General features: G+C 40.7%; 2 protein-coding genes and 1 long non-coding RNA gene across 7 annotated transcripts; 2 read left to right on the plus strand and 1 right to left on the minus strand.

The window, feature by feature from the left end:
* Nucleotides 1-4,589: 4,589 nt before the first annotated feature.
* On the plus strand, nt 4,590-5,306 carry LOC309366906 (uncharacterized protein; the record flags this gene model as incomplete). The annotated part of the gene is made up of 2 exons (XM_081905853.1): nt 4,590-4,701; nt 5,092-5,306. The coding sequence occupies 2 exons, from the start codon at nt 4,590-4,592 to the stop codon at nt 5,304-5,306; spliced, it is 327 nt and encodes a 108-aa protein (XP_081761979.1).
* Nucleotides 5,307-13,928: 8,622 nt separating this feature from the next.
* CHRM3 (cholinergic receptor muscarinic 3) lies at nt 13,929-238,480 on the minus strand. 4 transcript variants are annotated; one of them, XM_081905822.1, is made up of 6 exons: nt 238,047-238,480; nt 186,856-187,066; nt 121,417-121,497; nt 107,720-107,767; nt 91,400-91,662; nt 13,929-20,640 (listed from the first exon to the last, which is right to left on the minus strand). In XM_081905822.1, exon 6 carries the CDS (start codon nt 20,619-20,621, stop codon nt 18,825-18,827), a length of 1,797 nt encoding a protein of 598 aa, XP_081761948.1. In that variant the 5' UTR covers nt 20,622-20,640; nt 91,400-91,662; nt 107,720-107,767; nt 121,417-121,497; nt 186,856-187,066; nt 238,047-238,480; the 3' UTR covers nt 13,929-18,824. The 4 variants fall into 4 exon arrangements, with proteins under 4 accessions (XP_081761948.1, XP_081761946.1, XP_081761947.1 ...); XM_081905820.1 differs by lacking the exon at nt 107,720-107,767; XM_081905821.1 differs by lacking the exons at nt 107,720-107,767; nt 238,047-238,480 and adding an exon at nt 206,383-206,455.
* Nucleotides 44,638-53,478, plus strand: LOC309366912. Of its 2 annotated transcripts, XR_014166912.1 has the most exons (4): nt 44,638-44,949; nt 51,109-51,185; nt 51,426-52,547; nt 53,265-53,478. It is a non-coding gene; the product is annotated as an uncharacterized lncRNA (long non-coding RNA). The 2 variants fall into 2 exon arrangements; XR_014166913.1 differs by lacking the exon at nt 53,265-53,478 and having other exon boundaries at nt 51,426-52,999.
* Nucleotides 238,481-288,358: the final 49,878 nt, after the last annotated feature.

The raw sequence follows: 288,358 nt of genomic DNA on the forward strand, positions 1-288,358 counted from the left end.
AATTATAGGGGGTTGTGCCCATGAAAAATCTACCCTCAGTCAAGGAAAGTTCTGAATGAGGAAGCTTTTAGAGACTCTTCCAGATGAGGCTTGTTTTGTGCACTTAATCAATCTTTTAATCAATCAATTTTTCAGAGGATCTTATTTTTAAATTGCTCCTGCTCTCAAAAAAGCCATCTTTTTTAAACGGAGGTCTGTCTTTGTCTGTCATATCACAAATTAGAAAGTCAATTAAAAAACAGCAGCCACCCAAGGGGGTACTTGCAAAGTGCGGTTTACAGAGGTGGCGGGTGCTGCACCCATTTGGCCTGCCCTAGCTACAGGGCTGCCAACACCGGAACTTAGAAAGCCACCAGCTTTGTTACATCCCTAGTGGGAATATAAAGCAACTACATCGCCACCCTCTTTTTTTGTTTTGTTCCCTGTGTTTATATTTGTTCCTTTTATCACTCTTATTCATAATTATAATTTGTCATGGCCAGTGGGAGCTGTAAGACTTGAAAAGCTCTGTGCATAATTTGCATGGTGTTTACATCATGATCTCTTAGAGCACTTTTGGTTTTTAACATGCCACAGCCCAGTGTACATTAGGAAATTAAATGTGGAACATTTCCATTTTGGCGAAGTATTGATTTATGCACCATTTTGAAAGTAGGCTTTTAGCAATGTTGTCTTCTGTTGTAGCCAAATCCATCAGATTATGACTTTGCAAAAAAAAAAGGAAAAAGCAAAAAATGTATTAAATGGACATTAATTGGAGGGCTGGTAAAAGTTTTCTGAAGTGATTCAGAAACTAGGTGATTGACTCTGAAATGTGCTTGCGTCATACGGAGCCACCACAGTGCCGAGTGTGACACAGATCACTATGTGATGGCGAGCACTACTGATCTGCCTCAGAGACAGTGTCGAAGCAAGGTGGAACTACATCAGAGGCATCCGACAACACAGTTATGTCCACTTGGGGCAAAAGACAGATCCCTGACTGCTTTGAGGCTGGCATTAAGGACACAGAGCTTGTTATTGCTGTGAAACACAAGGCTCTTGTGAATTACAAGTATGTGCTCTGCGAGAAGACACTTGCTGCACTGCGAAAGGCAAGGAGTGATGGCCAGTGGATTGCCAGGCACTGTGCCAAAGCTGTGCTAAAGCTGTGTCAGAACATTCAACTTGCTGCTGACAGCGGCAACATTTGGAAAATGCACAAAGGCATGAAGACAGTCTTTGCACCAACAGTGGAGAAAACTGAAAACCTTGCCTGGAGAGAGAGATCATCACAGACCAAAGAAAGCAGATGAAGCAAAGGGCAGAGCACTATCAAGAATTATACTCACAGGAAAACATGGTCTCTGGCACAGCAATTGACAACATTCAAACTCTGCCGGTACTGGAACAATCTCTCCCTCCCTTGACGAGCTGAAGAACACCATTAGCTCTCTCACACATGGTAAACTCCCAGGACAGGATGGAATCCTAACAAAAGTGCTGAAAGCTGGTCTCAATTCCTCCCTAATGACACACCTCCACGGCCTTCTCTTGCAGTGTTAGGAATAAGGATCCGTGTCACATGACATGCACAACCCAAGCATTGTGACTCTCTATAAGAACAAAGGTGACTACCATGATTGTAACAATTACTGCGGGAACACTGTGTGGGAAATCATGTCCTCTCTAAAAGAGGGCATGTGTTGCGGTGAGACCTAGAGACTGACCTTCTGTGTTGTGGGTGGGTTGGATTAATTAGCCACAACACCCGATTGGTAGGTCCCTTGATGTTGGGTTCAGTCTGGCCAATCAGGCGCAGTCTAAATGGATCGAGGGACCTATATATACCTATGCATGTGACCCAGAGCTTCCTCTTTCGGCTCGTGCATTGGAACACCCGCCCACCTCTCCCTACTTTTAGGCCATTTTGCGCTTGACCTTGCTATGCCGTCGTGTGTCATCTGTCGTTGGGACAGGGGCACGGCAGGAATTTTCCCCACTTGGCTGATTGGCTGTTGCTACTTGGGTTTCACCTGCCAGGCAGCAAATTGTCACAACTTGTAAGCTTGCGGATAGGCTCTGGTTCATGTGATAGGGATGGGAGAACGCTCTCACCATCCTTATGTGTAGGGCATTCCGTTAAAGGAATCCAGGGACTCAGCTGGTTTGGTCAACCCTGGAGAGGGGGTTGTGCCCGTGCCTGAGTCCAGGGGGGCATCTGGATGGTGAACATAGTCTGTTCCGGCTTTTCGCCTACCCACGTGTTCACCCTTGGCTGACCTATGCTAGAGCTCTGGGTCAGCGCTGCCTGCAAGAGTGCAGGGAGCTAGTCGAACCAGAGCCTATGCAACCACTCACCTTCTGTAATCAATAAAGTTGTGGTCTAAATTCTGCCAAAAACCAAAACTAAAATTTGAGTCAAGTGTGACTTTATTTAGGGGGGAGGTCTCTGGGTCTGAACACGCAAGCCTTTGCCCATGTAGTTCTCAAAAGATTACAGTTACTCATGGACAGGGTCTTTCCTGAATCAAAATGCAGCTTTAGAACTCAGATTTTGCAAGAGAAATACCAAGAGAGGAGATGCCCCTTGTACATCACCTTCATAGACCTTTGACCTTGCCAGCCAAAAGGGACTCTTCGCACTGCTTAACAAGATAGGATTCCCATCTAAGCTCCACAAGATGACCGTGTCCTTCCATGAGAACAGGAACGGCACCATCCAGTATTGATGGTTCATCCTCGGACACCTTCCATATAAAGAGCGGTGTGAAACAGGGCTGTGTTCTTGCTCCAACTTTTTTGGCATATTCTTCTCCCTGTTGCTCTATGGTACTATGGTGAAAAGAGGTTCAAAGACTCTCTCAAGGCAAATCTTAAAAAATGCAGCATTAACACTGACAACTGGGAAACACTGGTGCTCTAATTAGAGAACAGGCTTTACCAAAGGTGTCATGGACTTTGAAGACGCTTGAACTCAGGACGCAAGGGAGAAACGTGCTAAGAGGAAGGCACACATGGCAAATCCACACCGTGATCAACTCCCACCCGGAAACCAATGTCCCCACTGTGGAAGGACGTGTGGTCCAGAATTGGCCTCCACAGTCACTTACAGACTCACTTTTAAAACCGTGTTTATGGAAGACAATCTTACTTGGTTACAAGTGATCGCCAAAGAAGACTATGGTGAGCCATGGGGAAATGCTCTATCCAAGATGTGTTTCACAGTAGCACCAGATATGACTGTTACTAGGAAGTGGAGCTTCTTACTGGGGCCAGAGGGAACCAGATGGCTGGGTCTGAAAAGGTTAGAAGATTGGTGTGTTACATCTGTACTGGCCTCTAGAGAGACCTATACCATCTGTGCAGAAGAGTACAGTATGCAAACAGAGCCACGGTACACTAACCAATGTGCCTTTGAGAATTCATGCCTCATCCAGGCAATATTCTGGTATCTAAAAGGATGGCAATCATCCTCTCTACATGGATGTAGAAATTTTTTCCTCCCCAATATGCTGACTCTTCATTTTATCGCAAACAAGATTCTACCTTTGATAGCTGGGTGCCTTTTTTTTAATCTGAGAATTTCTGATTGATAAAATGGTTGCAATAATTAATGTCTTCTTTCTCTAGTTTGTTTTCTACATCATGGCTTACTTAAATTGTAGCATGTTAGGTAAATTATGAACCATGTCCATATTATCTATATTTCATGTAGAACACCATATTAACTCCACTTAGAAACACAAACTTTTACATAGTTTTGTTTGTTCTTAGGAATCATTAACAATATAAATCAGCTTTCTTCATATGATGAAGAAACAAACCAGCAAGAGAAATAGGTAACTGTCTTTTTAAGTATTTTAGCAGTTTCTCTTAACTTTGCATGCAGGTGTGCTCGCTACAGCAGGTGAAGGGGCTATAGCAGTGAAAAATGGCTGCTGATACACCAGGGCTGTGGCTGGGATTTGCCACAACTATCTGGCATTTAGTATGCAATTGCTCGGCTGCTTCACTCACGTTTTCCAGGGCATCCACATAATGCTGTGGTCCAATCATTGTCAACTTGTATTTTATTCCATCTTTTCTCAGACTTCAGAAACTCCAACATTTTCAGAAGAATGGATGAGTACCGCAATCTCCAAAGACAGTGGAGGCTTAACAATTGGAGCAAACTGGGGTATTCCCTTACCCAGGGGAATTGCAAGCAAATAATAGGAAAAAAAACCTCTCTAAATTCACAACACTTTCAATGGCACAATTTTTCAAGTCTCCCATGCATTCATTAACCTTCCATTTGAATTTAGATACAATTCTGTCAATCTTCTGTTCTATGGCCAGCCACCTCTCGACATTGCTCGACCAATCCCAAACTGTTTGCTACGGCCAGAAGGTCATATTAGCATTTCAGTAGTGTTAGTCCTTGCAGTTTAACAGCTTCTCATCCCTTCCTGTTGTCATGAGGGCAGTCCAGCCAATCAAGACACAGGAATCAGCATACAGCCATAGTTTTAGCATACAGTCATAGTACAAGGTTTGTAGCTCTGCCTCAAGGTAGGTTCGTCTATTTTGGGTTGTTGTTTGGAGCGGGGAAAGTTCTGTTGATAACGATGGCAAGGAAATGTGAACAGATGACTGAGCCTATTCTCTTGTCTCTTAACCGTGTGTTTGACACGGTTTCTCTTCTTTTAGAAATAAGCTTCAATGGGAATGCAAGTAAAGGTAATCACTATCCGCATCTACCTCCGCCTAGTGGCTGAATTAAAGCATATGTCGTGTCAGCATCTGATGTTGATTTTCCATCCTTGCAAATAACGGTGTGCTTTTATTCCAAGGAAATGTGCACTGGAATATCTCTGGTGTTCCTGTGCTGCCATCTAGTGTCCATAGCCCGCTAATGTAAAAGCATGAGCACCAAATACACTTTTCAAATAAGAAAACATGCGGACCAGCTTGTAGCAGCTAGTTTTGTCAGTAACGTCCAACATACATGGCTTTTCTTCCCCACTTGCCATCTAAGTCCCCAGTCAGACAACATTGTTGCTTTGCTCGTATATGTTCACATACTTTTTTACTTCAAATGCTGACATTGCCTTGGCTCTCCCCCCTCAGATTTGGAACTCAGACTGTTACCACGATGGATATTATTGATAAAATCAGTGCAGTGGTCCAACCGGGGTCTACAGGGCAAAGCTTTCTCTCAAATCCATGCTGACCTGCAATACGAAGAAGAAGAAGAAGAAGAAGAAGAAGAAGAAGAAGAAGAAGAAGAAGAAGAAGAAGAAGAAGAAGAAGAAGAAGAAGGGGAAGTTAGAAGGGTCAGCTGAAGAACAATTTAGCTCCAGGGTGGTAAACTCATTTTGTGCTTAATTATTGTATTATATTTATTAATAATAATGAAAAATATAGATTTTGTCTACGTTGTTTCTAGTATAGTGTCCTTTTTATTTTGTTGGGTACACTCACACCATGACAGGTATGTTTCAGAGGTTATCATTGTTTCTGACAGAAAATCATTTCTTCCTATCACTGTGTTCTGTGTTGGAAAAGCTTTGACTTGCTGCTGTTTACATAGCTAGGGAGATGGGTGGCGCTGTGGGTTAAACCACAGAGCCTAGGGTTTGCTGATCAGAAGGTCGGTGGTTTGAATCCCTGTGACGGGGTGAGCTCCCGTTGCTCGGTCCCAGCTCCTGCCCACCTAGCAGTTCGAAAGCACGCCAAAGTGCAAGTAGATAAACAGGTACTGCTACAGCGGGAAGGTAAACAGTGTTTCTGTGCGCTGCTCTGGTTCGGCAAAAGCGGCTTAGTCATGCTGGCCACATGACCCAGAAACTGTACACTGGCTCCTTCGGCCAATAAAACAAGATAAGTGCTGCAACCTCATAGTCGTCCGCAACTGGACCTAATGGTCAGGGGTCCCTGTACCTTTTACATAGCTAGCACTTCAGGTTATTATGTAGGAAAGCTTTTTGACTGGATCACAATATTTCTTCTTACTCCTTTGTTTGGTGGCAAGGGAGTGAAGGGAGGGCACTGAGGGAATTTCCCCTTCTTATAATTGGGATATTTAGTCCCATTTACCTGGGGATAAGCCCCATTGAAAATTATGGGGCTTCTTTATAGGACTGTGTTGTTAACTGGGTTTACGCTTCTTAAATAGTTTCTCTTAATATGTACCACAGAACTTTCCTCTCTCTGGGAATGGTGTTGGTATGATTGGGTACCACTTGTGATATACTCTGAGAAACCTTTAACTTGAAACAAAAAAATTCCTTCCAGTAGCACCTTAAAGACCAACTAAGTTAGTTCTTGGTATGAGCTTTCGTGTGCATGCACACTTCTTCAGATACACTGAAACAGAAGTTTCCAGACCCTTCTATATAGTGAGAAGGTGGGGAGGGCTATTACTCAGAAGGGTGGTGGGAATGGGTGATTGGCAGATAGCTGTGATGAGCCTGTTGACAACTCTTAACAACTGCAATAGGTCTTACAGGAAAAAGCAAGGGGTGAGAAGGTGAAAAGTGGCTTTGTCATGTATAATGAGATAAGAATCCAATGTCTTTGTTCAGACCAGGTCTCTCCATGGTTTTAAGTTTGGTGATCAGTTGCAATTCAGCAGCTTCTCTTTCCAGTCTATTTCTGAAATTCCTTTGTAGTAAACAGCTACTTTGAGATCTTGTATAGAATGTCCTGGGAGATTGAAGTGTTCTCCTACTGGTTTCTCTGTCTTGTGATTCCTGATGTCTGATTTATGTCCGTTTATTCTTTGGCGTAAGGTGTGGCCTGTTTGTCCAATATAGATATAGAGAGCTGAAGGACACTGTTGGCATTTGACATCCTGCCATACTTTAAAGGATTGCAGATAAGGAAGAAAGTTGCTGCTTTCTTTACACCTCTGTGAACTCTCAGTGTGGTGCTTCTCTTGTGAGAGGGCCAACTTGCAGGGTGGCAAAGGGCAGAGACTTTCTTCCCTGGATTCTGTTGGGGCCTCACAATATCATACAGCCCTGCCAGATCTCAGGAAGAGTGGGGCAGGACAGCAGGCCTTCCACCTCAGCCCCTATTTTCTTTGTTTCCCCAGCCTACCCCTCCCTCAGTTTTAAAGTGTTCTGTTGAGGTGTGAAGTTGCTACTGGTTTATAGGACTAGAAAAGAATTTTACTCTCAATCACAATTGACCCTTGGTCAAGAGTTTCTTGTCATTCTCTCACTGATTGGCAGGTTATTGTTTTGACACTTAACCAATTTAATTGTCACAATTTGGGCAGAAATGACATTGGGCAGGACCTAATCATATTCCTCGTGCCCACCCCGCTTACAGGATCCTAAAGGGGTACAACAGTTCCCAGCTCAAGCTCAGGTAGACCAGGCCTGCTGCTACTCACCTCAGGTTGCCAGCGGTATTCCAGTTTTTACTGGTCCACAGTAAAACTGGATTGTTTATGCTGGTTAACTCCTAGCAAGCATGCAAGTCTAATGCTCCTGCCTCATAAACTGCTTCTTTTAGCAAAGGGAAATTCCAGTTGAAAGATTTCCTAGGCATATGATCAGACTTTCTGAATTGAGGCTTGTCTAATTTCATTACGATGTGTATGATTCCATGCTGAATATGTGCTTAAGTTTTGCACTTGAGAATTCCCCCGCCCCCTCACCCCAAACTGGAAGACATTGTCTTGTGGTATTGCAAATCTGAACAAGCTTTTATAGTAGTTTTGCTCTTCAATGCATTGACTTTTGAGGGCTTTTTTAAAGTGGGGTGGGGATAATCTTTCACATGAACTTTGCAGGTTTAGCTTCTGTTGGCTCAAATGAGCTTTGTTAGCTGTTCTGAAAGGTAACATTTTCTGTTTTTGCGGTGACAATTCTGGTCCTCATTTCCCTGGCTTGTTGGATTCCAAATCTTCTTATGAATGAGTGTACAGCATTTGCAGTATACACACCTGTCCATGGTAATGTAGAACCAGAAAGGTATACAAAAAAGGATCAGATATGGGTTTCTTTTCCTTTTCAAGCAAGACTTTTGGAATGTGGTTTTATACAGCTACAGTATTTTGTTAAATTAAATTAAATACTCAATGAAGTACAGAACTAGCCAGCCTGCAGAATATTCAACAGTGAAACAATGTGATGTATGGATATAGATTCACTGGTATTCCTTTCTTTTCTTGCAATGCCTAACATTTTGGATTTTTAAATTTTACCACTTGTTTCTAAATATAATCAGACAGCATTTTGAGAATTTTATCAATTCACTCTCCTGTCCACTTTCATGAACTAGGGTATGTATGCTTTAGAGCTGCTTTGGGGCTAGTTTTTAACATTAAATGTGCATATAACCTTGTTCAGTTATGTATAGTGTTGTATTATAAATGGGAATGTCACTGTGAGATTGTGTACTAGTGTTGAAATTTGGTAAATACGTTGCAGTGGTGTGCAGAAATAGTCTGGTAATATTGCTGCTTGAAAGAAGAAGAAAAAAATCTTCCCAGTTTATTACCCATGGCAAACAATGCCTTGTTAAGTGTTGGTTTTATATGTGACCAAGATGGAGCCAGGAAGTTTAATCCTAGCACATGCTAACCCATACTTGGATTAACTAACTTGGGAAAATTATACTTTACCAATAAGCAGTTACTGAAATAGAGGGAATCAGTGAGGGAAGAATTGATTGCGTCTCTGCCAGTGTCCCCTAATTAGCTCAGGTAACTTACAGCAAGCATTGTTGCTTTACTTCCAGTGGTCAGGAGTCCTTCAAGCTTAGAAAAATAAATAAAATGAAACAACCCCAGTCCAACAAACAAGCATATGGAAGCATGCTTCTTCAGAATATTTTTATTAGATAGCAACTCTGTTGGAACAAGAGTGCTAATCAGTGCAGGAAATGACACTGAAGTAGTGACTGCTTAGTTGCGTATTGTGAAAATTAGCTAGTGTGAACACTAGGATAATTAGGTCTGTCAACATGGTCTCTCTTAAGTCCACCCAGGGCTTAATTCATGGCTGAATAAGTTGGGAAAATTGGTGCACTGCCCTCCCCAAAACCACTTATGGGCATGTCTTTTTTTCCCCCAGGCACCATTCACACATGAAATTGTGGGGCAGTTAGTTCCTTCTTGTCTAGAAAAGCTTCCACAAGAAATTAATGAATCTGAGCAAAACCTTACGTGGTGCAGTCAACAGCAAAAGTTCTTCAGTTATCTTCAGTGAGAACTAGCTTAGTTTCCCCCTAAATAAGATGAGATGGACAGTTGGGGAATTTTTGTTAGGAAATATAATGGTAGAATACCCCTTTCCCCCATATATGGATGTTAACAGGAACATGAGAACAATTTGATGTTTTTATTGCTGCCTCAGAAGCAATTAATAAACAATACACTTCATATAGAAATGAGCATGTGTCAGTATATGGCAACAAAAATAAGTTACAAGTGACAAAATATTTAAGTTTACAAGGTGTACAAAATTTCAAAATATGAAGAGACTGCAACTTAAAAACTCAAATAAGTTAAAACCTCAACTATCTTGAAGACTTGAAAAATATACATACAACTTCACTCAATCACACAATTTACAATTTTTTTGTCATTTTTAATCTGATACATCCAGATACTTTAAACAGTATGAAGTTTAGTAGGTTAAACTGCATTTTAGTACCAAATGGGGATCCCTGAGGGCACATAACAGGATACAAGGGTTAACTTCTTATGAAACTTGTTGAGTTTTTAGTGATATTTATTCACATTATGTTAGCACTTCTTAATTCAGCATACCTTACCAACATTTCCCCATTAGCTGGAGGTTTGAAAGTGGAATGGTAGAAGGGCTTTGCATAAATTATCCTGGTTTGCGTTGTTTAGTAACATTTCTGCAAAACATTGTTTTCTCATGAATATATGCATGTAAAATGCATAATTGGAGATATTTTTTTTTTACTAAGAACGGTTGTATAGTTGCAGTTGTGCTCCTGTCAGTTGAAGGATTCTCAGCATTTCAAATATTAGTAATAGGATGATATATTAAGAAAAGCCTGAAATGTTGCTGTAGAAATTCTTGTGAACCCATTTGCAAGAGGGGAGGCTGACCCAGGTCTCTTCACTGTTCCCTTCCAGTTTCCCCTCCATTCTTTCACAGCTACCTTTTCTCCTGATTTCCCCAAGGCAAACTACATATCTCTTCACAGAGCATGTTTTAGGTGTACTCCCCAAACCATGTAACATGCGAAAAACAAGTGTGTATGAAGGCAGGCACGTGCATTAAGAGGACTGGAGTTGGACTTTAGCTACCTGGGGAATGTATACCCAGAAGCAAACTGGGTTTGTTGCTGTGTGGTATCTGAAGTAGTCTGAGAGGGCCCTAGAGTGAAACCAAAATGGCTGTAAGACTGAGGGAACCAACTGAAACACTCAGTGTAGCCAGTTGCTCCATAACTAAGTAGTCTAACTGCAAAGGGGCAATGTTGGTAATGTTGTTGGAAGGATCAGAAGAACAGAACTTAAAACCAGTCTGCAGGGAAGTAAATTTTAAAAGAGAAAAACCGAACAAATACTTTCATAATTCTAGCCCCCTTCATCTTGGAATAAGCACCACTGAATTCAATAAGACATACTTCTGAGTAGACGTGTTAGAACTGCACTGTAAAACTCTCCATTAAAAATTGTTGGGAAGAACTGGATTCAGTATATTAATTTGCTGTATGCATGTCTTGGCTGCAGTCTATGAGCATCTGTTTTAACCCGTGTGTGTGTGTGTGTGTGTGTGTGTGTGTGTGTGTGTTTTGTGTGGTGGGAGAACAAGTTACTAAATATACTGAGAAATGTATGGGAGGGCATGCAACAACCAGCATGGCAGCTGCTAATGAAGAAAGGGAGACTTAGAATGGACTTCAGAAACTGTTCTGCTCTCTTATCATGCAGGATTGTGGTTTTTGGCATTTGAAACAGAGTTAAAGGTGTAGGCACTCAGATTTTATGCAAGGGGTGGTGGTGGATCCTGAATATTTGCCCTTTGCTTCTCTCAACCAACTAGCTCTATACATTTTTATGGAACATCCAACATTTTATAAGAAGCTGGGAACATAAATACATTAAAAGCAAGCATTATCGGATGGGGGGTGGGTGGGGGGAGGGTTACATTCCTGTTTCTTTAAGCCAGTAGGTGAGTGATATAAGTTTGCACTTTGTGTTACTTCTGTTGAAATGAATTAGGTCAAAATTATAATCAACAGACATTTTGGCAAGTGTGCATTTTTGTGTGTGAATATTGCCAAATGAGCCTAGTAGATAGCATCAAGGAAATTTAAGACAGTGACTCAGTTCAGAACTGGCAACCCTGAGTTCCCACTGTGAGAATAAGACGCAGCACGCTTGGCGTATTCATGCTGCACTCTCCCTTTTACCCTGTTTTGCACTAATGAATAAAATATTTGATTTAAAGCTAGCCACAATTTCTTGTGAATTCCAAATTCAGAACTGTGGTTTGTTTAAACTATGATTTGAAACTAAGTCAGGATCTGAAACCAAGGTTTGATTCAGCTTGTTCTCAGTAACCAGTTTTAGACAAGACACAATTTCCCCAGGTTCACACCTCACAAGAAAAATTTAATTAGTTTAAAATGTAAAATTAAGCTTTTGTTCACCTCTTCATGTGTGCAACAGAGGAGAGGAAATGGGGAGTGTGGATGCTCAAGACTTGCTGCAGTTTATTCTTACAGTAGAAAACACAATTGCCCACATAATAATGGACAGTGACAGATTTATCATGCAGCCCAATCCAGTAAGGAGATTTTGCTACTATTACTCTCCAATCAACTTTGAGCCGTTACCGTAGGTCTAGAATGGGGGAGGGGAGTTATGAGCAGCTGGACAGTACTTATGCTTTAGTATCCCTTGAGCACCCACCAGTTTGTTACCAGAACAAGGCTAGTGGTGGTCAAATAAGAGGAATCAGTGCAACGATCCTCTGAACGACTGCTTTTCCAAGGCAAGAGCATATAGATCCCTTGTGTCAGCATTGCCAGCTACTGTAGATCAGGGTATATGACCTTCCCTATATGAGCTTCCCCAATATTGCACTCTCTCTTAAAAGCTACCCTGCTTGTTCTATTGCAGAGCTAGTTTTCTTCCACTGACCTCAGATTTACAGAAATAGGGAGAGAAACCGGAAACACATTTGAAACGTTCAGGCAACACGTTGCGATTATGTAAACGTTACATCATCAGCTTTTGGTACACATTGTCTAGTACAATCAGATATGATTTTTATATTAGATTAGTATTATTTTTATCTTATCAAGCAAGCAGGACTATGAGCAGCAACTAAGGGGGAAAATGGAATTCTCAGTTTCCATTAATGTAGCTGTTATCAAGGTTATTCAGGGGAAAGGCAGCTTGTAGGTTACAATGGAACTTGTGCTGGTAAGTTCCAACAGAAGTGAAGGTGCCACCTAATCAGATTTCAGAGTGGCTTTTTGTTTTTTTTTAAAGAAATCCACCTGTTAAGCAAAAGTGCAATCTGGCACGATAAATATTGTTAGCAGAGCCCTGTTCTTCAATGATAAGTAGGCTGTATTTCACATTTAGAATTCATAATGTTACTGTTATGATTTTTGTGTTGGGTTTTAAATAACTTTCTTAATGCTTCCTCTGGCTAGTAATAGTAGGGTGCTAGATTTGCAAATAGTTTGCCTTTTTCCTGTCTTGATGAACTACTCACTGTGGAGAAGCACTCATTGTATGTCCACTTAATGTTGCTTTTGCAGACTGCAGTTGTGCATGATTTGCTTAAAAATCACTAAAGCAAGAGGGTGTTGGGGTGGAGAAGAGCCTTGTGGAACTAACCTGGACCAAGATTTAAATTAATTATCATTAAAATAGGAAATTAAGCACTAACATGTATGCTGAGGAAAATACAGGGATTGTATATCCTGGAAAGGTTTTATTGGTTTAACATTCATTGGACATGCACCCTACCTACAGAACCACAATCCAAAATTGCACAGCAGAGCTAATGTGTGAGGGAAGAATGATAGAAACTTTCTGTCTCCCTAATACCCCTATGATTTAAGGGTCCTTCACAGGGAGGTAGCACTGAGCCCATGCTGTTTATTCCACAGCCAAAGGAATGCAGTTCAATAAAGTTAAAACATGCCATCTATAATCCAAGTATAGTGGGTGAAGCTGAGCTGAAAAATACCCCTTTCTATTTTGTTTTTATTGGTGCTGAGAAATGTTTCCAGTTTTTCTTGTGCTTTCAACAGCTCTTTGGAACATTTGTTATTTTTGTCCAAGCCCTGGATATGAAGTGTCGCTTACAGAGAGCTGTTCAGGAAACCTCAAAGGTCTATTTTGTTGCTACACCACTTTCTCATTCCAGGCTAGCAACAGAAATAAAGTTGCAGTGTTTTGAAGTATTCTCCTCTACCCACAAAAAAAGACAGACAGAAAGAAAAAGTTTCGATAAGTATTCACTACAAGTCAACTGTTATTCCTGCAGTGAGTTCTTGAAACAGCCAAGCAATGTAGAAAATGTCAATAACCTCATAAAACCAACTGGCGCTATTTTGAACTGGCCATAACTTTCCCTCTGGGAACTGGTATAGATAACTGGTATAGATTTCCCTCTCTGCTCCTTGTTGTTTAGAACAGATAAAACAAATGATACATCAGTACTAGTCAATGTTGCTTCTTTAAGCAAAGGGGTAGATGGTGGCAGCCTGTTCTTCATCAACACATGAATGCCCTTCAGCCTGAGCATATATTAGATTAGTTTGTCTTTTATTGTAGCTTATGTTGAAAACTATCTATCCATCTGTCTATCTGTCTATCTATTGCCTCTTTAGTTTAACTTTTGGTCTATAGACTGCATCTGCATGCAACAGGCTTGAGTAGTTTGTTTGACAGTGCCAATGCCGCCCCCTTTTTAATCTTAAAAAAAATATGTTTTATTTGTCTGTTTATTTTTTACTGACTGTTCCCATAGGTACCCTGCTGCTTTCTGTCACCTACTCAAGCTTCCCCCAAATTTCTCATCTTTTTTTTTTAAAAAAATCACTTACCACTCCTACTGCAATTCAATGATGCTGCATTCCCTCCCCACCCACATTTGTCCTTTTTAAAAAGAAAATGTCAATACATGTAGCTTCCAAAGGGTTTACCATTCCTGCTCTACACAGTTGTGTCTATGACAGAATGTTTGTGCCCCAACTGCCTCTATTACCTAGGGGCTGCTACTCTTTGAAGAACAAGCCAATTTCATACATGCATGCAGTCAGGTGTGTTTTTATACATGTAGATGGACCCGAAGGTGCTATATATTCCTATATGCATGCACTTTTTTGCAGCCTGATCCACGATACCAGCATCAGCCACCTTAAGGCTCCTTGGGGTACTCTTGCCTAGTGGGAGATGACATCAAGGTATCAGTGTAGATTTTGTACAAGCAATTCCTATTGGCTGTTAAGGTCATTTTACACCAGCACTATCACTAGTTAACAGAGTGCAATGAAGGTCTAGAGGGAAGGAACTAAAATTTAGCTATCATGGGATGCTCTTTTTATACTGTCAATTGCTCAAAAGAACACTTCCAATCTGTATTAGCATTAGGATGCAGCTCTTAAGTTGCTCAGAGGTATATCTAGCTGTTTGTTTGTTTCTTTGAGCCAGACCCTGTCGCTAAGGCACTCGTGGAACTCTATTTCTGGTAGGGGGTGGTGCATGCCGGGTCCCTCCTGGTATGAAAGTAGCAGTGAAACTGAGCATACCTGCACGATAATGGACTAGGCTGTTAAATTCTTACTGACCAAAGCACACTCGGGCTCGCACAATAAAATCAACCACAACCCTACCCTTAAAATTGCACTGTTCCATCAAGAAGCCATTGAACATTTTATAGTTGCACTACAATTACAAAGGATCGTTAAAGACATCTTCACACATCAAACATCAGATTTATTTAATTTTATTTCTCTGAAAACAATCCCCGCATGTTTGCTTCTTTCGTGTAAACAGTGGCGACAAGTTGTTTTTTTGCAAAAAAATGCTAACTTTTGATTTAAAAAAATACTCTCTCATTAATAAATCAGCAATATGCAAGTTAGCCTCCTTGTTGTAGTCTGGCTTCCTCACATCTCATAGAGGAAATTGTATTTACCCTAAATAGCAAAAGATAACGATATGACAATATATATGTATGAATATACTGTATATATAAATGTTAAAACAATAGTTGTAAGGTCAACTTGAGCTATGAAATGTCTTTCTGTGTCTTAATAAGTAACTCAAGAGGCAATGTTCTAACAAGCTGCAATGTCCTAACAAGCTGCAAGAACTTAGAGGGAGGAAGCACTATTTGCTGTCAGGTTCCTGTTCCCACTGAAGTTTTGCATTCATAGGGCCAGGAGGCAAAATGCCCCTCAGTCCATGGCCGTATGCCCACTCACTTGTTAAAAACAGATCATTCTAATGGTCAGTGGGGCATTCTCTGCCATCGCCCAAGGTATTTGCTTTTTCTGTTTTCCATCTTTAACACTAGCCTATATGTGGATTGACTGAGATGGCTCAGTTGGTGGAGCATGGGCTTCTTAAGATTCAGGGTTGTGGGTTCGAGCCCCACATTGGGCCAAACAATTTCCACATTGCAGGGGGTTGGACTAGATGATCCTTGGGATCCCTTTCAACTGTCCAGTTCTATGATTCTATGAAATCCATGCCTCTCCTTTTGTCCACAGTTCCAAGGGAACAGGCAAGTTTGCAAACCTACCAGGAAGGGATTGCTTAGGAAATTATTTGTAGCCCCATCCCCACACAATGCTTCTCTGGTCTGAATTCCACCCTTAAAAAAAAGAAAAAAGATTGGTGTTCCTGTTATATTTGTTTGGGTAGAATATGTAACTGGCTTTTTAGATGAGCCTGGCATGAGACCTTTATATGTGATGGTCTTCTAAAGTGCCTTGGGTTGCATGTGAGTTTTAAAAAATAAAAGCAGATCTGGCATTTGGTATGGGGTGCAATTCTGACATTCACTCAAGTTCACCATTTGTATTTTATTTATTTGTTGTTTAAATTTACAGCCCCCACCTTTCTACACAATGGTATCTAAGCTATTCCAATTCTGCAACTTGTGGTCCTGGCCTCTAAAGCACTACACCCCTATGCATGCCAGCACTCCTAATCACTTGGTTCCATAGGAAAAGCAAAAACACACCCATCCTTTAGAGTTCCTACCTGGAAGTTCTCCACTGCTTAGAGTCTGATAGTAGTTGCTGCTTTCCAACCTGTTTTGTGTCATCGTCCCCCTCCCCAATTCTTGGAAAAGCTTTTCCTGTTCAGTGTATACTTGTCATGCAGTTCATAGGAGCTTGCCCCTATACACCTTTGGGTGTACGTGGCAGCTGCAGCTATCCTGACCTCCAGCCCTGCCGAGACCAGTCTATGTTGGTGGAGTGCAATAAACGGGGGAAACTCTTCCGTGCTCACAAATGGAACCTACTACAATCAGTGATGCACAGACCTGAAAGCTGTGTTCATTTCTCAAGAACACCTTTATGATTTTGCATTTAAAGGACATTACAGTTGAAGACTGAAGAGCAATATTTATCAACATTTAAATAAAACATTTTGGTGGCTTTTATGTATAAATATTTCTTCATATAAACATAACACAAAATTAAATAGCTCAGATACACAGACACTATTTAATATACTTCCACTGTTGTCAAAATCATCTGTAAACACCATCTCACACTGAATACAAAAGCAGCTTTTATACCAGTTCTGTGTTCACAACACTGATTCCCCTTTTCATAAAGGAAGTTGCACTTTTATTTTTTATTTTTGTTAAATCTGAGTGTCAGGTCTAATGAAAAAAAAAGGAAGAGGAAAAAAAACTCCACAAAGAAGCTTGGTCAATTGAAAGCATAATATACAAAATTACCTTTCAAAATGTAAGTAAATCTGAACTGAAACTAAGTTTTAAATTACAATCCTTTCCTTGGGGAAGTCCTGACTTTTGTGAAGTACAGTATAGGCACAATCCACTTGGAACATCTCCTCTGCAATCATCACTGAGTGAATGGGAGTTGCATAAGAGGACTGTGGGTTGTGTCCAAGATCTCAGGAACTGACCACATTATAAATACCAGGAGCCATCACTGCTCACATCTCAACTATAAATATTAAAGCCCTTTTTTTGTCTTTCTCAGAAGGTGCTTAGCTATTTAAAATAGCAGACTACTTACATTAATTTGGGACATTGTACTGCACAAACTTGAATTTTCCACTACTGGTTGTAACAACAACAACAACAACGATAACAACAACAGAAGCTTTCAAGATTGACAAGCATTTTGGAAAGTGCCAAGTCAGTTTCTTTAAATACATAATTATTTTCCCCCATTTCTAAAAACACTTTCTAAATGTGCAGAAAATAGAGACAGACACTCGTTCTGAGAATCCCCTGGTGCAGTCTGATTTAGGAGCCTGCCTGAGAGAACTGATGTGCTTATTACATAGACTTTTGACTTCTTCAAACCCTTGAATAAATGCACTGAAATAATCACATGCTCTCTTCCTGGTGCTGCCCTCAGAACTCCTTCTTGTCCCCTCTCGCCTACCCCCCAAACCAGCAGAGTGGACTGGACTCCCCTAATCTGCACAGAAGTCACTGTCAACTTCTAAGCAACCTGGAGACTCCCAGAGCCACACTGGGCGCTATCCTATTTGTACTGGCATAATTGAAGTCTGAGAACCAGGCCAAAAGTCCATCGACATCCACGTTTGATGCAGAAGTACATCCTGTAAAGACTGCAGCTCCCAGTATTTTGTGTTCTCTGTTAAAGTAAATATTAGTAAGGATTCTCTCATCTGCATGTGGCCTCACATCTCCAGTTGAGAGACTGTGAGCTCTTCAAGGTACATCTCTATATGAAAAATATACATGATACTCATTTCCGTTGTAAAAATGTGTGGCTATAGTAAGTGCCCTTATTTGTTTGTCTATTTAAAAATATTTCTAACCCGCCCTTCATTGCAAAGCAATTCCAGGACGAGGCACAAACATAATTAAAACTGCATCTATAACAATCATAAAACAGGGGCCTTCTGGTGTTCCTCACTGTGGTGCGCATTTATTGTGAGGGGTTCGCCACTTTAAGGAAAAGCCAAAATTTCAGAATAAATTAGAAAACATAAATATAAGCTGAAAAAATGATTTTCAAGGCCCCTTTGTGCTGCTCGCATCTGACAATCATGATAAGCAGTGCCTCAAAAGACAGGCATCTTATTTCCTGGTAAACAGATGGCAGGCTCTGAGTGCCTTGGTTCCTCCTCTGCAGATTCTTTAATAACTTGGCCCACAAGAATTGTCATTACATCCAAAAGAGGTGAGGAAGGGAAGCTCTAAGAGGTTTGGTGCAACCTAAGCTTAGAATGCACACATATGTTTTCTTTTGATAGATCCGTCCAACTAGTTACTTCAGCTAAAACCTACTTTACTCCTTAGGAATGGGCTAGCTGCATGTGCTCACCTGAGATCCCAGAATGGATTTACATTTGAATAATTGGGCAGATCACCAATAGCTTTCATAATTGCACTGCAACTCCTTGGGATTTTGTAGCAAAACCTTCAGGCGTTTGATTGTTCCTTAGTAAAAACCTCTGCAATTAGTTTGTTTTTGCTTAATGCGGTATAAACCATTACATTAAACAGGAAGTATTAAAAGGATAGATGCATACACCAGACTGATCCTTTCTCATCTTGAAGATGAAATATTTGGAGTTGGCTCCAGCAACCACCCTCCCTCCCATTTTTGCAATCCCTTTAATATGTTTTTCCATTGTTAAACATACTATTTTATGAAGCTTCCCGTGGAATCCGCTTATGAAAAATGACGGACTGTCTCTGCTGGTACTGTTGCTTACGTCGTTTACGTTTGTCACACTGACATAGCAGTAACATCTTAAAAGTGGTTCTGAATGTTTTGTTACACAGTGCATAGCACATAGGGTTCACTGTGCTATTGATGTAGCAAAGCCAATACCCCAGGTTCCAAAAGGTTTGGGGAATACATTTATTACAAAAGGTGTTTACCAAGACCATGATGTTGTATGGGGTCCATGTGATAATGAAGGCAAACAAAATGGCACTGAGTGTCTGTGCAGCTTTCTTTTCTTTGATGAGTGACATTCGTTTCCGCTTGGAGATCTGACTTCTTGTCTTCAAGGCAAACTTCTTGGCCAGGGTAGCTTCCTTGAATGACAAAGGCAGGGCAGCAGGTGCCTTATGTCCTGTTGAAATGCCATCAGTAGCCTTTCCTGTGTGTGTTGCTGATCCTGGTTGAACAGGAAGTTTAGGAAAGCTCTTCTGCAAGTTTCCATCTTCTAAACACTTTTGTGGATGAAGGTTTTTAGGCTTCTTGTCTTTTGACTCTGTGTCCATCTTCGACAATTCATCCTCTGACCGCTGCAGGTCTTCTGATGAGGGTTGCTTTGTAGAGTTTAGGATAGTGTTATGTCCTGGAAGCTTCAATACAATGGAATAGATGGCCCTGGTCTCAGAGGCAATGTCGTCTTCGTCCGACGAAGCAGAGTTCTCAAGAGAAGCGTTGCCATCATTGTTGTTCCAGCTGTCACTGCTGCTGTGCTCCTGATCAACCTGATCTGGGCTTGGCTTCCAGCTCTTGGATGTCATCCAGAAGTGGCAGCCGCCATACTTTCTTCTCTTTGAGCGCTTTGTATTATGCTGCTGCAGCTCATAGCTGCTGCAGCTTCTAGAGCTGCCTGTCTGGTTGACAAAGCGTGCTGCCTCAGCTTCGCTGCCAGAGGCCTGGAGTCCTGCTAACTCTTTGGTACGCTTCTCTGTCTCCTTGTATATCCTCCAGTACAAAATACTCATAATGGTGACAGGCAAATAAAAGGCAGCTATTGCGGTGCCAAAAGTGATGATAGGCTCAGTCAGGAACTGGATGTAACATTCACCTTCACCAACAGTTCGCTCCCCAACAAAATATTGCCAGAACAGAATAGCAGGGGCCCAAAGGACAAAGGAGATGACCCAAGCCAAGCCAATCATCACCCCAGCTCTTCTGGTTGTTCGTTTTGCTCTGTAGGTAAGTGGCCTTGTGATGGAAAAATATCTGTCAAAGCTTATGACCAGCAGATTCATAACTGAGGCATTGCTAGCTACATAGTCGATGGAGAGCCACAGGTCACAGGCCAGGTTTCCCAAAGCCCAGCGGCCCATGATGATATATGTAGTGAACAGGTTCATGGAAATAATGCCAATGATCAAATCTGCACAAGCAAGGCTCAGCAAGAAGTAATTGTTAACAGTTTTCAGCTGTTTGTTGACTTTAAACGCCACAATCACGAGGATGTTTCCTATGATGGTCACAAGGGCCAAGAAGCCAGTGAGCAAAGCAATCAAGACAACTTGCCAAACGGTGTGGCCACCCAGAGGATCAGCAGGAACTTGTGATCCATTGGTCATTTCCATAGTGGTGAAAGAGAAGCTCTCGTTTGTTTGGGAGAGGCCATGACTGCTAGTGAACGAGGATGCATCACTTGGGAGGCCTGTAGTTTGGGAGTCTTGAATCCAGACAGCGCTCACAGAAACCAAGGAAGAGATTGTACTGTTGCTAGATGGGACCATTGTGACGTTCTGACATATTCTGCAAGAGGAGGTGGAGGAGAAAGAGAAGAGAGAGAAAGAAACAAATTAGGATTTGTTACTTTGCTGGCACCACCATATCAGTTATTATTAGTTGAATATCTATTACATCTGAGATATCAAAGTATGTGAAGTGGTTATAGGAAGAACATTTTCAGCTGAGTTAACACAATTTGAGGGAAAAGCAAACGACAAAAACCACTTGCTTTATTAAAACTGCTGCTAGGATATTATTGTGAAACTGAACAGGTGACACATTTTATGGTTTGTTGCACACAAGATCTGAGACATTATATAAGCTTCAAGACTTGAACATAGTGAAAATTGTTCACTAGTTGCTAATTCAAAGGGAAATTGTTATATACTTGGTGGCATATAACACCAAAACATTGTTTAAAATTTTGACACATATACTCAGTCATGCTGAAGATGTAAGAATGAGGCCCTAATCAATAAGGAAGATCAGTCTAATATTAGAAATAGCAATTCAGAGACATTTAAATTTGGAATTTACATGACGAGTTTGCATAGGACTTATTGAGGACTGCTATTGTCTGTGATAAATCTCTTTCACAAATTTTGTACTATTTTACCAAAAATAAGACATAAACATAGTTACTGATCCTCAGCTGGACTAAAAGACAATTCTTCAAAGACTCTTTCAGACTGAGCACCGATCCCAACCTCACATGCTTTCAAATTCCATCATTTAAGTTCAACCTGGTATATTTAATATAGTTATAATATATCTGGCTTGTTAGTTGATTGATAGATGTATTTTATTATATTCTGTAAGCCACCCTGTGTAGGCAAAATATAAACATTTAAACACACACACATACAGAAATTATGTATATAATGCTTGCAGGCTTGCCATAGGCATCTGGTTGGCCACTGTGAGAACAGAATGCTGGACCAAATGGGCCAGTGGCCTAATCCAGCATGTATTAGGACAGATATAGAGAATCACTGATCCTCCAGATATGGCTAAACTACAGTTCCCATTATCCCTGGCTATCGGTCAAGCTTGCTGGGGCAGTTGGGATTTGCAGCTCAGCAACAGATGGCAAGGCGTACTGTGAGGGTGATTGTCTGAAGGAAGGAAGACTGGCCAACTGTGATTACAGAAGTCAAAGGAAGGGCAGGGGTGGCCCCTTTACATGGATAAATACCCCTTTGCCCACTTTTGCCAACACTGAAAGTGTCCCATGGAGGTAGGAGGGCCCTTTAAATTAACTTCAAGTATAAGGGGAATAATTTATTCTATTTGCATACTGCGCGAGGTTTTGCAAACCCAGCCTTTCCTTCTCATTTAAATCAACACACCCTATTTTTCTGCCGCCCTCAAAATGTTCTGTGTTACTTCCCCCATAAAGCTAGAGTCTATTGTGCTGATGGTCTTGGACAGAAGCCCAAACAAAGCAAAAGAGAGAGAAGGGAACGGCAGACTTAGTATTCAAAATCCGATCTCCCTGTACCGCCAATATAATTGGCAAGCTTATATTTCTGCTTTGTCTGCACCGTTATCTAGATGAAGTAGTTTAAACATTGGAGGATTTAGAACTGTGAGATAGGGAAAGCATTATAAATTGCAATGATAACCTGAATGTTGTGTTAAAACTCCAACAATATAACATTCTCTGATTTTCTCTTTATAACAAGACACGGCTCCAGAAAAACAGTCAGACTTAAATTCATTATTCCAGTTACATATTTGTGCCATTTAGAAATACTTCATTATCACACAGGAGCGATGAGCTGGACCCAACATTGCGGGGGCGGGGCGCTGTAACATGTGCATGACATCACATGTGTGATCCCCCCCCCCCCGTTTGACCAGGCCTGCTGAGACATGCGGGAGTCCCTTTGAGGAATGCCAGAGCGCCTTCCCAGAAATAAATCACCCTCCAAGCCTCCTGCCTCCACCCAGCGGGCCAGCGCTCGCCCGTCAGTGGCAGGGGGTACGGAGGGCAAAAATCACCCTCCATGCCTCCCACTGCCACCTGGTGGGGCAGCACTTGCCCAAGAATGCTGCCTCTGCAGCATCCTTGCATGGCATGGCCCAGTCAAGCAGAGGGGCAGCAATGCTGCTGCAACTCTCCTGCTGTCAGACCTGACCCAGGAGTGGCGCTGCGGCTGAGCACGAAGGAGCTTGCAGCCCTTTACAGGAGAGGGGTGGCAACACTGCTGCCGCTGCCTTTTCTCTACTTCGCCCCCGGGTCAGAGCTGACTCAAGAGCAAAGCTGAGGCTGAGCGTTCGTGCTCGCTTGGGGGCTGCAGGGGATGGTGCCCCCCCCAGTATTGCGGGGACTCAGCCCCCTGCCTAGAAAAACTGAGGGGGCTGAAGCCCCTTCCACCACTTATACCTTGCACCCCTGTTATCACACTGCACATTAGTGCCAATTAGAAATGCTTCATTATCATGATTGGACTGTATTTGCTTCTTTGAACCCTTCCTGTCCTTCGCTCACTAAGAATAACTGGGGTGTATGTTCACACAATATCAATGTACAGATAGTTTGTTTCTTCATAATGGATGTTTTTGGTGCAGTAGGTGATCCTGGAACTTTGCATTAAGGCTGTCATTAAGAATGTTGCAGTACAAAGTTAAATGAATGGGAAGAAGGGAAGTCAACCTGAGAGTAGTGCAAAATGTTGAAAGGGGAATGGGCAAGTGTCTACTACAATAGTTTTATTATTTTTCATTAAATCTGTATATTTTCCTTCATGTGAATATCACAGGGAGCTTCACAACATAAAAATACAAAATGAGAAGATGAAAAAATAATAAAAACAAGACAAAACCAACGCACAAACCTTAACACATTTAAAAAGACATATAATGTTAATAAGCCAAAGGCCTGGTTAAATAGAATCTTTTTCACCTGGTACCATGGAATGAAGGTGACAGATGGGAAGAGCATTCCACAAATGGAGAATCACCACAGAAAAAGGCCCATTCTCATATTGCCCCCCTCTTGTTGACAGGTACACAAAGAGGAACCTCAGATAATGATTGCAGGGTCTGGGTCTATTTGTATATACAGTGGTACCTCAGGTTACAGACGCTTCAGGTTACAGACTCTGCTAACCCAGAAATAGTACCTCAGGTTCAGGATGAGAACAGAAATTGCACGGTGGCAGCAGCAGGAGGCCCCATTAGCTAAAGTGGTGCTTCAGGTTACGAACAGACCTCCAGAATGAATTAAATTCTTAATCCGAGGTACCACTGTACTACCCCACATACAACATTTCCATCCTGTATGAGTCACCCAAGCTTTCTGCACTGAGTGGGGCCTGGGGGCTTTAAAGTGTTTATGAGGTAATGTATTTAGAAGCCTCTGCACAGCTAGTTACCCTGATAATGCAGGTTTTCTAGTTGCACAAAGGTTTCTAACACGGTTCAGCTGAATGTAGTTAAAAGCCTTCTTCAGACCCCCTGGGGTGTTGGAGTGTTAGGGAAAGCGCTTTCATGTACCACCTTATGGCCCTCTTCATGGACACATTTAATTCCTGGGGAGAGTTATGAAAACTGCTAAGTGGGGCTTAGGTGGTGCCAATCCTTTCCAATTGCTTATAAAATGGGAAGACCAATCTGTCTGAGCCTTTGCTTATAAAATGGGAAGTCCACTCTGTCTGAGCCTTTGTAGGTTTAATGTTTTTGGAGAGTAGTATAATACTTTGAGACTTTTATGTTATTAGGTGGAAAATACCAACGTTATAGATCAGACTTGACAGGGTGGGTCTCTGCTGTGATCATTGCAGAAACAAAGAACAAATGAACAAAACATTAACAGTGAGAAGGGAAAGGAATAAAATGAATGGGGGTCTCAGAAGTGAAATGAAAGGTTGTGAAGTGTGCATCTCTAGTTTACATCTGTGTTCAGAGACTGATTGATTTTTTGGTCAAAAAATTTATATGCACATTTAATAACAAAAACTAATGGACTAAAATGGGTCTCAGCCTTCCTGGCTTGGATGCCTAGGTTTGTGCTCCATGAACAGAGCTTCCATTCATGGAAGGAGAGTTCTGCATAAGGTAGGAGCCCTTCCATGAGCAGAGATCTTTTATGAGTGGAGGCTCCTTCCATTCAAGGAGTAAAAACTCAGGATCCAGTTCTCTGATTGCTGTTGCTCCAGCACCACTACCCAAACATTATTACTGTAAGGAGAAAATAAAAAGGGACTCAAACTAGTTTAGATTTCATATGTTTCTGTACGAATGACCTGACCAATCAATGCTAAATTAAGGTACACCACACATCTGGCAGTGTACTGATTTTTGAAATTAACATCTTACATTAATTTTATACAAAAATGCAGTCTCAAACGTTATTGCTTAAAATTTAGGCAATCAGAGTTGATTGTTCATTCATACTTTGGCATTGCTTTATCTGTATTAATCAAAAGGAAGTGCATGATGCTGCCACATATATCTTTGAAGCATGATTTCAAAAAATAAATCTAAGCCATAAACCATCATCAAGTTAAGCACATGAATTTTAAAAATATTGGCACTTCTTGTACCAAGCAGGAGTAGCACATCATATTTTATATTCCAGAAGCTCAGTGACTCATTCGTCTCATAATTTTTTGAGCTGCTTTGCAGCCACTCCTAAATGATTGAAACACGTTTCAGTGAAGCCTTCCAGAAATGAATTTAGCTGTGTCACATTGGTTTCTACCTCACTTGTCCTAAAATAAACTTGGGTGCTATAGAAAGAGTCATTTGTTGCATCTTCTAAAGAATATGCCAGGTTTCCCTTTGACTCTTGCAGATCATGGCTACAATATGAATTGGGGCCCAATCCAGTCACCCTCACATTCTTCTCAGTTTTCATTCCTACACATTCTGCTCTGCATTTGGTTATAATACAGACCCCAGCCTTCTAGGGGTGATACAGCCCAGCCTCTAGAGACAGTAGTGCCCTTTAAATTCCTCTTAAAAACTCATTGTTCTCCCCAAAGTTTACTGGATTCTGACTCTCCAATTTTTCAGGTTTTGTACAGGGCTCAGTTTTATTTGTGATACACAGCTGCATTTTGTTTTCATCATGTTTTTAGAAAATTTTGTTGAATGTTGTGAGCTATTATAAATGTGAACTATCAGGATGAGCCCCAGTGAATGCAGCTGATGTTCATATCTGCGTCTAGTCATGCAAGAAGAGGAGTTTTCATACACAAACTTCTGCTGCTTCTGTGGCCCATTCTGCCTAACTGGTCATCAGCAACACCACTCTGACAAGTTCTAGTCACCATTGAAGTTACAGTCACCTATTTAACTTGTGGCTTTGTGTTGCAAATTTAGCAAATTACCAGATTTTCTAGAAACCACTATGGACATTCGTATAAATTATGATTATGTGATTACTTTTAACCAAATAATGGGCATCAAGGTCTGTTTTACAGCTCAAACAGAGTAAATTATCTATAGCATGACATAAATTGTTAATATGACCTTATTATACTATGAGGACCACAAGCTATATCTGCTTTCTCTATTATACTATTTCGGCACAACCCAGTGTTATGTTAGCAGCAGGAATTTTCTGTTTCAGAGCCAACCTTCTAAGTTTTACTTAACAGTTGCCCAATTAAGCTGATGGCTCTTGGAGGTGTACCGTGCCAAAGGGTGAGGCTGCATGTATTAATTTGCCCTATGACCAACTATATTGGATCTATTGATCCCAAAGTATGAGCAGCAGCATAGATACAGTATACAGATTCAAACACTGAAGTATACATTAATGTAAGCTTACATTAATGCTATATAGTAGAATCCACTAGGTGGTGCCATAAACATGCAAATAGAAGTTGCCCCCCCCCCATACAAGTCAGATAAAATTGCTACAATTAATGTATGTAAGATCAAAACAACACTTTTCAAAAAGGTAATAAATATTTCCAATACACTGCTTATTTGTGTATTTGGAAGCTAGAAATGTACAAGGGAACATTTTGTACTGCTTTTGCTCCTAATTGATTTTTGGTTTGGGTAAGCCCAAACTATATACTAGTTCCTGAATGCAATAATAAATGAATCATAATCTTGCATGTAAGTTCACAATTTAGTACAAGCACATGATATAACCTGAGAAGTAGCCAGAACAGCAATCCAAGTTGAGTTACTAATTCAAAAGATCAACCATATGACAATTATGGAGAAAGCACGTAAATCTTGGCATTCCATCCAGGCATTTGGAGATACTGTAAGTTTAAAGTTGATGTTAAAATGGATTGGGTTTAACAAACATGATGAGCTTGTGAGAGCAGCAGAAAAAACAGCAAGTGAATGGGTTTATTAACACATCAGTAGTATTTACCACTGTACTGTAAATTTACCACTGTGTTCTTGTCTTTGGCTGCTCAGTGCATGTGGAGATGGACAAACACCCCAAAGTTAGAGGTTACTCTCTCTTCCCCTCGCCCTACCCACCCTGTAGTAACTTCTTGTTTGCCCCAGCCCTGCAAAGTTCTACTCAGCAGAGACCTTTGGCAGAACACAGGTGGGTTCTGCAACCTTAATGGTTGGGTAGAAGGGGGAACAAGCTACACCTGATAAGTTATCTCATCTGCACAACTAATAATAATAATATTTTTATTACATATACCCCGCCCATCTGCTTGGGTTTCCCCAGCCACTCTGGGTGGTTTACAGCATATCTAAAAACATAAAATATCAAGCGTTAAAAGCCTCCCAATACAGGGTTGTCTTCAGATGTCTTCTATCTTCTTGACATCTGAAGGGAGGGCATTCCACAGGGAGGGCGCCACTACAGATAAGGCCCTCTGCCTGGTTCCCTGTAACTTCGCTACAAGTTACATATAACTAACATGCAAGGCCCTTTTTTGCATCTCTCACCCAAGGGGGGAAAAGGTTGTGTATAAGCAAAACCTACAAAACATGTAGGTCTACTCAGAAGAAAGCCCCACTGAGTTCTAAGAAGGTTTACTCCCATGTCGGTCTGCATGGGATTTGCATCTTTGTCCTCAGTTTCTTGCCTGACTGTTGTTACCCCTGGCTCTGTCTACTGTTAGCTGACCTGCCCTCTCTGCTCCACCAGACCCAGTGGGCACCAGCTGCTTCCAGTTTGTTTTTATCTTTTAAAATCCAAACAGGGCTTTCTTTCAGCTGGAACTCAATTCCAGTACCTCTCAGGTGGGCACCACTGTCATTATAAGAGAACAAGTGAGGCATTCGTAGTGAGTTCCAGCACCTCTTTTTCTAGAAAAATAGCACTGTATATGGTGAAATACCATCATGTAGGAAAGTGCTATCAGAGTGACCTTGATCAAGGTTATTTATGAAAATGTACTTTTGATTTATAGCTTGTGGTGGAAAAGTGTGGTAAAACAACCTTTCCTGTCAAGAGTTCATTAAGGCTTGTTTCACAAATCACAGATAACTGAAGGCTTTAAATTTATTGTTCTGAATTTTTAATTTTGTTACACTGGTAGCACATATAGCTTAAGGATATATGTTGCTGTTTGCTGTCTCTTTTTATTTTTAGGTGATAATATAGGAGGTGGTGGTGGTGGTGGTGGTGGTGGTGATGATGATGATAATAATAATAATAATTATTATTATTATTATTATTATTATTATTATTATTATTATTGGTGCTTTTGGCAATTCAGTGCTTATGGGGAAGTCTAATTTTCCCCCATTCTGAAACCACATTTTTTGGGTGATATGTGAAAGTGAAATTAGACAATAAAAGAATCCCTTATGACAGAGGTTTTCAACCTTTTTGAACCTATGGCTCCCTTGACCAACTGCATTCTTTCTGTGGCACTCCTGTGGAGCTCAGGAGCCCAGTTATGTCACCCCTTGCCTGCACAGCTGGCAGCCTCTCACCCTTTTTCGAACACCCTCCCTTGTTGAGTGTTCCCTCAGTCTCCTCTCCCCTCTCCTTGGGAGTCTTCTGCCACCCCTGGTCTCTGAGCTGCCCCCTCCCTGCTCCAAAGAGAGGTGTCACATCACATTGCCCCACAGGGGCCTGGGACTTATCTGTCCATTCCCAACAGCAAGGGCTTGCCGGCTTGCTTGCCTACTCTGAGGCTGCTTCAGCTCCTGGCAACCAGCACCCCCTGACCAGTCCCAAAGGCACCATTCATTTGCAGGGCTGCTGCAACCAATAGCCATGCAAGTATTTGGGAGGCAGAGATGTGAGAGGGCATCAGAGGAGGGAGGGAAGGAAAGAAAGAAAGAGGGACAGAGGCCAGTGTTGCCTATGGCACCCCTGACTAGGGCGCCATGAAACATTGGTTGAAAACCACTGCCTTATGACATTGGGTTGGGCGAGGCAGAAGATCTTCTATCATTAGCAGTCAGTGCAACAGTGCTGCTGCTGCTGCTTCATACTGGAAGGCAGAAGTGGAGGGGCAAGGTTGGCGTGGTGCAAATGCACTGGCATAGCCAATGCAGAGGTCCATCAGTGTGTTTGCACTGCACCACCCTTCACCTCCCACTGGTCACCACAATGCAGCTGATTGGAGGTTATGTTAGCATCCCACCTCACTGACTTCTACTGCCCTTTATTTTAATCCACTTGAGCACTGAAACCCAACACTTTTGCTATGCATCAAATTGAAGAATGAAACAAATCTTTGCTAGCATAGAGTCAGGCTAGCGATGATCATCCTCAGCCTAGGCTAAGGATAACCAAATTGATCCATTCCATTATTTTCCCCCAAACTGAGTTAATTCTGCATGAATTAGGAGAATAACTCTAATGTTGGAATTGCTGTGCACTGGGACTCAATGTGACTACTGTTATCAATACTGCTGCAACACATAGGGTGGGCGACTATGGTTTCTTGTCAATATGAAAGAGAGTAATCAGCATAGAAATAAGAAATATCAGTATGTCAAGAGGCAAAATTATTTTGAAACCTCTTATAAACCTAACCATGGTTTGAAATATATATATATATCCAAACAAAATTGGACAGGAAAAGAAAAGAAGCAGATAAAGGGGAACAGGTTGATGAATACACTGGAAGAAATGACCTATGTAAAGTTAAAAGGTCCAAATAGATACAGCTTGGTTTAAAAAAAGATACACAGAGGGAGGAAAAAACGAGAAGGCCACCTGATACTTCTTTCCAAGTATCTGAACATTCAGCACTGAAGGGAGAGAGAATATGTAAGGAATCTCTCTCTGCGGGGACCAAACAAGGCCTCTTGGATGTAAAAGCAGCAGCAATACCACTCAGCTAACAGATAATTTCCATTAGCTTAAAGTAGTCATAACTCTTTAGTTTCTTTCCTCTTGGCCTACAGCCACTGCAGAACAAGGACATTGCTAACTATTTGGGGTAGCTAGAAGTGATAGGATAAGGACTTCATAACAGTAATATTGATGGCTATAAGTGCACAGAAACATTTTTTTTCAAAAACGATACAGTGCTTGAAATTGAGCCAAAGGTAGGAGTCAGAATCTCCCAAAACTTTGAGGCTTTTATCTATGAGGAGACACAAACTACCCCAACTTCTCTGTTTATTTTTAATGGAAATTGTGTTGTTATAAAGATCTGCATGATAATTACAGGTCAGATAACAAGCCATTAAAAGCCAGAATATCATTATTATGTACAGAATTCCAATAACTGAAAAATAAGCTCATTTCCCTTGGAACCTTTTTTTTAAAGTCTGTCTTCTTAAAGTTCTCCCTCGCTCAGGCATAAAACTTTGCTATTTCATGTAGTAATTGAATTTCCATTGGGGCGGGGGGAGAACTATACTGGTCTAGTCAGCTCATGATGACAGTGATGCTGAGTAATGGCATTCAAACTTTAAATGTATAGAACTGGATTTTCTCTACAGAACATAATTTTTAAGCTCCTTCCGTTCTTGTGCAAAATACAAAGTAAAACATGCCTAGCTACTGTATAATGAGATGGTGTTAGAAAGCTTTCATTTAATGCATTGGGAGGAATTCAGTGTTCTAAGAAATGGTGCCCAGTTCTAAATATTATCCTGAAATACAAAATACCACTCACTCTTATAAGAACTTGCTCTATCTTTACTTGCATCAAAATTTCATTGGACATTTCCCACATCTGTCTCATAACATCACTTCAGAAGTTACCCTCATGGGCAAGTTAAGCCAAATATATTTCAAGAAGATAAACATGTGGTCTCAGTTGAATCACTTCACAGGCCATGTGGGGTCTCACATGACTGAACGCAGCTCAATCTTCAAAACAAACAAAACATAAAAACCCTGCACACAGAAAACTAGATGCCAGTAAGAAAGTTAAAAGAATCAATTCCCACTTAATTTGCCAGGTTGTCAGTGTTCAAGGATTTACATTTGCTTGTTTGTTTAAGATATGGAGGAGCACTCTGGCCTCCAGCTGCAGTCCACAGTGATACAACCAGACACAGCTTTACCACCTTATCTGCTGTTCATGTGAAGGATAGGCCTCAGAGATGCATGAAACAGGCACACACACCACCACCACCACCCTTGAGAATTGGTCCTAGATTGCTTCAATTTTCCAAGTATTTCTCTTAGACTAAATTCCCCTTAACAATTTGCTTTAGACAGAGCCGGGGGGCGGACGGGCGCACCATAAGTTTCTCTAAGCTTTTTTGAAATATTTTTTGCCTCATCCCAGTGTGATTTGCTTCCCTCAACATTCAATATATGCTTCCCCTAAACAGGAACTTCTAGGCTTGACCTGAAATTCCACTTCAGGTAAAATTCATACTCTGGTGTAATCCATCCCTTCCCTTTGCTGAACCTCCCTTCCCCAGGTGAGCGGTCTGAATTGCAGTACAAAGCTCTTATTCCAGGCTGCTTAGATCCCCAGAATACTCCTGTGAAGGGTAGGGATATATTGCAACATTATGCAGCAGATTTTACTTGTATCTACAAATAATAAAGCACAACTATTAAAAATTTACATAGACATCAACACTATGCTGCTACATATCCGTGGAAGAAACATCCTGCAGCTGTGAAATATCAAAGCTCAAACAGTTCAAGGAAGAGCCTTTTGATGACTCTTCTATCTCCCCGCCTTTCACCTGTCCTTTATCATGCATTTACGCACAGGAGGTAGCATCTTTCACTGCCAAGGTGGAGGCAAATTGCATCAGACAGAAGGAACAAAAAGAGCTTCATTAATGAAACAGAGGAAACAACTTTGCCAATGTAAAGTGTCAGCAGAAACCATCCGGTTCAGTTTCAGACTTCAGTGACCTTATGAGAACAGAGCAGGTAGAAAGGGAATATTAAAAGTTATGACTACCCTTGATTGAGAATCACCACTCCATAGAGAGAAATGGGTGAATGCATTTCACCTTGAGACTCACTTCTTGCTAACAACCCTCTTTTCATTTCATAGTGTAATCACTCTTTCAGATAATATGGTAGGAAATGTTACAAACTGAATACACACCATAATTTTTAAGCGGGGGGGGGGGGATTCCTGTAATAGCTTCATACATAAAAATCTTGTTTTGCTACCATAGAGCTCACTTGGAGCATCAGCCAAAACCCTTGGGACTCCAGTGTGCACATAGAACTTTGCCCCTACAGTGGCTGCCTCATTCTCTTCAATGTCTGACCGACCTTCCACAGAGCAGAGCTCTGCAAGGGAGGAAGCCCTTGTGAGCACACCTGGACAATGGGACACTCTTAGATAGCAGCAACAAGATTAGAGTAACCTCATCCAAGTGAAATGGAGTTTGCTGCTTCCTGAGAAGTTAAGTATGCTCCATGTGTGGTCATGATTCAGGCTTGGCTGAGGACCAATGTGCTGCAAGGTTTGAGTATCCATTGATTATTGGCTTGCTGGCCTTATGAATGGCTGTGGATACCTCCTCTGATTGATCTGAGTTGTGGCGGAACTGTGAAAAGTCAGCTTGGATCAGACATAACATTGAGCAGTGAAGTGGATTTTTTCTAAATGGTGATGTGAAATTTACACAGAAGGATCCCGGGAACTACAGGGCAGCCATGTGGGTGCAATCTTTTGCATTACAGAATTTGGGGTCCCAAAGGCCTAATGAATGTTTGGGTTTCAATTGTGACTGCTGAATTTATGCCTATGGCATTGGAGTGTGTTAGGGATGTGAACCCTGACAGGGCAGTAGTGCTCCCAGACTCCCTATCAGAGTGTAGGCATAGAATGTAAATGTAATCTGGTGAATGAAATAAGGCTTTTGAATACTGGATTGCAGCTAATTGATCTTTTGGTTCAGTTAAGTTGGGTTCCAGCTCAAGTGGGCTTTTTGGGGGGAACAAGATGGCTGACCAGACAGCTAGGCAGGCTTTGGAACAGAGACACTGATCATGTGTTGCCACTGTCCTTTTCAGATGTTAAAAGTTGGGTTGAACAGACCATGCTGGCTGAATTGCAAGGGCAGTAGGAGGTGTGTCCTGTGGATTGGATTGGTGTTCTCCTTTTGTCCACCGTTGGAATTATTCTGAATGTTTAAACTGAAAGGATGTCAGAGTCGAGTTAGTTGGTTCTAAGTGGTTTGTGCAAGCTTAGGAGGGTTGCCTCTGGGTATCATGGGGTAGACAAAATGATTGCTAATGTTATATTGGATAGTTTGTGGTATATGGAACCCAGAGAGCTTCTCCTTTTATAGGTTTACTGATTTGGGACTTACAAACTTATCTGTGGGGGCTGCCCTTCAGGACAAGAATTTCTGGGGCTTGGTGCTGGAGATTTAATGGCAGCTTGTGAAATATCTGAGGCTCTATGAAAGGCTTTGAGTGAAGTGTGATCATATGGTTGCTAGTAGGTGACAGCATCTTGATCTTGGCATGCCATTAAATCCAGAGGAGGAGGAGGAAGAGGTGGTGGTCAAAATTTCGCATTGCTCCCATGAATGTTAACATTGTTTAGAAAATAAGCCATCTCAGGAGATCACACTTACTATAGTGTGTAAGAATTATTATATTCTAAATCTGGTCCCAACTTGCCATAACTTGAGGATAACTGAAACATTCTACTTGCAATAGCATATTTTTGTGAAGGGTTATTCATTTGGCTGCCATCTACCATTTTGGCACTTCTGTTGCCTGCTAAAATAACAGCATATAGACACCCAGATAAAGCTTCACTTATTAGTGTTCCAAAAATAGAAGAAATGATTTTGCTTAGATAATGCATCGTTCTTTTCCACAATATAAGTGTTGTGTTCCCACCATCTGTTTCTCCTTAGCAGCGTACTCTAATTGCTGCGGAATACTTACAGAGACAACACATATTTTTAAAGACTGTGGGTTGGATGCAAAGGTTCCCTTCTGTGAATGGAAGGTGTCATTCTGTTCATTGAAAGGGTATGGATTTGACTATTCCACCTTCCACTCCCCTCACTGCTTCCTATGTTGTCCTGGAGGATCTCCCAACCCTCTAAAGCAAACTTGAGGGTACCAGGAGAAGTGGGAGCTGAGGCAAATGCACCATTGTATGAAAGTAACTCTGCTCACAGAACTCTTGGCTCCAACTCAAGGTTAATAGCAATGCTTTAAATAGATATTTGACAATCATAGCACATGCTCAATGGCAAATAATGGGGGGGGGGGAGAGAGATTGACACAATAATAATGCATTAGTGGTAGATTTTTCTCCTTTAGTTTGTTCTGTAATGCTTCCCTGATGCTGACACAATAATGTTGTTTGGAAGGGCTATAGTGCAACAAAAGTGGAACAAAAGGAAACCAGAACATTTATGGTGTAACTAACTATAGGATTTGAGTAGAAGGTTATGGGATATTCACTGAATAGAAAGGAAGTATGACTGCCCCAATAGCAACATGAATAAAAAGGATGTCTAGCATGGTCCCAGTATCTTTTGTTTTGCAACTGTATAAATCTGAGGCTTTGAATTACAAAGGTTTTGAATGATGCAGTAATCTACTTAGAAGTTCTCTTGCTAACCTTTCTACTGCAGGAGTATTTTTCTGTTTTTGAAAAAAAAACCACCCTACTGTGGAGAGCTCACATAAGATGAAAATGTCTCACAATCACTAAAAATTGAAATCAACTCATGAAAAACAGGGCTGTGCATGTGAATTTGAATAAAACCCAAGGATGGAACTGAACATTTTATTGTTGAAAGTGGTTTAAAATGTTTCATTCCCTTTCATTTGTGGACCCCCTCTTCAGTGTTTTCTGAGATCAGAATCCTCTAGCAGAGCCCACTGCAGATTCTTATCTGTAAAAACAGCTTCTCGAGTACCACAGTTCTGCACCTGTCAGAGAAAATCAATGGCATTCACTGACCTTTATCTCCTTTCACTGAAATAGCAGTGCAAAGATCAAGAGCTGCTACTCAGCCAACAAGAAATTGAGAAATTGCAGTTGATGGTATAAGGCTGGCTGGTCAAATTTAACTTCCAGAGTCCCCTCTAGTTATGGCCAAGAAGAATAGGGAGCAAAAACATTCAATAACATAAAAGAGTGGGTCACTTAATGTTTGATCATGAGATGAAATAATGATTTCTACATTCGATTCTAGAACAGGTATCTGAATTGAACATTAGCTCAAGGGGGACCCCATGCAAACACTTGCAGTATTTTGCATACCTTATATAAGCTGTGGCATTAGTCTCTTGGCCAATTTCCAGGTCAGCTAAGATTAATCTATTGTCACCAGAGTGGCTTATCATTCAGGCCAAGGAGTTTGTCAACACCTACCGTTCTTCAAAAGGCAAAGCAGGTGTTATTAAAATCCCACCAACCAGTTTGATTTAAAAACAACAGAACACCACTGCCACCATTATTTTGGCACACTGCTTTAAATCAGTGTTCCCAACTTGCAGAGTAGTTAGATGCTCATAGGATTCCTCTTGCCCACCCTTACGGAGATTGCAGGACACTAAACATGTGTCATTGATTGAAGAGGATATTATTTTGGTATATGGGTGGGTTATTAATTAGTCTACTAGATGAAGGGAAATGGATATGATGCAGCAAGACCTGGGTGGGTAATTAATTGGCATTCCTTCTGTGAAATGGTTATTTTGTTGCAGGAACAAAGGAGTACTTTAGTGTTCTGATGCTCAGATCTCTCCTCTGCCCTACACTCAGTTTCCCAGGCAGGTTACTTGTGGGCCTGCGTTTGTGTTGCACAACATCTCTCGGGTCAAAGGAGCATTTGGGGGCTCAGATCCTATTTCTGCCTTGTGTTCGGTTTGTAGTATTAGACAAGACTCATCTAGTCAAGCAATGTTCCATTTGTTTATGGAACAAGCTAAAAGCTTTAGGAAGCTCACAAACAGGGCATGAGGGCAGCAACACTTCACTTCAGCATTTGGTATAAAAATAGAGCAGGGGATTTATGTGATGTTTTTTATATGAGTCCGGTCTTTCCATGTTGTCATCTTTCAGGCTCTGCCCCTTGTTTTCTAGAAAATATTCTCTGCAAATACCGTAATTTATTGACCATATTGTGTATGATCATATCATGTGGTCTGTGGCTGAACTTACTTTCTGAAGATATCCTGCCCTATGCAGTGTTTTGGAAATGGTAACACAGTTATGTTGAACCTGAGGGCTGGTGACATGTCTGGACAGTGTAGTGTGATGACTTGCAAATCCATTCAAAACCCATCAGCTTCCACCAAGTTCTGTCTTGCTGACCCATGGGCATTGCATGTTCCATTGGCGATGGTGGCTTGGCACAGTGGATGGGACATGTCGAGCCAATACTTCTGAAGAGCACCAGCCTCCACTGATAGTCACCATTATAACTATTCTAATACTTAACAGTACAACATATATGAGTTTTCAGCTAGTATCACCAAAGCTTGAAAGCTAAGTTTTGGAAAGAAACAGAAGGTGCCAAAAAAGGACAGGATTTTTTAAATATATATCTTTACTCTTTCTATCATCCACAGTTCTGACTAATAGGCAGAAGAATGATTTTATGCTACTACAGTTATGCTAACAAATATACTAAGTATGCTACAGACTATGACCATAGGTAAGCTGGGATCTTTGTGAAGGCCTCATTACATGATGTTTCTCAAAAATGTATTTACCAATATTTCCTGTGGGGGGGCTCCTTAAAAATTCCCTGTAGCTTTGAACATGGTGGTTGCTCCCCCAGGCTAAAACAGAAAAAAGGGATGCTTCCAAATATTGAAAAATGAATCATATTTGTAACCTAAAGGGTAAAGGTAAAGGTACCCCTGCCCGTACGGGCCAGTCGTGTCCGACTCTAGGGTTGTGCGCCCATCTCACTTAAGAGGCCGGGGGCCAGCGCTGTCTGGAGACACTTCCGGGTCATGTGGCCAGCGTGACGAAGCTGCTCTGGCGAGCCAGCACCAGCGCAGCACACGGAAACCCCGTTTACCTTCCCGCTATAAAGCGGTACCTATTTATCTACTTGCACTTAGGAGTGCTTTCGAACTGCTAGGTGGGCAGGAGCTGGGACCGAAAGATGGCAGCTCACCCCGCCGCAGGGATTCGAACCGCCGACCATACGATCGGCAAGTCCTAGGCACTGAGGTTTTACCCACAGCGCCACCTGCGTCCCTTATTTGTAACCTAGACAGCATCAACTGTGCAGAATATGGTATGCACAGCTAAATATTTCAGAAGTGGGAGAGGACAAAGGTGAAGATGCTGTGTGAGTCTATGTGTATGAGTGATCGCTTGCAGAGGTGAAAATGTCATTTATATAGCTAAATGTTGTGTATATAACCAGACATATGTGAGCTCCAGAATATGCTGGTGTGCATGAGAAGTCACACTGATTTCTGAAACACCTCTAGGAGCATCTCTGTGGGGAGTGGGGAGCTAAACCAAGAAAATAAACTCTAGCTATTGAATGTTGTGAAAGGTACTTGGTCAGGAAGCAAGGAATTCAGCTCTATAACCAGAGCAATAAATCATTTTTAAACTGTTCCTGTAATTTTATAATTCAGATGATGGATTCAATCATTTGAATCCAATGGAACTAATTCTGAATCCAATTTTGAGAGATTAAACATTTCTATTTACACATCTCTCCATGGCATGCATACCAAGAACAGAGCTCTAAAAAGGCAATAAATTCACTTAAAAAGCAGTAAGATGCAGAAACATTATTGCACATACTATAGGAAAAGAAATGAAAGCTGGCAATAAGGAAAACAAAAATAAGCAAATTATAACATTAAGGAGCAGATTGCTGAACTACATTAAGACAAATACTACTTCTATTACGGAGGCTGAATCCCCATACCTGTACAGACTGCAATGAAGTCAATATGGTATAACATGCCAAAGCTCTGCAAGGATCTCATCCACATTTGCAGCTAATATGTGACCATAGAAAACTGAATAGGGGCTCTCACCAGATCTGGTTCTGAAATAACTAGTATCCAAGTATATTGACTTTATAGTGTCCAAGTCTAAGTATGTTGACTTTATCTTTAAAAAAAAAGTGTAGATAGATCATAGCACATCTCTGAGGAGCCTAAACCATCCTGTCCCTGGGCTATGCAGACACAATGGGAGTAGAGAGAGAGAGGAAGAAATACAGCTATAAAGTACAGAAAAGAGGATAAACAACAGAGTAAAACATGAAACTTTGTGGGGATCTTCTGACATTGTACTTTGATTCAGGGAGAATAACTCTGAATGTTATTCAGTCCCATACAGAGCTGACATAACCCCTAGAATATATTTACTAGGAGTATATTCTATTGTCATTGAAATATTTTATGCCTGGCATCTGTTCAGTAGATAGGATCAATAGATACACTCCTGTTATAAACCCTGCATTATCAACAAACTATCTGATCATTCTGGAGGTTTATGAAAAGTTCACACTGAATTCTGAAATTGCCTGGCAGCAATTAAGGTGGTCTATCAGATATGCACATAAAATATTGTCATACATATCTGTATAGTATTTATCCTTTTTATCGGGACTTCTCAAATCCTATAGTAGATTATAATACTAAAAGTACAGCTCAAGGTAACACTTTGCCTTTTTGGAAGCATCTTTTCAGATTGCTGCAAATTTACAACTGCATGACAGCAGAATACTCCAGCTCAGCCAAGCACGTTGTTCTGCTCCTAGCAGAGAACTGGGGCAAAGCTTAACTGCTGAAAAAAATATGGCTGTGATTGAGCAATTTACACAAAATGGTGGGTGGGGATGATATTTATACAATGTAAGTGATATTCTTTTTCAAAGACAAGCACAGGATCCAACTGCTTATCACTTCAATCCCACTTAAGGGCTATATGAAATCCACATAGTGGCTGAGCAATTGTAGCGTTATAGGTCGCCCCCCCCCCTTTAAAGCATCAGCTCAACTGTTAGGGGAGTATAGGGAAAGTACCACCGAAATGGCTTAGCTGGGCAATGTGGACAGTTGTAGAAAATACCTATGTAAGAGTTGTGAGGGATGCTTAACTAACAGGGTCTATTTCAGCTCAATCAAAGATTAAAATCTGTGACAGGGAGGAAATTGAGGAACTGGGTTCCATTCCTATTTCACAGCCATTCTTTGAAATCACTCTTCCACAAATTTTACAGTGCCGTTCTCCAGCCTAAAATGCACATTCTATGGTAAAGTGTGTATTAATACATACACAAACACACACACAGTGGTACCTCAGGTTACAGACGCTTCAGGTTACAGACTCTGCTAACCCAGAAATAGTACCTCAGGTTAAGAACTTTGCTTCAGGATAAGGACAGAAATCGTGCAGCGGCAGCAGGAAGCCCCTTTAGCTAAAGTGGTACCTCAGGTTAAGAACAGTTTCAGGTTAGACCTCCAGAATGAATTAAGTTCTTAACCTGAAGTACCACTGTAAGGGGAAATTGTTGTGGGAGAGAATGTATTTTAGGCAATGTTGTTTTCTCCTTCTCTCACAATAGCTGAACCCAGCATCATGCAATCAAGCAGGATGTTGGAAGTTTCAGCTTATATATGAAACTGCCTGTGTTGTGTTATTCCTGTATTGCAACGGTTAGACTAGAGAACCCTCAGTGTCCCATTCAACTCTACAATTCTGTGACAGCAGAATCTGAACCCAAGGTTTGTATGACCAGTTCAACCCTGATTTAATTGAGTTCCAGTTGTGCCTTAATAAGATTAGACTGAGTTCTCAACTACTATACTACAAGACTGGTTTAAACATTTGTTCCGTATTACGTTTATATGTTATAAAGTAGTGTTAAACTTCACTGCAAAGGCTTGTTTTTACTTGGTATGAATGGGTGATTAAATTCCTGTATAATTCAGTCATTAAACACTTAAGAGGCCCTGCTAATATCACTGATGACATTTTAATTTTCATCTGATAACTATATAAAGCATGACATCAAGTAAATATCACCTCTTTGATTTTCCACAGAATTTCAGATCTTAAATGCAATGTTTAAATTTAACAGTTTTAATAAAAGATATTTATCAGAACAACAGATGCCTCCGGCCGATACCCACTGACTATCACCAGAACCTCACAAGAGGTTTGACCATAAATGCTAACATCTGTAGTGAATGACTCCCTCCCTCAATATCTTGCCTTCCTTCTGTTGTTTTACTCAGAAGTCCTTGGAATTACCTGCCTTTTTTACATTAACCAGACCAGTAATAGGTGTGGACCAGGCCCCCTCAAACTCGGCCTTCCATATGTTTTGAGACTACAATTCCCATCATCCTTGACCACTGGTCCTGCTAGATAGGGATCATGGGACTTGTAGGCAAAAAAACATCTGGACTGAGTTTGAGGAAGCCTGGTGTGGACTGAGTCTGAGAAAGGCCATCTAGAAATCCTCTGAAAAAGATTAATTGGCAGGCAAATTTATTCTGCCGACAATACAAAATATTCTGGTGGAGGGAACTGAGCAGATTGTCTTGTCTATGACAGGTGTGTGTTTAGATGAGTGCATGAATTGGGTCTTTCAGTCCAGTGTTCATTCATCTTAGCTATGGAACATGCCCAAGCCTGGACAATTTTATATGGACTCCATTGATATTACTCAGCTGTCAGCGCTGGCTTAACTGCTTGCAAAATCTGCTTTAAAAAATACCTGAGACTATGTATCTACACACACACACACCCTCACCAAATGGTCTAAAGTCATTTTAAACTTATTCATTGATTTACAAGTCTTTGTTGAATAAAAAGTGATAGCCCAGCATTTAGTTCAGCTACTTCTGTTAGATGATCACTCCACATGCTACAGCAATCGAGTCTGCATTCTCCATGTGCAGCCTCCAGAGGTTCAGAACAGGTCAAGTGGAAACCCCTTTCAACCACAATAACTAATGTTATTACTCTTCACCGAAGAGAGCTTTAGCTTTCAACCTTCAGAAAATATTAGCGAGGGAAATCTCTTTTGCCCACTTTCCATAAATGGAAACGAGCTGAGGCCAACACCCAAGCAACTCAGCTGGCTGGACCCCTGTTCAATGGGCCCATGTGGGAAACGTCTCCTACAATGCATAAGCTATAAGGTAGGGGTGGCTAATCTGTGGCCCTCCAGATGTCACTGAATCCTTAGCCCTATCCATTAGCCACTACAACGTCTGGAGAGCAGCATTTTCTCTACCCTGCACTGAGTTGACCTAGTATATATTTGGAGAAGGGGGAGGATTCTTCAGCCTCTTTCCATTCATTCCCAAGGTCAGTCTTGGTCCTTAGTCACTACTACACAATGAATAGAGAATCTGGATTTGAATGGCCCATGTCTCTTTTAGCGTGACCAGGTGTCTTACATATTGGATCATCTGGTATCTCCAGCAGTGCCTGGGATGGTGTCCTATTTACTTGGTCATCCATTAAAATTCTAGGAAACTTGGTGCTCAAGGAAGAGGGCTCTGAAGTGGCCAGCAGGCGGTGGAGTTTCTTCATTGTTATTTTACTTAATAAAAATGGGCAACATGGAAGCTCTGCTGCTGGCCTGCTCCACTGCACAAACTGAAGCCTTGAATCTGCCAGTGGGAAATGGCAGGCCATGGTGACCCATCATTTCTACTTTCAGAGACATTGTATGGGTAAAGTAATAGCTGTCTCTCCTCATATTGGCTGTGGGAGCCGGTGAAGTTAATGCAGTGTTGAACATAGGCTTGGGAGACCTGATGCAAATGCCTCTTCACCATGAATCTTACTCTGTGATCTTGGCCCCATCACAATTTCTTGGATTGGCCTATCTCGCAGGGCTGTTGTGAGGACAAAATAGATGATCTGAGCCCTCGGAGGTGGCATACCAACAAAATAAAGAAATAGAGATTCCAAATCCTCATTTCATTGCTCTTTTCTTAACACACAATATGTGTTGATAAGATCAGTGATATTTTTCTCACCACGAACACCTCACTCGTTGTCTTAAGAATGGCAATGGCGCCCACCTGAGAGGTGCTGGAACTGAGTTCCAGCGAGTTCTGGCTGAAAAAGAAGCCGCTCTGGATGAGATTATCTGACAATCACACAGTGCTTTGAAAAGTTATAGTGGTTAAGAATTTAGAAGTCAACTAGAGGTAAAAAGAAAAAAAACAACAAGAAGACTTCTGTGTCTTTGTGAACCATTATGACAGTGTACGTGAGACGAGTACAGTGTGCTTACCACCTTTTTATGGCTCCTGTTATTACCTATCATTTGTTCTTGTCACATTTATTTTTACGCAGACTCAAATATAATTAATAGCATGTCATAGTGAAATGGAACAGGCAAGATAATCATTGGAAGCAATTGACTTAACGAAATGGGTAAAGATTTGCCTAAATTCACCCTAAGTTTTTGTAGGGATTTATCCTGCCTGTCCAACTGTTTTTTGTTTTTCTTTTCTTCCTTTCACTTAATCAAGGGGTATAGTTAGAGTGTTCAAGTGTGCACTTAAGCTTGCACACATGAGACCTATCCTCTTGGTTTCTTGCTGGCCAAATATATATTCCTATAAATTTCACCTCAAAACCTCTAGTAGCAATAGGGACTTGAGATATTACCTTTCTTCTGAACCTTCCTCTGCCACCTGCACTTCGGCATTTGATGTTGTCTTTTCTTGGCCTTTAATTGAAGTACTGGAAGCCTGGAAGGCTGGCTAATCTGTGCCTGAGATTGATGTGGCAATTGAACTTGAGTAGCATCCAGTAATAAACTCTTTACACACCAGGTCTGGGATACTCCCACAAGATCTCACAGGAACTTGAATGTCCCCACTAGTGAGAGCATTGTGGGGCTTCTGCAGCCAATGCAATTAGAAAGCCTTGCTTGGAAAGCAAAGCAGAAAGCTTTAAAACTCTCTTTGTGCTGGATTGTTCCAGCACAAAATAGCTTCTATGCTCACTACCTCGTTTTGCAAGCAAGGTTCTCTAATCATGCCTAGACTGAGATGCTCCCATGAGATCTTGTGGGGCATGGGTAGGCAGACTAAGGCCCGGGGGCTGGATCCAGCCCAATCACCTTCTAAATCCAGCCCATGGATGGTTCAGGAATCAGCGTGTTTTTACATTAGTAGAATGTGTCCTTTTTATTTACAATGCATATCTGGGTTATTTGTGGGGCCTGCCTGGTATTTTTACATGAGTAGAATGTGCCCTTTTCTTTAAAATGCATCTCTGGGTTATTTGTGGGGCATAGGAATTCGTTCATTTCCCCACCCCGCCCCCAAATATAGTCCGGCCCCCAAGGTCTGAGGACAGTGGACCGGCCCCCTGCTGAAAAGGTTTGCTGACCCTTGTAATGTGGGGACTCAGATGGCCCCATGAGATCTTGTGAGAGCACCCTGGGGCTTCTGAGTATGCATGTTTTTGCATCTACACAGAAACCAAACTCTGGCATTAAGACACAATAGTATTGTATTTATTTTGAAATAAGCATTATCAGAGAAGGAAAACCTCAAATAATACTTTTGTACAAAACTGACTAGTCCTTATTTTATTTTAATAAACTCTTACATTAAGATCATAAGGCACTGCCATAACAGAAAATGTTTCCACTATTTGCAAGATCTCTGAACAAGTTAAATAACATCTTCATTTTATAGTTATTAAATTTTCTTTTCTAATAAAATGAATCACAAAGTCCTTCACACTCGTGCTATGGTATTTAAATAAAGAGAGGGGAAGAGACAAAGTGGGTTATTAAAATAAAACATCAGTGGTGGAATCTATTAATATAATATGAATTTCCCTTTTTATCCAAAACTCCTGGGCTACAGTTTTTGATCCATACTGTAGAGAAAGGGAACAAAATTTTATGAATGTGAGCAAACACAGATTCAGACAACTCTGTTTCTTGAAGATACTAATAAGATGAAAGACAAGGTGGTTGAAAATACTGACTGGCAAGAAACAAAACTGTCCAAAATTAATTTATAGATTGAAATCTGTAGGATACATCAGTGAAAGATCTTCCTTGATTCAATCATGCACAGAATCTGTAAAAAATCAAGGGGATTGAGAATGTTCTGTTAAGTCCTTACTTCTTCCTCAAAGGTAGAGTTCTCCAGGTCACCCACACTCACAAATGTTCTTGGTTATCTTTTTGCTGTGGGGCCTGAAACTTTCTGTGCAGTTTTGTAGAGACCTCAGATTACCAGAACTAGCTGTCCCTACTCCTCTCTCTGTTCAAGCAGAAATGCAGGCCTCTCGAGGTCCACAAGTGGGATGACTGCTTCTGCCAGCATGTATGCTGTTGAGGGTGGGGAGAAAGGAGGAACTACATTCTGCTGGAATGCTAGCTGATAAGGCTGGCTTATCAGGCAAAAAAGGTAGGAGGGTGGACTTTTCACACTGGTTGACAGAGGGAGAAGTTGGCCAAAAGACCTATTTGCCCAATGTGGAAATAGGCTACTGGCCCATGCAGAACACCTTGTAATTGGCCCAGGAGTGCCTGGGTATGGAGGATCCCTTCCCTCCTTCCTAGTGTAAAGGTATACTGTGGGTTTTAACCTGGGACCCTCTCTGTGTATAAAATGTGAGATGTTCTACAATATGTTCTACAAAAATGTGAGATGTCCTACAGTGCAAAGGAAGTGTGGTACCATTTTGCTCCATTGCCCATGAGGGGGCTTGAACTCACATCTCCTGATACCGAATTCCAAATCTATCCAGTGTGCCTACTGTCACTGCTCTGTGAAGCTTGCAGTGGGGCACTATTAGTGCAATCCCTTCTCCCCTTGGGGTTCAAACCCCAGTCTCCTACTTCCCATTAGTACTTTGTCAAAACCTGTCCTCTGGTTTCTCAAAAGTTTTCTTTCCCTGCAAAAGAAGAGACTTCTGTTTTAACTTTTCATTTGCAGGGCCCCACCCCCTGGTTGCCTGCAATTCTGTAGCCTCTGAAATGCACCACTAAAATTAGGAGGTAAAAGGAAGCATGATTGTTCTCAAGGTAAGATCTCTATTGTGTTCAGTGTATGAGAAATTAGCATTCTGGAAACAGGCAAATCAAGACAGTTGCTCCTCCAAGGTTTTTTTCTTTTCTTTTCTTTTCTGTGAAGTGGCACTTCCTGCAAGTATTCACAAGGAAAAAGAAACATCCTTGGCTCTAAATAGCTTGTGAAAGCTTAACAAAAATTGGCAGCATTTTTATTGATTGGTTTCCTTCGGTAAAGCTTTGTGAGAGTCTGAACTCTGCGAATTTGCCTTTGTACTTTTACCTTTATGCAATTTATTTTCAGAAGCCTGGAATTACTTTTGTCATGAAAGGCGTTGTTCAGTCATCATGAAAATACTTGAACCAAGTTTGATCAAAAGCTGTGTTTTCACACACCATTATTATGATTGCAGCATACAGTGAAAATTTTTTTTTTTTTTTTATAAAATTTTTTATTCATTTTAAACAGTATAGAAAACAAAATAGACAATAAAATAGAAAAAGAAAAAGAAAAACATACAAACAAACATACATGACTTCCCCAAACCTTCCCATCACTGCACCCTTATTTTTTAAATTAGCTTTAAGCAATCCTTCTTTCAATTTTAAAAGAACAACTTTCTTTAAATTTTCTTAAGTTTAGATTTTAACAGCTATAAATTCTCTAATTTCATAGCCCTTGACATCTTCTCATTCCAAAATTTTACAAAAATTCTTAAGATACACTTTAAATTTTTTCCAGTCCTCTTCCACCGTCTCTCTCCTCTGGTCGCGGATTCTGCCGGTCATCTCTGCTAGTCCCATATATTCAATCACCTTGATCTGCCATTCTTCCAGAGTAGGTAGCTCTTGAGTCTTCCAATACTTTGCTAGAAGAATTCTTGCTGCCGTGGTTGCGTACATGAAAAAAGTTCTATCTTTCTTTGGAATCGTTTGATCGACCATGCCCAGGAGAAAGGCCTCCGGCTTCTTTGCAAATGTCCACTTTAGGACCTTCTTAATTTCATTATAGATCATTTCCCAGTAGGCCTTAATTCTTGGACAGGTCCACCAAAGATGATAAAAGGTTCCTTCACATTCATTACACTTCCAGCACTTGTTATTGGGCAGATGATATATCTTTGCAAGCTTGACTGGGGTCATGTACCACCTATAGATCATTTTCATTATGTTCTCTTTTAAGGCACTACATGCCGTAAATTTGATGCCTGTGGTCCATAACTGTTCCCAGTCTGCAAACATAATATCATGTCCGATATCCTGTGCCCACTTAATCATTGCTGACTTTACTGTTTCATCTTGAGTGTTCCATTTCAGCAACAAATTATACATTTTAGACAAATTCTTAGTATTGGATTCCAATAGCTCTGTTTCTAACTTTGACCTCTCCTTCTGAAATCCTAGTCTCCTGTCTTGCTTAAATGTCTCATTAATTTGATGATAATGTAGCCAGTCTCGAACTTTAGATTTTAATTTCTCAAAGCTCTGTAATTTAGGCTTTTCACCATCGTATTCTATAATTTCATAATATTTTGGCCAATCTGATTCCATATTAAGTTTTTTTACCGCCTTGGCTTCCATGGGTGACAACCACCTGGGGGTTTTATTTTCCAACAAATCCTTATAACGAATCCATACATTATATAATGCTTTTCTGACAATGTGGTTTTTAAAGCCTCTATGAACCTTTACCTTGTCATACCACAAGTATGCATGCCAGCCGAAGTTATTATCATATCCCTCCAAATCCAAGACATCTGTATTCTCAAGAAGTAGCCATTGTTTCAGCCAGCAAAATGCTGCTGCCTCATAGTAAAGTCTTAAGTCCGGCAGAGCAAAGCCCCCTCTATCCTTTGAGTCAGTTAAAATCTTAAATTTTATTCTGGGTTTTTTGCCCTGCCAGACAAATTTAGATATATCTTTCTGCCACTTCTTGAAACAGTCCATCTTGTCCAAAATTTGTAGTGTCTGGAACAGAAACAACACTCTCGGCAATACGTTCATCTTAATAACAGCAATTCGGCCTAACAAGGAGAGTCTTAGTCTAGACCAAATGTCAAGATCTTTCTTCACTTCCAACCAACATTTCTCATAATTGTCCTTAAACAGATTCATATTCTTAGATGTTAAATTCACCCCCAGATATTTCACTTTTTTTGTTATTTCCAAACCCGTTTCCCTTTGGAAGCTATCTTTTTCCTCCATTGTTAAATTTTTTCCCAACACCTTTGTCTTCTGTTTGTTTAATTTAAAACCTGCCACTTGACCAAATTTTTCAATAAGTTCCAATACCCTTTTTGTACTGGCTTCTGGTTTTTGCAAAGTCAAAACTAAGTCATCTGCAAATGCTCTTAACTTATAATGTTTAGCTCCGAGCTGTATCCCTTCCACCAGCTGGTCTCTTCTAATCATGTTTAACAGTACCTCCAGGACCGATATAAACAATAGGGGGGATATTGGGCATCCCTGTCGTGTCCCTTTTTCTATCGGGATCTCATCCATCACCATACCATTCACAATTAATTTAGCCTTTTGCTCAGAGTATATTGCACCTATACCATTTTCAAATTTTTGGCCTACCCCCATCCCTTGCAGATTCTTCTTCATAAAACTCCAACTAACGTTGTCAAAGGCTTTCTCCGCGTCCACAAAGATCAAAACTGCTTTTCTGTTTATGTTCGTCTCTAAAAGCTCCAAAATGTCTATAATGTTCCTCACATTGTCTGACATATATCTCCCTGGGAGAAAGCCTGTTTGGTCTTTATGAATCTCATCCAATAACACTTTTTTCAATCTTTTTGCTAAAATGTCTGCAAAGATTTTATAATCCACATTTAATAGTGAGATAGGGCGGTAGTTCTTAACTTGGTGCTTCTCAGTTTCTGTTTTCGGTATGAGTGAGATAAATGCTTGCTTCCACGATTCAGGAGCCTTTTTCCCCTCCATGATTTGATTACACACTTCTTTCAACGGTTGTATTAGCCATTCCTTAAGTGCTTTGTAGTACCTCGCGGTCAATCCATCTGGTCCTGGTGATTTCCCCAATTGCATACCCTGAATGGCACCCTCTATTTCTTGGTCTGTAATTTTCTCATTCAAAATCCTTTTATTATTTTCACTAATCTTTGAAAGTCCATATTTTTTAATAAAATCTTCTATCTCTTGTTCATTCTTTGGCCCTTGTGCATATAATTTCTTAAAAAAACTTTGAAAACAATTACTGATCTCATTTGGTTTACTGATAAGTTTCCCCTCTACCTCGAGGGATGTTACCGTGTTCAGCTTTTGCCTCTTTTTCAATTGCCATGACAGCAGTTTCCCACATTTATCTGCTGACTCAAAAGTCTTTTGCCTCATTTGTTTTATTTTCCATTCTATTTCTTGATTTATCAGTTCCATATACTGGGTTTGTTGGTACTTTATTTCTCTTAAAATCTCTTGAGACTTGGGTTTAGATCTCAATTTCTTTTCTCCTTCTTTCATCTGTTCCCAAATTTTTTCTTTTCTCTCATTCTGTTTTTTCCTTTTTATAGAATTTTGTTGGATTAGGAAACCACGCATCACGGCCTTGCTAGCATCCCACACTATTCTTCTTTCCACATCTGATCTTAAATTCACCTCGAAGTAGTCTTTCAATGTCTTTTGGGCCTTTTTGTAAATAGCATCATCTCCAAATAGGGTGTCATTCATTCTCCATCTGAAGTTTCCAGCTGTTGTCAGTTTCATATCCATCCTTATTGCGTTATGATCGGAGCAGGTTTTTGGGCAGATTTCTGTCTTTTTAACCCTTGGTGCCAGATTGCTAGAGATCCAAATTTGGTCAATCCTGGTCCAGGTCATCTTTGCTTCAGAGAAGAAGGTCCCCTCTCTTTCCAGGGGATTCCTTGTTCTCCAAATATCAATCAAGTCCATGGTATCAGTCAGCTCGAAAAAGGTCTTTGGTAATCTCCCATCTTTAGAAATTATTTGTCTTTGCGCTTTGTCCAAGCATACAGTGAAAATTGATCAGCACTGCACGGGCTCTTACTTTTTATTTAATTGAAAGGAGAAACAAACATCAAAAAAAATAAAATGGAAGTGGGGTTGCCCACTTCCATATTTAATGTTTTCAACAAACTGTGACCATTTACTACTGAGATAAGCAAAGGACAAATATTAAAATAAAGCAATATAATAATACTTTTAAACCACAGGCTTGCACAGAAGCCTTTATCCATTTCAGATGGCCCCACTCTGGGTGTCATTTATTATGCTTATCTTGTCAACTAGCAATCATATGCACACTTCCCTGGGAATAAGTGAACTGAGTGAGACTTACTCAGCATAGGGTGGTGCTGTAGGTCTGTCTTAGGGCAGAAGGTAGAATGAACACCTTTTACATCATGGGGAGTTAGGAACAATTAAAGTGAATTCTGATTTTCCCCGTTTTGGAGTAGCAAGTGGTAGATGAGCAGATGAAAACGACTGTTAAATTTATTGAATCACAGCACTAGATAGCTTAGTCATAGAACATAAGAATCTTTATCTCAGGGATGTGGGGTCAAGCCCCATGTTGGCCAAAAGTTCCTGCATTCCAGGGGGTTGGACTAGATGACCCTTGTGGTCCCTTCCAACTCTACAATTCTGTGATTCTATGAGTTTTTCATACTCTTTGGCTGTGACTGTTTTTCAAAGCCTATAAAATAATTACGAAATTTTCTCATGATTCTATAAAGAATCAAAACATTTACTCTCGTTATTATTTTTAAACCTTATGAACTATATATTCTATTTCCTCCTTCATTTAGAAAAATTGGGATTCTTAAAGTAATTTACTAAGTGTATACACAAAGATTAGTCACAAATGCTTTAACTCAGCAGTTAATTCCACTGCAGCAAATGCAATGCTTTTCAATTATTTTTTCCTGTTTCTTTGATCTGTCCTTTAAAGCCCGAAAGAACCAGGGGAGAATAAATAAAATGTCAGAGTTATAGCTGCAATATAATGTTCTGCAATTATATTATTTGAACCGCAGTGTGGCCTCTGCTCATTCTGAGCTCTGCCCATAAGGCACCAAAACCCTCACCATTTGTAATGCTTGCCAAACATACTCTAATGCTAAAATGATTAGATTTTTAGTACCTGAAGGCGAATATGAATGAAGAGGTGGTTTTCTTTCATGCCATCTTTCACTTGTGTAACTTAAGAGTAAAGCCTTTTCACATGTGAGGCTTAGAAGGCTGCTTAGACTTAAATCAGCCTGAAACACAAATGCAAAACCAATACTGGCTATAATGTACATTTGTTTTCCTTTCTACATTCTATCCCACATTATCAAATAGCACAAATAATGATCTCTCCAAGGGAAAGTGCTGGCGCAGGGGATACATGCTACAAATGTCTCCCATCTCTCTCTCTCAAAACTTTGCAATAAATACTGCAACTTGCTTTAATTGTCTTGCTGGAAAAAGTAACTAAATAGCTGAAAGTCTTTAGGGGCCAAAGGACAAACAACAACTTCACACCTGTTTGCTCTGACTTTATTTCATTTGTAAATGAGGAACATGACCAAGGACCCATGGCATATGAACAGGTATTGCTGATACAGTGAGTAAGGGGGTTTGAATACTTAAATTATGTTCTCTTGGTATAACAGCAGCTATGTTTTGTAATCCTGTCTTGTTGGCCATTATTCCTGTGTTATAAATAGTTCCAGTTGCTACCACCCATACATTCACACAGTGGCAGAGGAAGGGGGGGCGGTCCACCCTGGGTGCCATCTCTGAGGGTGGGTGACAAGAAGGCATCCCGCTGCAGCCACGAGCAGAGGATCGTATGCCGCGCATGCGCCGCCGGGAAGTTTGCCCCACCCCTCGACACCCCACCCCGGGTGCCAGAGAGCCTTCCTTCGCCCCTGCATTCACATACCTGTAGTTTATTTATTTTGTTTTATTTTGTGTCTGTATTTGTTTAAGAGTGATTTATTCCTATATATGGATTATGTATATTATCATTACACCCTGTTGTTGTTGTTGTTATTAGAGTCCTGTCTTGCTATTAACACAGTGTAAGAGAGTAGCGTCTCTCGCACTGGGTAAACATTCACTCTCACATGCATGATGCATGCAAGTTCTCTTTTGGCGAAGGCCATTGCCACTGCTGGCCACGCACTGAATAACACTTTTTCCTTGCAGGATCACAGAGCACATGCAGGGAGAACAAACAGCCACTGTGCACCCAGAGTTCCACTACAGCCCTTATAGGGAAAGAGGTGAGTATGGCCTCAGACACTACAGTCCTCCACCTACCTTCATGCATGGAGAGCCTGGAACAAACTGATAGTTGTCAGGAACTGGAAATTGTCAGGTGCCAGTTTGTTCCAGGCTCTCCATGCATGAAGGTAGGTGGATTTCCTCACAAACACCCACGGTGTATCCAGGTCTAGGGACTATGTGTCCCAGCTGCTGATCATGGCTCATTACACTCTGTCCCCACCCTTTGCTCTTCACAGCCAACTATCCAACAGCTATAAGACCTACCCCATGCCCAGTTCCTTGCAGATCATGAGGAAGGCCCACAACCATGAGCCCTGGAGGTTTGGCAACCTATTTGCTCCACACAGGTTCCTCCTTGCTCCTGACTGGCAAAAGACTCTTTCTTTGACACAGTACATCTTCAACACTTGTCCCAAGGAGGCCTGTGCGTCCTCTCTGTAGGCCTCTGGCCAAGGGAGGTTTTGGGGGGGCTATGTTCTGTTACCTTTCCTTCTTCCCTGTTGGGTGTTGTGATCAAACATAGGGCAATGAGCTTATAAAGGGATTTGAACCCCCTGCTTGTAGGGATGCTTGAGGAAGTGTGCCAGCTGTGTCACTGCTGTCTGTGTCACAGGAGCTCATGAAGCAGTATCATTGTGCATGTGTTGCACTGTACATAGGGCAGGCGGTTGTCCTGGAGATATATCATCTATGTCACTGCATCTGCTACCTCCATGTCTACATGACTTGGAGGTGCCACTGCTGCCATGGGCCATAATGTTACCATATATGCTGAGGGAGTGGCATTTGCTATTGCTCTGTTGTTCACTTTTAGAGCAGTATATTTATTCTCTCCACTTTGGGGCTGAAGGTTTAAAAAGGCTGTTGTACATTATAGTTAGCTAATAAATAAAGTGTATGTAAGTTGGTTTAAGATCAAGTGTTAAATATAACTAGCACATCTCCATTGTTTCTATTCACATCAATAACACTTCACAAAGTCTTTATTTTCCAGCCATTTAGCTTAAAACAAGAGTGCCAACTAATTCTGGAAACTGGTATGGGAAGCAATGTCCTTCTATTACTGTCCACTATTCAAAGAGGCATGACAGCTTCCTTCAAGTTTGGCAAACTAATGAGGATGAGGATGACAAATAGTAATTACACTGGAAGCATGCATGGCAGGCTGATGCTAAAATAAAAGAAAGACCCATTCCCCTTGCAATATGTCTTTCTCAAAGACTACATTTATTGCCTACTTCAGCTTATGCATTCTATTCATGATCATAGTAAAAAATATTGATTCCCTCCCCCATTTACATAAAGGTTCTGTGCAAAATTGAATATGACAGCCCAGACATCTACGTAATGGCCTTCCAGTAAGTATAAAAGCTACACAGAGTAATCCGTCTCACAGAGAATACTAATGTCAGCTTTGATGCCTCTAGCAATGGTGTGTTCTGGGAGGGCAAAATCAGACGGGCTTGTGTGTATTTAATGAATGTTAAAAGAGAAAAACAGAAACAAAATGTCGGTAGCTTCATCACATACAGCCCCACTCTCCCATGCCATTGGCAATAAACTGATCTGTCATAACTGTTGTATTTGCAAATCCAGCCCTTCCTACATCTGTTAATAGAGAGACACAAAAACAGATTGTTTTCTTTGTTTCAAACAAAATAGGAACAGTGGGTGGTATTCACTTGTTATTCTACACAAACTAGAAGTACTTTGGACATTTAAGCCCACCACATTTCATCCATAGTCATATTCCTCTGCCATGTCATAGTGATTGCCTGGGGTGGGGGGTGGGGATTGAATGCACAGCACCAACTGATGGCTTTTGTGTGTGTTTTTTTACCATAAAAATGACTTCACTAAAAGTGGCAGCTGTCATATGATGGATAAAATCCCCGTTCATGGTTTATCAGCATTCGGCATAAAAGGCTAACTGCCTTACATGCTAAGCATCAATGAACCATGCAGACTCATTACACGGCCCACCTATTTTTTGTTATGGTGCTTGCTTGATGCTTATCACTGTTGATTGTAATGATTTTTAATTATTGCAAGTGCTTTATTCCACCTGCCATTAGATGCTCTGAAGACCATTCAGTCAAAAAGCAACATATGAGTAAGAAAGCTAAATAAATGACAGAAGTTTAAGATGTTCCAGTGATCAAGTAATAATTATAACCATCACATGAACACTGTAAGATGTGAAGTTACTCTCATGAAATTTGGAACTGCAGAATAGGTCCAGAGAACAAATAGTAAAGTGTTGCAGTTAATGATTCTCCATCATTCTATTATTCATTACTACTATTAATGGTCAAATATAATATAAATGAATGCATATCTGTAGTATCTGAGGTCCTGTAATTTTGAGGCAGTGCTGTTTGTCATGCTGGGAAGATTTTTATAGAATTATTAGTTGATGAAGCAAACCATATGAAGAGTTAGACCACAGGTCACTTCCACAGAAACAGATCTATAGAAATGTATAGAAACAGATCTATCGAAACTTACAATGTAAGAGAATTTTCTCTTAAAAAATAAGATGGAGTTATTGGTGTGAGCATAACTCTTGTTCTGTGCTGGCACATTAACAGCTTGCTTATTAACTCTCCTTGTCCGTTATTGTGTGGATGGAATTCCAAGAAAGAAGATTCTCACTAAACATTAGGAATAACGTTCTGGCAGTAAGAGCTGTTTGACAGTGAAACAAACTTCCATGAGAGGTGGGAGACTCTACTTCCTTGGAGGTATTTAAGCACAGGTTGGATGGCCATCAGTCATGTATGATTTAGTTGAGATTCCTGCATTGCAGGGGTTTGATTAGATGGCCCTCGGGGTCCCTTCAATTCTATGATTTTCAACAGTAATGCACACACAAAAATTAGTGGAATGGCATACACTAAAAAAAACCAACCTCAACTAAGACATTTATCCCATTGACTTCAACAGGTGTTTTCAACAGTATCTTGGTTGTGTCCAATGTACTGGACTCCTTGAGCAGAACTGTATTTCAGCAAAATTAATACAACAAATATTCATGCTTATGGGAACAGCACGCAAAATCTAAAACATATATATGTTTAAGGTACATGGGTAGAGCCACAGACCACTGAATTAATTCCTTTCACCTACATTTTGAACATGCAACTGTATGATTTTTGGCATCCAATCCTTACTGTTGCAGTATACTACACGATGAATGATTGCTTTCCCAAATGTTGCAAAATGGAAGTGTCTGAATGTTTCTATGACACTTGGAACTCTATAATGTAGTGTCGAGTGCCTGGGGTCAACAAGAGCTGAGAATAAGCTAAAAATCACAAAGTTGTAGATTTGGAGGGTACCACATGGGTAATCTGTAGGAATCTTTTGCCCAATGTGGAACTGAAACCCACAACCCTGAAATTAAGAGCCTCATCATGCTCTACCAACTGAGCTAGAAAAAAAAAATCACCTATAGTACAGGCACAGTGAATAACATCAAGTGTGAGGGTGACGGTGGCACCATTTATTCATTCAGATCCCCAATGAAATGAAGACCGATAATGTTGCTGGTAGAAAACAAGGTTTGAAGAAGGTGACGTGTGGAAGGGAGTAGGGTGCAGCTGCTGGAAAATGGTTTTGGCCACTGTCCTTCTGAGTGGAATGTCCTTGCCAGAGAAGTCTGCTTGCCCCTGGCTGGTGAGCAGCCAGGTGGGCAACCCGTCAGAAGCATCTCCCAGGCTGAAGGGCATTTGGCATCTTTCACCGTCATCAACTCTCAGGGCAAAGGCTGCTGCTGTTAGCTCCTCAGGCCCCCAAGCAGGTAGAGGTTTGGGTTTGCTATTTTCAGACAAATTTCCTATAAATAACTAGGGAATATTCTTTTTTTGCTTAATGCAAAACTGGAAAGACTGCTCTTGGGTGAAAACCACTGGAGTTATCCTCATGAAATTTGGCAGAATTCACCCCCTCTGATGGCGCAAGGGTGCCTGCACACTTTGTATCACTCTGCCAAAAAACACCCTATAGCCTGTTTCCTTTGAAAAATATATTAAAAAAGAAAGTTCCCTCATACACAAATGCCTGCATTTATTTGCCTGTAATGTGGCAGGCTTACTCCACTCTCAAGGGCTACAATGCCTACAAGTTTTATCCACCTGTCAGAAAGAAAATTGTTATAGCCTTAAAAAAAATTTATCCAAAGTGAATGGTGGGAGAGGAAGCTTTGTTTCCCCTCAAATTGAAGTTTGTCTCAAAATCACAAGCCAAATCATGCAGGCTCTGAAGTCTGAATCCCAAGCCCAGGTGCTCAAATCCAAATCACTGAATTGGGGTCTGAACTGAATCTGGTGGTTGTTGAACACCCCTAATAGAACTGCTTGATGTGTCACATTAGATATCCAGATGTGAGGGAGGGAAAATGAACCATAGAGCAAAGGGAGAAGTGAATGACAACAGATGTGGGAGCAGGAGGCAGTGAGGGATAGAAGGGGAGGGGCAGTTCTTTTCTTCTATATGAGGCACGCTTCTTCTTGCTGTTGCTGTTTGCTCTCACAGCATCCCATTTTATAGGTATGTGATAACTTGCCTAAGGCCACACACTCATGTGTGACTTGCATGGCATGGCACAACTAAGCTCTGCTTTGCCAAAACTATTTATGGGGCAGCAGTGGCTCTGATATAATTCTGTGTGTTTTATATCATTAGAAACCACAATTATGTTAAAATTACTACATCCAGTTGATTAAAATGGCCAGTTGTAATTGGCCTAAGAAACGATTAAAATAAATGATGTGAAGTGGGAATCATGAGGCACCATCTTTATAATATAAGCGCCAAAAGAAATGGGAGAGCCTCTCAGATAGTTATCCAACTACTTACTTTGCTCTGTTGCTTTTCATGGAATTTCCTGTCAGGCTACATTATCAATACATGTTTCATGGAGCAATTTCTTTTTCAAGGGCCTCACTCACTCTTTTAAAAAGGCTGTTTTTCTGTGTCAGTCAGAACAATTATATTATATTTGTCTGTGTGCACAGAAGACTGATGGTGATTGAAAATGATTTGTATTTTCCACTAGAAGAATACAGCCCACAGCACGTTTCCTCAGAAAGGGTAAAACTGCAATTGAAGAATCATCTTCCATTTCAGATTATCTATCTGAATTCCACTGATGCACTTCTGTAAAAAACAATGTAGCCAAATGTCAAACTCAAGGATGTTTTAATGCCATTACTGCTGCACAAAAATCAATAGTGTTAGCATGTAAAAAGCTTACTATTTGAGAAAAGTGTTTCCTCTTTACTATCTTTATTCTCCCTTTCTGTATCGTAATTTTCCTGTAAACCTGATTTTTAGATATTATATCATAATAAATTGGGTTATGATCAGCCCGTTGCAAATCCTTATCCACTCTAACTGCTTTTGCCTCACAGAGAAGATTGTAAAAGTGAAAGAGGGTCAGGGTGGAGCTATATAAAACCTGTTATTCCTTGATATAATCAAGTTCTTGATATGAGCCACAACAGCTCTCTACAACCTGGTGCCCTACAACTCTCACTATCTCTAACCATGAAAACATGAGAGGGAGAGAGATGTCCCTACGTCAAAAGCATGCCAAATTACAGGCAAATCAGTCCTGTGGATTTTGTGCTAGGCCCCTTGATTGGGTGGGTGGGACAAAGAATAGAAATGAATTCACTTTCATCTTCCAAGACACTGCACTGGGGTTTCTGCATAAAATTCTTCCTTTGTTTAATAAGCTTCATTGTTCAGTCATGATAGAGACTTTCTCTTCATTGTTCAGTCATGACAGAGATTTTCTTCATATGAAAAGTTTGAATTTTGGCAGACACTAGCCTGTAGTGTTCTGTTTTGCTTTTGGTGTCTGAATTGCTGAGGCATCATGATGTGCTTCAGTGGGGTGGGTCCCCATTTTGACTTGTGCATTTTTTACAGATCCTTTTTCTCCTAAGACAAGCTCTAATCCTTCCAAAGCACCTTGCTTTCACTTGGGATTTACTGCATCCCCCCAATCTATATCCTAGGGTTTATCAGAATACTATACGCTGCATTGTTTTTGCATGTGTTGTTGAGGTTGGATTCATAGGATGCTTTAACCCAGGCACCCCCAACCTGCGGCCTTCCAGATGTTTTGGCCTACATCTCCCATGATCCCTAGCTAACAGGACCAATGGTCAGGGATGATGGGAACTGTAGTCCAAAACATCTGGAGGGCCAAAGGTTGGGGATGCCTGCTTTAACATTTATCTCCTGTTTGACCACATATGCAGCAGCTCAGCTGTTGATGGGAGTAGATGGATGACAACATGTGATATCTTGGCTAAAACATACGCACTGGCAGCCCCTATGTTTTCAGGCCAGGTTCAAGGTTCTTGTGTTGACACACAAAGCTCTGAAGAACTTGGGACCAATATAATCTAAGGAACACCTGAGCTCTTATATCCCAGCCTGATCATTGAGATCAACTAGAGGAGCACTGATAGTTGTTCCCTATGTTACAGAGGTCCTATAGGTCACCACTAGGGGTTGGGCATTTAGTGTTGGCCATCCCATGTTGTGGAACTCTATTTCAGCAGGCATCCTTTTTTTTTACTTTCATGTATCTCTTGAAGACACACACACACACACACACACACACACACATTTGTTGTTTAGTCGTTTAGTCGTGTCCGACTCTTCGTGACCCCATGGACCAGAGAACGCCAGGCACCTCTGTCTCCCGCAGTTTGGTCAAACTCATGCTGGTAACCTCGAAAACACTATCCAACCATCCAACCACACACACACACACACACACACCCACACACACACACAATTGTCATAGTGCTGCAGAAGATCTGTTTTTAGTCCTTCAAGTTTCCCTTCATAATACCATAACTCACTGCAGTAGTTTCCCTTTGGGTTACAATTACCTCATACCTGGCACCATACCTGCCTGTCTCACACAAAAGGACACATTGAGAGCTGAAGTCATTATTCACAGCAGCCATTGCCTAGTGAAAAATTAATGTCCTCATGCTTGGCCCAGGCTACAGAACAGCATAAGAAGCAATATATTACAATGTGGAAGAGATCTCTCCACAAAGATTAACTGCTTAGTCTAATCCTTCACATGGACATTGGACATGCAAGCACATACTTGGAGCCAACCTACATGTATGCAGGGAGATAAATGATTGGAGCACCCAGCTTAGCAACAACTCTTAAATGTGGTCATCTGGGGCTGTAAATTGGCTTTCAGCATGTTCATAGTCCAGGGAATGGGGAAACACAGAGTCAGAGACCAAATTGAGCCTTCAAGACCTATTTAGCTGGCCCTCGGGGCCCTCTATAGACCTCACCTCCTATCCCAAGATCACACTCTAGAATCATAGAGTTGGAAGTGAACCTGGGTGTCATCTAGTCAGCCCCCTGCAATGCAGGAATCACATGTGGTTCCCCAACCTCACTGGCCATGCTCCACAAATTCCCTGAGTGCGTCTGCCTGGCTGGAATGTGCCCTTAAACTGTGATGAAGTTCTACCTCTTTCTCCATGTGGCAAGCAAGAGGCAATGAGGAGAGAGGTAGGCAGGCAGGTATGTGTGTGTAGAAACCTCTGAGATGTGGCTGGACATTTAGCTTACCTCTATAAACCTAAGAATCACATCCAGGGGAAGGAGAAATAGCCCACAATTGCTTCCCTCCATGTTCCACTGACAGAAGCCTTGGCATCAGCTGAGAAATACCACTGGATACAATTCAAGCTTTTTAGTATTTGCATACAGAATCTGTATTATACCACAGATACTTGAATGGACACTTGCAGCACATGAAGACAAATACTGTTAGTAAAGCAAATGTAAATTACAACGATGTATTCCGATATGATTCCATGCCATTCTGCTTTGACATAAGTCACCTCTCCCACCCACCACCCTTGGAGACAGTCATTCTGAAATTTTGCAGACAGTTCTGTTTTTAGATTGTCAACAAATTCTTCTATATCCCCCAAAATACTGCCACAGAGAGCTCATGGTCAATAATGTAGAAACTGTTTATATAAGGAAGCGGAATTTCAAATTTGAGCTTAACAAATTCATCTTTTCCTTTGAGTCTTCCTTTGCAAATAATTTTATTTCCAATACAGAGAAGAATAACGTCACTCTGTCTCTCCCGCCTCCCCCACCAATCATAGGTTGTACCAGGAGATCTACCTTGATTTTTCTCTCTCCTTTGCCTCCTATGCTCTTTTTGATATTATTTATTTAGAACTAATAGGATTTGTCCAGTCTGGCTTTCAGGATGAGTCAGCAACCTGTCTCCATTTATCTATATGTTCCAAGCCTCTCTGTTTTCACAGAAGCTAATTACAAGATTGCAAGGAGGCTGCGAGAACCTCGGGTAAGGAGCAAAGGAGGGCGGCCAAAGAAGCCAAACAAATGCTTTAGCTTCCATAGTGTATGATGAGGGAGAGTGTATGACAAGACAGGCACTAAATACATGCTGCAAGATTAACCTTTTACAACAAGAACCATTGTCTTTTGGGAAATATTCACTGAGAGAGACATAGCTAAATAGCACTAATGCTGCATGCTTGATTAATTCTGTACCTATAGAGCATCCATATCCAAGAGAAGACTGTCTCCACATGGTACATGACCCGTGAGCAACAGCTCAGACATCTCACCACATATAAGGATGGGAATGAGAGTGAGGGGGACAATACTAAGGAAACCATCTCCTTTCTTCAACACCAACAGGTGTGAAATTGTGTTTCTGTGGAGGACTCTAACCAGGAGCGGCTCATCCTGTTTCGCCACCTGAAGCGTCACTGCTCTAGCCTCCCTTACCTTGGTTGCATGGCAGTGCCAGCAATGGCAGCGGGTTCTGGGGAGATATTGCTGGAAGCTGCTGCTGGCACCACTTCTCTGCCAGAGGCAGCTACCTCAGCCCACCTGATGGACAGCCAGCACTGACTCAATGCCTCTTTCTTGAGAGCATGATACCTAATGCTTGGTCCTAGGCTTGGCTGAACAGAATTGTAAGAACATAGAACTGGGCTGTCAGTATCCTCCGTTTCCTTGAGTCAAGGGGTGGATTCATGGAACACTTTCCCATGGAGCACCTCTGCAATACAGGAGATATCAGACCAGTCTTTAAAGGGAGCCTCACTGTGTGCACTGGAATCCCACTCATTGTGGTTGCTGCTAGGAATATAAAAGAATTCTGCCAAAAACAGAAATCGGAGCAGAAAGTATCTGTGTTTGCCTTTTTGTTCCACACCTGGAACAGAAATCAACCCAGCAAATATGATTTGTATTCACTGTTGCTTTCACTCTGCAAACATTATATAATTGATTAGACCCCATGCCCACCATTTGAATTGTTTCTTTTGCATTTAAGTGAATGGAGTGGAATGACATACAGACGACATAACTTACACCATTTACACAATTATTTACATAAATTGATTAAGCTATGTAATTTCGCCACAGTGAGACTAATAGCATAGTTTTGGGTGGAAGACAAATTACCTCAGAATGGAAACAGTGCTGCATATATATACAAGGTGGATTGGAAATACAAGGTGCAATAAATGCAAGGTGGATTGGAAAACAGTGCCTTCTCACATCCCCAGCTATTACTTCACTTTAGTTGTCATTTACCAAACGCACCCAAGTGTTGGGCCTTCTCCTAATACAGCCAGCCTTCAAGGCACACAATATTCTGCACTTAGAAATGCAATTATTTGTAATGAAATGTCAAGGAATTTGAGCCATCAATCCTTTTGTAACTCAATAATAAAGTTGCAGACATTTCTGAGAGTAATGATGAATAATCTTGCTGCCTAAAGGTTAAAAAGATGCTGGAATACAACGGTACAACATAAAAATTCAAATAGCAAAGTTGATTCCTAGGTTCCACACATGCCAAGGCACAGTGATAATGTCCGAATATCGTCCTGAACTTAGGTACTAAAAACATACTTTGCTGGCTAAAGATTGGAGAGCTATATGTTGGGGGTTCTTTGGCTGTGATTCCAGCATTGCGGGAGATTGGGCTAGATGACCCTTGGAGTCCCTTCCAACTCTGCAATTCTGTAATTCTATGAAACAGGGCTCTCATTTACAGTGAAGAAGAGTTGCAGGACGTCTGCTCCACACTCCCCCCCCCTCCTTTTGTGCCTTGGGAAAAGAGTGGGTTGGATAGCAGACAGGGGAAACACCTCTGAATTGCTTGAGAAATTTGATTGGAACACTAATTTATTTGCAGAGTGAACCAAAGGGAATTTGCACATCCCTGCTAATGTGCTCAGAGTCTGCTTAGTAAAGCTGTCTCTACACTTGACTTTGGTAATAATCATTAAAGTTTCCTGGCATTACAGCAGTCAGTCAGCTTTATTGTGCATAGCCAAAGCCCTTTCCAATATAGAAAATATAAAATTTCCAACTTCAGCAGCAAAGATATAGAATGGAGGCTTAGTGTCACAAATAAATGCAAACAGCAAAGATTATAATAAAGAATATCTTCTACATTATCTTCAAGTATCTATCCATACTACAGTGCAATCTTAGCCCTAATTGTTCTCATTTTTAAAATCACAATCAAAGAGAATGAGATGTTTTCACTTAATTTCAGCTTCAAACAAATCCACAGAGGAAGTTTCAAAGGGAACACCCCTCCACACAATTTAGATCTATTTCCTTTCAAAGATGGTCAGTCTTCCATCATACAAAGGTTAAATAGAACTGGAATAGATTCAGAAAGTAACTCAGCTGTTACCATTTGATTTGAACACCACCATCTTGCCTTTCACCCTGTAAATTAAATAATCCTCAATTTCAACCCTTTGATGACTATGACATAATGCCACTATATACGGTTTGAATCATCTTCTGGGAGATTTGATCTGATTTGAAAAAGCCATTCTGCAGTTTCTTAGAATGCTATAAATGGTCTATGCAACGAGATTCTTAAGTCCCTGTCTCAAATAATACTTCCCTTACTGCAAACCCTGCCTGCCCCTTTTGTTAATTGTGTAGTAGGGGAATCACCTGTCCCCATGTCAGTGAGTGTAAGAGGTGAACTGCATCACAGCAGATTTGTCCATATGTTATAGGGCTGTGGGGGCTAAATGGCTGGGTTCAATAAATGTTATAATTTAACTAGAGCTTATGTGTGAAAACAGGATATCAGACCCATGTGTGTAATAGGTCATGTAACCTATTCAAAGCATGTGTGAAGGCTATTTGTCAGACCCTGTGTGCTGAGCAGGGTGCCAGCCATCCTTAAGTCCATGGAATCAACAAGTGTAAGACAAGTGTAAAAGTTAATTAACTCAGCCTAATTTCCTTTGAGGTGATGGCCTGGGGATAATGAGTCATTAGCACATCAAAGGAGTGTTGCCTTTGCATTAGAAAGTGACAATGAAAGCTTAAGGGGGGAGGGACCAGTGTGATGCCAGCTGACAGGAGGAAGTTAGGAATTAGAGATGGCTGATTTGCTGCTGAGCTGCAAGGCTGCAATGAGGGGAGAAACACAAACCTCTTTCAATGTGATGCTCCAAATCCCCCTCTAGCTAGGCATCAGGTTGCATATATGTGTAAATAATCCATATATCATAAAGACACCACAGTCTCCGCTGTGCCTCATTTTTCCGAAAGGAAGTACAGCCCCTGGGTTAGCTCGTCTGGGACCTCTGCAATCTCACACTGCTGTAGAGATTGGGGTGGCATGTAGAAATGACCACAAGGGCCATCGAGTCCAACCCCCTGCCAAGCAGGAAACACCATCAGAGCACTCCTGACATATGGTTGTCAAGCCTCTGCTTAAAGACCTCCAAAGAAGGAGACTCCACCACACTCCTTGGCAGCAAGTTCCACTGTCGAACAGCTCTTACTGTCAGGAAGTTCTTCCTAATGTTTAGGTGGAATCTTCTTTCTTGTAGTTTGGATCCATTGCTCCGTGTCCGCTTCTCTGGAGCAGCAGAAAACAACCTTTCTCCCTCCTCTATGTGACATCCTTTTTTAATATTTGAACATGGCTATCATATCACCCCTTAACCTCCTCTTCTCCAGGCTAAACATGCCCAGCTCCCTTAGCCGTTCCTCATAGGGCATCGCTTCCAGGCCTTTGACCATTTTGGTTGCCCTCCTCTGGACACGTTCCAGTTTGTCAGTGTCCTTCTTGAACTGTGGTGCCCAGAACTGGACACAGTACTCCAGGTGAGGTCTGACCAGAGCAGAATACATAGAATAATATGTAACAATATTATAGAAGCCTTATAGTGGAAAACATGCTCTATTTCTTTAACATGCTTCAAAAGCAAATTGTTAGTTGATATGCTGTTTACATCTGTAATGAAAGATGTACACAAATTAGGTTACAATATAAGACAAGTAAGGGGAGTCTTTATTGCTGTCTCTGCTCCCCCACCCAACCTTCTATCTCTCCAGCACCACTCCATTAAGACAATCAGAACTGACTGCTTGCAGAGGGCTTCTCTCCTTCAACTTCCTGCACATCATCCAATTTGGTAACCTCCATTTCCTTTTTCCTGTCTTGCCCTCCTTTTTCCCTCCAGGCCCTACCCTGAGATGAGGCATCTAATTATAAGCCTGCATTTTTATCAAAGCTTATATATTTCAATCAAGGCTTGTATTTTAAAATGAGCTTAAAAAAGGATTTTCAAATGTTTCATGCCAGGCAGAAAACCTTGGCTATCCTCCTAGATAAGTGGCCCCCTGATTTATAGCAGGAAAAACAATTCTCAAAGTCATAAAAAAGGGAATTACATACACTGCCCTTGCAGGTTGAGAAAACACAATTAGGAATGGGCAAATAGTAAAATGATACCATGGGCCTCTCATTAGAGCAGTGAAAAAGGCAACTGGCTGGAAGAATGAGAGCATTTTTGGGAAATCTTTAAAAGCTGTTTTCTACTGAGTTCCTTTTTACTTTACAAAGGTTTTATTCTTTTAAAAGGCTACCTATGATAATGTATGAAATATATTAGCTTAAATATATTGGCTTAAATGTAATTATGCAAAGGATTTAAGAAATGCTAGATTCATAGAGTCATATTGCAATAGGAGACCAGAGGGGCAAATGAGCCTAGCCCCCCTTGCCAGACAGGAGACGCCATCGAACACTTCTGATATATAGTTGTCAGGCATTTGTTTAAAAGACCCTCAAATGAAGGAGATCTTTCAATGATGATTAACTCAAGATCCTTGAAGATAAAAATGTAAGATTAACCATTTGTTTTAGAAGGCAATAGGGCAAGGAGGGCAAGAGGTGAGCTGGTAATTAAGATTCCATGTAAGATATATTATTACTTATTTGTCATTTATATATAGCTCTTTGTCTCCCTTATAAGGATAGAAGGAAATGGGTGTATCTATTGTGATTGGTTCTAGCAAACAGCCAATAGGAATTCCAACCAGGCTGATTGGACAGAGGCAGCCACAGGAGGAGAAAAGGGGGCTGGATTAAGGGAATATAAGTGCTGGCCAGAATGGCAGGAGGCCAGGCCAGAGCTTGGTAACCATATACCACTGAGCCTCTCATTTATTTGTCTGACAAATAAATTATTATTTTAATTTCTCTATTGCTGCGTTGAATATTTCATTCCAGCTAAGCGTTAACCACAAGCAGAGGTGCTACAGAGACTCACTTAAAGAATTATTTTTCTTTATTTTTCTTTCTATTTTTCCAACATTCCTAGGGGGGTGGTCGAGAGAGCAAGAGTGGTTCTGCAGCATCCACACAGCAATATGAAATTGAGACAGGGGCTGTAAGTTCCTCACCACAGATTTAAATTGCCATTCTTGGTGTGCACATACATTTTGCTTGCAATAATGGAAAGTTTGGTGCAAGAAAAAGCTAAAATAAGGTAATACAGATGGTCTGGCTCATGCATGCCTTTTGCTGTTACTGACAACTTGATACAAAGAAGTGGAGGTTTAATGAGAATAGAGATGTGAAGAGTTTGTAATACTTGTTCACATCTTATAAGCAGATTCATGAAAAGCACAGTGAATCTTTTGAATAGTCACCACTATTTTCTGATCAGGATTTGTAAGTGATGGAACTGCAAATAACCCAGGAAAATGATTCTTTTAGATACTGGCAGCATGTCTAGCCATCTGCATGCCAGCTGCCTTATGCCAACCACAAAAATATGGATTGTATGAATTGCCCCATGAAGCACTTTAATCATATTTAAATTCATTTTTATAGCTATATATGCCCTTCTTTTGGAACTTTGTGCCACACTGTGTCCAGTGGGTCCTGCTCATTAGAGAAAGAGGAACTTCTCATACATTTCACCTAGGAATATTGGAAATAAGTTGCAGCCACCTTTCAAGTGAAATGTGAATTTCTCCCAACTGTGTGAGAGTCTGGTGCTAATACAAATGGGGGATTAAAAGCTTTAGCTGGAGTCAAGCATAGTGTAAAAGGCACCATACAGATTTCCCAAAATAACTCTAGCCATGCATCTGGATCCTTACAATTCAACTCTCTTGCTCTGCTAATCCTTGGCTTTACTGAACACACTGCAGCTGATTTGGGGATGTGTATAAACAGCATTAGGAACTAGGTCAGTAGAATGAAGTTACATGCATCTTGCATACGTGTATGATATAACAACTTCAGCTGTTATTAATGACTATGCATCCAAAAGCATGGGGGGACTATTAAAATACACATTTTTCACTCGAACCAGATTTATCTTTGTAGACAAAAATAAAAATATAAAGTTCCTTCAACTCCAGTATTAAAACCTGCAAGCTTGCAAGGAGCAGGGCCAGCCCACCCATGACACGCCATGAGGCGACTGCCTCAGCGGGCAGAATTCAGAAGCAGCAGAATATGCTGCTGAGACCATTGCCACAGCTGCTGAGGCTTACTGCCAACAGACTGCTTCTCCTCCTCTAGCAGCCGCCCCTCTCCAGCCTCGGTGGGGGTGGCTTCCTGCTTCAGCTTCTGGTGGCGAGGATCTGCAAATGCTTCTCCTTGAGAAGAAGCACTTTCAGAGTCCCGTCACTCTCCAGAGGTGAGAGAAAAATCTATGCTTGGATATCCCATTCATAAAAGTGCACAGGAATCTTAAACTGCACTACTACAACTACCCAGTAGAATTATCTGGTGAGTCCTGAAGCCTGGCTCCCATCTTCTGTAGCTACACTGAATTTATCCACTGTTTCAAGTGACTATATATAGCCCCCCCTCTCCCTCTCCCTCCCCCCCCCACACTGAGCTAGTCCAGCTATATCAAGCCCCCTTTAAAAAGCAGGGATTAGAGAAGGCTTCCGTTTGTCAACATCATTCATTTCAGATCCTCAGACAAAAGAGATTGTTTAAAAGAAAATATCCATGCCATCCTTCTTTTCTCTCCTACCTAAACTGTTCAACCAGTAGGGAATGTTCAGCTAAGTGTTAGGAACACTTCTGACTGGCTCTCTGTGTGTGTAACTTGGATTTGTTCTCAGAAAATATCTAGCCAGACAGAAGAGAATGCAATCCTAGTTTACAGCATCATGTGCCCTCATTTGAAAACAAAACAAAATAAAATAAAATATGTCTCTCGCCCATATGTCTCCCATTTCCTGGCAAAGCTGATCTCGTTCTCCCTTATTCTAATAACCCCTAAATCTGCTCTGCTTCACTGTTTCTCCTCTCCTTCATTTTTTTTAATTCTCTTTCGCTTCTCTCAAGGCATCTGTCTTCCCTCACAATGCTCTCCCTCAAAAGGGGGTTGTTTAGTTAACATTGCATAACATAAAACACAACATAAAGCAAATATGTCCCAGTATTTCCCACACTCCTGGTAAAGGAAGCACCCAACGATTTTTAATCAGGCAAGAAAAAAGCAGGAATAGTACTTGACACTGTCTGAATTAGTAGCTCCACCTGCCTGGATGGATGTGCGGTGTGTGTGCTGGAGATTTATGTTGGAAGTGTGTGTGGCGATTCTGCAAATCAGAATGGAGTCTGACAGAAAAAAGCACCTTGCCTATAGCCAGATCTGGAGACAAGTGGATTGGGGAGCCGAGGGTGATTGGAAAACTCCTGAGGTGGACAACTTTGAGTTTTGAATATGGACAAAAAATAATAATAAATATGTTACTGAGCAAGCCAGGCACCAGTTAAAAACCCAGGAATTAATGCAATGCAGGTTTATAGGGAAATAACAATATTTGTCACCTATACTTGGTCACTGTTGTTTCTAAAATAATATGTGTCCTAAAAACACAGGGAAGTGGAAGGAAATTGACTTCTGGCCTAGCCAACCAAAGGCTTTTTGGCACCTAAGGCAAACAAGAAAATGTCAAATACACCCCCACCTGGTATTGAGAGGTAGACCGTTCCTGAACCTGGGGGCTCTATTTGTTTCCTACTGTAAACAGGGTTAGGATTGCAGCTTCGTGTAAGACAGAAGATTTGCAAAGCATGTGTGTGTGTAGGGTGTTATTTGGTTACTTTGTGCTGCTCTAGATGGCCGTGTGAAGGATTTGCCTACCCTCTGGGGTTGTTGGATCTGACACTGCTGTTGCCCACTGTTGATGGAGAACACCAGTGGTGTGAAGTATGCTTCCCTTCCACTCCATGACTCCATACTCTGCACTTCAAGGGAAGCAATTCCCCCAACAGCAAGAATGACACTCCAGCCAAAGATTTTTGCCCAGGAGGAACTTTCGTATGCCAGCCTCATCCACCGCTGCCTTGAGCGATAGTGGGATCTGAAGAAGGAGGCGCTTTGGAAGAGGCAGAAACTGCACACAGTGGCCAGCAACTGCCTTCTTCCTTCCCACCTCCTTTCCGAAATCATGATATATTGCTATATTGCAATGTTTAGCTGGCGGTATATTACAGTGTTGGAAAGCCGCTATCGCCCAGTCCTGTGGCCAGTCCTGGGAAGGATAGAATGGAAATCAGGTAGAAAGAAAGGTGTGTGAGGGGGGGACTGGAAGAAACTGGGTAGTGATTAGATTAAGCTGAAGGAATTGGGGAATGAATAGCCTGGGTGGTGAAGCAGATAGATCAAAAGGGAATTTTGGACATTTCTCAAATAAATAAAATATCAGAAATGATGAGAGAATTACTGCCTACTCAATTTAATGAGAAGAAAAGCAGCAGAAAATTGGTTTGAAAAACAGGCAGATCAATTTCTTCGAAACTTCCTAGGTAATACACATTTGCCTTTTCAGGCCGAAATGAATGAAACTAAAGTTCTATTTAAGAGACTTCAAACAAACATCCTTATTCTTATTTGCCTTATAAGAACACTCACACTGACCTGCTTTGGGCAAACATATATTGGTAGAATAAGCCTTTGGCCCTAATATGCACCTTCAGGGCATTTTACAAAAAAGGAAAATGCAAAAAAAATCACTCTAAACAGGAATAAAATTGAAACGGAACATTATAATGAAAACAAATGTCAAATTGAAAACTACGGAAAGCAGGTAGAATAAAAATGTTTTCCTATTTGCTTAAAAATCATCAGTGCAATGTCTACCCAGAAGTAAACTCCACTGAATTAAATCTGTTTTACTCCCAGTCTAAGTGTGTATAGACTTCAATCTCATACACACTTACCTAGAAGTTAAGTCCTGTTGAACACAGGACATACTTCTGAGAAAATCTGTATAGAATAACACTGAAATTATACCTGGCCGAGAACAGAACATTTGGTAACTGGAATATTCATCCAACCCTGCTTTTGTAAAACAACAGAGTAGTTTCCCTGGCTATATATAATTATCTGGCTTACATTCACTCAGGAATCAAGTATCCTTACAAAGCAGTTATGAAGACATTTAAGAAATGTAAAAACAAAACAGAACTCTGAATTCTGGGAATGGCTAGAAAAGATGAAGAAACAATATAGTTGACTAACTCTGCCATCCAGTTGGTACATCAGCAACTTGGAGAGGTGACTCATCTCATCATGAGAATGCCAACACTAGATGTTTATACAACAAACAAGTGCTTGCACATATTATTTTAAAATAAGTAGTTGGTCATGCTTATGGGTAGAAGAGAGGTTATTTGATCTGGCAAATGTAACTTGAATTCCAGCATTTCCATTACTTCATCATGGAATATTGTTAGAGAATACTAAATCTGCATCAGAACAAAAGACACCCATTATCAAATGTGTGCTACAGTATCAACCAAGAACAATTTTGCAACACATTTAGAAGCTTCTTTGGTGATTTACCATCTGTGATGGGACCTTCATACAACTAGTATGCAATTCCAATACAGTGGTACCTCGGGTTAAGAACTTAATTCATTCTGGAGGTCAGTTCTTAACCTGAAACTGTTCTTTACCTGAAGCACCACTTTAGCTAATGGGGCCTCCCACTGCCGTGCTGCCATGCGATTTCTGTTCTCATCCTGAAGCAAAGTTCTTAACCCGAGGTACTATTTCTGGGTTAGAGGAGTCTGTAACCTGAAGCGTATGTAATCTGAAGCATCTGTAACCCGAGGCACCACTGTATTCCTTTTTTGTTTTGTTTTGTGCTTATCTGGGTCAAATTATGATTTTGACATTAGGCTGCAAATCTATAAACATTTATCTCAGAGTAATTCCTTACTAGACATGCATAAATTTGCACTATGAGAAACAAAATGAGAACAATCATGATGAAGGCAAGTGCCAGTCCAAGACAAAGGGCAAGACGGCATCTCCCATACTATCAGCTAAGTCTTACTTCAACAATGGCACTGACCTTCACAGCACCTGAATGCACAAGGTCCGGATGCAGGGCAGGGCATATGGTACACACAGCTCCAGCACCTGGCCATTGCTTCCCATTCCTCAGCATCCCCTGTCAGTGGTAGCCTCCTCACACTGCACAATAGTAAGGCTGGTCCTGTGAATTATCCACACCTGCTCTATGAGATAAATTTTATAACTAACCACCTCACAATATTTCACTTTGGACCAGGAAAGTAGTATATTAGTGTATTACCAGGAAAACAGTGCCTCTGATGCCCCCAGAACTGGAGAAGGGAAAGGGAGATAATACAAAGAAGGGGGAAAGGACACATGTTGAGCACTCTTTACACATTGGTTGGCCACCTTCTCGAAGTATCTGGGTATGATCGCCGTAACATACCCAAAGAGGGGCTGTCACTTTTTGAATTACCCATGTGTCCTCTTGAAATTGCAAGCCATGACAGGCAATATGGCTGCCATGGAGTGTGACGCCAGGTTCCACAAGAGGGCTTCTAATAACTCTTGCTCCAGATGTGACTTAAAAGACACTGACGTAGCTAGAAGTAGTAGAGAAGAAGCCCAAACCAGCTAAATTGGCCAAGCCTGCCCACAGCTGCAGTCCCTTCCGCAGGGTGCGTTGCAAATATAATCAAGGAGCTTGCAAAAGGACACAATACAGGTTCATACATGGCTGTTGCCTCAGACCTCACCTCCACACTTCCTGCAATAAGACCCACTTCCCCTTTCTTAGCTTCCAGAGCTTTGGCCGCAGGGTCCCATGTAAGAATACTGGTTTGTACACACCTATTGCCAGTAACAGAACATGAAAATGAAACATTGTGCTCCTTAGGCCCATCCTTGATCAAACTAGGGGCCCTATATTCATTCCTTCATATTTACCCAGATCAGCAAGTCACTTAACCAGAAATCAGTCAGCGAGCATCCAAAAATCGCCACAAGAAAAAAATGAGAAAGAGAAGGTTGCAGGCAGGAGATTTGCTGCCCCACTCTTAAAGAAACTCCAGGTGTTTCCTTTGGACACTGTGTCCAAGAAGGTCCGGGCAACTACCGGTTAATTCACCATCTGTTCTATCTTAAAGGGATACTGGTAAACAATGCTATCCTCCACACGCTATGCTCAGAGTGGTATGCCTCCTCTGACCATGCAGGAAAGTTAAGGGCAGAGGCCCTGGTGCCCTCATGGCAGAGTGCCTTTCGTCTGTTTCCTGTATACCCAGAAGATTTCAGCTTTCTGGGCTTCAAATACAGTGGCTGCTGGTATATCAATAAGGCCACGCACATGGACTGCTCCTTTGTGTATGCAGCCTTCAAAACCTCTAGCACTTCTGGAACGGAACTGAAGAACAAGTAAGGAGTGCACCAGGTAATTCATTATTTGGACGATTCTCCGATGATGGGGCCCACGGCTTCACTCCCTCCTAGCATCTTTTGACTCATTAGTGACAGAATTTGGTATCCCATTGGCAGCGGGTAAGACTGAGGGCCCTTCCTCTAAATTGCCTTACCTCAACATCAAACTGGACATTGAAGCTCAGAACTCCTGCTTCTCTGAGTCTAAGCTCAGGGGCTTCAGAGATCACAGTTGCTACTACAAAGGAAGGCACAGCCCCTACACGAGGTGCAGTCCCTCATGGGGCACCTTAACTTTGTCTGTTGGGTAGTGGCCCCAGGCAGGGCCTTCTACACTTGTTTGGCTCCCATTACTTCTAGAGCACTTGCTCCTCATCACCACCTTAGGATCACTCAGGGGATTAAAGAGGACCTGAAAGTGTTGTTGGCCTCCTCCAAGCATACAATGTGGTCTCTGGCAGGACCTAGGCCAATATTTCTGATGGGACTTGAGGTATACTTTAAGAGTCCTGGGCCTGGGCCCACAAATATATATACCATCAGCTTGTGAACACAAATGACAATTAAAAGAAAAAAGACCTATGCAGTCTCATATACTGCTGAAAAAATGTGGATACAGAGAAAGATCTGTATCAAGTACATATGAGAAATACACCTTACATGACAGTCTTGCTGTTGTGGTATTTCCTACTTGACAAAAGAGAGATTGTGCATGCCTGCTGTGCAAATCCTTCCTACAGCTTCCTACAGCTTCTGCAGGTCACAGCAAGATTAAAGATGTAATTCTCCTTGAAAGGGTCCTAAATAGCTTCCTCCATTTATGTAACTGAAGTGGGATGACCTTGGTTCACAATTTTAAAATGGCATATGAAACAGAAAAAGTTCATCCACTTAATTAAAATTCAAATACCAAGGCTCTCCCGCCCATGACAATCTGTTAATGACAAGGTAAAAAAAGAAAATATAAGCACTCAAATATTTCATCCCAAGATGGTTGTATATTCAGATACTATGACAATATGCTGCTAAATATAGCATAGATGCCTAGCATAACAGTGTCATCTTCCAGTTAAATAATAAATTTTATGATGAGAGATCAAGAAATTATTTATATAGCAGAGTCATGTATAAGTTAGAACACAGCAAGTGATCATTTAAAAATGGAGGCTAATTTGAACAAATTAAATAGCATCAAATTGAAATATTAGGAAAGATCTGAGCTTTAACAATTATACTTTAAAATACTAAAACAGTGGTCAAGCTTCCAAACAAAATAACATTTTCAAGGAATCTGGACCTTGGCAACAACATCCTAGGTTGACTGCCAAATATGTAGAGTTGGTCCACACATAATGCTAAAACAAATGATGCACAAATTTGTGGTCTCCTAGAGAGAAGATCACGGTTGCTTTGCTCCTCCTGCACTGCTGTGAGCTAAGCCATGGTTTGGGTCAGAGTGTCATTCAAACCTGGACTCACCCAGACAAACCATTTTTTTTTAAAAAATAACATTTTTAAAAAAGTTAAAATACAGCTTTGTCCACTGCCATAATACCACAGAGCAATCAGACAAACCATGAGGTGTTACCAAAGTTTGTTCTGGAAGAGTAAAACAATAAGTCCAAGTTCAGATGATGTAATAAGCCAAACCATGGCTTAACTCATAGCAGCACAGCAGCATAATAAATGGGAAAGGAGAGCAGTGGCAACTGTCTCCTCTATGCAAACCTGTTATATGAACCAAGTTATATGAAACCAGTTCATGTGCAGTGCAATCCTACGTATCTTTATTCAGAAATAAGTCCCATTGTGTTCAGTGTAGCTTCCTGCAAAATGTTGCATCTTACAAGTGCTTTATAATTTTATCTGGTTCAAATATTGTTTCCTGTCCAAAATGTTCGCGTGTGGAGGAGAAAAACCTATGAACACATAATTTATATATGATTTTACATGTATGGCAATTGCCTTTTAAAGAGTAGCTCATTGGTATGAAAATTCAATACACAGGTTCACACTGTTATTACTGAGTCACGTTCCTGTTCACAGTTATGCATGGATCTGTCACAATGATTTTAAGCATAAGCCTTAAGGTATACACCTTCCATTAGATTGTTAGTGCAGAGCAAGTAAGCAGTTGGTTTTGCCAATCCCAGGAAAATAAACAAGGCAGAGCAAAGCAAGCTGTGGTTACACATTCCCTTTCCTTAGGCTCCAGAATATTATTGTGTCTTGACTGTGGCAGAGAGGAAACAAGGAATACAATCATTAAAGCAGGACAAGACAATAAAAGAGAACAGCAAGGTAGATCTCAGCCACTCCAAACATGGAAGGAAGCCCTCTGCTCTTGCTGTTTATTTCTGAGGCTTTAACCCTCAATACATCTTATTAAATATCTTTATTTATTAATTAAATTTCTATACTGCCCTTCATCTGAGGATCGCAGGACACAACAACACATGCCATAGTAACAAACAAAAACAACACACACTGGTTTAAAAGGCCATAGATTGTTTAATTAGCCACAGGCCTAGAAGAATAGGAATGTTTTTGCCTAAAGATATGCAATGAATTTGCCAGGTAAGCCTCCCTGGAAAGAGTATCCTACAAGCAGGGAGCCACAATAGAAAAGGCCCATTCTCATGCTGCCACCCTCCAGACCGCTCTGTGTCACTAAGACCACCTGAGCCTCAAATGACAGCAATGGATTTAAAAGCACCATCAAGCTGTGAACTGGCACCTTCAGAGGGAGTGTAACCCCATCAAGGAAACCTCCCATTCATCCTGTCTAAGGAACCACCTACTAACAGTGCCTCAATCTGATCTAGATTGAGCTTCAGTTTGTTGGCTCTCACCCAGTACATTATCGAGGCAAGACAACAGTTCAGCAAAACCGCAGCCACACTGATGTAAAGGAGAAGTAGAGCTGTGTGTCATCAGCATATTGCTGACAACGTTAAACAGCATAGGGGATAAAATGGAACCCTGAGGAACCCCACATTGAAAGCTCCACAGGGCCAAAGAGCACTCCCAAAGCTCCCTCTGGAAACTACCATCCAAGTAGGACTGGAAACACTGCAAAGCAGTGCCACCCACGCCTAACTCTGCTTAAAAACATCCAATGAATGCGGTTCCACCACCTTATGAGGGAGTCTGTTCTACTGTCAAACACCTCTTACCATCAGAAAGTTCTTCTTGATTAGGGGACAGTCTTTAGCAAAAAAATTGTGTTTATTAGGCAAGATGACCAATGTTTGTATACTAGGAGAAATTTGCATTAAAGACTAGTGCCCTTTTTAAAAATAAAATAAATTCACAAACTAATATGAAAATGTAGAGAACTTAATTTAAGATTGGGGGAAAATGGGAAACAGTTAAATGAAATTGACAGAATCATCCATTTCTATACTGGCTGAGTTCTTTCTCTACTGCCAGAGGAAACATGCCTCAGAATACCAGTTGCTGGAAATTGCAAGTGGGGCAACTGCTGTTGCATTTATGTCCCATGTGAGGCCATCTGCCTGGTCATGAAGAACACAATGCTGGACTGGGCCTGTGGGTCACCCAGTAGGCTCTTCTCATGTCATTATGTTATGAACAGGTTTTCAATTGTTAATTTCATTTGCCACATTAAGGGTTACAACAGGTTGATGTCTTGTTTCTCTGAGAATTGAAATCCCTTAGTCTGAAGTCCTTCAGATTGCTTCAAGTATCCCATTTATACTACTTTTTTATTAATTCTCCTAAAATTGCTTTTCAGCTCTTCACATAAACTCTCCAAAATTTATTCTCTTGTGAAGCGAAAGATTCAGAGTTGATACTGCAGGTCTTATGTGTAAGCTGCTAATGCTTTGAGAATACTTTTTATGGGAACGATATATAGCAGAATGACATGGAAAGTAAACTTGCTCGAGATAGAGTGTTGTGTATATCTACTATCTTTGACAATCTGAAGGCTTTACTCAACCTTCATTTGACATCTTGACATCAAATTGTAATTTCAAACTCAAATCAGTTGGCATTCTACTTACAGTGATATTAAAAAACTTGCTATATCTTACATTAATGTTATTTATTAGGCTGTCAGTTCCAAGTTTTAGATTTTCTTTTTTTAAAAAACCATTTAATTACTTGATGAAATGATTAAATAAAATGTTACGGTCTCAATGCAAATGATATTTTGATTTCTTGAAGCTAACATCTTCTATTAAATACACATGAGTTATTTGGGGGGGGGGGATTAATGCAGAAACAGCCACTGAATTATATGCAGAATGTTACAGTTATACATCACCACGTACAATGCTACAAGCTTCATTCAGGGAAACTCACACACCCAAATTTGTTTGAAACTTAAACCTAGATAAATAATTTGGAGATTTTGTTTCACTCAACCAACTAAGTTTGTAGGAAATGAAACACTCAAGGCAATTCTGCATTTTCAAGTTGTACACTACTTTTCTTTTAGACAGGAAATCTGAGGAAGACTTCTGTGGAACTCAAGAGCTTAAGAAGCCAAGGGCTTGTACAAAACATTTGCACAAGTTATTAGATAAGAAACATGAGGATCGTGTTATAATGCAGACAAGATTTGAACCCCTTCATGAATTAGAATTGTATTTTTAAGATGCAGTTTTTCTGCTCACTGTTTAGGAGAATGTTTCTTACTTCCTAAATTAACATCAGCAATCAGATTCCCAATATCTGCCATTGTAATTCTTTTCATGATAGAGGAAAAAGCATATGGTGAGACCCTAAATAGCATGACGATCTTTATAACATGTGAAAATAAACCTCTGAAGTGGCATTAGACCCTATTATTTTGTCATTAAACTCACATTAAGAAGTTCACTTATGTTTGGTGCAGTTTCTAAATTTAGACTTGGATTTATTTGTATTTTAACTGAACTGGAAATCTTTGGTAAGGAGACACTGAGTTTTAAATGCATGATTTTATCTGGTGGGGGTGGAGAAAGAGTGTTTATTTTAAAGCACTTCAGATCATGTCCCCCTTGCTCTCTTTTGTTCTCAAAGCATCGCCAAGAATAACTGAGGATTCAATTCAGTAGAGTTGCAGTTATTGTGGGGATGACAAATATATAACAGAATTATTGCAGATTTAGCAAACAAACCAAAAGCTTCTCGGATACTGATATAACAGAGATGCTAAGACACACCTTCACATATTGGTAGGTGTATTAAGATAAATCACCAAGCTTAATTGAGACTTTGCAGAATTCATCTTATTGAACCAAAAATAACAATGAAGAACAACTTAATACAATACTTAGTAACCACATTTTGGTCCAAGTTACCCAAGCTATTACAGGAACAAGTCCAATATCTGATAGCAGTTTCATTTTATATTGTGGTATACATATAACCCTAAGATATTTGTGCCACGAACCAGTTCATGAATGTTTTTATATGTTTCATACCTTATATGGCACTCGCTGGTGTTTACAATGTGGTGAAAGAGTAACTGAACAAAAAAGACTACGTTAATAGCCACTGGCATCACCTTTAATTGCAGATCTGAAGATGGAATTAAAAGATTGTGTGTCTATTAAAGTACATCATGTCCAAGTGGTTTTGGACTCTTATCCAGTGCTCAAAAACACTGGCCGTATCAAACATGTTGCTTCCAGAAAGGGATGATATTTTCATTATAATTTTAATCTATTCTCAATACAGTCATGCAATCAAAGCATTCTTAACGCAAAAGACACATTTAAGAGACCTTTCATGTAATTTGTGAGTGTTGCTCCTTACAAGGCACATGTTGCACCAGCTGCCCATGAGCCCCTGAACAAGTTTTAAGATACGATGTCCTAAGCAACTCTGGACCAGGTTACTTGAAATATCATCTCCCCCTGCCTTGCAATCGAGTTAGCTTTGCTATGGCCTGCTGATTATTGGTTTGTAGTACAATGATACAGAATGCTCTCCCTGGTGAAATACGTGAGACCCCATTCCACTGTCTCTTGAAGACATGCCTGTTTAGACAACCATTACTCTAATCTCCTGACTTGAAACGCCTGCCTTAATTGTTTTAATTGCTATTTTGACTGTTTCAATTGTTATGCTGCTCTAATCAACTTGTTTATTGTACATTTTAATTGCAGACTTTAACGTTTTGTTGGAATTGTTCAATTTTGCATTTTAATTATATGTGTCTATAATTTTTATAATTGTTTTTACACTTGGACACAGCTTAGAGTTCATTTGGGCAAGCAAGAGGTATATAAATAAATAACAACGATAACAATGATTTGATTGGGGGAAATAAAACAATTCAAATGCTTATGTGGAAAAGCAAACATGTTAAACAAAAAATAAGCTAGATACTTTTCAGGAACGCACCATGCTAGAATTTATTATGAACTAGAAAGAGAGAATAAATAAGCAGAATAAAAACTAATCAGAAATACCTTTCATTCCTGAAAACTAAGTAGAGAGTCTATTGAAGAATAGCTGATATAAAAGGTCTACAGTTTTGTTTTCCAAGTCAGACTAACTGTGCCATCTTTATCCTTCATTAGTTCCCTTGTTTAGTATGCATGTATTGTCCAAATGAGAAGACGAATTAAGCATTGCAGCTATTATAGCATGTGATCTTCACTTGCAATTTTCAAGAGCTTTTGATAAATAGGGTTGCCTGAACATGAAAAAAGGCTATGTGAGTAGAATATATAATCTCTTTGGAAACTGATGGCCATTTTTTCAATGGTTAATTTCTGAGTATGAGTGGGCCTAAAGCCATCAGGCAGCAGCAAACCTTTGACAAAAGCACACACCTAGTTTTCTTGTAAATCTTATTTAATTTCTTTATAACATTATATATATATTACTACTACTACTACTACTACTACATTTTCATCCCACCTTTCCTCCAAAGAGCTCAGGGTGGCATACATGGCCTTCTCTATCTGCTCTGCCAAAACCCTCTTGTCTTCACAACAGCTCACCCAATAATTTGCCATAATCATTTGTCATCTTGGCTAGGTCACAGCAGGAGTGGGGTTGGCCATTCTCCAAGCCTAAACCATGCCTATCCTCCTGTTCCCATGGACCACCTGAAAACCAATAAAGGCCTTAGATTTTTCTGCCTGCTTCGCCTGTAGCAATTGTAATGTACTATGCTAGATACTGTATACAATTTTTCTATTGTACTTTTACAGACATGCCACAGACCACCTGAATGAATTTTATAGACCACTCGTGGTTCATGGACTACGGTTTGGGAACCCCTGACCTGGGCAGCAGTTATGCTAGCTTGTTACTAACTTTAGCCGGTTGGCTAGCTGACTCACCAAGTCACAAGAAAAAGAATTTGGATTAAACATTAGAAAGAACTTCCACTATTAGACAGTGGAGCAGACTACATTGGGAGGTGGTGGGCTCTCATTCATCAGAGGTCTTTAAACAGAGGCTGGATGTATATTCATTCCCTGCATTGGCAGGGGGTTGGATTAGATGACATCTGAGCCCTGTCCAACTCTATGAAGCAATCTGATAATGAGACAGATGGTTGACTAACACATTCACATTAAACACATTTACTAGGGTGGAAGTCCCATTGTCCATGATACTTACTTCCAAGTAAGCATTCATAGGATTAAACTGTTAATTTCTCACTTGTAAGACTGCAAAAAAAAGTAATAATATATACAAATAAAAGTGTCTGTTACATGCCTAAATATTGTGAGCTCACAGGAAAAGCAGCTGTCTCTTAATTTTGTTTCTTTGTCCACTCATTGTTCTTTTGGATAATCTGGATAATCTGAGACTGTATTGTTTCCATTTCTTAGAAAAGTAAAGTGCCTGTTTTTCTAGAAAAAAACATTTGACATTCAATTCTTTTTTCTTACTGCTGAAAGCAAATAATCCACTTGAATGCTTTATCGACTAGCTATATTGCGAGAAAAGATAAGACCTCTTAGAATCATATGAAAACTATATTATATTGTCTGGCATTTATGGGATTTTTTAAAGAGACAGAATGGGAGATTTGGGTTTAGCATTATATATAATATTTCAACTCCAAGTCCTTCTCAGCAGTGCAGTAGGATGCCAAAGGAAGGTGGAAAATGTTCTTACTTGGAGGGTTTCTAGGAGAGTTTGGGTAGATATCCGTCAATGAATCTTTTGATATGGACTATAATGTTCCATCTTAAACATAGCTAGGACATCTCAACCCATCTGGGCCCCTCCTGTCCGTGTGTGTTTCCCTGAAAAGTCATGTCCCACCTTTCTCCTTCACATTTCTGTGGTGCTGGAAATGTGGGGTGTGGGGAATGGAGACACACAATGCAGAGGAAACCACACACACTGTGTAGTTATAAATTACTGCCAGAGCACTTTTCATATGGGGAGGCCATACGGGCAAAATCATGCCAAGAAACATTAATATGACACACTGTAGAATTACTATATTGTTCAAAATCATTCAGTGTGGTAGAAATGTTCACACATGCAATAAAACACAGGCATGAAAGCTTGAAACAGCTTGTTCCATCCTTGCTCCCCTCGTTACAACAAAATGCATTCTATCACTTATTGCGCTTATTAAGTTGCCCTTATTAATGCTATTTTGGGAACCATCGTCATTTGTAATCCAAATCTTATCACATTGAAAGTTACGGTTATTATTAATAGGAAAAGCATTTTCACTTCTCCCAAGCTAAATGTTTCCTTTCATACGTGATTTGGTCGTGCCCTGTTCTCTGTGCATATCAGATGCAGGAAATGATTGCTTAGGGAACACACAATGCAAGAAGAGGAAGAGGAAAAGGCTTATTGTGGAAAAGTAAGCACAGAAAACACAAGATTAATGGGGGACATAGCGCTCCTCTGCCAGCCTACTAAATTGGCTGTCCTCCCTACAGAATGCAGGAGCAGATATTCAGAAAGCCAAAGTACTCCAAGCAACTAGATCTGACATTTCTGCCAATATAACAATCACTGCTTCCTTCAATACAGATCAGCTGCTATGCGAATTCTGTCAGCTACTTTTTCTACTAGCTCTCAAACTACCAAGCTAAATAGAAAGATTTCCTTTTTAGTTTAAGAACAAGAATTTGGGTTTGATTACATGCTGTTGAGCTACAAAAGGTTCTTGCTCATAAGAGTCCCTTCTAATGCATCTTCGAAGAAAAGCCAACTTTGTTCACTTCTACACTAATGTATCTGTCAGAGCTGCCTCCAGGTCCCAGCTCACAGAGGACCAACGCTAGCCGGTTGTAATGTACAAAAGTCTTTATTGAAGTTCAGTTTCCATTTACAAGCCACAGCGTGCAGCTCTACGTCTAGAACCTAGACCGGCGAAGCTCCGTCTGAGTCTCCGCCCCCTGTACACCAGTTTAAGACTCTAGCCTTACTCCACCTCTTCTGTTGTTCTTTCCTCCTCTGGGTCCTTCTGCCCCCCGGGGTCTCCTCCTTTCTGGGCTCTTCTGACGCTGACCCCCCTGACTCTTGTCCCTCCTTCTGGCGGGCTTTAGGACCTGGCTCCCTATCCGGGCTACCTGCTGTGCCGCTCGCCTGTACATTTGAACTTGGCGCGCGCGCCCAGCCTCCAACCTTCCTCTCGACCGTTTCCGCGCTCTCCGATGGAGGCGTGGTCAATCCTGACTCATCTCCTCTCGCTGGTGGTGAGCAGCCTGATCCCGATACCTGGGACTCCTCCCCCCCACTGCGCTCTGGTGGGGAAGCTGGTCCTGATTTCCAACTGCTGCTCTCTGAGTCCCCTCTGGTCCCTTCTTCCTGGGGTGTCCCCCTAGGCACCCCCCTTGCTCTGGCCATGGGCGCCCCCTTCTGTGAATCTTCCGATTCGCTGGAGAGACTCAGGGAATTCCTCGGACCACTGTCATCGCTTACGCTCCCCTCGGATTCCTCCCCCTCGCTCTCCATTTCCTCCCTCTCCTGTGCCTCTGCTCCTGAGCCCCTGACAGTATCATTGAGTGTTACTAACAGAAAATACTGAGTATATATGATACTGAATAAATATGATAACATTTTCATTTTAAAAAACCCAGTATGAGTTTTCAGCACAACTAATAAATACAGTGGTACCTCGGGTTAAGTACTTAATTTGTTCCGGAGGTCCGTACTTAACCTGAAACTGTTCTTAACCTGAAGCACCACTTTAGCTAATGGGGCCTCCTGCTGCCACTGTGCTGCCACTGCACGATTTCTGTTCTCGTCCTGAAGCAAAGTTCTTAACCTGAAGCACTATTTCTGGGTTAGTGGGGTCTGTAACCTGAAGTGTATGTAACCTGAAGCGTATGTAACCCGAGGTGCCACTGTATATTTCATAACTGAATATGTATTAATTAGCCACATTTCATGGAAACCCATTTAGACTATGAGAAAACATACACCTTTATTCTTTATTCATGTAAAAAGCCATTTTGCATGGTTCACGTGCATGAATGTATAAAAAGATTGTCCCTCCATTGGAAACAATAACCAAACAATAATCCCTAACGTAAGCAGATGCACACTACTTTTTGTGTTTACATTTAATATTTAATTCTTGAAGTTTTTGCTTTTAAAATCAAATCAATTCCAAAAAGCATAATATAAATGCAGAACACACATAAGCATATTAACTGAACATCTATAGTAGTCTAAATAGATAATCAATAATTATTTCGAGCCCATGTGCTAAACCCTGTACCTGGAGCCCACCCCCACCCCCCGGGAAATGAGACAGGACAACATTGTATGGGTTTAAATTAGGCCACAACTTTATTGAATTTCAGGTGTAAGAACCATGGCTTAGGCCTTGGAAGGTATTCCTCTCAACCCAACAGGGACTGAGGATGTGCAGGGGAGTCAGGTGCAATGGGAGGGGACTGTAAAGTGTGAACTTACAAAGTGTGCCCTCCCACTTCACCAAAAGCCGGGAGTTTGACCTATATGCTGCCACTCTAGGGCCAGTGACCCACAAATCCACCTTTTAACAAGCCCTGCAAACGCTGCCGTGTAGGGTGCATGAAGATGTCACCCCCATCTCGAAGATAGACTATAGGATACGGACCAAAGTTGTGACAAATTGCTATGGGGAAAGCAAAACTTGCCAATGCAGGGAAATTCCTTCCCAGTTCTGAATACAGCAACCATCTTACGACCACAGCAGCGCCCGCTGACCTAGAAAGCAAAAGGTCAGCCTGCAAAAGAAGACCATGCTATTTTGGGGGGGGGGGTTGATGGGTGAATCTGGAAGGAAAACCAAGTGAGTTTGGGATGGAGAGCACCAGCCTTTTCCCTGGCCCTCACCCCACTCTCAGCCTGCAGCCCATTGTCCTGCAGCAAGGTGGGCAGGCAACTGGCCAGGTAAACCCGTGTGGTGTAGCAAACCCCGCCCACCTCTTGGAAGGGGGTGAGAGCAAATTACATACCTGGGGTACAAAAGGTATGCCCAGGAAACTTCACCTTCCGTTGTTTATACATGCTTTCATTTGGGTAGTATGCCTGTTTTAAAAATTTCTACCATGTTGTTGCAGGGCTGGCCCTATCTTTAGGCAATGTGAGACAATTGCCTCAGGTAGTAGCTGGCACAATGCCTTCACCATTTCCTCTGAGTCTTCTCCACTAGCCTGTTCTATAACTCTTGGGCTAGCTAGCTTGCTGCTCCCAGGTATGGTGGAGGATGTTGTCCCAATGTCAGTACTAAAGATAAATCAATTTGCCATTCCATCATTCTGCATGCAGTTGTGAGGCAGGGCACCATTGTATCCTGCACCTCAGGCAACAAAATGTCTTGGGCTGGCCCAGGTTGCTCACTGAAAACAATCTGTGATCAACTGCCCTTTTTGCTATCTACAGTCATATTTTCAATATTCCTATATGACCTGTAAGAGGCTTATAGCTTAATAGACTCTCTGGACTTTTCTAGTATGACCTGGAGTGCCCTTATTGTGTTCTGCGCAAAGGTATAATAGAACTAAATCTGCAATCCCTATACATTTCTATTCCAAAGTAAATCATATTGAGTTCAATGGGACAAGCTCAATGTTTCCTGCTTGGCAGGGGGTTGGACTCGATGGCCCTTGTGGTCTCTTCCAACTCTATGATTCTATGATTCTAAGCTCCCAGTTAGTTCAGAATTGCAGCCAAAGTTTTTATGGAACTCACTATATCTAGTGTGCTTCTGAAGTGCTGATGCTGTGATAGCCAAGCCTGAAAGGAATAATGTTAGTTCCTGGGCTCCTAGAACACAACCAGAAAGATGCATGTGACTAATAACATGTTTGTCATAATATACATGCTACAAATATTTAAGAAGTGATATGCACGATTTTGTACTTTCACCATTTAATGTCTAATTGAGGGGATAGTTTGGGATTCAAGGGGAGTTTTCCCCAGTAAGAAACTAGGGATATTCTAAGTAATAACATTCTACTGGGACAGCTTTAGATGATCATGTATTTGGACAATTGGATACAAATAGGACAAAGCAAAATGAGGGAGAAATGGGGAAAGCTGATGTAAGTAAAGATTCATTATAAAATGTTCAATACATGTTGTTGCATTTCCAACAAACAAAACTCCAAAATAACTCTCGCATTTCTAAGCAATATTGGCCATAGATATATCCTGAACAATTTGTCTTCTGGTGAACAAGTCACAAAAATCTAGTGTTCTGCTGGAGATCTTGTAAACACATTTTCTTAGACAGGATTTGGCCATTTAGACTTTCCCCTGCATTTATCAATGACAAAATGGTTGCAAAACTAACAGAAGGATAAAAATGACAATATAGATACAGGGGCAAATGCAGGGAGAGTTGATAGATATTGTAAAGAGTCTATTTTCTACATACTATGCACACTTTTCATTAATTAGGGTTCCACAAGAGGAACGCCTGACAAAACTTTACAAGCAAGTTTGTGATTACTATACAGTACCGAAAAATAAATACGAACGAAGACTCACAAACATAGGAAACCATGACTAGGCTCGCTGTCAAAACAGCAAGTGGAAAATCAAGCACTGAGAATAGCAGTGTTTCTGACTGCTCTATGCTATGTGTCAGGATAAATATAACTGCAATTATGACAGCATTCTTTCCCTGACTATATGATGGCATTTTAGCCAGGGTATGCACATCTTCAATGAGAGTAACATCACATAACATTTAACATGTATTTTATTCTACTAAACAGTGCAATTAGCAGTGGGAATGGACTTGAAATCATACAAAAGGAACGTGTCACAAGAATCATCAAGAATCCTTGGAATATAGTCTAGACAGTGACTCTGTAAGTGAGGAAAAGACAAATGGAATCTTACCAATAATTTTAGATTAGTGACCAGGGTATAAGAAAAGATTGCAATCTTTGGAACATGTAGATGAGCAAGCCCATTAACTTGGCTAATTTTTGGAGTAAGTAGCTAGAACCTAGATATAGTGTTTCCCCCCCCAAAGTTAGTTGTGCATTATAAACATTATTGCTTCATTTTCTTAAAAAAAACCTTTTAGGAGAGTAGAAAGGAGGCTTATTTTTTATTTTAAAAAATATGACAACTAAAGTCCAAAGTTAAGAGCAAACAGAACTGTGGCAGCAGATACAGATATGCATGTATTATAACCCAAATCAAATTGTTTTATTCTGTGACAGTCAAAACTTCTGGTTTAGATTTCTTACATCACAAATAAGTCCTCATACTATGATAGGTTAATATCAAACAATTCAGCCTGCTACGCTTTGTGTACGATTACAGGAAGCTACACTACACCACATTTCTCAATCAAGATCTTTATAGGATCATCAAAAGCATCTCTAACCCAAAGTCCCAACTGAGTTCATTCCCTGGCTTCAGATGCTGTCAAAGAAGAGTCACTGCAATGTATGACACCATATGTGCACTCTGCAATTGCACTGAGGCATTTGTGTAACCCTCTGAGAAATTCTGTATCAGTCTCTGGATTTTCCCCAACTGTTAGATCTTGTGTGGGACCGGTGCCTCCCTACCTTTCAGTCCTTAGAGGGCTGACCTTTGGAGTGGGTGTCGGCTTGGCAAAGGAAGCTTGTTGAAGGGCAAAGCAGATTTGTATTTTGACAATGTGAAATTTGTGAGAAAGGAGGCTGGAATGGTGGCAGTAAGGACAGGGAGGAAGACACTCCTCTAAGACAATGATTTACTTGGTGTCAAAATATAAACAGATGCAAATGATAGTAAGATATAACAGTTGTGGTTCTGAGTATCAGCAATCTTTTAAAAGCTGATGATTCTTTATTATTATTTAAGCTACTTATACATTTCATTATAATTAATCAAGCACAAAATCTTTTCTATAGTAAGTACAGAAGCTATATTATTCAATGACATTACCAGCATCCTTCAGTGTACAATATAAAACATGGAAGGGAAAAATATTTATTTGGAGCAAACAGGGAAACTCACTACCTGAGTACAAATTTCCATCAGATTTTACCCCCCATCCACACATGCTTCTTTTTCTATAATTGGTATCACACAGGAGGGACTATTCAATTTATGAAAATGTTAACTTCCAATCAAAAGGAATATTTATGTTAAACAAGTAGAAGGAGTTTTGCCAATTTACAGCAGTAGCTGAGACTTAAGCTGCAAAGCAATAATTAATTATTGAAGTTTACTGCAAAGGGATAAAATCTAGAAACAGCTTATTTCACTGCAGGTGCTTCATGGAATTAATAAACAAATCATTGTTAATCAGTTGGCCCTATCTATGGGTTTGAAAAATCTATATCCAGTGGAGATTGGTCCACTAGGACTACAGGAGCACAGTGCACACAATGAGAATGTCAAGCAATTTTTTAAAGAGTTTCCTCTCCAGATCTCAAAGCTATGTACTCTTCCATCTCCCATACACATCTTATACTTCTGTTTGAACTGAGGGAAGCCCTGCAAACATTTCTGTCAATCTGTTTCTTTCCCTCTGGCTAATCAGCTCTGCACCAGACAGCCAATCCTAATCCAAAAGTATAACTATGGAGAAGAGGTTCCTGCCATGTGCCTGATTGAACTGCCTGAAATTCAGCCCTACCAGGAAGGCTCCATCGCCATCTGTTGTGATCAGGGTTTTCCATCACAGCTACTGTAGCAAATTAGGCTGGAGTCAGGACTGCTTCACATGTGGTAACCTTAACCTGTACCAGAATCATGCATCTGTTCTGAGCATGCTCTGAGCTGTTTCCTTCAAAGCTCCACCTACCTAACAAGGCCTTAGGAGTGTGCTTGCTCCTTGAACACTGCCTTTTCATGTAAGAAGTGCAAATTCATTTATACACTTAGAATCAATGCAAAAGATTGTTTAATTACCTTTTCAGATTCTAAAAACATGCATTCTGTGGTACAGAATGAGCAAAATCATGGCACTGTATGTATCCAAGGAATGTGCTCTGAAAGCAGCAGCTTACGTAAGGAAAACACATACTCTGCGTACACACCAGTTCTTTTCTTTAATTGCAAAGTATCTCAGTGTGCTCATTCATGCTTCCCTAACCCTTTCACTGACAACACAATATGACCTAAAGCTACAAAATGATACCAGCAAGAGATCTCTGAGCATTGCAATTAGCATGTCTCATAAGTATCCCAAAGAGTTTAAGACTGCCAAACACTACAAAAATTATACATTTGTCATGAGGTGTAATCGGTTAAAACTAACATGCGCTGTACAACAATGTCTGTGACCCTCCACAATCTTGTTCCCCCACAGCTGCCAGTCTGCTGTGACTGAAGACATGTTTGCCAGTCTGTTTGGCTCAGTTGAGATCTTAATGACATCCGCAGGCAGGAATGAACAGATATAGGTCCCTAACTTTTCAGCACACAACATTTTTCATTCCACAGCTATTCCGTAACAATCAATTTAATATGTTGGCCATTAGGGTAATGGAAAATTATTCTGAAAGTATTTTCCCCCATTGCCGTCCCACTACAGCTCCAAGGAACTTTAGGACAAACACATTAAAATAAACTACACCCCTCCCCCCCCCAGGCAAAGCAATCCAGTGTTGTTCAGACCAGATAGCAAAGCATACTGTTTTATTCCTTTTTGTTCTTCTCCCTTCCCTCCTACCTTCTAAGGGAGCAACTTTCATAGGACAGACATAGCTTGCCAATAGTTTGCCAAAACAGTCATGAGTTGCAAGCCCAAGGCAAATATTTGTGATGCTGATTCAAAGAACAGCACAAAGTAATTGGGCATTATCACCAGAATTACTTTAAGACTTTATTCCATTTTGGAAATAAGGCTAAATAGTATTATTTTTGGTTATGTATAAATTGTGAGTTGGGATCTTTGTTATCCAAAGCCAAAAAATCCCCAAAGAACATTTTCCTGCACATTTCTTACATCATTTGTTGGACGGAAGAGTGTTAAAAAGTGGGTAAAACCTGGTGTATTTCAGTTATATTCAGAATAACATCCTCTAAAAGTAATAAACATCGCTATATATGTCCGATTATTTTAAATATATACAAGTTTTAAAGTTGTTTGCTATCTAGCATTACAGCTAAAGATAAAGTTTGTCGGATTCACTATGCACCAATCAGGTTGTAATTCTACATGTTCAGAACTAAATACTGCCATTTTCAAATCAGACTATATGTTCATGGTTGTGTCTGACTGCTGTAAAATCAAAAAAAGGATCATAATAGCACTAGAAGATCAGTTCTCAAAGATGGCAAGAAATAAGGTCTCTCAATTAAGTAATGTTGTCATTCTGCACTAGACTTGGCTAACTTGACATTGGTATTTCATTTGGACAGAATCAACATAGGAAGCTGTCACCATCTAGCTCAGTATTATCTGAATTGATTGACAGCAATTTTCCAGGGGGTTTCAGAGAGTTTTCCCCAGCCTTATCTAGAGATGCGAACCTTTTATCTGTAAAACATGCTCTCATCACCAAGCTACGGCCCTTCTCCTATTCTTAACACTAATGCCTAGGTGCCTATTAATGAACTCACATATTCAAGGAGACAAGGCCAGCCCATGCATGAGGCAGGGTGAGGAGAGCACATGAGGCAGCCGGATCCACAGGGGCAGCAGATCCCTTTGTAGATCTTTACTACCTTCCTTGTTCCTGCTGTAGTTCTTCACTCACTCCTTCCCTGGAATGGGGAAAAGCCATTTTGTGATTTGCCTCAGGTGCCAAAATGTTTTGAGTCGGCCCTGCAAGGAGAACTGCTTTTATCCAGCAAAATCTCAGTTCTATAGTTGCCACATGACACAATCTCCTTAGGCAAAGGGGGGTGGGGAAATCTTACATTTTATGTAAACAATTACAACTGAAGGGTGCAATCCTGCCAAAGTTAACCATTTTTTAAAGCCATTGATTAATGGTAGAGTTAAGCACATGATTTATTCTACCCAATTTCAGTCAATGGGAAAAGCAACTAATCTATAGTGTACAAATTGGATAAACAGCAGGGAATTGCCTGTCAAAACATTTCATCTTGAAATCCGAAAGAATTGCCAACTGGACTACAGAGAAAACATTGCCTGCTGGAATTGAATAGGTAAAATGCAAAATCATAACTGAGTGAATAATTCACACATTCAGAATAAAGAAACTGCCACAGATTATTGATGATCGACCTAAACTCAGAAATAGTGGAATGACCCACACCAAAAAAGTAGTGATTATGCAGTCAGACAAACAAGTAGTGCTAAAATCTTCTGCACAGTTAAGTATTGGCTATGGCCATGTGAAGTATTGGCCATGACACTTAAGGTTGATTTTTCAGAATGTATTGACCCTGCCAGAGAACTGTTACATTTATAATTACACAAAGAGAAACATTGATCCAATGATTAAAGGCATAAACTTGGAAGCCTAGGTCACTTCCTAACCCGGTAAGTCTCAGTTCATAACCACTGTTTAATTTGTCAGTTAGCATCTGTTTCCAAATCCATAAATAACAACCTCCATTAATGACCAAGAACCGCATGATCATTCATTTAACAGCTAGTTTTTATTTAAACTCATTAAATGCCTACATTGCAGTAATACACATCATATTGTGTGTCTCTGTGACAATAAGCTTTTTAAAAAGGAAAAACGAAATAAAGGCAAGGCAATTTAAAGACTTCAGAGCCCTGTCAAATGATATACTGAATGAAACTGTCAAGGGAGTGGCTAGAACCACCCTTCAGGTTCATCCCAGGTAGGGAATTCATCTACCTGGGATGATGCTTTTAATTTGAAGCATGATACTGCATAACCAGCCATCTAAGTGATACTATGGAGGGGCAAAGCTCACTGACACAGCAAATGTTTTGCATGCAATTGACCCAGGTTCAACACCTGACATTTTCAAATTAAAAGTATCGTGGGTAGTGAGACTATGAAAGTCTCTCTGAAACCTTAGTGAGCTGCTTCTAGTTGAAACAGACAATATTGGGATGAAAAGGACCAATGGTCTGATTCAAATCAAATCAGCTGCTTCTTCTTCTTCACCCTCACAATGTTATCTATAAAATATTAGAACACTAAATATATCATATAAACTGAGTTTGAGACTGATGTTCAAGTACATCTGGCATAAATAGTCAACTCCTTAAAATTTCCAGCTGTTGAGGAAAGGCCAGTGAATTAAAGCTACCTTGTATCATTTGGGCAGTAGGGAGAGACTTCTTGGTCAAGGAATGAGACTAGTAGGTGTCCTGAAGAACAGCATGTGAAGAACTTCATTACAGTGGTACCTCAGCTTACATATGCTTCAGGTTACAGACTCTGCTAACCCAGAAATAGTGCTTCAGGTTAAGAACTTTGCTTCAGGATGGGAACAGAAATTGTGCTCTGGTGGTGTGGCGGCAGCAGGAGGCCCCATTAGCTAAAGTGGTGCTTCAGGTTAAGAACAGTTTCAGGTTAAGAACGGACCTCCGGAACGAATTAAGTACTTAACCTGAGGTACCACTGTACTTAGAAGTTTCCTCAGCAATATATAGTAACAACCACACACCAGTATGAAAAGAGTAGTATTTTATGACACACATCAGTCTGTCATAGAAGGCAAATGACTCAAAAATATGACAATGAACAGTATTCTTTTTGACACAATGAAATCAGTGGAGTAGTCAGTGCCAAGTGAAATCAAGGACTCACGACTGCACAGACATAACTGAAAACACGTATCTGAAAGCATTATGGTTTTTGTCCATCATAGCCTAGATGTATGTTTACTCTAGAAGACTGTTACTAATGAAATTTATCTACAGTCATTTAGAATCTATTGAGATTTTTGCTGCACTCTGCAGGAAGCATGTGGAATACAAACCCAACAGTAATACTTGTCTGGAAATCCTAGCACTCATTGAACTACATACTTTTAAAAGGATAAGGCCACATCAAATTCACAAATCAATTTTTCGTGTATGAGAATGTGTCCAAGAAAATGTTTACCACCCTGCAACTCAAATACTGACTAAACTATTAAAACATGTCTACCCGGTTTACTGCCTGAGCCTGAATTCCTTGCATACATTCCTACAGAATGTCGCAGAATAGCCTGATAGTTATCTGGCTAATCTAAATTAATTTAATTGTGGTATGAGCATCTAAGGGGAACAAATTTAAAGAAAATTCAGCAGCAGGGAATAAAATGCTTGACATTTATTGAAAAACTTTACATTTCTAGCCCTGGAAATTACGGTTGGGTGCAGAATCTTTCCAATGCTACCCTTCATCGTGCATTTCAATATGCAGGAACGCATTTAACACAATACTAAATAATTGTTTCTAATTCTGTTTAAAGTGCTAAGTGGATTAATTCAAAACAGAAGTTTAAACAGTGTTATTTGCTTAAAAAAATTAAATTCCCATTGCTTCTTTTTGCCTTATTTGCCCCTAAAATATAGCATAAATACAGTTACGGTGACAATCTTAACTATATGAAAATGCATATTTCCCTGCCACCATTCTCAATTATTTTCTTAGGCAAGGCTCCAAAAATGCTTGTATCTCACAATAATCCATCTCTGTATTTCATATGCTAACTCTTTAAATGGGTGCAAAATGCCTTAGAATATGAGAAAGACATTGTCTCACTATCTCATACTGACTCAAGTGATAACATTTTACAGACATATTTCCATTGTCTAAAGTTGCCTAAAGTGATCCTACCTTTGAGAATAAGTCCAGGGTGCTGTATTCAGTCAGTCAATCCTGTTGTATCCACCTTAGGCCTCTGCACTTCTCTTTGACAGAGGCAGAAGTGTGGCAACTAATCCAAGTGATGAACACCTCATGACACATTCCATACCATAACGATGTACCACAGAACATGGCACCAATTTAGAGTTCAGCAGAGTGCAAGAGGCAGGAGATTGGAGCGACTGGCGATGGTCCCAGACATTTTCTTTCAAGCCATGGATCACGGGGAGGATCTAGTGAAAATAATACAAATAAAAGGGCATTTCAGGGATGAGAATAATACAGAAAAGAGAAAAAGCCATTTATATTGTACTTTTAAAAAGTTCAATGGCGCTTTGACTGTAAAAATCACTTGAATACTCAGGGAAGCAAAAGTTCAGAGTGGTCTTCAGATACTGTCTGAACTGAATCATTCAAGTGGAATAATACATACTTACTAATCTTTCAAAATAATTTGGAAACCCTGCCAAAGGAATATGATGCTGTTTTTAGGAAGATTTTTATAAAAAAAACCTTTTTATTCCAACAACTGTTTTGCAGTTCCCCATTACCCATACCCGATTCTAAGACTTTGAATGGCTTTCCCCCAACAGAGGCGTATATCTGGAAAACTAACTGCTGTGTTCCAAACTTGGAAATACTGGAATTGTATCATTTTATTGCATCTAATTACTATTATCATAAAGGAAGATGAATCAACTGATTCCCACCCCCTGATAGCAGCAGTTCTTCTAAAAGCACAATTATTTATAACTAAGTTTCTCAATGACTTTTTATAAAAGGATCTGAACACTGCACAAGTCATTTTTAACACTCTCGGTTCAATGCATCAGGAAGCCACCTGATGCCCTCCAGATGTTGAAGTACAGCTCTCATCAGTCCCAGCAAGGATAGCCAAAGGTCAGGGATGGTGGGATTTATAATCCAACAATATCTGGAGGCCACCATGTTGAGGAGCCCTGCAATACATATTAAAAGTAGACTGATACAAGCAAATGCTTAATCTTTCACCTCCCCCCCCCATGATTTCTTTGCATTTTAATTGTTGTGGGAGAACAAAAGTATCAGAAATGCTCCAATACTGACTTTTATTTATTTGAATGGAATGTAAACAAGAGATTGCAAATTAGATGTGTCTAACAAAAAGTTAGCTCAACATCAAAAAAACGAAGATCATGGGCACTGGTCCCATCACCTCCTGGCAAATAGAAGGGGAGGAAATGGAGGCAGTGAGAGATTTTACTTTCTTGGGCTCCATGATCACTGCAGATGGTGACAGCAGTCACAAAATTAAAAGACGCCTTCTCCTTGGGAGAAAGGCGATGGCAAACATAGACAGCATCTTAGAAAGCAGAGACATCACCTTTCCAACAAAGGTCCGTATAGTTAAAGCTATTGTTTCCCAGTAGTGATGTATGGAAGTGAGAGCTGGACCATAAAGAAGGCTGATCGCCGAAGAATTGATGCTTTTGAATTATGGTGCTGGAGGAGACTCTTGAGAGTCCCATGGACTGCAAGAAGATCAAACCTCTCCATTCCGAAGGAAATCAGCCCTGAGTGCTCACTGGAAGGACAGATCGTGAAGCTGAGGCTCCAATACTTTGGCCACCTCATGAGAAGAGAAGACTCCCTGGAAAAGACCCTGATGTTGGGAAAGATGGAGGGCACAAGGAGAAGGGGACGACAGAGGACGAGATGGTTGGACAGTGTTCTCGAAGATATGAACATAAGTTTGACCAAACTGCGGGAGGCAGTGGAAGACAGGAGTGTCTGGCATGCTCTGGTCCATGGGGTCATAAAGAGTCGGACACGACTAAATGACTAAACAACAACAAAAAGTTATTCTGAACATTTAAGCAAGAGTCTTTGCATACTGCCGAAATCCAACTCAATGTTTTACATTAAAAGGGCAAAATAGGACTATCATCAAGTATCTTAAAACCATCATTTTTTAATGAAGGATCCAAACATTTGAAGAAACACATTTTTCCCAAGTAGCATATTACATACAAAACAACTTTATTACTTGGAAATTATTGTAAGCCAACAGAGCTTCCATTTTTTTTAAAAAAAAATGTATTGATGGATAGAGCATAAAATTTAGACAATGTAGGTTCAAATCCCTATTCATTCATGAACTCAGCAGATTGCTTTGGAAGTCTGTTTTTCAATTTTTAGAGGTCTTTTTAATATGTCAATATAAATGGCAACACCACACTGAGTTGTGAAGAACTACGAAGCCGTAATACACATTGCAAGCTAAACCTGGGATAGAACTGAAAGTCAGGAAAAAAAGTTGGCTGGCCTTCATTATGTGGTGCATTTGTTTAGTGAGAATACATCTTTCTTCTTTTAAAAAAGCTAGTAACACAATGCAAATAATGTAAGAAAGGTGCAATCCCGGTTGCTTTCAGACTCTTGCCAGTTATTATGACTCTTTGAGTGTCTGAATCATTGACAAAGATTCAACATGCTGATCACAATTTGTTTTACAATGAGATCAAAGGTCCCCCTTGCCTCTCACACTGAGGCCTCACACTCTCCTCCACACTGGCCATGTTGGCTTAGAATCCTTCACGTTCCTTAGTAAAGTGGTGGTCTTTTTAATCATAGCATACCGTGTTTGCCTCTTCATTTCAGTTGGCAGTGCATGCTGTTTTGACACTCACTGATCCACAGAGATGGAGCTACAGATTAACTTAGATTCAATTTAAAAGCACATACCTTTCAATACTCTTTATACTTAGTTCAAAGCCTATTATAAGTAGTGGGGAAAGTAGCACAAAAGCCCTTTAAAATGAACTGGGTTTTTTAAAAAATAATAATGCGGATGATACCAAAAAAGGCTAAGAGAAGTGCATAGTTCTCAACAGCTTAGTTGGTTTAAAAATAAATAAATCAAGATGCTATATATTTTTTTGCTCATTATTTAAGATAATAAATGAGTCAAATGCTATTAACATCTCAAATCTACTGATGTCAATGGGAATTTCAACATGCCCCAGGTTAAGGAGAAACAGGTTTATTTTCACTTAAAATAAATTAGTTTCAGCTCATGTAGCATTGCAATTTAATGACAGTTGTCTAATTTCTCTTGCACTCTTGAAATATTTTCAATTTAGATATGACTGTTCTACTGCAAGAAGGGACAATTGCCAGTTTTTTATTATGTCAATCTGGGGGGGGGGGCGGATCTGTCACCATTCTAGTAATAAACCAGTGAAGTCTAGGGAGCATAAAATATCTGAATATCAGGCTTGTCCATACTGGGCTTTACTGTGAATTTGAAATTGTCTGAGTCCAAAATTTCTGAGCATTGTTCACATGATCCATAGGAACAGTTTAACAATCAAAATGAGTGAATCTCCTACCTCCTGGAAAAAGTGGGGAGAAAAATTGTTATGTGGACAGGCAGGCTGAGGGGAGCTGTGAGGTTGGATCAGACCAGTGGCACAAAGGCTAAGACCTGCCTTGTATAAATGAAAATAAAAACCCAAATATGATCTTCAAAACAGAAAGGATTCTATGACTAATTTGCTTTCTTTTTCCTTGCTGCCACATCAGCTATCCTCTTTTGAAACATTGTTAATGGTTGTGTTGGGTTTATACATCCTAAGTTGATTATATGTCTTTATTTGTAAGTAGTTAGCAGAGAACAGATAAACATCCTTTTCATCCTGTAGCTTTGAACCGCCTAGTTAATCACAGATATGCACGATATCTCTTCTTTCATCTTAAACAACAGTCTGATTGCAGCCAAGGAAAACAAACAACAACAACAACTGATTGAGTGTTTTCATAGCTTACATACTTTGGCAAAGAAATTAATTAAATGTTTTCAGAATGTGAAATACTATCTGTGCACTCATGGGGGGAACTTGGATTATTTCACTGAGGACATGACAGAACTCCTTTCAGATCAAAGGTGTGTATTTGTGTAATCCAATAAAACCATTTCAAAGTTTAATTATCCAAACAAGTTCAGTCAAATTGTTAGAGCTCTTCTTCTGACAAGAGACTGGGGCTTTTACAAGTACTGCCCAATCTTTTTGGCAAGTGTGCTACAGACAAATCAAAGTACTTCTCAAATGCATACTAGCATACATATTTATCCCCACTGCCGCCCCCCCCCTTCTGGTCATTTGATACATTTGTTTCTTCTGGCGAAGGGAGAATCAGTGCACCATGGGAAATACAAAAGCAATAACTTGTGCGATAGCCAGATAAAATAAGCTTCCTGCTACCCATTTGGACGACAAATCACTGCTGCCAGTGCCTCTTGTGTTAACCTATACAGCTATAGGTACAGATCCTATACAGCTTAGGACCAGGTTGAGAGACTGCCTTATCCCTTATAAACCATTCATACAGCCATTCTCAAAATAAAGAATAGCACATTACATGCTACACTGAGTGTGTGGAAGGGGAATAGAATTACATGTGGCTTCTGACTTCCATGTGTTCAACTTACTGCATGTGTAACGATATAAAGAAGAGGGTGGGGTGGCCAACATTATCCAACTTTACATGTTCATTTTGAAAAATTCAGTTGCTGAAACCTAATGAAGATTTGAACATTTAGTTCTTGGTAATGCTACAGTCCTTTGATGTGATTATACAAGACTGGAATTAGCTAAAAAAGTTATCATCCACTTGAAATCAGAGGTGGTATATTGATGTAAATGCATTTAAAAAACACTAAACAGCCCTGGTTTCTATCTTACAAGCATGGACTAATGGACTACCATACACTAGGGCAGTCCTACCAAAATTCTCTACTGCCAGCAATATGCAAACAGCCAATGATAGATGCCTGTGCAGAGTAAATTAGATGACTGTGATATGGATATTTAGCAATGATTCCAAAGGAAAATATTTCATTGCCCAATAAAAAGAACAAGGTTTTCCAGTGTTACAGTTACTAAACAAAACATTCACACATTGCCAAATTTAAAAAGAAAGTATGTGAACAAATCATAATAATCATAATCTGAGTTTAGAGCACCACCAGAATTACTAACTTGAGAGTTCCCTTCAACTGTTATTTCAGAGTCAACCTGACTTCCTTTTCCATCTCTTTTACCCATTTCACTAAATCATTTGAGCACAAATGACATTATGTAATGCACTGAGTAATGCTGATAATCCAGAAGCCGTCCTTAGGCAGCTTCCGCTGGAGACTATTGCCTACACTTTAACAAAAAGTAACCAGAGGAAAAGAAGAAGTATGATTCCTGGGATCCTACTCCATTCTTCCCCCCCCCCCCAAAAAAACCTGGTCATGCAATCCCCCCAAAAAAAGGACAACAAAGGCTAACATTCACTTAAAAGCACATTTTTAAAGGTTAACTTGATACTTAGGAACAATGAAGATGTGAGAACAACAAGGCAACTCTATGAGGTTATGATACTAAAGAAGGTGTACCAAACTACAGAAAAATTATGACTTAAGCTGTGTGGCTTGTATAGTAGCTAGAATGTCCAATTTTTGGCATATGACTATCTTGTTCAAGTAGGTGCATCAGCACAGTTTCTCTGCACCACAATCTATATAGGTCAAATTCAAGCAAACCTAGATTAAAATCCCTGCTGCGGATGGCTTTGACAAAATCGCTGTCACCCTGACTGTAAAACTTCGATTAAAATGATGTACAGTTCTGGCCTAGGGGTGGGGTAAGAGTGATTTGCAATGTATTAAAAAGTGATTTTTAAAAATTTATAAACAAAACAAATTATTTTTTAAAAATCACAGTCCTGCACAACGTTTAAGTTATCCAAAGTCTGTGCTAAGTATGGCAGAATCCTGCAGCCTAATATTTCGAGTTAAGCAAATAAACTTGTTCATACAGATAAACTTGTTCAAAACTCTGCTAATCATTGAAATGTAAGAAACAGTGTCACGTGACAAGTGACCATTGCGGCTTCTCATAATTTGCAAGTTTCCTCCCAAAACATATCCAAACTTTCCCTTAGAACCACAAAATAGACCTGAAATATTCAATACGTTGAATTCTATGATCAATAAATTCCCTGCTTGTGGAACTGCAAGATGTACAACCCTGGATAATAGGGCTAAGGTAATAATAATATAATAATATAATATAATTAATAATATATAATAATATAATATAATATAATATAATATAATATAATATAATATAATATATAATTAATAATACACACACATATACTGCAGAACCTTCAACACGTTATCACACCATTATCAGGTGGTATATACTTCACATAATCACATCAAATCTCACAAATGGGTGGTACCATAGCAAGCAAACATTTGTTTGGGGAACATCTTTGCTGGGAACAACACTGCAAATAACTCAGAGCTGATGACTGAGACCCCTGGAGAGCAAAAACAGGACAATGCCTACACTAAAGAAGCCAGCTAGTTAGCCACAGCATTAGCCTGCTGTGACTATAACAGATTCCCTGGAACAGCTTTTGAATTCTACCAACTAAGAACCATATGGTGCGTCGTGATGAGTAATATTCAGTCTGGCTTTCCTTATAGGAGGATGTTCCAAAAAAAGACAATAACTTCACAGGATGAAAATGATACTTTAATCATACCCAATCACACAAGCATGTTGTCTAAATTAAACCACATTTGCTTTATTGAACTGCATCGCTTCTGTGACATCTCTCTCTCTAGGATTACAAATACTGCATTTTAAACAATGTACAAAGTAAGAAGAATGTGCCTTATTTGCTCCCATCTTGGAAACAGGAGTTGTATACAAAACATAAACATTTAGAAACTAAAATAATGATTTGGGAGGGTGTGCCTATTTCGATTTTTAAATAATGAAGTCAGCTTGCACTACAAGCAGTAAGGTATTTCCCCTTGTACTGTGAATTAAATCTGCACTTGGAAAGCAAAAGGTATTTGCTGTCCTTGTAACCCATACTACTCAAATATGCTACATAAAACACATGTGGCTCTCCATGTATGCTTTCGACGTATGTGTACCTAACTCTTAAAAAATATTTCCATTTCAATAACAGTGTATGAATTGAACCTCTTAATTCCAAATGGCAAACAACCCATAAACATTTGAGCCAGCTCTTAAACAAGAATGCAATGGAACTGTAAAAGGAAACAAACACAAACAGAAAAAATACAAACTAAGTGTTAATGCATGCTGATGGAATAATGGGTTTGAACCTCTTGCTACTCATCTCTGAGTTTCAGACCTTTTAAGCTCATAACAACAAAAAAATGGAATATCTAACAAAGGCTGCTTCAGGTGTTATTTCCACCACCCTCAATAGAGAAATACTTGCTAAAAGCAAGTTGTATCCTGTATTATTAACTTTGTATCCTGTTAATAATACTATGGCACAAAATGTAAATAGGAAACCAAACATATGCAGAAGTTATATCTTCTGTGTTCTCTGATAAACTGCATAAAGTAACCCACAGGGACTAACTACAACCTGTGGCATTACATTACTCTACAATGTTATCATTTCAGTTATTCTGAAAAACAAGGATTTCAAAATTAAATTTCATCCAGCAGAGGTTTTTAAAGAAAAAAAATCAAGTACAAAAACAGCTCTCTATGAATGCAAAAATATATTCTGACACCGTTTCTTTTGCTTCTCAGAATGTGGTGCCAGGGGATGATAGATAGAGCTACCTCTATCTCCTCTATGTGACTAAGCCAAGCAAACAGAATCAGTTGTCCAATAAGAACACCATTTCACTCAAAGCAGTCTCTCTCTTTATTGGAATGTGAAACCATTTCTGACTAGGAAAAGTGAATAAAGGGAAACCAAAGAGAGAGGGGGGGAAACAGGCAAAGACAAGATTTTGGGTTAATAACAATCTGCTGAAATCCCTCTCAGGCTTATTGACTTGTACGGAGGATTATCTACTCCTAATCAAACACTAACTGTCCTAAGGAAAATACAGTGCTCTCTTTCAGCAACGACATTAAAAGAAAAATGTCACTGTAAAGCTAAATGGAAAGCATGTAGCATACATATTGTGTTTTGTTTTAACACACATTTAATGACTGAATAGCAGTAATCTATTAGTTTATCCAAAGAAACCTATGACAGATACTCATACTTTTCTTAATCGTTAATGGGAAGGGCATCACAGTAATAACTTTGCTATGTAACACCCCCCATTATTTTAAAGCCTCCTTGTTTAACAAAACTGAAAATGCCAACAGACCTCGGTAAATCTTTTGTTTGAAACACAAAAGGCAATAGATTTTTCTCTTACCTTTAATGAGCACATGTTGAAAGAATGCTTCCAAAAATATTTCTCAGTATACTGATGCTACTCTAATCCTTCACTTACACAGGTCAGCTGCCATGGTACAGTACTAAAATTGTCAGATGAAATGGTCAGAATTACCCAGTGGCTTGATAAAAATCAGCTTACTTCAAGTCTAATCTGGCAACAGTTTGCAAATAGCTCTGCATGAAACAAACTGCAAATATTGGAAGTCAAGAAGTAGAAAGAATTGCTCTGAGCCGCAATCCACAAACAGGAAATAGTTATTAATGCTATTACTGTTATTAAAAGGGGAGGACAATTGCAGTGCAGTGCTAGTTTAAAGAAGTCATAGGGAGTGGCAAGATAACAATCTAATTTAGCTTTAACAATTTAAACAACTTCATGAGCATTTAAGAATTTGCAATGCCTCCTTCCTTTTGAATTAATATACAATTCTCCAGCAACTCAAAACAGTTTTTTCCCCTATTCATTGCAAATGCACCTGTTACCAGATTACTAATTGTACCTTCAATCTGCATTATTCTGGATTTCATACAGATTTCTAGTCATGATTTCTGTCTTCTTAAAGATAGAAATAAGATTTTTTTGTGATAATATTATTCTCTAATAATATTATTCTCTAATAAGGTTTGCAATACTCTTCTGTACTATCTACTATAACTGATGTGCTACCTTGGGCAAGGATCTGCTGGCATTTCCCCAGAAAATGCACTGCTCACTGAGAACTGGAAAAATGTGCTTCCCCTACCATGGAAATCTCTGCATTAAATGTCTTTTTCAATCAACAATTATCTACAGAGAAATATGCATTCAGATAGTATTTAAAGAAAATGCTTACTTTCAAAATACACATTTCTAAATAGTTCTCCCCAACCCCAAATACATTATGGATGTATTTTCTCTGGTTTTGAGCTGAAATCTGCATTGGAACATTCAGGAGGCAAACAACTACTGGATAACTATGTTTCAACCCACACATTAGCTGAGAAGGAGTAGCTCAGGTCAATTTAGCTTGGAATTCACAAAGATCAAAGTCCCTAATATATTCAAGTCATATTATCAGAGGAGTAGAAATATGATATAGCCATAGTCTTTAATATTATATTCAGCAGTATCAGTGTATACTGAAAACTGAGGCTGCTGAAAGGCCAGATACCATTTTGGCTGTAAGTCCTGGAAGATCTGCTTCCTGCCTTTCTGGTCTTTCCCCACCTGGCCTGGGAGGGCAGGGCTAAGACTGACTCCAGCTACAAAAGCTGAGGGTGCTGGACAGACTCTTGGGCTAGGGTGTGGTGGAAGGAGGTTGTGGGGGGTTGTTGCTGTTGTTTTGTATCTTTATTTTAGGTCTTGTGATTTATGCGGAACCTGTACAGTTCGGCTGTACACAGTTTACCAATAGGAAGAATCAGTGTGTTGGGTATTGCCACTCAAAGGTCTTAGTATTTTGGCTGGCCTTGTTGGTGAACCCAAAATGTGTAGTTGCCAGAATCCTTCAGGAGAAATTCACTGTTCTGGTCACTCCAGGGGTGCAGAAAGGGGTAGAGGATCACCTCATTTCCTAGATGCTCAGAAGTTATCAGAAGCACATTGTATCCCTACTCCATCCCAAGCTAGAATAACAGGAGGAACTCTGGAGCTTGTTACAATTACTGGGGTTGAGGTATAGTAAATGAGATGACCGTTTATGAACTCTTGCAAACCATCATGCAAAGTCAACGTAGTACAATTGATAACATCCACATCTGGATGTGCAGGTGTCGTCCATCTGCACAACTTTGCTTTTAAATTGAAGCACATTCTATTCTGTCCCAGCTCATCACGTAGAACTATGTATGATTAGAATTGGATCGGGGCAAAATATTGTGGTGCGGTGCATACAGGCAAAAGCAAAGAGCAAATACCCTGACAGCAAGACCGTCAACATCAGCAAGGTTGCCCTAGGAAACAGTACATGCAGTGGTGATAGTGTGGTTGTGACCACACTCACTGATACAGAGTACCATCACATTTTTATTTATTATTATTTTTGCTGCTGCCCATGGCAGCCATTTTGTGCTGGCATCCATAGCACTTTCATCAAGATATGGGTTTCAGCAACCATTAAAAACAAGAACTAAAAAAAGAATTGGGTATACACTTTCCCTCCATCTAGTCAAAGCAAGGGTGCCAAATATGGGGGGCTGGCCCCACAAAATTCTAATTCAGAGGGCCCCCAACTTCTGCAGCAGCCACACATGCACACTGCCGGGTGTGCGCATGCAATGCCAACACACTGTGGTGTGCGCTGACATCATGCACACACAATGTGGGGCACGCAGGCACAGGGCACTGATTTCACTCGGCCCTGGGCCCCTCTATCATGGGGGCAAGGCGGTGCATGTGACTCAAAGTGAGGGCAAGGAGACAGTTTAATTTGCCTTTAGCGATATTATCACATAACCAAATCTGATTAGTATGACATCACCACATTCATTACATGCTCTCTTCTTTGCTAGGATTACACAATAAAGAAACCTTTTTTTAAAATGGTACCAAAGCTAAGCAATCTTGTGTGGTAAAAGGATGTACCGTGGTACCTCAGGTTAAGAACTTAATTCGTTCCGGAGGTCCGTTCTTAACCTGAAACTGTTCAAAACCTGAAGTACCACTTTAGCTAATGGGGTCTCCTGCTGCCACCACGCCACCGCCTCACGATTTTTATTCTCATCCTGAAGCAAAGTTCTTAACCCAAGGTAGTATTTCTGGGTTAGCAGAGTTGTAACCTGAAGCGTATGTAACCTGAAGCAGCTGTATCCCAAGGTACCACTGTAAAATTGTTTTCTGTGTGGAAGCTTTTACATGTCAGAATGATAACTTTTTCAACAAGCAAAGACATTGGGCAACAAATTGGACAATAAATCAATTACTTCTACTAATTCACTGCCCAGGAGAAAAGAAAAGAAAAAAGTAAGAAAAGAAAAGAAGTTGAAACAACTAGTGAAACACCTAAATCATCATCTATGGTTGTCATCTCTTTTCTGTCATACTCACATCTCCACCTCAATAAATATAGAAATTATTATTATTATTCAAATCAGGTTATTCTTTTTGTAAACAACTGGCCTGCTACTTCCTAGGGAAAAGAACGATAGATATAAAAGAAAAATGTGTCCATGGTTCATGCCAAGAAATCCAGAGAAAATATACTCTTGAATGTATGTAGGCATGTTAAAACATTAATCTTAATTTTAAATAACGGTGGTAATGAAGTGTTGATTTCTCATTGAGAGGTTTATTGAATGAAAAATTAAGATAATTCTTTTTCCCACAGACTTCATACATGCAAGTCAAGCTTTCAGGGTGAACCAAGTGACTGGAGGATTAAAAACATTCCAAAAAACGTAAGAATGATTTGGGTAAAAATTAAAAAGCCATGTGCTGGCACTATTGTTTGGCTTTGGATCATTAAACCTTAGATATGAAAAGCCAATTTAGGAAGAAAAGAGGTGCCTAATTAACTCGTAAATCTCAGAGCCTTAAAAAGAGAGAGAACATTTTGAAAGACAACCAGTGAGGTGATTTCTACTCCTAAAACAACTGAACAACAAATTGCCAGTTTTGAACAACTCCTTAAGAGAACTTGAGTTCCAAGAAAGTGGTTGACCGATTCAACCACCTGGAAGTTCTCCACAAAGCCATGGCTGAAAGGGCATAATGGAGTCAGTTACTGGCCATTCTAATTGATGCTGATTCAGTGCTGTGTCACCTCCATTTGATTTTAAGTGCTGAAAGGATAGGAACAGAACACTGCTGGAGAGGAAGTGGGGAAATGGGCATCTAAACTCAGCGCCCTAAGCACCTCTACTACCTTCAGCATGAGGTTGCTCCAAGGGTGTAATGTACCACAAGACAGCATGAAATAGGCTCTTGTGCTTATACTGCAATGTAGGCAGGTTGTTCAAACAGAACATTCAAGCATTTAGACAAAAAGTGAAGAATTTTAACCCTTACTTTTAATTTTGTGATGGTCACCATGACATGCACAGTTTGCAACTGTGTGTTGTGCGGCTAACAACCAGGCCACTATTTTCAAGAGCGAAGTGCACCTGTCATCTGAGCCTATCCTCTGACCCGTAAGGAATAAATACATTGATTTGGCTACAGGGAGGTCCTTCCATGAGCAAAAGGTTCATCTAAGGCAGGGGTCAGCAACCTAGGGATGTGGGTGGCGCTGTGGGTAAAACCTCAGTGCCTAGGACTTGCCGATCGCATGGTCGGCGGTTCGAAAGGCCTGGAAATGATGCCTTATGAGGAACGGCTAAGGGAGCTGGGCATGTTTAGCCTGGAGAAGAGGAGGTTAAGGGGTGATATGATAGCCATGTTCAAATATATAAAAGGATGTCACATAGAGGAAGGAGAAAGGTTGTTTTCTGCTGCTCCAGAGAAGCGGACACGGAGCAATGGATCCAAACTACAAGAAAGAAGATTCCACCTAAACATTAGGAAGAACTTCCTGACAGTAAGAGCTGTTCGACAGTGGAATTTGCCAAGGAATGTGGTGGAGTCTCCTTCTTTGGAGATCTTTAAGCAGAGGCTTGACAACCATATGTCAGGAGTGCTCTGATGGTGTTTCCTGCTTGGCAGGGGGTTGGACTCGATGGCCCTTGTGGTCTTTTCCAACTCTATGATTTTATGATTCTATGAATCCCCGCGGCGGGGTGAGCTCCCGTCATTCGGTCCCAGCTCCTGCCCACCTAGCAGTTTGAAAGTACCCCCGGGTGAAAATCGATAAATAGGTATCGCTTTATAGCGGGAAGGTAAACGGCGTTTCCGTGTGCTGCTCTGGTGCCGGTTTGCCGGAGCAGCATCGTCACGCTGGCCACGCTAGCGGCCCATGGGGCTCGTCTATCCAGCCCATGGCGACCCCTGCTGCCCTCCTCTGCCCCCTCTTACCAGTGCGACACGGGGACTGACTTCCGGGTTGATGGCGCCTGTGTGCATGTGCACAGGCGCTCCTCCAACCCGGATGTGTGCCAGAAATAGTGTGTGCACACACGTACAGGACGCCGGAAATAGTGTGTGTGCACAAGCATGGGTGCTCCTCTGACCCAGAAGAGCGTGTGTGTGCACACGCTCTGGCCCATATTCTGACGGACGGAGTGCGGACCGGCCCATCGTTCAGTAAGCTTGCTGACCTCTGATCTAAGGCAAGGCGATATCTCCAACTAGGTGCTGGGCATGTGAGTTGTAGAATTCTGTCACTCAACATTCAAATTCCTCCTTGTGAAGCTTTGACAGATTGCAGGACTTGAACTGTTTCAGGTTCTTGAAAGAGTTCTGCTCTGCCTTTTATGGTGTTGCTATTTGTACTTTGTAAATTTATATGTATTTTTATGGGAAAGGCATAAAATCACCAGTTTTCTTCAACCAAGTCCTATTTTCTGAAATAAATATGAGGAAAAAAGGGAGGGCATACCTGAGGAACAAAAATAATATCAGGTTCCTAAAAAGCAAATAGGAGAGTCCCCCCCCCCCCCGTACACCTGGGAATCAGTAATCTTATAAATCCATTAATAACTTGGAACTGGGTTGCAGTTATTAAATCCAAGCTTGGGGGAAAAAAACTTTTCTTCATAATAGTGAGTTATAAAAGAGACAATAGAAAATTCCATAAGCTATTTTGTTTGACAGCGTGCTTTTCAGTTGAAATAGGTGCCCCAAAGCAATTCCTAAGAGCGAACTGCATAGTGATGGTAGTTTATCAATACTTCACCAAAGTGCTTCAAACTATGATGTCTCCCTTAGAGACTGGACATTTTAATGATTGTAAAATAGGCACATGGTACAATTGCTCATGGTACAATTATTTACATCACATGAAAATAAAACAGTCCTTCGCCAAGCACCTGTTGCAAGGCTTTTTGGGTATGGTAAGAGTGGATGCATTCCAATAGGAAAGCCACACCTAGGAAAAGGATTGCTCAGTTTGAAAAAGGCAGGCGGCTTGGATATTCAATCCAGCCCGGCCTTGATTATAGCATGTGGTTGCCTAGTGGGGCCAAGAGAAAAAAAATGGTGTACCCTTTGATTGACCTGATAGTGTGTACTCTCTCTCTCTCTCTCTCTCTCTCTCTCTCTCTCTCTCTCTCTCTCTCTCTGAAACTCTTCTTAACCGGAAGCACCACTTTAGCTAATGGGGCCTCCCGCCGCTGCCACACCGCCGGAGCACAATTTCTGTTCTCATCCTGAAGCAAAGTTCTTAATCTGAAGCACTATTTCTGGGTTAGCGGAGTCTGTAACCTGAAGCATATGTAACCTGAAGCGTATGTAACCCGAGGTACCACTGTATATACCTGTTTTAATTATTATTATTATTAAATTGTAACATATGCTGCCTGCTCGACCAACACAATTTGCAGGTGGAACTGGCTGGTTGCACCCCCACTCCTCCCCTGCATTTCAACATGTATAAAGACAGTCAGGGCTCAATGACTCAAACAGAAACCAGCAGAGTGCCAGCAGTATATGGTGGTGCAGAGGCAGACTCTTCCCTGCAGTTCTTTCTCATATCTCCAGCTGGATGGCAGCGGGTGGAAGCATAGCCAGAAGGATGATTTGCTCAGGCTCTGAAGGAGTGGTGCAGTACAGGAGCAAGGATACACCTGGATTCCTTTGTTTCTCCTCTGCACTATATTTCCACAGACAAGCATAGTGGCAGCTAAGATTCTTTTTCAAAGCTTCATACAAACAGCTACGGAGGGGTTTCTTGGGGGTGGGGGTGGGGCCTGCCAGGAAGAGACACATCATCTTTCATGTGTTTTCTGTTATTGTTACAAACATTTCAAACATCTGTTTGAGGCAAGACAGACAGCATTATAAATTCCCCATTGCACTATTCTCTATCTAAATGAAGTTAGAATTACTGCTGATGGTTTGTCTGATATGTAAAACTGAAAATATTAAAGAAGTTAAGATTTTAAAGTCTGTGTTTAAAATATTCACGTTTCTGTATGTAAATTCTATTCCTCCATTGCAAGAAACTTTTTCTCTCACTTTTCAGATAGAGAAAGAATAAATTGTTTAGAAAAAAATCTTTAATGATATAGTATCTCACTGCAAAATTTGAAGTCAATCTTTTCTCCATTAAGTTTATGGTTCATTCTACTTATTGGATTCCTCTCCCCACCCCACCCCGGAAGGGAAATGTTGAAGCCTGATAAGATTCAATTTATTTTATACAAATAAAAATTAAAAATTAAAAATAATTAAACTACCCTCCTTTTCTAAACTTTGCTAATCCATTCCAAAAATGCATTATTAAGTATCACACAAGTGCACACCCAGATTTAAAGATTTATCAGAATGGTTAATGGAGAAGGCAGTTCAGAGAATGTCTCTTGAGAATGGAGGAGGCATCTATTGGCATTTTGAGCTTTGAAGATGTGGGGGAGTTTTGGCTGAAAGGCTTACTCTCAGGGATGTGTTTACATTCTTATATAAGATATCCAAGAAGTAAAACAAGATTCTAGCATTCAGCGTTAGAAAACAAAGTCTGTGGCACAAATAAGAAAGGTTGGGCCTCTATGAAAACTTTCCAAAAGGACAGATAATTCAATCAATATCTGAGGATTTAACAGCTTTGCTGATAGATGTCACACAATAACCCTATCGAAGATAGATATGAAGTAACCTCAGAGAGTTCTCTCTCCGAAACATAATTTGAATTCTGAAGTTATTGCTTCACTTTCTTCATTTATTAGTGAAATATTTACATAATTTAAATCTTGTAATAAGTGAATCAAATTAACTTTCATGGGAAAGTATGAGAACATTGCATTTTATGCCAAGCTTGTCCGCCCTCTACTTTCTGGAGTTTAAAAAGATCTCTTGTGTTACAATAATTGGTCAAATTGTGACACACACATAGAATAACTCCTTTAAGACTTATGTGAATCTCTCAAGCACATAACAAAAATAATGATAGGCAAGATGCCAATCCCATCAAGATCAAGCTTCATATATCAATATATGGATTTTGTTTTTACCTTTCTCCAGCTTCTGAACTTTCTTCCAAAAAGAACATCCCGAAAATCCTGGCAGATATAATAAGATTGCTTAGTCTCTGATCTCAGAGAGTCAGACTCTGATTTGCCAGGAATTTAGTGGGAGACAGTCACCATTTCACCTTAAGGCTTCACAAATGGGCTGTGAAATAGACTTACAGGGGATGAAAAGCAGGTGCAATAACAATATTGAGCCCTTCTGGAGTTATGGGAGTAAAAGATCAGCATTGAAGTTTGACACATAGTACCAAGCTATGCTCTTTATAAAAAGAAAAACTACCATTGCAACAAAATTTGAATCACTATAGCTCATTCAAATGTAATTTAACTATTGGCACCTAGTGAGAAACGGATACATATAAAGTGATTCCCCAAAAGTATGCCCAAAAGCAGGGCTATTTTTCTAGAAAAAGAGGTGCTGGAACTCACCATGAACACTTCCCCTTTTCTCTTATAATAGCAATGGCGCCCATCTGAGAGATGCCAGAACTGAGTTCCGGAGAGTTCCAGATGAGAAAAAAGCCCATAAGAATGTTGCCTTAGCCGCTCAGTCAGTCCATCAAGAAGGCCTTTTTCTGTGACAGTTCTAGAAATTAAATGTTCAGTGTTGAACTCAGAAAAACACTTCTGGGATATACTTATAAAGGCAATTAAAACTCAGCTGCCAAATATCAATCCCTGATTTTCTTATCAACTACATTAGGCAAGTATTACTAATTTTCTTCTAACAGAAGTCCATTTGGCACCAAGAGGAAACAGAAATGATCAGAGACGCTTCCCTGCTCCTAAGTGGAAAAAGAAACAAAGTAAGAAAGTACAAAGATCTCTGTCTAACTATTATGAAAGAGATAAAGGATAGATGACACCTTGGCACTGAGACTAATAAGGAGAACACCCACAAGACACTCTCCATGGAAGAGTTACTTTATTATGAAACAGGAAGAAGGAGTAGAGTGTCAAAGGGCAAAATGCTAGATGAACCTTCTATGCAATTCTTCAAGGTAAACCTATGGCCTTTGGCTCCTGATATCACAACCCCGGATTTCCTCGTTTCCCTTCTCTAACCAAATCCTGCTTGCCTGCAATGCACAGTCTGCACTCTGGTTCCAGTTGCTGTCAGGGGTGTGTGATGATGCCTGCAGCCTAGTGTGTGGTAGACCATAGAAATGAACACAAGAGATTCGCATTGGGTATAATTTATTGATTGCAGGTGCAAGAAGGTTTGGCCAAGGCATTGGGCATGTATCAAGCCGCCTGAATGCTGGCTGATCGGAACCCAGTGGGGTTGACCCTGTGCTGGGGAGTCACCACTGACATGGACCGGATACCACGGCCACCATTTCTGCAAGGGGGTTTGGCCCATCGGCCCCTGTGTGAGCTCCTGGACAGAGTCACCACTCCTGGACCCCTTTAACAAGGCACCTGCTCAACTAAGGATCCAGCCCAATGCCTTATCTGCCATGTGAGCTGGCCCCTGCAGGAGTCTTCCCCATGACTTGCTCCTTATTCAGTTCCACATGTCCAGCCACTTCTACCCAACACCATCCATAGTATACAAGTCATTGTAGTTACATTTCTTTGCTCAACCCTAATAGTCACTGTCCCATTGTTCCCAATGTTGTGGTTTTTACTAACATTGTAGCACTGTGAACAGACTACCCTAGAAAGGGAGGGAGCAGGATGAGAATGAGGTTGGATTATGCATACTGATTTGTACCAATTAGTCCAACTTTTGGCTGCATGCTCCTAGTAGCTGTCACATTTTAAATAGCTGGATTTGCCCCATCACATTTGGCAATAAGCCCGATATCACATTCAGAGCAGAACTGAGACTTCACATAACTGAAATCAAAGTGCAACTGCATTTTCACATCTCCACTATTTTCTGGCTTCTGCTTCCACCCACACTACCCTTCCTCTGAGCAGCATCTTTTTTGCTTATGTTTAACAGTAAAGCACCATGTGTGCTGACAATATATCATCATCATCATGGGAAATATGTATTTAAATATAAATACACCACTTTTCACAAGTACTTTCCCAGGTCAGCTGGCAAAATATCAATAAACTACAATCCCCCAAAAATACATAATTAAAACTGCATAATAAATAAAAGTACAACAAATAACATAATGCCAATTTCAGAAGAAATTGTTCTTCCTGGATTTTGCTCTGCATGTAGGCTTAAACCAACTGAAGCTCCACCGCAATAAAAAGTTTCACTGAGCTTTAATTTCAGGATGTCACCCAGACCTTTATTTGAAGAAGCTTGCAGATTGTTGCAGTTTATTGCTTTTCATTCTATCAAGAAAATGGACAGATGGAATGCAGACTTGTGAAAATGTGATTTATAGGAATCAATCCATTTGAAGAGGGAGAAAATTAATTATTATTTCTGTGCTTCTGAGACTCCTCATAAAATAAATTCTCCAGGCATCAAGGCGGAAAAATAAAACGTAACAGCAAGATGATGATACAAATGAAAATCCACAATAATCTTTTTTAAAAATTCAACAAGTGTACAAAATCATACAAAAGACCAGAACAATAAAATATTATAAAGAGCACAAGAAGTGAAATGACCTTCTAAGACAGGCACATAAAGCCACCAACCATATCCTAGTTACTAAAATCAAGATTTTAAAAGGCCTGAAAAAAAACAGAAAAAAACTTAAGTCTGGTGTCAAAAGGGTGGTGTGGCAGGTAAGCTTCCCTAGAGAGAACATTCCACAGTTAGGGTCCTTCGGGGGGGGGGACTTTCTCTTGTGGCCACCTTCTGGATTTGAGCTTGAGGGAATGGAATGGAGATAGATACATACAGAAAGGAGCATTAGGTATTGAGTTCTCAAGACATGCAGGGCTTTAGACGTTGAAACTAGAAGGGATCTTATTTATCCCACAAAATGTTCTCTGTTTAACCTTTCTGCAACCAGGCAACGGTGGTGCTCACTTCCTGGGATCAGGCTGAGTAAATGTAGTGTTGCCTTCAAATCACTACCACTTGCCACAGACTCAGATCCATCAACAGGTTGGCGTACTCACTCCAGAGGGTGCATCGTTCATTCTGCAATGACACACATGTGCACATCTGTGCCTACCCTGTTCACCTTTTCCAGTGGCGTAGCGTGGGTTGTCAGCACCCGGGGCAAGGCAAGTAATTTGCACCCCCTAACCCATGGATTTGCGCCCCCTAACCCGTGCATTTGCGCCCCCTAACCCTAACCCCCAGATGTTGTGCCCAGTGCGGCCGGCCCCCCCTGCACTCCCCACGCTACGCCACTGACCTTTTCAAAGGAAAACAGGTAAGCTGATGTTGCATCACTGCAGTCAAGAAAGATTAGGTGAGAACACACAGTCAATGAACGTGTGCCAAAAGCAGCCACCCACCACCGCCAGGTTTTCTTACTTCCTTATCAGTAAGTAATTCTCAAGATTCAGCATTAGATAAGTTCCACCCTAGATAAACTCTATCACCCAAGCTGGCATGATAGGAGGCAAACAGCCAGGGCTTTCTTCAGCTGGAACGCACTGGAACTCAGTTCTGGCACCTCTCAGGTGGGCGCCCTTGCCATTATAACAGAACAATGGAGGCATTCATGGTGAGTTCCAGCACCTCTTTTCCTATAAAAATAACACAGCAAATAGCCATCTTCCCATAAAGGGAATACATGATGTGCTACTTGGCAGGAGCCAGCATTCAGAAGGTGGCACCTACCAGGCCTTGGTTGCACAAAACCATGCAGCAACCTCCCAAGTTGACCAATAATAGCAGGTGATTAGTGAAGTGCTCACTACCCAACATGCTTCCAGGTCCTGGCTATGCACTACTCTACTTACCTACCCACCCTAAATGCAACTAGAGGAGCGCAAACAAAAGACACATAATGGAAATTGTGGGAGATCAGATTAAGGAGTTCTAAGAGGCAGTGAGGAGCTGGAGTAGGATGAATTCCAAATATTGTGAAGAAGTAGCCAGCCAGATCTTTGGCTGCAGGAGACTAGTTATTCTAAATGAGTCGCTTGTTAACCAACAAAGGACTATGCTATGAAAATTGTAAACATTTGATAAATAATCCGAAGATTTAACATTCTAGTTTAATTCAACACACTCCAGTTTAATTCAACAAAAAGCTGGAAGTTGTATACACATGTTTGATGATGTTGAAACTGAAAGCTGTACCATCATTTTTGTCTCGAGTGTTTTAAGGACTGATTAGAAATAAACTAGTAACACATCAGGAATAGTTTGCATTCTTCAGGAAATACCTTGCTAGCAATCCTTCAGCTCCTGGAAAATGCATTTGTAAGAGTATGGTCAGTAGATGAAAAATTCTTTAAAGCAATAACTAGAGGTTTAAAAATAAGAATTCATAGCTTTAAGAAGTAAATCGGCAAGTCTTTGGTACCAGACTTTGTGGAAGCACAGACTTAGTGGCTGAGAATACCATTGCATGTTTTCATCATGATGAGGTAAACTAAAGTCACTGTGGCTTAGTATTGCAGATTCTCATATATAGTCAAAAAGTGAAATTTCTAACAACTTGAGGTCATGTCCAATACATATGTATTTTATTAGATTTTATTTGGGGGCTATATTAGGGCTTTTGATTACATTCGTAGTTTGGTAAGTCTTGTTGACTCCTTATGACATACTGATGCCTCTTGACTTTAACAACAACAACAATTTCACATGAATCATTTCCCATGAGGCACCCCAAAAGAATTTGCAATGTAAGAAGACATACATAACACAAAACATAACATAACATAACATAAAACATCACATCACATCACATCACATCACAACACAACACAGCATAACAACAACATAACATAACAACAACAGCAATGTAAGATAAGGGTTGAGCTGAATACTTCAAATGCTAAATGGAACTTCCAAACGTATAGCAATCCTACTGTAACCTTCATTTGATCTTGCTGACATTGACTAGATTATGGCATAGTCAAAGAATAGTTTGTTCTGCACTGTTCATTTATGATGAAAAACAGATGGACTGAAAGGGTTTCTAACCCAGCCCCCCACTTTTTTTATGACAAATTGTTTCAGGCACAAGACTCACCTGTAAACTTTACAATTTTCAGCTTTTATTATTATTATTGTTATTGTTATTTATTTATTTATTTATACCCCACCCATCTGGGGCTTCCAACAAAATATTGAACTACAGTAGTCCATCAAACATTAAAAGCTTCACTAAACAGGGCTGCCTTCAGATGTCTTCTAAAAGTCTGGTAGTTGTTGTTCTCTTCGACATCTGGTGGGAGGGCGTTCCAAAGGGCGGGCGCCACTACCAAGAAGGCCCTCTGCCTGGTTCCCTGTAACTTTGCTGCAAGTTACATACAGGTACCTGGTTTGCTCAGTTGGAAAAGATGCGTTCAGATTAGTAACATTTTGCACGCTTTCATAGGATGCGAACATATTTATGAATGGTTCCAAGCAATACTTCCTCATCGCTATCCCCAAGTTCCTTTTTTATGTACAGTGTATGACACCATTGTTATATGGATCCACAGGAAGGAGTCCTAAAGAAATTCAACCAGGACCAATTACTTCAACATTACCATTAATCTGGCCCACTGTCCAAGTCATATAATAAGTTCTTTTTCATTATGACAGCTATATGACAGCTGACTGCTATTCTTATCTACCACAAGAACAGAAAATATGACCTGCTGCTTCATGAGAATCCCCAAAATACAACATGTGTTCCCATTCTTCAAACCAAGACACAACTGAAAGATTTAAACAAGTATTCAGAACCCAATAAGAGCACTGCTGGATCAGAATAAAGAAGCATCTGGACCAACATCCTGTTCTCACAGTGACAAACCAGTTGACTGAAAGCAGAATTCAAGCAAAGCAGCACCCTCTCCCATACCCTCCAACATTTCTCCAATGAAAATAGGGGCGTCCCATTCCATAATGATAATTTTACTATTTATACCCCACACATCTTATTGGGGTTGCCCCAGCACCTGGGCGGCTTCCAACATATATAAAAATATAATAGAACATTAAAAAAACTTCCCTATACAGGATTGTCTTCAGATGGCTCAGGGTTCGGATAACTCCATACCCGCCAACATTTCTCCAATGAAAATAGGGACATCCTAGGGAAAAGCAGGAGATTCCGGGGATCAAATCAGAAACAAGGATGGCTTCTTTAAATCAGGGATGTCCCTGGAAAACAGGGACACTTGGAGGGTCTGCTTTGCACCTGTGATCCCCAGCAACTGTTATTCAGAAGCATACTGGCTCTGAGAGTTGAGGGAGTATATAGCCATTGTGACTAGCAGCAACTGATCGCCTTATCCTTCTCAAACCTGGTATAGCCACGCAAAACAGAGTGGCCTATGGAACATTTGTTACTATCTCTTGTGATTCTGTACTCTCATAGACAGGCACCATTTAACTGAATGCAAGATTAGTCTTTAACAATGTGCTGGTAAGTGACTTTTACAAGTTAGGAGGTTGCCAAGACAGGCCATCTTTCTAAAGCCTCCTAGAAAGGATCATAGTCTGAGGATTGGCTGCAATCCTTTCATCCATGTAGGAGGGTTTTTTAGCAGGGATCTGCTATTTTATTGCCATTCTGCAAAATAAACCCACAGTAATCCACACCCCCAATTTCATAGAAGAAATGGCCATGACTTAGATACCCATCGCTGTGCTTTCCATCATCTAAAGACACAGAAACACTTCAATATGTTCCTTTAAAAATACCCACGAATTCAAATGACCAGTTAACACCCATAATTCTACTATCAACATCTGACAACATGCAAAAAGTCGATCAGCTGGAGTAGTTTTTTCCAAATTATGTTAACTTTTGCTTTCTAATCTTTTGTGGAAAGTTTGTGTGGTATAGCATAACAGTATTATTCTACCCTATATCTGCATCCAATGAAGCAATAGGAACGCTATAGCTTGTATTACTCCTTTCCTTATTTCCCCTATCTTTTAGAAAAAATAGCCCCAAGTATATTGGTGGTTTTGCTAATAATGTGATGGAGAAACAAGATAAATGAAACAAACAGGGAAAAATGTGACTTTTACATGTCACGGCTTGAATCATTTATTTTCTTCCTTTGGTGTCAGTTCTAAAAAAATAAAAAATAAAAAATCCGTTGCTGTCTGTATTAAAATGCTGCATCTGATGAGGGTCAAAACACAGGTCAGAAGCATTGAGTGTGTTCCATGAAAATAATTTCCTCACTATTAACAAGAAGAGCTTTAAAAACCATAGTTTCGTTCTCTCAGAGGACCTCTAGGGTAAAACTAATTATGGTTTCAAAATACAGAAATAAGATTGACTAAACACTTTCCGTACTTATGGGATAGAAAAATGTGTTTATTGCTGGAATATAAGCTACTGGAAATATTAGATCCACCAAGTGATTTGGAAACAAATACTATACAGAAAAAAATATCACAAGTTGAAACAAGCAAGGAATTGCAGAAAGCTCTCTCTCTCTCTGTGTGTGTGTGTGTGTGTGTGTGTGTGTGTGTGTGTGTGAGAGAGAGAGAGAGAGAGAGAGAGAGAGAGAGAGAGAGAGAGAGAGAGAGATTGGAAGAGAAAGCACTACACGGCCATTATTAAAGTTGAAAGGTTGCCCTTGCCAGGGGCGGAGGAAGGGGGTGCGGTGGGGGCGATCTGCCCCGAGTATCTTTGTTGAGGGGTGACATTTGGCACGCCGCCCGCCCGTGACTTCCAAGCATACCCCAAGCCGTCGGAGGAAGGGGGGAGCTGTGTTGCTTTGCTGGCGGCATTCCCACCTTCCCCCTTCATTTGGACAGCTGGGGGAGGCTTGGGAGTTACAGGTGGGTGGTGCGACAAATGTCGTCCATCGGCAGCTGGCTCCGCCCCCCGCTGCAGGGCATGAGCCGCTCCGTGCACCCGAGTGGCTATCCCGCGCCTGGGAGGGCACCTTCCACTTCCCTCCTCCCCTTAGGAGCATCCCCGCCCTGGGTAGCGCATATGCTCCGCCGCTGGCCCTTGGCACTTCCTTTTAAAGCAGAAATTCCCAAAAAAATCCATTTCCCTCTTTATTTTAATATTAGTGACCAGGTCAACTTCTGAAGTAACACACCATGGCCACTGACAGGGTAACGCTCGAGTCCCCTCTTCCACTGCGGTATCTGAACACTGATGGAAACTCTCTACCTGCCATCCTTCCCCTCTGCTAAATAATGTGAAACAGTGAGGCAGAAAAGAAGGTTCCATTGATGCAACTCTGTTGTGTCATCCTCCAAATCCCCGCTCCTCGTTTTCTTCTTTTGTTCAAACACCCTCCCTCCACCCCTTATCTGAATTGCTGTTCTGGTGTTAGCTTCTAGGCTGAAGTAAACCCATTTCCTGGGAACCTGTCTGACAACCATCCTAGAGGAAGTGGGAGACCTCCCTCTTGTCTTTCTTTCTACCACAATCAGAACAACAGAGAAAGGAATGACATGGGGGTGTGAGCGACTTCAGAGGTTGTTCACTTTTCAAATAAATTTTAAGGTGTGTGTTGTGAGGAGATTTCACCCCTCCCATACCCAAGAATCTCCTGATCATCTCCTGAGGTCTCTGCTGACTCTACAGAGAGGAGGAGCAATGTACTGCTCTCTACTTAATTAGTCAAGTGAGTGAGTCTCTGTGTGTGTGAGAGAGAGTCAGCCAGTGTGTCGGAGAGTGGTTCATGTGTAATATGTTAAAAGGATCAGAATTGAAGGAGCAAGCATGTGTTTAAAGTGGTTTGTTCAAATCTGCCTAATTAGAAATGTCAATTTGTATTTGAGAGGAAGAAATGTGTGTGAAGATTTTCCAGAAGCTGCTTATTCATTTGTGTATTCACAATGTGTATTTTGTGTAAACTACAGGTTGAGGTTTATGTTTTAACTCTTTCCTAATAGACACAGAAAGGTTGAAGTAACTGTTTAATGATGTGATAAAGTGTCTTAGATAAGGGGGAAGAGAGATACCTGCAAGTATGTAACCAAGGTTGTAAGCAGAGAACAACTTTTGGAGTGTGTGTGCAAATTGCAGTTATGTTAAAGATTCTTGAATGGTCGGATGAAATGGGGGAGGATGAGGAGATTTCACCCCTCCCATACCCAAGAATCTCCTGATCATCTCCTGAGGTCTCTGCTGACTCTACAGAGAGGAGGAGCAATGTACTGCTCTCTACTTAATTAGTCAAGTGAGTGAGTCTCTGTGTGTGTGAGAGAGAGAGTCAGCCAGTGTGTCGGAGAGTGAGTGCAAGAGATAGTGTTTAGAGATAAGATTGCTGCTAAGAGCAGCTGCAGGCACTCAGAGTAGCATTGATGTATGCTCAGAATATTTAGCTCTGTATATAGTTTGTATTATAGCTGTAGTTATAGAATAAAAGAAGATACTTTACAGAGCTGCTCTCCGAGTGGTTTATACTCTGCAAGACTCTGCAAAACGCTGCTGCGCAACGACTGCATTATCGAGACAGTGAATCCGGTGCTCTCAGCTCCAAGCTGTGAGTCCGCAGCACTGTGACCAGTTCCTGTGAGAAAGGAGGTCTCTGGCAGTGCTACCCAGCTCGCCTAGCCCAGTCGGGGCTGTAGTGCATGAGTCCAGTTGGTACACTGGCTCAAGGGCGATGCTGACATGTTGCAGGCTAACAAAACTAATACTTCAACTAACAAATATGAATTTCAGAGACATTACTTTTTGTATTACACATGAAATGAATCTACAAATTAAAGTGACTTCTTAACAGCAGTATCATAAACATTCTACATTGGATAATTTTGTATTGACACTGGACTTATTTTATATACAACTATAACCTATTAAAATTTCTAAATCCAGAAGAGGTGTGTGTGTGTGTGTGTGTGTATACACGTTAGTTTAATATTAAGATTAGCAATAAATGTTAAAATATAATAAAATATATTAATACAGATTTCCATTCTGTCTGGACATCTTTTGGAGGAGAAGGAGAAATTGAACACTACAATATTTTAATCATGTAGAATTTTGAAGAATCCTGTAATACAAATATACTAGGTTAAGTTAATGAGCTGGATATAAACATACTGCATTTTAGAATAATATTTTTAATGAAGAAATCCTTCAATCTTCACTGTTCCGCATTTAGACTAAATTTAAATTATAGCTGCTGTCCCTTTAGGCAAAACTTTTTCAAATAAAAATGTATGAAAAGTATTCTTAAATAAGTTGATATAAACTGTTCACATACTTCCAAGAAAAAAATGACTTCTAGCTGTGTTATGTGCAAAAGCCAGATATTTCTATTTATATAAACTTCATTTGTATCAATCTATGCTTTGAAAGATTTACAAAATAGCACATGGTACTCGAGGATGACTCTTAAAATTTCAGGCACTTCAGAGAGTGTGTAAGGAGCCTGGAATGTCAAAACAATTCTACTTATCTGTTATCCAATGCAATGAGAGCTGATGCGCTGGCAAATTGGTGCACCATACATGATGAACCATGAGCAAGAAATGAAACATACTGTATTTTGTTAAAAGCTGTACTTTAACTTCAGGGCTGTTATGGTTTTATGTTTTGTTATTAAAACTTTTTTTTACACAGCACACAAATGTTGTAAGGTAATAACAGTATTTTTTAAAAAAATAAGTAAAGGTAAAGGTACCCCTGCCCGTACGGGCCAGTCATGTCTGACTCTAGGGTTGTGTGCCCATCTCACTTAAGAGGCCGGGGGCCAGCGCTGTCCGGAGACACTTCCGGGTCACGTAGCCAGCATGACAAAGCTGCCCTGGCGAGCCTGCACCAGGGCAGCACACGGAAACACTGTTTACCTTCCCGCTATCAAGTGGTACCTATTTATCTACTTGCACTTAAGGGTGCTTTCGAACTGCTAGGTGGGCAGGAGCCGGGACCGAAAGACTGGAGCTCACCCCGCCGCGGGGATTCGAACCGCCGACCATGCGATCGGCAAGCCCTAGGCGCTGAGGTTTTACCCACAGCGCCACCCGCGTCCCTTTTTAAAAAATAGTTGTACATAGTATTAAGTCAACAATATGCATACAGTAAATATTAATTTTCATACTAGTAGTTTGATTTTTTAAACATATTTACTTCAAGATTACTACCGGATGTTTTCTTTACCTAAACTTTACTAATACAAAGTTTTAAACGTAAGCAGAAGTATTTTCAACGTTTTAAGAAAATTATTTGAGGTTCCGATGCTGAGCTCAATAAGGGCTACACATTTCTAGCAGTTTCTAGCACTAGTATGGACACTCTTCAACCAGTTTGCTCATGTGATAAACAGTGTGCAAATATTATGGGCTTCCAAAACAAGTCACTCTCAAAACTGCTAAATAGTGGTTAAAATGATACCTTTCAGTCATTTGGCAACTTACCAGGGTCAATGGGAGTTGGAGGCCAACAACATGCAAAGCGCACAGAATTGGCTACCCCTGTCGTAGATGGATGCCATAATAGAACCATCAGTTATTACTTGAAAAATATGCCATTAAAATCAGTAGCATTAGTTTCCAAATAAATAGGTTTAGAATCCCATTTCCTACAGTCCTTGAATTTTTTGTTAATGCACAAAGGTGTTCTTGTATAACAGCTACAGTACACTGTACTTTTTATGTTCTACTTTTTACCCTATAAAAATTAAAGATGACATTCAGCAGCATTTCTATAAATTAAACATAAAGCTCTTTAATAAATCAGGAAGAGCACAGTCTTTTATATTACTTCCATTTACTTCTCATAACTCTGTCCCTACTAGGTGAAAATTCATTGATAACATGACATATCCAAACAGCTAAAAACTGGATGCAAGAGATTTCACCAGCTTTAGATCTTGGGCGTGCTGAACTTTCCTAAGGGGGAATGTGTGGGAAGCATGGGTTGGGGTCAACAGGGCATGTGATAGCGGGCAAGCACATTTCACCTGCTCTCCATGCAGTGTTAATCATGAAGTTCCTAGAATGCATGGGCAGGGAATCTCCCACTGAAGGAGTTCTGAAGAAAAATAAGTACTTTGTTCCATTCTTCCCAAGAAAAAACTGCAGTGGCTCTTCATACAGATGCCTTTACTTTCTTTCAGTATTCCCTATTCTGCCCCCACCCATAAAGCAACAGACACCCAGAGCCTGAAGCCACAGAAAGTGGTTAGAAATTGGGGCAGTTGGATTCAGGGCCTGGAGAACAAAGCTGGCAAGAAGAACGAAGGAACTGTCTTGCGAGTGGAGCCTATGTACCAGCTGACTAGGCTAAAGGAAGCATCCTGTTGCTGCACTGCAAAACATTTACCATTTGAATGTGGATGGGGGGAGGAAAGGGCAGATGGCTTAAGAAAAGCCACATACACATGCAAGTAACATGTATGGGCTCAGAACAATGACAATGGCTCTGCTTCTAAAACTAGAATTGAAAAATAATCCCAGTGGTGTAGTAGAAAGACATTGCACTGCAGCTAACATGCCAAAACTGTAATTTAGGGATGCCAGCTGTGCTTCACTGTGCAAGCTTCTGTGTCCTAGTTCCAGTATGTGGAAACGGGGTAAAGCCTCATTCCAGGATTCATTTGAGCAGCTTAGCACTGGTCTTGATAGAACAAGGTTTAGTTTACACACTGACAAAATGTGCTGCATATCAGGTTTTGCTCTAACACTTTTGTTACATTATTTGCCATTAATAAAATCTCAAAACATACTTGGTAGCATTGCTCTGGCAAGATTTTGCCCGTGCTCACATACTCTCTTTAAAAGCAATTTAAGGACACATTAAAAATAAATAGTTGCATGGCTGCTCTTAGATCCTTAATTGTTCTCTCTGTTATTATTCTTGTCCCATATGGTCAGGGCATGAGTGGCAGGAAAGAAGACCCTACAATCAATCAGCGTGGGAGAATATCAGTGCAGCTTAGTCGTAACATTTTCACTCTTTTGACATCTGTATCTTCGGATTGCCCTTAATTCTGTCAGACGCAGTAGCTAGACAACTGTCCACTTTAGGCTACTTTCATAACTACTTCCACTTTTTAATATATAAAAATGAAGTACACAACCTCTGCATTCAATAGAAGAGTGGGACTGGCATGCTTAATTTTTTACATAATAAAATGTGTGCAAGTATGGATGTAAGACACTAGATATTTCCAGTTCATGAAAGCAAAAGTTTCACCACATGGGGGCACATGCATATAAATATTAGCCACACAAAAATTATGGAATTTCATAGTATTTTGGCTGGAAAGCTCTGTAGCTTAGCATTGTGCAGTCTCAAGCCCTATCAATTTCCCCAAATATTTCAGTGGCTTTTGGTACCACTGACCATAGTTGTATTCTAGACTCATTGTTCTCTGGACAGAATGTACAAGACAAATGCACATGACATTAAATACAATTCTGAACACATTTTGCAGCCTCCTGTCTCAAGGTCTGTGTTTTCAAAACTTTTGAGCAGCTGAAACGTTCAGCAGGTGAAATGTTCATTAAGATTCTGTCACCTCAGCCGCTAAGCTGCTGGTTGTGCTTGGGGGAGGGGGATAATTTCAAGAAAATGAAGTTGTTACTTTACCATAGTTACTCCTGCTCCCATTATATCTCACCTGCCTCTATGGGTTCATGATAAGGGTGTCTAGAGCCACCTTTTCCAGAAAGGGGTATTATGTACATGTAAAATATTACTTACGTAGTCTAGATGGTAACACCATCTGCTGCATCAAGTACTAGCCCTCCCTTTTGGAAAACTGGTCTTGTATTTGCATGAAGGCTGAAACAAAAGCAAAAAGGAAACTATTAATGCATGTAATCCACACTTGGGCTGAGAAGATCAGAACAGAATTGGCCATTTCCCAAGTCCCTTTAGATCTCACGACAGTCACGAAATAATTTAAATATCATTCTCAACATTTATATAAATTGCTGCTGAAATATAGAACTGAATCTGAGCAGCAAGTTAAAAAGCACAGATCCCAGTCTCATTCCTTGTGGGACTCCCTACATCTCTCCATTTGGAGAACTGTCCATTTATTCTTACTGTCTGCTTTAGAGAGCCAGTGTGGTGTAGTGGTTAAGAGCGATAGACTCGTAATCTGGGGAACCGGTTTCGTGTCTCCGCTCCTCCACATGCAGCCGCTGGGTGACCTTGAGCTAGTCAAACTTCTTTGAAGTCTCTCAGCCCCATTCCCCTCACAGAGTGTTTGTTGTGGGGGAGGAAGGGAAAGGAGAATGTTGGCCGCTTTGAGACTCCTTCAGGTAGTGATAAAGCGGGATATCAAATCCAAACTCTTCCAAACTCTTCTTTCTGCTATTTAATGGATTCCTCATTCATAAGAGGAGATCTCCTCTCATTCCATGACTGGTCCTCAGGAGTCTTGGATTAGGTTCCTTGTTGAAAGCTTTTTGAAAGTCCAAATACACTAACTATGTGAACCGAATTAACTCTATCCATATCTATGTTGATATTCTCAAAGAACTCTAATAGTTCATGAGACTCTCATGCTTCAGCAAGGCTTGTATTTCTATATGCTTACTTAATTTACCTTTAACAATGCTTTCCACTAGTTTTCCTGGCACATACGTGAAGATAACAAGCATGGAATTTCCAGCATCCCTACTGGACCCCTTTGTGAAAATTGAAATTACATTGGCTACTTTCTAGTCCTCAACATCTTATTAGCTTGATTAAGTTCTGTGATAAAACAAGAATGCTTTAAAACAGTAAAAATGCAAATTAAATGTAGATTCACCACACCTTCTCACCACACTAGATTTTTATATTATTGCTCTTTTAATGATGAGGATGTTAGCAATCACAGTAGCATCCCTAACCTTATTTACAAGTAAAGTCTTTGATTTCAATGAGCTATATTTCGCATCAGGTAGGAGTTTAACAGAGATGACCCCCAAATTACTAGGCAATGTCTTCATCAGAAAGGAGAACCAACTCACAATGTTTTGATATGGACCCAATAAAATGTTTCAACACATTAGAAGAAAATGAGGTAATAAAGTTATACAGAAATACTTTAATATCTTTGGTCAGGTCATTGTGTTTCCTCTAAATCAGCGTCTCTCAACCTTAATGCTCCCCAGTATGTTTTGGACTACAACTCCCCCTTGACCATTGGCCATGCTGGCTGAGGCTGATGACAGCAGTAACCCAAAACACCTGGAGGGCACCAGGTTGGGAAAGGCTGCTCTCAATAATGCTTAACCTTGTATAGTTAAGAAATTGGGGCAAGAATGTACACAGCTGGTGCATAACTTTTGTAATAGACTGAAATGCCGTTTAGTCCTGTTGTACTTCTAAGGTTAAAAGCAGAGAAAACATTCTGCTATCTAAACCATGGAACGAAATTGACAGAAACAAAGCACTTAGTTAATGAGAGGCAGCAGAAGGAATATCAACTGGCTGTCACCTTCCATTTCCTGTTTTATGTTTAAAAGAAAACGACAAGAAGTGTAATCATTTCCCTCTATACTAGACAATGTTGCCGGTGCAGATTTTCAGTAGCCCCAACCTTTTCAATGAAGTACGATTTTAATCAAACAGATGTGCCCTGCATATTAGCTGGCTGCCTCATTCTCATGTCTCTGGCAAAGCAATATACTGCTGTTAGAATTGCTGCAATGTGGGGGCAGACACAAAGTTATCTCTGAATTTAAGGGACAATAAGCTTCCACAGGAGACTTACTGATGGATTTTGACAAAATGAAATCACCACCAGCTTCTCTCTTGTGTTGAAAATGTCCACATTTCTTTATATTACACCTCTAATTTTCCTCGTATTAGACTTGAGAGATGAAACAAGGCTATCGTTAAGGAAAAGGTCACCCCTCTACATGATTAAATGCACCTACTTTCTAATTGCACACAGCATATCAAGCATGTTATGATAAGCAGCTTTGTTTTGCAACAGGAGATACGTGAATTTAAAAAAATAAAATGGGTGGGGTGAAATCCAGGAAAAAATCCTCTACCCCTGCTTTAGGAGAGACAGTAGGAGAGAGAAGACAAAATATATGGAAAAGAGAGAAATAAATAAATAAATAAATAAATAAATAGAAATTAATTAACTAATTAAGATTCCATCATTTGTTTGGGCTGTATGAGGTGTTGGGGGAGCACACCCTTGTATAAAAGTGGTTAGGAGATTGTGTCTCTGAATGCCAAGCTCTCAGTTATGGAACAAGGCTTAAGCAAATGTGCCAGCCCTCAAGCAGAACCAAGTGGTGGTGTCACATATACAAACATGAATTTAGATAACCAAGAAGAGTTTGACCAACAGTTCTTATACTGCCCTGTTGTTTTCAGTGGCCTTGTTTTGATTCAAATCCTTGTCACCATTTATACCACCAGAGCGCACTTTTGGAGGGATTGATCCCAATTTCTCCAACAGTGAAATTTACTGCAATGGTTAGCATGCTGGACACAGGTTGGGGGCATTGAGATTCAGCTTCCCATTCAACACTTCAACCTATAAGCTGACTGTGGGCCAGAATTATTGTTGCATGTTCCAACCATCAAAGCCTAGTCAACAATCTAGCCGCCAACCTAATTCTATACCACCTGCAGTTTCCAAACCATCTTCAAAGTCAGCTCAAATGTGGATAAAATAGTGCTTGTTTAAAAGTATGTCATACAGTTAATAATGCAGATGAAGCCAGGCCCAATGACTACAGACTGAACGGTCCATTACATAACACATGTAGCTCTTGTACATCCATCTTTTTATTCTCTTTTTCAAAATAGATTTGGTTTTCACTTATTCTAATGACATCAAGTAAGAGGAAGAAAAACTAACAGCACAATTTCCCTGCCGTAACTCATTTTTCCATAAAGACACAATAGAGTCAACCAACACCTTCTATGTCAGAAACTTGGAAGAGGCAGAAGAGCAAATTCAGAGCCAATAATGAATAGAATATGTCTATGTCAAGCTACTTTGACAATATTTACTATATTTTAGGACTCTGAAGATTTTTTCAGTGTTTAGTTGTCTTAACAAGGGACTGCTTGATACCTTCAGATTCTAAAAATGTTTTATCCAAAAGATTTTTAAAAGTGACGTGAGAGAGATGCAAGAAGCCATCATATTACAAATCATATACTTTTGAGTAAAAAGAAAGCTCTTGCTAAAACAATGTATATGTAAAGCTTAAACAGCCCCCTGGATGAACCCAGACAACAAACATAGCAATGTTCTTATATCCAAACATTAAAATCGTGTATCTGTGCTAGCTGGGAATGCCTGAGAAGTGTTTAGCGCCCACTCTTTAAATGTTTTCTCTGGTGCACTAAGAAGAAGAAGAAGAGGGATACAAACAGAAATTCTGACAGGACTGACTTTGTTAGGAAGAAAGGCTCTTATGGAGCTGATTTCTTTTTTAAAAGTAAGCAAGCTATTTTAAAACTTATTTCTGCAAAAGAAAAGAAGTTCTAAATCACAGTTGGCTGTAGTAGTCACAAGCTCTCTGAACTCTATGGGTAGAATATAAAGCTGAACTTCAAACAAGAAAAAATAAATCCAACTGATTAAAAGCAGTGGAACAATGGAAATCACGACTCTTTAATCAGAGTAGACCCAATTAAATTAATGAACATGTATAAGTTAGGTCCATTAATTTTAATGCGTTTGCTCTGAGTAAAACTTAGGTGAATGCTGCACTAATCATTCCAAACCTATACAATCTGTAATTAAAAGAGTTGTCTGAATTAAAAGACTTCTCTGAACTCTAGTGAGTGGAGTTTGTGGTCTGGTGTGGCGGTGGTTCTGTGCACGGCCATTTTCTGACTACTCAGGTCATTGTTTTTTTTTTATAAATATTTATTGGAGTTTTTAATAAAAGAAATACAAAAATAATAAACAGCGTTACTTTGTTTTTACAAAATTTCATAACATCTTTAGACTTCCTCACATCCCCCGCTCCCACTTACATCATTAATAAATTTTTGTCAAGCAAATTATCATCTTATTTTTAATTTTATATCCACTTATTTAAATACAATAAAATAATTCTCCTACAAATTTTATTTCTCTTAATCTCTCTTATCATCAAATTCTAATCCAATTTAGTGATGGCCAATTATTTATAACCAAGCATCCTTCTTAGTATTCCACTAAATCGCAATGTTTCTGTAGATAAATCTTAAATTTCTTCCAATCTTCTTCGATCCTTTCTTCTCCCAGGTCTCAGATTCTGCCAGTCATCTCCGCCAGTTGCATATAGTCCATCAGTTGCATCTGCCATTCTTCCAGTGTGGGTAGATCTTGAGTTTTCCAGTTCTTAGTGAGTAGTATCCTTGCTGCTGTTGTTGCATACATAAAAAATGTTCTATCCTTCTTTAACACCTTCTGGTCGACAATGCCCAGAAGAAAGGCCTCTGGTTTCTTAGTGAAGGTATATTTAAATACCTTTTTCAACTCATTGTATATCATTTCCCAGAAGACCTTCACTTTAGGGCAGGTCCACCAGAGGTGAAAGAATGTTCCTTCATTTTCTTTACATTTCCAACATTTATTATCAGACAAATGGTATATTTTGGCAAGTTTAACTGGGGTCATGTACCATCTGTATATCATTTTCATTACATTTTCTTTCAAAGCATTGCATGCAGTAAAGTTCAACCCAGTGGTCCACAACCTTTCCCAGTCTTCAAACATAATGTTATGCCCAATATCCTGTGCCCATTTTATCATAGCCGACTTAACCATTTCGTCTTGTGTATTCCATTTCAACAGCAAGTTATACATTCTTGAAAGTATCTTAGTCTTAGGTTCTAACAATTCTGTTTCCAATTTCGATTTCTCCACCTGGAACCCTAGCTTTTTATCACTTTTAAAAGTTTCTTTAATCTTGAGCGTAATGTAACCAGTCTCGCACTTTATCCTTCATTTTCTCCATACTCTGCAATTTCCAATTATCTCCGTCTTTTTCTAACAGTTCCCAATATTTTGGCCAATAGGCTTCCATATTGGGTCTTTTTCGGGCCTTAGCTTCCAAAGGTGAGAGCCACCTTGGAGTTTTATTTTCCAATAAGTCTTTATATTTTGTCCAGACATTAAACACTGCTTTTCTGACAATATGGTTCTTAAAGGCCTTATTGATCTTAACCTTATCATACCACAAGTATGCATGCCAACCAAAAGCATTATTATATCCTTCCAGATCCTGACTACTCAGGTCATTGGAGGGATACAGAGCCTCCCCCTTTGGTCAGATGGGTTGGCACCAAAAACCCATTTGAATGAGCCAATCAGAGGAGGTGGGGGGGAACTGGTTACAGCCCTCATAAGAGCAAGCTGCACCCAGGGGTCCCTCTCTCCTGGATTGCCACTGGCTTTCCCACCCACCCACCCTGTTCCTATGTGGTCCTGACTGAAGGGCAGGCTGGTGGACCTTGCTATAGAATACTTGGTTACTGCATTCAGGGCCAAGGAGGATTTTTTTTTCCTGCTGACAAATTGGCCGGTCTGCAGGCTTTCACCTACTTCATAGCAAATGTCACAACTTTTGGAGGATAAGGCATTGGAGTGTATCATTAGACATCAGGTACCCTGATACACAAGTCCAAGAAAGTTTTACTTTGCCCGGAATTTCACTCAGGAACCATGGGCTATAGAAACCTTCTGACTGGCAGCCCTGTTGAGTCTACTCAGGATCAATCCACCTTACCGATCAACCAGCAGGCAGGCTGCTTGTTACCAGATGCATACCCAATGCCTTCACCAAAACCACAGTATATTCCCCATTATCCTTATTAAACATGGGTCACCAACATTTTGGGTTCAGCGGGCATATTTGGGATTTTGAAAAAGTGGTATGGCTACCAGTCACTAAATGGCTACCATGATGATGTGGCACAACACAAAATGGTTAGTTACAACTTCAAAAGAACAAAAAAAGAAACAGGACCAGAAAAGCTACTTCCCTCCACCCCCAAATCAATACAAAAAAGACACCAACATCAGCCACCACTGTGCAGTAAGCATTTGTTTCTTGATCTCCTTCAAAGGCATTATAATTACTGTCTTACCATGCTGACAGAATATATAATTTAATTGCATTTAATGATCTCTCTTTCTAATTGTGGTGTCAGGTCTGCATCCTATTGATGTCTGCTGATATGATGAAACTGTACCTTACAGCGATGTACTAGGAACTCCACAAGCGGCAAGAACAAATGGATTTGCTCCCCATTCCACCCAAGCAATAGACTGAAGAAGGACATTGAATAAACTGAAGTGGATGCTGCTGCTTCCTGCTGTAAATCTAAATAACTTTCAAAGATAACTTAAGTATGGTTAGTGATATTAATTACTACCTTGTAACTATGCTGTGATTCAAGCCTCTGCCTAAAAATATTTTCCGTGACTGTGAGATGATCTCCACTGGAAAAAAACAGATTGCTCTTCAAAGGAAAATTTAGAAGGAAAACTGCCAAAACTGAGCTTAATTCTTTCCCTTCGAACTTCAATGGTGAAGAGGTTTCTGGTTTTTTTAAAAAGAAACTATGCCTCAGGAATAAACGGATGTAGGTGGATATTTTGGAGGAAAATGGTAACATGAAGTGTTGGGAAGAAGAGATTCCAAATGTCTGAAGCAGTTCTGAGGTGGCTTGAGGAAAGCCTTGGGCAGATTTGGACTGCCATTTATTTTTTAAAAAATGTATATACCACATTTCTGCAGCAGAGCTAACAACAAAACCACAATTTTAAAAAACAGCCGCAACACGGGCAATAAAAGCAGCTCCTAAATCCACGTTCACTGACCATTTCCAACAAGTTAAAATCCTTAAATAAAAACCTAAAAACAGCCTCCAAGATTAGGCCATATACCCTCCAACATTTCTCCGATGGACGTCCCATTTCATAATGATTTTACTATTTATATCCCATACATCTTACTGGGTTGCCCCAGCCACTTTGGGCAGCTTCCAACATATATAAAAACATAAAAAAATCAAACTTTTTAAAAAAGAAAACTTCCCTATAAAGGATTGCCTTCAAACGGCTTAGGGGTTGGGTAACTCCATATCCTCCAATATTTCTCCAATGAAAATAGGGACATACTAAGGAAAAGTGAGATATTCCAAGATCAAATCAGAAACCGGGACAACTTCTCTAAATCAGGGATGTCCCTAGAAAATAGGGGCACTTGGAGGATCTGGGCCAATAGCCCATCTAGTCCAGTTCTTATTCTCATAGTGGCCAACCAGATGCCTATAGGAAGCCTGCAAGGAGGACCAGAACACAAGGGCATTCTCCCTTCCTGCGGTTTCCAGCAACAGTATTTGAAAACCTACTGCCTCCAGCGGTGGAGGAAGAGCATAGCTATCATGTCTAGTGGTCACTGGGAGTCTTATCCTCCATTAATTTGTCTAATCTTCTTCGACAGCCATCCAGGTTAGTAGCTATTAGTGCCTCTTGTGAGAGCATGTTCCGTAGTTTAACTAGGTGACACATGAAAATGTACATTCCTTTATCAATCCTGATTCTTTCAATATTTAACTTCATTGAATGTCCATGTTCTAGTGTCACAAGAGGAGGGGGGAACCTTTCTCTACCTCTTTTCTCCATTCCATGCATAATTTTATAAACTTGTATTGAGTCACCTACTTAATAGAAAGTCAACAATTTGGAGAAATAAAAATTATTACTAAAAACAAAATTAAGAATTTAATCGCACACAGCTTCTGTCTTTCCTATTTTAATTTTCTTCTAACATTTTTAAATGGTCTATTAATTCTGGTTGGACAAGAGTCAAAACTAACTCCCCGCTGTTAGAAAGAAGTGTGCAATGAAAATGCATGACTAATCAGTGTGATGAAACACAAACCAAGACTTTATTTTTGCCATTTCACTCTGCAGGAAAAGTCAGTTTATGTGGCTTAAGGAATTATTACTCTCTAGATGCCAGCAATTGTAATACGTTTGTTGGTACAGAGACATGGAGCATAAAGAGAGACTACAATCTTTATACGCTACAGCTTTCTTTTGAGTTACACTCTATTGCCAAATATGGTGAATACTTCTCCTTAGTTGTCACTCACAGATGAATATCCAGTTCAGGCAAAGCTTCTGAATTTCAGCTCTAGCCATTTGTTGCTGAAAAGGTTGCTGATATTATACTTGCTGGCATGGGTGCCCGTGAAGTCAATGATTTTTGACCTAACAGAGTGTAGGGACCGGTAACTTAAAAGGAACACATGTTACAGCAGGGTAACATTCAATTCCGCACTCCACAACAACACAGAATTAAAAACTGAGCATTGCATCTGCATAGCCTATTTTTAAATGAAACTTGCTTTCATTAGATTTCACTTTCTAGGTTGCAATCCAGAAACCTCTCTAGGTACAAATACATTGCACACATGCATTTTGATTTCTCACTTAATCCTTCCCCAAGTAGCTTCTTTTGCTTCATTAAAAACATTTGTAACTGCTCCCCTACTCCAAGTTGGAGTTATGTGGGGGAGAGGGGGCAGGGTCCTTGACATGGGCTGTGATGCATGCTACTCTCAGTGCTGGGGCATGGCTTGGAAGGCTACTCCCCACCTCCCCTTCTTTTCTGGCCCCCATCTGGGTTGCAGAAAAGGTCTTGATACATATCACTGCAGGACTCAGTAGGGATTATTTGCTTCTCCACACATTGGTTTCTGTGGGCAGGGTTTTCTTTCTTTCTTTTTTTGCCTGCTCTGTACTGCACCTTATGAGTGCAGGGCGGCGAGTGTGGCGAATTTGGTCACATTTGGCAGGTGGTTGTGAGTGATGGAAGAGTTGTCAGATGAGCAGGTGGGCACCATTAGACACCTTTGGAGCTGAGGGGCAGATCTGGAGGCCAGCCCCTCTTGGCTATGCAACCTGTGGGGCTGGATATGGAACATATTTGGGGTGCCCCATCTCGTCCGCCATGAGTTGTGTAGCCCTGATGGTGGGGAGAAGATGACTCAAGTAAAGGGTAATGAAAAATGGATGCAAGTGCCCTGAGCAGGGTGGCTTGCCCTTATTGAGTTCAGGTATTGCTGCTCACATACAGTGTTTACCCTCTACTGAAACCTATATTGAATAAAATGTGGCCCTAGTTCAACACCCCATACTTGTGTTAGGTCTTTTGGTTTCTGGCAGTTCTCACTTGCTCCCCCCACTCAAAGAATCCCTAGATCAGAAGTGAGGAACCTTTTCATCTTGAGGGCTACATGGCAGTGGAAGAGGGGGCCAAAAGCCAAAGCAGTTGGAGTAGAGATTTTATACTTGATCTTTATAGATAGGCTCGTTTCTGCACTCACATCCCTCCCTGCCCTTCACCCAAGCAAGCAAGCAAGAAGTATTATCAGGGTTCAGGGACACATTCTAGCCAGGCAAAAGCACCCAAGGAGTGTGCAAAGAAGAGGCTAGTGAGGGGTGTGGCTTGGGGAGAGGAATGCAGAGCTGAGGAGGTGTAGCCTGGGGAATCCTGAAAGGCAGATAGAGATGCATAAAGGGTTATGTTTGGCCCCTGGCCTGAGGTTCCTCACCCTTGCTCCAGAGTGAGAGCAGGAAGAACTGCCCTTACTCTGGCTAGCTTCATGAAAATAACAATGCTATGTGTTGATGTAGCATCATCCTGAAGCTCATCGGTGAGGACGGTTCATCCTGCTCCCAGGTTAGGGGATGTTGGAGTAATGGAATGGTGACTGGAAGTTGCTAGATTCAGTGTTATGCCATGCCGCCAGTAGGGATGGGGAAGAAATTCAATTCAGGTCTTATCTGAAGCCAAATTTACCAAATCCCCACTTTCCAAAATGATATGCAAAGCAGAAGCTATATAGCATTCAAAATTTGCAATTATCCAAATTTTGCAATATAATTCTCAAACCAGTGTTTACAAAAACATATTTATATTAGTGAAAACAATATACAATAATGCATTGTATCTGGGGGAATTACTTGCAAAAAAATGTTTACATCCGTCAAAAGTGCATATGAAATGCATTTATTGTGAGAAATTTACACTAAAATGCTGGTGAATTTTATGAGGATTTTTAAAAATCACAAATTGCTGCAAAATGTGGAAAACTGAATTAAAATTGAAATAAAAAAATCGGGGGAACTAAAATTGGCAGAACCTACTATCGCTAGCCACCAAAGATAAGTTCCTTACTGGTATAACCCTCCCACAACTGAGCAAAGTGCAGTCCCAACATTATGGAAAGAGGGTGGCAAAGCTGGAGGGTGTGTGTGCACATTTTGGCTCAGCCTGAGAAGTAACTGTGAATGGAGAAAAATAGATTCTGAGCTGAGCAAGAAAGGCTAGTGTGGGAGCCCTACTTACTGCTGCTCTAGAGACAGCAGCTGCTCCCACTTTGGAATGTTGCCCTGCTGACCTATTTAAGAGTTACAAGGCAGCAGTTGGCAGCTTCCCTAATGGGAACTGGCAAAGGGGTGGAGCTAATGAAACTTCAATCCAAGTTAAGGGGTTTTAAGAGGCTTCCTTTTGCAGGCGGAGAGACGAGGCAAAGCCAGTACTTCTCACTAGTAGAGCCTGCAGGGCTAGGCAGGAGATAGGCATCCATCCCTACTGCTATTATGGGTGCCTCCTTCACAGCCAGAACCAGAGCCTGAAACTGTAGTTGGAGTTTACTAAAGGCCAAAAATATAATCTCCCTGCTTCATTTTCTTTGCAACTGCTTAATGGTATTGGTTACTTGCTTGTGTTGCTTACAAGAAATCTTGAGTTCTTTGGTCCTTTTTAAAATCAAATTAAAAACAGAGGGATTCCTCTGCAGAGCAACTCTCCAGTCCTACCTGGCATCCCGATGTGGAATTAGCTCTTAATTAGCTCTTAATTAGCTCTTAATTAGAGTGGACTTCAAAGAATCTATGCCTTGGTCCTCCAGGTTGACTATGATGACAGAATATTTTGTAGCCCTCAAATAAAAAGATAAGCAGATTGTTATGGACAAAAGTCAAGAGAAGTACTACTATTACCACCAACAAGAATCAGCACTATGTGATAGTTAAATTATTATCAGCACAGAAACAAATCATATGTCAGAGTCTTGACAAAGCCATGATAAGAAAAGCACTGGCATGTATTTAAAAAGTGAGTCAGAATAATACATTTGAGCAGCAGTACTCCTACAACTTCCCATTTGTGTTTTATTTTTGTTATCTTCTGAAAAAAGCCATACAGAGGAACAGTCACTTGGACTAAACTTTGCCGTAAGAATTGTGCTGTAGCATTGTATTCTGAGCTTTACACTAAAATCTTTGACATTTGTATTCTGTGCCTGACTTTGTAAGTACACTGCTTTCAACTCAGTTCCAATATGAAATATACGGATAACATGCTGTCCCTCACTTCACCTTTCTATTTCAGGTAACTGCTGGTTTCTGGCATGTTCAAAATGAACATCTAGTCTAGTACAAAGACACTCCAGTTTCATTTGGAACCTGTAAGCATGGATGTATTATGAATAAATATTTACTTATAAAGTGTTCTGATACCAGTGACTCATACTTCATCATCAGTTAAGTTTTTATATGCTCTCTTTTAACTAAATTATAAAATATAAATATACTAGTATATTACTAGTATTTATATTTTACTTTCCTAATCTCTTCTCCAAAGAAACTGGGAAGATGAACTCTTGCCTGTCATACAGCATGAACATCATGATGGCGTTTTGCAAAGACGCATTTCAGATTTAAATTTGACAGGGGTTGAATAAACTTCCTGTGGCTTCTTTCTGATGGCAATACAGGGTCACACCCCACAGGGTCCACCTTTCACAGCTGAGACCGTAGTTCTCTTTTGCTTTGCTTTGTTTGTTTTTAGTAGCTATCTAGAATATAAATATGACTGCTAGTTTTTAAAGGGTGGAAAAAGCATTTGCAAAGGTTTCGAAATTGTTTCAGGGAAACCTGCAACAAAGGAACCTATGAAAACGTCTACAAAGAACAAAGATACATACTGTAATCAAAAGGTGGCCAGGAGTATAACTAATTCAGTTACGCAAATGAGCCAATCTTTGGCAGCTCTGTTGGCTGTTTATTTTAGTAAAGGAATGTTTACAGGATTTAACATCCTGGTAAATAAGAATGCATGGTAGTTCTCAGGGTGTGCCACAGTTAAGAGGCAATAGTTTCAAGGACACCAAGTAATGTAAATTATGTCCATTATCCTGAAATTTCTATTGCCTCTCATAAAAGCCTTAAACAATCCTTGTGGAGTCAGTCAAGGAAGAAGGAAACCAAAGAGTTATCAAGCTGTCAGCTTACCACTTGCAGGAAGACTTGTATTGTCTAACTCAATTTCTGCTCTACCCCTTTTCAAGAGTTCAGGGCATTATATTGGCTACTTTCCAGTACTTGGGTACAGTAGCTGATCCGAGAGACAAGCTACATATTTTTGTTAGAAGATCAGCAATTTCACATTTGAGTTCCTTGAGGTGTCTCCTGTGAATGCCATCTTTACCCAGCAATTTGTTGGTTTTATTTTGTATGTTGTTGTTGTTGTTAATATTAATATATTGCCCTATACCTGGAGGTCTCAGGGTGGTTCACAGAATAAAATCAAAGTATAAAACCACAAAATACATACAACCCAGTAACCCCCCCCAAAAAAACCCCAACACATTTTAAAATGGCATAGGATGTCAATCAACCAAAGGTCTGGTTAAAAAGGAATGTTTTTGCCTGGCACCTAAAGGTGTATAATGGAGGCACCAGGCAAACTTCCCTGGGGAGAGCATTCCACAGACGGGGAGCCACTGCAGAGAAGGCCCGTTCTCGGGTTGCCACCCTCCAGACCTCTCAAGGAGGAGGCACACGAAGAAGGGCCTCAGAAGATGATCTCAGGGTCCGGGTAGGTTCATATGGAAAAGGGAATCCTTGAGGTATTGAGGTCCTGAGCCACTTAAGGCTTTATAGGTCAAAACCAGCACTATGAATTGGGCACAGAAACTAATTGGTAGCCAGCGTAGTCGGACCAGAATCAGTAATATACTCAAACCATCTTGCTCCAGCGAGCAACCTGGCCACTGAATTTTGCTTTAGGTGAAGTTCCCAAACCATCTTCAGAGACAGCCCTATGCATAACGCATTGAAGGTTCCACGGGGCTGAAAAGCATTTCCCAAGCAACATCCTCTGGGAACAACCATCCAAGTAGAACTGGAACCACCGCAAAGCAGTGCCATCCACCCCTAGTTTGGACAGTCGCTCCAGAAGGATACCATGGCTGATGGTATTGAAAACTGCTGAGAGGTCAAGAAGAATTAACAGGGACAGGTTTCTCTTATCTCTCTCTCAACAGAGGTCATCATACAGGGCGACGGGAGCAGTTTCTGTGCCAAAACCGAGCCTAAACCCCAATTGAAATGGATCCAGAAAATCAGTTTCTTCCAAAAGCACCTGGATCTGGTCTACAAACTCTTGCTACAGAACCTTACTCTGGAAAGGGAGATTAGCAACTGGCCATTTGTTGGTTAGGTTTTCTGAATCCAGGGACGGTTTCTTAAGTAACGGTTTTACCACTGTCTCCTTCAAACAGGCAGGGATCACCCTCTCTCGTAAAGAGGCACCGATCACCTCCCTGGCCCAGCTAGCTGTTCCCTCTGCTGGTTTTTATCAGCCAAGAGAAACATATATACCTCTCTCTCTCTCTCTCTCTCTTAAGAAAATTGAGCTGACAAAGATGTGGGGAGGGGAATTTTGATATGTGACTTACAATAATTCCTCATTATTTTTCTTTTACTATAAGAATTTCAGCTGAGCAAGAGAATTTAAACATCTAATATACAGGCACACTTCAGAGATATTTACACTACACTGTGTAGTCCAGTCGTGGCCAAACTTGGCCCTCCAGCTGTTTTTGGACTACAACTCCCATCATCCCTAGCTAACAGGACCAGTGGTCAGGGATGATGGGAACTGTAGTCCCAAAACAGCTGGAGGGCCAAGTTTGGCCACCACTGGTGTAATCTAATAACCCCGGAACCCTTTGCTGCTGGGCGGAAGAGGAAAAACCCAGCTCCAACCCTAGCCAACTCCACTCCTGTGGCTAGAAGAGGGGTGCCGGTGGCAGGTTGCTTCCTTCCCCTGGAAGCAGCCAGGCTACTTGCAGCTGCACCCGCGTCCTTGTAAGGAGCAATATCTGTGAAATGCAATAATAAAGCAAAGCACAATAAAGTGAGGTATGCCTGTATTGGGTAGCATACTCACAGGCCCGTAGCTCATAGCATACTGATCCTGTTAATAAAAGTTGGGTCCTTTTCTGAACTTAAGGCATTGCACTTTGCAGGATGCAATATGATCTGATGAAAAGCCTTGAGAACACACAGCATATCTGGGAGATGGTTAGTTGAAGACCTATCTTTATGACAAGCTTGTGCATTCCTTTAGTACTCACCCACATTTTAGAGAGCCTTATGGGAGATGTTTGTTACCACCACCTGTTACCAGAGTGCTTGCTTTACACAAGAGTGGTATGTAGATGGAATTATTTGTAGGAATGTGCTATGCACATATTAGTCTGCCCATGCCATAGAGAATTTTTGCACCCAGGATCTCTTTCCATTGTTATATCACTATAGTATAATGTTTTCTGTCAGAGAAAGAAAGAAAGAAAGAAAGAAAGAAAGAAAGAAAGAAAGAAAGAAAGAAAAGCAATCATATCTCATTACTGTATCAAGGTTATTCAAATCTAGGTCATCCAGAAGAGATTACCTATGACCAGAATGTATATTCTTCTTCATTTAGAATTGTACTTCCTGCAGAATTCTGCTGCACGTACATTAACATTTTTAAAAAGTTAAACCTCCTTTGCATTTTGCAAGATAATTAACAATTAAACATCGTGCAAAATGTATGGGAAGTACAGCATTTAAAAATCTCTTGGCAGGTATTTGTTCCACTAGCTGGGCTAGCCTGTAATTTCTCTCTACATTGTTCATTTCCCACAGATGAATATTTGATACCCAATCAAATTTCTTTGCATTTTTTTTTGGGGGGGGGGGAATCACTATTAGTAAAGATAGCTGTGCAGATGAAAGAACCCTGAAGGATAAATCTTTTATAAACAACTAGGAAGTCCACTTGGTGAGGGAAAATGTGCCTGTCTCTCAGTTTATTTAAAGAATCAATTTAATCCGTGATAGAAAACTTAAAAATAGGGTCTATCATCTTTCTAAACATATCAAATAAGATGCACTCAATAAAATATTGCAGAGGACAGAAGTATAATAATAGGGCAGAAGGCTGAATCACAAAATAATATCCCCTTGTTTTAAAACTCATGTTATTGTCTGCTAATCATCAGCATGTGTTATTAGCATGGGCATATTAGTTAGCATATTATGTGTTAATGTGCCTATGTTTCATTCTTCAAAGCAGAATAGCCTTTACAGCTCTTTTTCATATATATTCTTTGAGACTTTTTGTTTCTCTTCCCTATTTTGGAAGAAAGAACAGACCTTGATCATATGATCAAGTGTGCATTATAGATTTAAAGAAGGACATTTCTGGACATGTGTATGTCAGGCTAGGGATTTGGTAGATACTGATAAGGTGACCACAATCTAGCCTGAACTATAGGAGAATGCAATGAGATAGGACCAGGTAACAGAAACTGTGAGGTGAGGCACATATTAAAAGACAAGGGAAGTAAATGTAAATACACATGCATGCAAGTTACATTATATAAGATAACACTGGTCACACTTAAACTGTGTAATAACTAGACAAAGAAATATGTGGTTAGAAAAGAATATTTTTTCAACAGAGGTAATGACTGCATAACAATGAAGTGCACTGGTGCATATGCAGAGTGAGTTTCATTATTACTAGTAACTGCAGAGTCTTCCTTCCTTTTCTCCCTAAAAGAAACCGCGAGCAGAAACAGCATTGTCACAGCAGACTTTTCAGTAAAGGGTTAGATTGCCAGGGTCTGGCAGCTTGCTTTACATGAGAAGCTTATGCAACATCACAGACCGAGAAGAGGAACTAAATTAAACATCAAATTTACAGATATTTGGATGCCTTTCATAATGCGTACTGGCAAATATGCCCCAGCATTAATCTTACCTTCCAAGCATGCGCCCACAGATCTGTGAACGCAGATGCTCTGAAAAATAAGCATAAAGTGTGTGTTCATTTTTCCTCCTCGAATTTGTATCCACTTGATGAAATGGATTGGCAGTAGGCCAGCAGGATTCAGGACAAACAAAGGAAAGTACTTCTTCACATAACACATAATTAATTTATGGAAGTTACAGCCACAAACTTGTAATAGTGGCCACTGCCTTACATGGCTTTAAAAGGGTATTAAACAAATTTGTGGAGGATTCATGGAGCAACAGTGAGGGAAGGGCTACTACTTAATGTCCTGCTTATGGGATTCCAAGAAACATCTGTCTGGGCACTGTAAGAAAGGGAATGCTGGACTAGATGGAAACTTAGTCTGATCTACTACTGTTGGTCTCATTTGTGAAAGGTTGCATGCCTCATTGCAAATCCTTAAAGCCTGCTATTTAAAAAAACCAAAAAACGAAACTAAATATATCTGAAAACATATTCGTATGAAGCATTGCTTTTAGCAATGTGATCAAATGAACATACATATCATGATAACTGATTGAATCACCTTGCACAAGTCTGATATATGCTACAGAAAAAGGAAGGTAGACAAAGAACATTGCAATGCACCTTCTGTAATACTTTCTGCAAATACATAAAATTGCATGATACTGGACCAGCAGTCTTTTTCAAATGTTGACTTCATTAACAATTTTTCAAAAAATATTTCAGAAGTTGAAACTGGTTCAGAATTTCTCTCTTTCAAATATTTGCTTAGTTCTTGTTTCTAAGTAGCATATGCCCCTGTGCAGAAACAGCAGAATTGATTTATACAGTATTTAGAACAAGTTTCCCAGTGCAGACGAGTCACTTAAAGTACAGGTGCAAACCTTTGGAAATTTTGGCTTCAGTTAAAACATACTGATTTAAATGTATTTATATGCATTCCTAACTTTGCATAGGATCAGGCTGCAAAAGTTGCAGCGTTTTAAGAATGCAGGAGTTAAACTTCACAGAAGCTCTGCTGAACTGGACTAATAATCTGCTGCTGCTTGAGCATAACAGCCAAGCACTGGTTTTGAAAATGGGAAGTTTGGCTCCCAGCCCAGCACTGTCTTTATTCTATTATAAATTAAGTGTGCATGTACTACAGTTCATTGGAACTGATTATTTCAGTCTTTGGGTGCATATTTCTGGCTCCTTTAACATCTGAATATCTGGTTCAAAGCATTTGTAAACAGAAATACATTGGTTGATGCTATCCTTATGCTAATTGAGAAATCTTGATTGGCTATAGACATAAGTTCTCAGTAAGTCAGGTTGTTGTCAACAACAACAGTAGTGTGGTCTGTTTGGAAAGATTCAGAGACCGGCAGACTGGAAGCATCCCATTAATTTCCATAGTTATATTTCCGAATACTTACTTACTTACTTAATTTAGGGACGCAGGTGGCGCTGTGGGTTAAAGCCTCAGCGCCTAGGACTTGCCGATCGAAAGGTCGGCGGTTCGAATCCCTGCGGTGGGGTGCGCTCCCGCTGCTCGGTCCTAGCGCCTGCCAACCTAGCAGTTCGAAAGCACCTCCGGGTGCAAGTAGATAAATAGGGACCGCTTACCAGCGGGAAGGTAAACGGCGTTTCCGTGTGCGGCTCTGGCTCGCCAGAGCAGCGATGTCACGCTGGCCACGTGACCCGGAAGTGTCTCCGGACAGCGCTGGCCCCTGGCCTCTTGAGTGAGATGGGCGCACAACCCCAGAGTCTGTCAAGACTGGCCCGTACGGGCAGGGGTACCTTTACCTTTACTTACTTAATTTACCATGCCCTGCACTTCAATCAAGCTATTGTCTTTAGGGCTTGAATACAGTTGGGAACATAACTGAAGTTGAATCCAGACAAGAAGGTGGAATGAGATTGTTGGACATCCTTTTGGCAAATAGAGTGTAGGGGGGAATAAGTTAGCTATAACAGACTAGTTCAGAATTTCTGGTTATGCAGCTTTGAACTTCTCCTACACCCAGTTTGTTCAAATTAATATTTATTTATTTATTTTAAAATAATGATGGCATTTGACTATGCCACACCCAAACAAAGGTGGAAACTACACACAGATAAAAAAACATTCTGAAAATGCTTTTTTAAAAAGCGTTTTTTAAAAATACATTGAATTTTTCATAAGGCTCACCATCGGCATCTAGTGTCACAGTGTATATTGCACTTAAAACACACTTAAAACATTTTATTTGCAGCTATACAGCTGAATCCAAAGTGTTTTAACTCGCTAAAAGAAAAAAGGCTCCATATCTTGGCTGTAAGTTCTTTTGCCCGATAGATGCCAAATACTGATCAGGACACTTCCTTAGTGAGTAAACACCTTTATATATGAAGAGATGTTCTCTAAAATATGATGGTCCAGATCATTTAGGGGATTAGGGATGCACTGAAAATTCATAGAACAGCTAATACAAAGCAAGCCCTGTATGTTCTCAACAGTTCTTATCAGTAAGTGGGTGGAGCGTTCTACAGAAGCAATATCTTCTGAAGACTCCTCTGTAGCAGCCCCCACTCAGACTTCATTACAGGAGTCTGTTGTTGGGAATACAAAAACATGAAGGATGGTGGCCAGACCTCATTGTTTACATAAATGATAAGAACTATTGGGCAGAGCTGCCACCTGTTATTCCAGGAGCAAAGCCAGCACTAGCGGTACCTTTAATCTCTAGTATACTGCTCACTTTTTGTTAATAAAATGGAAGTCCACCAGTAGTCCACCACATAGCCTCTCACACTATCCCAATGGCAATGGCACACTAGTTAGCGGAGCCATTCTGCATTCCTTTCAATATGCTTTCTTTCAGCACAACGTTAACTGAATATTTTCACTCACTTCGGTTTCACAAAGCACTCACTCTTTCCTTAGCTCTCCCAAGACAACTTGCTTCAAAATGTCATATTTTGCCTAACAAACACTCATTCAAATATATCATGTGTACTGGAATAGATGTGAATGTTTCCCTGAGTCCTAGGGCTGGCTCATACAGAAATGAGGTGCAACTGGCTCATACGTCTTTCCTGGCTGCTTCTGATATTAAGGTAGGACTTGCACATCTCAGCAATGGTGCAGTCTATGAATCTCAGAAGATGCCTATACCTGTAGGTTCTTATGCAAAAACAAAAGAAAAAAACAAAAAAAACCACCCCATGTGAACAAGTTTTTATTTCCCCCCTACACAAGTTGTTTGACTCATTCTCATTTTCCACAGAGAGCACATTCAAAGAATCTCCACACAACAGGACAGCCAATTAACAGAGTCCCTTCTTCTCAGATCACAAAACGTTTAAGAATTGCTTGCATATGCTACAGTTACCTTTTGACAAAAGAATGCATATATTCTTCCTCAGTTGTACTCTACTGCAATGCCATTGTGGGACAGCAGGGGTGCCTTGGTTTTGATGTGCAGCTAAAATCAGTAAGAAAGCACCTTATCACTTCTGAAACTTCAGGCTTTTTTTTATGCACTTTTGCACACATCCATTTTTATTTGAAATAGCCTTCCCACAGGCAAGGCCCTCTCCATCTCCCTAGTTGCAGCAATAACCTCCACTTTATACTTTGATAAATCAACACAAAAGGAAAACAGAAATAAACAACAGAACATGAAAACCTACTTTTTCTCCCCAGAGTGAGGCAATGCCTGAATATAAAGAGAGACCAGATTTTTCATATCACACAGGTATGCATCAGTAGAAAGCACTCTCATAATCAGATTGGTTAATTTTGACATTGCATTAAACAAAATATGAATCAGGATTGCGTGTCAATACCCCTCCCCCCCCAGAAATAAAGACACAGGAGACGTTGATTAAGTTAATTGGGCATGAAAAGGCCACAACTTTATTGATTAGAGAATTGAAGGTATTGGCCTTAGGCATTGGCACCTATCCACTACCCGGCATGGTGACCGGGATGGGTTAACACGAACCGTGGGGGGTCCTGCTGAAGTACGCCAACTAGGATCCCACGGGTGTCACCGCTCGGGGGCGTGCCGGAGGCCCTTACCTTCCCAGGTTTCGGACAAGACAACGCCCCCCGGAGTCCTTTACCGGACTACCCCTTTTCTTGGGGAAGGTGATGGCGTACCTTCCCCCCGATCCATTTACATAACAATTGAACCCCCAGCCAATGCCTAACCGCCACCCGAGCGGAGCTCGCCGCCAATACCTTCAAACCTGCAACCAACTCCTAATCCCTGACATAATGTCATCCAACCAAATATCGCTTCCAGCATCAGAAAGATGCACACCATCCTTTCTGTAGAGGGCCTCGTTGCTGAATTGAATGCCTGGGTGCCCTATGACGCACCTGCCCAGGGCTGCCACTCTACGTCCAACTGCCCGCTCTAAAACTTTTCTAGCCTTGTTGACCCCCACTGGGCTCGCACAATCCCGCCATGTCCTCCTCTCCAGCAACGAGGACCATAAAATAGTGATATTTGGATATGTTGCCACCAGCTCGGACAAATCGTCGAAAATGTTCCATCTCAGATCAATGGCTTTACGGTAAGCCAGATCATTCTCACCCAACTGAATCACCAGGGCATCGGGCGGCCCATCAACCGCAGCCCTCGCCATCACCACTGGTTTGAATTCACTCCAGCGCATCCCTCTACGCGCTATCCAAACCAGTTCCACGTTAGCAGGTAAACTCAGGTTGCTGCCCATTCCAGAACTCAAGGCACGATTCCTGGCCCAGTGAACAATACTGTGGCCCACCAACCAAATGCGCACTCTCCTGGGATCCAACTGAATCACCAGGGCATCGGGCGGCCCATCAACCGCGGCCCTCGCCATCACCACTGGTTTGAATTCACTCCAGCGCATCCCTCTACGCGCTATCCAAACCAGTTCCACGTTAGCAGGTAAACTCAAGTTGCTGCCCATTCCAGAACTCAAGGCACGATTCCTGGCCCAGTGAACAATACTGTGGCCCACCAACCAAATGCGCACTCTCCTGGGATCTGCAAGGTAAATGGACAGGGGAACAGAGGTCAGGGGTAGCAGTCCTAGTCATAAATTGTTTCTGACATAAGCCTTATACGCATTAGATTTCCACCTCCCCAATTCTTTTATCCTTTCGGTGGAAAGCCCCATGTGCACCGCTGCGGTGGCCGCTCCAATACGGAAGGAATGGGCTGCAAACTCGAGTGGCGGTAAACCACCTGCCGACAATGCCGACCTCATCACCCTGGTGAATTGATGCCTAGTCAGGGGGGATCCATCTGCGTGCAACAGAAGTGGGCCGGGTCCTTTCGGCCTCAGGTACAAGAAACGCCGCATATCCCTCACTGGACAGGGGCCTTTACTGTGAACTGCTGGGAGCCGAATTAGGGCCCCCTTGCCCTGCTGATCCGTCTTTGAGCTCCGCACCCGGACAATGAGGTCGTCTCCAGAGAGGGTCAGATCACTCATTAACACACCCCTCTGCGAGTGGGTGCCCCCTCCTTCGCAGACCACCTCGCCCACGCGTAGAGCACCAAAGAAAGATATGGAATACGCGGCCGAGAATAGGCGCGCCTCGTACTTCGACCAGCATATAGTTCGCAGTGATTTGTGTATCCGTGTCAGTAAATCATATGTAATGGGCTGCCTCCTGTCCGAGCTGCGGGGGTGCTGCCTGCGCCATCCCTCTAGCGTTTTACGCACAATGAATGCCGTACACGGGTCGGTTTCAAAAAAGGCTTTACAAAAGTATGAAATCCCTGCGGACTGGATATTAAGCGTTTTTGGGGCCCTGCCTAAGTCCTTCAGGTGCGCCAGGTAGTGGAGGACCTCCCTGGTAGTGGGGGTAGCGCGATGACTTGAGCCAGGCAAGCTCATGCGAAACCTAAGAAATCGGCCCAAGCCTTCCCGTACGACCTCATCGTGGATGGGGCTACAGCCCCGAATACTCCCTTCATAATTTCTCGCTCCCAATCCTCCAGAGGTGCTCCGGGAAAGGCATCGATGATTGCTCCACATCCGGCGCTAATAAGCGGAAGCGCTCCATCTGGAAACGAGATAGAGCATCCGCAATGTCGTTATTAATGCCGGGCACGAATTTGGCTGAAAAACCTATATTCTGTTCCAGGCACAACAAGACAAAGGATCGTAATAGGTTTCCCACTCTGGACGACCGAGCGGACTGCCTAGAGAGAACCGCTACGACTGCTTGGTTATCGGTATTGAAACATACCCTGTGGTTGCGGAATTGGTCTGCCCACAGGTGTACAGCCACCACAATAGGGAAGAACTCCAAAAATGTAAGGTCCCGAGTAATGGACTGGCCATGCCAGTCTGGGGGCCATTTTTCAGCACACCACTGGCCACGAAAGTAGACCCCAAAACCCAACGACCCTGCTGCATCTGAATGAACTTGAAAGTCAGAGTTGAGCACCACATTGGAAAAAGTAAGCAAAACAAAAAGAGTGAATGCAATTTAAACCTTATTGTTCAGTTGTACTTTGTTTCCCGTGTATTCATATTTAAAAATATTGGTGAACATAAATGTCACTTCTACCAAAATACTCCCCCCCCCGTATATTTTGGTTCAGTTTAGTTAGCTAAAATTGCTTTGATATTAATTTCCATTGTTTCTGAAATATGCAGATTGAAAACAGGTTTTTTTCATTGTACTCATTAGTAACATTTATATGCAATGCCTATCTTTTCTTTGAAGAGCTACAATTCATTTCATTTGAGAACCTGTCTATCCAAAAGTTAGGCTCTGTATATTGCACATAAATGTACTTTCAAGCCATATTTTTAGAAAAAAGGTCATGGCTCTTATAATTCATGAATTGTTTCAGTTTAAAGACAAAATTAGGGGAGAAAACCACTTCCCAGAAACCAAATTCTCGCTTGGGGCCAAAATAGATATTTGAATCACAGCATTGTAGAGTTGAAAGGGACCTCAAGGGTCATCTAGTCTAACCCCTGCAGTGTAGGAATCTCAACTATATCATACATGACAGATGGGCATCTAACCTCTGCTTATAAGGTTTCAAGGAAACAAAGTACACCACCTTTTTCCCATTTGTGATCTTGAGAGGCATGTTCATTTGCACAACCCAAGGTAACATAATATCATATACAATAGGATGTAATTTCCGAAGGTTCCATGAGATCTTGAAAATACTGCACTAAGGGGGCATTGAGCTTAAGGGGGGCACATGAATCTCCCCTGCAAACCTCAGCGATATCCTTTTCTAAAAAAAATAATAATCAGCGAAAACAGAACAAATTCTGGAAGTTAAAGAAAATTAGTAACACATATTCTCATTAATATAATGTTCCAGTATGGAATACCAAAGCCCAAAAGTGGTGAGATGTCTGCTTGTATGTAAGGAGTGGAGTGCATCCTTATATGGAAAAGAGATGGTTTGAACTAACATAGCCGGTCAAGAACATTTATTACTGACCAGGGGTTCAAACTCATATTTAGATAAATACAACAGGAAGTTTAAAAAAGCAGAGGTGAGGAACTTGTGACTTCAGATTTTGTGACATTACAACTCTCATCTTCTCTCACCTTTGGATAGGCTGGCTGGGCCGGTGGGAGTAAGTTCCTCTGAGTTCATTGGGGAATGGTGTAAGCCTGTAATAGGCATGTTTAGGACTGCATTCTTAAATAGAGTTGCATGAACAAACTTACAGTGGCAGACCTACATTTTGGGGGTCTTGCAGCTTGAACCCTTGGGGGCCGTTTGCAACCAGCAACAGGGTCTATCTAAGCACTGTTATCTTCTTCAATGGGGTTGTTCCACAACAGATCACCACAATATATTGAAATAGACATGTTACACTCGAATATTTGTCTTAATATTATCAACTATATAGTGGTACCTCGGGTTAAGTACTTAATTCATTCTGGAGGTCTGTTCTTAACCTGAAACTGTTCTTAACCTGAAGCACCACTTTAGCTAATGGGGCCTCCCACTGCTGCCATGCCGCCGGAGCACAATTTCTGTTCTCATCCTGAAGCAAAGTTCTTAACCCGAGGTACTATTTCTGGGTTAGTGGAGTCTGTAACCTGAAGCATATGTAACCCAAGGTACCACTGTATATTCACTGCTTTTCATATCAACCACAGCCTTAACTCTCTCTTTCTCTTTTGGCTCTCATTTATGACACTTGTTTTAGCTAAACAAAGGCCCTCTCTTTAACTGTAATATGGTGCTCTCAGATTGCGCCTCTCATAGGCAAATGGATTAAATGAAGGCATTGTGTTTTAGATTGATTTCTTTTTGAAATGCATACGCCTCCAAACATGGATATAAAAGCCACCAGGACAGCTTACAAAGCATAAAAATCAATAAGTCAAATCAATAAAGTGCAATACATTAAAAAACAGAAGTTGTATTGTTATGGTGATAAAATCCCCTATTGACCATTTACTCCCCCATACCCAAAAAACAGGAAAGGCCAGGCTGCCTGGAGCACCAAAGCTTTTCATTGGTCTGCTGGTATGAAGTAGGTTTCCCTGATTTCCTAAAGACTACAGTCTTACTGAGTTGGAGGGGGCTTGTACATTATTTGGCCCATATCCCTGCTCAAATGCAGGAAAATACAGAGCTAGAACATACTCAACAGATGGCTGTCCTGCCTCTACATGAAGCCCTCCAGCGAGGAAGAGATAAGGTTCAGGGAATGGCTTCAATTGTCAAACTGCTCACGTTGTTACGAGTTTAGGGGATCAGCCTGAAGAGCATCTTTGGATTCCTTCCAGGCCTCTGGGGTAGCAAAGATCAAGTCTTTCTCCTATGCAGCAGCCCTTTAGGTATTTGAAGGGTGCTCTCCTGCCTGGTTCCATCTGCTCTTCTTCAGGGTAAACTTATCTTGCTCCTTCTGTCTTTCCTCATAGGGCCTGTTTTCCACATATCAGGTAGTCTTTGTTGCCCTCCTCAGAAACAGTTGCAGAGATTTTTTCTTAAGATGCAGTGCTCCAAAGCAGATATAGTAATCCATGTGACTCCACAGCCACACGTTTACAAATTTCTTCCATTTTCCCTCTCATTTGAATAGTTTGAAATTGCGCCATTACTAACTCTTTCTTCAGGAACTGCTACTCATCTTGGGCTCGATTCTATCTAGCATTTCTCTGAGTCGATTAATTCAAGCTTTGCTGAAATGCAAGGCACATTTTTGACACGATTATCTCCAGCTTTCTATAAGATTAAGAATTCTACCATTATATGGTAATTTCTCCTTTAAATGTGTATTGTTTTTACCTCGCTGAACTACTCTTTCCTGTTGCTTAGTGTGAAATATGAAAATTATTACAAAAGATATTGGATCAAATAGAAAATATTAACTTGACCATATTTTTGAAAGATATTATTTAAAGTCTGGAAAATTGAGTTCCAATAATTCAGTATATCAGACAAAAACTTGGCTTTAAGGAAACAGATATGTTGTTATGAAATATAAATAAAATGGAGAATACCTGAAGAATATGTAACTAGTACTTGATCCTATATTGATAAATTAAAGTTTGTAGTAAATTTGATTATGAAGTAATTTTGTGAATGAAACACACATGTGGTCAAGAACCATAAAAGGTGTATGCAGATCAAACAAGCAAATTATTGAATTGATTGTCTCTGACTTTCCTGAACACTCTGAGGTCTGCTGCTGAGTAAATCAAATTTATACTACACTCCCTGAAAAACTGATCCAATCAAATCTAAAACTCAGTTATTCCATTATTGTCCAAGTAGAATATCAAAGTTATTAACAGCAACAGACTACTTGCTATAATATCATTGGCTCAAATGCTCAATAGAAGTAAGTTTTATTGTGCTATTAAGAAAAAGTAAACAAGATGACAGGCTGCTGGTGTACAAAGTGCAGTTGGCTTTCATTTATGCCATGATTATGGCAAATATACCACAGACATTTAGAAAGGTTTTCAGTAAAAACTTGAATAGCCAAAAGTGTGAAGCAGTTTTTAAAGTTTTGTCTGGAGACAATCCTAATTTGGTAATTAATTTAGTATCTTGTATAGGACAGTATCAGTGCTTGAAAGACAAGTCATTTAGCTGATGATGTTGTCAAATATGCCTGTTTCTAGTACTCCAGGGATTTTCATTTCCTCTGTGTTAGTGGGAGAAGGAAGCTCTGCACATCTGATATTTGAGATTAATTTTTAAAAAATGGGGTATTGCTAAAATACTCCAAATAAACAGAGTTATATATTCACAAAGGCTCCTTCTGGCCAACAAAAATAATTTTAGAATCTCATTCCTGTGTACTTTGAAATTATAATAAGTAAATCTATGTCTTCCCTGTTCAATGAATTCTGGATTGCCCTAGATAGCATATGAGATATCATTCAGAAGACTTAGATAATCACTCTTCCATAGATAAAAACAGTTTATTTGTTTCATCTTAGATTTATTTACATAACCTCAAAAGCTATCAGTAGCAGTTTCCCACATACGGGTTCAGAGGAAAAGAAACAGGTAACATAGATGATAATAATGATATATTAAATTTATAAATCACCCATACAGCCAAGTTCTCTGGGCAGATTGCATAAACAATAAAAAATACATATTTATAATGCAGAGTTGGTCTGCCAACAGGCCTGGTGCCTTAAGCCAGCTCCCCGTAGAGCAGCCATGGCCAGACTTGGCCCTCCAGATATTTTGGTAGTACAATTCCCATCATCCCTGACAACTGGTCCTGTTAGCTAGGGATGATGGGACTTGTAGTCCCAAAACAGGTGGGCCAAGTTTGGCCATGCCTGCTGTAGAGCATGTGCTTGTCAATCCTGCTATCTTCCACTATATGCAGAAGATGAAGCCAGCATAGATGACACTGAGACAAAAGTGCAAACATGCAGGGAATGTGGGCTTGGAAGAGTACATCTTTGTTTGAGACTGTCCTGCCATGTGATGCCCAAAATCTTCCTGAGGTTTCGTTCCTGGTGGGTGCAAGTTGCCATGACTCACTTTCATAAAGCTTAACACTCATGATTATAAGTTATTTGCAAACATATTAGCAAACAGATTGAAGAAAGTTTTGAAGGAGTTAATACACAAAGATCAGGCGGGTTTCCTGCCGGGCAGACAAATGAAGGATAATATTAGAAATATAATTAATGTGATGGAATATCTGAATGTTAAAAATGACAAACAAGCTATGTTAATATTTGTTGACGCTGAGAAGGCTTTTGACAATATCTCTTGGGAATTTATGTTAAAAAAATTTGAAATGATGGGAATAGGGCAAATGTTTTTAAATGGTATTAAGGCTATATACATGGACCAAAGAGCTAAATTGATAGTAAATAATGTGACGACGGAAAATATAAAGATAACCAAGGGCACAAGACAGGGATGTCCTTTATCACCATTGTTGTTCATTGCAGTCTTATAAGTGTTTTAAGGGCAATCAGGAGTAATGAGCAAATTAAAGGGGTAAAGCTGGGCAGAAAGGAATATAAGGTTAAAGCTTTCGCAGATGATTTGGTATTAACCTTGGAAGATCCTAAGAATACAGTATCAGAAGTATTGAAAGAAATTGATAAGTTTGGACAATTGGCAGGATTTATGTTGAATAAGAAAAAAACCAAAGCAATTATTCAAAATACTAATCAGGAGTTAGTTAATAGACTACAGCAGCAAACTGAGATAGAAGTGGTTAAGAAAGTAAAATATTTAGGGGTTTGGTTAACCCCCAGGAGTATTGACTTGTTTCAGAACAATTATGTTCCAACATGGAATAAGATTAAAAGGGACCTTGAGGTATGGGGAAGAATGAAACTTTCTTTTGGGGGAAGAATTACAATAAAAATGAATGTGCTACCAAAGATGTTATTTTTATTCCAAACAGTTCCAGTAATCAAGGGGGCAGCAATTTTTAAAAACTGGCAAAGAGAAATTTCAAGGTATATCTGGCAGGGTAAGAAGCCGGGGATAAAATTTAAGATTTTAACAGATGCAAAAGAAAGAGGAGGCTTCGCCCTGCCAGACCTGAAATTATATTATGAAGCATCTTGCCTCTGTTGGTTAAAGGAATGGATAAAATTACAAGATACGGATGTGTTAGACTTAGAAGGTTTTGATAATAGATTTGGGTGGCACGCGTATTTGTGGTATGATAAGAAACGGGTCCACAAAGGTTTTGAAAATCACATTATAAGAAGGTCCTTGATTGAAGTATGGAAAAGATACAAAAATCTGTTGGAACAAAAAACTCTTTATTGGTTATCACCGCTGGAAGCGATGAGCGTGAAGAAAGTCAATATGACAGGGGGTTGGGTAACATATAAGAAATTGATATGTAAAAGTGAAGGAAAATGGAAAATGAGACCATTTGAAGAAGTTAAGAATTATGTGAATGACTGGCTGCATTTTTTTTCAAATTAATGAGATGTTTAGAAAAGATTTAAATGAAAGGGGCTTTGCTGATAAAGAATCCAAATTTCAGACTGACATATTAAATAATGACTGTAAGATTTTAGCAAAAATGTACAAGATATTGCTGGAATGGTATACGAAGGATGAGGAGGTAAAATGTGTGATGATTGATTGGGCCAAAGATATAGGACATAATATACAAATGGAGGAATGGGAAAGACTGTGGAAAGATGGTTTAAGATTCACTGCATGTACTGCTATAAAAGAAAATGTTATGAAGATGATTTATCGATGGTATATAACCCCCGTAAAGTTAGCAAAAATGTATAAGATAAGTAACAAATGTTGGAAATGTAAAGAAAAGGAAGGCACTTTCTTTCATATGTGGTGGGAGTGTAAGAAGGTAAAATGCTTCTGGGAAATGATTTATAATGAATTGAAGAAAATGTTGAAATACACATTTACTAAGATACCAGAAGCATTTTTACTTGGTATTACAGGGAATGAGATAAACAAGAAAGAGAAGTTATTTTTATATGCAGCGACTGCAGCAAGAATATTGATGGCCCAGAAATGGAAACAAGAGGAGATGCCTACGATAGAAGATTGGAGAGCCAAAATGATGGACTATGCAGAATTGGACAGGATGATAAGAAGGATTCGGAATCGACGAGATCAAAGATTTACAGAAGATTGGGAGAAGTTTATTCAATATTTGCAAAAACTAAGTGATAACCAGATTATGTTTGTAAGCTTTAAGGAAACTCTGTGATGTGAAAATCTAAAAATAAGTATAAATAATGAATTGAAGCTACCAGAATAATTAATAATAAGTAGGATTGTGTTAAAAGTTATAAAATGAAGGAAGTTCAGACAAATTGAGGGAAGTCAAAAGAATGGAATTAAGAGGAAATTAAGAAGCTTGGATGTACAATTCTGTTTTCTTTTTTTGTATTTGTAAACCAATAAAAATATAATTAAAAAAAAACCCATAAAGCTTAACACTCAAGCCTCGTAGACCTTGATCTTGGTATTGGTCATTAGCATCACATTCTCCCATATTCCTACTGCAATTGCCTTACAAATAGTCTCGTCCAGCTCAGTGTCAATGGAAAGGTTGTTGGTTATGGTGGAGCCCAGGTAGAAAAAATTGTCTACCACCTCAAGCAGGTGGCCACTAGTCCAATGTTGTGGATTCTTGGTGACATCCTGACCCAAGATGTTAGGTCTTTGTGAGGCTGATGGTGAAGTCAAACTCCATGCAGACTTGGGCAAAACAGTTGCACTGTTAAGACTGTGTCATCTGCTTACTCCATGCAGTGCACTTAAAGAAAATGTTATGAAAATGATGTAGATGGTATTTAAAACCAGCTAAACTTGCTAAAATGTACAAGATAAGAACCAATAAGTGCTAGAAAAGTAAAGAAAGGGAAGGGATCTTCTACCACATGTGGTGGACTTGTAAAGAGGTAAAGGCTTCCTGGGAAATGGTATATAATGAGTTAAAGAAAATATTTAAAAATACTTTTGTTAAAAAACCAGAACCCTTTTTTATTGGGTATAGTGGGTGAAGAGATGCCAAGGGAAGATAAAAGAATGTTTATGTATGCAACAACTGCGGCAAGAAATCTCTTAGCCCAAAAATTGAAACAACAAGAAGTACCAATAAAGGGAGAGTGGCAGATGAAGATGATGGACTTTGCAGAACTGGGGAAGCTGACAGGAAAATTCCAAAACCAGCATGATCAAGTATTACAAAAGGACTGGAGTAAATTTATATGATATCTGAAAGATTATTGTAAGCAGTTAACATCACTAACAGGGTTGTCTGAAGATTTGTAATGAGAAGTTTTTTACCTTTCTATATTTATTTAAATCTTGAGCTATTTTGTAATGAGTGTAATTAGAATTGGAAAACGTACAAAATGCAATGATATAAAGGTTAATTTTGAAAGCCATGAGGTGGGAGGGAAGGAGGTCGATAGGCTCTAAAGAGCCAGGGAGGTTAAGTGGATAATAAGGATATGAATTTATATTATTAAATGGAAAATATATTTGTGTGTGTGTGTGTGTGTTATGTCATCTGCAAACATCTCTGATAAGAACCTGCCACACTTTTTTCTTGGTGTGCAGACATGCTGAGAATATGAAATTAATCCAGAGATATTAAATATTTGAATACAATATCTTCCTTTGATCATGCAAGATGATAGAAATAAATGACTGCATTCATGTTCAATTGCCGTGGCTGCTGTATCTCTATTGTAGATTCTTTATCAAAGCACTATGAAGTTTTTGTACTTTCAAGTGAAGATTGCTATAACACAGTGTGGTAAAGATAGGAACATAGGAAACTACCTGAGTCAAACCACTGGGTCCAGCTAGTTCTGGCAGCAGATCTACAGGATTTCAGGCAAATGTCATTCAGCTTCCCTGGAGATGCCAAGGATTGAATCTGGGACCTAATAAATGTAAACTGTGTGTTCTATCCTCTGATCTACAGGTCCCTTAACCTTTTCTGAAGCTTCTAATGGGGAAAAAAATGGGCAGGGGAGGGAGTGGGAAAGGCAGCATGCAACCCTCAGACCACTCATAAAAAGGTAAAGGGACACCTGACCATTAGGTCCAGTCGTGGCCGACTCTGGGGTTGCGGCGCTCATCTTGCTTTATTGGCCAAGGGAGCCGGCGTACAGCTTCCGGGTCATGTGGCCAGCATGACTAAGCCGCTTCTGGCGAACCAGAGAAGAATCAGATTTGGGCTAAATTACTTTTTAAAAATGTTTACTGAGTTGCACATTTCAGTGTATGGAATCCAGATAGTACCAATACACATCTAACTGGGTACAAAAATGTGATTTAATTGGCTTTTCTATGGGCTTATTCTTACAAGTTGTTGGAATAAGCTCTTTGAATGTGTAACTAGTTCTACAGCCTCACAACGGAGCCAGTGTATTATGTAACAGCCAATCTTTTCATTCTGTTTTGATTGGGAGTGAATGTGTGAAAAGCAGACATGGAGGATACCTGGGCTCCTCTCTTGGCATACTTAACTACAGGAACATCAGGCCATCACAATACTAAAGCTAAGCAGGCCTGTGTCTGGTCAGTGCCTGGATGGGTAACCACCTGGGAACCATATGTAGACTGCCTTGGATTCCATGATGGAAGAAAGGTGGGATATTACTATAAATAAAATAAACACATAATACTAATGGTGCACCATCATTTCTTCAATTCAAGGCCAGGTATCTCTACTAAATGCTTCCATATTGTTCAGTAAGACAAAAATCAAGTATAATTCCATAAACTTGGCTCTGAACCCAATTATCCTCTAGGAAGCTGTATACAGACATTCTGATAACTTTCCTCTCTGTATTTAACCACTTATAATGTTCATCAGTTAAGGATTAACATAGTTTAGTTAATCTGTGCAACATGTTTCTAATTAAACTTTTCCCATAGCCCAAACTGTAGCATATTTGTGAGAATTAACTTTAGAAAAAGATAAAGTGATATATGCACAGATCAAAAGGCATGTTAAATTATAAAAGCACCTGATTCCTTGTTCCCTCAGGGCTCATAAATTCAACACTTTCCCCCTAATTCCACATGCTAAACTCAAAGTGCTCAAACACTGCAATGGCACTGTTTTGAAATATTGCTGTTTTTGCCCCTAATATTAGGGATTGGAATCCCTCATATTAAGTTTCTCTTGTTTATCCTAAACCAATCAGCTAAATGATGCCTTCCAATGATAGCCTGAGCAGACATAACACCTCAGATCTGCTTCAGGTCAACTGATGTCAAAGCAGTGAAAGCAAATTTAGGACCAGGAAGACTGAGAATGCAAGAAGCTGACAGATCCACCATGATACCAAAGCAGGTAGGCAATTAAGGTGGAAAGGACACTGCAAGAAGGAAGATGGAAGAAAGGAATATAAATATGTTGTACTGGTGCCTTTACTATATAACACTCAATTTCTCATTGTTCTGAGACTGGGACTTGCAAGTATTTAGGAATGTGCAGGATTGTATCTGATCCTTAATGGTTTCATATTTATTTATTTATTTATTTCAAATACCTCATCCTATACTTTCAACATCATTGTGATGCAAGTGCAATTAAATCTGTTTCAAGTGGGAAAATTTGGTATTCAAGCACCAGCCTAGATCAAGTTTAAAGGCTCTGTGCTTTAACAAATAACTGGATTAAGGATCGGGATGCTGGAGGAATCAACTGAAAATGGACTATGAAGCGGTTTTCCTTCTATCCACCCACTGGATCCCCATCACGGCACAAACACTTGCTATAAATGATTTTTGCCCTCGTTCTGTACAAAAGTTTTTTAAAACCCACAGGTGCACATTATACATAAACAGACGTGTAAAATTCTTTGTAATGTAAGTCAATTACATATTTATTGTTGTATAATTACCACTGTTTCAATATAAGATTCATTGTTTTTATTTTTCCAGAATTATTGTTTGTTGACTTTGGGAAAGATTTTGTTTTGTTTTGTTTTGAACTCAGAAGTAATTCAGTGGGGTTTACTCCCAGATAAGTGAGGTTAGGGTTGCAGTTTTAATCCGCTTTCTATTGTTAGTTTTAAGAACCAATGGAATACATTGTTCCTTACTGTTCTTTTCACATGGAAATCAGCTTGAGCGTTTTGTTTCAAACACACTAACAGGATGATTTTCTGAATACAATTTAAAATTTATGAAATAAAATGTTGCTATTTTAAAAATAACTTGTATGTAGTTAAGTTGCAGTAATAATTCATATAATCCAGGACACAAATTATTGAAAGGTACCAAACTGTTCCTTCCTGATGTCCCTGAAGTGAGGGGAAAGAGTCAGGATGACAAGTTTACAGTGCTACCTCAGGTTACATACACTTCAGGTAACATACGCTTCAGGTTACACACTCCGCTAACCCAGAAATAGTGCTTCAGGTTAAGAATTTTGCTTCAGGATGAGAACAGAAATTGGGCTCCGGCGGCGCAGCGACAGCAGGAGGCCCCATTAGCTAAAGTGGTGCTTCAGGTTAAGAACAGTTTCAGGTTAAATACGGACCTCCGGAAAGAATTAAGTACTTAACCCGAGTTACCACTGTATACTAAACTGCAAGCTAGCAAGATAGACTAAAATCTTAGCCCCACTTACCTGGGAGCAAAGGGACTTGGTAGACATGTATAGAATTGCAGCTGGCTTTGTGGTGGACCATTACCCGCTTCCCTAATTCATTATATTTGGAAGGGAAGGTAAATATCTGTTGATATGAATGGCCACTGCACATGAAGAGATACATAAGAATACATATATATTCACAGCAGTGGAAGACAAAATGGAAAGCAGATTTGGGCAAAATAAAGCAATTGCAATAGAATAGGAATGCCAGAATGGATTGAGGCATGTCCGTATTTCCCTAATGAAGAAGCCCTGTGAATATCATAAATACAGGTCCAACCTTGCAATTCCAACAATAAACTTTGGAGTTGTGATCAGCTACAGTATTAAAGTAAGGTTGAATTTTAATGTTAAAAGCAATGCAAATTGTACTGCTGCAAATACCCCAAAGGCACAGTAAACAACTTTTAGATTAGATGGCAGCTGTATGGAACTCCTACACAAGCAAAATCAATTTTAGGCCAATTTTATGTAGCCTTACATGAAGTGATCTGTGGAAGCTTTGCAACAACTTCAGTTGAATCCTTGAGGCTGATACATGGGTTAAACAATCAAATATTGCTCTTTCTTCTGTCTACTATATGTCTATATGTTTTCGATGTATTAGAGAAGCTGTTTCTAATTCTTCAAGGCTGGCTTGAGCCAAAATAGGAGATACTCCCCACATCCATTGCATGTAGAGAAGTGAGATGGACAGACAGCTGAATTTCTTCAACACAGGGAACAGGACAGTGTACTCCGCTACACATAAAGACAGGAGCATAGTTTAGTGGGTGCAAGACAGATCCTCATTGAACATTGCACAGATCGCTCTGTACTCCCAAACCTCACTTCCTTCCTGCTAACATTTACTACCTTAGGATGCTGCCTCATTTCCCCAATGGTAGGGATGGTCCTGTTGTGTTTACTGTGTAACACTGCTCACCTCATAATGATTCACTCAGAATAGCCTCACTGAAATTAATGGAACTAACTTAGTAATGTTGATTAACTTAAGTGTGTCCAAATCTGAATAAAACTTAGTTGAATATTACTCTTGGTGTCAAAAAGAAATTCACTACCTATGTTTTATGTAAACCATTTAGAAGGAATTTACAATTAAGCAGTATACAAATTCTGTTAAATAAATAAACAAAAAACTTAACTTCCTGACCTCTGATAGTATTGTTTGACAGCAAGTTTGTATGGTTTCCTTAACATCTTATTGACATATTGAGTGAATCATTTTAAAAATGTTTACCAGAGTCACTCAAACAAATCTTAAAATTATGAAATATAGCAGGCTTCCAGTTCCTGCAGATTCTTGGTGTTTGTATCATAGAGGTTTCATTGTCAAGCATTTATACTCTCCTGGCTTACCCAAATGATAGCTTTTGCCAAGTTTGATATGTTTCAGTTGTTATATTTGGCACTGTGACATATACAGTTTGCCTGATAAGTGTATGTATTTGCTTACAAAATGTCCCCTATAATTTAGTCACCTGAAAATCCTGCTTGAAAATATATTCCTTGACACAATATACATTATTACTGAAAACAAGGGTAGAATTTGCCAATCTTTGGATCTCTTTCTTGGCTTCACTGAATAAACATCACACTTTGAACTAAAAAATTAATAGGGTTAATATACCCTAGTACACTATGATACTGTCAGCTACGTACTGAAGTTTACAGTAATTTCAAAGCAGTGTATACAAAATAGCACCTTAATAATTGGGTCTATTCAAATGCGTGTTCTGTTTGGTCAGAGGGTCATTTGGCTCCATCCACCCAAAGCTCTGCATAGGGTGACCTCTTATACATAACCAAATAAGAATAAATGCAACACAGGCTAAAAGAGGACATAACATTTGCATGTGCTGATTTATATATAGAGATGCAAACATAGAAACAATTGCTATATAATACATAGAAATACGATACACCTCACGACTAGGAATAATGATCCACTGACTTATATAGCTGCACAGTCTGCTGCTCAGATGGCAACAGTTGATGGGCAATTTCAAAGCTCCTACTCTCCCTTCTTATGGTTATTTTTATTTAAACTGGAGTTGTACTGGATAGGCATTCAAATAGAAAACTATTCTGTGTGAACTAGAACACAAAGCCCCTAGCTGCCTGGGCAGCCCCTCTTGCCAATGACAAACAAGTGGGAACTCCATATTCAGAGAAATGTACACCTTATCTATGAGGGGGGAAGAAAGTAGAACATTAACATCATCATCCTAGTCTTCTGAAGACCGAACTCTGGACTAGATGTAGACCAGTCATTTCGCCAAGATAGTTTGGGCTCTAGAATCTGGAAGGCCTTGGGCATGGCACCCTAGGTTGTGTGGCTCCTAGCCAGGAAGAAGTGGGACATGCAAAATGATAATTATTTGGCTATATCCGACAATTCTGTGTACTGTGAAAAAGTGGAAATGGTAGCAGTGTAATAGTGGTGGGTCCTGTGCAGGTCCTGAGGTCCTGAAAAACGTTCAGCAGCTTTCCCATCTACTGCAGTCCCTCCTGAGCCAAGACAGCAAACCGGGTACAAGGCAGAAATAGGGTCTGTTCCCCAAATATCAACCATTAATTTCCCCTTTTAAAAATTGCCAACTTGACCCAACATCCAATGCATATGCATACTGATATATATAAGAGCATTTTGCAATTCATACCAGCTTTAGGTATGCTGGCAAAGTTCTCCTAGCAGCAGCATATGTGGGGAGAGGAAAAGAGGGAGATTTTTCTTAAGCCACCACCTGCTACTTTGGCACACAGTCAGCCTGATGATCTGTGGGAGTTCTCCTGAGGAGTTGCCTCATGGATCAGCAGACCTGCCAATGCAATGAGTATCAGCATGTGAGGATGTGAGGGAGGGATATCTCCTCTCTCTCTCTCTCTCCCCTTGCATGGCACTGATATTCAGCTATGGAAGGCCTGAAGGAGAATGAGGGGGTGTCAGGGAGGAGAGCTTTTAGAGAGATTTTAAGTTACAGTACTCCCAAAGTTTTCAGAAATTACTGGCTTTATTTCTGAGTCAATCCAAAATGAGTTGCAGCAAGTGCAGTCACCTCTGGTTAGCTTGTACAGAAGCTTGTGTTTGTAACTCCTGATTGTTCACCATCAGTGGAAAGCAAACCAGGAAAATTGGATAGAATTTGACATCAGGAAAATTGTTTGTATCAGTGGAGCTGCAATATTGGTGTCAAAAATCAAATTTGCTGAATTACTTGGTTCTCTGCAGCTACATCTTTTATGAATCAGTATTTAATAGTATTGTACAATACTTGCATTTTTTGTATTTTAAAAAATTGCTAGTGCCAGGAACGTTTGCATTTACCAACTGTATGATGTTGATATGCTTAAGAATAGCAACCTGCTGATAAACACCTTCCCTAACATATATATTTCTATTAAAGCAAGGGAATGACTAGTACAACTTAACTCTAACTTTGCGAGCCAGTGTGGTGTAGTGGTTAAGAGTGATAGACTCGTAATCTGGTGAAATGGGTTCGCGTCTCCGCTCCTCCACATGCAGCCGCTGGGTGACCTTGGGCCAGTCACACTTCTTTGAAGTCTCTCAGCCCCAGTGTTTGTTGTGGGGGAGGAAGGGAAAGGAGAATGTTAGCTGCTTTGAGACTCCTGAAGGGGAGTGATAAAGTGGGATATCTTCTTCTTCTTCTTCTTGCTGCTGCCTTAATGGTGAGCCATTTCTGCATTGCTTTGCCCATGAAGGAAGGTACACTTCATTGAGAATAAACAGGAAAACCCAGAAGGGCAAGAGCTACATGCACTCTGAGGACAAACTGTTCTTGTGCTGCTATTAGAACACTATTTGATAAATGCACGTATCACTGGTTCACTTAGAAATAAAAGAGTTCCAAATTCCTCAGCAGGCAGGTTACAGCCACGACATTATTTGGGAGGGTAGAGGGCAGGTAGAGAAGTATTTGAAAAAGTCTATGCCTTAACTGGAGCTTTTTTTTTCTTCTAATAAAATGTTTAGGGAGACTCTCCTTTTGACTCAAGAAAATCACCATTTTAGAGTTGAAATCAGGAAAAATAAATACAGTAAATGGACCAAAGTGCAAAGATTCACAAAATGTTTAGGGGTATGCGTACCCCCAGAAAACAAAGCACTGCCTTAACCAACCATTTACATTTGTAAAAATCACCACACATAATGTTTTACTTAATAAGATACCAGAGATAGATTCTAAATACTAAAAAATTAAAACTCAAAGCTGCAATAATAAATAGGGCAGAGTGAATAACCAACTGTGAGCAAATCAAAATGGGAGACTCAGAAGAATGGTGAAAAGGAATCTTAAAGAGCCATAATAGCTGAAAGCATCTTATGATCTCCAAATTAGGAAGCATAACATATATCCCAAAACCACTTTGATTCTTTTGTTCTTTTAAAAATACAGCAAGATTAGTGTGCCTCCTGCAGGGGCCACATTGTTAGAGGGTTCTACCCAGTTTTCCCTCTCAAGTTGAAAAGTGTTGAATAGGTACAACATATCAGAGCCTAGAACTCATTAAATGGAATACTGCTGAACAGAAGACAGTGAATCCAGGCTCCTTTTGAAGAGCCATTTAGCTAGGATCTGAAACCAGCCTGTTTGTAAATTTGTGATCTTTTTACACACGATTAGTGGAGGATCTTATCACTTTCTGAAACCACCATGAATCCCTACCTACTGCACTGACAAAGAAGTAGGGAATAAAATGTACTTAACCCCACATTTCTTCCTCATTATGTGTGCCTCCAGAAAGCCTTCAGCACAATGAACATGTACAAAGAAGTTCTGCCCAGAAACTAAACTACGGAGTACTTGAAAGGGGGCTAGTTGTGGGGAGGGCTTCCTTTTTGTGTGGCTTTGGGTGTCCTTAAGGCTTCCTTCACCTTCTTCTCTTTTCCCAGCTTACTGTATCCTAGGTGACTTCCAGCAAACCTTTTTATTGAGCATTCATCCTGATTTGTTTCTGGAGAGATTAGATAACATTGGCTATTAATTAGACATTCATCTTCATCTGCTTTATAGGGAGGTTAGACTATAACTGCATCAAGCAAATGTTATCCTACACTTTTCAGTGCATTTCCCCATAACCTTACAGTACTTATCTTTTCAGTGCATTTCCCCATAACCTTACTTATCTCAAAAAGTCTGATGTGTTGTTGTTGTTCTTTGGGGGGGAGCAGGTTTGTTGAACTAGAACACTAATGAACTTTAATCATACAATGTGAATTTGCTGGTATGTGATTAAATCCCATCTGAAAATATTGACAGTCTGGAAGCACCTGTAAGCAGAGTTGGATCCCCTATCCTCCTTAACCCCAACCACCACAATAAAACCCTGTTTTACCTCATGTTTTACCTCAAGTTCCATGCATAAATATAAACACATTTCTGTAAACCTTTTCCTCACTGTCTAGACCCACATCTCTTGCCAAAAGTTTCATCCATTATATTCCTCTTTTTCTCAAAGACCCCAGCTCCCACCTTCTCCAAACTAGTCCTCATCCATGGTCCTTTCCGCCTAACTTACAGGATTCCCAATGAGTCTCTAGAACTCCATGTCTAAAATGAGAATTGTGAGGGCTCTGCTCAGAGCAGAAATGACACATACCCAACTGGAAACTGCATTTCCTCCATAATCTCAGGTAAATGGGTTTATTGACTGTGTTTATTTAGTGATGGAGTTACCCAAGGCCATTTTCAGAGCAGACTTAAACTGCTCCCATCAAAAGCCGACATTGCATACAAACACATAGGAAGCAGCAGGCCTCTTAGGCATCTAGTATTTACTTGGTTTGTTTCCACTAATTTTCTCTCAGCTTTTGATTTGTATCAGAAAATATCAAACTCATTTGACCATCGTGTTTAAGAATTTTCTACACAGATTTAGACTGTGAACACACTACTGGCTTAAAATGCAGCTAGCTCATGCTTTTTCTCAGTTCAGACCAAAGCTGGATGGGGAAGAAATGACAGGATAGATATGGGTTGTGTCTAATGCAATGTTACTAGTAATTCCTCTAAAGAAACACTCCTGCTTAACAAAATGGATTTTTGTCCCTTCTTAAACATTTTACACAGGGAAACATACTGAAAAAATCTCACGATTTCCAAATAAAGTTGGTGATTGCGAATCACTTTGAGACACTTACTCCAAAAGTGACTTGAATTCTGAAAGAGGTACTTGGAAATCTTCAAAAGTCGATATGAAAAGTAAAATGCAACTTAGTAGGAAAAAGATGTCATTACTGGTTGCTCTGCTTACTTGGAATAAAATTCCACTGTGCTGAAGTGACTTACTCATAGATAAATAGGTACAACATAGAGTTGGACAAGCCACATTCTCTTGCTCTGTGTTAAGGTGGGAAGGATGCAGTTGGGACAAGTCGGGAGGGTTGCAATTGAAAAACTTCTTCCCGTGCTGTATTGTAGCCTTGTTGTGCTACAGACCATGGGTCACAGTGTTATAGACTGGTTGTGGCAAACCATCTTTGAACCTAAGGAGTACAGCAAAATGAATATGTGTGTGACCCCCCTCCTCTCTGTGCTACCTGAAAGTGGTTCTTTCAATACATGGTCATTGAGCATTTTTTTCTCTTAACTGTAGAAACTACTGAGCCTCTTGGGCTTGTCCATCTGAAGGTCAGCGATTCCGAATCCGCGTAACGGGGTGAGCTCCCGTTGTTCTGTCCCAACTCCTGCCAACCTAGTTCAAAAACATACCAATGCGAGTAGATAAATAGATACCACTGTGGCAGGAAGATAAACAGTGTTTCCATGCGCTCTGGCTATCATCACGGTGTTCCATTGCACCAGAAACATTTTAGTCATGCTGGCCACATGACCTGGAAAACTGTCTGTAGACAAACACCTGCTCCCTTGGCCTGAAGAAGAGCGTCGCACCCACAGTCAAGTTTGACTGGACTTAAATGTCCAGGGGGTCTTTTACCTTTACCTTCATATGCATAGCAATTAGGATACAGTCTAGCATTTATCATGCTGAGGAACTTCCCTTTCTTTGCCACAACCTCTTCTATGTATTTTTGGATGTACCGACAGAAGGATAAGGGATTAAGGAAACCTAAACTTCAGCATTTCCTTTTCTTAAATTCCTTAGTGCCACCTTCACTCCGCAATGCAGAACATTTCCAAGGTCACAGCAACTCTCCCAGGATGCGGCTGCACTTGTGACTAGGGCTGCATGAGTATCCTACTGCTTAATACAAAATAAGCTGAACCTTTCTGGGTATTCAAACTAAAGCTCAAAACTTTTTGAAAGTGTTCAAAGCATGCAAGGCACCTGCAAAACACCTTTTACTGCCACCTCCCTCTTTTTCCACCTGAAGGGACCTTAAGGCAGTGCAGAGGAAGGTGGTGGCAGCTGCCCCTCAAGGCCTGGTGGAGCATGTTTTTCTGCTAGAAATGGGACTGAGACTACTAGCTTAAAAGATTTGCTGACTGGTGAAGCTGAATAATGAAGCTGCTGGACAAGATTTGGGATGCAGTGCCACTCACATGTGCATCTAACTTTGACCAAACTCTGTTATGCTCTCCTGGGGCTTCACACAGAATGGAGATGTTTTAGCCAAATGTTCCTTGGGATTTGACAGCAGAAAGAACAAAAAGATCACAATAGGAACATTCAACAATACTTTCTAAGAATTACAGCATGAAAACAAAAGCAACAGAAATAAGCCAAGTATAAACATAACTCTCTTCTGAAATCACTAATTCGTAGCTTGCTCAACACCAGGTTCTTTGGGAAACAGGAGAAAATCTATTGTTTTATTTCATTAAAGCAAATAGTGACCTGAGATCTCCATGATTATTGTTTTAACAGGAAGATTATTTGTGTCACTGTGGTGTACACAATGACCATTACTTTTGTCTTATTTAATGGACCATATGTTTACGAGTCTTAATTATCAGGACAAACATTTAAGAAAGGAGATAGCAAACAAGACTTTCAATATGTTTGACATTTATTTTACACCTGCCTGAATAGATGTTTACAAGCATCTTCCCTCAAAGTGTTCAAGCATGGGAAAAACATTTTCCACCAACCAGTGTGCCACAAAGTCAAAACTTTTGGATTCTCCAGAACTGGATGTTGAACAAAATGTGAGGGGAGGCAAAAGCTGATGCTGATGCTGTTTATAGCAATCTTAAGATGGTCTGCAAGAGGAGTTAATGCAGATATAATTAGTTTATCCTTACCAGGTACCTGAAAAATGTCAGCATGCACACAGGGCTAGCAGGGCAATGAACCAATAATGCTAGTTACTGTATTTTTCGCCTCATAGGACGCTCTGGCCCATAGGATGCACCTAGTTTTTTTTTGGGGGGGGGAATAAAGGAAAAAAAATATTTCCCCCCCCCCAGGTGCGGGGCTGGGGCGGGGGAAGCCTGAGCTTCCCCCAACCCCAGCCCCCAGAACAGGCTGCTATCCGCAAGCCGTGGGAGAGCTGCGCGAAGTCGCGTGGCTCTCCCATGGCTAGCAGAGAGCTGTGCGAAGCCCGAAGCTTGGGGCGTGCTAAACCCAGCACGCCCCAAGCTTCTGGGTGCCGGCAAGCTCTCCGCTAGCCATGGGAGAGCTGCGTCTCCCACGGCTAGCAGATAGTTTCCTGAAGCCTGGAGAGCGAGAGGGGTCGGTGTGCACCGACTCCCCTCGCTCTCCAGGCTTCAGGAAAAGCCTACATTCGCCCCATAGGACGCACACACATTTCCCCTTCATTTTTGGAGGGGAAAAGGTGCATCCTATAGGGCGAAAAATACAGTATATATTAAAAAATATGATCTAGTAATTGCTTGGTTCTGTCTTCAGCGCTAGTCAGATCACACAGGTTGCCTGTGAAGTAAAGAGCAAAATCATGGGGAAATGGCTGGGGAAGCTTTTGAAGAAGTCTCCAGCAGCAACTGTGGGAGAGGCCTCATGGGCCAGAAAGCCACCAACCTGATAAAGAACAAATACTTCTGGATATTATCAAACAGCAGAATCTTTTACAGCTGACACAGAGTTTAACTGCATATTAAATACATAGAACATAAGAGCCTGCTGGATTAGACCAATAGCCCATCTAGTCCAGGAGCTTGTTTTCACAATGGCCAACCAGACACTGGTGGAGAAGCTGCAAGCAAGTTTATTCAGGCAAATGTATTCTCCCCTCCTCTGGTGTCCAAAAACAGAAGCATACTGACTTCAATAGTGGAGGCAGAGGATAGACACCATGGCTAGTAGCCATTCACTGATGCAGCACACTGAGTTAGCAGCTTCACTATAAACCCCAAGGTTTTGTTCTTGCATTGTTTCTGGCACCTTTTGCTAGTTAATGCACACCCATTCATAACTATTGAACAATCCAACTCCGATGCAATTTGTCATCAGTTCAGATTGGCATAGTGGTGATTTTTTTCAATTCAAAATATATCATAGGACTAGACTGGTACCTAATTATATAGGGTTGGATAAAGACCTAAGCATGCTTCAAATAAGCCCATGACAAACTTAAGATCAATTGATTTCATAGGGTCTACCATAAGCATGACTAAGTCTGGATCGAGCCCATAGCCTTCAAAAAGGAAAGATCGATCACAATTCCTACTGCCCTTTCCTTTTGGCCTGCACATCACAAGCTATTAAAACTGAGCCATGCCACCCATCATTCACCGATATCATTTTTCATCTTTTAAAGTTCTCCAAATAGACACTGCTTTACCAAGGTTGACTTTGCACTCAGTCAAAAGTACAAGGAAGATTGTTTCACCAGGGACACATGTAGAAGCTATCAGACACTAGATTACTTGTCCGTCACTGCTCATTGGATTTTCTATTTGTCTTTATCAGCTGTAAGGGTCACTGATAAAGGCACTGCTTCTGCAGTAGGGATTGTATTACTCTGAAATGGAAGGAAGGAAAGACTAAGAAAGGGAACAAAAATGTTTCTATGTAATAATTTACTTAAGTGAGATGAACCGCTACAAGTAATAATACACCCAACCATAATACCCCTCCCACACCCCATCTGCAGTTTATCTATTGACGTGTAAACATGTTGTCACCCCAGGGTGCAATACAGTGGTACCTCGGGTTACAGGCGTTTCAGGTTACATACGCTTCAGGTTACAGACTCCACTAACCCAGAAATAGTAAAGTAACAGATGCTATTGTGCTCATGTCCTGCTTGTTGGTTTCCCATAGGCATCTGTCAGGCCACTGTGACAACAGGATGCTGGACTGGTTGGTCCTGTAGTCTGATCCAACAGGGCACGTTCTTCTATAGAGATACCTGAGCTGCTTAACTTCAAACACTATTGGATTATGCTAATTCAAGTCACCTAATGAGCACTTCTATTAACGCTACCACTACTATACTGCAAGCTTGGCTGCATCATATTTTGTTTACCCAACTTCCTCTCTGTTTCCTTTGAGTCCTTCTTGCTATGCCCACCTCTACACTTTGATTCCTGCTTACAGTAGCCAAACAAATTCCTAAATTATTCATGAGAAGTGCATATTTTTTCTACTCTTTTTTAAAAAAACTAATTTTAATTTGCAAATTCATTTCTTTTTACTCCCTACAAAGTGGTAATCCAAAATCCTGGTGATTTCTCAGCACAAAGAGTAGCTACATTAATCCAGAATAAGCAGCTTTCTTTCTTTTGTATATCGTAACAGTGTACAGTACTGCATTTTTATAGAGAAAGTTTGTAGTGTAAAGGTTGTTTTGACTATCACAAACACTGTTATTTTCTTTGGGGGATTTTTACACATGCACACTATTCTCTCTCTGCCAGTCTCAGACCTTGGCCCAGATCCAATTAACTTTACAATGAAATGCATTTCAGATATTTTCAAACGTGTGTTAAAACTTCTAAAATAGAAGATTCAGAATTCAATTTAAACTAGTATGTGTGTGTGGTATGTGGTGGTTGAAAACTGTAAAATCATGCTTTGGGGATGGGCGAGTCAGCAGGTCTTGAGCTATTGCCATAATACTTCAAAGAATATATTAGGGCAAGGCTTTCACATTTCTGGTAGAGATTCTGAATAGTTCAGAAAGGCTTCTGAATAAGCCAACTTGACTCAATCAAAGTGTCAAATCTTTTGATATGTTTACCACTGTGCAACTATGGAGGAAACCTCAACGCTTTATCTCAAAAATGTTTTAATGAATAGTTTGAACAGCTCACTCCTAACCCAAGTTTCCTCACTGCTATTATCTGATAATGTTGCCCTAGCTCTCTTTTTTCACACTGCTTCCAATACTATCCATTTTCCAAGGTTGCAATCCCAAGGTGGTTCAACCACCATTTAATACTTTCTGCTGGACCATAAGAATGCTCTTGAGTTCCTCTGTTTCCTGGTATAAATTAAAAACAAATCACTACTACAACTGCTAGTACATTTGTAATATTCACATTAGTCATTCATTTCTTCATTAAATTTGTATACTTCTACCCCAATCCTGCAGGTCTCATTATTGCTTGACGATGAGAAATCAAGTGAAGACAAGGAGGCAGATTGTATACTGATCTTAAATAAAAGGAGATAAACATGAACATTATTTGCAAAAGAGGAAGCTGTGAAATATTAAAGCATTTTCTTGTTCCACCAGTGAGCAAACATGAGAAAAACATACAGATATGAAACATGAGAAAAACATACATAACTCCATGCAATGAATATCCCTTTCAAAGTACTGCTACATTTAATAAAGAATATTCTCTCAATTTAGGGACCTAAACTATAATTTCTCATATGAAAAAGCAGTTGGTGAGGGATGAGTGCACACTTTTTAATTGCAGGCTGCAGTCTCCTGAGCTGCATTTTGTAGTCATTACGTGTTAAGTTTGACCCCAAATTAACAATATCTGGGCATCATTAATAAAAACAATAAAAGTACAAACCATGTCTTATCTACAATATTTGAATAATTTCACTCATTTTTCCATTTAGCCTACTATATAATAGAAAATATGTACTTAGCTGCGCATGGATATTACAGCAGCACAAAGCATAATTATGTATCCCATTGCTCTCCTTCCAAAATGCTCAATTAAACCTTTCAACACTATAGATTTTGTCTTGCTTAGCTGAGATGCAAAATTGCCTTTGAAAGTTATTCAACTGGCACTGCTCCTTCTGCCCTCCAATTGCTACATATGTTAGGGACATAATTAAAACTGGAAGGGGCTGTTCACTTGTTCATAAAGTGGATTTCTTCCACATTTCACCTACATTGAGGTTACCTTTTACCTGGACATAGATGTTATATTGCTGACTGGTATATAAACAAACCTCTGAACATCCCAGCCTTCCTCAGCTCTCCCAAAGGAGTTCTTTCTACAACACACAAATTGTGTTAGAGCAGTCTGAAGCTTCAATGCAAATATTTGTGTTATAGATTGTAAATGAAATAATTAATAGGAACAGGTATACTACAAAGGTGGCTAAAACCCAGATGTTTTCCTCCAATCTCTTACTCTTTGAAATATGATCACTAGGATCCAGTAGGAAATGCATTGATGAATAAACATTACTTTTTTCCTGATTCAAAATATTTGCAGAAGTGTAAGTAATGCAAGCAATTCCCAAACAGTGTCCTAGAACACACAAGTACAGTGCTGCTGCCATGAGAGGGGCTGCCAAAGCATGTCTTGAAAGCTTAAGCAAAATTTGGTGCAAAATTAATTCCACCCTCTGTCAGCATATGGGAAGTGGTAGCAGGGAATACGTTTGCGCTGCAATTCCTGGGTGCAGGTTCAGCCCATAAACACTACTGATAGGAACAGATCATCCTATAAACATCACCTGTGCTAAGAAAACACGGTTCTACCCACAAAACCTGACTAATGGGAGCTGTAAAGTTGTAAAGAGAAAACCTGCCCATGGTTGAACATAAGAAGAGCATTCTGCTCTCACAGTTGCCAAACAAATGCCTGTGGGAAATCTTTGTTCTCAGAATTGATCAAATACGAACCGGGGGGGGGGGAGGGGCGGACTTACCTGAGTCACAGGTATCAAATGTTTGTGGTGAACTGTACTAAAGCAAGCTTTGTTCATATACAGTACAGTGGTGCCTCGGGTTACAGATGCTTCAGGTTACAGACTTTGCTAACCCAGAAATAGTACCTTGGGTTAAGAACTTTGCTTCAGGATGAGAACAGAAATTGCATGGCGGTGGTGCAGCATCAGCAGGAGGCCCCATTAGCTAAAGTGGTACCTCAGGTTAAGAACAGTTTCAGGTTAAGAACTGACCTCCAGAACGAATTAAGTTCTTAACCCGAGGTACCACTGTATACAGTATTTAGAGAGGGTGTGAAGTCCTGAAGGATGAACATTTCAGGTAACATTACAGGCTAAGAGCAGTCCTACAATGGTGGGAGCAGTAGAATCCATAGGAGAAATACCAGCATCTCCCACACAGCCAGGGATGAAAGTAGGGGCAGCTTCCTCTTTATTGTTTCCACAAATGAACTCTTCCCTCCCCCACTAACACCAATAGAAATTAACTATGCCTGCATTTTTAAAAAAATGGTTCTTGAAGAGAAGGCTAGAATATATTTGGTGCTTTTATAAATCTGAACAACAGAAAGTATACATATGGCTCTATAAGTCACTTAACGTACTAGACTATGAACTACCTTTTTGCTTCATCTATATTGTAAAAAGTAATTAAGATAGCAATTATAACTAGAAGAGTTTCAGACTGTGCTAAATTTGCAGCGCATGAACTGGGAAATGGAATAATGAAAACTTTTGATGGGAGTTAAACCCATTATTATTTCAGGAGATATTTTCAGGACAGATTAGAAATTAGCTTATTACTAATACTTGAAAAGATAAGGAGTGATCATGTTAGAAAAATTAGGGAATGGTTTGAATACCTGTAGGCAATAGAACACGAAATAAATTTATCAATCTGTTGGACTTTTAAATATCAGTGCTCAGGGCCTCCTACTTCTAAGGTTTTCTTGAAAATATATTTTGAATCAGGCAGCAGAAAAATGTTTGACTACAATTTGGAGCAGAAAATGGAAGGCGGGCAAAGTTCCTCTTCCCTCTCTATTTCTTCTCTCCAAATTGTGTTTTCCTGAAGAGCCTTTAAAACAAAACAAAACATCACACTATTGTCACATGCATTAGAGTAAAAGCTCTAATTCCCTCCTAAGTGGGGAAATGCAATACCTAATGAATAGCGTGGTAAAAATTCACCTCTACACTACCTTGCCCGTTACCCAGGTGAGAAACAACCACCTTTTGAATAAACCACAGAACCAAGGAAACTACTTCCAAGTCCAGCATCCAGATTTGGGGACCCAGCACTTACTATAGCTATAGCAATAGTACAGAACTCACTCAATTCAATGTGTCAGTTGAGAAGGTCTCTCCTGAGGCACTTCAGAACAAAAGCTGAACACAGCAAAGAGTCATAAAACATTTTCACATATGTCAGGAAAGGTTACAGGTCATGAGAAGTAAAGCACGCATGGCTCCATACTGGTATCTTCACCTCACATCACCTTGGAGTGGCCCCGATGTGCCCAGGCCATTTGGCCATTTTAGGTCTCGGATGTCCAGCGTTACCCTGGCAACTTAGAATTCAGTGAGGGAAGAGCATCATAAAATCCTCTTCCTGGATCCCAGATAGCTTCAAGGATAGTTGTTTTACACTCTGTTGCTAAAGCTTCCTGCCATTTGTACCACTCTCAGGAGTAGATAAGGAGAGATAGTATGCAACGTAGGAGGGGGGAGACTCACAAATAAAGAACACACAAAAATCAAGCCTAATACATTCTAAAGGGTTATATGAAACATTATTAAAATAATAAAAATAAAATATGCACCTGGGTTCTCCAATTCTTATATCAACAGCAAAGCCCGTCTTTGCTAACTACCCAACTATGTTAACTGCATCCAAATCGGTGGCCATGCCTGCCTCTTGTGGAAGCAAAGGTCATAGTTTAACTTGCTCCCACAAGAGGCAGTGATGGCTACTCACTTGAATGGCTTTAAAATAGGATTAGCCTATCAGCAGCTACTAGCCACAGTGGCTATATTCTGCCTCCACTATAGGTGGCATTATGCTTCTGAACATCAGTTGCTGGAAAATGTAGGAGGGGAGTATGCTGTTATGCTCAGGCCCTGCTTATGAGCGTCCCATGGACATTTTATTGGCCAGTATGAGAACAGAATGCTGTGGGAACTATGGGTCATTGGCTTGATACAGCAAGGCTATTCTTAAGATTACATAGAATGGCAGGACACATCCCAGTTGTATGCCCCTGCAGGGATTGAAATGGTCCCCAACAAAATGTAGGAGTGTTCCATTAACTTTCTTCTGTCCACCTCCCAATCTAATAACGTTACTTCTGATTTCACTGAGTGTTCAATTTAACTACAATTCTAAATGATCGCAAATGCAATTTTTAGAATGCCTTTGCAACTCCACATCAATCAATGAGTTTTTGAGCTGGCTGGCACACTGGGAAGTTCTACAGTAGAACGCTAGCAAAGCATGAGACATTTGAAGAGCTTCATTAGGCTTACTACTGCTTTCCATATGTTTGCCAGTTCTGCAGCTGTAGTGAAACAGAATAGGTATCATTCACCCTCCCATACCAACACAACACACAAAGATTATTTGCCAACTCAGCACCAGATCATCAAAGCAGGCCATTATCTAGCTGTTTGGAGATAAAAGCAGAACAAACAAAAACCAACCCCAACACACACCCCACAAGGTCCAATTATATGAATACAGCTCACATAGAAAAAATAATAGTGTAGGATTTTCTTGTTGAAAGATTAGTAATTCCTTGTGTCTTGACCCACCTTTCAAAATAAAATCTTTCCAGGCAGGTTACAATATAAGCAATTAAAATAATAGCATTTAATTTAAATATATTTTAATGATAAGTTTTATGCCACTGGAACAGTTATATCAGCCTGCCCTGGTTTCTTTATTTCTTGGCAGGGTGGAAATTGCCTTGAATTAGAACAAAAAGTAAAGCTTAGCCTATTGACTTTTTAAAAAAAGCATTAATGATTTTCATTCTTATCAGGTTTTGTATATTATTTAAGTAGAACAGAATTAAAAACATGCACACACAAATCTAATATCATCATCTTCTTGTGTAAACCTGCTAAACTAGAGGGAGGAAAGGGCAGAGATAAAGATCTGGCTTTGTCTACAGATGAGTGCTGTGCAATGAGGCAATGTTATTTCCTATCTCATTGCCCCTAAGCAGGAACAGTTAGAGTTTTACAGAGGATATGTTCACCTAATTGTATCAGGTCTCTTTGTTGCCAAGGTGTTTTTTGAACTAATCCATGGAGATCCTTTGTTTACCCCTTGCCTCTTCCCATTTTAACATATGTTCTCAACAATTTATCTTGTTTGCAGACTGCCTGACCTTTTAACTGTGTTGTATATTCTCTTTTTAATTAACATAAATATCTCCTGAAAAGCATGTGTCACCTGCTCCTTATGGCTTTACATGCAGTGAAGTTCACAGCTTTAATATAGTCACTACTTAAGTTCTAAATTGAAATATGTCCTAAAGCAATTAAATATACTGCATGTAATCAACATGTATGGTTCTGCCAATTCTGCTTAACAGCCTCATGAACTTGAGGTGGATGAATGAAGGGACAAAAAGCAGTTACTATTGCTGCACAAACTCTGAGCTTTGTGAGATTCCAGGATTTCCTGGCACTTACTCAGGGTTCTGAGGGACAGCAGAGACTGTGGTGTCTTTATGATATATGGCTTATTTACACATATATACAACCTCAGCCTATGGTGGAGGGGTCACAGTGTTGACATCCCAAAAAGGTCTTGCTTCTCCCATAGCCCTAGCCTTGGACAGAGATAGATTTAGCAGAGTATGACCAGTTCCCCTGCACTGGGCACCGAGATGAGAAGCCACCATAACAATGATGTAGAATGGAAGGTGAGAGATTGGGGGTGGGGTGAATCTTGGCATGGCACAGAGCGCCACTGAAATTTGAAAGCCCAAAGCCTGCCACTGCCTTGGATCCCAGCACAAATTGGCCATGGCTCTGTCTCTCAGCTGCCCAGCTTGCTTCCTGCTTCTAGATCACACACCTCAAGTTTAGCTTTTGTTCTTCTAAGTACCAGACAGCTGAGGAATGGGGGGCACCCATTTGTCCTTTGGCAGAGAGCCACTTCCTTTGCAACCCATAGGTAGGCCATTATAAAGGAGCTGCCCTGGCTGTTCCAGCAATTTAATCCTTGGCAGATCAAGAAATTAGAAGGCACTCAGGCCTATAGCCAAAGCCTGCTGCCCCAACTCACAACACTATGAACTGTAGGCAAAGTAAGGAACAATCCAGCATGTGAACATAAGTCATTCCGAAAAGGAGAAAGGAGTTGCATCCCACCTGGAATCAATAAGAACTCAAAGGTGTTTATCTTTCTAAAGAATTCTGCTTCATGCAAATTTCCCCACCTCTCCTTTCCATATGAAGACTTTCTCTCTTTTCTCTGAGAGACTCAGAGTCAACAGTTTTTAGCTGTGTTAAGGGCTTTTGATAGTGCTAGAATTGTGAAACTGGGTTAAATCTGAGCTTTCTTAAAATACAATACTGAATTAGGGATCCCTTTTTTTAGAGAATTAAGATAATTTATTTACCTTATACAAATCTTCACTAAGTAATTGCCTGTTGTTGTTTTTGCTGAAGCGGATAAAATGCCCTCTAATGAGCTATAAACGCCTTGAATATGAACCTTTCCATGACTTCTTTTTAATTTTATTTTTTGCATTTAAGCACATTTTACCAATCATCCAATGTCTTGAGGCATATGGCTTTCCCCTTTTTGATAAGCCACAGTACATTCAGCATGCAGAAACAGATTCCAAAATGCACAGCACATTTGCTGATAAGAGAAATGGGAACAGGAGAGGAGGAGGTAAAGGCTCTGGAGAAATCTGCAAATGCAGTAACTAAAAAGCCAGATCAAAGAACTACAAGAATTCAGCACACACAGAAAGGATTGCACATGAGGATCGAGCAGTGCGGATACTTCTGCATACCCAACTGAAAAGCTGATTATTTCACTTGGAAAGCTACTTCTAATGCCACAATTTAAAACATAAAAATAGCCCAGCTGGATCAGACCAAAGACTAGTCTAGCTCAGCATCTTGTTCCTCTAACTCTATCCTTCCACTCCTGTCCTATGGTTCCAATGGCAGGTTTCTTCTATTTGCACCATGGGGAAACCCTTCATTAACATGTGCTGAACGTTTAAAATATTAATTGCCAAGCAAAAAAGCTCAAAGCAAAAAAAAAGAAAGAAAGAAAGAAAAAAGATCAAATTAAAATCTTTAATTTTGAACTTCATACATTATTTTTCACCTCTCTAAGCAGTAAAATCCAACTTCATACATCAGTTCCATTCCATCAATTATTATGCAAAATATCAGTAAGCTGAACTTCATCAAAGGTTGAAGTTTGAAGTTTTGTAGTAAGATTTAGAGTCTATGGATAATTAGCTCATGGGACTCAGTGCCACAAGATGTGATGGTGGCCACTGACTTAAATGGCTTTGAAATATTCACTACTACCTATGACAGCTACATGGTACTTCCATGTTCAGACAATGGCTGCATTTGAACAAATCAATAAACTTTTATTTATTATTATGGAAACAACCCTTGGATTCATGTACTCTTCACATCTCTTCTAGCATTGCTGCCAGCAGGAAATGGAAAATTTCTCTAAATAAAGAAAAAATCCTTTTCAGCATTTGCAGAGGATGGAATCTACAAAAGGTTAATGAGCTAATAAAAATCAACAATGGATTGCATTTTTCTTTAAAAAGAACCTGGGAACCCTATGGAGGCAAGAAATTGGCAGAAATTTATGTTACAGCAGAAATTGCCTGCTTCCCTTACATACTAAAACAGTTCTACATTGGCTACTGAACTAACGCTTTAAAAAAAATTGAATTACTGTGTAATTTACTATGCATGCCAGTTCTTAAAATCTGATATCTAGTCATGCAAATGTTCAGAAGCAATTGCAAACACACACACACCCAAAAACAAAAGAACCAAAGAAAATTTAAGCCAAGTAATTGCATAACAGAAACATTTTGTCCCTGGCACAGTGTGTCATAATAAATGCCAGAATAACTTCATTCATAACTATACAATTATGGCACATCAACCACCATACACTTCCTATAAATTACTGATAAGCACAGTAAACTTGGATGAACCTCTCTGCTTACCTGCAATTACCTGTATATTTTTAAAATGCAATGTTTTCGTAACCTATCTTCTGGGGTGAATAAAAAGCTGATGGTAGCCCTCAGAGTGACTTAATTCAACAATTTGTCATTGGTAAGTTGGGTATATAAATGTATTCAGTTCCCTTCCATCCTTGGCTCTGCTGAGCCTGGGCCTGCAACACCCTACATACATAAGGAAAGAAGGAAGAAGTAATGGTACTCCATGCTCCTTGACAAGTACCGTAACGAAAATGCTGTGTTGCCAAATATCATCTACAAACTGAAAACAACTGCTACAGTGAATGCAGATTGCTTTTTCTGGATTAATCTCCAGAGATCAATTGATTCCCATGGGACCTATTAGTCATAGAATTGGAGACTCATAGAATTGGAGAATTGGAAAGGACCACAAGGGTTATCTAGTCCCACCCTTTGCAATGCAGGAATCTTTTACATTGACGGTTTCCATTTCCATCACAATTCTCTGACATGCCTATTTAAAGCTCCTCTTACTGGAACTGTTGAATATTGAAAGCAGTATAACAGAAAGTTTTTAATTTCTTAAAAGGAAATAACGAAACACACCCCAGCCACAAACCTTGAGCCTTTAGGACTGTGGGGGAGACTGCTAGAAACATAACAGTTCAATCCTTAAGCTTGTAGGGTTAATCGTCTCAGTGTGAAATAGGCTTCTATGGCATCACAACTGGCATTAATAATTCACTTAGGAATGTAATTTTTGAACATTCATTCTTGTTCTTCCTCCTTCCTTTGCCTTCACCCCGTTTTTTAAAACAATATCCCAGAAACTTCCCTTTGTGTCAGTTGAATGCTTTTTAAAATCAGGGCACTGCTCTTTTATGATGGAATCAGAATCTCTGTGTGCTTAGCTTCTTCCCCTACCAAATGTCCCATTTATGGGATTCCCACAGGTATCTGGTACCAACTGCGATAAAATAATGGTGGACTAGGTGGGCCTTTGGTCTGACCTAGCAGGGATCTTCTGATATTATATTAGCTTTCTGGAAGCAGTTTTCCCTTACTTGTAGCCTATGGATTTCTCCTATATTAATTTTTGTTTCCAAATAAAATTGGATATGTGATGAAGAGCCATACAAAATCAATTCCATAAAGCATCAAGACTACTTAAAAGAGTGCTGGGATACTAAATTAATAACAGGGGTAATAAATATTCAGCATACTTTTCTGGTGGAATTCATTCCACTGACTATAATGGAAATCTGTGGATATCCTAGCATTATCTATTGGATATCAGAAGAAAGAGGCTAAGAAGCCTGATCTGGTCATAAGCATTGGGCAACAGGGGGTAAGTCCCTCTCCCTAAGCTCAAAATGAGTTTTAAAAGCCCATTGTCCACTAGATAATCACCAAGGATAGCTGACAATCACAAAAAATGGTGAAAAAAGCCACATGTGGCCTACCTTTTCCCCCAGGGTTAAAGGAATGTGAAGATTACTAAAATATCTCGGAAATATGCTTCAAACTAAAAATTAAGTGTTCCTTGTACTTCGTGCTATTATGACCCCCTAAATATTCTTTAACTCCCCTTTTTTGGTAAGTCTTGTTAAGGGTGAACTAATTTATATAGTTTAATCAAGTGTTTCAATACTGAACACTGCATCTGCCTACAGTATATTTCATGGACTGCACTCAAAATAATTTTTGTTTGCAAGGTTTTTTTCGTAGAGGAAATAAGTAACTGATGAAGTGCTAGAATTTTTTGTACCTGGATGCTGTGTTACTCCCATATTCCAGGAACCACATCCAGTTTCCTGTTTATGTATTTGAAGTCTAGTTACAATCATGTTACAGTCTATAACTGTGATATTGATTAAGTAAGGGTAAACTGGCACCATGAAGCTATAAAGCATTCATGTTTATCTTACCGCTGATAAGAAAGTATAGCTGTAAAACCCATGTATAAATAATACCCTTGAGGTCCTGAAATCTTGCCTGTTGATTGTATACTTTTAATCAAGCAGAACCCTAAACAAATTTAATTCTTCTCACATGAATTGGTATCCTGGCATAAATTGTGCCTTTTATATCTACAACTTTAGAAACAAGAACAAGAACTGAATCTGAAGGTGCTATATTTTAGATTGGGCAGCAGAATCTGAATGCTTGGAATTAGCAACATGGAATCGGGAGATTTGCTTTCATTTCCCTTCTTTTTTGTAATCAGCAGCTAGCTGCCGTATTGCAAGGGTTATTGCGGTTTATCTTTCAATGGCACACCTTCACAAATGTCAGAGTGCAAAGTGTTTAATTCTTAGAAATTGTGGGTGGCTCATTGCTGTTTCTGCTAAAGAGGTTTATCAATTACATTTTATCAATTACATTTAAAATCCAGTTGATTGCTAATGCAAGCAGTCCTAGTTTCCTGTTCTTCATGCCAATGCTAGCACACAGCACCAGGAGGGCATTGCATGGTATGAGAAGCCCTTGCAAACCTCCCATATCCTCATCCATCCCTCTGTCTCTTTCTACCATGTATGTTACTCATGCTCTGGAGCACAAGAAGATGACAATGGAGGACTGGATTGGTATATAAGAGACACATAAACATCTCATTCCTTTCATGCCACCTGTGCATTCATCTTTGTGGTTATACTGGTGGTAGGGATGGGGGAGAAAGCCATTTGGTTCACATTTTAATGTGGTTGTAGCAGGTTCACATTTCCTGCACCGAGCCACAAACCAAAATGCAGGTTTCCTTCGAGATTCACAGTTCTCTAAACTTTGCAATGGAGCTCCCCAGACAAAGAACAGAGAAAGTGCACGCAATGTGTGTGTATAATTGAAAACAACCAGACACAATGTATTGAGTGAAAATTGTTTGCAAAAATGCAAAATACAACTATTAGGGGAAACATGCATGCAAACACGACTGGTTTTTCATGTGATAATTTCTTAAAATTTTGCAAATGTATGTAGCAATGCGGCGGGAAGTGAAGATTCAAAAAAGCGAGAAACTTAAACTGACAGATTCATCAGTCCTGTTGGTATGGGATTTAAAAAATGGACAGAAGTGGACACCAAATTGCCGATCAGTCCACCAGGGTGCCATGGAGCCCCAACCTTGCTATCACCTTTCCCTTTGCCTTCACTCTCTCGGAAAGCTAGTAGGAGGCTATTGCTGCTGCTCACTTCACCAGGCAAGCCACTCCTGAGCGTGGAGATAATCCAAGGATCAAAGCCTTCACTTCACTGCCATTAACAACATTTTTATATCCACCACCAGATAAGTGGTTGATGGCAGTGAAGTGAAGGGCAGTACTTAAGTTATTTAACAGCCCTTGGTCATTTTCTTCAGATTTGCATGCAGAGCAGCAGCAAGACGAACACAGATATGCATGGAGATATCTGCACTCTACAAACAGCAGACTAGAGCTGGTTGGGGGAGGATCCAGAAAACAGAGTGTGGCTCAGGGTCAAACAGACTAAGAAACACTGCCTTGCAGCACCAGTACTTATAGACCTGCAGTATATAATAATTTCCCCCGTTCCAGAATTTGAACACTACATAGCTTCACAGCGCCAAAATTTATTTTCACACTTAAACGAAAGACGTATAAATGTTCATTATTTTTAATGACAGAGACAGAGATTAGTAGTGAGCTCTCTCTCTCAGCAACCTTCTGCCTGAAGTGGCTGTCCAAGTTGCTTCATAGGCAAAGCCATTAACTTGATAATCCAAAATTGAGTACTGTATTAACAGCCTATAGCTATTAACTTGAATTTGAGTATACATTTTCTTAAATGCTCATATTCACATTTTTGATAGAGAATGGAAAAGAGAGAATGGAAAAAGGGCAGAAAGGGAGAAACTTACAGCATAACCAGAAAAAAATGCTGTGCAAAAATGCTGTGTAGCCTATGCAGAAATCAGACTTAACTGATAGCTGCAGACAGAGCATGAGGAACTGAATCTTACAATGCAGTCAGTTACAATGCAATCAGGATGAAATGGTGAAAGATCCTTTTTCTGCAACATGAAATAGTCATTGGATCCCGGCCATTAACCTACCTTGCCAGTAGCGACCTCCTCTCCCAAAGTTATCAATTAATTTCAAAGAATGTAATGGAGAAAATGGGTCCCATTTTAAGAAAGGAGAAGCACTGTGCAAACCATTTTTGGAAAGCAGGGCACTTTCTTCTCCTGCAGGGTTTTGGAGAGGTTAAGAAATGTGAACCCCTCTTGCAATTCACCACCTCCCTAGCTACTCCACATGAACTAAGGAAAGGGGGGAAAGGCAGAAGATATTCATTCTACTTTTTGCATTATCATCACCCTGACAGAAGATGAAATGATATCCTGCTTCTGCCCCAAGTCTTCTGGCTTGGTGTAAATCAGTGTTTTTCAACCACTGTTCCGCAGCACACTAGTGTGCCGCGAGATGTTGCCTGGTGTGCCGTGGGAAAAGTCGAAAAATTTGGAAGATATTTTTTTTTTAAAAAAGTCAAATTTTCGGCCACTAGGCTGGCGCCGGACTGTGTCCACCCTATTTTCCATCCGTCCTGGGTGGGGATCAGATCGGATGGAATCGGATGAGAGCGAACAGGCGGTCTGCTCTCAGCCGATTCCCCATAGAGAGCAGCGGGGCTCTGACATCTCCCTCTCCGCACACAGTGGTGGTGTGCCTCGTGATTTTTTTCATGAAACAAGTGTGCCTTTGCCCAAAATAGGTTGAAAAACACTGGTGTAAATGGTAGTTGAACAGAACAGCTTTACTGTAAGCCTCGTTCTATGCCCAATAACTGTGGGGCACTGTTGCTTGGCAGTGCTGGGGCCCATAGATTGCCGCAAAATACTGGTCAAGGTTTTGCTCGGTATCTGGCCCGTGCAATGGGCTCATGGGAAAAGGCTATCCCATGAGCCCTTGCAAAAGGGAAGGGAAGCCTATATAAGGCTGCCTCCTTGAGAAGGATCAACATAGTATAGATGGTCCCCCATAAGGGGCCTGAGGGGAAGATTGACCATGGCACTCCCAAGTTTGGGTTCAGTATCTGCCTGGTTGGAATCTGTTCCCTGGTTGCCCAGTGAGACCTTGCTTGCTTGGCTTGCACAACAGAGAGGTTCAATACTGGCCGACTTCCATGGAATGTGTTTGGGGCAGTCCGAACCTGGTATACCTCTTCCATCGACATGGGGTGTGTAGAAGGGTAAACTGATCCTGGCCTCGATGCAATTAAAATATCATAGATAATATTTTCAGTGGAAGAAGATGGAAGTGAAATGCCATAGAACTGAGTTTGGCAATATGAATTACATAGGGGTATGTTCAAAGGAAGCACCACTTTCATGTATTTCATGCTCTGTTTCATTAACAATGGCGAATACTAATATGGAAAATCACCATACTGAGAAATAATTAACTTCATTCTGAATATAAAAATGGCAACTGAATGGCTCCCTTTTTAGACAATTCATTGTTCCTTCCTCCCTCACCTCTTTGGAGGAGACAGTCAGAAATTGTGTGAAAGGAGGATTTTATGTGCACACCTCTTTTTGACAGCTGCTTCACAGTTTATGAGGCAGCCTGGGTACACACGTGTTCAGCTGCAGTTTCTCACAACACGCAAAGTGTCAAAGAAAGAAACATTTCCCTAAACACCCAGAGGCTCAAGCTAGGGAGAATGCCTATTGTATTCTCCTTCACACTTGATGCATTTCTGTTGCCTGAAACACATTTAGCAACCCTGAGTGAGGCTGAAGACAAATAATGCTGTGCTTTAATACCAGCTTTAAGGTTCTTGCAGCAATGAAGAGGATAGTCTATCTACAGCAGGAATGTGAACGTCAGTCCTGGGGGCCAAATTCAGCTCTCCTGGTCTCCCTATCTGGACCTTTTGACTCTCCCCAGGCCGCCTAGCCTCCCAAGTCACACAGTCTTGCCATCCCTGCTTTGCAATTTCTTTGATTGCTTTTGCCCAGCTGGAATGTATCCTAGAATCATAGAATTGTAGTGTTGGGAGGTATCCCAAGGGTCATCTGATCCAACCCCCTGTAATGCAGGAAACTCCCCTACAGCTTCCATGACAGATGGCCATCCAACCTCTTCTTAGAAAATATAAGGAAGAAGAGTCCTGTCTCTTTCTTGTTTGGATTGAGGTGAGACGAGGGGTATGTGGGAGTGAAGAAACTAGCCTACCATACAAGAGTCAAATTAGTATTCATTGTTCCATCCACTTCTGTCTCTGCATCCAGGCCCCCAGAAGATCTGCATCCAGGCTCCCAGAAGATCACCCAGAAGAAAACATGGTCCTTAAGCTGAAAAAGATTTCCCAGCCCTGACCTACAGCTTCGGTCAAGGTCTAATATATGATGTTATTCTGAAGCTACAGAGAAATGATAAACGACAATTCAAAACTAAAATCCTACCTAGGCTTCAGGAAAGATAAGGCTATAAAGGGAAAGATCAGCATTGCAAATATTTGCAGCATGGTTTATAAAATAATACTATTGGAGCAACAACACTGACAAGCAATGTCTTTCCTTCTCAGGTGATCATATCAGATTCAAAGCGGATTTTATAATGTCGTAAGTTTTACTATATGAAATTATTTTATTTGCCACCTTTGTAGCTTTCCTTTTATCCAAGGAGCCCAAGGCAGTATACATCCCACTGCCTCCAAGCAAGCTTGCGGAGGATGTTTAAGCTGAGAAGCAGTGACTAACCAAAGTAACTGAGTAAGCTCCAAGGCTGAATGGGGATCTTTCCACTCCTAGTCTAACACTAGTAAACTTCCACATGCATGGTAAGAGCTTCTACTGTGCAGCTGAGTGGATACTAGTTTTCAAAGTACATTAACCTCAGTTCTTAATGCTTCAGCACTGAATTATATTGTAACAGAATCCGTCCTGAAGAAATAATTCACAAACAACCAAGTTCCTCGTGGCAAACTTCTTTTTAATGCATGTCAGATTCATCTATGTGCATTTGGATTGAAAAGTGCAAGGATGACTCAGATTCTGTTTTTAAAACTCTTGCTTTGGCCATTCTTCCTTCTTGCTGCTACATAGGACACCCAATTTTGTGAAGCAAATGCCCACTGCACACTTTGGTTGGGATTAGGAACCTGGAAAGAAACTGGGATTCTTAAAAGAGGGAAGACAAGGGAAAAGTAGCTGCTTATAACACATTTGGGTCACTGGCTGAATTATCACCATAAAAGGTAAACTAAGGTCTCTGCTTTCCACCTCAATGAAAGGAAATGATTCGTCTTCTGAATGGCTCAATCTCCTCATCCATCTTTAAAGTCATTCTGTCTAAAATCTTAAATGTAAATGTTACTTTCAATTCTGATACTTTTGGCCACTTTAATAAGATAAACTTTATTTTCAGTACATATTAACACTGCCTTTATGCAAATAGATGATATTAAAAGCATGTAAACAGATACATTTACAGATGCATTACAGGAGATGGTATTTGAAATAATTTCATATTAATGGACAGATGAGCATTTTTGAGCTACCAAGAAGTTACACTGGTTGTGCAGGGCAAGGTTGATTGGAACATTCATAACACTGTTTTCAAAATATTGTATAACCCACTCGTCAAGAGAAAGCTAGTTTTAAGGTATCAGGTATACAAATCTGATAATGCAATTAAGAACAGCACAAAACAGATTCTGGCAAAGCAAGTTTCCGTGCTATTCATTCTCTTCCTACCCAACAGGGGAATGAAATGTGTTTCCTGGACTTTATACCCTGCTCTGTTCGCCAGCAAAGGAAGGTGGTACAGAATGATCTCTTCCTGTGGGCACTGGGGTGCTTCATTGGTCAACCAGCTGATTAATTAACAGCACTGATGGACTTCTAGAGACGAGTTAATTTTCAGCCAGAAAAGTATTGGCCTTATTCAATGAGCCTGTTTTTGTTTCGAATTCACTGCATGGTTATGCTTGCATGTAGGGAGTAAGAAGAATTTGTACTCCCTACATGCAAGCATAACCATGCAGTAAATTTGATCCCACTTACAGGATAATGTAGCAATTGTATAAATACAAAGTTTTGTATGTGTTTATTGTTGTCTTGCTTGCTTTTGTAATGTCTGTAAAGCATACTAAAACCATTAATGAAAAGAGTACATAAATGTGTTAAGTGAAATAAACAATGCCACATATAAAAAACTAAGCTAGTGATTAGATTTGTAGTTTACAAGGGCTGCCAGCTTTGAAAAAAAGTTTGGGAAATTAGGGATTCATGGCATGGCACACAGGAAAGAGAGAAAGTTCTTGGGAAAAGGAGCCAGCTGGCCCATTTAAAGTTATCTCCATTGTTGTTTGAGACATCAAGAGAGAATGCTTACTGTGGAACTCAAACTCATTCCTGTTTGCCTGCCTGAAGAAAAACAGAGGCAATGCTTCGAACTAGGATGAAAATCAAGAGTAAACAAAACAGTTTATTTAAACTTCTTAAACATGAGCAATTTTATAGGGAAGTAGGGTACAATTGTATTTTCCTACACCTTTATTTGTTGCATAAGAAATGTAACTATTTGTTATTTTATGTATTATATTTGTATCCCATTTTTGCTCCAAAGATTTCAGACAGGCATGCATGGTCTTCCCTATCCAATTTATCCTTATAGCAATACTGAATGGCAGTTTAAGGTGAGAAATAAGATGGCAGCTTCAAATGAGCTTCATGTCTGAGCACATGCTACTCAGCCACTGCAAACATTTCCCCCCAGTGAACAGAGTTAATTATTTCAGGACCAAAATATTTATTGCCCCACACCACACCTTAAGAAATCTCATTTCTTAAGCCAGTGTGGTGTAGTGGTGGACTCGTAATCTGGTGAAATGGGTTCGTGTCTCCACTCCTCCACATGCAGCTGCTGGGTGACCTTGGGCTAGTCACACTTCTTTGAAGTCTCTCAGCCCCACTCACCTCACAGAGTGTTTGTTGTGGGGGAGGAAGGGAAAGGAGAATGTTACTTGCTTTGAGACTCCTTAGGGTAGTGATAAAGTGGGATATTAAATCCAAACTCTCCTTCTTCTTCTTCACTTGTTCAGCTCTCAGACTGTGGAAAAATGCAGCCCTCATTTCCTCACTAGTACTTCCACTGCAATTCCAAATGATGGACTGACTGCTTTTGACAACACCTCTACCAGTACCTTGTGCCCGTACCCAGCAATATATTGTTCTCTTCCATGTTCCTATCATTTTGACATGTACAGTGGTACCTCGGTTTAAGAACAGTCCTGTTTAAAAATGATTTGGTTTACGAACTCCGCAAACCAGAAGTAGTGTCCTAGTTTGAGAACTTTACCTTGATCTAAGAACGGAATCTGAATGGTGGAAGGGTACCGGCGGCAGAAGGCCTCATTAGGGAAAGCATGCCTCGGTTTAAGAATGGACTTCCGGAACGGCTTAAGTTCCTAAACTGAGGTACCAATGTATTATGAACACTTATTTAGTTTTTGAAATGTCCAAGAAAACCACCAACCCCCATACCCAAACTGCCAAATAATAGTGAGACTACCTCATTCATTGTTTCAAGTTCTAGGCATGCTCTGGTTCAGGGAGGAACAAGATATGGCAAGGAATTTTCTACTCTAAGAAAAGATAGATAAAAATTCATTCTGTGTGATGTACTGCCAAAAAACAAATATAAAATAAGGAATTATTGTGAGAATAACCACATTTTAAAAAGAAGCAAAATATTTAAAACCTATAAAATCTATGACCTCAATCCTAGACAGTTAAATGGCAGAAGCTTCCAAACAGTGAAAAAAATTATACTATATATGGCATGGAACTCACAATATAAACATTATTAATTAAGTGCAAGACTGCCTTAGCAGAATGTGGCTACTTGATTTGATGGATGCTTATCTTAAACACAGTTATGATTACTAGCCCATGAGGGAAAGGATTCTTGAAAACAAGTCTTACAAAACAAGGATACTTGAAAATAAGTGTTTTGTGCCTTCAGCTGGCTCATAAGAACAGCTGGTCAAAAAAAAATATCCCATACGTATAACTTTGCTGCAATATTTTGAGGCGCTTTTTGTATTCTAAGCTCATGCATTCAAAAAACATGCTTGTTAAAATCTGTCACATTTTACAGTCCCAATGATCTCTGTACAGTATTTCCTTTTCAGCTCTCCATAAGTTACAAACCTATCTTAGAACAAAGATATGAAGAAATTTGAAAAGAAATGAGTTTGTCTGTTATAACAGCATTTATAAATTTGTGTTTTTCAAGGTTATAGCAAAACAGTAGTGTCAGAAATATCATAGTGGGGGAACTGGCCAATCAGAAAGGCACCAAGCATTGACAACTTTCCATTCTCAGGTATATGCAGAAAAAAGGGTCATAGGCTGATTGTTATGGATATTGTATGCAAGTTCCCATTTACAGCAAGTAACTGCAATAAAACACAACAGCGGTGTCATCAGCTGAACTTCCTATACCTAGTATGCTCCAGATGTTTCCAACTGCAACTCCCAACAGTCCCAGCTAGAATGGCTAATGGTCAGAGATTATGGGAATTATGATCCAAAACATACAGAGGTCACCAGCCTGGACTAGATACCCCCTGAGCCCCAGCCTAAGACTGTAACATTTGACTCATCATACTCCATTTCTTGAAAACCCAGTTTTAAATCCCTTCATAAAACAACAGTAATTTACTAAATCCTTCACCAACAAAGAAAGATGATTCAGCTGAAACTTTATGCTTTGTGTAGTCAGAACTTCATCCTTCATGTGTTTATTGTTCGAGATATTTATCGGGCAGTACAGATGCTATCTTATAGTAAAATGCAAGTTCATACTATTTTTAAACATAGCAATGAACTATAAACATGGTCCTAAAACAATTTCCAAAAGTCAGGAATTGCCCCACATTGTTTTATATGAAGAGTAAGGAAAGAGAAGAAGCCCACTTCTTCTATAAAACTCACTTTACACAACAACAACAACTCTACATTGTTCAAGGGTGAAACAATTATGAAACCTGTTCCTACATCCCACTGTTTCACCACTCAGGCTTGCACACTCTTAAGGTAACTCTCGGTAGAAAGAAAAAGCTGAGGGAAAGATGCACAAAACTCTGTTAGATTGAATTTGGACCTTAGAGATTCAACTTCCATGTCCTATCATCATCAGTGCACAGTCTACACCAGAGCATTATCTGAACAGAAACATCTCTGATACAACACAGAAAGGGTAACTATATGCTAAACCACTAGTGATATATTTTGTCCTAATCATTTGACAGTAGCTACTTCAAACACAGCAGTGTCATTGATGTAAAACAGCCTTCTCCTACTCAATGAGCTCCCAAGCTGCACCGGCTAGAATGGTCTGGGATGAAGGGAGCTGAAGTCCCACAAAGGCACCATGCTGGGAAAAGCTTTTGTAAAAAGTGAAACATGAAAAACAAATAATGAACCGATAGTGAAACATGTAGCCCCTTATTGTAAGTCTACCAAGTAACTATAACTCAATAACCTTGCCAGGTCTGGCAGATATTGTTCCAGTTCATGCACTTTGAGATCAACATGGCGGATGTGTGTCTTTTCTTCTTCTGCAAGACTAGGAATAGCAGGTGTAAGCTGACTACTTACTTCATGGAAAGTACAGCTGAAATGTGTTCATAACCGAAATGTAAATATGTGAATGCATTCTAGCAGGCACGGAATTTATCACCATAGAGATAATGCATGACTTCCCTATTGAAAGAGTGTTATTGGTTATTTCCATGTCCAAAGATAAAAGTTCTCATTTCTGATTATATTCTTCTCTTGGGCAACATGCTAAAGGCAGCAACTTGCTAAATCAATAGTGACCTAAACAACTGGTATCAATGACCATTTTGATATCTGATGTATCTTCTGTCTAATGACATGAACTGATTTAACATGGAACTGCAGTGATTTAAATAAAACAATGATGTTTAAGTTAATGATATTATGTAATATGTTCTGGTTCTATTTTCTTTGGGGGGAGCAATTCATTAAAATCTGTCTTAATAAATCCTGTTGTAATTTAGTGTAAGTGGAGCACATTTGCTTAAAAGATAACTCTATTTTGTCAACAAAAGTGTGTGTTTGATATTCTCAGAGCAGAAAAGAGAACACCCTCTGGTTTTCTCTGGCAAAATTCCCAGAATCTGTACACTAAAATGGAAAACCCTAATACCACTAATAGTTAAGTAAAGCAACTTACCATCATAGAAGAAAAGGCCATATAAGTGTGGAATTAACATTTTTTTGCTGAGGAACCCATCCAAATTGCAGAATTTTGCCAAAAAGTCAGGGAAGCATAGCTGTTGCAAGAGACCATCCAAAGTTCAAAACAATGTTCAGAACGGAACAGATTTGTCAAGGTCATAGAATAGGTTGCTTTCTTTGAATCATTGTCTCCACTGCTGCTAGACCTACAAAAAAAGAAACAGAAATTTGGACTATTATTTTCAGTTTCACAGCAATGCAATAAATGTCAATGTTAGACCATTGCTACTGTCCTTAGTAGTAACTGAGATTATTAGGGGAAATAGGTAAAGCAACTCCTTATCTAGCTTTGCTTCTACTCAAAGTTCTCCTGGTCCATTGGATCCTATATTTGGAAGTAATTTTCTGGTACAGCTTTTAATATTCAACTAAGACATATTTTCTTTGGGGGTAGTATGTTTGTAATTTGATCCATCAGAATGGCAATTATGTGAAATGTGCATATAGGTACCTGCATGCATAGTGAGAAGTCTTCTCAGCAAACTGGGACAACATTCTCCAGAGGTTACTTCATTGTAGTAACATCCAGCAAACACACCCCACACCTCATATTCCCTTCTCTCCAGATATGTTCACTAAACATATATAAAACCAATCATATTCGCCTCCACATCAGAGTGTTCTAGGAAACCAAATATCATTTTCTAAATGAATTAAATTATTTCAGACTTTGAAAATCTGAGTACAGTGGTACCTCGGGTTAAGTACTTAATTAGTTCAGGAGGTCCGTTCTTAACCTGACACTGTTCTTAACCTGAAGCACCACTTTAGCTAATGGGGCCTCCTGCTGCTGCCGCGCTGCTGGAGAATGATTTCTGTTCTCATCCTGAAGCAAAGTTCTTAACCCGAGGTACTATTTTTGGGTTAGCGGAGTCTGGAACCTGAAGCGTATGTAACCACTGTAATGCCATCAGATGTCAGTGGGCAGCACTGAGTGAAGGCCAATTCTTCTGCATACCTTCCAGCCACTTAAAGTTTCATAACAAAAGTATTTTTTAATAATCACTAGGAGGACAGACAATTATCCATTCCTTAGCTTAACTTGTCAGAAATGATTTAGTAAAACAACTAAAGAACACTATGAGAAGTATTTAATATCTGTGTTGGACACCACTGTTATTTTCTTTCAGTTTCATTGTTCTATGCTCAGTACATTTTAACAGATCACGCTTAATCAATATGTCCTAATATGGTTCAAAGCACTAAGCAAAAGACATATGTTCTCAGTTTGTTTTCATATTTCCTTACATTCTCTCATTAGTAGCCTCTCACTAGCATTCTTCAATATAGCGAAAAAGTATTCATACAATGGGTAACAATGATATTACTCATTCCAATACCTCTAACCTTTCTCAATTAAATACAAACTTCAGTACAATTAAGCATAACAAAATTAGATCTCTAAACCTTCACTTTTGCATGATTAAAAACACACACAAAGCTTGTTTTCAAGCATAGATACTGCATTGCTACATCTTTCTTCAAAATGCTTTCTGGGAAAAGAAGTTGTGGCACCCCTCAAAGTGAAGTTTTGCCCTCAGGAGATGTAGCCCCATAGGAGTCACCCAGTGATAAAAAGGTTGTCTAAGCTCTTATAGTAACAGCCCCACCCAGTATGATCTGAAGTAAGAGTATATTAGGGCTGTGAGGAACCTCAAGGGGATAGGAGTGGGAGAGGGAAGGGCGGATAAACATAGAGTGAATATAACATTCTGCTTTAGTCCTACTTTATAGTTTTTTATTAAAACATTTTTAAATAGACTTTTATGTCACATTTCAAGAGAGTGTTCAAAATATATAACATCAAAAATTAAAAATGTAATACAACTAGGATGCAGCTAATAAAGCTTGGCAGGATTAAAAACCACAGCCAACTCAACAAAAGCCTGAGAGTACAATTATATTTTTAATAAGCACCAAAATACCAATAATGCTGGTGTTTGTCTAAGCTCACAGGGAAGGTGGTTCCACAACATTGTTTTGTTATGAGGCTGGCTTTATGTTTTTAATGTATTTATATTGTGTATCAATCCATTTATTCATGCTTATTGTACACTACTGTAGAATGTTTGGATGAAGGTCCATAATATTTAACATGTAAGGACCATAATATGTAATATGCAGAAATACGTAAATAAATAATGTGGATCAACAAATAAACATTCAAGTTCCATAAAACTTTCCACTAAGGTCAGTGGAAGCCATTGAGTCAACAGTGTGATGCAGCAGCAAAAAAAGCTAATGCTATTCTAGGCTGCATCAATAAAAGTATAGTGTCCAGATCAAAGGAAGTAATAGTAGCACTCTATTCTGCCTTGGTCAGACCACACCTGGAAAACTGTGTCCAATTCTGGGAACCACAATTTAAGAAGCATATTGACAAGCTGGAACGTGTGCAGAGGAAGGCAACCAAGATGATCAAGCCTTATGAGAAATGGTTGAAGGAGCTGGGCATGTTAAGCCTGGAAAAGAGGAGACTGAGAGGAGATATGAGAGCCATCTTAAATATCTCAAGGGCTGTCAGATGGAAGAGGGAACAATCTTGTTTTCTCCTGCTCTGGAGGGTAGGACTCGAACTAATGGCTTCAAGTTACAAAAAAGGAGATTCCAACTAAACATACGGAAAAACTTTATGATAGTAAGAGCTGTTTGACAGTGGAACAGTCTTCCTTGGGAGGTTGTGGGATCCCCTGCAGAGGATGGGTGGCCGTCTGTCACGGATGCTTTAGCTGAGATTCCTGCACTGCAGTGGGTTGGATTAGATAACAGATGGGTCTCTTCCAACTCTACAATTTGATTATTCTATGATACTTCAGAAGAAGGAGAGGGTGAATGAGAACTGAGAGGAACACTGTGACATTTTGGGCTACCGATTCTGTATGAATTGAGAAAAAACACACTATAAGGTTTTATGGTTAAGCAAAGGAATTTACTCCCAGAAGAAGTAAAGATGGTCACCAATTTGGATGGCTTTAAAAAGAGGATTAGACTATCAATGGCTACCAGCCACAATGATTGTGTTTTGCCTCCCTGCTAGAGCAAGTAAATTCTTATTCCATTCACCTAAGTAAAATGTGTGCTTGGTTAGCTTATTTCAGTTAGTTTTCTTTTGTATCTACATATTTTCTGTTCAATTTTATTCTAAAACTTCCAAGTCAACTATTTTTGACAATGGAATAAAGATTTTATAGAAAAATAACCATTTTCAGGGTACAGAGATAATTTCTATGTAGTACAGCTAATTACACTTCCTTTCTTACTCTCTTGCTTGTCAGGTGGTTTGTTTTTTTTAAAGTAATTTCAATATGTTTTATGATCCAAAGTAATTTGATTAGAAAACCGGGGCAATTATAAGTTTCTCATATTTTCAAAAGCTGCAGCAATTCAAGCAGCAGTAAGACTCAGTCGCAAGCATAAAGTCAAAACTTTTCAGCACGTTAACCCAGCTATTCCCAAACTGTGTGCCTGAAAGGCTGGGGTGGAGGTGGGGGGTGAGGGTAAAAGGCCCGGCTGCCTGAAGGTATCCTATGCACCTTTAGCCCAATAGTGACCAATGCTCCTCCTCAGTCCAAGCCTTCCCAAATAGCAGGAAGGGTGAGTGGGAGCTGAGTTGGCCCTATATGGACCTTCAGATACCTTGGCCATACAAATACCAAACAATATCCAGTCTTTCTCCCAACACTGCACCTGAGGAGGTGGCAGGGATTGCTGGTAGATGACACAGACCACCTCTGAGGCTTCAAAGTTGGGAGGAAATCTCAGCATGCTCACCAGTGGGCAAGGTCACATGGCAAATTAATTTGCTGAAGTGTACTGAAAATGCTTGACTAGAAGCATTCAGCAAAACATTGAATCATAGAATTGTAGAGTTGGAAGGGTCCTCTAGTCCAACCCCCTGCAATGCAGGAATCTCAACTAAAACATCCATGATGGGTGGCCATTCAAACTCTGCTTTAAAACCTCCAATGAAAGAGTCCACCATCTTCTGAGGAAGTCCATTCCATTGTTGAACAGCTCTTACGATCAGAAAGTTCTTCCTGGTGTTTGGTCGGAATCTCCTTTTTTGTCTTACTACCAAGTAGCTTAGTTCAGCTGGAACCATGCATATGTGGTATGGTCACGTCAGGCAAAGGTCGCAGGAAGCAGGGTCACATCATGTAAAGTCAGGGTTAGAAGCATTTATTTTGATTTCATCCAGATTCAGGCAGGTTTTATCGGGATCTCAGAAGGCTCTCAGACAGCTCCACTGGCGGTTTTTCTCTCCTTACTGTCAGTAATAGAGAGGTGTTGCCTCAGTAAAGGGACTTATGAAGGGAGGAAACACCTGTTCTGCAATTGACCCCACTTCCTCCAAAGAGCTGGCTGTGCTCTTTAAAGGACGCTTGTCTAGTTCTTTAACTGTGGTTTTCAAAAGGCTGAAGAAATAGAGATGCTACTAGGGATTCCTTCCTGGATTCTGGGGTGACGCGCAGTGTAAATTAATACAGTGGTACTTCGGGTTACATATGCTTCAGGTTACAGACTCTTCTAACCCAGAAATAATGCTTCAGGTTAAGAACTTTGCTTCAGGATAAGAACAGAAATCATGCTCCAGCGGCATGGCAGCAGCAGGAGGCCCCATTAGCTTAAGTGGTGCTTCAGGTTAAGAACAGTTTCAGGTTAAGAACGTACCTCTGGAATGAATTAAGTACTTAACCTGAGGTACCACTGTAACTCAGAGTCTTCTTCAGTAAAAGAACAAAGGCTTTACTGAGTTAAAATAAACTTGTTTGTAAATAACAGCATAATGAACAGAAGATTAAACTAGCTTCAGAGCATACGCAGAGTTTCCACCAAGCACAGGCTTCACAGAGCACAAGCTCCACACTGAGACACTGACTGAGACACTGCAGTGAGTCTGCCTGCAAGCAGATACAGTGGTACCTCGGGTTAAGAACTTAATTCGTTCTGGAGGTCCGTTCTTAACCAGAAACTGTTCTTAACCTGAGGTACCACTTTAGCTCATGGGGCCTTCCGCCGCCGCCGTGCTATTTCTGTTCTCATCCTGAAGTAAAGTTCTTAACCCGAGGTACTATTTCTGGGTTAGCAGAGTCTGTAACCTGAAGCGTCTGTAACCCGAGGTACCACTGTACAATACTTATACAGAGAATGAGTCATCCTCAAGATGAATCACAGTGATTCAGCATGCTAAACGATTCTGCAGCTTTTCAGCATTTCACAACATTTCTAGACTGCTTTACTGCTTCTGCTCTCAAATACCTTTGTCATATGACATGGGGATGGTGGAACATCTATGATCTAAGCCTGGGAGAAGATGCTAAATGAGGAAGCTTGTTTCTCTTCTTCATTTGAGTCTTCCATGGGGCAGCATATGGGTCTAGGGTTGGTGGTCAGTACATTGGCTGACATATCCAAATATGTCTATGTGCACAAAATCCAATGTGCACAGCCCAAAATAGGGTGCAGTGGATACCCTAGTGGAAGAAAAATGAATCTGATAAGTGCCTACAAGCATTGGATTCTACACATGTAGATCATCCAGGACTAACAGAGCACAATGAATGGAATATTTTTGCCTTTACGCAATAAGTGTTTGCAACTGAGTCTTACTTCTCCTTGAACTACCCTAACTTTTGAAAATTTGAGAAACTTATAATTACCATGGTTGTTGTTTTTTTTTCATAAAATTACTTTGGATCTTAAAACATCGTAAAGCTACTTTTAAAAACCTGACAGCAAGAGAATAAGAAGGGAAATGTAATTAGCTGTGCCACATAGAAATTATCTCCATATCCTGGAAATAGTTATTTTTCTATAAAGTTCCTGAAAAATTGTCAAATCTATTTTATAAAATGTAACATAAAATACGTGGATTATATTAAAGGGTGGTAAATGTAAGGATCCAACTACATGCACATTCAACTTTGGTAAAATAAAGTGCATTTCATTTCTCAGAACCAACAGCAGCCTAGTGGTTCATGCTCGTTTGACTTATATTGCTGGTAAGCAAACTACCACACTTGACCTCTTATGTTTTAAAGTAGGGGTGTGGAGCCTCAGGCCAGGGGCCAATCTGAGCTTTCCAGGCCTCTCTATAGCTGTTGGGACTCTCTGCAGGGAACACCACAAGAGTGGCTAGAGGAGCCACACCCTTTCTTCCCAGACCCCACCTCTCACTGGTCCTGCTCCATCCCCTTCTTGAGTGCTTTTGCCTACGTGGAGGTGTCCCTGACATGGGAAATGGCCTGAATGTAAAGACATGGGTGCCGGAACCTTTATATGGCTGGAATGCAGCCTACTGTCATGAATACTGTATGCCAGTTCCGAGTGTAATTTTACAGCCAGCTGCAGAATGCAGTCAGGAACAGAGAGACTTGGCTTATACTCCGGCAGAGGAGAGCCCACAGATGCCAGCGTTGACCCCCCCTGATCTTGGATGGCCGGCTGCTAAGGGAGCAACTGAGAGCAGGCTAGAACAGAGCCAAAGCTCTCCAGAAGCTCAAACAGGCACTAAAAACCACAGAGACAGCCTTTCGGAACAGGAAGGGGAAGTAGCTGACCCAATAAGCCCAAGGCATAGGCAAATAGGACAGCTGCTAGACAGGAAGCAAAATAAGAGATGTAAGGGTTGAAAGTTCAATATCTTCTGTCGACACAGGAAGGACTCTTCAGAAGGGTCAACCTGAGAGATTATGCTTGGCTAGAACCGTCCAGAGTTAATTGTTTTTGCAATAAATCCCCCTTTTTAATTATGTACGCTTACTGTGTTATTAAGCCGGGAACCTGGACTCCTGACACCTATACTACAAAGGTAATAGTGTCATCTGTTACTCCCCACCCTCCATTTTTGCCTCTGGCCCCACCATCATTGACATGACACCCCTGGAAGTTGCTCACAAGACAACATTGCCACAGAGATGGAAAGGTTCCCCCACCTATGTTTTAAAGGCTACCTTCCAAAGCATTCTCAGTCTCATCCACACTTCCACTTGCCCACCCCCCCCCAGCACCCCCTGCAAAAACCTGCTCTTTACCGCTGAATTGGAGCAAATATCAATGTGGTTTCCCATGGACTGATCCAATTCAACTTTTCTGCTGGCGGCGGCAGCGGTGGAGGAACAATCAACAAGAAAGGAGTCCTTTTGGGCTGTTTGTTCTTCCTCCTCCACTGCCGCCACCACTAGGTTTGTGGTGTGGTGAACCAGCTTATACTCAAGTCAATAAGTTTTCCCAGTTTTTTCTCCTAAAATTAGGTGCCTCGGCTTATATTCGGGTTGGCTTATACTCAAGTATATATGGTAGGTATCTTAATAGCAAAATGGGAACTCCTTGAAATAAAGAAAGCCAAAAAGTAAGCAGTCACCATGTATTGCCTTACTGTTACATTTAATAGAAAGACAGAGAAGTGTGTTGCTTAGAAATGTATATGAACGACTCAGGTCATAAAGGTGAAAGCCATGTTCCCACTGAATTTATTTTCAAACTTCAACTAATATCCCTACATAAATTGCTAACATGTGTCTAACTATTCATCCCTCGTCAAGTGTTTATAAACATCTGATAATATGCTTTTAGCTTTAAAAGTGCTAGAGGCATTTTAGTCACTAAGATTCATCAGATTTAGATTTATATAAATATTTATATTTATGCAACCTAATCATTATATAACTACTCTAACAAATATAGTAGTTATATAACTATATTAACTTCTGGCCAGTGTATTCAGTCTGTCTTGAAAGCTTCTCTCTAGTTACTTGACAGATGCACTCACAATCGTAAGTCCCAAGACAGAGGGGAACACATCACATATCTCCATAGCCATATCTCCTACCCAGAGGAATCATCTTTATGCCTCTGATCAGTAAATGCCAGAATTATTTTGAGAGGCAAGCAACCACCGCTAGAGCAGAGAGAAGGAACGTCATGCAACAAGCACATACCAATTGCTCTAATACAGTGGTTCCCAATTAGCTAATTACTGAGGAACTCCTATTTTTCAAAAGCCAAGCCATGGACCCCCCCCCACACACACACTTTTGAAAAAGTATTACCATAAGCATGTACTATGATTATTTTTCAGGGTTGGGCTTCGAAAACCATCTTGGCTTTTGTTTTTAATCAAACAGAGCTCTGTTTCTGTGGAAAAGGCAACACAAACAAGGATTGAGTACAAAGTGCATCTGAGTATACACAGTAAAAGGGTCCAATTGTTATATGGAGTTTTCCAAAGCTACAAAAGCAAGAGCAAAGAAATAAATAAGAAGGTGTGATCACTTTATAACTGATGAAGCTGGCTCTAGGCCACACCAGATGCCAATGCGAGGCCTGATACTCTGAGCACATCTCCTTTCTTAATGCTTACTGTATATCCCAAGTCACTTTAGAAAGTTATTATATTTAGAGAACCGCACAGACATTACCTGTAACAATATTTCCAATGCATTTCCTTTGTAAGAAAAGCATACCAGCTATGTAAAATATTTTAAAATTTGTGAAACCTTTAAGGATCCAGAAAAATATAAACACCTAAAAGAAATTCTCTCTATATTAGGAGATGACAGACAAATACCATTGACTTCAATAGGGTCTAAGTGTAGGCAATTTGCAGGTACTAGCATGAATCTTCAATTACCCTAGCTTCAGCTTGCTAAAAATGATTTCTCTTTTGAAGTGTCTGCTATTTCATCACAAAACAGGCCTGCAACATCAGGGTTAAAGGGCACTCCCCCCCCATGGCAACAGAACAGAGGGATACTGTGTCACTTACCATCCTCAATAGGTGAATAAAAGTAAAGGTAAAGGAACCCCTTACCGTTAGGTCTAGTCGCGGACGACTCTGGGGTTGTGGCGCTCATCTTGCTTTACTGGCCGAGGGAGCCGGCATTTGTCCGCAGACAGCTTCCAGATCATGTGGCCGGCATGACTAAGCCGCTTCTGGTGAACCAGAGCAGCGCACGGAAATGCCATTTACCTTCCTGCCAGAGCAGTACCTATTTATCTACTTGCACTTTGACCTGCTTTTGAACTGCTAGGTTGGCAGGAGCGGGGACTGAGCAATGGGAGCTCACCCCATCGTGGGGATTCAAACCACGGCTTTCTGATCGGCAAGTCCTAGGCTCTGTGGTTTAGAGCACAGCACCACCCACGTCCCTTAACAGGTGAATGGACAGGTATAAAATTAAGAACTCCTGTTCTACAACCTGATCTCATTTGCCAGGCCTCAGAAATACTGAGGCAAAAGTTATTAGCTCTACTGAGTTTGTATGTGCCTGCAGATATGTACTGACATACAGTAGCAGCTAAGAATTCTGAGCTGAAAACTCCTCAGTTTTTTTACAACTGCACATTTCAGTTGTAAAATCCCAGAAATGAGGCAGGAATCCACCAAACTCAGATTCCATCCAGGTCCACTTCAGAATCGGGATGAGGTGGGGCTGCTATATTGTATTTAAAGTGCTGTGACAAGGAGACCCATGTACTAGCTGCTCCAGGAAGTAGATTGATGGATTACCTGTTTTTAAAAGTTTGAAGGGAAGAAGTATCCTTTACAGGAAAATAGGCAGCATGGCAAACTCATAAGAGCTTTTATTTGTTTATCTTTGTGTTTTTGCGTTTTATGGGCATAACAGACATAGTCTTGTCCCCATGCAGAACTAGGAAGGAGTGGATTTTAATAGATTTGCCCATCCCTAATCTTTCACTGTTCTGTGAGGAGAACAATTCTTAACACGTATAGGCATGAAATTGGTTCTTTAAATATCCTGGTGCACAGACCTTTAGTGCTTTATTGGTAATTATCAACATGTTGAATTGGGCAGTTGGGCTCAGAAATGGACCAAGATCCATTGACAGTTACATAATACTGCTGTTATATATGTGTCTGACGTATTTGGTACCAGCTGAAATTTCTGACCACAGATCTGCCTTTTCCAGGAAACAGTTTGGGCAAGGGCCTAAGCAAAGCAAAAGTGTTCATGGTCACAGCCACTATCTAGTAAAACAGGAACAGAGCCAGGTCCAGAAACACTCAAGCTGCAAACTAACCCTTCAAAAGGAGTACAATCTACCCAGAATATGCTGTACACTTGCCCCTAGATCAGCTTTTCAATCAGTCCAAAGCACTTCTCTCTCATCTAGGTTAAGCCTCAGTTAATTGAACAGCAATAGACTGAAAATAACACAGATTAGGTTACAACTAATTTTACTCTTTACTTCCACCCTAAGGTATGTATCAAGCAATTAAAGCTAATATATACAGTCTCATAAATATGTGATCAGCAACTTAAATATATGCCAACACCTGCCCCTTGTCAATGCTGAAAGTCAAGCTAACACAGACAGAATCCTAAATCGAGAACACCTTAAAGATTTCTACTGCAAGTGTTATTTGCATCTCAATGAGAGCTCTCCAAACATTTCTCTCATTTCCAAGGCTCTGAGACATCCTGCCTCTCTACATAGAGTACTCAGCAGTTCAGTGATTCCAACCCAGCAGTAACTTGGTATAGATAAGTTTAGGCAGTGTTAAGCCCTGTGGCCCCTCCAGCTAAGGGGCCCACTGTTGAGTTGTCACCTCCCTTGTTCAAGTTGTAAAATTCACACTTTTTGAATCTTGTCTGCCAGATGACAGATTAAGTGAGCTTTCAGAGGGCAACCATAGATGGCTCATGCCTTATTTTCTCCAAGATTGGTTTAAAAATATGCAGGCCTCAATAAAAGTAAAGAGAGAGGTGTGAACAGGCATGGGAAGGAGGTTAAGATGGTTCACCTGGTGAGATCACTGTATTACACTGTAACAGGGAGAGATTACGTATATGTTGGCAGAGCCCACAAAGGTACAAATATTTTTCTGTTATTTGGATTTTTGGAGGATAGGGCAGTATAGCTTCAATTTCAAATAGTTTCCCTGAATATGAATACAGAAAGAGCCGGGTTAGGTATAAATGAAAAACAAACCCCAAAATTTAAATGCCAGAAACTAAACACAAGTAATTAAATTCTAATAGGATGGAATCAGTAACTGCATTTAAAATGTTAATTTATGTATTAGAGTCAAGAAAAGTGGAGGGTAAAGTAAAAGCATATTGATTACATAATCAAACTAATAAGTCAACAACTTGGTTCTCAGCCGATTTTACAAATTAATATAAGCGCCTGAATAATATTTATATGTAAGAGATGAGTAGATTGTAAATGTGTGATCACACAAATACTTGTCCCATATATTAAGTCAGATTTGTCTTACTTCTACAACAATTCATAGTGGTGGAATTTTAAAGTAACATGATACCATCGTTTGCAACAGCCGTAGTTTCCAATCTCCATGCTGCAATGCCAGGGGAGAGGGAGGAGGTTTGTGCAAGTAAAATTTAACTATGTTTTAATGTTATATACCAAACAAGCAATTATCTTGTTTTTTGTTTTGCTGAACAAATATTTGTTTCATGTTACTTCTCAACCCGGCCAATAGTGAGCGGATACAAAGCAAGTCAGTCTAGGGGTAGACGGGGCCAGACCATGCATGAGGCAAAATGAGACAACTGTTTCGGGTGTCAGGATCCACAAGGGCAGCAGATCTGGGCTCCAAGGAATGCATCACACACTGCTACTGCCTCAGGGGCAGCAACGGCTGCAACAGACTCCTTGGAGGCCAGATCTGCTGCCTCCTTGGAATTCCCCCTTCCAATCCTGCTTCTATAGTGGTCTCTCAATGAATAGGAGGTGCTGCTGGTCTCCTCCCACCCCTGTGGAGGAAATGGCAGGGACTGCCTTGGGGGGGAGTCTACTGGGCTCTGCACCCACCCAGCATGATTCAAAGTGGGTGCTTTCCTCCCCACAACCCATGACAGCCTTTGATCTCTACTTCCAGAGTCTGGTTAGGTTGACTGGATTCCCCACTTTGTTGCCAATACAGATCTTCGCTCACCCCTTTTATTTCTGATGTAGATATTATTTCCCCCTCTCCTTGTTCCTGGTGCAGATGTTCATTTTTCCCTGGCCAGGGGCTCATTTTGTGGTTTGCCTCAGGTCCCAAAATGTCTTGGGCTGGCCCAGCCTCCAGTTGTTACTGGGCTACAACTCCAATCATTCCTAAGCCATGCACCAGAAATTATAGTTGATAAGTGGGAGTAAAGTGTGCCTATTGTAGTTGTAGCTGTGATCTTGAAAATAGCTTTGCCATGGTCCTCCTGACACACTGGTCAGTGCAACTCTGCACTAGCAGTACTCTGCTCTGTTATACGTGGGTGATAGGGAAAAGCATTACCAGGACTCCTGACTTCTTTCTTAGCTATTACCAGTATGTATTATTTCTGCTAATATTACTACTACTTTGCTCCCTTCCTGAAGCAAACAAAGTTGAGTAACAATATTGCTCTGCACAGGGGCTTCTTTCTGGCATTGGTGTCATACAGCAAGTGACTGGTATTTGCCTAGTGCAGAACCAACTACCAACACTAGAGCAAAGGAGACAAGATACAAAATTGCACAAGATGATATACTATGGCTGTGCGTCCTAGACCACCTGCTCCCTGCCTTGCAAACCTTTTTTCACCTGTCTTGGGAAAGTGGGGCCCTGACTGACTCCAGCTGATGAAGTTGAAGCTGATGAACAGACACTTGGGCTGGGGAACTGGTTAGGGTTTTTTGTTGGAGCAATGTTGCTGTTATTGACACAATTTTTGGTATCTGTATCTTTAGAACTTATTATAATTTGTGTAGAAATTGTTCAGTTTGGTTGCATCCTTTTTGATGTATTTATTGTTTTGACTACTTTTGTTATATTTATGATTACATATTTGTTCATGTTGTAAGCTGCCTTGGTTTTTACTATGGAAAGGTAGTATACAAATAAATTATGTATGTATAGTCTTGGTACACCTCCCTTTATCATTTGAGCTGTGTATTTTGCCGCCAGATTTAGAAAGCTGTTGCTTTCTCAATAGTTTAAAAATCCAGAGAGAAGTTAAAAACTCCATGGCCTAATCAGCTGAGACAAAATTAGTTCGGGTAATGATGTTCTTAAAAGCAATGAGCCAAAAACGCTACAAGAGATCAGATGATCAGCATTTAACTATTTATGGAAAGTCTGACTGAAATGAAGCAAGAGAGTATTCACTATAGTGAATATATGTATTCATTATAAAGTTAGATATCTGAGCAAAACCTGACCTTTATTTTTGAATGCACTTGGAAATCTCTGAATTCAGGGTGCCAGGAAGCAAGAAATGTATTATTATCATTATTACCATGATTATTATTTATTATTACTATTAAAATTTATATATCACTCTATACCCTCAGGTCTCAGGGTGGTTCACAGGATAAAAGTGTATCATGGTTTTAGAAGAAGTCGTACAAGAATTCTGCTTGTGCAATGTTCCTACCAGTGGGGGGGGAGGGTGTGGGATTTACTGACTCCCCTTTTCAACAGCATGATGACCTGCTCAGAGGAACCATATGAATGATTCTCCAGCTCCCTGCCACACTCCTCCAGCACAAATGTGAAAACAAATGCATCCTCTTTGATTTTTAGCAAAGTGCTACATCACAATGGAAATAACAAGCCTATATGGTTTCTGATCCAAATTTGTTCAGACAAACTACAATTAAAAATAACAGCAGCTCCTGGTCTAAATGGGGAGGGGGGACAGAAGCAGTGGAGGGGGGAAGGTTCATGCTTATAAAGCTAAACTATGGTTTAGCATTATTTTTTCTGTATTTTCAGAATTGAATGAAATGTAGATGCATATAAACTGCACTTCACGTGTTCATATCCATGATTCATGCTGCATCTTCCATAACATCTATGAGACAGGAACAGGGTGAAGCTGGTATCAACAAGCTTTGTCCAACTGGAACGTCTAGATTGTGTGTGCTTATGGCTATGCTTTGGGCAAATAGTGAAGCACTACTGTTAAGTAACTAGAGGAAGCACAAGGCAAGGGCATCATTTAATTAAGGTGTGCAAGTTCAACTTCAATTACTCTCACCAAAGATCCTCCCTGGAATGGCTGCTGTAAAGAGGAATTTCCCTGCAGTAACTAATATGTTTAATGAATCATGTGTGCGCATGCCTAATTAATCCTCTGAAACGATTGCCACATCTAATACAGGAAATGCAGGATAATTCAGTCATTAATTATCCCTTGCAAGTGATAGTTTCCCTTCAGTAAGTATATTCAATTGTAAGTAAGCGCCTTTTTTTACATGTCATGAGAAACCAAGCTCAGCTTTGCATGGGCATGAGGACACATCTTGAACATGATCCATTTGGTTAAGATGTCGGTGTGACTCTCTCTGCCATAACTTTGTGATGGAAAACTTAACTGCTGTCACTCATGATTCACAACAGTGAAAACACCTTTACAAATTCAGGGCATGTTACCACTCATTGATAAGCCACTTCTTTATCACAGAATTCCAGAGTTTGAAGGAACCCCAAAAGTCATCCAATCCCCTCCATAAATCAGTCCCGTATCTCGAAGCTGTTCAGCTTTTGGGACATGCCCAAAAGGCTGCTTCATGCTTCTTTTCTCAAGATGCTCCAACCCCCTGCCAAGTCATTGTGGGAGCTTTCTTCTCTTCTTGCCTAACTTTAGTTATTGGCTCTTCCTCGGACGTTATCCTCATATCCTTACCTCCAATCCGTATTTGTTATTTTCTTCAGAAAAAGTCTAATAGGAAGACATAAGCTTGTATATTTCCATAGATTAAGTTATGATCACTATTTCGGCAGGTGGAAAGAAACAGTGGGCACCTATGAAAGCCTCTTAACCCAGCTGTAGTGTATCCAAACATTACAGTGAAAACCCACTTCTTCTTCTCTGGATGCAAGAGAAATAAGCACAGTATGCCAGCCCTCTCACTTACCTCCAAATTCCTATGGGGCCTGTGGACTTTAAAACAATAAAGTACTCAATTTTGTCCTAAGCTGATTAAATAACAGTTTTAAAAATGATTGGAATTGCAGTCTAATGTGCTTCTTAATGAGTGCTTCAAAGTGTAGTAAATATTATGCCTGTTTCTGGCTTGACTATTTTGACAAAAGGTGACCAAAATAACCCCAGCCCCTAGATAAAAACAAATTCTCACAAGTGAAGCAGTTCTCACTCCTATTTTAACCTGTTCAGATATAGTGGTACTCAAAAACATCTTGCTTATAATAAGTGGGCCAGAAGCATTAGTCCAAGTATCATATGTTGCTTGCAGTATTATGAAGTGGTTAAGACTCTCTTCTTTAAACTGGCATTCAAAAGCCTGTGTTAAGCACACATGGAGTAAATCTGTATTTATATTTTTCAAGGCAATCCTACGCATGTCAACTCAAAAGCAACTTGTACAAAGTTCAATGAGGTTTAGTCCCTGATCAGTGCATTTAGGACTGCACATGAAATTGTTTATTTCCTGTTATGTACTGAGTTGAATAGGCTCCAAAAGGCAGCAGTCTGATTGGTCCTAGAACAATAGGATTCAGAATGCAGCAGTCTGATTGGTCCCAGAACAATGCAGCAGTATGATTGGTTAGCAGGAACCACCCAATCATGCTCCAGATAGAAGTGAATCCACAACCTGATTGGCTTACAGTAGAATTCCGGAATTAGCCAATCATGTGCATCCCATTGTGTAAATAATGTATATAAAGCAGATACTTTGAGGGGACTTTGATTCATTCCTCCTCCCACTATGAGCTGAATAAAGAGCATGAAATCACTTTGCAACTCTGAGTATATTTCATTTCCCTTAGCACATTACCCTGTCTGGGCCTTTGGGAAATGGAAGGATTAAAAATGGTCCTAAAGCAGTAAGTCCCAACATCTAATGAATGCATCTTTAATTGCTGGGGACTAGATTGTATTTATTTATTTATTTTGGCTTTGTACCTTGCCACATACAGGGTTTTTCTAAGAATTCTGAGACACTACTGAAATTCAATAGGATCCAGACCCCCCTGGAACTCTTTTAGAACATGTAACAGCTGTCCTTCTCAGAGCACACTGCAGAAAGGCATTCTTAAACTTCTATTCACAAGGAGAGACTGGGCTAAATGTTTCAGCTCAGGGACCAATTACTCAGCAGCAACATTTGTGGCAGAGGGTGAATCTCATACTGCTAAGGGTAGTTCCACTGCTTTCTCAACCAAAAACATAATTTCTACATGGCATTCACTCTCTCTGTGTGTTCTCTGTCATTAGAACAGCAAATGAGACTTTTCATGGAAGCAATAAGAATCTACCAAAGACCTCACAATTAAAAGAGGAAGTTGAAAATATATTGCAAGAGACTATGGGTCAACACACACTTAGACTGAGCTTATATACAACACTGCATCATTGATTTTTTCTTTGAACAACAACAAAAATCAATGTTGCAAAATATGTGCTTCTGTGTTATCTTGGTAATAAACAGATTTTTGTGTGAAAGTGAGAAGAATATGACTTCATAATTCATCAGCCTGTTATGAAATGTGTTGAGCAAAACTATAGAAAAATGGATTATTCCACTTTAGGATTGATGTAATATAATTGTTTTGAGAAATCTATATAGCACCTAGAAGACCAAATGTTGTGTTGAAAAGTGCTTTAGTATCAGAAATATGTTCTCAGTTACGGCATCATCCCAAGCCATTACTTGAAGAAAACCACTGGCTGCACAGGTGGTGTCATCAGGAAAGATTTGGCTTCTTGGATCATGATCTCTGCTTCCTTGAGGTAGGACTTCTGATGAGAGATGGGCTGCACCTCACAGCATTTGGCAATAATGTGTTTGTCAAAAGTCTTGAGAATCTTTAAACGAGATCTTGAGTGGGAGGGATAAAACAATATGAATGACAAAAGAGCAGCTGGCACTGGGGATAATAGCTTCACTGATGCACTGAAAACTGAGGTGGTGCTCCAGAAACCTGCTAAAGGGCAAAAACTACAGGAAGGAAGGAAGCAGTTGCAGGGAACAACTCGTGGTTTCAGTTGTCTCTACACAAATGCACAGAGTATGGGAAACAAACAAGATGAACTGGAGCTTTTAACATAGGATGGCAAATACGACCTGGCAGGCATTACTGAAATCTGGTGGGATGAGACTCATGACTGGAGTGAAGGAATTGAGGGGCACAACCTGTTCAAAAGGAATAGACCAAACAGAAAGGGAGGAGTAGCAATGTATATAAAGGATGTGTACACTTGTGAAGAAATCCATGACCTGGAGCATGAAAAGCAGATTGAGAGTATATGGGTAAAAACTGTAGGAGAGAGAAAGAATAGTGACCTTACTGTGGGTGTCTGCTACAGACCGCCAAGACAGACTGAAGACTTGGATAATGCCTTACTAGAGCAGATTAGCAAACATTCAAAAAGGAGAGAAATAGTAATCATGTGGGACTTCAATTTCCCCAAGAGTGCAAGGTCTGAAAAATTCCTCCATTGCATCGCTGACAATTTAAACAGAGGTTGGATGGCCATCTGCCATGGATGCTTTAGCTGAGATTCCTGCATTAAAGGGGTTGGACTAGATGACCCTTGGGGTCCCTTCCAACTCGATTCTATGATCATGTAATTGAATTAGCTAGACCCTTGTATTCTAACTTTAGTTTATGGGGTTCATATATTGTACATCCCTGGTAAATGAAGCAGATAATGGGGGACAGTGCAGCGCAAGGGTCTTTGCCAGATGATTCCCACTGCAGCAGGAGGATTCTCAGCTGAAAGGCATTCAGAATGCCTTTAAAGTATGATGGATGCTTATCTTTCCATTAACCCAGTAGGAATTGAGGCTTTTCAAACATTCCATTCAAACATCATGTTCGTTTTTATGAGGCCATGCTATTCTAAGAGCCCAGTTTATACATAAAACTAAACCAAACTATGGGTTAGCAAAAACACATCGGTGTGAAAGTTCTGACAAGAGTTTGCAGCTGCCAGGCTCCCTCCTTGGTCCTTCTGCTTGGCTTCACATTTTATCCAAACTCAGGCTTCTGGTTTTGTCTCCTGCAGCAAATCATGAGCTGCAAACCTAACAAAATGAAAACAACAACACACAACAAATCTCTAGATATAATAAATGGTTTATCCGTTCAGAAACCCAGAGGAACCATGGGGACCCAGGGGAACTTCCCACTGATTCTCATTGTTCCTCTCGGTTTCTGAAGGGATAAACCACTTATTATATCCAGAGATTTGTTGTGTGTTTTTATTTTGTTGTTTGTTTTATAGCAATTATTTGTCAGTTTATTAAAGACTAATCCTAAACACACTTATTTAGATGTAAATCCCCTTGAAATGGACACACTTTGAGGCTCAGACACATCCTTTCTGTCATTAGATCCTCTGACAGAGACCACACTGAAAATTTTGGTACCTATCACCTAGACTTAGAATGTACAGAAGCCGTAAATTTTATTTAATTCAATAATGTTGTTTAAACTACAATAAATTAACCTTTATTATATATTTATTATTTTTATTGCTGTGATTTTATTATACATTATCTTTTTATAGCATTTATGTTCTCTGGGCAGATCATAAATTTAAATAAATAAAATACCAATTAAATCAAGGCAAAAACTGCACCAGAACAGAAATTAGCATAAAACTAGCATGAAACCACATGAGGCAGCATAAGATCAATAAAACAGCAGTTTTTAAATTGCTTTAAGCTGCTTTGGAGGGATTGCTGAATGGCATAGTAGACAATTTAAAAACAAAAACTAGAACTGGAAGTTTACTCGCATTCGGCTTGTTACAGAATGAGTAAAGCATGCCTTTGGATAAATGCACATTTAGGCTGCGACAAAGAGACAGTTTCCAGAAATGATAAATGGCTGGCTGTGGAACAGCTAGTCATGGAGCTTATTAAAGGGGAGGTAACCCTGGACCTAATCCCAGGCAGTGCCTAGGATATGGTATGTGATCAGGGCTGCAGCCAGATCGAGGTCAGGAGTGTGCTACCCCACCTAGAGAACTGGTGTACCCTACCTAGGATTTTTAAAAATAAGTCTTTTAAGTTGTTCCACTACAGTTTTCATTTAAGGAATGAAAGCCTGTAATGAAAAGAAAAAGCTGGTTGCAAGTTTGCTAGTGTGTCCCATCCCGCCCCCTACCCAAAACACACAAACTGATGATAAAACCAGATCTGAAAATAATGCTGAAAAACATTAAACATAAATTTCTTGAAATGCACAAAAAGCAAGGGGGACAGCAGCACCTGACACCCCAACTTTTAAATTTGAAGACAGTCTTCCTGATCAGAAACAGGAAGTAATTTAGGGAAGCTGGCAGATCATTTAGACAATGAACAAGCAAAGGAGGATGGGGTAATTTGCAGACAAGAACGAATTACTTCCATCAGCTGTTGGACAGATACCCATGCCTGAACTGCTGGGAAAAGAGAGCAAGTCAAATTGTGATAAAAGGAGTTGAGATGAATATTAATGTAATTGTCATTTTTTTAAAAAAAGAATATTACATACTTGTAAGACTAACATCTGTTCCAGAGAAATTGATGGAAAGCATTATTGAAACTTCCAAAGTAGTAGCAGTGTCAGTCTGTTGCTCTAAAGACAGCAAAGGATCAAATTAGACATGTCTTTAACCATGTCCTTGCATCTCAAGCTTCAATTTTCCTTCTTTTTTAACTCTTTCCTCCTATGCTATTTCACCTCTTGTATGCGCCATTTCTCTCCCCCTCCCCCCTTTATTGAACTGCAGCTTTGGGGCCATGTAACAGCTTCAGGAGGAGTAATTTCCACAAAGGAAAGAACTTAGCTACGTAATTCACACTGTCTGAAAAAGTATGCAAACAGAAGCACAGCTATCCTTTGAAATTGTCACTTCTCCAAATTTTGCAGTTCTACGGCCAAGTAATGCATAAACTGGGGTTAAAGTCTGCATACAAGTGCATGTATTAGTGAAAATAATAAGCAAAAGTAAATTATATTAAGAAACTTACATTTTAGGAGAAATATGCTATTGTTTTTGCAGCTTATGTCTGAAGGAGACAAACTACAATCCTGGGTCTAGAAGACACCCAAAGCCAAATCACTGCTCAATTCACAGGAGTGCAGCAGCAGCAGCAAACCAGAGGAAGAATGAAGAGGCCATGATCTATCTCCTCAAGGGAACTCACACATTTGCACTAACCATGGTTTGGCTTCACACTACATGTGAATTAAGTAAATGAATTAAGTAAATAAAGGAAGTTTGACATACATGTTCATGATATATTCAAATGTCAAAAGGTGCAACTATAAGTCTAAGAGGGCCTCAAATTCATCTAAATCCAAAGCTTTTCAGGTGAGGCAAAACATATCAACATACCCCAATAATGGAATAGCAAAAGGAAACATGAGCTAAAAAAAACCCCTAAACCTAAAACCAAGTAGCATTCTGTGCTGTGGAAACACATCTATTAATTCATTCTCTCTTTTTTTATAAAAAGAAAGAAAGGTAATTCAGAACTGTTTGCTATACCTTTGGATTCTAAAAATAATATTTGATATTTGTTCTTCCTTTCAATGCAGTGACAAGAAGATAACACAGCCTTTCATTTGCTTTCTTTTTCAGATGATAGGATTGATGCTGCCCACACCACAATATATTTTTTTTTAAAAAGGAAGCCCACCCATCTATGAGAGAAAAAGCTTTTCAGTTTTTGCAGAGAACGTAAATCAAGCTGTCACAAGCTGCCTTAATTTATTTGTACAGCAGAATTATAATACAGCAGAAAACAGCTTACTGTAATGTAAATAAAGACTTGCATGCACTGCTAACAGGACAAGTTTATTTAATATAATATATTGCACTAACTCATCATTGCTACCTTTCAGTTTGTACTTCTATGGTAACGAACAGTTATAACAAACAGAACCCTTGTGTAAAAATCCAATATGCATTCAGCAAGCACCCAGTTGTGGTGTTTTATTTCTACTAAAAACGATTCAATACTATTTCCTATGTTACTTTATAAGCTATTTTAAATCAAACTTTTCCTTTTTAAATCCCACACTTTAACAGTGAATTACTATCAATGTTTACTCAGAAGTTAACTCCCATAGTATCCGATGGGGTGAACTCTCTGGTAAAACTAGACTCAGTATGGAATCTTAAATATCTAAGTTCATGCAAAATTATTTTGCATATGCCTGTTTTCACAATATATAGTCTACAAATTAATGTATTAGGGAGTGGAGGGTATAAAAGCAAGCAATCCTCTTCTGTACTTCAAAGGCTACAAGACTGGGCACCTGTTTACTATACATCAGTTTTAGCAATGGGCTAGCAGAGACAGAGACATTACCTTGCCAACAAAGGTCCGTACTATATAGTTAAAGCTATGGTTTTCCCAGTAGTGATGTATGGAAATGACAGCTGGACCATAAAGAAGGCTGATTGCCGAAGAATTGATGCTTTAGAATTATGGTGCTGGAGGAGACTCTTGAGAGTCCCATGGACTGCAAGAAGATCAAACCTATCCATTCATAAGGAAATCAGCCCTGAGTGCTCACTGGAAGGGCAGATCCTGAAGCTGAGGCTCCAATACTTTGGCCATCTCATGAGAAGGGGGAGAAATGTTGCATGGGGGAAAATTTTGAATCATTCTGTTCAGCAAGGAACTCTCAGTGCCTTTCTAGATGACTAGTCTGCAACAAGCGTCTCCTGCCTTGAATTTGTTAAGGGCCATCCCTACCCTTAAGCAGAGTGAGACCGTGTGTCCTTACCAGCTCATGTTTTTAAAAGTCACTTAAGTTCCCTAATAAACTTTAGAAAATTAATTAACATACCAGAAAGGCTTTACAATAGGTACAATAGGCTATAGTGTGAAGGAGACAGGAAAGCCCTGTGTAAGCAGAACTTTCCTTATGAGTCTTTCAGTCAGTGCCAATGCTTTTCAAACGCAATTATTTTCAAGTCAATTTCGACATCTGATTAATGTTTTCTATATTTAGAGTGATCACAATACATGATCACTGGCCCATGAACTTTGGTTTGCAAGAACAATGTTGGATGCCAAGCATACAGGGAAATGATTGAAAATTTGCTATTGGTTCTCCAGATTGTGATAGGACACCAGTATGACACTGAGTGTTGCGTGTGCGTAAACATTTTTACATTGTGTAAAATGATCCTGCCCCCTTCCGGCAAGTTTTTGCACTCCGTGGTAAAAGGGTAACATATTGTTTGTAACACAGCAAAAGCTCATGAATTCAGCAAATGCATCCCTACTGCTGAAATGAAAAGGCCAATGGTCCCTCAGGTTTGGAGAGGCATCCAAAAGCACAGCCCATTAAAAGTAATGAGATGCGCAGGAACAACATCCGCATGCAAATGTTGTTCTGGCTTCAACAAAGATGCATATTTACATGTCCATCCCAGTTGTCTCAGAAATTGAGATCCCTCCCTCCACCTCTCTTACCACAGGCAACAGATGAGAGCTACAAACGGGCATGATGGAAAGTTGACAGATTTTCTGCCAACAACTTCAAACACAAAAAGTAATTGCAACTTTTGCAGCACAAAAATAAAGCAGGAAAGAATACACACACACACATTTTATATATATATGGGCAGAGGAAATGTGATAATAGAATAAGATACATAGTAAGACAGTAAGAGATTGTAACTGAAAAACTGAGCCACATTACTTGTTATCTGTACATTTTTATTTATTTATAAATGTCCCTGAAGAGTGGCTGGGGCAGTCAGATGAGTGGGGTACAAATAAATAATTATTATTATTATTATTATTATTATTATTATTATTATTATTATTATTATTATTATTATTCTGAAATACGTTGGGCTTGAATTAAACCTTTTGGCAGGTACTTGATGTGTTCTCCTCTCTTCCTGGTACCTTTTGCAGCACAGTTTGAACCTCGCAAATATTTGGCACATCACAAGTGGTACTGAACACTAAGTTATTAATCTTACAGATACTTAAGAAAAACGCAGATAATTTGTGAGCTTGACCATTTAGGCTGCAATCCTAATGATATCTACTCAAAGGTAAATTCTATTTAATTCAGTGGAGCTTAAGGTAAAGGTAAAGGTACCCCTGCCCGTACGGGCCAGTCTTGCCAGACTCTGGGGTTGTGCGCCCATCTCACTCAAGAGGCCAGGGGCCAGCGCTGTCCGAAGACACTTCCGGGTCACGTGGCCAGCGTGACATCGCTGCTCTGGCGAGCCAGAGCTGCACACGGAAACGCCGTTTACCTTCCCGCTAGAAAGCGGTCCCTATTTATCTACTTGCACCCGAGGGTGCTTTTGAACTGCTAGGTTGGCAGGCGCTGGGACCGAGCAGCGGGAGTGCACCCCGCCGCGGGGATTCGAACCGCCGACCTTTTGATCGGCAAGCCCTAGGCGCTGAGGCTTTAACCCACAGCGCTACCCGCGTCCCCTTCAGTGGAGCTTACTTCCAGGTAAATGGGGTTAGTTGCAGAGCCCCAGACTCTTAACTGTTTTGATTTGGGATGTCAGTGCTAAAGCTGGTGGATTAGTCCTTGTTATTTAGAGTTGTAATGCTTAATGGTTAGCATGCTACAAGTCTTTTAGCCAGCTGAAAATGTGCCCTTGATTAACCAGGCAGACTTTTAAAAATTATATTTTTATTATACATGTGCTTACAAAAGCTGAAGCATAAAATCACCATAAAATTAACAATAAAATACCAACAAATAGCACTAATAAAACATGCCAGCAAAACACTCACGTACTGTAAATATGTTAGCTTTCTGGAAAACACTGCTATAGTCTAGGCCAGGCTTCCTCAAACTCGGCCCTCCCAGATGTTTTGAGACTACAGTTCCCATCATCCCTGACCACTGGTCCTGCTAGCTAGGGATCATGGGAGCTAAGGATCATGGGAATTACATGCACACAATTATGTAATTCGTTTAAAATGAGATGGAGCTTACATAATCAATGCTCTATCAGCCAGTAGTCTAAGAAGACTGGGGAAAGAGCATCTGCTTTACATACAGAAGATCCCCAGTTCAATCTCCAGCATCTCCAGGTAGGGTTGGGAGACACTCCTGTCTGAAATCTTGGAGAGCTGCTGCTAGATGGACCAATGGTCTGACTTGAAACAAGGCAGCTTCCTATGCTCCTATGATACCTCTCAGACCTCCATACTGGACTTCTGGGAAGCCAGGGCTAAGCAGAATAACAAAATCAGAAGTGGGAATGCAAGAAACAACCCACTCACAATCCTGCAAGTCTACACATGGCAGAATTTTCTCTGAAAAGTTACCGTATATCTTGCAACGGTTGTCTACAAATACGGTTTTGCAGTTTGAGAACCCAGCTACTAATGTTTCACATGATTTATTAACCTAATGACTCACCTTCCCTCAATTAGTATCACCAGCCTTTCCAGAGATAATTCATACTTTTCTGTTTTAATGAAGGACTATATAATAGGACAGTGGGCAGGTTATAGGATAAATCATTTGCTCTAAAATTCCACAACTGTACTGCATGTACTATACCAAATTTCACTGCATGATCTGTATTTATTCATTTTGAAAAATACATTAATGGTTCTATTTACTCAGCAATAGAGTCCCATCAGACCTAGACTGATAGCAGGAACTCAGTATCAGCCAAACCATTGAAAATACAGGGAAATATTTCCACATGGCCTTTCCACACTCTGCACCAGGGGGGAACTCAAGGCAACGGGGCTGAATGTGATATTATCTATCTGGCCTTCAGAACTCACTCGAGGCCACACATATGTCTGGTACCACTTCGCTGTTTGGGGATTATTATTATTTTCTGGCTGGAATGTGTCTAGCCTACTGTGTCTAGCCTACTGGCTGGAATTCTTGTTCATCTGCGTGGAGAATAGCAATGGATGCATGAGTGTGTCTAGCCTACTGTGCAAATGTAAAATCTACATTCATTGCTCTGCTCACTTTCACATCAGGCCCCACCCACCATTGGCCTGTGGCTTCCCAAAGGTTGCCTAGAAAGGAAGGCAGCCTTCATGCTGAAAAAATTTCCCCAGCCCTGCTCTATTGAAATTCAAGCAAAGCAAGATAAATATAGCTAATAGACAAAGACCATCACAGCTAAAGACCAACAAAACAACCCTACCCCTTCCCGAACTAGTCATATACAGTTTCCAAGGAGTGGAACACAACAAGACACTGCCAGAACAGCAGCCACAAAATAAAGATATTCAACACACTTGCCAGTCTACACCAGGTGGGTTTTTTTAGACAACAGAAATATATGTAAGATCTCAAGCTGACACAAACTTTTGAGGGTATAGCAGCTTCTTTTTACCATTCCAATTGGTTTGCTTTAGTTGCCCTGTATGATTACCTCTGTCAGGAGAGAGACAGGGGAAATGTCTCCTTGTTAATAATTCTCATCAACCTCTCAGTGGCTTTTGATAACATCAACCATAGTATCCTTCTGGAGAGACTGTATGAGTTAGGGCTGGGTGGCACACCTTTGTGGTCATTTCAGAGGGAGAGTACTCTTCAGCTCCATGGAACCTTCATTGTGGGGCTCCTCAGGGGTACCCTATGTTGTTTAACACGTACATAAAGCCACTGAGTGGGGTAATCTAAAGATTTGGAGTACATTGTCAACAATATGCCAATGACACACAGCTCTGCTCCTTTACATCTATGGGGATGGCAGGGGATGAGCTGGACCATTGTCTCAACAATGCACTGGATAAGAGTCAACAAACTGAAGTTAAATCCAGATAAGACAGAGGCATTGTTAGTGGGTGGTTCCCTAGACCTGATGGATGGAAGGTTGCCTGCTCATGATGGCATTACACTCCATTTGAAGGAGTGGTCACATAGTTTTGGGGTACTGCTTGATTCTTTGCTGCCGCTTGAGGCCCAGGTGCCCTCAGTGGTGCAGAATGCTTTCCATCAGCTTTGGCTGGTGGTCTACCTGCACCCCTGTCTGAAAAGGGATAGCCTATTGTCTATGCTCTGATAACCTCTGGGTTAGATTACTGCAACACATACATAGGGCTGCCTCTGAAGATCATTTGGGAACTTCAGCTGCTGCAGAATTTGGCAGCCAGGTTGCTCACCAGGGAAAGATGGTTTGAGCCTATTACACTGATCCTGGCCCAACTGCACAGGTTGTAAATTAGTTTCTGGGCCCAATTCTAAGTGCTGACTTTAACCTCTACAGCTCAGAACCACAATATCTCAAGGACCACTCCATATGAACTGACTGGGACCCTGTGATCATCATCTAAGGCCCTTCTTTGTTTGCCTCCTTCACGAGAAGTCCAGAGGGTGGAAACACAAGAACAGGCTTTTCTGGAGATGGGCTCCCCATTTGTGGAATGTGCTCCCCAAAGAGGCTAGCCTGGCGCCTTCATTACATATCTTTAGGCACCAGGCAAAAATGTTTCTCTTTAACTAGGCATTTGGCTGATTAAAATTTTATGGATTTTAAAATGCGTTCGTAGAAGAGGATTTTTTGGTTTGTGTTGCTGTTGTTCTTATTCTCATTTTGTATTTTTCTGTTGTGAATTTCCCAGGATCTTCGAAAGGGCAGTATGCAAATTTAATAAAAATAAATATATAATATCTGCTGGAATCATTGAGCCATGATTTTAGAAGCAATAAATCCATATAATATGCAAATCCACAATCTTCCCTGCAACATACAAGAACCATCCTTGTCTTTACCACTTCCAGCAGCAATTGACAAGTGAAAATGGATTTTCATTACAGAGAACACCACTTATTCACTAGCTCATACCTCTCATACTACAGTACCATGGGAAATAGCTCTTTGTCTTACTTGTAAATCAGGCATATTAATGTTTGGTGCTAATACAGAAATTGCTGCTACAAGATATAATGGCAAAAGTGCCAAGCATAGTGCAAGAAAAAGGGGAAGGCATGAAACCTGCACTTTATCTAGCTTTTTTTGTACTTCAAATAGATAAAACTTTTGATGAGTTCTGTAGCTAGGTCTGCTGTTACAAAGGGCATACTCACATTAAGTAAGGCAATAGGTACTAGTATCAAAACTGTTGGCCCTTCCAGTAATCATATTAACCATTTCTCTGTTCTAATGAATAAAGGTTCTGCCATAGTGGATAAGCAGGGACAGTAACCTTTTTAACCCAATTACTCTCCCTTGAAAGAATGAAGATGAAATGGGTGGGAAAGTAGGCTGATTGCAGTACATAAAACAAAATGTTCTGAACTCTCCATGCTATAAATTTAGAATTTCAAACCCTGGCCTGTTTATACCCAATTTTTAAAACTTTCATTTGTCTAAAGGGCATAAAACTGGGAAGAGCAGGATAAGCAATTATTTAAATATAAATCAAAAAGGGTCTATTTTGTTTCATCATCTTGTGGTAGGCTCAAAGCAGAAGCACTAATTTATTACTATAATTTCATCTTTCAGATTTGGAAACCCCTATGTTCCAAAATAACATTGGTTGAGTACATTAATGTTTTCCTGAGAGGTTAAGCTGTATCCTCAAACTTTCAGTTAGTAAGGGGGAGAGTGGGAGTCTTCTCAGTTACCTGTTTACAACTAACCAGTCAACAGTCTGAACAGGATATAGTTTATATGCTACAGTTTAACTTTTGATCTCTCTAGTGACTAACAACATGCCAAAAAAGCAGGAAACAGCACCCAATGTCCTTCCCACAGTGCTGTTGGTGTCAGGTGACCCTGTTGGAGGTTGGGAAGCCAGACTGAAGCAGGTCCCCAACGCTGTTTTCGCCTCCCTCCCTCTTTTCATTCTTGTCCAAACATAGTTGGGCTTGGTTAAAAAAAAAATCCACCCTTTGCTACCACGTGGTGCGCCATTATGATAATATAGCACTCTGTGGTGTGAAGCAATGGGTGGAGCCAAAGGACCTGTTAGGGGACTGCCATCGGAACACGGGAGGGAGGCAAAGGGAATGCAGAGAGCCTCCGAGGCTTCTGAGGAGCAGCTCCTTGTCCAGCGGTGGGGAAAGCGACACCGCCAGTGGAGTAGAGAGGGAAGGGGCCAGGCAAGTGAGGAGAGGGCTCAAAGATGCTGCGGAGAGCCCAAGCGCCTCACATAGCCCAGCTGGCCAGGAGGCAAACATGCAACTTCCGTTGCCCAGCTTGTGCAAAGGGGTGAAACGCAAGGAGAGGAGGCGGAGATTTAGGGTGTCTAAGTTCTTATGTTGGTGGAGAAGCCAGAAGGCGCCACTCCTGGATTCTGCAAGTGACTAAGATGGACCTGAACTTTGTGTTTCTGCACTGTAAATAGTTTGCACCAATAAAACCTGTAAAAGACAGGTCGGAGTCCTGCCTGGTTACTCACGAGCAACCACCACAAACATCTGACAGCACCCTACTAAGAAATCATTAACAATATCTGAAGAGTATATGATAGTTATTTGAAAACAGTTTAGGAAGCAAAATATTTGCTGTGAAGATTATATATTTGTGAGCTGCAGGGATAAACGATCTCTGGTAGGGGTGACTTATAGGCTGAGAAATCATTCCCAAATTAGATCAATTCTACAGCAGGAATTTAATAAAGGATATGTACAGGTGACCTCTAGAATATAATTCCAAGTTTCACTTTATGCTCCATAACACCAGCATATAATCAAACAAAACACTTCTACTCTTCCCTCCCCCACCCCTTTATACATACCTTTCCATATTAGGGCCCTTTAGTTTTGCCAAACATTACTATTCTGCATTCAGCTGAAAGCATCATTATAAGTGTGATTCAAATACAGCATTTAACTCCCCAACCACTACAAATACCAAGTTGGTGGGCATTAACAACCTTGCATTCAGCCTTAAACCTAGAGCCTAGTTTACTCAGAAGGAAGGCCAGATAAACAACAGTGTAACTGTAGCAATTTCACCAGGGCTAATGCCTGCAAGGGGGCCTAGCCTCTGGCCTTTGATTTTAAAAAAATCAATGCAAGCAGATGTGGCAGCCTGACAATCTGTGCCTTTCAGCATGTGTAGCCAACAGGTGACGCGACAACGTTGATTGATGAGTGGATAACCAGGAGTTGCTCTGGTCACCTGACACACCTCCTTAAATTCACGTGCTGACTACTAGTCAGTTTCCAGATCCACAAAGATCTTCTACTCCTTACATTCAAAGCCCTCCATGGCTTTCCATTTCTCTGCTTTTGTATCCCAATACAACCTTACTTGTGATTTCCTCCTGCTTTCTAAACACTCAAAAGTGCCTACTCCACAGGACGGACAGACGTCCTCTGGCTTGCTTGTGTGATGTGAGCATGCCCGGCAGTGTGTGTGCCTGGCCGCCGAGGACTTTAAGGGCCCCAGCTCCTTTACTGAAAATTTCAGGGGGGGCTGGCCCCCCGGAACTCACCCCCCCACACAGTGCTCCTGTCACAAAATGATCCTCCATGCAAAAATGTTTTACCTCAATATGTTGACCGGGGGGGGGAGGGGGTATGGTGGTCTCCCAACCTGCAGTCTGAAGTGGTACAACCCAAATGATGGTTTACCACTTCAATGAAAACAAGTGAGAAATACATTCTAACTATACGCATTGCTGATACATACTTTTCCTGCAAAACAGTTAAAGGCTGCTACTAAAGTGCCCTCTATTTTTGATGCCCAAGTGCCCAGAATACTATTGTTGATTCACTGTCTCTTGTGCATGGCTGCTTGAAGTGTTTGCCCTCCATGGTTCACTTGCTTTAGATACTGTTCAAATATTTTGTTAGTGTTGCTTACTCTGCTGAACTTTGTTGTCTAAGCTACTGTTAAGTTTTACTCAACTTTTCTTCTGGGTTCTTTACCTGGTTTAGGTTGGGAGCAGGAATAGGCAGAAAGACTGGTTACTTTTTGTTTTAAATGACATAAATAGTATAGAAAGCATTTGTCAGTTCTGTATAATCACTATATATGACAGCACTAATTAAGTTAGTGCCAAAGATAATAATTTTGAAGAACAATAAAAACATTATTTCCCCCTAACAAATATATGGGGATTAGAGGTGTTTTTAATATATATATATACACACACACACACACACACACACATACTAATAAACAAGTTAAACAAATTTTCCCATCCTTAAGGAGGATAGAAAGCACAGCTCTGCTTATCTGAGAATGGGAAAATTGTGAGAAAAGACAATGGAGTAGATCCATTGAAAGCAATATACAGTACTTAAGTACACTGATTGCAGTGGATTTACTGTAACATAGATTGATCATCTTAGAGTCCAACTTTACTTAGAAGATGTGTCTTATTGTGTTCATTCAATGGTGCTAAAGAAAGAAATACTGTATACAGTTTGTGAATTTCCTAGACAAGTTGGGCAGGAATCAAATGGCTATAAAAGAACTGAATATTGCTTTCAGTTGATCTTTTCCTATTACTATGAGCTCTGATAAAGTATGCAAAATTTTACATACCTCATAAAAATGGGGCCCTTAAGGCATATTTTGATCATTTTTTCCCCTGACATTACAACTACCTGCGCTAAGTAAGTAGATTTGTGCAGCATGATTTATTCTAATCATTTTAAGGGATGCAGAATCCCCATTTAACATTTCTATGCATAGCATTAAGAGTTGCAGATGTGGCTATTCCAAGTGAGAAGTGGGGGGAGGGAATCAAACATCTGCTAATGTGGGGGTTCCAATGCAAGCACGCTGCCAGAATTCTTAGTACTATATTTGTTGCAGGAGGAAGAGAAAGGGATTTTGTTAGAATGGCAAATTAACAGATGGCACTCTAATCCTTAAACGATTACCAAATAAAGTAGTACAGGGCATATGAACTAGATAAGGTGATAGAAAAACATCACTACAAGCACCATTCAGTGCTGTGTGGCTGTTAAAATATGCTTAAGAAGATCAGGGTTAGAAAGAGTCCTCCCATTCACAATCACCACACCATTTTTTTTCAACTGGACATGTGTGCAGTAGATATTTCTTTACTAATACACCCCCCCTTTAAATATATACATCCCTAGAAAGTGTGCAACAAACATTACAATGTATTTCACAGTGGGCAAAAGGAGGGGTTAATATTTTGGCGGAGGGATATCCTCACAAAAATATACAACTTGCCCCTTTCTGAGAGAAAAGCAGATTCCTGCAGAAGACTCTCCTTGGATTGGTCGCTAGAAAACCACCCAGAGAAGTCTGTCTGACTGCTTTCCTCTCTCCCTTTCCCAGTATGGTCCCCACTTTCAAGAGAGGAAGGTTTTCTAAATAATCCATGATGTCACAAAAGCATTTGCAAATATTTAAAAAAGATTCTTTTTGCTCCCATTCAAATACTAAATGGACAATATTCTAGTCAATTACAGGTAACTCAGACAGTGCTGTTTGCTTCCAGGAAGCTTTGCACAAGGATGCTGTTGTACAAACCTCAATATTAAAAAAGAAAGAAAGCTTGCTTTATAATATGCAAATGCACTTTCACTATGTCACTTCAGTTTTAGCTGCTGGTTTGAAGAGCAAAAAGGAGGATACATTTGCCGACTTCTACTTTTAATGATGGATTGCTATGATGAACCTCATTTTACATACCCATGAAAAAGAGGACATGCCCTGCAAAACGAGGACATATGGCAACCTTAGAATACTGAGGTTTTGTGCAAGAATTTTCTTGTGCAAAACCTCCATATTAGAACAAAAGAAAAGCTTGATTTAAGTTTTTCAAACATGCACCCAGCATTCAGTAACTGGACATAGGTGCACTTGTAAAAATAAGCATTGTCACAGCTGGGTACTATGTGGGCCTGCTGATTTGTTAGTTTTCAATTTGTCAGTAAAGCCCATAACTTTTTCTCTATTTGCCACTATTTGTGTCAGTTCCTCACTCATTGGGTAAGTTAGCTTAAACACAGGGATCTGTATGATATTTTCTGCAGTGAAGACAGCTGCAAGGGATTCATCTTCTCTACAATTTCTTTTTCTTCCTTTAGCACATCTTTGACTCCCTTGACCACTTCCCTAGCTGGTTTGTTGTGTTTTTTGCTCCTAATGTATTTAAGTAATTTTTATTACTATTGCTCTTAACATTAAGTTTAAACATACTGACATTAAAAAGCTTCATGGGATTTTAACCTTGGCTTCCTGCACAGCTAAATCTAACACTAACCATAGCAACTCAGTGAATATCTAAAAAACAAACTCTGAAAACAGAGCATAGCATTCTCAAGTATCACGAAAGTGCTTGTTTTCCCCAATGCCATTTTCCTTCTTCACCCTCAGTCCTCTTTTAACTCATTTTTCCAGGCTGCTTTGTACTTCTCTTTGCTATGGCAGTCTGCATGATTGAGTCTATAAACCCACGGTTGGGCATCAAGACATCATGCTTGAGCACAGCAGCTTGTAACATTCAGAATGTTAGTTTTGGTTTTTTTGCTAAGGATGAACTTTTCATGAACTAAAAGTTTAATCAGGATGGAACTGAACTGAACCACTTCCTCTTTCAAAAACGAGCTTTGTAAACATCACAAGCATCTAGAATTTGGCTCAATAGCATAGTGGCAGCCAGTGCAGCTCTTTCAAGATCAGTGTTCTATGATCCGCACTAAGCACCGAGTCAGAGCATTCTGCAGTAGCTGCAGCTTCTCAACAGTCTTCAAGGCAGCCACCCACAGAGCACATTACAGCAAGCCGGCTGTGAGGTCAGCAGTGCATGGATCACTGTGGCAAAGCTACTCCTCTCCAGGAACAGCTGGAGATGCTTCTCCTTGCCACTTAAACCACTTGCTCTTCCAACGTCAGCACTGAATTAAGGAGCACCCACAGGGGAATGCAAACCTATCAAAAAACAAGCCAATTTACCTAATTATTAAACTCAAATTCCACCTACCTATGTGCAGCCATCTTGTTGGGATTGAGTCTCATCTTCTCAATCCAGCCAATTAGTCTCCTAGTAGTTTCATAGTATATGTAACAAGATGGAGCCCTGTAGGACCCTGTAGTGCAAATGCCATGGGGCCAAGTGGCAATCCTTCCTTCTGGAACAGGCCCTGTTAGCAGGAGTCGAACCAATTTCCAACCACAAAGATGATTCAGCAGGATTCCATAGTACCATAGCTGACAGTACTGAAAGACACTGAGAAATACTGTAAAGAAAAAGCAATGGATTTGCACTCTCCCTGTCCTCTTGAAAAAGGTCATATATCCAGCAGCCCAAGTTTGTTTCTGTTCCAAACCCAGGCCTAATACACACTGAAACAGGACCACATGCCATCTACTCATAAATATGTCAGCATATTCAAAGCATACAGTTTTCACCCCCATTAAGATGTCCCACTAACAAGCAGTCAATGTTATCAGAATTTCTAATATCAGAAAGGTTCCTTCTTCCACAGTATTCTAATAAAACTGATCAAATTAATGTTCACTGCGTACTTTCTATATACTTTCTGATGTCTAACTTCTAATATTCTCAGCACTGTTTCCTCTATAAATAAGATATGAAGAAATCAGTAGAATAAGCACCTTTTGTTTCCAACACATCTGGTGTTGTACTAACAAACAAAAGATTTTCAGTGCCAGCCAGCCATGTTTAAACTTTGATTAACTTACTTACCCTAAAATATTTCTGTTCCAAACTGTAGAAGACAGGGTTGATTATATCCAGACAAATCACCAAGTTTACTAGCTTTTATTTTCTTATTGGTTTTCCTTCCTAGCACTGTGCCAAGGTTATTTACCATTTCTGAATTCCATCCATGACAGTAGAGCCCCTGGGATACAAAAGTGGAAGGGAGCCATCGACTTTAACCTGCTTAACCACAAAGTCATAAGGAGTCAAAGATTTACACCTTTTTTCACTGAGCAAACACCCTGGTACACTATGTGACGGGTCATCAAAACCTTTAATCACCATAAGCAAAGAGAAGTCTTGGTAATAGGCTATGACCCAGAATTAATGGACCATACACCTGCTGGACCTTTTCGTTCTTCTGCCAATTATGCATTTGACACTGCTGCCACACAAACTGAGTAGACAAGAACAGTCCTATCCACTATGCAATTCTGGATTGGTCCAGTTCAGTGTCACCTTTCTATCTTCTGTTGTTCCATTTGTTACACACTGTAGTAAGTCAAATAGTATTTTGCAAATTTAGTCTGGAGGTTTCAGGACTATACTAGAGTATACTGTATGTTACTCTTACTAGTATCAGTGCTTTTCATGTAATCACTTATGTGTGTGAATGAGAGAAGGATGAGTGAATCTGTGGAAAGATGACTGTACAAGGTTGCCACAGTGAGAAAGAAAACAAGTTCCAGTGGCTTGTAACTATACACAGGACTTCATTTTAAGCAAAACATCAGATTTAAGGAAAACAATATTCTTTGGAAAAAGAAACTACATGTTCCAGGACAGCCCATTTGTCTTTGCCCTAAAGGCACTTTGATAAGCACAAAGATTATGACCGTTGAGCCACATAGCCAGAAAAGGGCTTGCAATTCTGAGACCTTGAAGGGGGGGGGGTCTGAAAGATTATGAAAAGATCTTGCAATTCCCATAACTTTTCAAGCCTTGAAATACAGAAAATTCTGTGCCATGTAATCAAATACTTAGCTGAGAGTATTTGGAGTCTAGCCATCTTTGGGTAAAAACTTATGCCCCCAAGGAGCTTCCACCTCATCCCACCCACACCACTATGTTATTTAGCTGGTCACTTAGTTGGACACAGAAATCATAATTAGTTACCATACTCCATCACAGTATGCATGAATGTGTTGTTTGATTGAGAAGTCTTGAATAAAGGAAGTGTTGTGTTCAATTAACATTTAATCAGAGAAAGACCCACTGAAATCAATGTCCATGATTAACTTAGCTCCAGTAATTTCCATGGGTCTATTCTGCATAAAGTTAGTTGAATGGAACCCAAAATTAATAAAAAGTTTTCAAAACTGGAGCCAGTGCCTTGGTCTCTGTGCACTCCTCCTCTAGTCCTAGGCTGCAATCATGACATATTCCATTCTGGACCCAGTTGTTATCTTGCCATTGCCATCTGATAAATACATTATCTTCATTGATGTCAACCCCTGAACCCTATTGGGCAGCATTTCCAGAACCAGCACCTGGGGCAACTGACTCCTGTCTCCCAAAAGAAACCTAGGTAAGCCTATCTGTATTGTACCAGAGTACTTAGGAACAGGCACACTCAAACAAAACGGTATTCACAGAATATGACTGTTCAGGACTTTTCCTTCCTTCTGCAAACTCAGAATTGGCATAAAGGTCTGTTGTTAATGCCATGTGCCTATGGGAAAGGAGAGAAAATGAGAAAAGACAACCACTCTGCCCTTTGCAACTCAAACTGCTGAGCAACTTACAATACGTCCTACTTTTTATTTAGCCTTAACACAAAGTCATCTACTCTTTTAATATATTTTATATTCTTTATTCTATTAGTATGCATTATATTCTTTATACCATAGCCCATAACATACACTTTGCTTTAGGTTCTTAAAAAAATGAGAAATTTCTGAACAGTGACTGACTGAAAGCTTTGAAGTGGATGTGTATGTCATCACATAATTAATCCTATTATATTATGAGGATGTTTTAACAAAAGCCTTTCACTCATAATACTTGACTCATTGGATTTAAAAAAAAAAAATTAGATACAGGCGTCATTCATAGTTTAAACAAAACCTACCTTATTGAAAACTTTAAATATAAAAGGGATTGAACATGGAGATGAAATGTAGTTTGGCATGTGTAAGGACTAGGGAATATGTCTTCATCTTGCTGCCACAGATAATAACTGAGAGCATCAGAACTGTCAGTAAGTGGTAGCAAAAGGTTAGTTGTCATGAATAGACAGGATTACTTTAATACTCAGGTCACACAATGCTTCACTGCTAGTTAAATGTATTTATAGATAAGCATTCAATACATGTAATGTGCATGGTTCAATTGTTGTAATAGCCAAGCCAGCTTTGGATTGGGTAGAATAAATATGTTCCAGAAGGCATTATTATTCTCAACAAAAGTGATGCAAACACTATATAAAATGATTAATTATACAGATGAGGCATGACTTCTGATTACTAGGGCAATCCTATGCATTTTATTTATTTTAAAAGCCCCACTGTCTTCAATGGGTCTTACCTTCATCTGACTGTGCAGCCCAATGGGCACCTGCGGCCACAGGATAAGGCTGACTGAAGAGATACTGAAGTATCTGCTGGCATAGAAAATGAGCCTGTAGCTAGCTCATACTTTGCTTCCTTTTAACAAATGTTCTCACGGTATTAAAGAAGTCAGTCCAGAAGAGGGAAGACCTTAAGCGAACTTGCAAGAAAGATTTATACTCTTGCCATGTACTACAAAACTGCAGGGAACTCTACATTATACCATACAGCATGTGCAATACTGTTCTCTTAATATCACAGTTGGAGAGGTGTAGCCCCACAAATTCATGTACAGCAAAAGGCAACTACACAATCCAGTGCTGTCACTAGAGTCCCAGGTGACCTCAGTGTGCCAATTATCAACTTCATGTTATTCACCAAGTAAGATTGCACCTGGACAGGTATAGCCTTACTACAGTGGTCAATGAATGGGTAGCCTTGTTATTAGACTACAGTGGTACTTCGGGTTACATACGCTTCAGGTTACATACGCTTCAGTTACATACGGTGGTTACACTCCGCTAACCCAGAAACAGTGCTTCAGGCTAAGAACTTTGCTTCAGGATAAGAACAGAAATCGGCCTCCGGCAGCAGCAGGAGGCCCCATTAGCTAAAGTGGTCTTCAAGTTAAGAACAGTTTCAGGTTAAGAACGGACCTCCAGAATGAATTAAGTACTTAACCTGAGGTACCACTGTATTGTGATGTTCTGTAAGGTTGCCATACCATAATAATAATAATAATAATAATAATAATAATAATAATAATAATAATAATAATAATTTATTATTTATACCCCGCCCATCTGGCTGGGCCTCCCCAGCCACTCTGGGCGGCTTCCATAAAAACCAAAAATACAGTAAAATATCACACGTTAAAAACTTCCCTGAACAGGGCTGCCTTAAGATGTCTTCTGAATGTCAGGTAGTTGTTTATCGCTTTGACATCTGCTGGAAGGGCGTTCCACAGGGTGGGCGCCACTACCGAGAAGGCCCTCTGCCTGGTTCCCTGTAGCTTTGCTTCTCGCAATGAGGGAACCGCCAGAAGGCCCTCGGCGCTGGACCTCAGCGTCCGGGCAGAATGATGGGGGTGGAGACGCTCCTTCAGGTATACTGGGAAATCCTGGACATGTCCTCTTTTGGGGGCCAACATGCCCATCCACAGGGATTTTACATTTTAAAGGAAATGTCTGGGTTTGCGAGGGGGGGGGCTGTTTGTTTTTGGTGTGGGCTGCACACCACAGCCACTGCCAGCCTGAGACTGTGAAAGAGGTGCATGGACACTGTGGCACCTTTTCCCCAGCTCAGGTTGGCAGAGGCTCGGACTGTCCTCTTTTCTGCTCTGCTCTTCAAGATTTGGCAACCCTATGTTCTGATGAGTTTGGAAGCTGCAGTTAGCACAAAATGCAGCTGTTAGGGTGATTAGCAGAACACCCATGTTATATGTATTAAACTGGTGTCGAACATTCTTAGGCAAGGTTTTTTTCACTGACATTTAAAGCCCTAAACAACTTGCCAGTACCTAGCAAAGCCCCTCCCCCATTACAGACCAAGCCATTCTTAGGAAAAGTTGCTGGTTGCTCCATGACCAATGGATTGTCACTTTATGACAACATGGAAGGGAGCCTTCTTGGCGATAGTACCCACCTTCTGGAATGCCCTCCCTCGGGTAATTCACGAGGTAAAATCAGTAACAGCTTTCCTGGACACTGATTCTTATTTTTTATTTTGTTTCATACACTGCTCAGTGTAGTCTGGAATATATAGTTTTGTTCTGTTGTTTTTAATGAAATTTTTAAATATATGTTGTTATTTCCACTTCTATTGATTTTATGTTCTGCACTTAGAGATTTTTTATTATTTTGTATTACATTACATTAAGCAGTATAAGATTTTATGAACAAACAAACAAACAAAAAACAAACAAAAGAGGGTAATTTCTCTGACAACTACATGCACATGCAAATATAGCACAAAAGCAAATATGAAGTTGTCACAAGCACTGGCTCTACATGCAAGTCTGCTGTCCTGGGCTTTATACTAGCTTAAAGTGTCTGGTACTGAACAAAACAAGGAGGGACACCTATAGTTTTATCTAGGTTTGGAGAAGTCTGGGTCCCAAATATATTATGATAACAAGCGGCGATGCATCTGTGGACATGCTACATATATTCTTAGGTCCAATATTTGTCAAAGAATTGCTTTGATTCTTGTCCTTGTGAAATATGTCCAGCCTTCCTAATTTATATTGTTTATGTCAAATTGTGATTTCATTTGCATATGACATTTTCAAACACAGTACAGAATTGCAAATACAGTGGTACCTTGGTTTACGAACTTAATCCATTCTGGAAGTCCTTTCTTAAACCAAAGCTTTCTTAAACCAAGGCATGCTTTCCCATAGCAGCGGGGGACTCAATTTACAAATGAAACACACTCAACAAGAAGTGAAACATGTTCTTATTCCAAGGCAAAGTTCACAAACCAAAACACCTACTTCCGGGTTTGCAGTATTCTTAATCCAAGTTGTTCATAAACTAAGTTGTTCTTAAACTAAGGTACCACTGTATTGGTCAAAATGCACACATGCATTCTAATAAACATTTTCATCTAACATCGTGGATATACATTTGGGGGGGAGCAAGAAATTGAAGTTGAGGAAGAAGAGGCTTCCTTACCCCTTTGCAGCTCTCTCAAGTATTTATTTACTAAAGCTTCCCTTTACAATTACAAGAAGCCAGACCTGCATTGATCAAAACAAAGTAATTTCAAGGACAAATATGTGGAACTGGAATGAGTAGTTTTGCTATTTATCATTGCGCAAGGTAGACTGAACAGCCTGGCATTTTGAGCCAAGTTCCAACCTGTATTTTCTCTAGTCATTAAAATCTAGTCAGACTTATTTGTTTAAATGTCCACAGAAAGCTGAGTGTGTAAGAAGTCGTCGTAGAGTCAATGAAGTGAAAGCTCTTTAATTACTGTAGCTAATTCGAAGCTTGATTTTCAGAAAAGGCATCTTATCACTGACAACACACCAGTTTAGGTTAGCAGAACTTACTCTCTGTGGACTCAGCTATACAGCTGCAAACAAACGTTTTAAAAGTGTTGTAAAGTGCAATATACAAATGTGACACCAGATGGCGAAAGTGAGCTATGCCAAATTCAATGAATTTTTCAAAATGTTTTTAAAATAATAATAACTAATAAAAATAAATAAATAAATAAATAAATAAATAAATAAATAAATAAATAAATAAATAAATAATACTGTGTTTCTTATATGTGTGGGTAGATTCCGGATCCAGAATTGGCCTCCACAGTCACTTACGGACTCATTGTTCTTTTCTCTCTCTCTCTCTCTCTCTCTCTCTCTCTCTCTCTCTCTCTCTCTCATAAACCGTGTTTATGAAAGACAATTTTACTCGGCTACGAGTGATCACCAAAGAAGAAGAAGATATTCCAAAATGTGGCCTCTGGTAATATCTGGTATAACAAAATATAAAGTTGTCATATAAAATTGGCCTGTTATGCATGTAATGCTAAATCAATTAATAAATATAAGCTTATTGTTCTAGCTGAAGCCAAAGGCCATGACAAACCATCCTAAATCCAAAATTAGCTGAAAATGAACATGTGAGCATGTGGATACTCAAATGAAAAATTGCAGCCACTTTGCTCCTTCCTAAGTTGTCCTGCTGTCATAGTACCCAGAGCTAAGGCATGGTTTCACTTGGCATTCACTTACATCCAAACCTACTCTCCTTGCTTGTTTTTCTCCAGCCAAACCATGAGCTGTAGCCATCATTTATTATTGACTCACCATTTGTGGTTTGTCTGGGGGACAAACTTTCTACCGACTATCACCTACCATTTTTTTATAATTTTAATAAAAGGACATTATTTGCAAATCACCCTTCGGGTGGGGAGGGGAGGGAGGAAACTACTTACAAATCATAACTGAAATTGGAATGAAAAATACAAACACAGGAAAGAGACAGAAATCAAAACGACCAAATATTTAAATACAAGGATGCATTAAGTGAAATACTTGGGATTAGTTTGCATTAACAAAGTGCCATATCAGATCTGAGGACATACACGTAAGCTTTATCTAGCAGGGAAGTAAATATTTAATGTGAGAGGCCAAAGTGAGACAGATAGCAGTGGGTTAGAGGACTGGACTGCCCCACTCCAGTACTAGTAAGCAAAAATGCTTACAGTGACAGAACAGTCATACGAGCACCACATAAAATTGTGTGTGTGTGTGTGTGTGTGTGTGTGTGAGTGAGAGAGAGAGAGAGAGAGAGAGAGAGAGAGAGAGAGAGAGTGTTCTATTTACCCCACTAAATTGATAGACATTTCAGTTCTGGTCATCTTATTTGCAACCCGTTCCCCAAATAACACCTATCATAGAATTACCCCCCCCCCCAAGTATGGCTGGACTCAGAGTTTAATCCAAAATATTGACAAAACACTTCTATACCTAGCAGCAAGAGAATACCCCCACAAACTACTACCTTAATAATATAATGTTCTTTTTCTCCCTTTACTTGCAATTAAAAAATATTCAAGCAGCCCAAATTATATTTATATATTCTATTTATATGGGCACACACCACCTGCTCTATCTCCTATGCAATTCCTCAGATGCTTCTTTCAATGGAATGGTTGGCCTCAGCTTTTAGAGCAGAGTGGGAAAGAGCTTAATAGTGGTTAAACTAGGGCTATTGCTCTGCCATTAACCCAGTTGCAAAGACAGTATGACAGGCTTACACAAACAGGATTCCCTAGTTGGTGGTGCAACAAAAGGGGCTAAGCAAAATTTTGAAATCTTAACTGAGCAATAGGAATGGGTTTTAACGCAGGCAAGTAGCTTTGAGATAATTACATGTCTCCTAGAGGGGTGGGGTGGACTGAGAAGAGATGCTAAAAACATCATTATTCAGGGGAAAGCGGTGGAAAAACTGTTCAGATCTTATTTTAATATGCTGAACAAACAGTTATTGAAACAAAGTTATGTTGCACTATATACTTATCATTACAGGGTGTTTTCCCGGTACAGAAGCCTTTCCATATTCACAGTAGTGGTAATTATGTGTTAAGGCTGCTGCTGTGGGAAGGTCTTGTATCAGGCTCCATGCATTCCATACCACCCACCCATGGTAAACTGTCAGTGTAAATGCTTCTGGGATTGGTGTTGACCAGTTCTGTCCACCCAGACAGAAATAGTAAGTTACACCCACGCTTTCATCATGAGAAACAAAATGCAAAACCCTCTTTTTCATTTATAGAAGAAAGAAAGAAAGAAATCCTACAGAAAGGAATGTGAAGACAAGTGGCCATACATTCACAGTTAATTTATATCACCACAAGTCCTGATCCAGCACCAATATGAAATATCGTATTCTACATGCAAAGGCAGCCAGGGCAGGGAGTGCTTTTAATATCCCAATATAGATGTAAAATGCTTTTAAACAAACCAATATCATCTTAAATAAGACTCTACTTGTGCAGTTGCCTCATGCAGGCATTTACACAGCCACTGGTGGCAAATGGATTTTGGTAACAGAAACAACATCACAGAAGGAGACAACACTAGGAAGTAGGTAATTGTTTTGCCGCTCATCGTTAATGTTATCAAAGGCAATAACCAACAGGGGCTTATATCACATATGGAGATGCTGGGTATAAATATATAAAGAGACATAAGCAGATGTTTGACATGAATGTTAAATGTGACACTGGCTACACAGTGGGAGATAATTGAAAAACACAAAAAGACAGTGTTGTAAGACTGGAAATAGGTAAAAGTTAAAAAAAAAAGTGCACAGGAGATTTTTTGCACATGTGGCATATCTTGCTATTTTGCTGCTGACAAAACCATGGTGTGCTACTATAGTGCCTGTGCTTCTAATCACAATATGCTACATGTACCCCCAGCAGCAGAAGCAGAGCAGCAGTAGTCAGATCAACTGCAAAGTAGGTAAAACTTTTGCTACCATCTTCCTGCTTTGCCTTGCTATTGCTCCCCCCGAAGGGAGAAGATAGATACTGGACCATCCCTAGAGGACATCGCCAGACCCACCCACCACCGATTTATAACAGCTGGTCTGATACCAGACTTTTGGGTGGGGTGGTTAAAAGGGGGGAAATAGTTGTTTATCTGCTAACTAGTGGGTGAGAGTATTCTTTGTTTATTATTTGAGTATTGTTAATGTTGTTTGTTATTATTGATATGGTTAGTGTGTCCCCCCGCCCAATAAATATTACATTAGACGATATGACTCCCACTGTTCTCCTTCCCTTATGATATTTTGTGTGTGTGTGTATTGATGTAAGTAACATGAAGACCTTTGGGGGATAAGCTATAATCTATAATAAAATGATGGTGATGATGATAAAGGTGCTAAGTAATATGGCAAGTAATATAGCATTCAACAACAGCAGAAAGATTTCCACAACTATGTGCCTTTTTGCAAAGCCAGAGAACGCTGCACATCCAATAGCATGACTAAACCTTTCAGCTTGTCCCCAAGGGCATATTTTCAAATGCACAGAGTTCTTAAAAACATCCTGCAAATATGCTATATACTTCCTCATAAATGGATATTAAAATATTTAAAGCATAAAGTTCTAAGGTATTTTAATCTAGCATTCTACAAAACAAACTCTTCAGTTAAATTAAGTCCTACACAGACTCCTTCTCCTTTCCTATGTTATGCCTTAATGACCGAAATATAGCACAAACACAAATCTAGCAGCAGTTTCCGAAACTTTGGACTTAGGAAGCAGGCAATGGATGATTTATTCCACAACTCTGAAGAAGCCACAGATCATGCTCCTTCGCACACTTCTGATATTGGGCATGGGGCAAGAACTCAAGCAGGGATGCTATGCTTTGAGACACACCATAGTTCAGTTGAGCACATATTTTCAATGCAGAAGGTAGCAGGTTAAAAATTCCTGGAACCTGCTGTTTAAAAAGAGCAGTTATCAAGCAGATGGGAAAGACTTCTGAAATTCTTGCAAGCAGAATCAAGGCAGGAAAAAACCACAACAAGCATCTAGATCCTGCTTGCACCTCCAAGCCTTCTCCCAACTTCTACACGTCACGGGGAAGAAAAACTCCACCCATTCTCTCTTGAAGGTAGTGGTGGGCTTGGTAGACACTGGGAGTTTAACGCTGCACCAGGGATTGAAGAGCTTGTGGTTCAACCTCATTGTGCCCAAGGGAAAATGATGGGGTCAGTATCACTTGCCCGAAGGAGAGCTACCATCTTCTTTGGAGTACTTCACTGGGACTACGATGTCACAGTAATTGTTTTATTTATACACATTGCCCTCAGATACATTGTACTCAAACAACAGACAATTTAGATACAATGACTGAACAGTCGTAATAGATAAAAATGAACACACACTACAATAGAGTTGCCTAACCTGTGACTATACTCAGGGGCGTACGAAGAGGTGGTGTCACCCTGACGGGGGTGACAAAATGGTGAGCCGCACTCCTCACTGCGAGGCCTGCAGCGTGCACGAGCCACGCATCTTGGCACCTGCAGGCTCCACACTGTCCGCCCGCTGCCTCCCCCCAGCTGTAGGGTGGCTGAGGCCCCGCTGCGTGCCCGTCCCTGTAGGGACGGGGTGTGCAGCATCCATAGGGAAGGCACGGGACGTGCTGCGTCCATAGGGGATGGGTCGCGCCGTGGAGCCCATAGGGACGGGAATCCTCATACCGTTTTGTCCCTGTGGGCACCACGCCCCCTGCCCCTATGGGTGGTTCGCACCGCGCCAGGTACCTGAGAGTCTTCAAAGGAACTTGAATGTAAGCAATATCTAAAGCAACACTCTGATTTCTGCAAAATATTCCTGTTCTTTTGGTCTTTACATGCAATCCTATCTAATGACAGGGTGGGGATTCTGCTAATTGTAATAAATAATATGCCTTGCCATTTTAAAGCATTTATAATGCATAATGCTTCAAAATGGGCAATGCCCTTCACATACAGTATTTTTGTGTAATCTTTGCAACTGCTGTGGAAGACCATTTTTTCCTGAAAACTATGTTAGAAACAAAAAGAAACATGGCATGGAGAATTGAGCATCTTCAAACTGATGGTAGGAATCTGATTGACTTGTGCCAGGCAAATGCTCTGTGGTGTGACCAGGGCTTTTTGAGTGCTGGAACTGAGTTTCAGCACCTCTCAGGTGGGCGCCATTGCCGTTATGAGAGAACATGGGAAACGTTCATGGTGAGTTCCGGCACCTCTTTTTTTAGAAAAATAGCACTAGGTGTAACTGGCAGCAAGTAGTCAGCAGCAGTGCTGCAATCAGTGAAACTGGAGAGGCCATTTTTAATCTCCTGCAATGCTCCTGAGGTAGCATCACTTCTTGACACTGTGGGCAGTTTAGAATGGTGGCTTCAAGCCACTCAGCATGAGGTGCCTAGAGCAAAGCACTGTTGTAAGAGTTTGGACTTGATATCCCGCCTTTCGGTCCCTTTAAGGAGTCTCAAAGCGGCTAACATTCTCCTTTCCCTTCCTCCCCCACAACAAACACTCTGTGAGGTGAGTGGGGCTGAGAGACTTCAAAGAAGTGTGACTGGCCCAAAGTCACCCAGCAGCTGCATGTGGAGGAGCAGAGACACGAACCCAGTTCCCCAGATTATGAGACTACCGCTCTTAACCATAGGCCAATGTCTGGCCTAGCTCTTAGACAGAAGATATTCAGGTAATCTGGGTTCATAAATTTTAATGGCTGCAGAAATCAGTTCAATTTGAAGTGTAATCTCTTGAGTTGCATCGTCATAACTATCCATCTATATTCAAAGGGTGGGGACAGAGAAAAATTATACACAAACTGTTCCTTTACTCATAATTATATGCATTCTCACTCTTTTGAAATAGTTTCAATATTAAGTACTTCTTTAAATATATTTGAAGCTTCTCATACAAATAGTGCCAGCGTAGCATTCTGTGCAGCCTGAAAAACTTAGGCTGTAACATTTCAGCCACTTATCTGGGAGTAAACCTCAGTGAGATCAATGTGGCTTACTTCTGAGTAGAGATGTATAGGTTTGCACTATTATTTCACCTTCAAACAACAAAGAGCCTGTACAGTGGTACCTCAGGTTAAGAACTTAATTCGTTCTGGAGGTGAGTTCTTAACCTGAAACTGTTCTTAACCTGAAGCACCACTTTAGCTAATGGGGCCGCCCACTGCCGCCACACCTCCAGAGCATGATTTCTGTTCTCATCCTGAAGCAAAGTTCTTAACCTGAGGTGCCATTTCTGGGTTAGTGGAGTCTAACCTGAAGCGTTTGTCACCCGAGGTACCACTGTACAGTATTTCTTCTTCATAGTGAGCATATGGAAACCACACCAAATTCACTTCAAGTTATGTTTGACAGAAGATTAAATTCTCATTTCACTGAAGAATGCTATGAACATCATTCGCTTCAGTACAAATACCCAAAGCACAAGAGCAATAAGTGTTAGTCCCGATAACAAAATCCTGGTTTTAAAAAAGATCAGCCCCTAACTTGTGCCTCAAGGCATAACGAATTAGGATTACACTTTGTCACAAGTCTTTTGCCAAAAATCTTCTAATCTTTTTTGTAGATTGGGGGAAGAGCACTCCCTGTGACCCTTCAGGTGTTGCTAGGCTCCACCTATCTGCTTCAGTCAGCATGGCCAATGATCAGGAATAATGGGAGTTCTACTGCAACATCTGGGGATCCACAGATTGGCTGCCCTTGCTGTAGAGCAACTAGCACAGCTCTTACGCATATAGTAACAAGAGCTAGGCTGAATACCATTAAAAAACATCAGTACAACAGATATAAAAAGTACAAAGCAGTGGACACTAGATACTTTTTTGAAAGTCAAAGTACGCAATCAAAACTCTTGAGTAGGGAGGTTGGACTAAATGACCCTCAGGGTCCCTTCCAACTCTACAGTTTTATGAACTCTTGTCAATTTTGGAACTCTCGCTTTCTCATTTTAACACTCTTAAATTCAGTTCTCCACATTTTCACATCAAATTGAGAATTTTTTCATTTTTAAAAAATCATGAAAATTCATCAGCAGATTTCTCCTAATATACACATTTTGTATGCAGTTTTGAGTAAGATATACATTTTCTGCAATCAATGTTCCCTAATTTAATGCATTTTTGTAGGTTATTTTCTCCCTGCATATGTATTTTGTATGTACAGTATTACTTGGCTGGGGAAACCACATCACAAAATTCAGAGATGTGTGAATTTGAAAGTATGGCATTGTTTCAGTTCTCACATTCTTTGGAAATTGAGAACCTACCTACAGATTTGGCAGGCTCACTTTAAATGTGAACTGTATCAATTTTTCCTCCCATCCCTACTCCTGAGTAAGCTTAGCAGTCATGGGAAAAGAGGACAGAGTTATTAAAGAATTACTAAAGAACTGGAAGCAGGGTGTAGGAATAAATGGGCTGTTCTCAAACATCACGGTAGTATGCAAGAAGTGGTGTTATCCAAGGATCATTTTGAGAACTGTGCTTTTTAACTTGTTCATAGATGAGCAGAAGTTAGGGAGATGTTGACCCAGAGTGCAACGGCTGTGAAAAAAGGTGAATTCAGTGCTAGAGATAATTAGCAAATGGATTAAAAATAAAACTGGCAATATCATAATGCCATTGTACAGCCTGACTACACTTGGAATGCTGTGCTCAGTTCTGATCACCACATATAAAAAGAGATATACTGCTGGAAAAGGTGCAGAAGGCAATCATTTTAACAAAGGGGTGGAGTAAAAGGTTACAATGTTTAGGGGTTTTGAGTTTGTGTGGGGGTGAAATCTGACGGAGGGAAGCACATGATAAGAACTGAATAAGATTGTGCATTGGTACGAAGAAAGTGGATGGAGAGAAGTTTTTTTCTCTCACTCACTGATAATTTGAGAAACTGGGATCATCCAGTGAAGCTGAATGAGTGAAGATTCAGGACAGACAAAACAAAGTACTGTACTTCTTCACGCAGTGCATAGTTAAACTCTGGAATTCACTGTCACAAGATGTAGCAATGTCCACCAACTTGGACAGCTTTAACAGGGAATGAAACAAATTCACGTATGATAAGACTCTTAATTGGCTACTACTTGTGATGAGTATATTATATCCGATGTAAGAGGCAAGTTTGCCTCAGAATATCAGTTGCTGCAGTTCACAAGGAACAAAGTACCACTGTGTTCATGTCCTTCTTGTGTGCTCCCACAGGTACCTGGTTGGCCACTGTAAGAACAGGATACTGGACTATATTGTCCTTTGGTCTGATTCAGCATGACTCTTCTGCTCCTGTGACCCTGTGTAGGTTGCATGGGAGGATTGAGAAGGGATACATATTATGCAGCTGGTGCGGAGATTTCTCCAAGTACAGCCAATGAGCTAGTTTGAATTATACATAGGGGAGGAGAATGCTATGATATACGGTAAGCCATCAAGATGCAAACCATCAATGTTGTACGATCCAAATTAATTCCATATCAAAAATGTAATTTAATATGTTATTGAAATTATAATTTGCATGTTGATTATTGTAAAAAAATTTGTTTCCCAGTCTTAATAAAAAGTATTTCTGAATTAGTGACAAAGTTTGATACTGGTCATATGAACAGCAACCAGAAACAAGACTTCAACATTTACTTAGAATAAAAGGAAGGAGGAACACTTAACTTGTTTTGCACAATTAACATCAGGGAAAAAATGAAATGTTTCTTGGCCTGGCTGAGGAAACCCAGCAAGATGAGTGGGGGTATAAATAATAAAATTATTATTAATAATAATAAAACAAATGCAAATACAGGCATTCAGCATGCACACACACAACCCACCTTGTTTGTTTTTACCTTCCTACATTTGGGTCTCTTGTTACACAGTCTCATCAGAAGTTCTTCCTAACCTCATCAATTCAAAGACATTGGAATTAGCATGGAGTAGCAAACCAATATCCAATGAAAGGATACTGTACTATTCTCAATTCAATAGTCTGTCATACATTCTGCTTCTTCGGTACACTTCCTATACTATGAGATGTTCATTGAAGTCATAAAAAATAAAAATGTAGAAAACCCACATAGAATCAAACTCTCCTAAAGACCACAGATATATATCATGTGATTTAAAAGAAGCAGCAGCAAAACTGAGCTCTTTAAAACAGTGTCACAGCTAAACAATTTTTTTTTAATCTCCCAGAATTCAAGTACTTTGTGCTAACATGGAGGTAAAGCTACCCTGGCTGGACAAAACATGGGTGAATGAGTCCTTTTTCTCCCATTTCTATATTGGTTTATTACTATAACCTTCAGGGAGAAAGGAACATTTCCCATGATCATACTGACATGCAAATGAAGGTGAAAGAGAAAAACAAGCCAGTTTTCAAAGAGAGAACAACATAAGATCAGAGATTCTAAAGCAATGAGCCCCATCTCTCCATTTGGTAATTCATCTTATCCTAATTAGCTTTGAGTGGGAGAAAACACAGTAGAGGTAGAAAAGCTGCTTAGGGCATATGAAAATTCAGAAGCATCACTGACACTAGGATTTACCACCAAGAGTGGCTAGTATATTAAAGCACTTAAGACCTCCCCCACCCCAAAGACACACAGCTGTCCATAAGTGCAGATAGCACCTCAAATTCAGTTCTATTCCAAGCCATTTTAAACAAATCAAACACTGTGTCTGATTAAATATCCAGATGCAAACAAAATCACTGTTCAGTCACTTTGATGTTTCAAGCCAATGGTCATTGCGAAGTGCCACTTTGGATCTCAAGCAATGCTATGTAAAAAGACACTAAAATTCAGCATTAGCTTCTACAGGGTGCAGCAGCCAATCTCTTTATTTAAAACACACACACTATTTTTGCTAAGTTCTGTTGTGTCTGAGACTTCAATATCCTTCAGTAGTTCTTTTTATAGGAAGCATTTAAGATGAGATCAAAGTAATTTCTGCCTACATTAATATTTGGATGAATAAACAACCTACCACGGCAACATGCATATCCCTGTAAGCATCAACTTACTTGGGTTCTTGTGCTGTAGATTTATGTGCTTAGATCTAAATCCAGCAAATACATGTGTTTCAAAATACATTACCCAGTGGCTTGAAAAAGATGTTTGCAGCAGACACCACAATTTGCATAACCTACTCTGCTCACAAAATTCTGTTTAAATCTGTGAGGAATATGCTCACTTAGGATGGAGAGAGTCTGCTAACAGGAAACAGAGTTGATTTAAATCATATTTGTCCAGTAACTATTAAAAGGTGAAAACAAACACTATAAGTTTGGGAGGGTGCAGATGGCAGACAAAAAGACAAATCTATCAATATCAGATATGCTTTGCATATCATATTTAACAACACTGACTACCTTACTGGGTTGTTGTATGGATTCCAACCAAGTCATGTATGTGAAGCATATAAATATGAGCTACTTAATATTTAAAGTATGCTTACATTTCATAATTAAAAAGTCTTCAGATGTGCAACTCTTACAGCGACCCTGAAAGGCAGCATTATCAACATTTCATATGAGGTTGAGAAAGAATGGCTTGCCGAACAACACCTAGTGACTTCATGGCAGAGGAAAGCTGTAACTGAGGACTTCCCTATTCATAGCTCAGTCTCTTACACACCAGGCTATCCAGCTTGCCATTTAAATTTACACTCCTTATAGTACCAATCTGAAGAGGCATATAATTGAATTAAGTCCACAAACAAATCAATTTTGCTTCAGATTGATCACTTACGCAGTAAACAGAGAACCACCTCTGTTCCCCAGATGCTTCCGTAATCACTAGAGATTGCACATAGAGAGAGATGAAGGAAACTGCTCAGGTAAGACACCTTTGTTTGCACAAATGTGCCACGCAGGTTAACTAATCCCCGAAACGCATCCACGCCAAGTGGACTTGAATGGGAGTTTGGAACATAAGATTTAGAGAATCATAGTCTTCTACTGCAGATTAAGTTGCCCCTTGCCACCATTCCAGCTGCTTGTCAGTCATAACTGGAAGGACTGGGAAGGGGGATCATAGCATCAGAGGTATGGCTGAATCCAACCACCACCCACACAAGGTTTTCCCAATGCTTATGAAAGAAGTGGAGGATTCTAATCAGTATTAGCAATAGCAAGTCTACAACTCAGAAGTGATGGTTTTTCTAGACTATTTTACACAGGGGTGCATTAGTCGTGCAGAGAGCTGGAAACATGCATGGACATTGAGGGCAAACACATAAGGAAATGAAATGTTGCTTCTGCCAAAATATGAAGAGCACATATTGGATCTGCTTTGCTTTCGAAGCCAATGAGCTCTTGGTAGGAAAGGCAACCTAGACAGATACGCTTGAACTCCAGCAGTGTCTCTGGAACAAAGCCCTGAGGTTGCTCCAACTAGAAGAAGTGGCTCTTCAAGATCTCAGCCAGAAGCCTGACGCCGGCCTAAAGAAGACAACTTTCAGCAACACCCCCTCCCCGCTCCGCAAGAAAGAGCACACCGAAGAAGCCGACGCATTTGCCACACAAACCGCCGCTTTCCCTGAGGAAATTGCAGTCCCTCCAAATTTAAAACCTATTGGGCTACGTCGAGCACACACACAGGAGATGCCTCTCGACGGACTTCTGACTCTGTCCGAGGGCTCAAGAGAACAGGCGAAGAATCCATGTGGCCGGGTTGGGGGGGGGAAGAAGCGGGGAAGGGGCTTATTATGGGGCGGAGGGGGGAGAGAGAGAGAAACGTCCAAAGAAGGCAGCTCTAGCCGCGTCCGCCTCACGCGAGGACCCTCTTTTCCGACAGGGCATGGAAAGGGCGACTCCCTCTCGCGCCTCCGTCTCGACTCCGTGGCCGCCGCCGCCGCCTCTGGCACGGTCGCTCTCGCTCGCCCCGAGTGACTCTTGCCAGAAACTTTGGCAGCCGAAGACGAGCGCGAGGAGGCGGGCGCGGCGAGCGCCCCGCGGCTCCCCGAGAAAGACTCTGAGGGAAACTCTTACCTGGCTGACGCGGGACGCGCCGCGCGCTGGCTGGCTGGCTGGCTGAGTCGCTCGCAGGTGAAGCGACGCTCCCCACAGAAGCGGCGGAGTCCAGGCAGGCGGGCAGGCACTATATCCCCCTTCGGCCAGGCGGCGCCAACGACGAGGCGCTCCTTCTCGGCTTGCACCTGTGCGCCAGGCGAGGCAAATGCTCCCTGGCGCCTTCTCCGTCTCCCTGTTCCTCTTTCTCCCGAGCGGCGGCGAGCTAGAAACCCCGCCGCTCCTCCTTCCTTCCTCCTCCTCCTCTCGCCTTCCCCCCAGACTCTCTCCCCGTCACGTCTCCACACAGCCCCGGCAGCCGTAGGGCGACTCCCGCCTTCGCGCTCTGCCTAGTGCCGGAATGTCCGAGCCGCCGCCGGAGCAGCATCCACCTAGCGCTCCCCCGCCCCCTCCACTCGCACGCCAAGAGCGGGCAGCTCCCGAGCGCGCCACTCATTGGTCCTCCCGCCGCTGACCTCACCGCAGCCGCTCACGCCCACCTAGTGGATTTCCTAGGCAGCCTTTATTATAGGGGCGCCCGCCTACCAGCCCGCCCGCGCTGCCCAGCGAAGCCCGGGCAGCGGGGCTCTCGGCACCAAGCTAGGCGCGCTCTTGCGCCGCTCGGGTCCATCCATTGATTGCACCACAAGTGCAGTAGCTTCTTGGCCTCCTGGCTAGTGTCCTGTTTTGGGGCGGGGCCCGGATGAGATGCACGGCGGTGGAAATCTATTAAAAGAGATTAAAGGGAGACAGCTGGAAGCTAATCACCATCGCAAACAGTTGGGAGCAAGGAGGGAGGGGAGACAATTACAGCAGACACTGTAGGCTGGAAGGAGGTGACTGAAGAGGCTTGCGAGATGAGCTAGACAAAGCTAGACAAAGTCACATTTCTCATAGACCTGATAGCTTTGTCGCCAGTCACTTCTGTGGTGGTCAAACATATGGCCCATTGTGGGAAGTCCGCCAGCAGAACCTAAGCCCAACAAAACTCTTCCCACTGGAGATTCGCAGCGACTGCTTCCAGGAGTGGAGGTAGAGCTAGTTGCCAATGAGATCCTTCTCCTCCCCGAATTTGTCTAACCTTTTAAAGCGATTCAAGTTGGTGGCTAGAACTACCCCTTGTGGGAGTGAATTCCATAGCTTAACTGTGCAGGGTATGAAGAAGTACTTCTGTCTGCCTTGAGCCTTTCAGCCTTCAGCTATATTGGATGGTCCTAGGTTTTAATATTATGAGACAGGAAGAAAAGCTGGTCTCTTGCCACTTTCTCCATACCAATTTCTAAGCTCCCTTCCGGCAACTCCCACAGCCAAGCTGGTGCCAAACATATTGCTCTGCTTTCCTTTGGGCCACATCAATGAGGTGGTGGGGCCTTGCCCAGAACCTCCATACACACCACCCAGGCTTGCACCCCAGAGAGGTCACTAAAGCAGGAGTTTGACTTCACCTCCGGAGTCACACGCCGTTGTTCTCAAGACAGACAGATCCCAACAACCAACCAATAATACAGATTTTTGTGAAATAAAACAATGGAGATTCATTATGTGTTAAGGAATAATGTTTTCGTCCAGAAGTTGGAGCATGTACCATACACCCCCACATAAAAGCCAATAAAATGCAAGTCAGCTGTAAAATACCAAAAACAATTGTGTGCAACTCCGCCCCCCGCCCAGTCTGAAAGGATTATTCTCTTATTCAACCCTGTATTTCATTTACTCTAGATGGTATTGTATCAAGATGCAAGAGCATGAGCTTTATTTGTCCACCTTGGGTGCATCAGACCACAAGCCAAACATACCAATGTACTAAAGGAGTATGCTAATAGGGAAATAAAATGTGCCCTTGAGTGTCTTAACACACCAATCGAAATTGGCATTCATAAAGTGCCATTATCCAAAGAGCTTACATGCTGATGAAGTTTACAAATTTAAGATCTTCTCCTGCAACTGTTATTCATAGATGTACTTTTAATAATGTCCATTGGACAACCCATGATTCTATACCTGAAAGCAAAACAGACTAATGTTAGTAGTAGTTTCCTCCCCCCCCAACCCCAACCCCCAGATTATTTAAAGCGCCCTATGATAAAGTAGTGTAGTTGCTTATGGATGTGTTCTGCAAAGAGTTCTCTGCAAGGTTGCCGTATGCTAATAAACTGTCAAGTAAATCTACTTCGAATGTTGCACTGCAGGTGTTGTTGTTGCTGCTGCTGCAATATATACCATCATTATGGGTAAGGATGAGCTAAGATAATTCATGTTTGCTATGTAGTCCTTTCTAAAATTAAGGTCCTTTCCAAATTACCATACTCAATTATTGTGTGTGCACGTGTTCATTCATTCATTTCTTTTGAATTTACCACATGGCAAATTCATGGGCGGGGAGCAGAGATCTTACAAAATTAAACAAAAGGTAAAAAATTGTTAAATCAATGCATGCAATAATTAGCAATGCAATCTCAAAGCAGTGTATACTATGTACAATGTAAAAACAATATTTAAAAACAAAGCATAAAAACGTATAAAAGCAAATAAAACAGATTTCAGGGATTCAGAAACCACCTATAAGACTTTTATTTATTTTATTTTATTTATTTGCAAAAAGAGAAGAACTGATGATTGTGGCTTCACATATGGCAGAAAGAAGGGCATTCCACAGAACAGGGATAACACCCAAAAAATGCCCGGTTTTGGCTCACCGCCCTATGATATTCTGTAGTGCCAGTAGTAGAATGTTCCAGCTTTTCCTGGCAAGACAACTACATCCATTTCTGGACTAGGATAGCCTAACCACTGTTGTCCATGTGTTGGTAACATTGGGGTTGACCCAAAGTTTCCATGGAGGCGCAAGTTACAGCAACAGCCAAGGCGACATTTTTCCACCTTCGCCGCATCAAGCAGTTGGTCCCTTACCTTTCCCGCTCTGACCTGGCCACAGTGATCCATGCGACAGTCATCTCCAGGCTTGACTACTGTAATTCGCTCTACGCGGGGCTGCCCTTGAAGGTGACCCAGAAACTCCAGAGGGTGCAGAATGCTGCAGCGAGGCTCCTCACGGGGTCTCTGCCATGGGAGCATATTCACCCAGTGCTTTTCAAACTGCACTGGCTCCTGGTAGAGTACAGGGTCAGATTTAAGGAGCTGCTTTTGACCTTTAAAGCCCTTCACGGCTTAGGACCCTCGTACCTACAGGACCGCCTCTCCTGGTATGCCCCACGGAGAGCCTCAAGGTCCATAAATAGCAACACCCTAGTGATCCCGGGCCCTAAGGAAGTTAGATTGGCTTCAACCAGAGCCAGGGCCTTTTCAACTTTGGCTCCGGCCTGGTGGAACGCTCTGCCTCATGACAACAGGGCCCTGCAGGATCTGATTTCTTTCCGCAGGGCCTGTAAGACAGAGTTGTTCCACCTGGCCTTTGGCTTGGAGCCAATTTGATTCCCTCCCTCCCTCCCTCTCTTTCTTTTTTCCTTTCCTTCTCCTCCTGCGATGAGGCTACATTTTAATATTTTAATGTTTCAATATTTTAATGTTGTATTTTAATTTTGTTTTTTAAGTTGTAATCATTCAATTTGTTTTTACTATTGCTTGTAAGCTGCTCTGAGCCTGGCCTTGGCTGGGGAGGGCGCTGCTTAAAAGCCTCCAGTGGTGGAGAACCCCAACACCTTCCGAGGTCATAGAATTGCAGGGTTGGAAGGGAACCCCAGGAGTCATCTAGTCCAGCCCCGGTGGACAGCGGGTGCGGTCCATCCCATTGTGCAAGGCTAAAGATGCTGCGCAAGGCTAAAGAGGAAGCCAAGGCAGCGAGCGGGATGGATCGCGCTCACTGCCTTGTCTTCTTCTTTAGCCGCGCTGGAGAGGTTTAGCTCCTGGCTGGAGAGGTTGCATGGCTATGGATCCCGCTCGCTGTCTTGGCTTCTTTGCTCTTTGGGGCTGGGGGGGAAATAATATTTTTTCCTTGATTTCCCCCTCTAAAAACTAGGTGCATCCTGTGATCCGGTGCGTCCAATAGAGCGAAAAATACGGTACCGTATTATTATTATTATTATTATTATTATTATTATTATTATTATTATTATTAAAGCTGCAGGAGTGCAAACTGCAGTGGTTTGACTGCTCACTGTGGTATAATGTCACTATATTTCACTGCTGCTTAAAGAATTGCACTGGCTGGCAATTAGCTACCAGGGTAAGTTCAAGGTAAGATACCTAAACCGAAATGTTTTAAGCAGGTATCATAAGTAAGACAGCAAATGCACTTACTTATATATAACAATGTTGTGTATGTGGTTTTTATTTTATTGTGAAATTGCTTCAAGGTGCTCCATAGGAAGTGATTAATAAATGTAATAAATAATCTAAATACTTGGGCATAATCGTTCCTAGTTGCTCATCCATCAGCCTCCGTAACCTGAGTAAGACTTAAACTTAAACCTACTCCCTATAAAAGTTATATGAAGGATGAGCTGCCACAATTTCACTTCCTGGAGAGCTACCCACTAGAAAGCGATTTTCTTTCTGAAGGTGCCCTGGTTGATTAAAGATTTATGCAGAATGTGAAGGTGTAGATCTACTTGAATGCATTTTTTTGGACTGGGAGGAAATAATTTTGTAGTTCTTTGTGAGAATTTCCTGGCAAAGAAAATAGATGGGTGGGAGTTTAGTTCCGTTTACCGTATTTTTCGCTCTATAAGATGCACCAGACCATAAGACGCACCTAGTTTTTGGAGGAGGAAAACAAACAAAAAATTCTGAATCCCAGAAGCCAGAACAGCAAGAGGGATCGCTGCGCAGTGAAAGCAGCAATCCCTCTTGCTGTTCTGGCTTCTGGGATAGCTGCACAGCCTGCATTCGCTCCATAAGACGCACACACTTTTTAGGAGGGAAAAAGTGAGTCTTATAGAGCAAAAAATAAATTCTCTGGCGTGAATCGTTCTTTCTATCAGCAGTGTGAAACAGGGAGTTAGCACTGAAATTCTCACACACACGTTGATAAAATCATATAAATTATATGAGATAAGGGTCTCTAAGGCTTTGATCTTTCTAGCACATGGCCAGAGCCATATTAAAGCCATGCTGATCATATGCTGATGCTCAACACATTTCTGTACTCAAGCAGCTTCTGACATGATTCCAGAAAGCAGTTGGAGAGAAGGAAAATACTGCTGTTGAAGGGGGGGGGGAAGTAATGTGTGGATAGGACAGATGAGTGTGTGGATTAAGAACTGAAGATAATTTTGACACAAATATGGGAATTGATTGTTCCACTCAAGCCCCGCTTAAGTGGCTGAAAGATCTTCCTGCTCAATTCAGGAGACAACTGCAGCACTTCTGACAGAGCTCCATTCAGCTGCCAGCAAGAGAGACCATTCCACATCCTAAGACAGACTCTTCCACTGTCAAACAACCTTTACCATAAGAAAATGTCTACTAATGTTTAGCAGTACAAAAAGGCTAGGGTCCTTGGCAGTGTACTTGCCCTTGGTTTCATAGCTGCATTTACCTGGAGCAGCAGAGAAACCAGTGCACACAATGATTATATTCAGATATAATGCTAAACCATAGTTTAGTGCTATGGGATCTAGCCTTGAGTTGGACATTTCCCCCACCCTTTTTGCTCTTCTTCCAACATGGTAACAAGGAAGATATTTGTTCTGTTCAAATCCATAACTGAAGTTTGTTTTCATTGCAGTTTAGAAGCCAGAACCACAAACCATGGCTTGAAGTTGATTTCAGACCCTGGATTCTTCTGATCAAACAGGAAGCTTTTAGAGACTTATTACTGAGGTGCCTCATGAAGAGAGGTGTGAAATGGCCGTATGTGCCATTTGTTCAACTACACATTTAATAAGTTAAGATACAATTGTCCAAATGTAGCCATTGGCTTTTCCGCAAAACCATAGCCAAGACTAACCACAACTTGTTCAGGTTTCAATGTAATGGTGATCAGGAGCATGAAGTAAAAGGTCAAATGTATTGTCATCTAGAACCTAACACTCCCTCTGCAGATGGAAGCAGATTCATCCATTCTGGAGGAGCATATGTTTGCAACCCCTGGCAGTTAGGATGTTGCTTCCATGCAGTTCTGAACATCCTGCCTGATTCCTGAATGCCTGAATCGTGACTTTTGAACTCTGTGTCTGCTGCCAAGCCTGTAGTGCTGTGTGTGTGCCAAGTGAAAGGTTGGACTGAGTGACATGCAAACAGGCTATGATTGAATCTGAACACAGTGAAACCAAAAGCTTCCAACCTGTCCCTCATCCTTGGTGGGGGTGGGGGGATGAGTTGGGGTGTGCATGTGGTGGTGGAGGCAATACAAGCCATAAGGCCCATGCACATAACACTAAAGCATAGTTTAGCATTATGTGCAAACCAGGCAAGTACGTTTATTGAATACTGATGCACAGCATCATAATGGAATATCAGCTGCTCCAACAAATTCACACCATGGTAGGCTTGGCCAGCTTTCTTTGCACCATAATAATTCCATGGCTGTGTTTATTCACAATAGCGTCAGTTAACTGCCCTGTGATTATTATTACCTAACTGCATTTTAATCCATGATACTAAAAAACCCTAAAATGAATATACATTCTACCCAATGCATGTCTTACATTTAATAACAGAGGCAGGAGATTCAAGATGTCCTTTAGAGGTCCTAGTATTCTAAAGTAAGCTTCGCTGACATTGTTAGCATTAGACAGGTATAGCCCTGGGTTGTTCGTGTTGTTTGTGGAAAACATCTCTGAAATGTTTGGGAGGAATCAAGCCCAAAATTTTAGTAAAAACTGTGTAGCTGAAAAATGGCAATTCAGGGCACAGTTCTTCATATGTGACAATACTTTGTTGCTGTTGGTTTAAAACAAGTCCATACAACTTAATTAATTTTATATTTCAGTGTGGCTATTGGTTGTTAAGCATCTATCTGCAGAGCTCAACCATTCTAATTTGCAGGCAGCTTGTAAGAGAATATGAAATGTATGGACAGGCGAAACCCAAATGCAGAACAAGATATGCAGTGGAGCATGCAAAATTAAGCACAGGGTGCCAATGAGCTATGAAGATTGTGGTGCCAACACACACACAAAAATAAATAAAAATGGGATGAACAGTCTTAGTCATTCCCTCTCACAATATGTATCTCTCCTCATATGCACGCAATCTGCAGTCAATAGAAGTTACACTCACCTGTGACTGCAAGGCAGCAATAACCCGCTCAGCACTTCCTTGTCAGCATGTAATATGAGCTTGACGGGAAAGGACTGTGCATGTACAGTCCCATCAGAATGCTTTGCAGTAGTCACTCTGTGAAAGACACAGACTTAATGCATCATTATACAAGTCCAATGTGCCGTAAAATTTCTGGGAACTGCAGCATGGATGCCTAATGTAGTTTATCCTGTAGCACAGCAAAAACTTTCTAGCAAGAGCTGGACATATAAAAGAACACGGCAACAGAAGAAGGGGGGGGAACCACTGACTGTTTTTATGTTTGAAAGTACAATAAAACATTTTAAATCATTTGGCACACGCAGAAATTGCCTTTCAGCAGTTACAAAGGCCAGGCAAAAGAGACAGCATTTTCCCTTTGCCTTTCACCTTCTAGAATTTGTTAGAAAACTTTTCTTCAAAACATATGAGTGGGAAAAATACTTCTTGTCCAGTAGTCTGGTCTGGTCATTAATTTTAATAGTTTAAAAGGTTGTAAGGAAGCCCAGCCACTATCAGTGAAGTTAACCATGATAAATAAGGTGTCACATCCAGGTATACTCCCAAGGCAAACCACGCTCCTCTGCATAATATCCAAGTGATTAAGAAGGCCAAAACACTTAAAACTCATAATAAATTATTCTGATCCAATCCCAAAGTTAAAAGATAGGCCAGAATCCAACTCAAGCTCCCTTCTGATTTATATGAGTTTAAGCCGGCCAACTCAAGGGTGAGTGACAGATTTAATACTTGATTCCCCTCCCTAAGAAAAGAAGAAATGTTCATAGTGCAGCATTTCCTATAAAATGAACACAATACTTTAGGCAAACTTTTACTGTAACTTAGATAAACCTCTACAGTAAATATGGGAACGGAGTTATTAAAAATGACCCAAAGCTTGTTAACAACCAAAGAAAACACAAAGGCTACCTGCTTCATTAATACCACAAAGAAACCACAGTTGCAACAATTTGTTTCTTTTGTTCAGATTACCGGTAATTAGCATTTTAAACCTATCATCATTTCATTTTGCTATTACTTGGGTGAGCATTATGGGTTGGGTCCAGGCTTAGTCATGCTCAGAGTATACCCATAGAAATCAATGGAACTTTAGTTACATCATGACAAACTTCTGTTCCATTTATTTCAATGGGTTTTTAAGACACCCCTAAGCCTGGAACCAAGCCTGTTATCAGGATCACTCAGAGTGACTGTGCAGAGCAACTGTTAAGATGCAAACTCTTGACCTGATGTTTCTGACTTGGGCATTATACCTCTTAGCTCTCCTGCAAGCTTGCCAAATGGACAATCCACCCAAAAGGTTCCCAGAACTGGCTGATGTGTTCTGATTTATCATTTGGAAATCAATGTGTGACAACTCAAGTGAATAAATAGCTGGCAATTTTAGACATGAGAGATCTTAGCTCTTTAAGTCATCAGTTCTGCTAGTCTGTTAGCAAATAGCTCTAGTGCACCATCTTGGTGTGTGAGGGACAGGGAAGAGAAAGAAAAGAAGCATGATTCAAATCTTTGGATCCTATGGATTCTATCAATTTAAAAACCACTGGCCCAGTTGGGGTGGGGGGGAGGGTAGGTGGAACAAAATCCAAGAATAAGTTAGTTGTTTTATGGCCAATATGTATGTGGGCAAAGCACACAAATGCAGACTAAGGTGTTTCTGGAGTCAGGTGGTGGCTCCTCCTAGTGTAGTGTCCATGCATGTGTAGCGCATGAAAATGTACAGCTCATTAAAACAGGACACACTGCTACTGCATGCTTCACACAATTTGAGGAAACAACATAATGATTCCCCCCCCCCATACATTATGCCCTCTCCTCCACATGGAACCAATGCCATATGGAAGGAGTTCTACTAATATATGCAGGCCTTTTTTTCCAGCTGTAAGTCACCGGAACTCAGTTCCGGCACCTCTCAGGTGGGCGCCATTGCTATTATAACAGAACAAGGGAGGTATTTATGGTGAGTTCTGGGACCTCTTTTTCTAGAAAAATAGCACTGAGTATATGTCTGGGATAATTAGAAATTAGACTTCTGTGATTAAAGAGGTGGGTGATATTATTTACTATACAGTCTTTGTTGGTGCACACTGAAGTGTACTGTGTCAGCTGCTCACTGCACTGACTGCACATTCAAGTGAGGAGACAGTCATTTATCCAATTGCATTTTATGATAACTCTCATCGGCTTCCGGTTCCAGGTACTAAGAGGCTATTGCATATAATTAAATGATAGTCCACAGTGCTAAAAGTAAACACCAAAAGCACAAATGCTGTTGCTAAAACTAAAAAGATTATATCTGTGTAATAATGCTTACAGCTATTCTCCTAAAGACTGATCCTTGGGTGTGTCTACCTGACATCATCAGAGGCCATTCTCAGCTGAGCTGACACAAAACATGTGAGTTTGCCAGGTAAGCTTAATTTCATTGGAACCGTTCCTGGAAGGAAAAGCAGACCTCCATAGTACTTAGTGAGCACTGCTTGTTCTTCAGTGTCCTCAATGTACTTAAACAAAATCCATCATAGTTTTCAATTGGTCCACATGAGGCATGCTAAAATATCTCAACATTTCCCCCAAAGATGTCTGGTTTATTTTCCTGGAAAGTTGCTGAATATTACTTAAGAAAAGCAGGTGACATCTAGCCAAGTCTCAAGGGACACAACCAAACCCATATTAAACGAGTCATTCCTCAGGGAAATCTCTCTCTAAAATCAGATTCTGTGTAGTGCTGCCAATGTTTTGACTGTACTGTTATTTTACAGAGAAACCGCAGCAAGGTTAGCATCTCATGGGGTTTCCGTGAGAATTAATCAGTGCTAAGGGTCCAGATGGAAAGACCTAAATATTGTTACTTTCAGAGCTAATCAAGTGGTGTTTTATCAGAAGTGTCTTTTCCTTAGCTTTCGGGAAGACTGAATTAGACTGCCGTGTTGGCATGATATGGGCAAGCGTTTGTCCTCCCCCCTCAATTTGCTGAAAATAATTTGCTGGAAACTAGCTTTAAAAGGCATTGTGACCAAATGACATTACAAAGTGCAGGAAACTGTTTTATTTTAGTAGCTCCTGGCATTCTTTTGTTCAGCTCAGTGTGTGAGACTAGGTAACATACTAATGGAGCACCATGCTTTCAGCCAGACTTTTATAGACTGTCCTTTCTTCACCTCACACTTTTGTCCCCTTTGACAATCTTGATCATGCCATTAACACATGCTGCCAGGGGTAGCTAACATGGTATCCTCCATATGTTGTTGGACTACAGCTCGCATCACCTGGACAATACAGGAATCAAACCCAGGGGCTGAGGAAGGGAGGCAATGGGGGCAGACTGTCCCGGGTGTCTTCACTGAGGGGGTGACACTTGACACACTGCCCGCTTATGACTCCCAAGCCTATCCTGAACCATTGGGGGAATCGTACAAGTTTCTCTGACAGCTTGCACCATTGTCCTATTATATTCACAAATGGGCCATGTTTCTTGAAATCAGCACCTGAATTTACATGGCTGTGTTTCAGAGCCATTATTTTTATTTATGCATTGTTATCCAGTATGATATAATTTTACACATGAAATTTCACACTCCAAACATGAAAACATCCCTACACAGCAGGCTCCTACACAGAAAAGAAGTTATTTCTGCTGTATCTACACACAATATTTTTGCAGTGGAAAGTAATTGCCAATACTAGCTTCAGAATAAGACAGCAAAGCAGGTATGTGTGATATTTTCAGACATGACACTCTGAATGTAACTTTCTAGGTAAAGGTAAAGGGATCCCTGACCATTAGGTCCAGTCGCGGCTAACTCTGGGGTTGTGGCGCTCATCTCACTTTATTGGCCAAGGGAGCCGGCATACAGCTTCTGGGTCATGTGGCCAGCATGACTAAGTCGCTTCTGGTGAACCAAAGCAGTGCACAGAAATGCTGTTTACCTTCCCGCCAGAGCGGTACCTATTTATCTACTTGCACTTTGACGTGCTTTTGAACTGCTAGGTTGGCAGGAGCAGGGGCCGAGCAACAGGAGCTCACCCCGTTGCAGGGATTTGAACCACCGACCTTCTGATCAACAAATCCTAGGCGAGTTGAAAAAACTTTGCCCTACACATGCATGCTTTTTGTATAGGAAATGCAGCACATTTGGGGCAATCCTCCCAAGATATTTAGAAACTGCTAAATCTCTCTCCTCAATCTTTTTCCCATCAGGATGAACATGCCTCCTTAATCTTTTTAATTGCTCAGCAGTTTGGAACATGATTTATATTATTAAAAGCGTAAATATTGCCTTTCCCCATCATATTAAGATCCATTTAGACTAGTAGTGAAGCTCACAGGAAGCTCACAGACAGAGAATAGTGGAGATACTGTAGCTATTTTCTGTCGTCTTCAAACTCTGCATTTAGTATTGGCAGATATATTGCTGCCTCCGTACTTTTGGCAGCAAGCTACAGTTCATTTCAGAATAGCCATAATTGTTTGTATTTCATCTAATAGGTCATAACAATATATTCAAACATTATGCAGTATAAGAGATTGGCAATCTATTGCCAAACATGAATCTGGAGGAGAGCCTCAGAAGAGCTTGCACAGAGGCTCATATGGAAGAAGATTGTCCTCAACATACACAGGTTTCTAGTTATTAAGGGTTTTAAAGGTTAATACCAGCACCCTGAACTGAGCACAGAAATAAACTGGCAGCCACTGCAGGTCACACAAAACTGGCATGATAGATGCCATACTCCTGTCAGCACCCTACCTGCAGCATTTTGCACTCGTTGCAGTTTCCAAATATTTTTCAGTGGCAGCCCCACAATAATCTGTGTCTTTCCCGTCCTTGGTTTAGGACAAGATTACCTGAAAGATCCCTTCATCCAGTATATGCCTACATGAACCTTACAATCCTCTTTGGAGACCTCTCTTCCAAGTGATGTGAGATGGGTAGTTACCAAAATGAGGGCCTTTTCAGTAGCGGCACCCTGTTGCAGAACATCTTCTCCAGAGAAGCTCAGCTGATGCCCTCTTTATGATTTTTTTGGTGCCGGATAAATACCTGTATACTCATCCAGGCTTTTTAAAAATGCTTTCTCTGTTACAAGAGAGAGAAAAATCTTTTGCTGTCTTTTATGCTTTTTGTTACTATTACTAATTACTATATATTTTTTAACATTGCCTTGCTTGTAAGCCACTTGAGAATCATTTATCGATGAATGGCTATAGAAATTTAATTTAAAAAATTTAAAAAATTATTGATACACTGAAATGATTGGTAGGAGGGTTTTTGGTGTACCTTCTCAGAAAATATTGTTTGGTACTTTCAAAAGTTTAGGCTTTTGTGTACCACATTCTTCCTACATTGCTGCCCTGCCCAAGTTATGTTTGCATAAGAAAATAATTTGCAGTTGTCTCTTTCTCAGCCAGCTATGCTGTTTGATCCATTTGCCCTGTTGCCCGCTACCAATCTGCCGTGTGTGTGTGTGTCTTTGTATAAGCCCACATTGCTGGCATCATGGGGCTGGTACAACTGCCTTCTGGGTTAGCCCTGCTGTGATGACATTAGGAAAGCAGCTCTGTCACTCCTGTCTGTATTGCAGAGCTTGCCTTCTTGAAAATGGATGTTAAGACACAGCAGTCAGACAATGTAGGTGCACGATAGTTAATTCAATTAAGCAGCACATCATATCAATGCCTTTGGCACACTAACACTGCCTTTCAAGAGAGAAAAGAATAAGAACAGGTAATGAAACAACATAAATCTATTCTTAGTGCAACCAGCAGGGTTTATTGTAAGCCTGGTTGGGTGCCATAATAGACCAGATGGGGGGGAATGAGTAATTTAGAACAGGAATGCAAGCTAATTTCCAGAATATAAAATGTATGTGTGAAGGTTAGGGATATATAGTCACTCATTTTTTTATTTTTATTTTTAAATAAATTTTTATTGGCTTTTCACATTTTATAAAGACATTATACACACACAAAAAAGACAAAGACAAAACATGTATAATTTCATATCCTTACTTTCTTTACCCCCTTTCCTTGACTTCCCCCCACCCCCCTCCCTACATCCCAATTCCATTAATTAGCTCAGCAAGTTCTTATCCCTCATCCTTAAAATATTGTTGTTATTTTTAAACTTAACTCTTTTTACTAGGCCAAATTTTTCTTATCCAGTTCTCTTATAAACATTAAATCCTTTTTCTAAGGTCGACCTAAGTTCTCTTCCACGAATTTCTCCCTTTTTATCTTAAACTAAAGGTCATAATGACCAAACACAAAAATCATAAATTTTTACAATTCTGTTCTCCCCCTCCCTCTCTACCCCGGTTTCCGTCCCTTCCCAAGCAAATGTCCCCAAAAAACAGTTCCTAGCCCGGATTCCTCACATCCGAGGCCTTCAAATCTCTGTCAGTCTCTCTCCGTCGATTTTGTTGGTAGTCTTTTTTGTTGGCCCTCAGGTCTCGAAGGAGTTCTGTCACAATCACCTCATATTTTCTTCCCTCCAAAACAGTTGAAAGCAGTTGCTGCCAAAGATCAGCTGGTCTCCCATACTCAAACTTAAAGAGGAAGTCCCAATCATGTTTATTTGCTCCTTTAAATTCCAGTATTCCAAATACTCCAGGGGCTTCTTCCTTTATCTTTCTCACCTTTCGCAGATTTGTAACTTTATTTCCTGACAATATAGGCTTCTGATTGGTATTTTCCTCCTGAACTTTCTCTCCTCCTTCTTCCTTCTCCACCAGTTCCAAAGATATCTCTTCTGGTTCAGCTGCAGATTTTTTCCCAGTCAAATCCTTTGTGCCTTCAGCAGAGTTGCTTAGTTTAGAATTCAAGGTCGTAAGTTCTTTGTTCATAGCCATGCTCTGCTCTTGTAGAATTCCCATGAGAAAAAACATTCTTTCTATCTCTGCCAGTAATTTTCCTTCTGCAGCCATTGTAATGTCTCTAATTCCCTCTAGGGGGATTCCAATTCTAATAGTCCTTTTCCAACAATCCGTTACTTTGTTGTTTATAATTACTTTGTTTCCAACCACTTCAATTTAAATGTAACACCTTTAGTCCAGAGAGATATTAAGTAATACAGTTCTAGAGTTTAACCGCCGTTTGACAGCTCCTTTGACAGCTGTCAAACTCCTTATTCTTTTTCCTCAGGCTCACGCGCAGGACGCTCCCGGGTCCAGGGGGGGGGGAGTTACATAAAAACTTCTAAAGTTCCTCTCTTACTCTCCAGCACAAAAGCTTCTTCTATCAAATTCGTGGAAATAATCTTTTGTTTAACTCCAAAAGCACAGTGATCTCTCCACCTTAGTTCTCCGGTCCTTGCTTTAGATCTTTTGTAGGTGGGGGGGGGTGCGGACTTCCCTTTAACACATCCCCCGATCGCGCCGAATTCAAAGGTAAAATTTTTAAAATCCGAATTCCATTCTACTTACGGGTTGTTTGTTTCAGTCCAAATTTTGGGAAGAAAGTCAGCGCTCTCCGGCCATGGCTCACGGCTTCGCTCCACTGAAGTAGCGGTCTACTCACAGCACCACGCCACTCTCCGTACCCTCTCCTTAGCCTTTAAAAAGGCTCTTTGTGGGTCGGGGAGGGCGCTTAAGGTGCCCACCGAGTCACCAAGTCCGCAGGCATCCGCGCCTGCGGTTTCTAAGGGTCCCCGCGTCGCCGGCGCGGCAAGACCCGTCTTCAGCAGAGCCGATTCCCTCCGGAGCTCGGAGGGAATCCGCCATTAGCCGATCGCGCTAACCCGGAAGTGGGGGATATATAGTCACTCATACCAGTACAGTGGTACCCCGCAAGACGAACGCCTCGCGAGACGAAAAACTCGCAAAACGAAAGGTTTTTTCGTTTTCGAGTTGCCTCGCAAGACGAATTTCCCTATGGGCTTGCTTCGCAAAACGAAGCTTGCCCCGGGGACAGCGGGTCTTCTCTTTTGAAGCAAGGGGCGGCGGGGAGATCGCTTCTCCCCACCGCCCCTTGCTTCAAAAGAGGTCCGGGGGCAGCTCTTCCCGCTGCCCCCGGACCTCTTTTGAAGCAAGCGGCTGCGGGGAGATCGCTTCTCTCCGCAGCCGCTTGCTTCAAAAGAGATCCCGGACCTCTTTTGAAGCAAGCGGCTGCGGGGAGATCGCGTCTCTCCGCAGCCGCTTGCTTCAAAAGAGATCCCGGACCTCTTTTGAAGCAAGCGGCTGCGGGGAGATCGCGTCTCTCCGCAGCCGCTTGCTTCAAAAGAGATCCCGGACCTCTTTTGAAGCAAGCGGCTGCGGGGAGATCGTAGCGCTGCTGCGAAGCCGGGCGGGGGGGCGGGAACACCTGCCCCAGCCACCCCGCTTCGGAACGCTGCTCCGAAGCAGGGTGGGGGGGGCGGGAACACCTGCCCCAGCCGCCGGGCTTCGTAGCGCTGCTGCGAAGCCGGGCGGGGGGCGGGAACACCTTCTGAAGGCGGGCGGGGGGCGAAAGTCTTTGTCCCCCCTGCCTGCCTTCCCAGGGGCTTTTAAATTGCCCCGGACAGCGGAGAAGTCCTCCGCTGTCCCAGGTTTTTTAAAATGCTGGGGGTGGGAAGAAAAGCCCTTGTCCCCGCCCCCCAGCCTTCAGAAGAGGTCCGGGGACAGACTGTCCCCGGACCTGGTCTGAAGGCGGTTTCCCTAGGAACGCATTAATTGATTTTCAATGCATTCCTATGGGAAACCGTGCATCGCAAGACGAAAAAACCGCAAGACGAAGAGACTTGCGGAACGAATTAATTTCGTCTTGCGAGGCACCACTGTATATATTTATTTTCTAGTCACTCATACCAGAAAATAAATATATACTACCTGCAGTAGCTACCGTGCACTTAAAATACCCTTATCTTGATTTCTGCAGCACTTTATTTGCAATCCGGATTCTGCTGCAATTGCTACTGCCCAAGGTGTAGTTCCAACTCAGATCTGTTACAATTGCTGTGAAACACCAATGTTTTCTTCAGTAAATACCTAAAGTGTGGAAGTAAAATGTGTGTGCATCTGTCTGTTTAACCACCCGTATATATACATGCATATTTTACTTCCATGCTGATGCATCTGAAGTGAAGAAAACACCTGTGTTAACCTTAGTGTTTCCCACAGTGAGCTCAATGTGAAGTGTGGTTGACAGAGCAATTTGTACTGAGGGATAAGAATGGCTTTTTAACTCACCATACTCCTATGCTGGCAAAAGAGGAAACATTGTGTAAGTAAATAGTAATTAATTGGTTAATTTATATTTTCTATCTCAAAAGAGACACTCGAGGCATCTTAAATCCTTCAAAAACAACAGCAATCCCCTTGACACAAACATTGTTCGAAAACAGTCCTCCAATTTCACTGCCAAACCCTTAAAATCTCTCTCCATTCTAAATTTGCCCCTCTTCCAAATTATTCACTTTAGCAGCTACTCAGCATCTTTCATAAGCTCCCCTCAGCCTCTTTCTGCCAAATTTGAAAAATAAATCTCCCCCCCCACTTGATTTAGTAAATAAAATGGATGACATGATGAATGATGTCTCCCCCTTTCCTTCCATGTTTGGTTGCTTTTAATGGCCCACCAGCCACAGTTTAATGTGAGGTTGACACTACCTACTGTATATACTCAAGTATAAGCTGACCCGAATATAAGCCGAGGCACCTAATTTTAGGACAAAAAACTGGGAAAACTTACTGACTCGAGTATAAGCCAGTTCACCACACCACAAACCTGGTGGTGACAGCAGCGGAGGAGGAAGAACAAGCAGTCCAAAAAGGCTGCTTTCCGGCTGCTAGCTCCTCCACCGCCGACAGGGGCAAAGGCGGAGGAGGAGGAAGGAGCAGCCTGAAAGTGCTCCTTTTTCACCGCTCGTCCCTCCACCGCCACCTGCCTCACTTGAATATAAGCTGAGGGAGACTTTTTCAGCATAAAAAATATGCTGAAAAACTCGGCTTATACTCAAGTATATACACATACCTTCCGCATTCTAATCATTAACCTTGGGAGAACCTTCTCTTCTTAGAACACCCCTATACTTACACTAAGGATGTACCTGAGCTGCCTCCTCATTATAATTGCTCTCTGCATACTGTATTCATTTATCCTTTAATACCACGCACCATACAGACATCTCTGTTGGCAACTACATCTCTTTACTCCCACAGGATTCCCAATTGCATGGAGAGGTCCTTCCAACATGTGTGTGTAGGGTGGCTTCAGAAGTTGAAAAAATAAACAAGCCATAGTGCTGTCTCCACCAAAGCACGTCCATTCTACATTCTTACAATGTTTGTGAAGGACTAATGCCTATTACTCTTTTCGCACAAAGCAGGGCCCGTGATTTACCCAGGATGGGTACCAGAAAATAGGGAACGATCATTTATATATCTTGGAAATACTCCAGTCCAGAATCGAAAGGTCTTCAAGCAGTTGAAGCAGAGAAGAGGCACAGTCACCATGGGGTGAATCCGTAAACTTGGAAGATGACCAAGAGTTGCTTTATGAGATTTGAATACTCTCTCTTCCAAGATGAATTTTCTGAATCAAGGGCTTCGCTTATTTTCAAGTGCCCTCTTAAAATGCAATTTGAATTTAGAAAGATTCCGCACTCTTTCTCTCGCTCTTAACAATTTCCTCACACCTTCAAACAGTACTTATTTTCCTTATTGCTCTTCAGGCAATGAATAAAATGGCTGAATCAAAATTGTTATGCAACACCATCCACCAAAACAGTAAAAAAAGGCATCTGGGCTATGCAGAGCTCAGTCTCTGGTCTAATAGGAATAGCCAAAGTAATAAATTTCTCAAAATAAAAATTTATAAAATATGGAATGCTGATAGAACTTGAACTATGGCAGTGAAGCTGCTTAACAAAGGCTTTATGATTGAGTTCCCCTGCGCGGTATAAGATGGAACAGAAAGATGAGTTTCTGAAGACTTCCTGACTGCTGAAGTTCTAAACACAATCAGCAAAGCAATCTCAGGAAGCTACATATAACAAAGTTTGATTGGGAAAGGCAGCATGAATCAGTTCACTATGTATTTCACACAATGCTTTTAAATTTACCGCCTGGAATAAATTACTCAAGGGTTTTTCACGCATTGATTTTTGTTGGAAAATTAGGATCATATTAGCAAAAAGGTGACAACTTACTGTCTGGTAGGCAGAGTAGTAGTCAAACCAGAGAGACAGGTGAGCAGACAATCTGAACAAAGAGTTAGGCTTTTCTCCTTATCAGTGAAAATGACCTCTGCAATATTTGTTAAGGAAATTCTGGAATGGTCTGTTTCCACCCAATCACTACTACTTAACATGCTCTTCATTCAGCAGGCATCTCTCCACCCACTGAAGACATAAATTTAATGTCTTATGGGTCACATGGATTTTAATCCAGAATGTTCCAGCCTACCTGTCTACCCCAGCCTACTTCAGATGAAATTGTTTAACCTTTTTTTTTAACGTACTCAACGAAATAAACCTCCTTGTGCTAGAGCTGTTGTGTAAAAATACAGCTTATTGTAAATAATGTAACTATTTGGACATCATAAAGAATGGGGTGCTGAATTCTTTTTGCTTACACAGTAATTAATATATGCCCGAAAACACAACCCAATTATTACTATATTTATTCAAAAATAAGTCAAGTAGATGTCAACGAGAAACTTCCCTTTGTTATTCCAGTAGGGGTTTGAAGCATTTTAAAGTGTCTTCCTGATGTTTCTTCTTCAAAATGTGCAAATATTCTAACAATTCTCAGTACAGTAAGTGTAACTAATCCAAGACAATTCTCTTCGGTTTTAGAATTCCAGTCCAGTTGGTAAGTGTGTACTGAATAGCGGAATTTTTTTTTTTGGTATAAACTCAAAGGAGTCTGACAGTATCACTCGCCTTGCTAGTAAAGGAACAATTGATTAATCTGGGGAGAACAGTCATGTTAAAAAGTTGTGTCTGCCCTGGAAGCAAAAAGAAAAAAAGACATTTAGCTGTCAGAGGGCTTAATGGATTGCTGTGCCAGAATCAAAGTGCTCTCTCACTTCCACACATTCTCCTTTATGGATGATCCCTGTGCATGAAACTCCCTATCATTACGCTCACAATAATGTCAGCTCTTTTCTGTTCCTTCAAATCCCTCATTGAAATATTTTCTGTGAAGCCTTCAGCTTAACCACTTAAATCTTTATCACCAACAGAAACAGAGCCTCAGCCCTCAGAACTGAACAGGGGAGTAGGTAGCAGATCTTCCAATCAGGCTCTTTTAAGTGTGGTGCAGGGATAAGGATTACCAAGTCCAGCTGGGAACAAGAAAAAGCGATAGCAGAGTGTCCTTTCTGCATCACCATATGCAAGTTTCTCTCCAGACTCATCCTTCAGGATCACCTTTTCCTGGCAACTTTGACTGCACTCAGTTGGCTTTTTTCCGCTCCTTTTTTACTTCCTCTCCCCACTGTTTTCACTTCCTGTGTACCTCTGTGGTGACTATAAAGTGCTCCTCTTCCCACCAACCCATTCCTTGCTTTATTTTCACTTTCCACCTCTTTGCTGCATACAGGTTTGGTAGCCCAGTCAGTAAACTCCCCTGCCCACTTCTTTGGCCTTCTACTTATAAAGCCAGTGCGGTGTAATGGTTAAGAGCGGTAGTCTTGTAATCTGGTGAACTTGGTTCGTGTCTCCGCTCCTCCACATGCAGCTGCTGGGTGACCTTGAGCTAGTCACACTTCTCTGAAGTCTCTCAGCCCCACTCACCTCACAGAGTGTTTGTTGTGGGGGAGGAAGGAAAAGGAGAATCTTAGCCACTTTGAGACTCCTTAGTATAGTGATAAAGCGGGATATCAAATCCAAACTCTTCTTATTCCCCCACCCAGTCTTCCTCTGGATTGCTTTAGGAGTTCAGACCCTGCCTTATAGCAATCTCAGCCTCTTTACTGACCCTTCTTTCTCCACCCTCACCCCCTCAATCCCTTTCTCAACACACAGCACAATTTTGAGAGTGTAAGCCTGAGGGTTGTTTTGGTAAGATGTCTGGGAGGAGCACAGAGAGAAGAAACGCCATGGTGCATCTGCAGCAGCTCAACCATATGATGCCTTCATCTGTCCCAGCTGCAACAAAACATGTCTATTCCATATCGGTTTCTACAGCCACAGCAGGCACAGCAACCTTCCAACAGTTTGACTTCACCCCGCAAGATGCACTCCTCCATTGTCTCCCGAGACAGACGGGTGCCAACAATCTGGGAGCCTTTTTGACTAAGGAGTGGGATATAACAATGTTTTGAACAAACAAATAAATGAAATCTGGTCTGTCATTCCTGTCTAGTCCCACTTCATAATTGCCTGCCTAAAACACAGCGGGGGGGGGGGCAGGGGGGAGAGAGACTTGGTCATGTCTCTCTCCGAATGAATTTCCCTCCCCCGTGGCCCCAGAGATAAGAGCCAGCTTTTCCATTTGCATTTAATAAGTCAGTGTCTCTTAAATGTTTATCTACCGACAATTATTTGACATCACATAATGTTTCCTTTTAAGTATATACACAATTTAAGTGTTGGCTATAAGAGCCCTTAATAACAGAACACATTATTTTAAAATAATGGATAATGGTGTCAGCTGAGGCAATGGCTCATGAGACAATATAATAAAAAATTATGCTCCTGCTTCCTTCGGAAAGGAATTTGTCTGAAACCAAGCAAGATGAAGAAGAAGAGCACAAGGCACATGAGTGATGGAGTACATATTAAATATATACATACATATGTATATATGTAAAGGTAAAGGTAAAGGGACCCCTGACCATCAGGTCCAGTCGTGGCCAACTCTGGGGTTGCGGCGCTCATCTCACTTTATTGGCCGAGGGAGCTGGCGTACAGCTTCCGGGTCATGTGGCCAACATGACGAAGCTGCTTCTGGTGAACCAGAGCAGCACACGGAAACGCCATTTACCTTCCCACTGGAGTGGTACCTATTTATCTACTTGCACTTAGGTGCTAGGTTGGCAGGAGCAGGGATCGAGCAACGGGAGCTCACCCCGTCGCAGGGATTCGAACCACTGACCTTATGATCGGCAAGCCACCCACGTCCCGTGTATGTATATATGTACATACACATTTATTTTATGTGATTTAACAGATTTTTCTACTGCAACTTGCATATTACTAATTCTTTCCCCCTTGCTTTTTATATTTTCCCCCAGCCATCTTTTTCAACTTTTATTTTTTGTATTTTTTCGTATTTAAAATAATTGATTACTAACCTAAAGTAATGTTCCAGTAAAAATGAGTTAGGGGGTGGGGTGGGCAGGAGAATAAAACTCCTATACTGTATTTGTTAGGTATTCACACCAGCAAGTCTCATCCTTAGCTTTAGCATTAGGTGCCATGGTCACTACTGCATTAATTTCAGAGAACCTTATTATGTATAGCACGTAAAATGAGCTTGACTTTTCTCCTGCACAAAGGAGAATAAATAACCCATGTCTCAACTGCTCTATTTTGATAACTGCAATAAAAAGCAAACTGTCTATCTGTCATTAAGGAGATTATGAACGCTATTTGCAACAGATGTTTTGCTTTGGTGGAGTCTTGCCACCATACCTAGATGATAAACAGAAATTATGCAAAGATGTATTGGCCTTGTCTAAGTCTTTCTAGAAGCACTGCAACAGCAAAAGCAAAAGCATACATGGAGAGAGAGAGAGAGAGAGAGAGCACATTACTTTGCATGCAAAGGTCTCAGGTCCAAGTCCTGACATCTCCCAGGAGGCCTGGGAAACTGAAACACTGGAGAAAAGCTGCCAGTCTGTGTAGATCAGGATTTCTCAAACTTGGGTCTCCAGCTGTTTTTGGGCTACAACTCCCATCATCCCTAGCTAACAGGAGCAGTGGTCAGGGATGATGGGACTTGTAGTCGAAAAATGGCTGGAGACCTGAATTTGGAAACCCTGGTGTAGATCATACTGAGCTATCTGGCCCAATGGTCTGGCTCCTTGAAAGGCAGCTTCCTTTGTTCCCAATTATTAGCAGTAACTTAATGTGTTAACATTTATGCATTTCAGAGCTTTTCTATTTTCTGAAATAAAGGGCAAGTCTTCAAAGGCAAGGGCATAGCCCAGCCAACATCAAACATTTGTAACCCCATAGATATCTGTGAAAGAAGCAAATGGTGGCTGAGATGTGCTGTAATTAAGGGGCGTGTGTACATGAATGGTAAAAGTCTTAATGTTCAAGAGGCATAACAATGTCGAAAGTCTACATGCCTGCTACATGCCTGAGTTTCCAGACACACTTCACACTTTTGTTGCTGTTATTAAATTAGGCCATGGGTAGGCAAACTAAGGCACGGGGATCCAATCGTCTTCTAACTCCGGCCCATGGACGGTCCAGGAATCAGCATGTTTTTACATGAGTAGAATGTGTCCTTTATTTAAGATGCATCTCTGGGTTATTTGTGGGGCCTGCCTGGTGTTTTTCCATGAGTAGAATGTGTGCTTTTATTTAAAATGCACCTCTGGATTATTTGTAGGAATTCATTCATCCCCCCCCCAAAAAAAATACAGTCCAGCCCACCACAAGGTCTGAGCGACAGTGGAATGGCCCCCTGCTGAAAAAGTTTGCAGACCCCTAAATTAGGTTGTGTGCAGCCCTATGCTTCAGGGGTGGCACTGAACTTCTACCTAGTTCCCCACCAGGTGCAGCTGCGGATTTAATGAACGAGAGGAGCAAATAAAAATATCAGAGCCAGCTGTAGTCTAGGGGTGTTAAATCCAGTCACAAAACAAATACAACAGCAGGAGGAAGAATATCCCCCAAGTACCAGCTATCCTGGAAGACAGCCAAGGCAAGTTTTTAATGTTTTATTGTGTTTCTGTATGTGCTGGAATTTACCCAGAGTGGCTGGGGCAACCCAGTCAGATGGGTGTGGTACAAATAAAATAAAATAATTAATAATAATGCATTTGCTCTAGACCCATGCAGGATCGGCACAAAATATTGCACCAAGGTTATTGCTCCCCACCTCCCTAATCTTCTGCCACTACCTCCTCTGTGACCTGCTGCTCATTTACTGGGGCCATCCATGCCATGTTCTGAGGAAGGAGTCATTCTTTTGCCACTACTGCTTTGCCATAATGGTAGCAGATTCTGTTTAATCTTTCATTTTTTTTATAAAGCTATGCCAGTCAACTTACTTTGCTACAAGACTTACCCTAAAGTGTTTGCTCCCTGGATCTCTTTTCTAAATCCTATATAACTTGTCATTATTCTCCAACTCTGATGAGCACAGTACTCCCAATAAAGTCTTATCATTGCTGCGCAGAATAGTTCTATTACTTCCCAGTCTTCAAATTTATTTCATTTGATGTAACCAAAAATGGCTTTGCCCTTTGGGGTCATGCCATCACATTGCTGATGGGTTCAATTTGCTATCCACCATAACGCCTACATCTTTACCCAAGCACCTGAGGCAACTTTATGATTTAGACTAGCTAATGAAGATGCAATTCTCCCACTTTTTTGTTGATAATATCTCTTCTAGAATGAATCTTTACTTTCAGATTGTTCAGTAATTTTGATATGGGTTCATGCTGGTAAGGGCATGAAACTAAATCAAGTGACCTTCAAGTTCAGTCCAGTTCTGTTGTTATAGCCATGTCTGATTCTAAAGGGTTGGGTGTTGATAGAAAAGTAGTAGTACTTTTTAACACAAAAATTGGGGTAATTTTAATCTGAGTGTTTATAAATCTAGAACCTAATGACTGGCTCTAAATGATGAAATGTGAAATCTATTTTATTTTCTTGCACACACATTAATACCCACTTAACCATACACACCTATATTGTATGAGATACATATGCAAGAATTGTTATTCAATTTTTGAGTACTGACCACAACTGTTGTATGTTGCTTGTAAACTGGATGAATTGCAATTCCTGCTCAGCCACAATACCAGAATCTCTCTAGATTACAATGCCAAACTGAATCAATTTTTGTACATAGTGAGTTGTATCCCAGTATGTTCTACCTAGAGCAGATCAATTGAAATTGATGGACCTAAATTAGTCATGTCCATTGATTTCAATGGATGTTCTCTGAGTATGGCAAACACTGGATGCAAACTTGCATGTGGAAATGCATGACAAGCTTGGACATCCAGTTATCACTCTTTTATGTACCTGGTAGGAATATTATCAATAATACACTGAATTTATAGGTGTCCCTGCCCAGGACTCCTATCTGCAATGGCAAGTTTTTTTAATTTGAATAGGATCTAGGAGCAGAAAATCAGAGATTAATAATATTTTAAAAGTAAATTGCTTCTATAATTTCTCCTGAAATTTCCTGCCTGTAAATTTTGATATCAAACATTTACTGGAAGTTCTCCAAATATCTGTCAAATATTCACAGAATAGTGTAGATGTCCATCTGACACAGAATGATGTTTTCTTTCAATGTTTGATCACTGATAACAGATAATGCTTGAAAGATGACATTCAATGGCATTGAATAGCATTTGACACCAACAGGAAATGGTTTTTTACACATTTGGCAGTATTTCATGAGGGGCATACAATAGTATTACACACATATACACCAGCTATCAACTTTAATTTCTAAATCATCTTACAACACCACTTAAAATACATACAAGAAAACAAACCTCCTGCTTCAACATCAGGATATGACAAACCTGGAAACCACATGTGGCTTGACAGCTGTACTTTTCTGTCTTAAGGCCAAGAAGCAGCAGGAATCAGGGTAATTACAGAAACCTTCCTTATTCAAGAACAAGTACACATAAGCCAGCAGTTAGGCCATACAAACAGCCTATGCACACTCTAACCAGTTCTACCTGGATTAAATAGAAAACCACACCCATCCTAGGAGGAAAGGGAGCTGCTATTACAACCCAGTCCTGTTCTTATAGAAACCAGTCGCACATGGCACAAAAAGAATCTAGTGGTTTTAGTGGATCACAAGCTAAATAGATGAGGATGGCAAAGATGGTGACAGGTCTGGAAACCAAGTTCTTTGAAAAAGGTTGTATGATTATTTGTTTTCTTTTTTGCTTGGAGAAGAAATTAGCAAGGTATTTTATGGGCTGTCACATAGATGCTGGAGCAAGTTTGTTTTTCATTTCACCAGAAGGTAGGATCTGAACCAATGGATTCAAGTTACAAGGGGCAGGGGAGATATTGAATATCTGAAAGAACTTCCTCACAATATCAGCTGTTTGGCAGTGGAACAGAGTGCCTTGGAAGTTGGTGGAATATCTTTTGTTATAAGTTTTTAAGTAGCTTCTGGAAGGACATCTCTCTTCTATAATGATTCATTCTATAATGATAGATTTCCTGCATCAGCAGATGACCTTTGATGTCTATTTCAACTCTATTATTTTAACAGCAAATCAGCAGCCAGAATATACCAAGCAATTAGTTGTGTGTCCAAAGGCAGCTGATTGAGACTACTTTATGCTACTAGACTGTAGTATATTGTGGTAGCATTCTGCACAAGCACTCACTGTTTTTTTTTTAAAAAAAATATTTTTTATTGAGTTTTCACATTTTATAAACATACACACACACAAACACAAAACACAAAACAAAACATATATAATGTTCATTACCCTCTTTCCTTGACTTCCCCACATCTCTCCTTCCCACATTCCAATTTCAATAGTTAATTCAGCAAGTTATTTCCTCTTCTCTCTATTGTATTGTTGTCCTCTGTTCTTAATATTTAACATCTCTTGTTAGGCTCAAGTTTACTTATCCTATTTTTACACATTAACTCCTTTCTCTAAGGTCGACCTACCCTCTCTCCCACGAAATCCTCCCTTTTTATTAAACAAATCATATCAAAATTAAAAAGAACAAAAATCATAAATTTTTACTATTCTACTCTCCCCCTCCCTCCCTGGCCCGGTTTCTGTCCCTTCCCAAATCACTATTCTAAAAGAACAGTTTCAGCCCGGATTTCTCACATCCGAGGCTCTCAAGCCCCAGTTAGTCTTTCTCCGTCTGTTTTGTTGCTTATTGGCCTTCAGTTCTCGAAGGAGTTGTGTCCCAAGTTCCATCTTCTTTCCTTCCACCAAAGTCAGTAGCAATTGCTGCCAAGGATCTGCCAATCTCCCATGCTCAAACTTAAAGAAAAGGTCCCAATCATGCTTGTTCTTTCCTTCCACCGAATCAGTCAATAGCAATTGCTGCCAAGGATCTGCCAGTCTCCCATATTCGAACTTGAGGAAGAAGTCCCAATCATGTTTGTTTGTTTTTTTGTATTCCAGTATTCCAGATATTCCAGGGGCTTCTTCCTTTGTCCTTCTCTCCTTTTGCAGATTTACGGTCCACTGGTCTTCTTCTTCAGTTCCTTTGTTTCCTAAAGCTGCAGGCTTTTGGTTGGTGCTTTCCATCTGAACATCCTCTCCTTCTCCTTCTTCTTCTTTCCCCCCCCTTTCCAAAGCTGTCTCTTCTTTTCCGGCTGCCAGGTTTTTTTCCAACTTTGTATCGTCAGCAGAGTTGCTCAATTTCAGATTCAAGGTCACAAGTTGTTTACTCATATCTGCAGTCTGCTCTTGTAAAGTTCCCACGAGAAAAAACATCCTTTCTATCTCTGCCCATAATTTTCCTTCTGCAGCCATTGCAGTATCCTTTGTTCCCTCCAGGGGGATTGCCAGTCCAATAGTTCTTTTCCAGCAATTCGTTACTTTGTTGTTCAAAATACTTTGTTTCCAATCAGTTCAGATACAATATGTCACCTTTAATCCAAAAAGAAATTTCTAAATATCACAGTTCCAGCCTCTAATCGCCCGTTTGACAGCTCTTTTGACAGCTGTCAAACTTTCTTTCTCTTTTTCCTCAGGCTCACACGCAGGACATTCCCGGGTCCAGAATGGGGGGGGGGGGATTACACAAAAGCTTCTAATATTCCTCTCTCCTCTCCAGCACAATAACTTTTAATCCATTTCGTGCAAGTTGTCTTTCTAAACACAAAAGTCTTTCCACCTTAGTGCTCCTCTCCTTGCTTGAGTCTTTTTGTGGGGGGGGGGGTGTGGACTTCCTTTTAGCACATCCCCCGATCGTACTCCAATCAAAGGTAAAATTTTAGTGTCGAATTTTCATTTTACTCACGGGTTTTTTGTTTCAGTCCAAATTTCAGGAAGGAAGACAGCGCTCTCCGGCCATGGCTCGCGGCTTCGCTCTGCCGAGGTAGCGATGGACTCTCAGCACCGCGCCGCACCCCAGTCCACTCCGCAGCCTTTAAAAAGGCTCTTCGCGGGTCGGGGAGGGCGTTTAAGGTGCCCACCGAGTCACCAAGTCCGCAGGCTTCAGCGCCTGTGGTTTTTGAGGGTCCCCGTGTCGCCGGCACGGCAAGACCCGTCCTCTGCGGAGCCGATTCCCTCCGGAGCTCGGAGGGAATCCGCCATTACCGGATCGCGCTATCCCGGAAGTCCCACAAGCACTCACTGTTGTAAAGATCAAAGCAGCACACATTTTGATGTTGTTGTTGTTGGTGGTGATGATATCACATCCTTATTGTTACCAATCCATTATTGTCATGAGGCGCATACCACAGCAAACTACAAGGTGTCCTCAACGGCAGAGGTGGGGGCAGTAGCGCTGGCTGTTTGAGCCCTTTCCCTTCTCCTCCAACTCAAAGAGCATATTTGCTGTTGCAAGGAGGAGAAGTGGCACATTTGTCTCCCCACTCTGAGGCTAGCAGCAGTAGCAGAGGGGCAAAGCCACTATGACTGCTACTATGAGACCTCTTTTTGTAGAGCAGGAGGCAGCAGGCAACACTGCCACTGGCAACCCTTCTACTTGAAGTTGTAGATGATGACAGCTTGTTAGATGTTAAGAAGATCCCACAGGATCTGTAAAAAGGTGGTGGCCAATGAAGTTGAGGAAGATATTATTTTCAACAGTCCCAATAATTTGCCTCCCAAAAGCAGTAGGGTTTATGTGGTGGGTGATTGAGAGTAGCAGGATGACCACCAGAGGTAAAAGATTCCCAGTCATTTACCCTTCCTGCTTATCCTGTGGAGGTTCTCCAGAATGGAGGGAGTTTGGTCTCCACAGAAGTTGCACAGCATGGTCTGGGGCCGTTATTTAAAGTTCAAGAAAAGCTTGTAAGGTGCCCCACTTGAAAACCCAGTTTTAGATATCTGCCGATAAATTTACAGGCTAAATCCACTTCGGAGGGGCTGCTAGGCCTACAAATTTAATCCAGGCCTGAGGGCGGGGGAGTCTGAACCATTTTTAGATTTTTATTATAGTGAACAAGCGTTTTTGAATTGGAAATATATGTGAAATACAGTAGTTTTGGCTACTTCCCCAAACTACAGACTCTGATACAAGTTGTTTCTTGTAGTCGGTACATGCCCTACTTTAATAAAATTGGATTTTGGGGTGATCACAGACTTGTAGAGTTGGATATTTGAAACCATGTAACCATATTTCCTGTGATACTAAATGTTTTTACAGGAACTGTACAGTAGTAGGTAAATAATTATGAGGTGCTCTGACCTCTCAAAGAATCAGCATAGTTGCTTCAAGTACAAAACTACAAGGTCTGAAAGAGTCATGTAACACTTTTTCTTTAGATTAATGAAGATAATCAAGAAGAACAAATTAAATGAAGAGGATTTCCAGAGAGAAGAAATTCACTTAAGAACCTGGGGAGAGGTAATTTATGTCTAAATATAACTTCCTTGAAAATGTGCCTTGAGAACCCAAACCAGTTCTCATAATGTAGGAAGCAGGAGTGGAGAGGAATCAATTTTGTCTGTCTTATTTAGATAGATTTTCCTTTTGGCTATTCAGTAATGAGAAACCAAACTGACAGAAGATATGGGAAAAGAGTTTGTTTCCCAGCTCTAGCTCAATCAGTTTCAAAGTCAGTGGCTTCAGATTTTCAGCAGTGGTCTTAGGCTATTTGTGGTACAGAGTCTACACCATTTGAGAGGAACACAGTGGGCTGGAGCATATGTTGCAGTTGTAACAGGGATGCAACTAAAATGGCAGATCCTTTTTTCCCAGGGAAAGGACTCAACCAGTGGGAAAGGCCCACAGGTGCCATCTCTGGGGGGGCCCTGGGTGCCAAGACACCCACAAAATATTTTTCCTTCTCCAGTCAGCTTGCCTAATGGAAGAATTCTAGAAAACTTGAAAGCTTGCAACATTTTTGTGGTGTTGTTTCTGTTGGGCGTTATGTAAGAGAATGCAGACATCTGCAGTAATGGCAGCTTGTAGTTTGCATTTCATTTCTGAAAGGACAGTTTCAAACCCCTTTTGAAAGCTCTGGGAGAATGTACCATTAAACATCAGTTGGTCAACTGTCTCCATTAGAGAAGTCTAGCCTTAAAGGACCGATATCATTTTAGTGGTTTTCAAATAGGTCTTTCAGTTTCTTAATTAGATATTCATCTATGAAGCAAGAACAACGGAAGTCAGAGTAATGTAAACAAAACAAAACAAGAAGTATTCTGCAAAAACTACCCTTCACTCTAGTGTTTCCAAATAACCATGCCTACTATTCAAATATGTTTTTTTAAAATATATATATATATATATTTATTTTGATTCAGGCTCCTGGCCTTTAAACCAATCCATCTATTTCTACTGAAGGTTTTCAAAAGTGCAGGAGACCCACCAGTAAAAAAGGAAGGAAGGTGAAATAATGAAGAATGAAAAAAGGCTTATTTATTTCTTATTTCATAAAGTTTATACACCACTTGGCTTTTTAAAAAATAAAACAACAACAACCTCAAAGCGTTTTACAAAGCGGTTTAGCTTCTCTTCAATTTTTGGTGTGGGACAGCAAAATTATTCGAAAGCATGGCAACAAGACCTAATTCTGCCTATTTAAAATGTTTCTAAATTACTTCCAATTCATTTTCACCACTCTTGTCATTCACATGGAAGATCCTTCACATGGAAGATGCATTTGGGGATCGGCGATGACAATCTGGATGTTAAATTCTAGCCTAGATGCCTGTGCACCTGAAGGTCATCTCTCTTTTTCCTGCCATAGAAGTAGGAACCGTAGGAATGAGAGATGGGAAAATAGACAGTAAGTTTCAGACCAAATAATGGGGGATTTGACAAGCAAATGAAACAAACATATAAACTGTTCTGTCATAAAGATTAATTAAAATTGGTGTGGTATAGATTTTCTGCTTCCTAACCAACTTAGTGTTTGAGGCTCCTCTCTTGATGCCTTGACTTTTAATGGATTAAATTTAACACTGGTGCCTCAAAACCCCAAAGAGGCTTGAAAGGCCTTGACTCTGCATGCTTTTAAATTGGTCCTAAAAGCTCATCTTGTTGGGACTACATTTTCCTGCATCAGATTATTCTCAAAGGATTGGTTAATTGTTAATTTGTAAGATGTTATTAGTTGTCTGTGTTTTGGCATTTGGGTTTGATTTTGTCAAAATTGGCCTGAGTTTTACATTTGACATTGGAGGGTTTTTAATGGATGTTAATGCTGCTGTCTCATAATTTAAGTCATTATCTTTATTGATAATTTTATTTGTTGGTTTTATGATGTTATTCATATTGTGAATTGCCTCAAGTGGCCTTTGTCCCAAAAGGTGCTATAAAAATGCCAAAACAACAACAACAACAACAACACAGTACTTGCAAGAACCTTGGTCACAATATCCAAGCCATACACTCCTAAAATGCCAATTGTGTTAGGATAATAGAAAAGCATGTTGAGAGTTGTAAGCCCAAGCTCCCAGGTGTATAGCACAATGGAGTACCATATGGTGGGATGCTCTGATTTTACTGAATTTTCCAGCCTACTGTATTTAAAGACTTGTGGTTGTTTATTTTGGGGAATGTGGTGTATTTTAATACTGTACTCAGTTTTGTATCTGCTCTGTGCAACAGTGGATGCTAAAATCTAGAAAATTGGAACTAGAACTTCAACATTATTTAAGCAAATGAGGATAAATATAATTTACTGTTTTGTATTGGAACAGCATGGGAAGCAAAAACCCACTTAACAATGCTTGTCTTGTCTAGAAGAGCAAACTTTTAAAGCTTCCATTGGACAAGGTGCTACTAGATTGATATTCATTAGTTACCACTTCAAAACCGTTTTAATTGGCCATGAAGAACTTGACTTCCTACAACACTTTTTTACTTAATCCTCAAACTACACTTTGCAAGGAGATCCACTGGAATTACAAAGTTGTCTCCCTAGTAATGTGTAATTGAGAAGGGGGAAAAATCCATGAAATGTATCCTTGTGTTAGTAGCTTCCTACGTGTGTGTGTGTGTGTGTGTGTGTGTGTGTGTGTGTGTGTGTTAAAAACTACTACTACTTTCCCATTAACACCCAGCCCCTTAGAATCAGACATGGCTATAACAACAGAACTGGACTGAACTTGAAGGTCAATTGATTTAGTTTCTCGCCCTTACCAGCATGAACCCATATCAAAATAACTGAACAATCTGAAAATCAAGATTCTTTCTAGAAGAGATATTATCAACAAAGAAGTGGGAGATTTGCATCTTCATTAACAAGTCTAAATCATAAAGTTCCCTCAGGTGTTTGGATAAGAATGTAGGAGTTCCTGCCTGCCATTCCACTAGTCATACTTTTTCCAGCTGCATTACGAGACAAAAACAGGGTAGGGGTGAACCTAGGTTGGTAGCAGCCACGCATCTCCTCATAACACGCAGTTTGAACAACAGAGGATGGTGTAGCAATGGCCACAGGTGTAACAATGGCTACTAAGAGGATTAGACCAGTGATTCCCAACCTTGGGCCTCCAGCTGTTTTTGGCCTACAACTCCCATCATCCCTAGCTAGCAAGACCAGTGGTCAGGGATGATGGGAATTGTAGTTCAAAAACAGCTGGAGGCCCAAGGTTGGGAAACACTGGATTAGACATTCCATGCAGGAAAAGGCTATCAGTAACCACTAGCCATGGTGGCTATGTTCTGCCTCTACTTACTGGCAGCTCTGTGCATTGGAACACTAGCTGTTGCTGGGAATCACAAGTGGGAAAAATGTTGTTGCACTCAGCTCCTGTTTTGGGTTTCCCTGAGGCACCTGGTTGGCTACTGTGAGAACAGATTGGTAGACTAGATGAGCCTTTGACCTGACCAAAAAAGCTTTCCTTTTGTTCTTCTATTCAGGTAGGAGATGATGTTTTTGAATGCTCATGTGGACCTCAAGGAAGAAGCAATTTGAGGGGAGTTTCAATAGCAGGGCTGGCTCTGCCAAATATCCCATTTCTCCTCTCCCCGCAACCACTTCCCTCCTGCTTTTTTATTGCTTTGCCACTTTATTAGCAGCAGAAGTGCTGGCAATTTCCCTCTTTGCATCCTCAGATCCTTCTCCACTTTTTCTCCTCTTTGCTCTGAGGAAATGCAAGGTGACCTGGGAAGGTACCTACTGTACGCTCCTACTGCTATAGTGCCATGGTTAGAAGTTTCGTAAAGAATTAGACCTTCAAACTTCAAAGTAAATGTAAACAGAATTCCCAAGCACAGTAAGATGTGGACCAGATGTGTGGACCAGGTTTAGGCTACCATCTCTGTTCTCAACCCCTGCTCGTCTTTGCTAATAAGAAGTAGCCAGGGGTGGTTGTTGGGTCTCCTGGACGTGCTTAATACTTTATTGTGGGAGCCAGTAGTCCCACCAGCCTTGAAAGGGGTACTTCCCTCTTCATGAAGCCATCCCTGCACAAAAAAGTACTTGATAACGCACACACTCCAGTGGCATATATCCCCTTTTTGGGGTGTGGTAGTGGAGAAAATGGTAGATGGACAACTTCAGCATGTTAATAAGGAATGGATTAGGCCTATTTTAATCTGGTTTCAGGATGGCCATTGATCGAGGGTGATGGGATTTGTAGTCCAAGATCATCTGAAGGACACCATGTTGGCTACCCTTGCCTTGTGCAGTATAAAATGAATCTTTACTAGATGGCCTAAAGACAATAGGAAAACCAAGAAGACAATAAGAAAAACACCATTTAAAAATGGTTTCTTTAAGCAAGGCTGTTAAGTTTAGTTGGGTGATTTTTTTTCACAGTCTTTTAAGATTCCAGAGGTGTCTAGATTGCCTTATATTGTGCAGATGTCACGTAACAGTAAATGGCATTGTCTTGTGAGGTATCAAGAGGATTTGCACGACGAGATCAGAAAAACTTTAATGAAGGGACATATGTGTTGTAAATCCTACATCGTATATCACTGTCTTTTCAAAGCCTTTTAAAAAAAATCATTACCATTTCTGTAGAAGTGTTGTGTGCTTGTACTGTGTTTCTGGATGGGAGGATTTGATCTTTATAATCCATGAGTTCCCCCCTCTACCCTTTCTTCTTTTTTAAAAAGCAGACAACTCAACAATCTTAGTTAGGTTCTCAGAGAGAAAGGGAATTTGTTTTGATGTGCTTCAAGGAGTATATGCAAATATTACCTAATGTGATGCAGAAAACAAACCGAACTGAAAATAGGGTTGGGGAGAAGGCATACATCAAATCTGATTCCACTGGTAGCAACAGTGAAATTTGGATTAATGATCACCTGACTCCAAGGGCAGTAGGATTCAATAAATGGTTTAGTAATCCATAGCAAGCCATGTCAAATGTTACACTTATTGATAGCCTACTCTGGGTTCTTGAGTAGCCAGTCATTGTACTAATTGTTTTGTACTGCTGTGGATAGTTTTTGTGTCTTTATATTGCTGTATAGCGCCCTGATGTGTTATGAGAGTTCAGTATAGAAATATGTTTTTTTAATTAATAAATAAATATAAATAAATCAACATTTATATCAAAGTCCCTTTGATATTCGACTTTCCGAATGCAATGTGCTGTGAAAGAATAACCCAAGATGTTTTGGTTTCCCAGCAACTCCGCTGTCTCAGCTGAGAGGAACACCCAATATGCCATAAATCTTACCAGTGCCACCAGAATGCTAAGGGGCCCTCATAGATTCTTCTCTGCTTCTTCGTCCCCCCTCCCCAACCAAAAAATGCTGCCCCAATTGACTGCTTATGATATTGGGATGATCTTAGCTGTACATGGGGGGGGGGGACGGGACGACTCTACTAGTGTTATTTTTTTGCCAGGATGCATCCTCAAACCCATTTTAAAAATAGCCCTGGAACATGTGAACTGTGAAGGTACCTAGTTAAAATTATAGTCTGGCTAGCTAATGTGAACATGTTCTATGTTCAAACAACAGTCATGGCAAACTGTTGTGAATCATACTAGACAATTGCTCATCACCGGTTTCTCATAGGATAGATACTTTGGCAAATCTGTGGCTTGTTCAGGATACACATACAGAATAGAAGAAGAAGAGGAGGAGGAGGAGGAGGAGGAGGAGGAGGAGGAGGAGGAGGACATTTAGTTCAAAAGTTCCTGCCCATCTCTTTTCAAATTAAGTACAGAAAATATTTGATTTCCAGCTGTGAGCAAGCAAACAGGATGACCCATCTTGAAACTTAACAATGAATTATCCTCACTATTCTTCTTCTTGACTTTATCTTTCAGTATATCCTTTCCCAAAGTTTTTGCACTGAATTTTCTTCATTTTTTATTCTATTCCCCCTAGTTATGCTCTCTTACAACCTGCTATTTTTCATGGAAGCACAAATCTTTTTCCTTCTACTATATCTTTCTAATTCTATTGATCCGTGTGTTCCTGTTAGCCAACCTGTGATGAGGCTGGTGACGGCCTATCACCAGTTAGACGATGCCCTCATTGACAAGTGAGCCTGGAACTTTATCCTGTTCTGGCAATTGGTCCCTCGTGCTTTCTGTTTTATCCTCATCTCCTGATTGGGATGCTCTAGGGAGGATGGGTTATGAGCAGGGTTTCCTGGGAATGAACAAGACAGAACAGGTAAGCTATGGCAAAGCAATGTTAATTATGCTAAGCCAGTTTTAAACAATTGGCCACATGATTTCTAAACCTATTTGTAACCATTTTGCAAAGCTACAGAAGAGTAAGACTGCAAACAAGGCAATTAAAATTATGCAGTCTTCCTATATCTTAAGTTTGGGTTTTCTATAGCTGTAGGGAAAGACAGAGAATTCTAGTTCCACTCCTCCAGGTTCTTCAACAATGCATCTAAGAGCACTTTCATTGTCGTCGTTGCAGTCTTTGAATAAGCATTATGGAATAAGGATGGGGAGCTGTCTCATTACTTTGAAATATGTTTAAATTGGGCAGTTCTAAAGTGCTTTTAAAATGGGCAGACTGTTTAAAACTTGCATGCATGTGATTACTTTTGTCTAATTATATTCTTTAGCTACAATTCACTTTTATACTTCCTGCATTTACAGAACTGGTGATTCTTCTTTCTTGCTCATGAGTATAGCATTAACTACAGATTCCTAATGTCATCCTATGGAAGGATTGTAGCACAAATCTCCTTGAAAGAAGATTTCAGAAACTTCCAGAGAGGCCAGCTTTAGTATTGAAATTCCAAGGTCAAAACCCAAAATTCTGCGAGCAGACTTCTCTTTGTGCAGCTGGACTTCATCTTCTCTTGCTCCTTGCAGAGCTCTGTACACCCTCACAATCTACCTTGGAAGGCCCCATTGCACGAGTTCATTCTGCAAATGCAGTATCTGAAGCGGTATTTTGTTTGTTTTTCAAACAAAATGTAGTATACTCTAGAACAGGGATCATCAATATGGTGCTCCCCAGCTTCCATCAGCCCAAGTCAGCAAGGCTTGAGCTGGTGATGAGACTCCAGCAACTATGTTGGCAATCCTGGCTCTAGAACAACCTTATTATAATGGAAACATGGCATGCTTAATTTGGAAAATGTTACCATTAGCTGAAGACGAGGAGCAACCAGGAAGGTAAATAAACAACAAGGTGTAGAATACAACCATCCCAGTTCACTTTGAGATGTATTCTTAATTAGGCTACTTCTCCACAGGTAACTTACGAGATTGTCTGAACATAGGTGCCACATAGGCTAAGTTTGTACTCTATTGGAACAGGTTGGCAAATACTTGACTGGCAAATGCTTCCACATGCTGAATTCACTGCTAAGCCTCACAGATTCAAGCAGATGGAAATGCCTGTTTGGGTGATCTCACTTCATTACCTCTGATGAAAAGGAGTTTGTATCTCTCACTGAGTGATGTGCTGATTCACAGAAGAGAGCAAACCAGAAGAATAGAGAGAGAAATATTTTCCCTTCCAAAAGCGCACAAATGATGAGGTGTGAAACTAAAGCTGCTGGAGATAAGCAGGCTGTGGAGAGCAGATTTCATACAGCACACAAAGTCTTGCTGGGTTTATTGTGCCTCATCCTTTTGGAACTGTTACTCCACTCAAATGAGCAAATAGTGTGTATGAATAAGAGAGAGGAGAGACAGAATGTGTTAAGGATTTTCAGGAATTAGATCCTTCATTTATAGGCTGCCTAAACTTACTCTGCTACTCTAGTCATGTACTACCACGGTTCAATTATCCCCTTAATTACCCTCTGTTAATAATTTATGGATTTTATTCCTGATCCAAGTAATATTTGCCATGAATAATTCCCACTGGGCTGTATCTAACTAAGCTGAACCGTTTGGGCAAGGACTTCAGCTTGCATAATGGAACTTCTCTTCCCTCCCCTCTCATGCCTCCTTGGCACCCTATGAAACCTGCTCTGTGGGTTTTGGGGAAAATCCAGACCAGATTGGGGGCATTTGGGGAGGGGTGGGAGTGGAAATTCTATTGTGCATGCAGAAATCCTTGCTTGAATGGGACGACTTCACTGGATACAATCCACTGAAATTAACTAGAAGAGGTCACTTGTGCTGTGAGAGAGCCAGTGTGGTGTAGTGGTTAAGAGCGGTAGATTCGTAATCTGGGGAACTGGGTTCACGTCTCCGCTCCTCCACATGCAGCTGCTGGGTGACCTTGAGCTAGTCACACTTCTCTGAAGTCTCTCAGCCCCACTCACCTCACAGAGTGTTTGTTGTGGGGGAGGAAGGGAAAAGGAGATAGTTAGCCGCTTTGAGACTCCTTCGGGTAGTGATAAAGTGGAATATCAAATCCAAACTCTCTCTCTCTCTCTCTCTCTTGTCAACAGAACACGAAACCCAATCCTAGCTGTGTGTATTTGGAAGTAAGCCTCATGTTATTTAATTGTCCTCAGTCAAATGAAAGTTTGTATGGGATTGCTGCTGAAAACATGACTAATGTTGGTTGGATTCTGTGCAATATCCATTCTTCAAGAAGCTCTACCATGTGAATTGTCAAGGTTTTTTTATTGGGAGGAGGCATATCTTTGTTTTCCGTGCTCAAAAACACAGTGGCCAGAAATTTTGAACATTTCTCAATGCTTGCTATAGTAACTTGCTATAGGCCAGTTTAGTTTGGCAGATATTTTAGGTAATGTCTCTGTTCAAAATGTAGGATAAGCAGTGAGACAATTCATTCAAGAAAATGAGTTGTTGTTTTCTTCCTGGAAAAATAAAGTAAAAATTAAAAACCTATATTCATTATTGGGGGAAGCTGAACACAGTAGAATCAGTGGCAATTTTTGAGTATATGATGATGTGTTGATTTAGAGAAGAATAAAGAAAACTGGCATATAATGAAATGGTTGCATGATAGTCCTTCTATGTGACTATCCTGATATTTTAATATGGTAACTACGCTGTTCCTGAAAGTTGCCATACTAGGTCTCAGGAGATCTTATTAGGTCCAGTATATATGCTACCTGCAGCAGTAAGAGAAGCCTCATTCTGTGTCCAATCTGCCCAGGACTGTATTGCCCAGAAGCTCTTGCATCCCTGTGCAAGAGACTTCAGTATTGTGCCTATCAAGCTGGATAGCCAAAGTGCCTCTCGTTGACATTTAAAACCATGTTGGATCATCTAGAGAAGAGATCTGAACTCTTAATAAGGCCAGTCTGAGACCACAATAACAACTCTCTCTCTTTTTCATGGCAATAGTGCAGTCTCTCTCTCTCTCTCTCTCTCTCTCTCTCTCTCTCCCCCATAACTTTTCAAATTGTCTCGGATGTAACTCAATTTGGCAAGGAGAAGAACAGCTTTCAGTCTGCTTCGTGTTTCCTATTAACTCTTATGCATATTAACTTTTTCAATATGGGTTGAATGGAGAGCAGGAGAGATAAATTTGGATGCTATTATGCTATTACTAATCTCAAGTCCCTGGAAGATCTTGACAGTGACCTCATTTCTGCATTGATCAGGAGAGGGGCAGAGTGGAATACACAAGTGACCTTCAGTACAGAGGGTCTAGATGCAATGATGTACAGTTTTCCATATTTGCCTGCTTGGTATGTGGCACAGTCTCATCAGACCTTCCCACTCAGCATGGGGGCATAAGGATGTTCTGTGCACCCCAAGCCTGAACAGGGCTTACGATCATCTTAAATCAGGGGTCAGCAACCTTTTTTCAGCCATGGGCCAGTCCTCAGACCATGTGGTGGGCCGGACTATATTTTGAAAAAAAGAAAAAGAAAGAACAAATTCCTATGCCCCACAAATAACCCAGAGATGCATTTTAAATAAAAGTACACATTCTACTCATGTAAAAACACACTGATTCCTGGACCGTCCGTGAGCCAGATTAAGAAGGCAATTGGGCTGCATCTGGCCCCCGGGCCTTAGGTTGCCTACCCCTGTCTTAAATGATCTCCAAGTACTGCCTGCTTTCACATGGAGGGGAGAAAAGCTCAACATGTTTGTGACTGTATGTTACAATATTCAGAACTCCTGCCCTCATCACCACTATGAAACTTAAGAAGATGAATATATTGATTGCTTCGGTTATTTTGCAGCACACCCATTGCAATTGCTTCAGCAAACTATCCATTGCCCTCTATTCTCTGCCCTCCATCTGTATACATTCATTCCGTCAGCCCCCTTCCCCAAGTTATGAAATTATACTTGGCTTTGCTACTGTGGGTGGCTCACAAAATAAAGATAGAACATATCTACATATCAAAGTGATGTGAAACTGGTGATGTATGAATCATTCTATCCAACGAGATGTATGTGCACATGCACAGATACACCCTATTAGTAAAACGAGCTGCTAGGTGATTTAAGTATAAACACAGAGTAGCATGTGCTTGAATAAGCAACAAATATCTTCATAACTTAAATTGTTTTTCCTCTGAAAAAAATGAGTACCTGACTATAAAATGTTGTTCTGCTCTCCTGCATCCATCACTGCCGAATGTAGCTTGCATTTATATCAGTCCTGGTAGATTTCATTGGTTTTGCAGTTTCTTCCACTTATGTAATGCTTGTGTACTGATGGATTTGATGCCGTTGGGTGGTTCCTTCTTTGTTCAAGGTCACTGCTCTCCTCTCTGATTACATCACTGGCCAGCTATCTTGTAACAGCAGATGGAGAGGGTGAGGCAGCAAGGTCCTTCCCATTGGTCTGCTGGGACCAACTCTCTCAACTCTTCCTTTCCTGGCTAAAAAGAACCCGCCGCCACCTAACCAGTCTGCTACAGGCAGGAATGAGAGAGAAGGCAGGCCCATTCAACTTGCCTACGTTGACCCATTTGTAGAGTTTATCCATTGTGTGTTGAATTTTGTGTGTCTTAGCAGTTCTTTATATATTTTTAAAAGGTTGGGGAAGGGCTGTAGCTCACAGAAAATCTCAAGTTCAACTCCTGGCATCTCCAGATAAGGCTGGACAGGACTTCTGAATTTCCTTAAAGGTGGGCTTGCATTGGAGTGCCTCAGAAATAAGCTAAGCCCTCCCCCTCGCCCAGTTGAAAAAATAACTCCGGGCTCCTCTGATAAGCAAGCCAGCAAGGTTATTTCCAAGCCTATCTGAATTAATCCTACAGTACCTCCATCTCCTGAGTCCACACCATCTGCCTTCCCCCTACCAAGCCACTTCTTTTCCATTCTCTTATCCACTTACAAATCTCCTGATCCCATTCCCTACTGGAAATGTCAAGCCATGGATGGAAGGAAAGGGAGGGTGGCCTCTCTCCCTCCCTTCTTTGGCAACTGGCACACTGCCAATAGGCACAAGTAGCCTAAGAATCTAAGAAGAGAAAGTACATCTGGTACTGTCCTATTGAGTTTCTACTGCTTAATTTCCTGCACTTGCCTTCGAAGTATCGAGAAGCACATTAATGTGTAGAGAGTTTCCCTAATTTACATTCCACTTAATCTCCAAAAGAATGAGTACATATTTTTGCAAATCTTATATTTCCTACTTTTCTGTTCATTTGCTCACAACCCAGGGATGCATTTGAAGGCAAAAATTACTTGCTCCTCTGCAGCTTTTTGATTACTAAATTCTTTCAGGAATGGGAATTTGCATAGAGAGTTGACATTGTGAATCACTGAATGGAGTTACATATAAATCATGAAATTTAGTAACGTCCAGAGGTGGATGAAGACAAAAGCTATACAATGTGAGCAGATTTCTCTCAGTTAATAAGAATCAGCTTTCAGGTGCTCATTCCTTTTTCTTAAACTCCTGATTCTGCCTTCTCTGAATAGCGAAATGCTCAGAGTTGTCGTTCCGAGGTCCGTTTCCTTTTTGGAAGATACAGCATTAAATCCCATCTTTTTATTTATAGATTACGAAGGAAAGGCTCTGAAGAGTATCAGTTTTAAGGGGACCTGGAATGAATTACTCTGTCTGCTTTAAGGAATTGGTGAGCACCATTGCTAGAGCCCAAGATCTGTGTACTCATAAGGGTGGCTTCCAGTTAAAATGAAAGCAGGGAGTCCCGGTTGCTAGTTTCACCTGAAAATTCAGAGCACCTTTCCACCTTGTATTTTCTGAAACACCTGAAAGAGACGCAGTTGAATCCTGGCAGAGTAAACACAATTTATTCTCATCATTGGCTATGTTCTAGACACTGGCAGGCTTGATTGAGGCGAGATCAAGGACATAATTCTAACATCAACTGTTAAGTGTTTGTAAGTAACCAGAGCTCTTAGAGCTCTAAGAACTTCCGTCAATGCTCAGTGGCCATTTCTTACATCTTGGCTTCCATTCATCTTGCGAGTAGGCAAACATTGTTCATGCCAAATCAATAAATGGGTCTCAATGCTTTTGTGTAATTAGGTGCATATCGGCTGCCAATATCGCTGAAAAAATATCCCGCCTGTCAGTTTGTTGGCACCATGTGTCACACTGAATGGGACGTTATATAACCTTTTGCAAATGATTGTATTTTTCTCATGCCATCATTTACTTGTCACATGCACTGGCCCAAATCTTCATTAGGGGCCTCAATAAAATTAATCTCTTATTCATTTTGGCACCATCCCAGGATTTAGTCATTTTTAGAAATAACTTCCTATTCTATTATGGGAAACTGGGAATCTGCCAAGATTTTGATTGCAAAATGCAGGATGAAAATATCATGAAATATAGGAGATTACAAAATGTGATAAGTTTGGGTTGAAAGGGAATGGTCAAATGGTAATTTTTACTCATCATCTTGGCAAAATCAAGGTGCAGAGTGTTAGTCTTTAAGGTTTTATTTCCTCTACGCTATGTGTCTTCAGCCATTTCAAACCTGTTTAGTAACAGTTTCACGTAGCCTCTCTACTCTCCTAATATAAGAATTATTAAAGCATGTAAATGTCTTTTGCATATTTGGCTTGCCTCATTTTCAGACTTCTTGGCTGCCAATGCAAACGCTCATTCCTTTCAGTTGGGGCTGGTTTAGAGCCCCTTAACCCCAATATTCCATCTCATCTGAGGTCTGGTTCAAAAAGTCAGGCTTGTGTTAACATCTTTCACATTATGAGGCCTGAAACCAGGCCATGGTGGCAAGTGACCCAGTAACAGGGAATCACAAACATCCCAGAGGTTGGTTCAAAAGTGTTCGGGCTTTTGTGAGCATTTCCTTCTCTTGCTTGTAAAAGCTCAAGGGCGGGGAGAGAGAGATACTTGCACAGCCTCAGTGTGGCTATGAAAATCAGTAAAAGCACAGACATCTCCACTGACCTAAGTAGTCAGGTTTGTTTTTTGTTTTTAAATGCCTGTCCCCCCCCCAAAAAAAAGGTATTGTAGGGCAAACAGCAGCTGTGTTTTGGCATATATCCTCTTTAAAATTGCCTATTGCAATCATTGAAGACACAAGCAAGGGGTTCCTCAAGCATGGATTGCAAATTTCTCTGCCACTGGCATCACCCATTTTCAGGAATGCAGCCTATTTAAATTTGCTCAATAAAGTTTATCAATGTCTTCATTGATTTTTAAGAGGTAGATTTTTGAAAGGCTGTATATCTAAAGCCAGGTGGTTGTAGGAAGGCAAACAGCAACCTAACTCTAGACTCTCTTGCCAATTCATGTTTGCTCTCCACAAGCCGTTTTTGGAGCAGCAAGTTATTAAATAGGGAGGTACATTTCTTGAGTCTGAGAAGCGCAAAGATGTCCTTGTTTTCCTTTGAAAAAAACAAGATGCGTACATAACGTCCAACATTTGTCCGATGAAAATAGGGATGTCTTTAATAATAATAATAATAATAATAATAATAATAATAATAATAATACAACACTGCCCATCTGACTGGGTAGCCCTAACCACTCAGTGTGACTTCCAACATATATAAAAACATAACAAAACATTAAACATTAAAAAACTTTCCTGTTCAGGGCTGCTGTCAGATGTCTTCCAAAGGTAGTATAGTTACTTACCTCTTTGGCTCGGGGTTGCATAACTCCATACCCTCCAACTTTTGCACAGTGAAAATAGGATGTCCTAAGGAAAATTGGGACATGCCTATTTTCATTGGGACAGCTTCTGTAATTCTGGGACTGTCCCTGGAAAATAGGGACACTAGGAGGGTCTGTGTGTAATTTGGGAATACTTACCGATCCAGCATTACCACTTGGTGTTGCACAGGGTGCAACTGAAAATTGAAATGCCAAGGTCCGCCACTGTTAACAGCAATGTCATTGCCCCATGATTTCAGTCTGCAAAACAACAACAACAACCAGCCCAGCAAACCTTTGGGAGTGGTCACTGGTAAGGATAGGGTGAGGAGAATTCAAGCAGGGTGCCTCAGAACCCAGGGATCCCCAGAGATGGTGTCTATGCTCCCCTGCATGCACATGTAACAAGAAATGGCTGAGATCAAGTATTGACACTGTTTTTTTACTATTTAGGGATATGCCCCTTTAAAACACCTTGCAATTTGTGTGCTCTGTGTGTGGCACTACAACACCTCTGTGGTAGAAAACCCTCAAAACTGGAAATTTGTCAGCACTAATGGAGACGACTGTTTTAGTCAAGCTTCACACGTTTTATAAACATAACTTGAAGGCTGGCTTATGCATTCTACTATTATAGTGATAGAATACTTATCTGCTCGGTAACTAATAGGGTGTGAATCACTTTTCCCATTGCTGATGTCTGCTTATGTTCCTCCCTTGCACACATTGCTAGAGTGTAAGATCTGGATGAACAACACTCAGAAAATCATTTTTTTTGTTCTCTAGAGTTGTTCCCAGTTGTTAAAAACCCTAAAAGAGAAAGCTGCTTTCTGGTCTTTCTCCATTATGTAGCAGAAGGTAGCAGAAAAGGCTGTCACTGGAGACTAAGTATTCAAACTAGGGCTGTACCAACTACTGTTAAATCATCACTTTCAATCTCCAGCGTTGGCGCTTGGATAGCTAGAGAGATGGGGTTGTGCAGTCTGTACTACCTAGGTCCTAGGCCATTTGTCATGTATGCTTTAGCTGAGATTCCTGCATTGCAGGGGGTTGGACTAGATGACCCTTGGGGGTCCCTTCCAATTCAATTCTATGATTCTATGATTCCTATGAACTTGGTCTACAGGACAACCCACCAGCCCCATACTGGGGGCAGGGGAGCAGGAGAGGAATACTCCCTAGATTATTCACTAGTCCCTTGACACCCCCTCCTCTGCTTCAGCCTTGGTGTCTGAACTTCTCCCTGCCACAAGCACTTGGTGATAACTAAACCTTATTGCCCTTTCAGCATTTGACACCTCTTCCCATTCTTCTCGGTGTCCCACCACCAATCGCCTGGCTCTGAGCCTTCCTCCTCTGGGGTTTCCCTTTGGGGTTCCCCAGCTGGTGCTTTCCACCACTCCTCTTCATCCAGCCAGTCCCTGACATACAACCTTCAGCCAACACAAACACAACAACAATATTGGCTGTGATGCAAGGTATGTTTCATGTATGGGAGTAAATCTCATTGAACTCAGTGGATGGTATTCAACTAGGTTTTACTCAGAATAGACACATTGAAATTAATGGGCCTAACTTAATTTCTGTGGATCACCCCTGAGTAAAATTTACTAGAGTATTACCCTTTGACTTACCTCTGAGTAGAGATGGACAGGATTCTGCTGCAGATTTGATTGTTTCTGATCTAGATGGAATAAGCTTCATTGTTCAACTATGCCTAATCCAGTCCTATTATTAGATTGGTTTCCCTATAGAACATTTTAACGCCATACAAAATATATGTTTAGTAGTGGGCCCAGCATGTAACCGTGTCTAATTCTGTACAATTTTCAAACTTAAGTATGTTTTCACGTGTTTTGTCTTCAGTGTCCTATTTTGAGATGGTAATTCATTTTTTCATTTGCTTCTCTTCATTAAGCTATTCTTGTGTTTCTGCAGTTCATTAAATCCTTTAAAAGCCCATAGAGAGTCCAGAAAGCAAAATAATTGACATTTCTTCTGTATATAAATGTAAATTTGTCATATAGGCTGCTAAATCCTGGGGTGGGTGGAAAAAAGGTTTGCTAATACCTTCCTGCAGCTGGCATCTTGCTTATTTGAATAAGTTAGCAAGGAATATAAAGTTTTGAAAGACTGGCTTTGCTGTACTGCAAGCTAGCCAATTAGATAAGTAAATAATGTGAAATATTGATTCCCTTTCAAAGTCAAGCCAAACTTAGCAGGTTCTTCACGCAAATGCTAGAAAGAGAAGACCATCAGAAAATGTTAAAAGATGTACAGTATATGCTTTAGAAAACAGGACAATTCCTATAACAGACTTCAGTAGCTGAAAAAGGATCACATATAATGAAAAATGTTTTTAAAATGCTTATATCTACAGAATAAATAAATAACACAAATATGGTCCCCCATCAAATATCATCCAGGGAGGCAGTTACATGGAATAGAGCCTTCTCGGCGATGGTGACCCTCCCAGTACAAGTCCCGTTGTCTCCCATTCTGTGCACATTTAGGTTTCAGCTTACAATTCATTTTTTTTTTTTACTATAATGGGGTGGTGATGCTGATTGTATGTATTGTTGTATTTGATTATGGTAGGGTTGCCATATTTCAAAAAGTGAATTATTATTATTTTTTTGCAAAATCTGCAAAAAATTGAGGTTTTGGAGCTTTTTAAAGGAAATTCAACAAAGAAATTTCCAACATGGGTTGCCATACGTTCAGGTTTCCCCAGACATTTTTGTGATTTGCAGAAATTCTGCCTGGATGCTATTTCTGATGGGCAAATCCCAGATAAGTCCGGGAAAACTTGGGTGTATGGCAGCCCTAATTATGGTTCATTTGTTACAGTTCATATTGCCATTATTATTGCATTTTTAATATGTTGTTCCCCTTCATGGATCACTGCCTTGCCGTGGCAAAGGGGCTTGAATAACTCAGAGAAGATATGAGCTATGCCGTGCAGGCCACCCAAGATGGACAGGTCATAGTGGAGAGTTTTGACCAAACGTGATCCACCTGGAGCAGGAACCAGCAAGCCACTCCAGTATCCCTGCCAAGAAAACTCCATGGACAAAGACAACAGGCATATCAAAGTTATGACGCTGGAAGATGAGCCCCTCAGGTCGGAAGGCGTCCAACATGCTACTGGGGAAGAGCGAAGGACAAGTACAAGTAGATTCAGAGCTGATAAAGTGGCTGTGCCAAAGTCGAAAGGACGCTCAGCTGCGGATATGCCTGGAAGCGAAATGAAAGTCCATTGCTGTAAAGAAAAATATTGCATAGGAACCTGGGGTCATGAAGAGACATGACTAAATGACTAAACAACAACAATATGTTGTTTGCCACTCTGTCCTCAGCTTTGAGAAATGATGATGATGATGATGCAAATTGTTCATGATAAATCAAGGTACATGAATAACATAGCCAAATTAACCAAATAGAGCATGGTCCAAGCCAAACCCATGGTTGTCTCACATCTGCTGTGGTTGGAAAATCCAGAAGGCAAATTCCTCAGTGGATGCTGGCCACCAAGGTCACATTGATGATGGGTACTATTCCTTTTTCTTCCTCTCTGGACTTTAGAAACTAGCAATGGACTTGCATCAAAAGCCCAGCAAACTTTAAGGGAATTTAGATTCAAACAAGGGAGGGGAAATTCCTTTACTGATTTATGCCCTGTGACTTCAGCTCAGGGTTAAACTAAGGGATTATTGCACTCACTCGAAATAACTCAGGCATGGACAATATGACATGTGTAACAAAAACAAGAGCAGTCACACTGTAGTCTTGGTGCTTTATCAGTAGTTATACAAGAGCTGCCTGGAGCAGAAGTCAGTTACATGCCCAGAACAGTCTCAGCTTTCACTTACGGGTAATGAGTATGATGCTTAATGATGTACACTTAAGGTAGCGCAACTATTTGAAAGATTCAATCTATGTCATGGAGTTGGCTGCTTACCAGAACTTGAAAGAGACCCTATGGGTCCTTTCCTCTCAGTACTGAGCCTCAAAACAGATATTTGAGTAATAAAACATCTCTGACAGGTCTCCAGTACTTTTTAGTCAAAGCCATGGATGTTAGGTTTCCAACTGCTGAAGCTAAAAAAAAAAAAGTGTTAACAATTTAACTCTAAAAAAAGAAATCTGGAAGGGATGCAGGAAATTGCAGACTGGTTAGCTTCATGTCTGTTCCAGCACAGAGTTGAGCTACAGAACTTGTTCTCACAGGAAGTCATGATGGCCACCAACTTAGATGGTTTTAAAATAGGCTGGGAGAGACTCTGGTCTGAAACACTGCAAGTGGCTGCCAGTCAGAGTACAGTGGTACCTCAGGTTACATACGCATCAGGTTACAGACTTCGCTAACCCAGAAATAGTGCTTCAGGTTAAGAACTTTGCTTCAGGATGAGAACAGAAATCGAGCTCCAGCGGCGCGGCGGCGGCAGCAGGAGGCCCCATTAGCTAAAGTGGTGCATCAGGTTAAGAACAGTTTCAGGTTAGGAACGGACCTCCGGAACGAATTAAGTACTTAACCCGAGGTACCACTGTAGATGTTACTGAACTAGATGGACCAGTGACTGACTTAGTATACAGCAGTTTCTTACATTCCACCTCTGAGTAGCCACAGCCACCCACCACACAGCAGAACTTTTCCACAGGAGGCACCAATCCAGATGGTTTTAAAAGAGAATGATACAAATTCATGAAGGCTGTTGATGGCTGCTAGCCATGATGGAGCAATTCCTCAGTGCCTTCCATATGCACTGCGCCCGAAAGATTTTGGGCATCACATAGCAGGACAGAGTCTCAAACAAAGATGTGCTCTCCCAAGCCCACGTTCCCAGCATTTCCATACTCCTGTCTCAGCGATGTCTACCCTGGCTTGGTCGTGTTCACAAAATGGAAGATAGCATTCACAAAATGGAAGATAGCGGGATCCCCAAGGATGTGCTCTATGGGGAGCTGGCTTGTTGGCAGGCCAACTCTGTGCTGCAAAGATGTCTGCAAATGTGATGTGAAGGCTGGCTACATTAACTCTGCTGTGTGGGAATTCCTTGCGGACAACCACAGTGCCTGGAGAAAGATAGTCATGTATCCATAGCAGTGACCAGGGAGAAATGGCCACTGGGAGTAGTACAGAGAGAAGAAACGCCACGGTGCACCTGTAGCAGCAAAACTGGATGCCTTCATCTGCCCCAGCTGAACAAAACATTTATTTCCCATATTGGTCTCTACAGCCACAGCCGACATTGTAACTCTCCAACAGTGTCATGAACTGGAAAGGAAATGACAGGGAGCAGGAAGAGGATCCCAGTGTGGGGTGTAGCTGGGACTGGGACACACCGGGGCAAGCAGGGGATGGAAAAGGAAGTACTCATAGGGTAATGGAGGATGGTGAGGAGATGGCAGCCAATGCACAGGAACCAGAGCAGCAGGACCCATCACCAAAGTCAGAGGGCCTCTGTCTCCCCAAACACAGCAGGCACTGAGATGTAGTGAGCAGCAGGAGGAGTGCTCTAGGAAGCTGAGGCAGGCCCCAGGTGGGGCTCGCTAACTGTGGGAGGAGGTGTGTGATTCCTCAGCTGAAGTAGGCTTGGAACAGGTGAGGGTCACATGCCTCATCAAGCCCAGATGCTTGCAAAGTACAATCTGCATGTAAAGTACAAAGGGGCAGCAGAGCTGAAGTGCTGTGTCTGCTGAATTGCCCATGTTGATGGATCTTGACTTGGATGTTTCTCAAGCTCTGTGCTTTGGGTTTGACTCTGGACTGTATCCTGACTGCTGGACTTCAGACTTGGCTACTTAGCTTGATCCTGGACTTTGCAGTTTGGGCTTTGCTTGTGAGGACTGGCCCTTGGAATTTGCAGTTTGGACTTGGCATAATGACTGCTACCAAGTAGGCCAGGGGTTCAGGACAAACTATTTGGCTTTACCTCTGATGGCTCACTCTTCCATTGTCTTGAAAGACACATGCCAACAATAACTCATGATGGCTTTGCTCTACCTCCACAGTTGAAGGCAGTATGTTTCTAAATACCAGTTGCTGAAAACCACAGGAGAGGAGAATGCTCTTGTGCTCACATCCTGCTTGCAGACTTCCTGCAGTCATCTGGTGCACCACTGTGAGGACAGGGTGCTGGAGTAGATGGGCCATTGGCCTGATCCAGCAGCTGGTTCTTACGTTCTTATCAAAACAGGTGGAAAGCATTAAAGATAAAATTACTAAGCACCAATTCAAACAAGTCTTGCTGAAGAAGAATCTGAATGACTTCCACAAAGGTAAGTCCTGTCCAACTATCCTTTGAGTCATTTGACGATGTAAACAGGCACATGGTTAGGAGTGATACAGTAGACTTTGTGTTCTTGGGCTTTCAAAAAGCTTTAGATATAGCCTCATGAAAGACTTATAACTAAGCTTTAGTAGTCATGGGATAAGGGAACAGGTCCTCCTATGGCTCAATAATTGGTTAAATGTCAAGAAGCTGAGTAGGAATAAAAGGGGATGGGGGCAGTCTGGATCCAGCATAATAGCAACAATTATTTTAAATCACATTTGGGGCATCCCAAATGAGTTGTATGCCCATATAACATGGTACTGCTTCCCTAATTAGAAAAAAAACAAGTGGTGAAGTATAGATTTGCATATATTCAAGTATACTCAAGTAATACTGTCTTAAGATATATTCATAATATAGTCTCAGTTGTGTCTGAAGGTTCGACATAGTGTTTCAATGGTCTAATGTATATTCTTTTCCATTACAAATTATGGAACTATCAGTATAACACTTACCAGATGTCATGCTTTACAATTTAGGTTTGTGCTATACTATTGGCACTACTTTCATGATTCAATTTAGCTACATCTGCCCAGTCTAATCATGCCCATCTCATTCTTGTAATTACTGCTCTGCAGAATCAAAATGACAGCATCAACAATGAGGAATAGTATTTTCTGTTATCTAAGGCTGCAGCGAGAGACATGAAATCCTCTCCTAAAGCAGATCTTGAGGCCCCTATTTCAGCAATTCTCATATGGGCCCCCAACATCAATTTAAGCCACATTCTCTCCCCTGACAGCTGCTAAATTTTCTCCATTTCTCCATGTTTAGTATAGGTCACTTTTCCTAGTCCCCAAAATTAGGCAATTCTGGTGCTGGAGCTTGTGCACTACTTCCTTGCTGTCCTCACTGCCACTCTATTACCCAATTTATCCTTTGTGAGCAGGAACGGTGATTCACAAAAAGGCTTTACAATGTCAAAAGCCTCAGGTTTAAGGTACCGTATTTTTCGCTCTATAACACGCACCAGACCATAACACACACGTAGTTTTTAGAGGAGGAAAACAAGAAAAAAAAATTCTAAACGAAATAGTGGATATATGATTTTTGTGGTTCATGCTGTGGCCACAGACATGTGATCTGACAGTGAGTTTGGAGTAGCCCA

The sequence above is a fragment of the Podarcis melisellensis genome (genome assembly GCF_964234715.1).
Source record: "Podarcis melisellensis genome assembly, chromosome: 3".
NCBI classification, from domain to species: Eukaryota; Metazoa; Chordata; class Lepidosauria; order Squamata; family Lacertidae; genus Podarcis; species Podarcis melisellensis.

Excerpts from the sequence above, each read along its gene's own strand:
- CHRM3 (XM_081905820.1), bottom strand. The coding sequence starts at position 20,621 with ATGGTCCCATCTAGCAACAGTACAATCTCTTCCTTGGTTTCTGTGAGC.